At 40.3% G+C, this 246,810-nt stretch overlaps 1 protein-coding gene across 2 annotated transcripts; it reads right to left on the bottom strand.

Annotated features, from left to right (window-relative positions):
* Positions 1-3,960: 3,960 nt before the first annotated feature.
* LOC117270798 (roundabout homolog 2-like) lies at positions 3,961-125,908 on the bottom strand. 2 transcript variants are annotated; one of them, XM_078172229.1, is made up of 28 exons: positions 125,740-125,908; positions 125,367-125,464; positions 120,413-120,739; positions 56,637-56,794; positions 56,351-56,471; positions 56,055-56,193; positions 48,461-48,597; positions 45,626-45,750; positions 43,477-43,648; positions 40,003-40,208; positions 32,069-32,150; positions 31,774-31,939; positions 31,087-31,253; positions 30,868-30,989; positions 28,491-28,722; positions 22,346-22,470; positions 22,072-22,243; positions 20,795-20,971; positions 18,369-18,395; positions 18,163-18,202; positions 16,471-16,598; positions 15,547-15,819; positions 14,576-14,738; positions 13,031-13,288; positions 12,015-12,223; positions 6,357-6,518; positions 5,959-6,213; positions 3,961-5,418 (listed from the first exon to the last, which is right to left on the bottom strand). In XM_078172229.1, coding segments are annotated over exons 2-28 (4,200 nt in total). In that variant the 5' UTR covers positions 125,422-125,464; positions 125,740-125,908; the 3' UTR covers positions 3,961-5,416. The 2 variants fall into 2 exon arrangements, with proteins under 2 accessions (XP_078028355.1, XP_078028354.1); XM_078172228.1 differs by lacking the exons at positions 120,413-120,739; positions 125,367-125,464; positions 125,740-125,908 and adding an exon at positions 70,718-70,793.
* Positions 125,909-246,810: the final 120,902 nt, after the last annotated feature.

The raw sequence follows: 246,810 nt of genomic DNA, 5'->3' as shown, positions 1-246,810 counted from the left end.
GCAGCACCTCTGGAAACCCAACCAGCTGGATTTAAAGCTTAAACGGTGGATTGCACGTGGTGCCCTGTCTGCACAGTATCTGCAGACAATCCTAATCCCTGTCTATCTGTCTCAAGATACAAATATTGACAGGCTGTCCCACACTGTGCATAGCACATATTGCAGCATTGCCTGAAGCTATCCTCCCCTCTGCTGTCCGGAGGAGCTGTCATTCACAGATAACTGAATGACTTTCAGTCTCTCCTGCTTCTTCCATGATGGAGTAAAGTTGAATCTGAAACTTGTTCAAACTATGGCTAAGGCTAAATATGTTTTAAGACCACCATATATTTAAGCAGTGCACAGTATAGGAGTTCTCTGCTCTGCGGCGACATTGGTCAACCTTATGGATCACTATTTAAGTTTGAAAGATTTCATAAACTGTCTTTATCAAATAGAGTAGGTTACGAATAGAGTAGAGTACACATAAATGGATTACTGAACAGGCCTATCTGGCGCAGGTCCAGGGGCTTTAAGTGTCAGAGCACCCCCTTGGCATAATCTGTAAAATTAATATGTAGTGATAAGAAAGAAACTCAAAATGACCACAAATGGATGCAAAGCAACTGCAAAGAGACACAGAATAGCTAAATTACCCTAGAGAGACATAAGATGGCTTCATTGACACAAAATGATCTCAAAGAGAACCAAAATGACCACAGGGACACAAAGTTACCCTAATAGAGACACAAAACTGGCTCAAAAAGACACAAAACAACCCTAGGAGACACAAAATGACAACAATGAGACACAAAACAACCCCAACATTACCTCAAGAGGACACAAAATTACCTTTAAAAAACATTTAATGACCCAAAAGAGAAACAAAATAATTACACAGAGACACACAAAATGACCAAAAAGAAGCAAAATTACCTCAAAAAGACATTTCATGACCACAGGGACACAAAATTACCTGACAGAGACACAAAATGACGACAGGGACACAAAATTACCTGAAACAGATATAAAACTGGCTCAGAAAGACACAAAACAACCCAAGCAGACAGAGACACAAAACAACAGACAAAGAGACACAAAGTCACCTCAGGGAGACACAAACAAACTCAAAGAAACACAAAAGGGAAAGGAAAAACCAAATGACATCAAAAAGACACAACAGGAACACAAGTACACAAAATTATGTGACAGAGACACAAAATTGCCTGAGAGACACAAAGCCATAAAAAGATGCAGAACGACATCATGTCTTGCTCCTGTGTGGGAGAGGTGGTGGGGCGTTATGCCTATCTGTACCCAGGGGCCCATTGTCTCTTAATCCTCCGATGAGGATACACACCTCCAAAAAATATCCACAGGTGCTGAATCACAAAAAAAAAAAAAAAAACTGAGTGCAAGAGTCAGATAAATTTAATTCAGCAGAGCGACTTTACAATCTAACAGAGATCTTCGTCAGGTGTTGTCAAATAACCATGACAAAGCAGAACAAGCAACATGGACACAAACACATTCATCACTGAGGTGGTTGTGATCTACATGATTAAGGATCTACTGGCAGAATGGACCAATCAGAGCAGAGCTGGATAACACTGATACACAGGGGGAAAAGCAAAGAAAAAGAAAAAAAATGTTTTATAAGAAAATACATAAAAAATGTTGCCAAGTGAACAGTAGTGCATGGAGCACATAAATCATTCAGAGCACCTCCTGAAAGGAGAGACATCCTTTATCTTTATCTTGTTCTGCTTTGTGATGGTTATTTGACAACGTCTGATGAAGATCAGTGTTAGATCGAAATGTTTCTCTGTTAAATTACATTTGCTGGGAGCTATGAGTACAGTGTGCAGATCTTTTATCTGACTTTTGCCATGAGCTGCGTTTGAGAAATAGAATCACATGAGATCAATAGAGTCAGAACAACCCAACAAAACAATCCATCATTTAACTGTGAAGCACCTGTGAGAGCAACTTAAACCAAAAATGCTCATGTTTTCTCAAAACCACAGATATCTGCTGTTAATAATAATAATAGTATTTATAGAATCCCTGGAAAAACTGAATAAAAGGAGGGTACTGTTTAGATGCAGGTGACAATGATATGGACTGGAGTAAGATGCCTCCCCACAGTAAGAAGTATGTACACCATCATCCCACACAATAGCTAGCAACATTTGCTAGTCAGTTTGAATCCCTTGCTATTATCTTCAGGTTTGAACATCTGTTTTCACTTGCATGCTTTTTTTTTTTTTACTGTATTTGTTGTCAGTTATTTAAATATCAACGTTAATCAATCAATCAATCAATCAATTTTATTTATAAAGCCCAATATCACAAATCACAATTTGCCTCACAGGGCTTTACAGCATACGACATCCCTCTGTCCTTATGACCCTCACAGCGGATAAGGAAAAACTCCCCAAAAACCCCTTTAACGGGGGAAAAAAAACGGTAGAAACCTCAGGAAGAGCAACTGAGGAGGGATCCCTCTTCCAGGACAGGCAGACGTGCAATAGATGTCGTACAGTTAATAAAGGTTTGATTTCTTAAACAAATCTTTTCAATTGTGATTTGTCATTTAGGCCCATCAAGTTGAAATTAGAAACAAAAATAATGTCTGTATTTGTCATGTAAGATTTTTATGTTGCAGTTTAAGTTAACCTTATGCAAAAACACTAGGTCTGTATAAATCAAAAGGACTCCTGAGGTACAGTAAGATACCCCCTGGGGGCTTCTTGCCCCAGCAGTGGTGGCATCATCCACAGGTCGTAGGGGAAGTTGCCCCTTTACAAGATTTTACATCTAGTTTTAGTTTTTAGTCTATTCTGATTTAATTACCCTCTAAACATGTTTACTTCAGCAATCTTCTTGTGTACATATTCAGTTGTTCCTCAAATGATGTGTATTTTAGAAAAAAAAAAAAGTAGACATTCTTTTGGAGGGCGTCTTACCCTGGTTTAGCCTATTAGTTTTATATGTTGTGAAAAAAGTAAACCTATTATATATATATATATATATATATATATTTATATAAATATATATATATTTTTTTACCTGTGTGTCTGTGTTCAAAGATACAATCTTACTATATCTTAACTTACTATATAATGACGGAAACTCTGTCTGTGGTTGTGTCTGTTCCACGTTTTTCTCCTCACTGACTTGGTCCATCCATGTGAAATTTGGCACAGTGGTAGAGGGTCATGGGAGGACGCGAATGAAGCAATATTACATCAATTGGCCAAAGGGGGGCGCTATAGCAACCGATTGAAATTGCAAACTTTGAATGGGCATATCTCATGCCCCGTATGTCGTAGAGACATGAAACTTTGCACAGAGATGCCTCTCCTCATGAGGAACAAATTTGCCACAAGAACCCATAACTTCCAGTTATATAGATTTTCTGGCATCCTAGGAAGTTTGATCCATCTGCATGAAACTCGGTGAACATAATCTAGGGACCAATATCTAAAGTTCCCTCTTGGCAAAAGTTGGATAACTCACTAAAACTGAGCTTCTATAAGGCAATGAATATTGCCGAGGGCATGGCTCATCACATGACTGGTGACTGGAGAAATTTAACTCTAATTGGCAACTGGGTGGCGCTATAACAACAGAAAAATGCTTAAAAATGGCTAAAATGCGACAGATCGCTGTGGCTCCCCCTGTGGCCGAATGTTTGTTTGTTTTTTCTCATTTTTGGTATGACTAAGTCATGGTATGGTGTGCTGTACATAATCACGGAAACTGTCAGTGTGTCATTCTGTCAGTCAGTCTGTCTGTCCCACGTTTTTCTACACACTGACGTGGTCAATCTATGTGAAACTGCACATAGTCACTGAGGATTGGCATAGGTAGAAGGTGACAAAGCTACTAGTGGGTATGGACTAGTTTTGTATATTATGAAGAAGGAAAATGTTTGGTAAATGCAGTGTGTCAGACTCATTGCAAGGAGAAATCTGGTTCGTTGTCACATACACATTTTATTTTGCATCAAAGGATTGAAAAACGGCCCAACTGTATGTGGCTGCGTATTCCTGAGGGCAAACCAATCTGGCAGGTAAAGATTCTTCAAAGGGAGAGCCATTACCAGAACAATGATCAGAACAAAATCATCCAAACGAGTGGAAAGACATGGCGTCGTGAATCTCATTGGCAGAAAAAATGCTAATTGGCTGCATTTTCAAACTGGAAAAGGTTTTCAAAAGATCAGATTTGGCAGTTGGTCAAGTCTATACATCTTCATATGGTGATTGTGTAAATCCATAAGCATTCAACAGTGTAATACATATGAACAAATCTAGTATAGTTTCTTTGATGTTTAACATCATATATCATACTGTCGTTTAAACTCTGCATCTCATTTGTCTTCAGGTGACATCAGGACATTTTGGCCTGGACATTTCCCTTCACTTTCATATTGTCCTGTCAATATTGCACTGTCACTATGTCACTGTATGTAATTGGAAAAGCATTACCAAAGCAAATATATATATATTTTTTATTAACATACTCTTTTAGGGAAATGGTAGGGAAGTGACACCTATTTTCCTACGTCTTTGCTTTGGATATCACAACTGATGTGTTGCTTTGTTACCATAAACAATGTTCTGGTAACCATTTTGCTGAGACCCATTGTTAGTATAATGCATAATAGGATTCCCAGCAAGTTGTGTGAAACACAGTTTGTTATATTGGCTTATTATTTCCAAGTATTTTCCTGTGTTTTTCCTTGTAGATCTCAATATATGAGTGTTTCTCAAGACAATTATAACACAGCCAAGTATATATCTTCTGTTTAGGTTCTGTTTAACATAGACATCCCTCTTTGCCATTATGATTCTCCTCCTCAGCTCAGCTGACAATGGGTTTGTGCTTATTTTCACCAAAAACGCTCTGTGCAAAGTACATCGATACAGTAGCTTCATCAAAATAAGCTAACAGTTTGAGCATTAATGAAAAATCATTCACAGTAATAAATCACAAAAGAGACAACATTGGGTTTGGCTTGCATAGCAAAGCAAAAGGAAGAGAAAAACATTAAAAAATATATTTACAAATTATGCAAGTCCCTTTTTCACTTTAGTTGGTCATTTTGTTGTGATTTTTCTTCTTCGTCTTCACCGTGTGAATCTTTGTACACCATGTGACAGAAAAAAGAAGCAGACATATAACATACTGTTTACTCTTTTGAAGAGGGGGGATGAAAATAACACTGTGAGACTGGTGCCTGTGTCTGTACATGACATTTACAGCTCTGCATTTTTATCTCGCACACTGTTCCTTTGTCTTCGTTCTGTCTCCTCTCCGTCTTCCGAACATCATTCTGTGTCACTCGCAGAGAGAAAAATCTCATAGCGCTTACAAACAAGGTGTCCTGGGACAGGCAGCAACTGCAGGGAATGACGCTTCACAAAGACTCTGGAAGAGCAGACACACCAAAAAACAGCGATGTAAAATCTGGGTGACATCGAATACTTGACTCTCAATATCTACATCTCCATTTCCCAATCCCATGATATATCTCAGTCTGCATGCAAGATAAAAACTGGTGGGATTCAACAACTTTCCTGCTTATTGAAAATGGTGGAGCACAGTTCTTTCAAATCTACAATTTCCTGATCATTGTATTTATCTCTATTGAGATATATACATTATATAACTGTATTGTGAGGCTGTCACAGCTGACTAGAAGAGGCACATCTGTGTTGTCTGCCTCTCTTTACAAATTGTTAAAGAAGTGACAGCCACAATTTACAGTTTGCTCTGTAATTATTAAATTGCATGGCTTCTCTGGTATTCTTTGTCAATCAGCATAAAGCAAAATTAAACTACAAAATGTCAAGTGTAAAACCTGCATGTTATTTCTCTCTGCAGATTGAAGTGATATCTGCTTGCTTTGGATTACACCACTATGTGTAATGAGCACACAAATATGTCCTTATGAGGATTAACACCTACAGTGTTCCCTTTTCTCTGTGCTGTTTGTTGCAGGATGCCCGTTGTGGGAAGGATCTGTGCCAGGTCTCTTGTGGGAACCCCTACTCAGAGTGGCCCTGTTGGATGTTGTTGTGCCGCTCCAGGAAGCCATATGCTGCCGCTCCAGCGTCGACACGGTCACCATGCACTCCTCAGAGGGGTCTGAGGCCGCAGCTGCCCACGAGCTGTGCATGCGGGAACCCACGCTGTGCAGGGACTTCATGGCCGGTGTGTGGGCTGTTGAGTGGATGGTAGATGAGAGTATTTGGCAAAGGATACAAATGAGACATCATGATAGAGACACTCCTGGCTGAATTTACTATAATAGAGGATTCTCTGGCAAATAAAAGCAGGCTGAGAGCGTAAAAGACTTAACTCACCGTCTGTGTTGGTGTCTCTTCGTCTGGGCAGAGTCCCGACCTTGCCCGTCTGTGGTTTGAGGCCAGTCAGTGGTGCCCTCTTGTGGCCGAGGCTATGTGAGCCCTGTTCACCATGGTCTGCTGAGCCAGAGCTGTCTGAGCGGCACTGCTGTGAGCTCTTACCTACAGAGAGAGAGATTGAGGAAGATAAAGATTTGGCTAAGTGTGTTGGAACAAGTAGGGGAGACATTGATGACTTTTAGACTGCTGTGTTAGCCCACACATGGCACCTGTGTTGATCCTCCTTCTCTGAGGTTTTGAAATTTCTTGCAGTGTCTGCTAAATGGCATGTGGCAGATTCTTTGGGGACTGACCTAACTGGGACCTTACTGACCTTTACCTGCTGGTTTTAACAGGCGTGCAAGCAAACCCCTATCAGTTTTTCACACCAGCTGTCTTGGAACGCTGAAAAAGGGAGTAGGATAGATAATGATGTGTTGAGTTGTCACTGCTGGTTACAGCTGATGTGCAGTTGTGCGTAGGCTCTATGCAGAGCCTGGTGGTGTGTCAATGTTGCTCTGAAATTACACTGCCAAAAAGCTAGTGAGCAGCAGGACCTCTATACCACTGTGCCAAATTTCTGTAAAGCGCTATCATGTTTGATTGATTAAAAACACACATAAAACATGCTAATAGGGACAATACTAAACATAAGTACAAAATTCGGCTCAATTAGTCTATAGCTTGTAAAGTTCACAGACAAAACACCTCAGTAACATGCTAACATTCTTAGCATCAGCTTACGACATTTTACATGACATAAATTAGCCTGGCAACTAGCGGACTTTTCTCCTACCAATATGAAGCTGAGAATAGCAACATTTAACAAAGATAATGCTACAACATTTGGCTCCATTACAACTCACAAGGTTCACAGACAAAAAAAAGTCTTATATTAGGTACATCCCCACATATACAACAAGCTATTACTGTTACCATGAGCCTATGACATTTAACATGGCGTAAATTAGCCTAGGGGCTAGCAGACTTTCTGCTACTCATATGAAGCCAGGATAAATCACACACAACACTTGCGAAATGCAATTTTGTGCACAATTTCTTATTTGTCATATAAAAGTGAATGAAAGCCTTGTTTCCACTGAGGGAAATAGTTTTCATTTTACAAAAATAAGCAGGAGATCTGCATCACCACCATAGTTACGATTCTGGGGAGGTGCACGTCAGACTATAGTGTAGGGTACATGTCTACACAGAGCCTATGTAGTGTTACAACCATCCCTACATCCTACCCCTGTCAGCCAATGTTTAGCTAGCTGGGGCGGCAGTAGCTCAGTCCATAGGGACTTGGGTTGGGAACCGGAGGGTCGCCTGTTCGAGTCCCTGTCCGGACCAAATATGGAGCGTGGACTGGTGGCTGGAGAGGTGCCAGTTCACCTCCTGGGCACTGCCGAGGTGCCCTTGAGCAAGGCACCGAACCCCCCCAAACGCTCGGGGCGCCTGACCAAAGGGCAGCCCCCTCACTCTGACATCTCTCCACTTTGTGCATGTATAGGTCCTGTTTGTGCATGTGTGTGTGTGTCTTTCGGACCTGTGTGTAATTGACAAGCAAGAGTGAAAACATTGAATTTCCCCTCAGGGGGATTAATAAAGTAAATAAACTTAAACTTAAACAACATGGTTGTTTGAAATGAGGAAAGATGAAATGCTTCACATTTTACCAAAGAGATTACTCTAATCTAATACAAGTTACATAATTCTAACCTCAACAGTATTAGTACTAATCAAAACTTGTTTTACTTCTAAAACTTGCACGATTCTTCACATAGGTATTAAACTTCACATGCAAGGTCAGGAAGGAAGTGGTCATACAGTAGCTAAATGTATTACATGACTTGTAGGTCATCCCTTCTTGAAGTGGTGCTGTTACAACCATCCAATTGTTACAACCATACCCGGTCTCCCCTGTTTTGCTTACATGCAATGGATTGAGCTAAACACTGAAACCAGTAGAAACTGTGTCAAAAGTAAAATCCACGAAACTAAAGAAATCAGATTCATAACCTGATAATGTGTCAAAGTTGTGTTACACATACAAGTTTGTGGCATCTTGAAAAGGAGATTAAAGTTGATTTACACACTGTTTCCATCATGAAGGATATTTGTGGAACAACTAACACCTTCATACTGCTTAGTGGACATCCTTTGAGAATAGCATTACTGAATGCTTTATCTAAATAAGAAATCATCAAAATTTGTATCAACGAACAAGCCATTTATAAATCTACAACTGCAATATGGCACCCCCTGTGGAAATACTACCACCACCACTGCCTTTGTTCATGATTTGTTTCACTGAAGATATTTTCTCAGTGTGCCCGTAAGCACTTCCAATACAACTTACAATATGTGACAGCTAAACGTGACACGATAAAATGTTTGCATTGCTAATGTTTGCAAATATTTTTAGTCTTGCTGACCTGTATTTTGCCCTGCAATAGGTTATTAAAAGTGCTGAAAACACATATTCTCAATGCACAAGTCAATCTCTTAACTTATCAAACAATGTGAGTCTAAAAATGGTACAGTTCTGTCCCTGTGGGAGAAGCCTTCAAGTTTCTCTCTAAAGAAATGCTTTCAGACAGAACCCTATTTATAAATGCATCAAATCTTAAATGTAAGACGTGTGACTTTTCAACAGAGCACTACTAAAGTTTTTAAGATATTCTATGTTATGGTTTTGATGTCTGTGCAAGAGTGGCTTCAAGTAACTTTACACAGATGTTCTGAATATGTCTTTGACAAAGAATACTTGGAGAGAAAAAAGGGTTCCTATGATTTAGACGAGGATGTCTGAATAATTTTGAGCCTATACATCAACTGTGGTTTCTACGTTACCTTTGAGGGTCAGTCACTGGTCCTGCCTGGTAAATAAACATGTTCCTGGTCTACTATGTAATATCCTGAGTGTGTGTGGGGGCTTGTGTGTGTGTGTGATTAAATGAGCTATTGTATGCCTCGGTCTTTGTTTTATGCAGTGTGTTCGTAGGTGATAGTTCAGCCAGCCAACAGACTGCACAGTGTTTGCTGCCTCAGTTGTCCAAACCCTAATGACAGACAGAATGTTGACACTGGACAATTCTGCAAAGCCCTGGATTATGTTAAAAGATGACGTTATTGAACAATCAGTGCTGCTTTTTTTTTTTTTTTTACATTAATTTACTCCTGCAATGCGTCACCTAAAAGGCTTTGTGAGGGAAGGCTTGTAGTTAAAAAAGCCAACATTTTTGGTCAGACACGTGCAACCACCACCCTGACCTCCACACATGTACTTTGCCTTGCTACATTAAGAACACATTTCTTTCTGCACTGGCACTGAACATTGTCATGGGAGATAACTTGTGCACCGCAAAATCCTCTTTCTTAGGCCAAGTGGCTGCAGCCTCTTCAGCTACTTGTGGGGGAAAAAAATTGTCTGTGCTTCTAAAATGATTTGACTACACCTGATTTACAGCTGCATAATAACACATTTTTAGATACGAACATGGTTTAATTGTGTTGCATTATTTCATCTGTATTTTTGGACGTATGTTATGAATGTATACTCAATTTATAAGTGATTAATTAGAAGATAAATCCGTGTAAGGTGCAAAGGAATAAATGAATGGCTTCCATTATCATTTTCAGTCACATTGACCCTGACACATATTTTGAGTTAAATACACTGTTGGAAAGAGAGGATTCTAAGCTTCCTAATGATATCAGTATTGTTTTTGTATACGTTTTTGTACATCACATGACATCACAACTGTGACATGCCTTAATAGTTTGCAGCACTGTGGTTGTAAAGATACATGACAGAGCCCACTGGCCTCCCGAAGTGGGAGTGCATGCTGTACTTGGGTCCCCGGGTGAAAAATACACAGGAAAGCTTAGAGACACTTTTTTTTGTGGCTAGCAAGGTAACGAAAAGAAGCATTGCCAACGAAACCGTGCAGGAAGACGAGAAAATATTGTTTATATTGGAAGAACAATGTCAACAACAAGTCAATGTATTGTCATAGACTGGTTCATATGATATTCCACAAAAAATGCATGCACAACAGTTTGTATGATATCCTACTTATGGACTTAAGTTCACTTGGTTCCGAACATGTGTCTCCAGGAGAAAGTCCCGGGTGAAAGTCCTGTTTTTGTGACCCATCCATCACGCCAGCCTGCCTACTTACAAGCGCCTGTGACAGCTTTTTTATTTACTGCCAACAGCGCATTGGTCACATGATCGCATGGCTTTCAATATACGTGGGATATGTACGAATTTGGGTGCATTGCTTTCCCAGGAAAACATACGAATAATCTGTGAGAACAGTCTGACAAAGTTAGCATACAGGCGGCAATGGACTTCACATGACAATATTCACGACTGGATTCATTTTATGAAAACCCTTTTCATTTTTTTGATCAGTGGACCATTATGGACTAAAGAGGTAGAAAGTCAGCACTTTTTTCCCCCATCTCTCGTGTTTAACATGCTGTAAAACCGGAATGAATTATTTTTGGTGCTCATTGTTTCCTTAAATTGAACTTAGTGATTGAATTGTGGAGAATCTAACCAGGCTAACGATGTGCAACATGTCCGTATAAACAAAAGTTTAAAAATTGAACCTTATATTTTGATGCACGATGCTAAGGCTAGCTTAGAACGCGCTAAAGCTGGTCACCACTGGCAACCCGGTTATTTTTAAGTGGTAATATTCTGATAGCAAAGACTTGACTTATTTGAAATCAAACGAAAACCCACTGTTCTGGACCCTGCCTTGTTACTAAAACGTTATGCCTTTTTATTCAGAATTTCTGGAATACAGAGGGAGAGCAGTGCTGAGTAGGACCAGAATGCAGTTTGCAAAGTGTTCGCTGCTAGCATCCTGGGGACTGCTGGTCCTGCTGCCTCTCTCCATGGGGTTTTTGTTGTGTTGTTTGCTTGTTTTAATTCTAATAAATCCCATGGATTTGAGTGTTTTAAAGGTGTTCATGTGGTTATTATTGGGTCAGTGATAAAGTTTTGTTCGCCCCATAGGGACGCCTAAGGGTGGGGCGTAACATTCTCGTCATGCCTTTACCAACTATATCTAAAGGCATTATTTGATAGAGCATGCCACAATCTGAATACTCTTCATCTGCAACTAAATACAACTGATAAGGGGAAGACTTTTATAAACACATCCTTGGACAGAAAGTGATGTTCTTAAATGTAGTATCCTTTTAATAACAATGACTCAAACAACTTTTACTTGGAAACATCATATTTTACATAAAATGTACTTCTGTCACCAAAAACATTTTCTATACTTTTATATACTTAAAATGTATATTCTATTGTTGAAATGTATGTATTGGCATATTTTTGAACATAATATGTACACTTGCTTATATCTGGTATGTTTGCTCTATCATGTTATTTTTGGACCTATTACTGTATGTATCTACCTGCACCTGCATTGGCCACATTTCTAAAGGTTTCATCATATTTTGTGCAGCAGAAATGATGTGATGAAGCCAGTCAATTGTGAGCCTGCCTTTCCTTCCCTCAATGCCCCGGTGGTCTACTTATTTAAAAGCAATGACTTCAGTCAAATTCGTTTTACCACATTTAAAACATACCTGAGCCCTCAAGGCTATCCACGCTGTGACCAGGAGTGTATTCAAAGCCACACAAATTCTTTGACACCACAGCGTATCTCTCCTCCTCCTCCACATCCTCGTCTTCTTCAGAAAGGAGAGTTGCTCCCAAATCAGAGCCCAGTGTACTGGACATGAAGTCCATTGGAGGGATGGGGGTGCTGGACACGTTTGGACTGCCCTTCATGTGCCTAATTAATTGTGGGGGAAATACTGTATATTAATGGACAAAATATGTAAAAATAAAGCACGGGAGGTCAGATAATGAGCGAAAATACAGCATAACAAGTTCCAGAATGCAGAATTAGTACATATTCATAAAGGTAGAGATGCAATGTGCAGAGACTATGAATGCCTGCAGTGATTTCACTGATTACTTTCTCAGTACTGGTGTGTGTTGTGCTAACACAATGGAGTTGTAATTGGGCTGGATAAAGGATATCTGGATGGGCAGGGCTGTCACCAACATGCCTGTTATCTCCCCCACAGCTGTCCTCCATGATGGCTCACATCCCGCCATAGAGGAGATGCATGCATAATTACCAACTCTATTTACTGATGTCAGAACAGCATGTTAGACTAAACCCAGTCATTACCCTCCAACACGTGTCGCCCCTGACTTGTCAAGTTTTCCATTGCTCCATCAAAGGTGCAATCAATGCAGAGCTGTTTTTATCGCTCGCAAGAAACACGCACTGTGGGTTTGGGCTGACACATGTAAATACCAGTATTATAAGATGCTCAAACATCGGCCATTGATATGCAAAACCCAAACTTTCAACAGAATAAAATGAATAAAATTACAGGTATTGCTCCTGCTGTGCAAAGCAAATGTATTTGAACAAAACTGCGATGCATGCACACAGTATAAAGCTTTCAAATGATCTAACAGTCACATGGGTCTTTTTTTTTAATACCAAAAAAAAGAAATAAATACAAATTATAGAAGGAAGGTAGTCTCAGAATGTAGTTGACTTGAGCTTTACAAAGAACCTTACCACGCCTGCTTGGCCACCTCGTATTGGTAGGCTCTGGTCAACTCATCCAAGTGGGCCTGCAAAATGGACTGCATCTCCTCGTGGTGGGCTGAGCTGAGAGAGGAAGATGAGGGCTGGCTGAAGGAAGCTGTTGCCGGCGAGGAGGATCTTCCTCTCAGGGGAGGAGTAGGACCTCTCTCCTCCTCTACCTCATTGTCCAAATTCTGGTGGTGGTAGGTCTGGATAGAGATGGGTGGGGCCCAGCTGTTGTTGTCATATCTAGCATGTGGACAAAATGTTTTATGTAGTCATCATCACAGTGACTTTGCTGAACAGCTGACTGCATATAGTTGAAGAGGATGGGAAATATGAAAACTTTTATTTATGTTCCTGAATTGATATAAATGGATCAAATGTTATTAATCTGTTTTCCCTCCCTTTTCAAGTTTAATGTGTACAACAACTTAATTCAAACCAGATTTTGTTTGTTTGCATGTTTCATGTGAATCATATCGTAACGTAATATATAAGCTGACTTTGTCATCCGGAGGTACAGGAGAAGGTGGATGGTGTGACACCTAAGGTACCAAGCTGCAGACTACAGTTGAGACCAACAATCAGCAGAACCGGTTGTTAATATAGCAAGTCATTCCTGTGTTTCCAGCGGCTTTTACGGCACTAAATATGGGTGGTTTAGTAGCTACCCATTACTATGTTTCCAGCAGCTTTTAAGGTATTAAATGTGTGTTTTCTCGTGTACTGTCACTTCCCTTTCCAGCAGCTTTGTAAGGTGACGTGAGTGTTTTCTAGCAACACTTTTCTAGCAACACTTTGCTGTTTTTCTAGCAGCTTTTTAGGCAACAAATGTGGGTGTTTTGTAACAACCCAACTGTCTTTCCAGCAACTGTTAGGCATCAAACATGGGTTTTGTAGTGACATGTCACAAGTTTTTTTTAGGCACCAAACTTGTTCTGTATGGGACGCGATGCAATGTGTACAGCAGCTGTTTAGGCACCAAATGTAAGTCTTTTTTGTTGACCTGATGCTATGTTTCCCGCAGTGTATTAGGCACCAGATGTAGGAGTTTTTAGTGACCTGTGGCTATTTATCAGGTGGGTATGGTGCCACAAAAGGCTTTTTTTTTTTTAATGAGACATGAGTGCTTTTCTCACAGGGGCTGTGCCTGAAAAATAGGATATTTTCTGCTAAAAATATCCTCTTTTTTCAACCAAAAACAAGTAATTTTTGTATCCATACCAAACCGCACGTTATCCACAGCATTGTTAAAACCCACAGTTTCAACGTGTCCACTACATAGTAAGCATTAAAATGCAAGTATCTGTGGTATGCAGAAACGCACAATGCCAACATTTTCTGCTGGAAAATGGGTTGTAACAATGTAAAGCTCTTGTCCAAGATCACACACATGCACACACACATTCTGGGCACAGGTGCAGGATATTGTGACCTCTGTCTTTGCATGCGTTTCTTCTGTCGGCGTGTGTTTTTGTGTTTGTGTGCATCTGTTCCAGGGCAGAGATTGATGAGATATGAATGTAACTTTACCCTCCTCCGTGGTTTTCCTGGGGGTAGCGGTCAAGGTCAACCTCGGTACCAGGGAGAGGGTGCATGGGTGGTGGAGGCAGGGGCATGTTAGCCCAGCACGTCCCATTTGATTTAGAGGCCTTTGTTCCACCCTTCACCTTCTTTTTCTTCCCAACCTTTGCACCTGGAGGGAGACGAAGAGGGTAGGAAGTTTTGTCTTCTCCACACAATGCTAAGAAATCCCTGTACACTCTACTCATTATTCTACACTGATTTCACACACATACAGCTCCACCTTCAAAGCTATGTTCTATCTTTCTCTTCTATCTGAACTTTTTCAAACCTGTCTCCCACCTGGTGTTCATTGTTTCTCTTATTTCGTGTGTGCCGACAGCACATTAGGACTTTTTCTAAATGTTGACATTTCTTAAAGAGGCACCGAAACCTGCGGCAAACCACTTTATGTTGCTTGCTCTACATTATCTCTGGTAAGCCTGACATTTAGCTGAGCACACAGGCTATTGTGCAAAGCTACAAAAGTACAGACAAAAAAAAATGCCTCCATGACTTGACTAAATGTATATACACTGCATAAATAACTCAGAACACTGAGGGATTTTCTGCCATCGCTAATCAAGTTAACCCAAAGAAATGCGTCATGATTGGGTGACATTTCTGGGCTAGATGAGCTCCCGGGGTAGAACTGTGATGAAGACATAAGAGTAATTAAGAACATTATCCTAGGGGTCCATTTTCAGTGAATATGTAAATAAATTCCCTCCTCTTCATTTTGCTCTTTCCCTGGTTTAGTTTGCCAATTCCCTTGTAGTAACTTCACAGAAAAAAATCTACTACCTGTCATTTTATTGCAAAATGTTGCTTTAACTGGGCACCCAAACACTGCTGCAGTCCACAGAGACCCAAGATACATACACAAGAGGGCAAACAACACACCACATAAAAAAACAGTTTATCATCAACGTGGCTCATACCGCTGCCAGGGCGTCTGTCAGTTAGCGAGTAGCCCAGGTTTGCGATTTCCTGCTGGGCTTGGAGAGACGCCTTCCAGCGGGGATCTGGCCTGTCCACAGCCAGCTCGTGGAAGCTGTTGGACTGGAGAATCTGAGTGGTGGCGTAGGGGGTGGGCTGACTGCCTCGCGCCGGGCTGCTGTAGCCTGCTTTCCCCATGAAGTCAATACTGCTGTAGATGGCACCATCAGACAGCATGGTGCCCGTCTTTTCCACCGCTGCGGACGGTAAAACATCTGAGATAAAAGAGGAGCGTGACAGAGTGAGGAGGAAAGGGGGAAAGGGATCATGGAGAGATAAGTTGACATGAAGTTAACGATCTTTAAGGTCATTAACACTCCCTGCTGTGCTGGCACTCTGTATTAGTTAAATACAGGTCTCGAATGGACTTGATATAAATGAAAGTGATTATCTACTACCACAATTAGCATGCAACACGCTGTGGGAGCCCGGTGGAGTGTTCACAAGAGGGATATTCAAACAGTGCTAACCTTCAGATCTACAGTCTCGCACATATAAAGCCTGCAGCTCACCAGGGCTCCAATGAGCTGATGCAAACACACGAACACACGAATACACAAAAAACACGCATACTTGAACTATCAATCTCACACAACCTAGAAAAATACACAATGGTATGGCATTAGAAAGAACGTCAGGCAAAAAGTAGATGCAAACTAAAGCCAAATATCAGGCTTGTCAAATCAAATTAGTAAAGTATAGCCCTCAAAGGCTCTTTTAATTTGTGTGTGCATGTTTGTTTGTGTGTGCATGCTTATGTGTGACGCTCTGTCACTGCACTTCCCAATGGATGAGCATCAAAACTGTCTGACCAGGCATTGCCAAAACTGTATTTTTCCAACACCCGGCCTGTTTATGTTTCTTACCTCCTCGGCCAAAGTTGCTGCCTCCCTTCGGACTCCCCAAGCCTCCATTAGCTGGGAGGCTCGTAGAGGGCCAGGAGTCAGCTAACCAGGGGAGGCCAGGGTCACCAGCTTTCAACAGCCCTGGACGGCTATAAGAGGATGTTTGTAGAGAGAGACAAAAAGAGGAGGCAGAGAACCAGTGACATGGTTAAATATCCAGCCTACACCGTAATACTATTGCTCATTTTCTTCCTGCTGCATCAACAACAAATTGATGTGAAAACTCATTCAGCATATTCTCGCCTGTGGAGCAGCCCGCCGCACAGGCGACAATAAACAACAGAGAGACATAAAATGGCAAGTCTATAAATCAGACTTCTTTCTCCCCTTAACTCCACCGCCCCTAACTCTCCCTGGAGAAACAAGGCAGGCCTAAATACACACTAAATCCACTTTAGAGCCTTAGCACAACAGAAATTTACATTTTAAATTGAGAATCATGGACAGCCCCTGGCAGATCGGCTACACTGGTGCACCGTCTCCATAGCAACAGAGACAGCAAAAGCCCATTAGGTGGTTTAGGAAAGCTACCATGTCATTTTGTTTTAGTGAAATACAACGGTCATGAATACAGGCTTTGACTTCAAGGTAGGAAAGTTGTGGGCGGCAATTCAGGGAGAAAAAAAAAAAGACAATTTACAACCACTTCATATCAGCTGCTGTAAAAAAGGCAAAACATTCACATGCCTCGTGCATCCTGCTCACATATGTTTGCTTAATGTGCAGCTACACAGTGAATTTTCCACTGAGGCTGATTCACCAAGTGCCAAGGGAATTGTTCACAGCTGACTTGGTTGATGGCTCAAAGGTGTTCAAACAATTACATCAATAATTTCCATTTTAGAATACACAACCATACATACATTTACATACATTTGCCTCGAAACGCATGCCAACACCAACACATACGTAATGTGGAGAAGCACACATGCACACAAAAGGCAAGAAACTGTTTATTTTTAGTCCATTATTTGCAACATTTGCTCTAGCTCTGGGCTTATCTGCTTGCTTAGGTGTGACAAAATGGAAAGAGGGAACAGGGAGGAATGAAAAAAGACAAGGACCTTCATTCTTTCTCTTCCTGCAAAGCAAATTTGCCCCCTTCTCTCGCACAATTTGATATATTCAGTGGATGCAAAGGTAAGCTCCACTTTGGGCATTCTGAGCTGGCAGGAAATTTTCATGGCCGCCGAGTGGAGTCTCAAGGTCCAACACTTTGTTGTTCCATCCCCACATACGACCCATCGCAGTGTACTGTACGCCAAGTTTTTTCAAACAGCACATTCATCACCTCTCGCCTCCTCCTGCGACCTCTCGCTCTGCCAACAACCTCAGATGAACTGAGAGAGAGCCAGCGAATAAACCCCTCACCTGCATTAATTGGTAGCACTCACTTCAAAGGAGTGATTAATGATTTCATCAAGTGTACATCAGTGCAAATCATACAGTGAAACGAGTAAGCAGCTGGAATATTGGAACATGTATGCAAATTCCCTTCAGTGTGAAAGAACTCTTCATTACAGGTGTTACAATGGGCTCTTGTCAATGAGAAAGCAGACCGAGCATTACACTGCATGGTGCTGAAATGTCAGTGGGAGCTCAAGCTCTAGGTGAGAGGTTTCTTGGTTTTTATAAGTTCATTTACATTCTTACCTTCCATTTCCGATCAGGCCTCTGTCTCTTTGGAACGTAACTTGTAGAGAAAAGAGGGAGGGCAGACAAAAATAATTGCAATAATTTTGTCTAAAATATGCACGACCTTCATTAATTTGAATGACTGATACATTATTGTTGTCAAGAAATTGGGCAGCTAAATTACTGTGATATTTTAATATATAATTCACAATGTAAAGACGTACCTGCACGAGTAAAAGTGAAGGACTGAACTGCAATTCAAACAAAAGATAAAGCATCATGAATCATACATATTGATATCAGAAAGATGCAGCTATATCTCATGCATGCAAACATTGATGAAAGCAGGTGCAGCCCTTTCATCTTTGGTTTGCTTCTCCATTTATCACTGATGGTATGTCAGCGCTGATCACATTTTGATGAAACTTGGGGAGCTAATGCATCTAACCACTGCATAATCCAATCGGCAGAAATAATGTTGGCATTGTATGTTTCTTACATTTGCACTTTATTATGTAGCAGATAAGTTGAAACTTTAAAGTTTAGACAACGCTGTGATTAATGTGTGGTTAGGTTTAGGCACAGAAAGCACTGGTCATATTTTGGCTTAAAATACCTGGTTTTTGGGGGCACAAACCCCGCTAGAAACACCGTGTTATCTCAGTAAGAAACAAATACTTTTCATGTCACCTTCCCTGCTAGAGAAACAGTGACCGGTCGCTAAAAATCACCCACATTCGGTGCCTAAAAAGCTGCTGGAAACAAAGCAATGACTCACTAAATCACAACCAGTTTTGTTGTTTGTTCATCCTTAACAGTGGTCTGCAGCTTGGCAGGGGTCTCCCCTAGGTGACACACCATCCATCATCCCCTCCACCCTCTGATGACACAGGCTGAATCTCAATACACCCCTTGCCCCCACCACTTAGCCCTTACCCCTCTGTTTTGCCTGTTCATGTCTAGGGGTAGGGTGTCCTGATTCATGTTGGGATAGAGGGGTATGGTGAAGTATTAGGGCTGGAAATGTGTTTTCTTTATTGATAACAATTGAAAATTTTGATTTTAGTTTAATGTTTCAGTGTATTTGGATCCTTTTCTTTTTTACAAGCATAACAAATAACCGCTAGTATTATGCTGATGTCTCTGTGGCTAATTAGCTAGCTAGCTAAAGTAACATTGTTATTGCTGATTTGAAGATGACAGTCCCACATTTTGACATATTTCTATGTTGCATTAACCCCCTTTGATGGCATATGACGCCTGAAATTTAATTAAAGTCTAAAGAACTCCTCCAGTATCAGTGCAGACTGGCAGGGTAGAAGCACAGGTTGCTAACATTAACCTACAGAGCAGTGGTAATGGCCTATTGTGGCTTATTTAATGACTCGTTTGATCGAGAGATAGCGTGAAACTTAAGGTGTGAACGAACTGTGAGTGTCCATGCTTTTCTATCTCTGTAAGATAAATGGCAAATGTCTTTGTCATGATACCATTATTACCACAGTTGCATCTGTTAACTTAATGCCAAGACGACTATTGATCATGTATCAGGATCATGAAGGGCTTTCCCATTTCATAGGAAAGATATAAACAATATCCCCCTGTAACTCTATTCCGAGGGGCAAAGGGTTACTCAAAAACAAGGAGTAGGAGTAAAAATAAGAAATAGGACTGGGCCAAAGTCAGCTCATATACTATGTCACTTTAGAAATGTTGATATGACACATATGAAACGCGCAAATGTAACGCATTTGTGGTTTGCAGAATCGTACAATGCCAGCATTTTCTGCTGGCGACTGGGCTGTGCATTCAGGCATTTGAATTACACTGATTGTCCCGAGGGACAAAGTTCAGATGAAGGTGACACATTTGACCCCCTCTGTTCAGGGGCATCTGCATCATCGTTATTTTTTTTTATTCCAAAATAGAAACTTGAGCACGGATGTAGTCTGCTACATTTAAGTATCTAATACCAATATGACTGATGTTGGTTAACAAATATTTAAACATACAACATATACATGTGTATTTAACATTTCAATAAATCATAGAATATTTTTTATCTTAACCATCCCTGTAAAAAACGCCATATTTCCTCTAAAATGAAAATGTGGTGTTTGGAATTAAACCCCTCAATTTGTTTTGAGAGAAGGGATCAGAGATGCAGCACTCAATCATGTAAATCCCTGCTGAATTAGGAAATCACGGCGCTCTCTCCCCAAGTCACTACAATAAAAGCTGCAATACACATTATGGTAATGGCACACAGCTATATATGCTTGACTCACGGAGGGATAAAGGAATATTTCATACGTAAACCTAGACGCGCCTCGTGTTAATATGCAAACAACACCAGCCATGGTCTGATAATGGAAGGGGATGTTAAATTACTTATCTTGCATGAATGTATTAGACTGTTGAGGTGCGGTGCTGATGGAACTCAGCACAGTTGATGCACATCAGTGCACGGTGAATTAAAGTAAATAGGGCCTATTTCCATCTGTGCTGCATATATTTCCTTTGTTCTGCATTTTAGCCAGCTCAAATGGAGTCACATCTGTGATGACATCAGCTTTCATTGGAGAGAGAGACCCTGGTGTGCTTTGAGATTCTGTGTTGGTGCAGAACCATGTAAATTGATTTTTTTTACCTGCATAGTTGCTGAGTCCCTTCCTCTTTTTTCTCCTCCAGTACAGCCAGGCACTGAAGCCCATGAGGACAATCCAGCAGGCCCCTCCCAAACCGGCGATGAAGGCTGGCTGCTTCACCACGTCTGAGATGCTATTGTTGCCCTCCGATCCCGTCATCACGTCCCTCAGTTCTGCACCTGCACCCACACAGAGAAGAGACAAATGAACAAATAATTGTATTTTGGTAGTTGCTGTGTGTGGAAATCATTTGGGATAAAAATGAAATCAATTTCATTTTCACTGTGCTCTGACACAACATCTACAAAAACAACAACAACAACAACAACAAATGTAAACAAAAATGAATAAATATCTGATATCTGATATATCTGATATAAATTTTTTTTTTTTTTTGGCTCACTAGGAAACTCAATTACGGAAAAAACTAATTTTCAATAAAAGCCAAAGATCCATTGTTCAGGTCATATTATGCACTTTAGAAAGAAAATCAAGAGAGCGTGTATTAAAGACACATGGAGCACAGGAGCAGCTAAAAGATGAGACCATGAATAAATGACAAAAAAAAAAAATACATAGGAGGCAAGTGTGGAAAAAGCAAAAAACAAAAAAACAAAACAAAAACAAAAACACAGCATCAGTGCATCCAATATGTAGGCAGAGTAAATCAATTCAGCAGAGCACTTATCAACTTGAGCTGCAAGACACGAGATTGACAGAGCAGCTCTGACAGAGTTTGATTTTCTGTTGCAGCTACTGTGCTGTGAAATTAGATTCACAGTCTCCAGCAGGAAACTCCCCCCTCCCCATCATTAAGCTTCAGTCCACAGGCCTGTGTTTCCCTTTCTCTGTGTGTTAAGGGTGTTATTATATATCAGTCAAAAGTCACAGATGAAGAGCATCTGGCCTGGGCTGCGATATTGATTCTGGGCTTATATACTCTGGGCATCCTTTAGCCATTTGATAAGATGTGATAGGCTGATAAGCTCCTACAAAAACACTGTCTACTTTGTTAGCGCCAGCTGCCCACATATTGAAGAGGATTATTGATATGGCTAACAGTACTTGGCACAGTGTTACCAGACACTACTCTTAATGAATCACAATTGATTTCTCAGTAGACGTCTGTGTTGTAAAGCGCAATCTTCTTTCTTCAAGTGCAATAAATTGACAAATCATTTCTTCAGACCCCCAGTCTGTGATGGAGACCTCAGTGCCCCCATTATGAGGTCATTTTATTTGACTCCAGGTTTGGTGTGAGTGTGTGTGAGTGGATTACCCAAGATGATGAGCTGGGGTTTGCTCTTGACCCCCACCCCTGCGCTTGTGCCTGCAGCCACCTCCACATGGTACTGCACTCCGGTCTGCAGCCCCCCAACAACCACTGAACGGATGGTTGCATCCACAGATTTATTGACGTGAAAGCGGGTTTCGTTGGCCAGACACCAGATCTGACAAAGACAGACACGCCAGACAGACTTTATTGTAAGGTGCAGTGCATCACTAAAATATTCCATTTGTGACAGTGTATCCGGCGCACAGTTTGATCCCACCTTGTACTCCTGAATGATACCATTCTGTTGGTCAGAGGGAGGAGGGTCCCATGATACGCTGATGGATGTGCTGTTGTGGCTCCCCACTGTCAACACTGTGACTTGCTGCGGAGGTGCCCCAGGTGCTGATGGGTAAGAGAAAAAAATGATTTAGCATATTGTTTTTTTAACAGAAAAGTCAAAGAAGGATTTGTCTCACCCACTACCTCAACTCATATTCATACAGCAAGTCACACAACAAGGTATTCTCTAAGCCAGCATGGCAGATGGCTACCAGAGCACTTTATCTCAATTTCATTTCCTAATGATAGTTTTTTTTTTCTTTTCAGGATGCACTGGGACCTTTAAAATGCACCATTCTTTCATTATACTGAGTTTAAGATTCTATTATCTTACTGGCATCAGAAGTTTTACACACCAAGCATTTAAGGTCCAAATTGCACTTTACTAATTACACATTCGATAACCATTCCAAGCAGAGCAGCAACTTTAAAAATGAGTGGAATTTCAGCAGCCAAGAAAAAATGGCTGAGCCCATAGCTAACATCATTCCCATAATGGATTAGAACCATTACGACCACATGTAAATGCATTCAAAGTAGCTGTATTCAATTTTGCATATCTTATCTGACTGGAAATGGTAAGTCTCCATGTCCTGTAATGAGGATTCTGAGATGGCTTGTCAACAGAAATGTGGCATTATGCCTCACGGTGCCAAATTCAAACTTCCTCTTTAATGGGCCATTTTTAAAAAATGTACCAAACTGGCCTGATAACCTGCTTGGACAGATTGGCAATTTAAAGAGACTGCAGGCAGCAGGAGGCAAACACCATGTCTATGCAACTGTGCAAATCATCATCTCTCACTGAACGGACTCCACAACCGCTCTCGGCACACAGTTTCTCATGATTCCCATTAAAACTATCATTATGTTCTGACTGAGTGGATGAAATAACTACTCTGCACCCAATTAAGGAGCTGCAAAAAAAGAATGCTATCTGCAGTGGATCCATGTAAGCAAGGCACTGAATGCCACGGAAGCACAGAGAAGCCAAAGCAGGTGGGCCATGACGGGACTGTCTTGTTTGCCACCTGGCCAGAGAGCAACATGGTTACTGTGACTTCTCCAGATGGGATTGGTATTATAAATGAATGAATTGAGAAATGCAATGAACATGTGCACAGTGTCTCAGCAAGGAAACAGGGAAGAGTGATTCTATTGCTAGATCAGAGTGTTAAAACCAGGCCATATTAGAAGTACAAAGATTGTCTGCATCAGTGCTGAGACTGACCTCTGCAAATCTTTTTACATCTGGAAAGCTCTCTGGCTCAGTTAACTTATAAAGTAAATAATGGCTAAACAATAGATTTTTTTAAGCTGAAAAGATGAAACAAATCTCCCTGAATGTGCTTAAAAGAGAGGCTCTAAACAGATATGGCATGTCGGCAAAATATTTGACAGCCTGGCAGTACAAAGGAATTAAATCTGCCATATGAGAGGCACTTTATTTCTATTACGTTTAACAAATTGACTCAGCCCAGTTTGAGGATATCTATATTCAGCCATTTGGACTGTATTGACTTTCTAAAGCAATTACTGTTAAACCAACTCGCACAGATCTGCACTATCACAATATAGTGATGATTCCACTGCTCAGAAAGCAAAATGGCTGTAAATTTAAAACTCTGACATTATGATATAGTATTTATGCTGGGATACCATCTGGCATGGACACAAATAATCTTGCTTAAAACAGTCATTACCCAGTATAAATGCAGGTAGACTGTATGGAAGGAAGTCAACCTTTCCAAATTATTTGGATTGCCTGCCGGCATTCTGAAAAAAAATAAAAAAAATAAAAAATCAATACTTTCTCTGTGGCTCTCCAGCTCCTAATTTCTAAAGCAATCCATCATCTTTGTCGGCCAAATTTCACAAAATCAAATCACAATCATAAATCTATTGAGGGAAAAACAAGCAATCAAAAGCTTCCAATGGAGCGCAATATGCCACCAGTATTGGAACACTGTTGAGTTTACAACACTTCAGCCAGGAACTGTTAGCATATTATTTCTCTTTTGGATTTGATTTTCTGAAAAAAAAAAAAAAATACAAAGCTGCTCAGTAGCCAGAGGTTGGACTTTTACACTACCACATGAGCACAGAATAATAGCTACAGTATGACCACTGGCTAAAATATGCACCCAGTTTCACATAGTTATTTGCGCTACGATCATGTCAAAGATTTGACTGTCAGAGATTTAACTTAAAGCTACAGTTGGTCATTTCTGTAAAAAATAACTTTCCATCATATTTGCTCAAACTTTCACTATATCTGCACAAAAGTACATATGACAGATAGTCTGTGAAAAAAAAAATCAGGTTCCTCCTCCCACTTCCTGTGCTTCTAATTGCATTTGCGAGAATCCACTCTGCCTGAAGGAAAACATCCAATCAGAGCCGAGGAGTCTCTAACGCAGCTGTCAATCATGTCAATCACTGCTTGCAAATTGCAGTCAAACTGTCAAACTAGGCAGCGCTGATCAAATATGAATATGTGCAGTCAGCAGCGTAAGGATGTTATCATGGGCCCCAGTGCCTGCTATTATGAGAGAACCTAGTGCCAGGTTTTGTGCCAAAACTAGCTACCATGTATCATCTCGTCTTGTCACATGATCAAAAAGAGACTTAAAACTGGACAACATCAACATACATGTTACCCAGTGATCATGACTTCATATCTGTATATGACAAAAATACCACAGACAATATTTTTTTAAAGTTACCAACTACAGATTTAACTTAAAACTATGTATGTATATGCATTTTGAGTAAATTAATGCGAGTGCACCATCAAGCAAGTAAGCTCCAGTTTTCCAAATGTCATTCCAGTCGTGCTGTTTCAGCAAACTGATGGAGCTTGCCCGCTCAGTCAAAGGTTTACATTAAGAGAAGACAGGAACCATTAAGTGTAGTTCTGCAATTTCCGTACATACGAGAACAATCCCTGAGGATGAATAATGTCTACACTACCAGTAATGACTCAGGATAACATTACAATAAATGGTCACAACAGCGGAAAAGGTCAAAGAGTATGCTCTTAATAATGTGACTAATACTGATATTAAGACTGATGAACACAGCAGCTAGAGAGTAATTTAAAGCAATTAAGGCTTTCAATGTCTGAGGGAACATTTCAGTTTTTACTCACAGCTGTGCAATTAAACAAAAGGCACTTAAGCTGCTTAATGTTCTGCTATACAGGGTATAAAGTGGTAAACATAACCTGGTATGCAAATGAGTGCATCAATTAAGCTAATTAGTTCATGAATTAGCAAACATTTCTTCGTCAACATACCTGTCCACATATAACGTGCAATGTAAAATAAACTCTATCAAGCAGGATCAGGGAGTTCTCCACATAGGATGACCTCTTTTCTCTTCACTGCCCCTCTTGTCATGGTCTCATAGTATCAGTACATCTTCTTCTGAACAGCTATATCTGCCTTGGACTTAAGCACACCATAGCATTTTCTGTTGTTTGCCATTGGCTTTGATGGAAAGTCTGAGGATGGCAGTGATGACGGTGACGCCACAGAGCCTTCTGCCTTTGGCCACATTGCTCACACCAACAACTCATCGAAAGGATGTGAGGATCATTAATCTTCGTTCACAATTTCCCCTGCATGCAGTGGGAGACACCAGCTGTTTTGACCTCAGAGACCCTTAAGATGCCCTCTGCTACAGTTTCTCAAAGGCAGCAGCACATTCCCAATCTGCCTTTGATGGATAGAGACTGTTTTTTCCCCCATAATTCTGCAGAGCAGCACATTTCATGGCTCTAGAGTATCAGTAGATCAAGCCAATTTTTCTTCTACCATGATGCCTCATAATATCCAGGATCCTAAGTAACTAGAGCTTATGCCCCAGTCCACAAAGACCTCTATTGAGCCTTTGTGGCCATTTTAATTGGGCTACAGTGAGGTGAATTTCTCTTTGTATGCCCGACTGTGGGGAAGATGCATTAATGGCCTCATCATGATTTGCTCTCACGGCAAGCCATGTTCCACACAGTCCAGCTGGTGCAGCACCTGAACACAATAAAGTACATGAAGAGGTCCCCAAGCCCAGCCAGTGGGCACAACACAGTGTCTGTGAAGTAAGCATGCAAGTTCATTCCTGACCATGGAAAAAGCAGTGTTAAAAAACAATCCCAACTCAAAGGATAGCTTTTTCCTGAGCTTCCAACCTTATGACATGACTGCCATCCGTGAACAGAGTTTGCTCAGTTGATATAGAGTTGGTTCTGTTGTCATGAAAGTTGTTATGATGTCCAAAGCTGGACTTTAAGGAAAAAGCTATCGAGGGAATCTTTTGTCCTAGGTTTATCTAAAGGCAAATTTGTGCCCCTTTTGTTTTTGTTTTTTTCAAACAATATTTGTTTACATTTTGGCAAACCTGTGCCAAAACAGGTATGCTGAAATAACATTTACCAGTTTCTCTTTCTAATGTACCTGTGATCCTCAGGCAAGTTCTGGAGTTAGAAGGAGCATCTTTTTTCTATGACATTTAAGTGGATTTCTGGGCATTTGTTTATCAAGGGTATCAGAGATACTGATATCCTTGGAAAGTCTAAGTCCCCTTAATTGTAAAAAATTACGTATCATGTATGTATGTTGAGATTTGTTTCAACAATTTAAAGGAGTGCAATGTCTTTAAGAAAAACTACATCCCTCTGTGACAAGGAATTGGGACTATAATTGATTAATTGAATAATACTGCAAATTTCAATTTTATAAATAAATTATGCAACATGTTTTGTTACACTCAACTGTGCTACAAATAGTACAATGTACAATATGTAATTTTCTGCAGCTAGGTGTCTCTGAATCAAACAGTAACAAAAGATGGACCATCATTGTTCAAGAGGTTTTTCAAGGGAGAAGCATTATCCACAGAAGTCTTTTCCTCTTTTCCTGAATCAAATGGACCAGGTGATCTGAACAGCTAAAAACACTGCATAGAGCAGTTTCTTGTTAAAAATCTGTTTCTGCAAAGCTGTTTGGCTCATAGTGGAGGGGTTGCTAGTCCAGCTCGTGCTAATGTGTGCTCACATTTTTTCTTTAATAATTTAAGATCCAGAAGTTAAAGAGGTTTTTACTGGGGGCTGAATATCAACTGAGGTCTCCTCTTCCTACAAAACAAATGGAGCCGCTGCTTTAAACCAGTAAAAACACTAAATTTAGTGTATATACACTTTCTCCAATGCTGTTCGGCACAGCAGGGACTATAGCCCAGTTTTCTCTGATTACTTGAGGTCCTTCATCCTGTTAAAGCATGTAGTTAAAAACAACCAAAATCTAAAAAAGTACCATAAAAATGTGGCTTAAAACTGTATAAAAAGTCAAAGTATGACAGCTTCAGGTGACATACATGGTCTGCGTCTTTCATTAAAATGACAGATTTCTCTGGTTTTGAAAATTATTGCAAAAATTTGCGTAATATTATAAATACTATACACAACTCAACAAAATATACAACATTGGTCTAGTCTTTTTTGACATTTTAATGGGGAAAAGTTACAAATTATATTTTTAACCTAAGAAGAATCAGGAGCTGATTGTTTGACCTGCATAATAGGAGGGCAAGAACAACACCAAGAAGTGTTAACTCCAATAAATTGGACATTGGAACTGTGTGTGTGCGTGTTGGTAGATGGGTGGTCATATCACGCAGGTCTGGTTGGTGTGTGACGAACACATGGCAGCAGGGGTCCACAGAGGAGTAGAGAGAGAGTTGAGCTTATGCCAAAGGAGACAGTTCCTGCCCTCCCCCTCTGCCCACCAACCCACTGAGGCCCAGGCTTGTCACAGACCCCCACTGCGCTGTCTGGGAAACCTGTTTTCACACACAGGGGACATGGCACTGCAGCAGCATGCATGTGTGGGCGGGTGTACTTGAAATGCCATTATCCGTTACTATCTAGCCATGAAGCCATTACTAGCAGCAACTAAACATAAAAGTAGGTAGAACCATTTACACAAGAGCATTTCTCTCATGCGTAAGTAACTAAATCTTACATTCCTTGCAACATAAAGTTAGCAGAGAAATTGACTTTTGTCAGAAATTAATTTGTCGCTTACCTTCTTCCATGGTGCGTGCTGTCATGGATTCACTGTCTGCACCCTGGAACTCATTGAAGTATGGCCGCACTTTAATCTCATAGACTATGCCTTTCTTCAGACCGGCGAGAGTTATGTCCCTCTCCGAGGCGACCTTCAAGTCCTCTATCTGCCATGGCCCTGGGGAGGGCAGCCCTGACGTCTGCCGGTACAGAACGCGGTAGCCTTGAATAAACTGGGATGGATTCTCCACCTGCAAGGAGAGGAGAAGGAGAGAGAGTGGGATGAAGACATGCTGTACGGTAATGATGTGGGAGGTGGCACACATCTGTGTGTAAACTGCTTTGGAGCTGTGGATCAGCATTCACTTTGTGTCCTCTGTCAGTGACAATGCACGCTTAGTTAATCATACAGTTTAATTAGCAGCAGAGAGGCAAGAAACCACATGAAGAGAGTTGTAGTGTATTTGCCAAAGCTGAACAGCACCCCCGAGTCAGACCTTCGGCACAATTTGGACTCAAAACACTGGATCAAAATAGCTAGATTTTTTTTCTTCTTTGCTGGTGCATTTCAGGGGAAGAGTAAAATATGTAACACATACAAGTCATAGTAATGGCTTGTTAACAAGCGCAGAAGCAAGAGAAGGCTTTTACAAGTGATATAAAGCAGCTGTTTATCATCACACCAGTCAAAATAGGCTGAATCTCCTTCTCTCCCTTACACTCCTCTCTCTATTTGTGTCCTCACTCCAACTTTATTAACAAAATGATTTTTGACTCTAAAAGCCCTATAAACACACAATGTAGAGCCACTCATGTTTTTGTTTTCCTATGTTACTTGAACATAGAATTTGAATTTACATGGTTGAGGCCATGGATCAAAACAAATTACCCTCGTCTGTGTCCACTTTCCTATTGTCTTCGAAGATAGTCCCAGAACTGATAAAGGGGACAATAATAATGAATCTGAACTGCACTGGACCTTGGGAACACAGGCCCTCAGGAACATAGGACCTTGGAAATATAGGAACTTAGGAACATAATGTGAACAAAGGGCCTTGGGAACATAGAACCCTGGGAACATAGGTCCTTGGGAATATAGAACCGTGGGGATATAGGAACTTAAGAACATAAGACCTTGGAAACACAGAAACCTCGGAACACAAAACTCTGGGAACACAGGGCCTTGGGAACACAGGATCTTGGGAACATAGGACCTTGGGAATATATGACCTTAGGAACATAGGTTCTTGGAGACATAGAACCCTTGGAACATAAAGCCTTGGGTACACAGGACCCTGGGAACATAGGACTTGGAAATATAGGAACTTAGGAACATAGGACCATGGAAATATACGACCCTGAGAATACAGAACCTTGGGATTATAGAAATTTAGGAAAATAGGACAGTGGAAAGACTGAACCCTGGAATCCTAGGACCTGGGAAACATAAGACCTTCGGAACATGGGATCCTGGTAGCAAAGCACAGTGGGAACATAGGACCCTGGTAACATAGAACCTTGGAAACATAGGACCCTGGGAACATAGGACCTTGGGAACATAAAGCTTTGGCAACATAGAACCCTAGGAACATACTAGGCTCCTGTTACAACTAAGTGAGGGACACTTTGTTGAGCAACTCTGTTTTGACACCTGACATTTAGCAAAGTAACAGATTGTCCAATTAAACTTTACTGAGATATGAAACTCCGAACTGGAAATAGACATACGTGCAGCTGTTCCCATGGGACATGAACAGGGCAACAAAGACTTCAGACAAAATCCAATAGTGCACACAAACCACTTTAATACAGGCACTTTTGCTTGACATTGGGTAATGAATGAGTGTTTTTCGCACAAATGGAGCCTGGTGAAATAACGTCCATGTAGCCATTCAGATTATCCACAAACGTAGGTTTATCCTGTCACTGTGTCAGGCTGCATGCGGCATTACAGTATATGGTTGTCGTACAGACGAGCATGAAATAGCAGACTAGAGTATGCCCATCCTAGGTGTGTCATTAACCTACAGCAGCAGGCAGTGGGGACACCTTGCCAACAGACAGGACATTTCCCAGATAAAGGACTGACTGCAAACTGCCTCCAGAAGTGACACATGTAGCACTTAATGGTGATGTATTTGTCCTGAATAGAAACATTAGTCTTGATTCCTGCATCACCTCAAACCATTCGAAATTGATGGAGCACCAGCTGCTCAGACTATGAATGTGTAGCCATCCGTCAATGTTTACTCCGTCTGTGCGCCAGCTAATCCAAAACATAGTGACATGCCAAGTATAAAGTTCCCAAACAAGCTTAGGAAAGATCTGCTTTTCTGCTCTGATGGTAAAACTACTATAAATCACCATAGATTATAAAATGTTATATAAGCACTCACAGTCCATGTGACCTGCACTGAAGTGGAGCTGAGGACCACAGGGTTATGCATGCTGACCACCACATCCCCCAGCTCCTTCTGCACGCGACGATGGTCTACTCCCTGTGCTGTGGGACTAATGTCTGGGAGAGAGAGAGAGAGAGAGAAATGCAGACATGTGGCGTCGAATATTGATGCCTATCACAAAAAAATCATTATAATACATTCTTATTTCTGTACCTTGGGTCCTGACAGGCTCAGACATAGGGCTGGGGTCCCCAAGCCCTTGAGCATTGACTGCCCTGATGATGAACAGGTAGACAGTATTGGGTCGTAGGTCCTTGACTGTGAACTCTGTGGACTTCACATGGTCTACCACTGTCTGCCAGCTGTTACTCACCGACTGACTGCAGAGAGGATGATTAAATCGAATTAATTAGGAAGAATCTTTTCATTTCTATAGAGGTAATTTAGACAGTTTATTTGGGGCAACACTGGTAGACCAAGCTGTAAAAGACTGGAAGCGAAATCATGCAGCAATGACATGCCATACACACTTATGAAATCTTTAGAAATACTTCCTGACATCGTCAAAAAGACTAATCAGGGTAACAGTCACTCTACGCCTTTGTAGTCCTTTCTTTTAGTCAACTATTTGGTGAGAAAAGAAAAAAAGCTAATTCTCACATGCCGGTCGTTTCCTGCATGAAGTGGGCTTTTACTTGCCAAATAATTAGCATTCAAATTTAAATACTAAAATGGTTTTCACTCTTGTAAAATGAAATGTATAACTATAAGAGATGGGCCATCCAGAATATTCAGCATGAAACCGCCCTGGGTTGATTCAATGCCCACAGAATCACCCACAACTGCCATGAAAGTTTGGGGTCACTAAATGTAGCTGGAAGCCATAGGTCACAGACATACCCAAAAGCCTCGATGACATAGGAGGACACTGGAGAGCCTGCCTCTGGCCCTGGTTCCCATGACAACGAGATACTGCTCTTGGTAACATCAGTGACCTCTGGCTTGGAGGGGGGCCCTGGGAGAGCTGTGGCGTTGTGAGACATGAAGTCTACGAGGTCAGTGGAGTCTGACAAAGGAGGAAATGTAGAGAGACAAAATGAATACCTGCAAACACGAAAAATTTCAAACAATGTTGTGCTTAATATGCATGAAATTATATTAATGTTTCATATTAATTATTTCTACTGAGGCAGACCTCTAACATCCAAGTAGGCACTCCATGACGTTTCTCCACTGGAGCTGGTGGCAACACAGGTGTACAACCCCACATCAGACATCTGAGGAGGACAGATCATTGTAATTTCATTAAAGGGATACTTTACCATTGTTCAACCAGCTTTGTACTGTAACAATGTGGGTTGTATATGTAAATGAACTATGGTAAAACTCTATTTATCTTACCAGCACCCATATCCCCCTGCTCCTTTCTTTTTTGCTTTTTTTTTAAAAAAAAATCTCCCTCCTCATCTCGAAGCTCAAATCCTCCAGATGACATATTTCAAGCAGATTTTCACTGGGTTTTTGGGCTGTTGCTCAAACTACAGAGTGTATAACCCCATTTTCCTGTGCCCCCCACTACGGAGGAACGTTATACAAGCGGATTAAGCGAGTGAGCCACCCTGCTCTGTCCTTCTCTCAAAATCAGACCAAACATAATTCGAGACATATGTCACCAGCCGGCTGCCATACTGTTTCCTGTGTAAAGCAAAGGCATAACCTGGGGTCCGTTTCACAAAGCAGGTTTAGTGAAAACTCAGAGTCTGTTAACCCTGAAATGAGGGAAACTCTGAGTTTTCTGTTTCAAAAAGGGAGGTAACTCAAACCAGAGAAAAAGGGGTAACTCTAGCCTGTTTCAAAGAGAGAGGTAACTTAAGCTCTCGGTCAGTTACCGTAGTAACAGACTCTGTGAACCTAACCTGGTCGGGACCAGGTTTTTCTCAATGAACCTCGAGTTTCTCTCTGTCTCCGCCCTCTTTCAGAGCCACACACTCCATTTGATTTCCTCATTCATTCAGTCAGCAGTTTTGGCGTAGCCTAGTTCTGCCGTCTGTCATTAAAAAAATCATTTAAAAAATCAGAGTCATTATTAGAAGTCCATTAGGCACAGTAGGTGGCGACTTTTTTCACTAACATGGCATGTCCTTTTGATAACGACCCCGTGGATGAAGACTGCACAGAGAATTAAATATTCATCAGGAGATGGTTATCAGACCGCGCATAGATGTTTTAGCATTTCCACACAATTATCTTTTTGAGCGGTACCGTTTCACGTCACAGTCCATCATCTACATACACAACCTAATCCGTCCTTACATTTGCAACATTACCAATCGTAGTCATGCTCTCACATCCCAGCAGATATTGTGTGTTGCGCTCATACTGTATAAAAATGCGCTGTGTTTCTTTGCAAATGGAAGTTTTTTGTACAATGTCGGAGATGCTGAGCACTTGAGTAAGGCAACTGTATGCAGGGCGGTCAGAAAAGTGTGCTCGTTTTATGGGCATCTGCCTTCTTTCTGTTGGCTGAGTAGAAGGCTGTGTTAGTTTAAATAGGCTTAATTATTTAACAGAACATGATATAGATGAGAAGACATTTATGTGTGTGAAAACAGCATTATGTTGGGGATACAACAACTGCACAGTCAAACAGCCACTTAATATTTACTTTACAATGTAAAACATGATCAAAATGAGGTACCCCCATGAGATTTTGCTGAGCCTTACCTATTTGAACAATGTTTTTATATTTCATCCTAAACTGCTGCCAAGTGCGCTTCTCGCCCGCGGGATTGCACTTAAATGAAATAAATTAATAGGCTACCATTCAAGCAGTTTTCCCCTGTAATATTATTGTGATTGCAAAGGACTACATTTAAACTTATGCATTCTCCCACGCCGTCTCCCTCTCTTTTGCAGCTGCAGCGGTGTTGCACTTCTTTTTGAAAACGTGTTCAAACTCGCCGTATGAGTGCATTAAGATTTCTAATTCTAGTGGGGTGAAAAGCACAGCCCTCCCCGTCCCCGTTGCCATGGTGACTCGTCGAATCGGGGCTCCATTGATGCTGGCTTTTTATAGTTGTGGTGCACGCGCTTAACTCCAGGTGAAACTACTCCGAGTTGATTAAACTGATTCAAATCAGCTGTTCTGGAACCGGAAACTCAGAGTTTCCTATCTCAGAGTAGATCAACTCAGAGTTCAGGATTTGACTCAGAGTTTGTTGAACCTGTTTTGTGAAACGGACCCCTGGAAATCCAGATGCCCCGCCCCTAGCAAATTCGAATTTGCTCTGCATGGGGATCTGGCCCCAAGGAGCAGAGCTCATTGAATAGCCATCGGACCAATCAGATCAGTCTATCTGACAGAGGCGGGCGTAACATGATGAGGAAAGCGCTGCGCTGTAGGAGTCGAAAAGTAAACAGCCAAGATGGAAGCTGCCAAATGACCGCATACATTCAATTTAGCTTTGGAAGAAACGCTAAGCGAACTACACTTATCTTTTTCCTTGAGAGAGGAAGAGAAGACTGCCCTAGAAGCCTTCACTTCCAGGAAGGACGTTTTTGCCATTATGCTGACAGGATATGGCAAAATCATAATATATCAGTTAGCCCCACTATTCGGCAAACCAATGGGGCTTACTGCAATGAATACATCACTTTATGTTTTGCTCTGATTGGCTATCATGCTATCCAATTGTGTGCGGTGGCATTTGAAATGCCTCAGTCAGTGCCGCCCCTTGGGTAGGAAGGGTGTATCAGTGAGGGCCATACTCAGTCTGGATTTCCAGGCTAGCGAAGTCATGTATAGTTACAGCCACATTTCATTTGAAGGCTACATGACACACCCATAAAAAATGTGCCCACCACCATTACAAGACAAAAGCATCTACACCATGGACCGCGGAACGCATCTGAACAAGGGGGGGGCCATAATTTCAAGTCACGCGGAGGGGGTGGGGGGGCATATGCATTGAAACAATATATTACTGATGTATTAAATAACATTGCGGAGCACTTTTTTTATTCCAACGCCACACAGTCACATCTACAGTACACGCATGAACACGAACACAGGCTTGCTCAGATTAACCCCTCTGATCCCACTCTAACATTCACACACAACAGGCCAAGCCTATTTACACATAAACGCACAGATGAAACTATAGCAAACAACAAAGTACATCCAGTCCACAACCACAACCAAAACTCATCTTGCTGCCTTGAATTTAAATCATCATCATCATATTCATTATCATCACAAGTCAGCACTCATATCAGACTGATGTGCAGAGCCGCACACACACACACACACACACACACACACACACACCCCCAACAACAAAACAAGTGCAGCTGCGCTGAAAAGTAACCAGAACGCTGAATTTCTGACCATTACCTCCTGCAACCGCAATGTGTATGTCCACTCCCAAAACTCTGAGAATTTATGCCCGCACAATAATAAAGATGCATTGATTTTGTGTCTTCTCCTGTCCCACAGGAGAAAACACGTAATTTTATAGGCTATTAATAAAGAGATTCATGGGGTTGTTTGTTTCGTTTCCCCGGCCTGCATGTCTTTTGACGCACTGGTAAGGGTTGTTTCATAATCTATTCTCCTCCTCTGTATTTATTTATTTTTCTACCTTTATATAATCACGCAGTGATTGACGTTAAGCCAAGCACGGCGCCAGGATGAAGTTACTGAGGGGGCGGTTAAAAATTACGAGGGGGCAAATCTTTATTATGCAACATAGGTTCACACAGTGAGTTATAAAGAGCGCGCAGACGTGCGTAAAAGTCGCGCGTAATGACAGCTCGTCGCCGGTGAAACACAATAAACTGCACGTCTTCTTTCATGTTTGCCTCATGACAGATGGAGCTGACAGACAGACAGACAGACTCACAGACAGACTCACAGACAGACAGACAGGCGGAGCAAGCGGCAAATTGGAATGAAAGCTGGTTCAGGGCATATTCGTCCATTTATGAATAAATATGGAGTGGGAACGCTCATGCATGTGCACCAAGTTCCTGTGTTGACATCCTGTCGCTAGGCTACATCTTCTTCTTCTTCTTTTTCTTCTTCTTCTACTGTTTAATGGGGACCCGCGGGACCCAATTCCAATGCAGCCCTCTATGTCAGAGTACAAAAGTTACCCGGGCCATGGCCCCCCTGGCCCCCCCGGTTCCGCGGTCTATGACCTACACAATGGTTAATCAAACCCTGCTTCAACATGACATTGAGGCCAAATGTAGCCATTATCCACTGTATTCATTTAATTTATTAATCATAAGTAAAAACATGATCCACCTTATAGGTGGCTAAATGAAACCCTTACTCTTACCCTAGCTGTCTTTCTTTTAAACTGTTCATAGCTAGCTATGTGCTAACTTAGCATTTTCTTCAGGGCTTCTGCATCCGGACCAAGGAGTGAAGGGGGCTGATCAGGGGGCTGAAAAAATGTATCCACTAATTTACAGATGACTCTTTCCCAATATAAGTCTATGGGAAAAAGTCTTTTTGGACAGAGGGCATCACGTGACAGACTCCAGAGTTGTGATTTCACTATTTGGTCGCTTCGAATATTGTCTCTGAAGCCTGGTACACTTCATGGGGGCCTGCTCCAGCCACAGCTATACCTACATGGTGAAAATAGCCATGCTTGCATTATGTCACCCACCAGCTGGAGCATTTATTGGTCCAGTGCATTCTGGTACTTGTAGGTTTTTTTCACCTTTTGAGAGAAAGTAAATGGCACAGTCCTTTTCATCTATTTTATCTGGTCATGTAGCACCAGCTTCAAAAGTATTTGTGACTTTCTACTGCATAGACAGCTTGGGTTTTATGAAAAGACCATCTTTCCAGCAGTTAAAGACTTCTTTAAGGCTCAAACAAGCTCCCATTTAATCTGCAGCATGACAACTTTAACAGGCTGGCTTCATAGTTTTAAAGGAAACCAACTTCAACGCTAAAAACCAAAGAGTTAGGTGAAGCTGTCTGTATGAAACTGACCCATAAAGATTTTCTCTGTAATACAGATAATACAGTTTTCAGGCTGTGCTCTGATGCTGTGTTCGACTGAATCTAGTAGTCTTTGTAACTCTGATCCCAGATGGTTTCTACAAGCTCTTACGTCACTCTGGGCTTTAGAAGGAGGTTCGCAGCTAGTAGTACAGTAAAAATGCATTAACCTCCACTGGCCTGCATTTGGCTGGAGAAAAGCTGGAGAGTGGATGAGGAAACTTTAACACCAGCCAATGAAAAAAAAGATCCCAGTAAGAGCTTACATTCATTTTCTTAATTGATTTGCTCCAATAATAGTCACCCCCTCTTTCCAGAGCCATCAACATTATCATCATCAGTGCTGACACAGGGAATAAGAGATATGACAATCTATTTTATATTGGCAATGCCTTTGGAGCCGCTCACAACTATGCTATCTCTCAAGAGAGAGTAGAAGAGAGTGACACAGGAAAAGCACTCTGACACTGTGACAGGACACTGTATATTGCACTTCCTCCATTATATTACCCCTTTTAGACTCCTCTCACTTGTCCCCGTCCTTGAAACCTTGAGTCTAACTGCTGCCTCAGAGATTCAGACTAAATAGCAGCGTTTAACAACTCATGAAAATCAATACCCGCCATTCATCTTTTAAAAGCAACCCGACTGCATTTGTCCATTTGAATTACATTCAGCTGACATCAGCTGGCAGATGAGAGAATTTCTCTTTCCTCTTTCACATGCAATGGAGAAGTACAAACACAAAAACATTACTAGACAAGTGGGTTTTAAGGTTTTTGCGTTTCATGTGGATGAATGAATGTGCGATACATGTAGATTCAATCAAAAATAATAAAACACAGACAAATAGGATCCTTTCCCACTGAAGAGAAACAACACATTGCACTGTATAGACTACATGTAAGTAGAATGTGAAATGTGTGCATAGTGCGATTATTTGCAGGCACCCATCATAGGGAGATTCAACTGATTTGGTGCTGCAGAAAATGACTATTTTCATTTTGGGGTAAAACATTCTCTCAAAGACTAATTAACAATCCTTTGTTTTTATTAATTAATCCTCAGGTCCTGATAGAACCATCGCCAGAAAAACTTGATTGCTACGAGTTCCATTTCAGGTACAGAAAATAGGAAGAGAAATTTGGTAAAAGCTTTAACTCCCCCTCCAGACATGATTTAAAGTATGTAAAAACACAAATTAATTTATTAATATTTTGTTCAACACGGCTTTCCAACATAATAGTTTTTAAAAAATATCTGAAAAGGGACTGGTAGCAGATCTCTTTCTCCATCATTAAGTAATTCTGAATCTGGCCTCTGCCACTTTCTCATGGTGCTACAAGGGCTAGATTGATGACCGCTTGACCCATGACTAGTGTTAGTGCTAGAGGAAACATCAGAGAGATTCAGCAATACATGTTTGAGCCTCTGTCAGACCCACACTCAGATGAGGAGTGTGTTGTGCACCAAAAACAGCAACCAGCAGACACAGGCCTAGGAGAAGCTGGTCGTGCTTATTGTAGTAAAAAAGGTTGCAATGGTATGAGATTTTCACAGTAACACACTCAGAAAATATAGTGGTTGCATGGTATCTCATATAACAGAATTATTATTATCAGTCAGACTGATGCTTAAGAGACTGAAAACAGCAGGGTTATTTTTGGTTGAACAAATGTTTTATTACTACAACTGAAACTGGGAACAATTTTTTTTTCTTTTAAAATGGAAGTATGTGTAAAAGTCTCTCTTTTGAAAATAAGTGAAATAAAGGTGAGCTTCTCCATCCAGTTGCATTTTTTGGCCAATATCCTAGATAAGAAAATGTATGCTGTGGGATAACCATCAATTTTCATATCATGGTATACCTTGAAAGCGGTATACTGCTGCAACCCTAGTAGTAAACATCTTTTATTCGTTTATGATGTTTGTTAGATTGCAACTGGCAGAGACTGACTGAGCATTAGTGGTTGTCAAAACACACAATATTATCTGCTATGATGGGTTTTTGGTAGATAGTTGAAGGAAGCTCTAGAGTCCAATGTACACCTACCCCATGTTTGCTGTCAAAACTAACGCTAACTCTTGCTCTCTGTACTGATAAGTCCCTTCTGCGCTTATGTCTTATGTAAATGTTAAACATCTAAGTCTGTTCCCTTGTCCATATGTGCTTTTTTGTATTAATAAGTGATTAGCTTTCGTATTTTTGGTGTACCTAATCTAAGTTTGTCCGGGGACATTTGAATCTCAGATTTTAGGGAAGTGCACCAATACTGGCCAAGGCCCCACAGAAGGCAGTTCAGCCTTGCTTCTAATCTTTTCTAGTGCCCACTTGCAGTATTGCACTGAAAAAAATCCCTTGCGACCCAAAAAGGATTTTCCCCATCGACCTACCCTGGTTCCAGACCATAGACCCTGCCCACTCAACTGAGTAGGCTTGCATCTCTGGTCTGGCATACTGCAATGAATTTGCGATTTATCTCGTCCAAACGATGGAAGGACCAATGAACGCCGGGGGTGGGGGCGGGTCTAGCAATTAGCCAATCAGCGCCACGCTAATGCCGACCGCTACAGATCCTACAGACCACATTAATGATGCTATCGAGGTATTTCGCCACTACTCGTGTTAATGGAGGACCAAATTAAGGAAGCTGCTAAACTGGATTTAACGGCGATGCACGACGACGGAGACATTTTAAACGGGGCAATGCTCGCTTGTTTTCGGCACCCCCGATGCGTGGATACTAATGACGTCAGATTCTGGGTGAGTCGTTGATCTCTACTGATTGGTTAGGGAAAAATCAAATTCCCTCCCCCTTGTAAATCGCCTTCAATGGAGGCGATGTCAGACTGAAGGTTCTGGGAGCTTCAGTCTGACACTCAGGCTACCATCGACCACCACTGTTAGGCTGTGTGCAGTTACTTTAGTGAGCACAATGTAGAGTTGATGGCCAAATTTATAAAAGTAAGACCCAAGTTGCAAAAGAAAAAAAAAATCCTTTAATTCTATACAGTACATAACCAGTGGGTCATTGTGCCATCTAATGCTACATGTACAATTCTACATTCTAACTCACATGTGCATCTCTCTCTAATCAACTTTAACCCACCTTGGTATTCTGGATTTGAAGGCTGCCATGCTCCAGCAGGGAAAATCGCGGGTCCTTTCCAAGCAGACTGGCCCCATTCTTTCGCCAGGTGACTGTAGGCTCTGGGTCCCCTGATGCCTGACACCTAAGTAGGGACACACCTCCCAGTGCCTGCGTTTGGTTGGAAGGGCCCTGCCGGATAATGGGTGGAGGGCGGTCCTTCAGGGCTAGAGATAAGAATCAAGGAATAGGTGTTATTTTTGAACATACGTTTTTAGCACTGTAATTTTGATGTCATCATCTTGGCACGTAGCAATGACTCTCTCTTTAACTGGTTAGATTTTGCCTGATTTACAGTGAAAGAAAAAACACATGACCTTATCACAAGGTGTTAATTTGTGATTGCAGTAATTGCATTAGTGACTGCAGGCCCAAGATGTTAGGGTTCAATCTGATGGATTTGTTGTGAGAGAAAGTGACTGTTTTGTGAGCTTTCTCCACAGTCAGGCAGTGTGCTCATGGCACTGCATCACACCTTTGAGCTTTAATTACTAGGTGAGGATTAACGATGCTTCACCCGTGGTGCTAATTACCATACCTTCTTTGTAACACCTCTCAACACATTCATGCCCGTCCTTTCTCTTCCTACTCTGACTCATGGCCGTACCTCCTCCTTCTTGGCCCCCCCCCAACACCTACCCACCCACACACACACACACACAAAACTAAATTCTGAATTAGCATGGCAAGCAGAACAACAATACATCTCTTTTAAAGCTTTTTAAAGCATGTTATATCACCCAGAAAACAGCCTTTGCACTCCACAACAGTAATTTCTGGAGTGTTGAAGCTCTCTAGGCCATGTAACTAGCCCCCGCTTCCAATTTCCTCACTGCTGCTCTCCACTGTTATCAGGTCTGTCTCCATTTGTACAAGTGTTTACAGCAGGTTTCCCCTGCCTTATCTTCCATCGTACCTCCTTCAGCACAATGAGGAACACGGCAACTCAAGCAGAATAGCGGAGAAATCGAGTACAACTAGGGTGCAGGTAAAGAAAGCAGAACCATGTGTGATATATGCCAGTGATTACAGAGGCTGAACGGTTTGCATTTATGCTGCAATATAAATGTCATCTACACTATGTTGCTGACATGCCTTTACGAGGATTTCACTATTGTATGTGAAACTGTTATGAACATGAAATAAAAGCTTCAGTAATCAGTCTTTTTTGGGGAACCTCAGTTGTACATATAATGTCTTTATATTGGCTAAAGACATACAGTACTGCATTTTCAGGAAAGCACTACATCCACTGTATAGCAAGCTAGCATTACCCCAGGCGATTAGAGAGTCAACGACAACATCATATTGCTGTTCCTAATTTAGTTGTAGTCCTGCAAGGAATGCAATACAGCTTTAGTGACAAGGGTAATAATAAAATGTTGCTTTTCGAGACTGTTTATCACATATCACTGCCACTGGCTGCTGAGGCTGCAAAATAAACTGAATTATTTTACAGTAGGTTTGCACATAAAGCGATGTTGGGAGACGTAAATACTAGTTGTATGCCTGCTACTGAGCGTATGTTGATTACTGAAACATTGATTCAATCAGCCTATCTAATCTAAGCATCTATCTCTGCAAATACCACTACAAGACTTGAGTTAAAAGGTAACTCTTGAGGTTCTGGTTTGTACACTTTAATCCAGCATCACGCCGGTATCCACTTAAGCCTCCAGGCCTCCTCAGTGTCCGTAGAAAGTCTGTTGAAGCGATAGTACACACAAAATCTATCTAGTATCAAACCCCCTGCAGGCTTGAAATATGGCTTTGAAAAGAGTCTATCTTGCTTCAGCTTGGAGTCCCAGCAGTTACGATGGATTCTAATGGTGACCCAGTTTCAAATCCACCGAAGATTGTCAAACCACAATCTGCTATGGCTCGGTATGTTTGGGTTCCAAATAACCTTCAGCTAAAACTGGCTAAATACAATACCTCTGTTTCAATCCTCACAAACAACCTTTCTCAGCTTGCAAGACTAATGCACACACACAGTAGTGTGTGTGCATTAGAGTGCAATACCCGTGTTCTTACAGTGGTCAGGAGAACTGCCCTGTGCTCTCTAATTTTGCCCAAGAATCACTAGCTTCATCTTTAAGTTGGAGCACGTACCATTCTCTCAAGTCTAACTGGATAATTAAAAAGCCTGTCAGTCATCCATCTGATGCAACACCCAGGCTGAAGCACTGGTCAATATGTGGGCTTTCAGAAAGTTCAGTGCAGGACCCTCTTGGTCCCCCCTAATCTGAAGTAATGGCACAAACATCATGCCAAGCTTCCAAAACTTCACTTGGTATCACAACAGCTCTTCATTTACAGTCATCAATCAACTGCATTTCTGCCATCCCTCCAGCTCTGCACCATACATTTTGATATTGATCCATCTCCTCTGAGTGACAGAACAGGAGTCATTTCCTCTCCAGAAACACTTCAACAGATGTTAATTTAATAATGTGTGAGAGAAAAAGCTAAGAAACAAATGGAGAGAAGGGCATAAACAGCTCCCAGCTGGCAGCGGCTCAGCACTTAATGTTGACATTAAAGCTTTGTCAAAAAAAAAAAAAAAGAAAAAAGTTTAAGTGTCTATCCATCTTGGAGACAGTTTTATTTTACACAGTTTCAGTCTTTTCAGACCATTCAAGTGTAACACAGTGAGGTGATAACGAAACGGATGATTGCGGGTGACTGGCTTTTAAAACATACAGATGCATCTTTGCCACTATAATTGTGGGTAGATGAAAAGCCTCTGATGTACCAATATTCACTGTTTTACTGGGCAATGCTACAAGCTTATGTGTGTGTTTAAAGCCCAGTATGCATCAAAATAAAAATGCATCAAATACAAACACAGAAAACTATGACAAGGCTATCAAAATCTAATGCATGTTGTTAGTATGCTACCCTGACAACACTACTTAAACAAACCTGTGGCTTCAGGAAGCTAAGTGAAATACATCTGACGGTTTCACAGCCTAAGGTCTGAAAAATGTCATGACAGGAGCATGAAGAAGAAACTGGCTGTTGAAAGCAGTTGTTGGTGCAAACTGCTGTCACTGCAATAGTATACTTTGTCTATAATTCTAGGAAATCAATATATAAAGCAGTGGTGCTTCTGCTACAAGCAGCTATTTGGAGAAATCCCTCCAGATAATACATGTGAGGAAAAGTAATGGTTTCATTCTGGTGAAATTACCTGTGTATTGAGCCATGCAATCATGCAATAATGTTTTGTATTAACTAATACTGTGCATGTGCTTCTCTGAGGCATACAGTAATTAACCTAACACGGCGTAACAATAGAATGTAGTTTTAAAATGTTTAAAGATAATTACCATTAGTGCATGGTGGTGCTGGTGAATCACATACTGTAACAAAACAACACCAACAACAAAAAGCATAGTTCTCATATTCTAGTATGTGTGTGTCCAGCCTTACCGTCTGCTACCTCCAGCTGAGCCTTGGCCATGATGCTGCCTGCAACAGTGAGGGCTTGGCAGATATAATACCCAGCATCAGAGCGCTGCACAGATAAAATGGTCAACTCCCCATTCACAGACACAGAAACGCGGCTATCTCCCTGCGTTGGCTGGTTGGGAAACAGAAGATCCTACAGGGAGCGAAAGTGGGAAGTAATGTTAATAAAATGGGATGGCATACTTGCTTGGTAGCCCGAAGGTATAAAATCTCGGCACTGGAACCTCCTGTATAGAAGATATTGATTTTTGTCTTTTCTTTCATGTTGCAGGCATATCTTCCATCTGAATATGAGAAATTTCTGTAGAAATTCAGTATTGAATTGTTTTGAGCAGATACTGTATTTGACAAACCCTCATAAGCTTGATATTATATTCAACATTAATTTCTCCAGTGCTTTAATAGGTTATTGGGACTATTGTTGCACATATTCTTCACTCTCTTAGTAGAACTAATATGCACTTTACCAACCCAAGTCCCAACCCCCTTAGTTACTCTTGCTAGGTCAGGGAAGCATGACAAAATGAAACATGCCATTTCCATTTAAGCTTGGTGCGGCAGCATGTATTAGATATCTGGGCTTCAGGCTATACATCTTCAAGAAGCCGAAAGCAAGGACCACAGTGTGTGATGGAAGTAAATATTTAAAATAATGTTGTGTATATCCAAATAAATAACACCAAAATGACTTGTGGGTGGCATGTAGCCTTACAACGATAGGCTAATATAAAGAAAAGAAGTTAGCCTTTATCTTTTATGGGCTAGCGACAATTCATAATCTTAAACATGTCAGCAACCAACCTGTCCTTTTCCATATCACAGAAATAAGGAGGAAGCTAACCTGACGTTGATAATCTGGCGTTAGGCTGACTCCTTTCAATGTAGCTATACATTAGTTAGCTAGCATTTTGCAAACATTAGCTAACTTAAGGTGTGATTATTTACAATGTAATGTGTTCATGAAGCTGTGACAATATATTAGGCTAAGCCTCGCTTTTACAAGTCCCTCAACCACATCTGTCCGCCGTCTTCATAATTTGTTTTCGATGAGGAGCTGAGCACATAAATATAACAAAAAAAGAAACTTCTGTTGGGCACCAAGCTTGCTCAATTGTTACTGGAGCACAGAATGGAAAGGGGTGGGACACAGGAAGGCTAATTGGTTGGCTCTTGAGTAGCTTAAATCATATCTTTCTGACGGGGCTCTACTTAACTTGTCAGCCTTGGACTCTTGGAATTTTGAGACCCATGTTTGTCTTTAATTATATGTTCATCCTGGGTCATATAAAAAAGGACATTTCCATTATTAATTTTATGCAGATGATACTCTCTTATTTCGTCCTGTCACTAATGGTGACTTAAACTATACTACTGAATTAATTAACCAAATGAAGTGTTGATTGTCTTAAACTGTTTCGATAGGGAAAGAGTTAATTTATTGTATTTTTTTATTGTATTTTACAACTTTGGCCATGACAGCTGACTTTAAAGGAATTACTGCTGTGTTCAAGACATGTCTTATATTTACAAACACATTCCAACAATTATATACAATTCAGTTACAAAAGTGGGTCAATGTCTCTTTCCTACTAGGTCTCAATGGCAGTTTACCCCCAGAGTTATAATCCTGTTGTAATAACCTGTAATCACGGTCATGAAATTGAGGAATCAGCAATGTCCGTTTCTGCACCCCAAGCAGACAAGCTGATGGGCAGGAAAGGACATTAGCCTGCTTTCATTATGTCTAATGACTCTAATGCTGCACATGACATTGTTTCTTGCTAAGTGAATTGTCCGGTCAGACTGGTGTAGATGGGTGATAAATGAGCACTTCATTATCTGCCTTTGAAACAGAACCACATTTTGCTGTCCCCTGGTTTGATACTATTAGTCAAATTTTAAGCTTTTTTTTTTTAAAAAAAAAATTTAGATAATCTACTCATGACGCTGCTGCAGACTTTTATTTGTAGAGCAAGATGGGCCTTAAGAGAAATTCCCCATAATGCACAGATACATACATTACATAATTACATACATCCTCAAAAGCGCTTTATAAATCCAATGTATTATTATTACATTACATAAATTTTGTCAAAATCAGTGTCCTCACCTGGCTACCCTCTCTTTGCCAGAAGACAGTGGGCTGAGGCTTGCCCCTGGTCTCGCAAGGAAAGGTAGCTGTTCGTCCTTGTGCCACAATCTGATCACGGGGTCGCACCACAAACTGGGGCGCCTCTGAGGTTAAAGGGTAAAATAAATAAAAACAAAATGGCAACACATTTGCACAGACTTCCAAAGTGTGTACTACAAAAGGCCTAGTATACCTGGACTTAAAGTCCAGCTGCAAGCTAAAAGGTTCATGCATTGTTGCTATTTCTTTAAGAACTATTCCTTGACTATGCCAATCACACAAGCCATTCATCCGGCTGCAAGAACATCAGAATGAATGATATTAAATTTTCAATTTTGGCTACTCAGTTTAGGTTTCTGAACCATGGCGTATCAACCATATAGTACCTGTACCCCCATTTTTAAAAGAAAGTGAGGTGGTAAATTCAAACTGCCAGGGGAAGTCAGGGGTTGATAGTAACAATGTAGATATGCATGTCCAAAATTAGTTAGATGAATGTGTTTGTGAAATGCCACAACAGTACATGCATACATGTGTGTGATCAAAAAAAGAAAGAGAGCAACGCATGCACAATGGGATCAGCTCTTACTTACCAACGGGGCGAGCTGGTGACACAACAATGGTGTGGGTGAGATTAACACAGAGAGAAGGAGAGCAGAGGAGTAGAACAGAGGGACAGAAAAAAAGAATGAAAATCAGAAATGAATGAGATGGAGTTGGGTTTCCATCCATGAAGTTAAGGGGGGAAGGAGGGTGAAGCTCAGTCACCAAAAGCAGGTGATGGCATGGGCCTCAAGGAAATAGCACCTTGGCAACGTTAGGGGGAAGGGTAAGCATTGCCAAGATCCACTTTTTGTATGTCACAAGAATAACACATTCACACTGTCACCAGATGTGTTTGTATATCAGCTGTCTTGTGTAAATGAATCACACCTTTGACAAGGGCAGGCTCAGAATAAATTAAATTAAATTGATTAAATAGCAAATTACAATTACATAATGTCATCATTGACATTTGACTGACTGTCATGTATTACTTTTGTAGTACCTATATCTTGTCTCACCATCAGGCCAGTAAGAACTTCAATCAATGAAAACACAACATGAACACCTCAAAGGAAACATTCAGTTATTGTTCTTGTTAACATTCTCATGTCTTTTTGAAAAATTGTGCAGTGTTTGCTGCCTTAGTGCAGCTACATTCTGATGATCTGTGTTAACTCACTACACGTCTTTATAATATTTTACCCAAGCACACACACAAATGTGTCTTTAAGTAAGAGATACATTGCTTTAAGTATGTCCTATTTGACTGCAGCACCAATCTAAAAGGATAAGTTAGGTATTTTTTGACTGGACCCTATTTTCCCATGACTCTGTGTCTAAGTGACCAATGGGAGCAACAATTTCTGAAATGAGGCCAGTATTGAAGGATACTGCTGCAGAAGCAGTGGTGAAACAGACTGCAATTGAACAGTTTTAATCATGTTCATACCATCAATTTACATTAACTATAAGTGATAACTGAAATGTCCAGATTATTATTTCAAGTGCCTGGTAACTTCTGGAAAGTAACCCTACAGGGACAGACCTTTTAGTTCAAGAGTGAGATCCTTTTTTTTTTAACCAGAAACAGCCTCGAAATTGCTATCGCCAAACCAACCAGACTGCATTAAAATTAACAGTAATTTAATCACCACAACATACACTTCATTTAAAGTCAACTGAAACAAAATTAAACCTGCAAAAATGTCTTAATTTGCCTCTCCACTGTTCCAACAATAACCAACTGTGGTTTGGTTTAAATAAACCCTTAATTTACCCAGTTAGGGTAAACCAAAACCAAAAGCATCTTACTCTTTCACAAGAAGCTCTATCTCTGTGTGGATCCTTTCCATAGTTGCCAGATACTTATAATAATCTGAACATGTCAGTGGCAAAAACAAGCACTTGTAGTGGTTATAAATTGACGGTGCATATTGCCTTGAGTGGTTATATTGCAGCCTGTTGTGCCACTGCTGGCTGCGGTGCTCTCGCTCAATACTAGACCAATTTAAAAAATTGTTGTTCCCATTAGCCACTTACACAAAATACATGGGGAAATAGGGTAAAGGTTGAAAAATATCAAACTTACGCTTTCAGCTTGGGTTAGGACATCTTTTCAGGGTATAAAACAAGTCATGCATGAGTAATAGGAACAAGAATCCAATTTAGAAAGCACAAAGTAATACACGAGGAATAAAATGTTAATGTTATGAGATCTGTGATGTACAGTATGTATGATGATGTATGATATACCTATTCAGGTGGTAAGAATGTGTTATGAATAGATTGTAAGCCAGGTTTTACTTATATTAAATTGTAAGAACAATATTTTCCAACTCTCCAGTTTGAATGACAATGTGAAGAACTGAAAGCAGAGGGGGTCTGATTTGCAAATAACAATATATGTATTTTTTGTTTATACAACCTTTACTATGAAATAACTTCCTCATTTGATATGGTGTTAATATGGAGTGAGTGGGCTGGGTGGAGAATGAGCCCCCAAGGAGAAGTCATAACAGTTCACTTAAAGCTGGTTAGATTGTTCATATGTGGAGCCTGGCTGGAGATCTGGAACAATCAAGTGCATCAGCCCTGCTATATGAAAGAAAAGCTGAGGCCGGGCCCAGCCTTTCAGCAGGGGGGCAATAACGCTCGTAAAGTGGGCAATAAAGGACTGATTGTCCTGTGGCCTGCTTTGGGAGATATAAAAAAAATATCAGGGATGGGTTATGAGCTTTGCCATGACTGAGTCTACAAGCAGTTACCCACCTCTGATAGTCAGGTAGGCAGAGGCCTCCAGTTTACCCACACGGTTCTCTGCGACGCAGGTGAAGGTTCCCTGATCACTGAGTGATGCTTTCTTTATCCTCAGCAGGAAGTCTTCTTTTTCATATCTGATGTCATACCTGGAGACGAAGAGGAACAGTGACATCAAGTCGAATGATGTCTGGTTTGATTTCATAAAACGGGGAGATCAATAACAATTACGGATATCAAAATGCTTATTTTAATAAAGAAAATACAATCAACAAACACTGAAATTGATTCAAGGGTTGCGTAAACTTGTGTGATGTTTTCCATGGAAGCTTTTATAAAGGTTGTGTCATTTTTGATAGAATAAAGACAGACTTTCGAAGACAATTAAGACTCCCTGCTGCACACACTCTGCCACAGAGGCAGAAAAAGGGGAGCAATTATGCTGAGATGAAGGCATGGCAAAATGAAAGGTGCTTTCAGCTGGAACCCTGACTGTTCCACTATTTCAATATTTATAAAGACGAGCCACCCACTGTGGTATGGGCTGTGCAGTATGATATACTATATGTGTGTGAGTGTATCTGTGTGGGAGAGGGCATGCAAAAGAGAGAGAGACAGAGACAGAGGGGGGAGATAGACAAACAGTCTGAGAGTAAGGGAGTGGCACAGTCTGAAAAACTGAATTTGATGAATGAGCCTAGCAGTGAGAAATGACTAATTCATAGACATGTTCCATGCATCAGTGTGCATCCACCAGTGCAGCGTTCTGTACTGTACGGCAGCAGTGGTGCAGTCAGAGTGAGAGAAACATCTCAGCTACCAGAGTTTAGATAAGCGCCTCAGAGGGGCTACAGACAGAAAGAGTCGAAGAGCAAGAAGTCAGACTCTCGCTCTCTGGGGTCCCTTTTGGCGTGAGAGATCTTGTGAAATTGTCTAGCCAGCCATACTGATTCAGAGATGGGAGGCAAGTCAGGCAGAGAAATGGCACAAGGGGTGAGAAAAAGTCACATTTGAAAATAGATGTTCCAAAGGGTGTGGGCAGAATATCGATGGGGGGTTGTGGGGTCTGTCCAGAGTCTGCTGAGGACTCCATTCACAGCACATCTCTGACCCAGATACAGCCTTCCCAGGAGGCTGACGGGTTTACGGAAAGAATGAAACAAGTGGAAGGGGGAAGTGAGGCGAGGCAGGTCTGAAAGTAGGACATGTTTCTGGAGTCAAGGGGTACTAAGGTAGGGGGCACTGCACAGGTGGGCAGACAGACTGGCAGACAGAGAGACAGACAATTATTATAGTCTACCTCACAATATATTCTGACACGCCAGAGAGGGTACTATTCTGTGTCCACATAGCAGTCATGACTTGTAACAGGTGTTTGTTAACTTGTAGCACAAGTAAATGTACCTCTGTTTTAGGGGATGACATTTTTATGATCTTTTTGAAACTAAATAATCAATTTAATACAGCTGACTAGGTCAGCTGGGTTTTGAGCATCACAGGCCTCACGTTTACTCATATTCTATCTGTTGATGCCTAACTTTAATTGTGATTCTAGTAGTAACTGAATACATACCTCAGAACATATTCGTTTTTAATCATCAATACATCATTACATAATTATGTGTATATTGTATGTACTTAGTTTTAGCTGAAAAATGACAATTAATCAAAAGCAGGAGAAAAGTTCAAAGCTACAAGGAAATGCAATGCTACAGTGCAGTACCAAGTAGTGTACAAATAACCCTGTGCAAGTCCGATTTAATCTAAAATTACATCATGTATCTTAAAGGGGAACAATGGCCATTTTCTTTTTTTTTTTTAAGATTTTTTTTGGGGCATTTTAGCCTTTAACTGACAGGACAGACAAGTGTGAAAGGGGGAGAGAGAGGGGGAGTGACATGCAGGAAATGGCCACAGGCTGGAGTCGAACCCAGGCCCCTGCGGCAGCAGCCTTGTACATGGGGCACCTGCTCTACCACAAAGCCACCAATGCCCCAATGCCCATTTTCAATTCATTCAAATTCATACATGTTACTCCTGTGGTCTGAGACAGTCAAAAAATATTGGTAAACTTGAACAACTCTCTCCCAAAGCCAAAAGCTACAGTGCTAAAACTCAAATTTGTGATGTCATATGGTATACAGTCTGGAGCTGCTCCACAAACAATGAGTCAGGGAAGATGTTAGATGATAGATAGTCCTTTTTACACAGACACTGCACTATAGAGCTGCTGCCAAGTCCCGTCTTTATGCCACCTTAGATAGGGTTGGATATCGTTTGGGTTTTTTCCGCTACCAGTGCCCAAACGATTCTTTTAAAATGGTACCAGTGCCTAAACGATTCCTAAACCAATATTTTTTTCCAAAAATAAAGTAAAAAAACAATGGTCAATGACATGAAAGAATGTTTTTTTTTTTGTACTGCAAAGGCAAATTTGAACTTGAAATTGAATATATTACCACTTCAGAGTTCAAAAGACACTTACATACAGTACAGGCCAAAAGTTTGGACACACCTTCTCATTCAATGCGTTTTCTTTAGTTTCATGACTATTTACATTGTAGATTCTCACTGAAGGCATCAAAACTATGAATGAACACACGTGGAGTTATGTACTTAACAAAAAAAGGTGAAATAACTGAAAACATGTTTTATATTCTAGTTTCTTCAAAATAGCCACCCTTTGCTCTGATTACTGCTTTGCACACTCTTGGCATTCTCTCCATGAGCTTCAAGAGGTAGTCACCTGAAATGGTTTCCACTTCACAGGTGTGCCTTATCAGGGTTAATTAGTGGAATTTCTTGCTTTATCAATGGGGTTGGGACCATCAGTTGTGTTGTGCAGAAGTCAGGTTAATACACAGCTGACAGCCCTATTGGACAACTGTTAAAATTCATATTATGGCAAGAACCAATCAGCTAACTAAAGAAAAACGAGTGGCCATCATTACTTTAAGAAATGAAGGTCAGTCAGTCCGGAAAATTGCAAAAACTTTAAATGTGTCCCCAAGTGGAGTCGCAAAAACCATCAAGCGCTACAACGAAACTGGCACACATGAGGACCGACCCAGGAAAGGAAGACCAAGAGTCACCTCTGCTTCTGAGGATAAGTTCATCCGAGTCACCAGCCTCAGAAATGGCAAGTTAACAGCAGCTCAGATCAGAGACCAGATGAATGCCACACAGAGTTCTAGCAGCAGACCCATCTCTAGAACAACTGTTAAGAGGAGACTGCGCCAATCAGGCCTTCATGGTCAAATAGCTGCTAGGAAACCACTGCTAAGGAGAGGCAACAATCAGAAGAGATTTGTTTGGGCCAAGAAACACAAGGAATGGACATTAGACCAGTGGAAATCTGTGCTTTGGTCTGATGAGTCCAAATTTGAGATCTTTGGTTCCAACCGCCGTGTCTTTGTGAGACGCAGAAAAGGTGAACGGATGGATTCCACATGCCTGGTTCCCACTGTGAAGCATGGAGGAGGAGGTGTGATGGTGTGGGTGTGATGGTGACACTGTTGGGGATTTATTCAAAATTGAAGGCACACTGAACCAGCATGGCTACCACAGCATCCTGTCCATCCCATCCGGTTTGCGTTTAGTTGGACCATCATTTATTTTTCAACAGGACAATGACCCCAAACACACCTCCAGGCTGTGTAAGGGCTATTTGACCAAGAAGGAGAGTGATGGAGTGCTGCGGCAGATGACCTGGCCTCCACAGTCACCGGACCTGAACCCAGTCGAGATGGTTTGGGGTGAGCTGGACCGCAGAGTGAAGGCAAAGGGGCCAACAAGTGCTAAACACCTCTGGGAACTCCTTCAAGACTGTTGGAAAACCATTTCAGGTGACTACCTCTTGAAGCTCATGGAGAGAATGCCAAGAGTGTGCAAAGCAGTAATCAGAGCAAAGGGTGGCTATTTTGAAGAAACTAGAATATAAAACATGTTTTCAGTTATTTCACCTTTTTTTGTTAAGTACATAACTCCACATGTGTTCATTCATAGTTTTGATGCCTTCAGTGAGAATCTACAATGTAAATAGTCATGAAAATAAAGAAAACGCATTGAATGAGAAGGTGTGTCCAAACTTTTGGCCTGTACTGTATATACATATGAATTCACTATTAACAAATTCACATAACACATTTAAATTTGGGTAATCAATAAAACCTAACCCAACACTAGTAATTTAACACGATATAACAGTTACAGTAATAATAACAGCAGACATATTTTGAGTTGGGATCAATAACTGTCTCTCTAAGTTAGGAGAGACTCAACTCAACATCAGCCAGACGTTTCGCCATTATGTGTTTAGAAGTGGCTGAGATTGTCACTACAATGAGAATAACTGGCCCACCTTAACAGTCCACCTTAAATGAGTCTGGTCAGGTTCCAGTGTGAGGCTAACTTCACCCCTCAACTCCACAGCTAACCCCCTTCACTTTTATCTGTCTATCAGTGTTCTTGAGGAGTTGTAGCATTTATTCAGTGACAAAAAGCCTATACTGTTCACAAATTGCACCACTGTGTTTAACTTCATTCTCTCTGCTCCTGTCGCTTCAGCCTTACTTTCACTGTCACACACGCACTATGTGTCTTTGTCTCTTGGCCGCACACTTGCTACGCACACAATCTGGCACTGAAATTAGGCACTTAAATCTGTGTCATGATTCCGTTCGGTAAATACCGCTAATATAGGAACTACTTCCATATTGGCACCTGGTTTCTGTACCCAACACTTGCCTTAGATATCATGCCGACATCACGGAAACAAAAGAGGCATGACAGGCATGATAATGTAACACACCAGTGTTGGCCTCCAGTGTGACATATGACATAGGCATCAGGAGCGCTTTCTAAACAATAGCTATGGCATTAGCATGGCAATAACAATTATTTACCATCCCTGTAATACTGCAGCTCATCTTGTCCTCTGCTTGGAGGGTAAAGAGCTCCCAGACCTCATTGTTTTCCCAATTGGTGGACATTTTTGGCTGCTGTTCTTCTTTGAGTTAGCTGCTAACTGCCATCAGCTGCTCTTTAAATCTCACATGGTGGGTCTCACGCATAGCATGTTGTCAATGCCATCTTAAAAGCGAGACAACTCTGTCCCCCCATTACGCGATTGTACCTTTTATACAGAATGGTGAGCCAGCATAACAGCGGGAATGTACTGAGTATATTGGTACATTTTTTGTTTTAGAACTGAGAACACTACAACAGAATACAGCTCATTTGGGTATAAAAAAGGAAGACAAACATTCTGTGGGTCCACAAAATCAGGCTCCAATTAATTGTCTCTTTAGCTCTAGACTTTATACCCCATGGTATCCCAAGTTTAAGACTTCCTTGGTTCATGTCTGTTTTTTGAGAGAGTAGTTCATGTTCACAATTATTCACAGAACTCTCCTAGGCCATGGAAATAACATATTGGAATTCTTAATTTAGGTGAAGTTTAGAAAGTTTCCCACAATTAGACACATTAGATGAGAAGGTGGGTTCTGAGGGTGCTGCAGGTCCCCCTATTGGCATGGAGTGTAACAACACAGCCTGTTGCCTCTGAACAGGATATGATAAGATTCCTGTCAGAATATATATGTAAAAAAAAAAAGTTTAAAATGTGCAAATGTATTAATTCCTTCAATCTGATGTGACAACAACGTCACTTCAGGTCAAAGTGCAAGGGTCAGGGTAAGCTCACGGGTCAGCTAAACTTGGGGAAAGTTTTGCAGTAGCAGGAGCTAATCAATAGCACAAACAGGCTGGAAAAAAAGGAAATTGCCAGGACAGTTTTAGAGCTGCATTGGTTAATTGGTCAGCCAATTTTGGAGCATCAGACAAGCAGACATAATGATATGATGGGCTCAGGGGACGTGAGAAGCTTCAGCAAATAGACAACTGGATGTGTGACATCATTCAAAAGAAAATATTAGAACATGCAGTCCAAAGAAAAAAATTCTTTGTATTTCTTTGTACTGAAAGAAAAGAAAACATTTCTTTGGACTGTCGGCTGATGGAACCATCAATGTAGGTATGTCTGAGCAATTGTCCTGTAGCTTCTCAGCCCAGTCGCTTCAATAAATGTTTGACCTGTACATTTCTGTTGAAACTGGATATGTTGAAACTCTGTTCAGTGGTGTAGTGAAGGGTATAATTAGGTATATGACGTATACACACATCTGTTTCTGGCCATTTATATATCTTTTATCCCACAAAAAAGCCATTGGAATATATAAGAGAGCTAACCCACTTCCTCCCTAGTAACCTACCAATCTACTGAGATGTACACCTATGTCATCAACTACCAGGTCACTGCTAATTCTGATCGGCAAAAGATCATGTTTTGACTTAAAATATACACTTTTGGAGGCACAGTCACAGTCAGAAATACAGATGTCTTGCTAAAAACAAAACAAGCAAAAACAAAAAAAAAAAACAGTTTTGTTGTTTGCTGGTCTTGATCAGTGGTCTGCAGCTGGCAGCCCTCTTGCCTAGTGCGAGCACAAACTTGCATGCATACTTATGTGAGCATGTGTAGCATGTCTCTGCAAGAATACGTTCCTAGGTGCATGATAAAACATGATCATCAACATCATTTAGTTTAAACAATTTATCTTGTTTTCATGAATCACCTATAAGCAGTTTACATAAGCTACCAAGTGGATGACAAAGATTGCTGTTTACATTCTTTTGTTTTTGTATTTTCTCATGACGTGTCTGACATTGCCATGGAAATAGTCAATAAATTAAGAAAGAGTGCTTGCCTGTGTTTTGTGATTAAATTAAAGTGTTCGTCACAAAGTGGTATTTATTACATTAATTGGAATTATTGCTCATTTTAGTTGTAAAAACATTTAAAGTCCAACTAAAATCACATCAAAGTATTGTTAATTGTGGTTAAACCTATACTCAAACACAAAGTGAAGGAATTAAAAGGCTTTGATGGATGGCCAGATTGCATAATGAGACATACTGTAATTAAAAGTAGAAAGCGCTGAGCATTAACTACTAAGCCCACATGACAGGCCGATAATGACTTAAAAAATAAGTGCCCTAATGGGACTGCAAGGCAATTAACATGTACTTATGATGTGGGTACACAGGGTGGCTCAAACCACAGAGACACCTTACAATATGATGCAATTCAATACAACTGCATCAGAAACTATCAAAGAAATTACCACAGAAATTAATCAACCCTGACTGGACTTTATAAAGTTCACACAGGTACTATTGCTTGCAGGGCTACTGTATTGGATTGCTTTATATTACACATATGCTTTTGCTATGTGTCCTTATCTGGACTTTTTAGTGTCTTGTGCACGCATATAAAGTTCAGTGGTATGTGAAAGTAAGAATTACTCATTAGCAACCAACAACAGACTTTGATCTGTTGTTATTATAGTAGTTAAAACAGCAAATAATTAGATTCTCTGCAGCTAATAATTGTTTTTCTTTTCAACGCTGATGAAAGTCTTTTTTTCTTTAGATCCGTAGCTGTGCTAAATGTGTCAGCTTTTATCCTTTTTGTGTAAATATACACACACAAACACACATGCATACACAGACATATGCACGACACAAATTCAGGAGCATTCCTCACCTGCCACGGGGAATGTCCACGTCCTCTTTTTTCCAGCGCAGTGTGGGAGGTGGGTCACCATGAACCTGACACCTGAACTCTACAGTCTCGTCAACTAGGACCACCTGGTTCACAGGCCGTTGCACAAACACTGGTCTTTCTGGATGTGGGCAATACACATAGCACAGATGCTAAATATACTTTCAACAGAGTGGTAAATAGTGTATGTGCGAGTGCACACTAAGTACCTAAGGAAAAAAAAGTCATGCTTTTATTGCCCTTTGAGCCAAGCAAAGAGAATATATCAGACTTCTTACCAAACACTGAGAGCTGAGCTTTTTCACTCTCTCTTTCACCAACCATATTGGCCGCCACGCACACATATATCCCCACATCACTCTTCTTGGTATTTGAGATTGTCAGCTTTCCTCCACGAACCTGCCAACAAAAAGAAGCATGCAGTTACTATGAACGATTTGAATTCAAAGTGCTTTCCATTGTTAAAGCTCCAGGTAAATGTAAACAGGTGAATCTCTGAGTATGTGATTCAGAGTATATGGGTCATGTAAAAGGCAGCAGAGTGCTCCCTGGGGAGTAACCCACCGTGATCCTGTCATCTTTGAGGTCAAGACGAGCTTTATCTTTCCTCCAGAAGGTGGAAGGTTCAGGATGCCCGCGTGGAGGCTGACACTCGAGACTTGCAGTCTCTCCGACCGCCACCACCACATCCTGTGGGTTCTGCCTGAAGTCGTCACGTAACACTATGAGAAAAAATAAAGAAAGCAGGGGGCTGTTACTCTAACTGTATCAGTGGCTCATTCAGTCAATTAGTTTGAAGTTTCATTAAATTCCATCATGTGAACCAAGAAGTCGCTCTGAGACTGAGCTGTCTTGGGCCTTCTGACCTCTCCTACCTTTTTCTAACTTGAGAGTCCAAAGATAATTATATCAAGTCGACTGCCTCACAGGACACTCAGCAATCTCTCTGTCTTTAATAATACAGCTATCCCCCCGAGGGTCTAAGCATGGGCTCTTCTTTGATCTCGGCAGCTAAATGTAAGCGCGTGTAAAGCCAGGTAGGATTAACAGTACAATATACACAGGTAAGACACTAAGCAGGAGAGCCAGAAACATAAAGTAAAACTTAAGAGGCAACATAAGAAGGAAGGGCCAAGAACAATAAGTCAAAGATCATGCAATAAAAATTCAAACAACACGAAACTCCTACAGCCCTATGACACCTTCCTAACACAAATCTCATCACATCTCTTAAAGGGAAAGTGTTAGATAGAGGAAATAAGCCACTGAGACTGTTCTGAAGTCCATAACACACATTAAAACACAATTTCTTATTATGTTTTGCTTTTATAAAGCCACACAGTTGTGGCTGCAAAGCACACACTGGAGCAATTTTATCTGAAGGTTGTGCTAAAGGAAACTTTATGGAGTCCATAATTGAACAGGTTAACCCTCTGGAGAGTATGAATGAGCTCAATCCATTAAAGTTTAAGTAGTTTCTTGTGCGCAAGGAAAATATTAGTCGTAAAGTAAACAACCACTGCCCTGATAATTGCGCTAGAAGGAAAGCCAGCGGCTCCCCAAATCATTAAAATTCATCCTCTGGGAACCTTGAGCCAGAATTTTGCAACATAATAAATGCAATAATCAATATAATCTACTCTATGCTATCAAAGTCTGCACTGTGGGCTCTAAAAGATCCAATTTTCAAGTTATTATTTTGACTATTAAAATACACTAGTTTAGCTGAGAAGGATATATTTTTTCTGAAACCTTGGATGAAAACATCATTTTAAAGATGTGCCCGTACTTTGTAGCAGGCACAGGGTCAGACCTTGGTAACTTGAAAAGAAGCTGCGTCAGCGCATGTAAAAATTGGAGGGAAAAGCACCAGTGGCCAGGGGTACTGACTGAATCACTTCTTTATAAAGCTTTATTACATGACGAGGGAACAGGTGCAAGGTCTCATTTAGGACCAGGGTTAAAATGGTTTTAAAATATCTCATTAGCAGCAGCAAATGTTACTGAGATGCTCCCAGTAGAGGGTTACACTGTTTCCTTTGAAAAATAATCTTAATGTCCACAGTACTTTTCTGTAGAAGGATCGACACTTTAGCTAGAAGAGGTGCAACAACTTTATACACTGAAATAAGAGAGCCTGGAAGTATCACAGCTACTTGGAAAACAGTTGAACGTGCACACCCGTAGTTGGTTATAATTCCATTTATGAAGTTATTTCTGCATTCTTTCTCTGCTGGACAAGCATTTAATTTATCTATGGCAGGGATGTCTGTACTTGAGTTTGTGTGTTCAAAGGATCGACATCAAAAATTGTCAAGCAGTGCCTGTATGAGCCATACTGATGCAGGTGTGAGCTACGCTGCTGCTAAGTTAAAAGGTTACAGCTTCAAAACTTCCTAATTCTGTCACAACTGTTGTCTTAAATATCAATATGAAAGCTACTGCTTTAAGTAGCTACAGGAATGACTGCACTGTGAGCCATCACTGGAATTATGGTTAAAAATAGAGATCATGTTTTGGATCCTGCAATGAGTTGTGCCCGCTTTGCATTAATACCTTATGACATGTTGTTTTTGTGAAAAGCCTTACTGTAGGCCAATTTTGAATAATAAAGTGCCTTGTGTGACATCAGTTAAAATACATTGTGAAAATAAAAGGAAACGGGTGTAAGGAATTAAAATATTTTTGTCAGCCTGTGAATAAATATTGGCTGCTACGTGTCATCTCTGATGTCAGATATAATGAATGTGATTATAATTCACATTTGCTGGATGCAGAAGATATCAGTTACGTGAATATTTTTTTCTTTCTAATTATTCCATTTATATACACCAGCTAGTAAAATGGTAGTTAGTGTTGTAAAATTTCCAAAAGAAAGTCTAATGTAAATCAAATGCATGGTGCATCACTAAAACTAAAGGATAGTTAGTAAAACTCAGAGCAGCACAAACAGAAAACACTGGCACAGTGTTTGGTTTGCTTTTCATCCTCATTACAGCCATAAGCTGTTCTGCTGATATACTGTAGCGTGAATTCCAAGTCCCAGAGGACACCTCTAGTGAAAAAGAAAATCAGGAAGGAGCCAAAGGCCCTTCGGCCCAGCTGTCAATCACATCCAGTATGTGCCGGAGTAAATGAGTCTCAGTTGCAGACACTACTTTGGCACCGACATATGCCTGGCTTGGCTGTCGCATGGTACGGTACACTTAGTGACCCATTCTATGCAAAAAGAACACTCATCCAGTCACACGACTACCTACCCGTTCCTGTGTTGTCACATTAAAGATGTGTCTGTAACAGCAAAGCTTGTCTCCAGAGACTATGAAACCCAGACACACACAGGAAAAACTGCCTGATCCAAGACAAGTGAAAACCCAATTATACAAATGTAAGGCAGGGAGTGGGTATTGTGTCATATTACATGCTGCTGATAGTTTAACTGAACAACAGAGTTTATGTGCAGTTACTGTGACACAAATCTAAAAACCCCTTGCTAACAAAAGAGACAAATAATATGTGTTCAAGGTCTCTGCCATTGGCCCCATACGGAGTGTCTTTTACATCTCGGTAGAAGAGTCACACTGCAGCTATTTGGCTATTTACACCTATCCCTACGACATGTTATTATGAATCCCACTACATGCTTAAATTGACTAGTACTTGTCACATTGACATGCTAAGGTGGGAGCTGGTTATGGTTAGGGGTAGAACTGGCCAATCTCCGATATTCTCTGAGATTAAAGTGGAAAATTAAAAAGAAGAACTCACAAATGTACTGCCAGGAAGTAAGGTGATGTGATATAAAGAGCAACAAAGTCCATGATGGGAGTAAGATGTGGTAGATGAATGGGTCAAGCGCAGGACTTTCACACAGTGTCTGTACCCATCAATAGTGTAATATAATATGACATAGGTGTGGACGCTTCCAGCCACCTCTCTGTCACCTCCACATGATTTGTGCTAAATTTAGGCTCTTATGTCTATTTTGCAATCCTTGACAATGCTCTTTGTGTTTGGTGTTGGATGGTGGTGGTGTGTGGCTGCAAGTTGAGATGAGGAAATCAACTCACAAGTCTGTTAACTCTCCTCCTGCCGACTTCTAGCTAGCTAGCTGCTAGCTAGCCAGACTGTGGTTTTCAAACGTAAACATCAGTAAACACAGAGGAAAAGATAGTGAAGGTGGCCATTGTAAAAAGGCGCTGGAAATAGACAGGACATATGGTGTGCAGTATCCTTTGATTCACTGAAACTTAAATCATGGACAGCACCGTTTGACCAGGTAGCTCTTTTTCTGTATGCGAATCCAATGACCCCAATGTAAGAGCCACAAGATTCTGATTACAGGTTTCACTTCCTCTGTGGTTATCTCTCCAACTGTAGTTGACAGCTATAGAATTCTGGTCTTAACCATATCTAACAAACAAAATCTTTTCAGATGGAGATCCCTGAATCTTATCAAATGGGGGCCTGGGATCTAATGTGTATCAATTTAGAGATCCTTGACACGAAAATGGTTTAGAACCACTGGGTTATTCCACCCCGGGTGCAAAAAGCATCTGTCTTGCAATTATATCTAACTCTTCATTTCTCCTCCTGTATGTTTTACTTATTGTCTCAATTTCAGGGAAATTTCCAATTTGCAGATCATCCAAAATGACAAAAAAAAGGGATTTCATCTGTTTTGTGATTGATGGTATACATAATAAATTATGTCTAAATAAATTGGAAGCGACTAACTAATTATATACAATCTATTGGTAAGACGCCACTGCAGATTTTAAAATGTATGGGGGTGGGGTCTTTGTTCAAATACACAAATACTGTCAGATCTGTGATTGTGATTCATTCAGTCCCGACAGTGTGCGTTATCCCACTGCATTGACAGCTACCCCACACCCCCAATACTGCTGTGGGTGTCTCCTGTCCTCACTGAGGCACCTCTGCAGGTTTTCTGTAGGTGGTATTCATCAAGGCATGTGAGATATAGGGTGGGGGTGGTGTTGTTCTAATCTATTGGTCTCAAACGTGGAGCCCCTGTGGAGGCAGCACCCATGTGTAGTTTGTTGTCGGATGGTAATTATTTCAGATGGCGGGGCTGCCACCACTGCCTAATGTTGTCTGATTGAGTACTGCTCAATTATTCAAACAAGCCATTCAGGGGGCTCACTCGTTCACCAGTTTCATTTATCAAATCAGAAGGAGAATGATTTGTAAATGGGCTTCATTTCATGGCACAATGGGTGGTAAAATAATGTGACAAGGTGGAAGGAACTGAATACAAATAACTATACAGGGACTCATTATATGATTATGGGGGGGGGGGGGGGGGGGGGTTGTGTGTTGATGCACATTTTTAGATATTCCATCTCAGCATCCTGATTTCTTGAGACCCTCTTCAGCTACAGCAGCACTCTATAACTGAATTTCATTTCACCATTTCACCAGCAGATCTGTGAAGACCCCACTTGAGATTTTGATGCATGTTGCTCAGCTTGCAAGTTCCTCAGATGATTCAAATGTAGAGTACCAACTCCATTTGGTAACAAATACATGGATTTAGAGCAGCCTGTTTATTCCTATACAGCGGGTGATGTTTCAAAGTGTTGCGGTACATTTATCAGACAACGCATTTATTATCTTGTCTGGTACACTTAATGTCTCGTGTATCCATTAAGCTTGCATCCATTGCAGTGTCTCTCTTTGAGCATGCAAGACAAAGCTGCTGAGTGGTATGACATCACACGGCTATAACAACAAAAGTAAAGAACAATGCTTTGTTTGTATTTTTGTTACCTTTTCATGTCTGATGGATGGTAGTGTCAGTTTGACTGTCAGTTGGTCTGTGGTTCCACCTCTTTGGCCCAGAGTGTAATGAAATGCCACAAAATTTGGACATTGATGGTCATGATGGGACCTCTACCCCTTCCTCAGTCCCTGTCACCCACAAAATCTTTGTTTTAAGCCAAGCTAGTAGCAAGGCCTTAGGGCTGTCAATGTCAGTCTGTCCACCACTTTCGTCTGACCATTCAGCTCTTCCCCTCAGAGGAGAAATCCTACTGACGTTGGTGATCCTTGACTTTTCCCCTATTGCTACCACAAGGTTGCTTTTTTTTAATTTTGTTTCAGTGACATGTCTTGGGTGTTTTTTGTATGGCATTTGGCACAAACCTGCAGTTCCTCCTGGATGAATTGCAATTGTTTGTTGCATACTAACATGCTAAACTAAGATGCCTTGCCTAAAAGTACCACTGTATGTGCAGCCTTGCAGAGCTGCTTGCATGGCTGCAGACTCCTAGACCCCATTAACACCTTGCATTAAAATGCATTTTGGGTTATTGGATTGCAATCAGACAGTGTTTGACCACATGAAAGCACAGGTGAACACGCAACCAAAATGCGAGCTGAGGATGGATTGTGATCTGATTGGCCCAGGGGACCCATTCTGGAGGACCCACTGTGACCTTTTTCAACCAGCATACAACTACATGGTTGGAAATACCAAACTGCACTTGACTGTTCCAAACCAGCCAGGTAGCAGCGGCTCTCCCTCACCTGATGCTAAAGCTGCAGAGTGCACGCTGGTCTCACTTATCTGATGCCAATGCAGCTGGAGTGTCTCCCTCATCTGTATTGCATTTTTCCTGTCAATCACTGTCTTAACAGTCAGGTAAGCCTGTTTCATTCTTGTCAAACTCACTACTGCCCTCTGATTATTTCTGACTGACTCCACTGTATATAACAAAGAAAACTATTGACCAGCAAGGATTTTTTCTCAACATTTGTATTAAATATTTTCTAGTCAGGCGCCCACTAGCTCACCTAGTAGAGCAGGTGCCCCAAGTACAAAGGCCATGTCGTTGCCGCATTGGCTGCAGGTTAGAACCTAACTCCAGCCCTTATTGGGGCTGCAGTAGCTCAGTCCATAGGGACTTGGCTTGAGAACTGGAGAGTCTCTAGCTCAATTACCCGTATGGACCAAGTATGGAGTGTGCACTGGTAGCTGGAGAGGTGCCAGCTTGCCTCCTGGGCACTGCAGAGGTGCCCCTAAGCAAGGCACTGAACCCCAAACTGCCCTCTTGCTGTAACATTTCTACATTTAATGCATGTATGGGCCCTGTATGTGTATGACAGCATAATGAAAAAAAAAATTAAATTTCCCTTCTTATATAAATTAATTAATAAAGTATATCTTCTGCTACGTCCTCTATTTTCATACCAATATTGTCTCTGAAAATGCAGACAATATCACCTTTATTTATTCAGGGAGAGCCAGTTGAGAGCAAGCTCTCATTTCCAATGGCGCCCTGATTACAGTAAAATAAAATACCATTCAATACACATTACAATACGTATCAATAACAATAATATACACACCACAGAAGCATATAATGAAGTCAACAAGTACATGTACATTCAGAAAGCATGAGGTCAATAAGAATGCGTTTAAAATGATTAAAAGGAATCAATGTATCCAACTGAAGCTGAGACAGATTATTCCATTTAAGAGGAGCGAAATAACCAAAAGCAATTTTTCCTACCTCCGTTCTAACAGTTGGGATATTAAGAGCCAGTGAGTTTTGTGCACGAGTGGGGTCGAAAACTCAGTAAGCTCGATAAATAGAGAGGAAGTTTTTTAAGCAATGCCTTATAGATAAACAATATACAGTGTTGCTCCCTTCTCAGAGCCAGGGAAGTCCAGCCTACATTCTGATAGAGTTGGCAGTGATGGGTCATGAACCCATCGCCAGTAATAAATCTAATAGCAGAATGATAAATTGTGTCAAGTGGTTTAAGAATAGAGGGAGAAGCATGCATATAAATAATATCATCATAATCTAAAACCGATAAAAAGGTAGCAAGTACTAATTGCTTTCTACAGTGCTGAGGTAGACAGGATTTATTTCTATAAAAGAATGCCAATAAAGGCTTCAGCTTCTTTATAAGTTCTGCAACATGTAAATTAAAAGACAATTTGTCATCGATCCAGATACCCAAGTACTTATAACAGGAAACCCTTTCCAAGGGAGTCCCATCAGCAGTAGCAAGGCTGATCTTATTTAGCAGTGCGTTTTTTTGTGAAAATCATGTAATTTGATTTTCCTGGATTTAAAACCAAGTTAAGATCAGTCAGAGTTCTTTGGATACAACAGAAGTCATCTTGTAAATTACTCAGAGTTATTTCAACAGAGGGAGCAAAAGAATATATGATTGAATCATCAGCATAAAGATGAATTGAGCTATTTTTGATACCACAATTAAAATCATTGATATAAATAGAAAATAACAGAGGTCCTAAAACAGAACCCTGCGGAACCCCTTATATTAAAAAAAAAAAAAAAAAATATATATATATATATATATATATATATATATATATATATATATGTATGTATATACATATATATTCAAAAATTCCGATATGAAACCATCACTAATCACAGCTTGAGATCTACCAGATAAATAATTCTCAACCCATTTACATGACTTGTAATCAAGCCCAATATTATGCAGACACTCAAGAAGGATAGTGTGGTCAACCGAGTCAAAGGCCTTAGAAAGGTCAATAAAAAGGGCAACACAATCAAGTTTACTGTCTAGTGCTTGAGCGATATCGTTCATAACCTTAGCAATTGCTGACACAGTGCTATGCCCAGGTCTAAAACCAGACTGATAGATGTTTAAAACTTCATGTTCAGATAAAAAAGATCTAATTTGGTTGCTTATCAGACGTTCTAATAGTTTCGCCAAGCAGGGTAGTTTTGAAATTGGGCGGTAATTATTCAGTTCATTTGAGGGGCCACCTTTGTGCAGAGGAGTTACAAATGCTGTTTTCCATATATTAGGAATACAATCAGTTAAGAGTCAGATTAAAAATGTGCAACAAGATGTCAACAATAAAAGGTGCAGCTAGTGTCAGAAGTTGAGGGTTCAAATTATCAGCCCATGTAGACTGCCTAGGATCAAGACTATAAAGAGCACTGAGCACTTCAAATCTAGTAGAGGGCCTAAAGGAAAACCTATGGAGACTAGTATTTACAAGAGTAGGGTTTGTGTTACTGACCAGGTTAGAGGTATTAAAGATATGACCCATGATGCGTACCCTATGTAATTCTAACCTTTTGAAAATAACTAAAACATTTTTTTACTCTTATAATATTTGTGGACAGGCCAGGGTGGAGCTCGTTTGGACTGCGGTTGTTTGTTTGAGCTGGACAGAGCAATCTGATTGGATGTCAATATGAACACTGGAGCAGGGCTGCCATGATTAGTTGACTAAACGATGACTAATCGACTATTAAAATAATTGGTGACTATTTTAGTAGTCGACTAATCGGTTTGAGTCATTTTTCATAGAAAAGTACTATAAAAGTACCCCAAAATACTCTTACTGCAGCTTCTTACGTTCAGATATTGGCAGCTTTACACACTCTCCCGTGACAGTGAACTAAAACCCTTTGGCGTGAGTATGAAACAAGACATTAGATGACGTAATTTTGGGGTTTGGGCGAGACAGACCGACATTTTTCAATATTTTAACACATTTTTCAATGAAATGATTAGTCGACTAATCGAAGAAATAATCGACAGATTAGTTGACAATGAAAATAATCGTTAGTAGCAGCCCTACACTGGAGAGACATCTTAATTACAGGTGTAATCATAATCAAGTTAAATCATACCTAGACACAATATTAATACAAGATGCATTTTCATGCAAGGTGTAAAGGGGGTCCTACTCATGTTTTAATTATTGCAAGCAGCTCAAGTGTGACAGTTTGTGAATTCACTGACATCAAGGCAAAGCTTAACAACATCCAGGTTACTTACTATCCCTATTAGAATTTCCTCCTACTCCTTGTCTCGTGTATACATGTGTAACAACCTCACAGGAAAGAAGGGGGGCATTAAAATCTTTTGGGATTGTGTAAATGTGGGCCAATTTCACCTACAAGAGGTGTCACCAAAATACAAAATCAGGCAAGCAGTCGTTTTCCCCAGTGTACCCATGTATGTTCATGCATCTGTGAAAGAAGCAGGAGATGGTGAGATGCAAACTCTGATGCGATTAAGGAGTTGCATTTTTTAAATCATTTTTGACCTATTAATTTAGCACTAATTGAGTCAGTTCATTGCATAAATGAATTGAAAAAGACATTCATTCACATCATAATACAAAATGGTAAATAAACAAGGTGTGAGAGACAGATGGTGATGGGTGACAACATTACAACCCAATTAACTCATGCAGCATTTTGTTTATTTTGCAGTGATATGCTTGTTTGCTTGTGCATACTTGTGTGTGTTTTTGTGTGTGTGTGTGTGTGCCAGTGCAAGCAGGCTGGTGTTCCGGCAGGGGAATATATAACCCCACCCAAAAGAAAACTGTTGTGATGGTGCTGTAAAGCAACACTACAGAGGCAAAAAGAAACAGAATTGTATATGAGGAAAGATGAAGACACTCGCACCTTGCGAGCTGTTATGTGTAACAGATGGCTATATTTCCATTTGGGAATGGCAGATGCAGTGAGGAAGGGATGTGCTGCATGTGGACAAAGCTCATCACATTGCAGGTTCAAACAGGAATCAGGTGGGGTTTTTTTGTAAATATATCTATATATTCATCTGATATATGCAATGTGTCTGAGCCTTGTGATGCTAAACTAACCATAACACTGTTGTAAAGCTTGATGCGGTCAGTGATCCAGAATCCGAAAATGCATTACAACAGCTAAGTGATTTCTTATGACAGTGGTCTGCAAAATTGTGCTTTAGAGTTTGCTGAGGATTCTTTTTGAACACAATAGCCTGTAGGGGTGTGTCACTTTCTCAACGGCAGTCAAGGATGTCCCATATCTGTCACATGCATAAAACGCACACTGACGCGTCTGCAAATACACACACATGCATAAACACAAAAAAACAGCTGCCCTGGTCTTAGATCACAACTTTGCTGATGACCACAACATATCATTGCTACTCAAGAGACGAGACACAGAAAGCAAGACAGATATGCCGACACACAATCTGAGGGAGGGAAAATCTAGAGTGGAGAGGGCTATTTACATTGGGGAGTTTTTTTGAATAAATAAACAACTTAACATGTCTGTGCCCTAAAAAAGTCATCAGCAATCAGTCAGGACTGTGATCAGCGGGGAGATGGGGAGCGTTTACATAGTGTCCCCCGAGGCTACAAGCCCAGCACAGACATACATTACCTATTATAATCCTGCCTCCCCAACAGCAAGGCATGACATGAGTGAATCAAGGCCCATTTTCACAGAAAGAATATGGTACTCGGCATGTAGAAAGCATTTCAGTTGTTGGTCTGTATTTTCAGCATGATGTCCATTCCTACACTGATTAAAGTCTCATTTTAATAACTTATTGGTTGTCGTGCAATAACCAACTCCAATTATTAGCCACTACTCGAGTGTGCGTATGGGTAAAAATGTTATTTTATTCAAACATATTTATAAAGGATTGGTACCGCTTAAGGAACAAATATGAGTTCATTTCCATTTTTAAAAACCCGACATGAAATCTAATCTCCAAGATAGCGTGAGTTCAGGAGTTCCATGGTAAACAAAGCCAGCAGTCTCCAAAATTATAAGCAAGCAACTAGAAAACCTAGCACCGCTTCACTTTGCTTTTTTGGCATCATTAGTGTCGGGTCCAATTAGTGTCAATATGAAGGTTGGAAATAGATGCACAGTGAAAAGTCGGCACGCCTCTGGCAGCACAAAATTTAGCAGAGTTTTAGATGCAATTTAGTTTCCATAAACTGGGGATGACTGTAGCTAACGGAGGCAGAATTTAATGGTTTGTGTTTTTTCCAGCTGTTTCCTTTTGGGCTTAAACATGTTCTTTTTTTATTTTCCACCCAAATTTGTACCACACACAACCATAAGGCCCATGTAATGCATATTTTAACTCAAAACCTCTATTTCCATGAGCAATTTAAATGTGAATTTACACTTTGGGGTAGACTAAAACATATTTGTTATTCATTCTTTGGCCTTTGAGTTAGGAGCCAGTCAACCACCATGAAGGGTTAACAATAAACGCCCTACCATTGTCATGTTTAATTAACCTCCATTCTCCTGTCATGTAATGTAAATTGAAATTGTGGACGGTATAGGAGGAGGGTTTACCCTTCCCCCTGTTTCCACCACATTCCCATCCCCTCATCTCTCACTTGCCATGCCTCTAGTTACAGTAACAGCATTCCCTCAGACCACATTTCCACATCTATAATTAATTACTCCTGTCTCCATGCATTTCTTCACTAGAACACATTCCTCTATCTCTCAGACTAACCTTTGTTAATCTGCCTGCACCCCAGACCAACTCATCTACCTACAACTGTAAATCCAAATGCACATTTGTGTGCACAACATTATGCAAACATTTGTGCGTGACCTGAGTTCATGATTTTGCATTTAAAGATGTTGAATTCCTCATTAATTGTAATGTTACTGATCTCTTGAGTATTCAAAGAAACCTTTCCCAAATCTCATTGAGCTGGGAGGTGCATATGACCTGTTCATACCCCTAGACACTGCTCTGGCTCCTATTGGATGAATATGAGGAGTATGGAGAGAAAAAAAAAAGGGAAAGCGAAACATAGAAAAAAGACAATCACATTATTTCTTCTCAAAGACCATGGATATCATAGACCCTTACAGCAATATTGCGGAGATGTACAACATGAGCTGGAAAATGAGTCAGGGATCAGAATCTAGCCTTTTATCCGCCTTGTTTCACTAAAGCTGCGGTCACCCAGAGAGAGGGAGCTTTCTTACAAGCACTCGTCGTCTCTAACTGAAATTATGCACGCTGCTGTGTTTCACAGTCATCCTCGTCATCATCACAATGGAATGAACTGGATAAAAAAAGCTAAATGCGTTCTCTTGCAGACCTTTAAAGGTTATAAAGGCTTCATCTGTTTTTCTACACCTTTGCTATAATTCCCTATACACTATGTCATATTTCCCTTTTGCCTTGACTTTTGTAGGATCTCGTGGAAGAAATTGATGTTGGAGGAAGCAAAAAATCGCCAGCAATGATCTGTGCATCTGCACCATCCTGCATAATCAAACACATCTCCTGATGGCCACCAGAGATGCTGCTACTAAGCTGTGTTTACCACAACATTCTGGTTATATCCTTCTATGCATGTGGGTACATACAGATGGGCCACAATATGTGCATGTTTGAATAGTATATAGATATGTGTGATTGCATTTGAATAAATGCTTGGAGCTATGAAGCAGGGCAGTGCAACCCCCACTTCTGTTGGCATTCAGCACAAAAGAAAACTAATTAATATGGTAATGTCATGCTACCACATTAACTGATAATATATGGTACCCTTTGTTTGCACTGATTTGACCTTTGATCTCTGAATGAGAAAATTAACTGCAATGATCAAATACAAGAGCAGTACACAAGGTTCATGTGACCTGTAGGTGACGCCATTCACTGGCAGGTAGACCACCCGCACTCATTCACTGCGTTACACACAGGACTGACATAGACTGGTACCAGGAAGAGTCAGTACAAGATCTGACCGATACTGGGTTTCTTAGGCTATGAATGTCCATGGGGCGGCTATAGCTCAGTCCATAGGGACTTGGATTTGGGAACCGGAAGGTTGCCAGTTCAAGTCCCCGTCTGGACCAAATATGGAGCATGGACGGGTAGCTGGAGAGGTACCAGTTCACCGCCTGGGCACTGCCGAGGTGCCCTTGAGCAAGGCACCGAACCCCCCAACCGACATCACTCTGACATCTCTCCACTTTGTGCATGTATAGGTCCTGTTTGTGTATGTGTGTGTATTTCGGACCTGTGTGTTAATGACAACAGACTGAAAAAAATTGAATTTCCCTTCAGGGGGATTAATAAATATACATATGCATATATATATATATATATATATATATATATATATATATATATGTGTATATATACACATACATATATATTAGCGGTGTAACGGTACACAAAAATCTCGGTTCGGTACGTACCTCGGTACACAAGTCACGGTTCGTTTTTTTTTGATACAGTAATGAAAAAAATAGACAACAATTAAATATCTTTTACTTATTGGTAACCTTATTAAAACATACCAACACAGCAGTTAACTCTTTTTACACAATTTTTGTATGAAACAAATATATATAAAATCCTGCTTTTTCACATTGTTTTGAATGAAAATAGAAATATAAAAGTGAAAAATAAAATCCTGCTCCTGCTTTTAACACATTTTTTGAATGAAAAATATAAATATACATTTCTGCTTTAACAGTTTTACTCAATTAAAAAAAAGTATAGTGCAGCTGGTCAGCTTTAAAGCCTGCTCAGATTCAGTTTTACTAGGAACTTACTTAGCTTTCCCACTTTGTTAAAGTGCAGTAAACAAAACATGCTTATATCTAAAGTGCAGCTTAAACAATTTTACTCAGCTCCAACGGCGTTGATTATTTCTTTAGCGCGATGGTCAGGGAAACGCTCTTTCTTTTTAAACGACAACAATATCGTAGTTTGCACCAGATTGCTTTTTCTAGTCGTGCCGGTTAACGTTCAAACTCGGGTGGTGTTGCTTTAGATGCGTTAGCATGTTAGACGTGTTTCCAAGTACATACCCGACCGCTGTTCTGCAGTGTTGGCACACTGCTTTTGTCTTGTCAACTTGTTTATTTCCATCTTCGTATTTTACCCTGAAACCAAAGTGTTCCTGAACGGAGGACTTAAGGTTTGCGGGTGGGTCTTCAGGTTCGTCAGGCTCACTTGCCATGTTGTCAAAATGCGAGAATGCGCTGCACAAAGTGAAAGCGGAGATTTACGGGACTCGGTCCATCACTCAATTATGCCCGTCGGGAAACTAGATATTTTAAATGGTTCTGTTTGCAAAAACGGAATTAAAATAAAACAAAATAAAATAAAATAATATCCTGCGCCCAATAATTCGGTACAGGGTCGTGCCGAACCGAAAGTCGCATACCGAACGGTTCGACACAAATACACGTACCGTTACGGCCCTATATAAATCTTATAATGAGCCTGTTTATACCTGGTACTATCATGCGTTTCAGCATGGATGGATTATCGATCAAGCCCAAGGGCCCAGAGTGTCAGGATCCCCTTGGTTTCCATTAGCAAGATGTCACTCAAATTAACACATATTAACCACAAAGAAACTCAAAATGATCATATAGACACACATTAAAGCCACAAAGAGATCAGAGTTCTTGCACCATTTTAAAAGTAAAATTTAATGCTTTTTAAGACCTTTTTAAGACCTCAAAGAACATAATTTAAGACCCAAAAATAATATATAAATATCAATTTATTGACTTTATGCGGATAGTAACAGTACTGGTTATGTGCTCTATTCAAGTCAGTCCATGGTCACTGTGGTCTTTCTGTGTGTGTGGCCTATAAATTTAATGGTAAATTTTGCAAATTAAACTAATGATTTTCTATAGGTTTACTAATTGGTAAAATCATATATTTTGTGCTAAAATACAACATATCTCGTGTATTTACAACATAGCTTGATTCTGCATCTCATTAACCCTTGTGAATGTTTACTGTTGCTGTGGCAACAAGTGACAGACTACTTTAGGCCCGTTTCCACTGAAGAAGTTCCTGGTACTATTTGGGGAGGAGGAACTACTACAGGAACGTCCTCTCGCTCGGCCCTCGCAAATGCCGTGTCTCCACTGAGAGAGCGGAGTAGGAGGAAGGTTCCTGTAAAGTTACGGGCTTTGGATGCGATGTAATCGTTGCGCGACCATTTTGACCGGGGCGATGTAGGGACGCCGTTAGCTGTTAGCCGACAGCGGAGTCTGTAATAACTCACTAAATGGCCCGTGAAAAAATTATTTTTTCCAGCGGATGTCTTAGTTACAACATGATTGAGCTAACTGGAGTAGTTTCATGTCGTATCCGACAACGGGAGGCTTTTAACAGATGACGTCCTGCTGTTAGCCTGCTGTTAGCTGTCCCTGTCAGCTGATGCTTTCTAGACATCGTGATTTCCCAAAACTGAATAAATACCACACATATCAACACAAAACTGCTTTGCTAGCTCAATCATGTTGTAACTAAGATATCCGCTGGAAAAAATATTATTTTCACAGGCCATTTAGTGAGGTTTTTTTTACATGGAGGCAAAAGCTATATGAACGAGCTAACCCTCGTCTGCTGAGTTTTAAAAATGCCGGCTATTTTGTTGCTTTCTGTTGTCGTCACATCCCTCCTTGAGTATATCCAATCAGCACCAAGTAATCCCCAAGCCCCAGCCAGGAGTCTTTCGGGGCCGTTCTGAGTACCTACTCCGAGGCAGGGACTTGTTTAGCCCCTGTAAAAGTTCCGTAACTCTGTCCTTCGGGGGTGGTTCCTGCGGTGGAGACACACACCAATGGCCCCGGCCCCGTAAAATTACCCCGAAGTTCCTGCAGTGGAAACGGGCCTATTAGCAGCTAGATTTGCCCAACCGTCATCAACAACCCATAAAACCACAATTTGACATATTTACACATAATAAACCACATCTACCAACAGTTACACCCCTTAAACTCTGAGCTAATGTGTTGTTACCTGTCAGATTGTCAAAGTGACCATAGGCCTGTGACCTAAATATAGCACATAATCAGTCCTCTGCCGACTCTGCCCGGATTGGGAGCACTGAGCACCAGGGGAGTGTTGGTGTTTACACCGCTAGTATAGGAGCTTTGGACCGCGTTAACGTTGCTCTATTTTACACCATACTTAAGGATCATTCTCACTGCCGCAATACGGAAATGCGGGACGGATTTGCGGAATATTTGTGCAGCGTTTTCCGTGCTCAAACCATACACACAGGCACGGTACGGACGCGGTGCGAAATTTCGCGTTATTGTGTTCCAAGTCCACGCTGCATGAACGGGTGTGGGTGAACATGGACGAGAGTAGCAGCAGCAGCAGCGAGCTAGCAAGCGACGCTAGCAAGCGACGCTAGCAACGTTTAACAAGCGTCAACATCAACTTTCTTTAGCACTTGTCCTTTAAATCATTGTTCATAAAATCATCCCGTCTTTTATCAAAAATGACGGGGTGATGTGAAACGAGGTTTATCATCCTTTCTCCCATACTGTTCTGCCTGACTGGATTTCGGACTCTCCCGGCTCTGCGCAACTATAAACAAACAATGTCATTGGCCCAGCTGTGTCAAGCCCAGCCGAATTCCGCTGGGGGTCAAAGTCTGGGCGGAAACTTTTTTCACCGCACGAAAGTTCCACCCCGGTGTGCAAACTTCCATAAGACCCCATGAAATAAACTTTTATATTTTAACGCGAGAATAATCCGCACGGATATTCGCCCTCAGTGAGAATGGACTTTTAGTATGAATAACATATGTGATTTCAAACACAATCGTAACGTTACTTACACTGACATGACCCAAGATGTCCTCGGCTCTGGAGTGACCCATGAACTCCAACCCATAGTAACGGGAGATGACATGATGTGTGCCAGTCTCATCAGTAGTCCAGAACCGCAAATGAAGGTCCATTTGTTTGCTCTTTGTCATTTCATTCATGCTTTCGTCAAACATGACAACATATGGCTTCTAACCCACGCTGCGCGATAGCTCCTTTTTGATGAATGAAGCGATACCATATTTGGCGACATATGCAGTTTTATTTTCAATTTCAGTCATTTCAGGTGAATGACTTGGCAAGCTGGGAATCGGGGAACATGGCGGCAAAGATGTCTCATATGTCCTCGTTAGATCTGAACAAATTGTGCCTCACCACAGTATGCAGAACCCACAGAACCTCTGCCGTTTGGGTGTCTGGCGGTAAAATGAATGTCGTCATAGCTGACTGAGAGCTGAACTTGTAACATCTTTCGGTCGCGCTGCAAACAATGCAGGTGTTGTATCGAGACGTGTTCCCTTGTCGAATAATGTTTCCCTTCAGTTAATGTGTACGTCAGTGTCTGTAGCAGACATACCGTAAAACAGCTATTAATCGCAGAGACTCATTTACGACACCATACCATATAGGCACCATACTAAATTAATCACACAAATACACACTGTTATATGTTTTACGGTGGGCCACTGTGCTTTCCCATCGGCATTAAACGCACCGGCTGAAAATTTAATACCTACAACAAATTTACGGTAAATTTAAGACAATTTAAGACCTTAATTACCCTGATTTTAATTTAAGACATTTTAAGACTTTTTAAGGACCCGCGGGAACCCTGGAGATGCAAAGGAATTACACAGAGACACAAAACGACCAAAAAAGATGCATAATGACTACACAGAGACACAAACAACAACTATAAAACAGGACAAAAGACCACAAGTCGATGTGTCTTGCTCCTCTATAAGAGAAATGATGGGGCCTTTTGCATATCTGTGTCCAAGGGCCCATTGTCTCATAATCCACCCATGGGTTTCAGTGGTGCAAACACAAGTGGCCAAGACACATTGTTGTTTACACCTGTGTAATCATGAATCCCCAGCTGACCACTTGTGTTCAAATTTCTTTACTGCTTATGTCACTTATGGTCAAAGGGCCCTGTGCAGTTATTATGTCCACCTTCTTGCCAGCTGTACCGTTAGCAGTTGTGTCTGTAAAGCTGGAGATATCGCAGAATTAAACATGTGTCCTTTCTTAGGGCAAAATGATGGACAGTCACCCAGCACTTGGTCTAACTTTTTGTAAAATGGAGAAGTCATTGAGTGTCAATAAAACAACCACCAAGTCCTGCACTGATAATGCAGTCCTTGTCAAGGACGCATCATGACGCAATAGCGTTTACACTGCAGATATGTGTTCAAATGTGTCTCAGACCATCACCTGAGTGATAAGATCAAGATGCGTCTTGTTGGTCGTTTATACTTGTATTAAGCGCTGTCCACTTGTGATTGGATCACCCAAGACGCATGTTTGTACCAGGTATGAACAGGGCCAATGATATATTGGTTGGAAAATAACCCTGTGAGTGCTCCTTGGTGGACAAGCTAGGTAATGGCAGCAAACAAGACAAAGTTTGAATTCTGCACTGTAAGTTCTTGGTTCCTCTAGGTTTCACTCCTTCCATGAGAGAGGATGGGATTCAAGATATATGTCTAAGTTACCCTAAGCTCCTCCCATTTCCACCCCAGCCCCCATCACCAATGCTCCACTGAGCAGCTTAGAAGATTATTCACCCCAAATCTCTGTTAATCACATCAACAGTATGCACACCCCCTAGTAAACCCAAGGCCACCCAGCACATATCCTGTACATACACAGTGAGCAGCTGTTGGTGGCTGCCACAGCTGACCTGCTGCTCTCCAGCACCTTCCCACGATCTCTTTCCACCTCTTCCATCACGTACAGTAAAGTGTCTAAGCAAATTAAAATGCACTATCTATCAGAAGAAAGGCTGTGGTGCCACTTCAGGAAATGGCATACATTTTTTATATATGACATTTCCATAGACATCAGTCCAATCTTTCAGTGATCGCCCATCATGGGGTGATCAGTCTCCACTGAGAGAGCACGTCGTTCCCCGTGCGAACACACATGCATATTCATGCACTTGCTGGTGACACACATGGAGGGAGGTACGTGTGCAAATACAATCGCACCCAACATCTCTCTCTCTCTGTCACACACACACACACACAAAGATAAAACTGTTCAATCCATCAACATCTTTATGCTGCAGACATTCACGTTTCAAGTTAATCATCTATCTCTTCATCCTCTGTCAGTCCTCCTCCCTATTTTTTTCCACCCACACATCCCTTTTATAGTACATCTTACGAGACAAAGGAGGTGGCTTCTTCCATCTCTGTTTATCCACGTACCTCAGTATTAGTCCCAGCCATCATTCTCCTCCATAACAATCTACCCTGTCTATCTCCACCACTCTGAATCTCTCCATCCATCTCTCTCTAAAGAATAAAATGTATGCAATGCTTTTCAGGGGTCCAATTAAAAGAAAACAGGAATTCAAATACAACAGTTCTTTATTTGAGCAGAGTGTGCGGTGCAGTGGTTGACAAAATAACTGTAAATACTGACATGGCTAATCTCAGCACAGCTGTTAGTATTAGGTCCTTTAATCCTGGTCCAGATCGGTGATGTGCTCACACTGGCTTGGGGACAGATGAGCAATAGCCAGCAGGCTGCCAAGTGGGCTAAAGGCAGCAGACTGGCCTGACGCTCACTTTTAGACATGATAAGCTGTGAATCTGTGGGTCCCGGAGAGCAGCTCTGAACACCACAGCCTTTGTGTTGCATCACACAGCAGTTTGACTAAATGTGACTGACTCTGCTGCAGTCTCACACCAAAACTCAGGAAGCCCAGCGATAAAGATAAATAGAGGTTGCTGACAAAAACACTGTGCACTCTTGTAAACAGAGGAGACGATTTCATTCATTAAAATAACAATAATAACACAATTTATTTTTTGTTGGAACCAGTGATGAAAGCTAATGACTTAGCAAAACTGCAAATGAGATACTGACATTTTATTTATATGTAATATAACAACCCAATCACCAGAAATACTGTTGACACTTACTTTTTTGCAAACCACAGATATATTACTATATAACTTTATGTTGAAGCTTTACATTACAACAATGCTGTGGGTAATGTCTAAGGTTTAGACACAAAGACCACTTGGTTATTGTTAGGAAAAGACCATGTTTTGGCTGGTTCCCCTGTTACCTGGTTTGGGGGGCACAATCCCAGCAGGAAATGCAGCAATGTCTCTGTAAAAGACATTGGCTTCTCATGCCACTATACCGGCAGAAAAAGCAGCAACGTCTCGGTTTGTTGTTTGTTTGTCTCGAACAGTGGCCTGCAGTGGTCTGCGGCTTGCCAGGTGTCTAGCCTAGGTGTCAGGACATCCATCATCCCCTCCACCCCCAGATGACAAAGTCAGCTCATACACTACGTCACTTTGGAAACCTTGATATGTATGAAATGTGCAAATGTAATGTATTCCTGGTTTAGATAAACATTCAATGCCAATATTTTCTTCTGCTGACTGAGCTGAATATAAAAAGTGTCATTGTGTTACACTATAAAGTATTAAGTCACACTATTTTTATAGTGTTAATTATGCAAACACGTTAAGTTTTTTATTTTGCCCAACTGCCTTTAATTAGCTTTAAAGGGATAGAGGCCCTGGTGAAGTTTTAAAGTCCTCACATCCCTTGCGGAGATCGGCGGGGGGAGCGGCTAGCACACCTAATAGCTGACGGCGCCCCAGACTAATGTCCAAGAACACAAAATTGAATCCACAAAGTATCTCCATACTGCTCATCCATAGTGATCCAAGTGTCCTGAAGCCCCGACATAAAAAGTTGTTTCGATAAACATCATATGAACTCTGTTTTTAGCCTCACTGTAGCCTGTAGCTCTGACTGCTTCTCTGTGCTCCGCACTCACATGTGCATGCCTGCACGAGACCAGCGAAAGCATGAGCTTTGCTTACCCGTGTTTACATCACGTGACACGTGCACCGCAGGGGGAGACAGCAGTAGCCACAGAGCTAAAAGATAATTTGCACTATGGTCTTTTAGCAAAGGACAGCCCAACATATCTGAAGACTTTGAAATTGAGGAGGAACAGCATTTCTTTGTTGAGCCGTATTTGTTTGAGCCCGAGTATACGGACGCGGAACTCAGGCTACTGGACGAAGCAGCTGCTGCAGCTCATGAGCCTAACCCTCAGCCAGCCACAGAATACCGGAGTCGAGCACTCGAAACCTGGTGGTGTAATTGTTTCAGATGCAAAGCAATGCCAACGGATGAGGAAAGTCTTTGCTGCTCAGACTGGGAATTGGCGATGCCTGCACTTGAGAATCTGGACATCAGTACTGACGAGACTGCTTCTCTTCAGAGACCGTGCATCACCAATCACCCTGAGTGTGCACACATGAGCACGGAGCACAGAGAAGCAGTCAGAGCTACAGGCTACAGTGAGGCTAAAAACAGAGTTCAAATGACGTTTTTCCAAACAACTTTTTATGTCGGGGCTGCAGCACACATGGATCACTACCCGCAAACATAATAACAGCCCACAAACGTAATAAACCACAAACGTAATAGAAATCTGCAACTTTTAATGTAATAATCCCGCAAATGTAATAAATTTCCCACAAACGTAATAGCAGCTGCCTACTACAAACGTAACACACAATTTTCCGCAAATGAAATAACTATTACATTTGCAGGAAATTATTACATATGTGGGAAGGCGAAAATCTAAACTGTAATAACTTACCATAAATGTAATATGAGACTGAATAATGATCTTTGTGGTTGTTGTTGTTTGTTTGTTCACTTATACACCTGCCAATAGTGATGCGTGTGTTGACAAGCAACCCGCAGGTCGGGTGGGGCGGGTCAGAAAGTGACAGAGAAGCGTTCTGAGTAAGTTAGAAATAACTTACAGAAACACACACACACACACACACACACACACACACACACACTGGTCAGTTCACAGAATTACTCTGTGGCAGCAAATATGTCCTTTAATTGGATTTATTTTATTTTCTTCTGCCTCTTGTTAATACGGATTTCTCTGCAGCATCTGGCCTACAGTACCTGTTCAGCACCTCGGACAGCAGCGCTGTGGGATGGGTTGGCTCTCATAGGGGGTCAGGTACAGGTTGTAAGGTTTTAAAAACCATGGTTTACAATAACTTAATCCTCCTCCACTCAAAAATGTGTTTTCTTCTTGTTCCTACAGATGAATGTTTGAACCTCACTGTGCAGAATGATGTATGTGCAGAGCTTGACACTCGAAGGCTGTTTTCACATTTATCTGCTGAAAATGCTCGTATGATTTTAAGGGCTAGGGCTACGAGCCTATGTTGGTGGCTTATGTAGCCTATTTTTGAACCATTTAATTAAAATATGTCTGCATATCAAAAGCCAAAAACTTGAATATGTCGTTTATTCTTTGGAAGGGCTACAAGCATGATTTGTGACATCACAAATATTTTAGAAGCCAGTCATGGTCCAATGTTCAATTTACACAAGTGTGATGTGGAAACTTGAAGCCTCCAGTGCACATACACTGGGAATGGACTTAACAGTGAAACCTTTGGGATGAAGAATAAAATTGGCATATTGATAGATTCTAGCATTTTTAATGAGGGAGAAGGTGTAGATGTCATTTTAAGGATTTTAACAAGATAATTGAATTTTTTGTGGAAAAACTGTATCATACATTATTATTCAAAGAGAAACATTTATATGCGTTAAAACATGTCTTGAAGGAATCTTTAATGATTAAATTATCATTTATCTTCATCAAAAAATAGATAACTTAATTGTGATAATAATCACAATTATTTTAATCATTATTATTATTACTATTATTATTTTTTCTTTTAATTATTTCTTCCCCATATACACACATATACAAAATCACACATACAATAATATAACTCGAACACATATGTACGCCCACAAACAGAGCAAGTTTTAACAGTACTATGCTACTCTTTTCTTGTTTTAATTCATGAAATTCATTAATTTTTATTGAATTGATTCTTGATGCTTTGGCAATATTGTTGTTTTGATATTTACACCAATAAAGCAAATTTGAATCTAACTGAATGAATAAACCACGAATACTAAAAATCTGCAGCTTATATAAGTTGCTAACTAAAGGTCTTCAACAGGCAATGACATTTTTTTCCCACATATTCTTGTCCTTTAGATTCTTGCATATTTAGACTTATCAAGTGGTGTGTATACAAATGAACAATTCCCTTACCGGGAAAGGGGTGAAAAGTTGTTCCAAAGTTGAACTGTTTTACCGCGAAGTGACCATCGCCTGCGCGTCTTCTTTGGTTTTATTGGTAGAGTTTTGATGCATACCCATACATTCATTTATTTGCGGCAACTATCAAATAATTCATATTCAAATAATAATAAGTGGATGAGACCTTACATTACACTTAAAGGTAGGGTCTGGAGGATCTTCCAGTTGCTGTTTGTAAACACACATTCAAATTCGGCCCCTCCTATCAGGCTCAACTCTCCTGGGTGTATGGAGCCCAGAGGTACGGAAGAAGGCTTCACAGAAGAGGTTCAGGCAAGGCTCGTGCTGGTGCACGCTCGGACACGCTCAGGCACGGCACCTGCGCTCTCTCATTGGCTGGGGAAATCTCCGCCCAGAAGCGGTCCGAGCTCATAAAAACATCAAAATACAGTTAAAGGGCAGAAGCTCTGCAAACAGAGTCACCACCACACATGAGTAGAAGCCCATAGGTGATGATTAAGCAGGATTTCATTTGTATATGTCTATATTTTGTTTTGTTTGAAAATCCTCCAGATCCTACCTTTAACTGAAAGGCTATTTATTTAAAGTAATGTAACATAATGTATCATTTTGTCTGGGAAATTTTCAGTTACCTACATGGCAATTCTCACTTTCCTGCATTCACACAGGCTACATTAATTTAAGTTCACCAGTCATTAATTATTTGCAAGCCTTTAATTGTCAGTGTTCAGACAGTCTTGGTCCATGTTACTAACAAAAAGTACCAGTCTTAAATCTTGAAAAATATTTTCATTACTTTAAAGAATAAATGACATATTCAAGTTTTTGGCTTTTGATATGCAGACATATTTTAATTAAATTGTTCAAACATAGGCTACATAAGCCACCAACATAGGCTCGTAGCCCTAGCCCTTAAAATCATACGAGCATTTTCAGCAGATAAATGTGAAAACAGCCTTCGAGTGTCAAGCTCTGCACATACATCATTCTGCACAGTGAGGTTCAAACATTCATCTGTAGGAACAAGAAGAAAACACATTTTTGAGTGGAGGAGGATTAAGTTATTGTAAACCATGGTTTTTAAAACCTTACAACCTGCACCTGACCCCCTATGAGAGCCAACCCATCCCACAGCGCTGCTGTCCGAGGTGCTGAACAGGTACTGTAGGTCAGATGCTGCAGAGAAATCCGTATTAGCAAGAGGCAGAAGAAAATAAAATAAATCCAATTAAAGGACATATTTGCTGCCACAGAGTAATTCTGTGAACTGACAAGGAATGACCAGTGTGTGTGTGTGTGTGTGTGTGTGTGTTTCTGTAAGTTATTTCTAACTTACTCAGAACGCTTCTCTGTCACTTTCTGACCCGCCCCACCCGACCTGCGGGTTGCTTGTCAACACACACATCACTATTGGCAGGTGTATAAGTAAACAAACAAACAACAACAACCACAAAGATCATTATTCAGTCTCATATTACATTTGTGGGAAGTTATCACAGTTTAGATTTTCACCTTCCCACATATGTAATAATTTCCTGCAAATGTAATAGTTATTACATTTGCGGAAAATTGTGTGTTACATTTGTAGTAGGCAGCTGCTATTACGTTTGTGGGAAATTTATTACATTTGCGGGATTATTACATTAAAAGCTGCAGATTTGTATTACGTTTGTGGTTTATTACGTTTGTGGGCTGTTATTACGTTTGCAGGTATAACAAGCAGTATGGAGATACTTTGTGGATTCAATTTTGTGTTCTTGGACATTAGTCTGGGGTGCCATCTGCCATTAGGTGTGCTAGCCGCTCCCCCCGCCAATCTTTGCAAGGCATGTGAGGACTCTAAAACTTCACCAGGGCCTCTGTCGGCATATGGGTGAGTAGATAATGGCTGAATTTTCATTTTTGGGTGCACTATCCCTTTAAATTAGTACAATACTTGGATGAAACTGAATTATGTATGATACATTTGAGCCAGTGCACTTTCCTGCTATTTTCTTGGTAAACTATTGCTGTGATTAATCAGATGCTTTTCTTTGTCTATTTCTTTCTCTCTTTATTTTGGTGTTATTTGAAAAAAATGTTTTAAGACTGATAGGAACAGCCAACAGCTCTGCAAACAAGCGCACACATATTACATGTATCAACACTGTTTGCTCAGATGTTCTCTATATAAAGAAGGATGCGACCCATTTGATTTTCTAGCCCTGTGCTTTATCTGATTTTATCAGAATCAAATCATATTTGTTGATGCTTTCATAACCTGTCAATCAGAGTTCTAACTGACGTGCTATCACTCATCACTGAGAGCTCCCCCTGATGAAATACAATGCACAACACTGGGATGTTTTTTTTTTCCTGCAGGCAATGTAATAACCCTTTAAATCATGGTAAAAATGACTGCTGAGAGAGGCTGACTCTGCAGTATGAAGTACTGCACTTCTCTGCTGCTGACGCACTGGAGCCAGTCTGCACTGACTTTACTGTCTGATCTGCATATGACGCCGTGTGCCAGACCCAATCGTCTGTGGTCAGATGGAGGACAGAGAGAAAAAAAGAGACAAGAAAACATCTGTGTCACGTATCAGAAAGAAGAAAGGTCGGAAGTGTAAGACATGTAATAAATGACTGACAGATGCAAGCACACACATGGATGCCAACGGGTATTCTCTAGGTACAGGGCGTAAGGAAACTGAAAATCCTGTCTTAATCTTCTGGATAAGGAAAATCAACCAACACTCCCACAGCATGCAAACAGACAGTGCAAACAAAATATACCCAGTTGGCTTCCACAGCTTGTCCTCTTCCTACTCACTACTGAAACTCAAAGATTACTCATTAAAATGAAACTATTTAATAAATGCTTGAATCTTAAAAACTGCAGGTTGTCATATTTTTATCTTGATATAGTTTCATGCCACTGTGCAGGGACTATACTGACATTTAAATGTAATTTAGTGATTCTGAAATGGGATGACTTTGACTAACCCATTGCTGGCCTTAGACAGACTTACTTGGTATGCGTAGGCAGCAAAATGCCTAAATGATTTGGACCGTTTATTTCATAGGCTTTTAAAAAGCAGAAAGTTCTAGAAATGCCAAAACAAATTAACAGGTTGTTTTCCCTTCCCTGCTAATTATTAAATCTTCTAATCTTCTAGGTAAGCAGTCAGATGCTTTAAAATACATACTGAAGGGGACTAAAGTGTAAGGATATTTTCTACTCATTATAATGTCCTTCTAAGATGGTTGGCAGTGTTTTTCAGTGCAAAGAACAAAAACCGAGACGCTACGAGATGGGAAAGGAGGACGAACAGAAGGAATGCAGAAGGGGTCAATCAATAAAAGTTGGCTTTTCATAGTTAATAAAGCTGTATTCAGCCTTTGCTCCCTCCACTACAAAGACTGCACTTATGATTGTTAAGTTGCTCCAATTACTGGCTGGCAGAGGCATTTGAGAAAAGCACCATTAACCCCGGCATCGGAAGAAACAGAAAACAGCCGGGTGTTTTCTCTCAGGGAATGTAATTGATGAGACACCGTGGAACAACACACCCACTGGAGCATCCAGTCCCATGGCAAATTATTACTTGGCTTACAGTACGTGTGGAGTCTACCTGGTTGCTGTTTTCATGATATTTGGCGCCTGGCTGTAGCATAACATACTGTGAATTAGAGATGTCGAATAAATCAGTGTCAAAAATCCACCTCTGCAAAATAAAACCTTTTTTCTTTTTGTATAAAAACATCAGATGTGGTTAATTTTAGCAACAAGATTAACATATGAAAAATGTATGTGCATTTCAGCATTTAGCTTTTCCTGGCAGCAGTGATGTGTGTAACCACAGCTGCATTCAAAGTGTTTTCAGCAGACAGCCTAATCCACGCAGCAGCAGAGGAATCATCCTTCAGACTGACACACGGAGTCCTGAGCCCCCACACATCACTAATGCCCCCCCCCCCCCCCCCCTCCAAAAAAAAATTCTCTGAATCCAAGGCTACATACAAATAAACTATTTCTGTATAAAAATATCTGTTTATTAAAGTTTCTGTTAGAATTAAATCCACAGGCAGAACGGTTTGAAAAGTAACGGATCAGGGCAGCAGCACAAACACTGAGTGGCACTGTCACCAAACATGTTGTCTCTGCATCTGTGTAGGTCTCCTCTGAGTGCTTTGGTTTTCTCCTACAGTCCAAAGTCATGCAGGTTAAGTGAATTGGAAAGTGCCAGTAGGTGTGAATGTGTTTGTCAATCCATATGTGTGAAAGACTGAAGACCTGTCCAGAGTGAACCCTGCCTCTCACCCAGTGAGTGCTGGGAGAGCCTCCATCCTATTTAACCTATCCAGTGAAATATCTACTGGATGTATTGGCACTAATTTTGCACAGACATTCATGTTCCCCAGAGGATGAATCCTATTCATGTTCCTGACTATTCCTCTAGCACCACACTGAGACTGACATTGTTGGATTTAAGCAGAGTGTCTCAACCTCTGTTGGATGGATAAAATTTAGTGCAGATATTCACGCCTCCCTGAGGATGATCTGTCATAATTTGATGATCCCATTGCTTTTCATCTACTGCCATCAGCAGCTCAACTTTAAATTTGTCTAACACTTTCCTTCATACCTATATGTAGTATATAATACTTGCAAAACTAATCAAACTTCCATCAGCTTCAACTATATGTTGTGCTACACATTAGCATGCAAATAAGCTAATCCTGTTAATATGGTCAGAATACTGACATTAGCTCAAAGCACCACTATGCCAAAATAAAGCATCACGGAAATGCTAGCATGGTTACAGACTCTTTGTGTTATATCTCACCATGTAAAATATGCTTTTATTTTTTTTAATTTTTTTCTTGATGACCCAGGTAATAGCCATAGACCAAAACACACCAAACTGAAAAGCCAAGACAAAAAGTGGCTTTAACAGACCAAATGATTGATAATGTAATCTTTAGAGCCCCATATTGGACCAAGAACGTCATTAATAATTTACCCTCAGAGAATTGCGCAAATGAATGTAAGTGTAAAAGGTTTGAGATAAAGGCTGGCAAGTCTTCTGTCAGTGTTAAATGTTTGGTTTATCTGACCTACATAGTCTTGAACCAATCATAGACTGTATTGAAATAATGGATGTAGCCACCGTGACGTCACCCATTGGTATACTGACATTGGTTTTGAAGCCTCGACTGCCATCTTGGATTTTTAGAGCCTGAAGTAACGATATTTGGACAAGTGGGTAGAGCTGTGGAGTAGTGAGGAGTGGATTTGACTCACAGAAAGTGGTGACACCTCACAGACAGCCTGTCACTCAAGGTGGCCTCACAATTAATTATGTGTAACCCTAAGGCTTCATAAAACTTAAATGGATGATATAATGTATAATTTTTATATTAAAAATTCACCCACAAATTCTCCGTTGTCATGAAAGAAGAAATAAGCTACAGAAACCAAAATCATTTTTTGTACCACACAGTAATCATGTTTATTTCTACCATAAAGTTGGGCATTTTAACATGACGGTCTATGGTGACTGACTTGCTTTTAGAGCCAGCCTCAAATGGCCAATCAAGAAACTGCAGTTTTTGCCACTTTGCATTGGCTTCATTTTTCAGCCCCAGATCTTGCCACTTGTTTTGAACTGATATCTTTACCGCCAGCTGTCTGCAGAAACACGCTCAGAACATCTAATGGATACAACATGGACAACATCATGGATAAGTAAATTGCACACTTTCATGTAGCAAATTATACATGATGCGTTTACTGTATGTTTGTGCTAATCTGAAATGTGTCAGGCTTGTTTTGTCATAATGCAACTGGTACTGGAATGAAGCTTCAGCTGTTGACACATAGACATCACGCTCTAATTGATAAGGTTATAGTGTGTGAAGTGCTCTTTTTGGATATTGAGGACATTTTATCAGTAAAAGTCAGGTGCAAACTATTCATGGATAAACTGGGGTTTGGCAAGATAGAGCTTAAGAGTCTCCAATATCTGGAATCACATCTCTGCCCCCATTGGTTTAATGGACTGAATCCTATGGGAGCCCACACTCCTGTGTCACTCTGCTGCACCACTTCTGGCTCAACAAATGCTAAAAATATTACAGTGTAAAGGTGAGTGGACTCCACATTCCCTTCAGAAATTTCAAAGGCTATGATTTATCCTGTAAGTGTGAGAATCTTCTTTTCAGAGCGTGCTTAAGAGCTTGCGGAATCTCATACACCTCGTCAGCCATTTGGTGTAAGTATTAAACCACCACCCCCCTAATAATCTCTATGCTGGGAGATAGGGGCAAAACATAATCAGCTCAGATAACTAGGCTATCACAGAGGTGTAGGCTTCCATATCCATCATTTTTGCGCTACATTTTTAAAAAAGGAACGCTTTTTTCATTAGAAAATTTTCACTTAGCTCATTTGTCTTCATCCTATGGAGGCTGTCAGAGTTATTGCCAAGCAAACAGGATTTCTTTGTTTCCTTATCATTTAATTGATCAGCAGAACGATCTGAAATAATGAATTGTTTCCGAGCAAATTCCTAAATTACAGAGCGCAGCATGTAGTAACAACTTCATTAGCTGGGGCTTGAGGTTTTATCAGAATAAACGTTCATTATAGTGTTAGCTTGCATGTTTCTATCTGTGATAGAAACATTAAAATTAGAGCAATATTTCATCAAAATCAACATTCCTTTACAAGTAATTACAGCTGGATAAATTCCACCCTAGACTGTTTTTACTCTTACTTCTTTGTTTGAGGACTATGTATGAATTAGTCATAAGACCAGTGATCCCCTTGCTGCTAAATAGGTTAGAGGAAAGAATATATAATTATGTATGAGGGAAGATGGGGGTTGTGAGAGACAGCTCTACAGATGAAAAAACAGAATGGCAGATAGCAAGATGTGCAGGGGGATACAATGTAGAGAGAGAGTGTTTATTCTGGATGGGTAGCTGTATAGTTTCAACCTTGGTGGGTGTGCTGTTGAGCACTGCATGGCTGAGCTGAGCTGCAGTGCAACTCGCTGTGTCTCACTCTTGAAACCCTCACCCGCAGAGAGTTCCCCCAACTGTCACATGCCACTGAACCACAGTAAACAACACACACAAACACACACACGCATACACACACACAGCAGAGCCATTTTCATTAACAGAACCACTGGCACACTCAGCCCAGCTGGTCCCTGAGTCGACACTGGAACTGCACATCTGGTGTCATTGCTCTGTTAGAGGGAGGCCATCTGGTTGGATGGAGGGAGGGGGAGACAGGAACAGAGACGGGGAGTCAGAAGAGATTGGGGAGACAAGGAAAACAGGACTCTCATCGATACTGTGCCGTTCATGCATTCACATAAAAAATGGATCTGTTTGTCGGATGTACTGTATACTCTGCGTGCATTAGTCCTCTTCTGAGTAAGAGGATTAGATGTCAAAGTCAGGTTTGCACTCTGAGCATTTGGAACTAATGGCAATGAACAGATAGCATGTTTAATGGCTCTCAGCAAAACACCAGTCTTCTCAACGTGAATAATGCTCCCTCTGTATTGTCCTTTGGCTTCCATGGGGAACTTAATATTACATAATACATAGAAACATTAATAATTCTTAAGTGTTTCAATGTGATGTCGCTGTACATTTTAACTTCCCTGTTCTTCGTGCTGTAACACATTATGTTATTCAGTGTTGCAGTGCCTACCAGTCTGTTTGTATTAGAACACTGGCTGTTGAAGGCATGCCCATATAGAATCCATGCAACGCTCCAATTAACTCTGTTGAGCTGCGTTTATACTTCACTGCAAACTATACAGGCAGAGTTGTGCAGCATTAGATTGTGCATGGTGTTCGACAGTGTGGCAGACATGCTCCCATCTACAGCTGCAAGAATGAAGCCAATAGAAGCAAGATCCAGCCATGAAAAAATCATCTTAAGGCTGATGTAGACTCTACGCAGAGCCCGTGCCGCAGCATACACAAGTGTCCAATGCCGTTGTGAGCATTTGTACTCAAGCGGTGCTGTGTCTGCGTTGCTCTGTTTTTAGACCTCCAAAATGCTAGTTGGTGGTGGGATTTCCATGTTGAGTTTCTGTGAAGTGAGGTCAAGTTTGACTGGTTTAACTAACACACCTAAAACACATATAACACATGCCGATAATAATAATTAATAGCGCCAATATTACTGGCTCTATATATATTTACAACATGCTTATGTCATTAGCATAAGCCCATGACATTTTAGATGGCATAAATAAACTAAGCAGCAAGTAGACTTTTCCTCTAGTCGTGTGTGCCGGGAACAAAAGCAACATTTAACAAAGACAACGTAAAATTTGGCTCCAAAGTTCACAGACTAAACAGTTTCTTTTGCTAGCCAAGTTTTCCCCACAAATACAACATGCTAATGTTATTAGCATAAGCCTATGACATTTTACATGGCATAAATTAACCTAGCACATAGCAGACTTTTCCTCCACTCATATAAAGCTGGGAGCAATGGCAACATTTAACAAAGATAACATTGCAAAATTTGGCTCCATTATACTCAAGGTTCACCTGCAAAACAATTGTCTTATGCTAGACATGCTTTTCCCACATATATAACATGCTAACAATATCAGCATAAGCCTATGACATTTCCAGCGATGTGAATTAGTCTACTTGTGAGCGAACTTTTCCTGTACTCATATAAAGCCCAGAAAAATCACACAAAAGATTTAAAATGCTGTTATTATTTTCACAACTTATTGTTCCTTATCTGTGAATTAAAGTAAGTAAAACTTTCGTTTCCACTGACAGAAATAGTTTTCAGTTCACAAAAATAAACAGGAGGTCTACTATGCCCTTACATGAAGTTAAATTTATGGGGAGGTGCACATCAGTCTGTGGTGCATGCTATGGTGTAGGGTATGCGCCAAATTGTAACAGTTGGATTTAAAACAGAAATATCAACCCTGCTTCAGTCACCCATTAATGCATTGGCATAAGCCCAGAATGAAAAGTGAAGGGCGTTGCAGCGGTTTGTAACCACACAGAGGACAGGTGCATAAGCAGAAAACTACCTCTGCCCTCCTGCTTACATTATTAATGACTCATGATATCCTCTTGTTAATTTTTACTGACCACAGCTTGACCCCAATGCCTATAAAGACATGTGACGCACGTTTAAGTCTCACATTTCTGTCGTTGTGAGGCAAAAAGTCAGAAACCCTTGAATGCACCAGCAGTGATGCACTTATATTTTATATGACGGCACATGTAGCCTTCACGTACACACATGCTTGCAAACTCACCCACACACACACAAAGTGCCTCCTGCCGCCAGTGGCCGACTGAATCATGCTCTTATTAAACCTTGATCGGAATTCGAGCTAGGGCATTATCCACTTACAGTTATTAATGCTGCAGCTCTCTTGGGAGGGCAGAGCAGGCAGTGAGCGAGGGACGTACACCACGCATACATATTCTGCCATAAAGGCTCAATGAGGCAGGATTGTTTACATTACGTGCATGGATTAGGTTAGCATTGTTTCAACGAGTAGAGAAATACTGCTCCTGTTAGGTAAAGAATGCACATTCATTATAAAAACAGATACAAAACGCACCCAGCAGAACGTAATCCTTTAACAGATGCATTATCATCAAACCAATCAGGAAAGTGGTGAGTACCCAGATACGATAACCCTGCACTAGATGCTTGAAGAGACATAACAAAATTGCTCCTAAAATCCTAGCCTCAAGGGAGACAAAGAAATGGAGATTCTCATTTTACTTTTCCAGTATACTTAAACCTCAGCCCCTGTTAATTAGAAATCCAAAGACATTCCTTCTTTTGACAAAGTTAATTAAAAATGTTACCTCCGCTATGAAGAGGTATGTGGAAAGAAACATAAGAGTAAGAGGAGAGGGAATGAGAGGGAAAAGGGAGGGAAATTAATGGAGAGTTCATGTTGCACGTACATCAATGGCAGACAGGAAAGCAATTAGAAGATGTTAAGTGGTTAGCTGATTGAAGGTCTGGTAGTTCTGTGAAAGAAGATGGAGAGGTATAAAAAAAAAACCTAGATTTATGAAACATTCATATATGTTGCCATGTTACGGAACTGAGATGAATTTGCATTGCTTCCAGGCATATGAGCTAAGAGCTGTGTCAAAAAACATGCCAAAGTCACCTTGTACTCTAAATCAGAAACTCCTGCCTTGGCTGTTAGAGAAGTTTTAAAGAAACACGCTTACTGTCGAAATCTTGAGATGTATTTTGGCCATATACCGGTTGAGATGACTCTTCTCTTTGTTGTCCTGCTTTGGATTTGTAGCTTTAATTAAACTTCCTCTAAACTGTATTGTTGTTTATGAGGGAATCTATTTACAATGGAAGACAAAGGGTGACTGGAAACCAATTTAAATGGCTGCCACCTACACAGATGCCTTTTAATTGGATAGGACTAATGATGGTGGTGTTTGTGTTGTGGTTTAAGGAAGAACACATTTCAAGAATACTGCAGTGCACACAAGGGTTATCAGTGTTCACACATTCACAATCATAAAATGGCTGAGTATAGATGAAACTTAGTGGGAACCATGAGCCAATAGGTAGAGGTAAAATGTTATTCTTCCAAGCTTAAGTGCTTCAGTCTCTGTCTGTAGGAGGTATTGCACATCAGATGACAGTGACTTTGTTAGCTAAAACACAGCAGCAACATCCAGGGCTGAAAAATAAAGGGTGGCATTGCCAAAAACTGCACTTCCTTAAATGGCCACTTGAGGCTGGCTCCAGGACCTTTAGGGCTGACCTGCATGCTTCAAAAGTTTCATCATTGCCAAAGTAATCAACATCACAATCAGTATTCACATCGTCCTTTTTGAATATATACATGCATTACCCCAAATATCCCAAACCATTGATTAAATCTATGACAAACTTATTGCCTGCGAAAACCTGCATGATAACAAAGATGCATTGACTGATGTCCTTGTCTCTTATTTGTCTCTCTTCAAATACAAATGCTTTGTCATGCCATTTGTGCACAGAGCTTCCTTTACTGTGTCTATGTGACTAAAACACACTGTGATAAGTGATTAATACCGTGAAACGGTCACAGTTATGTTTAGGCAACAAAACCTTTTGGTAAGGTTTAGAGAAAAGATAATATTGTGTTAAAATAGGTACATTTCTCATGTAAGGCTGTATACGAAGTGTCAAGAGTATTGTCAGTGTGCGAAGATCATACGTAAATTGCGTAACATTACTTTAAAACAACACTTACTTTTGGTTTAACAAGGGACATAAGTGATGCACATTAGCGATGTAGCATTAGCTTTAAATAACACTGACTTCGGGTTTCACACAGGAACTGGTCTCCTGGCTGAAAGTCCAGTTTGGTTTGATCCATCCACATCCCCTATCCAAACCAACAAGGACTTCCTTACTGTTATACTGTACCATATCAGTTGCTCAGCATGAAGTATTGCGGCAAATAGGTGTACATTATTGTTGGTTGAAAGCCTGGTTCATCTCATTGACATTGCTTAAGGGTGCTTTTGGCGTTGGTATCACACGCATGAAAAAGCACACTGGTAATGATAACGGGTGTAAACCCAAGATTTACAAATCATAGGTGTAGCCGCAGCTGTCACTTGTTTAGTGTGTTTTCAGTTCAGGAAAGTGAGTTGTAATGTTTCGTTCACCTCAAAAGTCTTGTTCAGCATTTGGTTGTATTAAAATACCCTTTAAGAAGTTGGATAGTCAGTATTTTGCCAAAGTACAGCTTTAAGCTTGCTTTTTAAAGCAAAAATCAGTATTACCATTAATATTATCGCATTTAATCCAGCTGTAAATGCACTATGCTAACCAAGCTATCAGCTAGCATTAGAATTAGCTTCACCCTCTTATCCAAGGTTGGTCACTTCTGGCCTTAAAAATCCAAGATGTCAACAGTCACAATGCCAAACTCAAGACTCCAAAACTGGAGACCACAAACCAATGGGTAATGTCACAGTGGCTATGTCCATTTTTTATACAATCTTTGGCTAAAACATCTGAATTTCTCTTTAAGTTTGCATTCAAATGTCCTTCCCTCCTGTAGCCTACCAACTAACTTTAGGGTTTCTGCTTTTTAGTAGTTTGTGGTCCTTTCTAATCCTTAATAGTCCTTCCAAGAGACACAGCACCTGTATGTACATCCGCCAAGCCGCATGAATTTTCCACCCAGGGATGGTAATGACACCAGCAATGTCTTACTGCCTGGACAACACAGTGTGATACAAGGGGAGTGGTGGCTGCTGAACACGAGCCAGACCAGCTAGACAGGGGGAGGGGAACGCATGCTGGGAAAGGGAAGCGACAACTGTGGCTGGATCTGGCTTTGATGAGGAGGCATGAGAAGAGGGGAGGCTCAGTCTTCGAGGGAAGCAGGTGTGTGAGGAGGTGATAAGGACGCTGTGGCAGGCACCACACACACACACACACACACACACACACACACACACACACACAAGCATACACACATACATGCAAACAAACAAATATACTCCTGCAAATACCACTTGCTGAAACCGTTCATTCAACTTCAACACTGAATTTAAATGGCATCCCTTCAAATAACTGAGCTTTCACTGGTGCAGTGCCGAACGCTCTCTGTTCCCCGCATCATAAAAGACAGAGAATTATAGTGTAAGTAAAGAAAAAATAAAAAGTGGGATGAAGGAAAAATGGGCTGATTTAAGGAGCTAATATTGTGGTAAACACTGCTTTTCTGGGGGAGAGGACGTGTGTGTTTATTGGTGTCTACTGTAAGTGCTTGCATACATATACTACACACATATACATTAATGTGCGAGAGTTAAAGCATCCCTGGGGAGTGCTTTGTGGCAACGTGTGGTACGGAACAGGAAAAAGTAATTTATGGATAAGATATTTTTTTTGGCTGGCTTATTTCAGAATCCATTAAGATTAATTAAGTGTTGCTAAATGTGGTGCTATAGAGTTCAGATTTCGCAGATGCATTCTAATCATTAGCTCACAGTTTATTCAGCCAGCTTAACAGCTGCTAATAGCCTGAGCGAAGCCAGACCAGAGTGTTCTAATGGTTGGAGAACAGCAAGTACGGCTATTGGACTGTTGGATAGTGAATTAGTGATTGAGAACGTCTATTGCAGCGTTAATGTATGAACCGTGGTGTGTGGATGTAAATCTAAAGCATACACACATCAACATGGCGTGCACCTGTCTATGCTTGTTAATCAAAGGCAGGGAGAGAGTAAGTGAGACAGAAAGGAGGCAATTAGACACTCTGTCATCAAATATTTGATTTGTTTGGCAGGAAGAGTGCATTAAACAGCGAAGGAGACACAGCCAAGCACGCTCAGCCTACTTCATACCCACTGTTGTTTCAGATAGACTTTCCACAAGCAATTAGCTCCAATCAGGGATTAATTGAGCTAACACAGAAGGAGAAGGGTGGTTTTGGAATTGTTCTGCTTTAGCATTCGCCCTAAGTCCAATTAAAACATCATTTCATTGATTGTCTGTCTGTTCACTATAGCTGTGCATGCATTTGTCAGCACATGTGTGTATATGTGTGTATGTTTGCATGAGTGCCTCTAATCTCTTTCATCACTCTACACTTTCATGGAAGCTGAAAGAACAGAACTGAGGACTGTGTAATATCGTGGAAAGCCTCAGAACAAGTGAGTAGGTGGACCTTGAGTTGAGATTGTGATGGCAACTCTCTTTTTCATGGTGAGGAATTTTAATAAGGTCATGTTTGCAGCTCTACACACAGTGGTTTGTCTTTTTTTACTGTTAATTTAATTTATTATGTGTGGTGTCTGTACTGTACTGATTGATATCTGCTCTTGGGACCAATTAAGGCTACACACAAAACAATAATAACAAAATGGATACAAGTGGGTTTAAGTAAGTAAAGTAACACTGGCATCAAAGTTTCCTCAGGCAAGGCATTTCTTGAGGGATGCTGATGGCAAAGACCCAGGGCTGTAATCACCTATTTAACATTGTGGGGGACCATTTTCAGTCGAAAACTTCTGCGACTCAACCCTCCAAGGGAGTCTGGGAGGAACCTCCCCCAGGAGAAGAGCATTTTGAAACACAAATCTTAGATTAGGGTTTTGATTGCTGAGTGCTGTCTTACGTAAGAATACGACTGAGAGCCGCACAGGAAAAGTGCACACACTCTGACTTTTTCATAACTTTTAAAAAAATGTCACATTATACTACGTCTCATGGAAATGACGTTTACGTACACCTAATTTGAAACAGCAAATATGTTTTCAGGGAAACATCATGTCGAGCAAATTATGTGTTCTTTTCACATAATAATAAACAGATCTTGCAAGTTGTAAAAATGGTGATACTGAATGTTTCTGAAAACGTATTTCAGTTGTTTTCCACCCAAATAGGCAATCTTGCAATACAGTATTTACTCCTAGTGACTACAGCATGATCCTGCCCTAAACTTAACCAAAGTGCTTTTGTTGCCTAAACCTTAAACAGGAGTCTAAACGCAACCCTGAGGTTCTGGTGTCACAATCCTGCTCTCTGTACACCCACCATCCTCATCCTCCCCATTCACTTCCATTCAAAGCCTAAGTGGTACAGGAATGATAGAAAAGATTGTCTCTGAAGCAGCACATTTTCACTCTGACCTCAACACGTATTGATGTTTGGCCCCTCGCCGTTAAACTATAATGGCGACTGGGCACGTATCATGCCAACGTTCAAGGACCCCTTTCTTCGTCAATGTCTGACACTGGAAGTCACTGCCCAAACACTGCATTTTGACGACTTCAGAGTGAGACCAGGTTGTCTGAACATAATCAAGGCAGCAATTATTTTGTCACAACAAGGTAATTAAGTAACTTGTTTAGTAACATACAAACATAATTTCTAGGAGACAGCATTGACTATACTTTGACTTTTTTATGACCTTTTTAATCGACAGTAATATAGCCTACATAACAGTCACATTACATTCAAGTTTTCCACATTTTAATAAATTTGAAAGTAATGAAATAGAAAGACAGTACAATGTTTGACATTGATTCTACCTACCCACAGCAGTCAGGCTTTTGCTGGGGTGCAGCAACACCACTTGCACAAACCACATGCAGAACTGCTGCATCAGTACCAGTAATAATAATATGGCAATTTGTTAAGTTCTAAATGTTTGGGGGACATGTACCCCCAATACATATTATACTGTAATTACTGCCTTACAGCAAAGACCCGATCACCTCTGATCTTTGAATCAGCCTTCAGAATGGATAAGAGAGCTGTGCCTGATGATAAGAGACTGCTTTGATAAGATGTTCTAATCTGAGAGGTAGCTCCTACTCTGATCTAAAAAAGCCTTTATAACTATTAATAAAACCAGGTCAGGCATTTCACCACACAATGAGCAAGGACATAAATTATCTTAACAGTCTAGTCTTCTGCATTGGAGATAATGAATTCAAACATGCCCACTCATAAGTTAAAGTAAATTTGTCGAGAGATAAGATTTTGGTTATTTATAATAGTCCCTTGTACTGAGCCTGGGCAAGATTATAAATGAATCCATTTTAAGCACAGAACTAAATATTTACAAACTTTTCTCTTTTCATCGAAGTTAAGTCTTGTGATGAAAAAAGCTAATATAGTAAATACTTAATGAAAACATGAATTAATTCCATAAAATATGCAAAGCAGACACAATAAATGTCCATGTTTGATGATGAAAAACATCCCGTGTGGATGACTGCACAAGGATAGACTTGTGTGGCACAGAAGCTGGTTATCTGAGGCGATCTGATCCAAGCTGGGAGAGAGGTGCACTTGTACAAACTTTTACCCTGAACTGCAAATTATATGAAATTAGTACTGTGTGTGCCACTTAAGCCATCTTCTTTTGGACATTTTGAGGTTTTTAAACTAGTCATGTCAATTCATCAGTTGGCTATTACTATGGTATGTTTTGTGTTTTAATGTAATATTTCTTTAATAATGGGGATCCGTGCGTCGTGATTGTCTGCTGGATTATCATTGTTTTGGACAGACGAGTGGGCGAAGTCAGTAATCAGGCTGGCTCGGGGATGTATTAAGCAGTAAACAAAGGACTTTAAATTGCCACTTTCAGTTGTGTCTTAAACGAAAGTCAAAATTTAGTATGGAGGGTGACCATTATAAAGAATAGTCCCAACTTATCAGATGACGTCTGTACTATCTGGAGCTTGGATGGATTGTGACTGAAACTGAATCTATTTTTCCACATGAACAAAAGGTACAAAACATAACAGCATGCCTGCTGTGGCTACACAGACTCCTGTCTCCCTACATCACCATCCTATATAGAAACAGATAAATCATTATGTATTAAAAAGTCCTGTAATAATGTAGATATCTTGACTATTATGAATATGACTATTTTCTTCTATTAGACCAAAAGCTAATTTTTCCATTTCAACGTACAGTTAGGTAGCTGTGTTGGCTCAGAGTGATTTAACAATGATGGAATCCTCTGTAACCACAGCAACTAAAAACTCTTGTATTTTGATGACCCACAGTAATGAAAATAAGGACTTTTTATTTTTCTATTTAAAGGGCTTCTATTTGCCCTGACGTATAGTGAGAGAACCACACACTTAGCAAGATTTGTCTATAATGTTATTTTGGCTAGCAGAGGATTTCCCAATGACGCAAAAATACACTTTACTGTCTATACGTGGAAATGTTGCCTCAGACAAGTGACTGAACATAAAAGCTTCAAGATCCACAACCATTTTCTCACAGATAAAACAGAGATATTGTAGATTTCCCTCCCCTCCCTTTAACTATTGGCATTTTCACCACAAAATGAGCACTTCAATCCGCACAAACAGTGCTTTTTTGGCTTAGCAAATTACACGAATGGAGTCATTTTGATAATCTTCTCATCCATTTTCACTTAAGTGGCGCACCTAAAAATACAAATTAATTATGTTAAAAGCCCCCCAAAAATGGTGTGTGTGTGTGTGTTCTTTCTATGTAATAAACAAGAAAAAAAACAGACTCTTAATTTGAAAAATACTACAAAGCCTGACTGCTTACACGTCTTATATTATTCAAACAAGCTCAAGCGGACTGTCTCAAAGTTTAATAAGTATGATTGCAAATGCTTCAGCTGCTCCAGCAACAATCAAAAGAGGCATTTCATTCCAACTCAACAGAGATGGCAGGTCAAGTGTTAGCACCTTAATTGTCTTCGATTGAGAGGGAACACGTTTGATATCCAAAACACTTACATCTACTTTTTCCTACCTAATTGTCCTTGAGCAGCTTTCACACACAAGGATAAAGTCCACATTTTCAGAAACAAGAGGGTCTATATATTTAATTCATTCTTTCATCCTCGGTTCATCACAATAAATCAATTGGCACAATTTAAAGGAATCTGAAGTCTATTGTGTCAAGCAAGAACTGTATAACTGCCTCTTCTTAAGTCCTGCCCCTTTTCTCTCTGTGCTCCAGTAAAGGTGAGCAAGCCTGGAACCTTGTTTAACTTGCCCCTTAATTGTTACATTTAGATATGCTATGTGCTAGGCTCATCTATTTTGAAAAGAAAACCAAATTCTGAAGACGGTTAAATGATGTGTCTGTGTGACAGTCTTCAGAAACACACTACATTGTACATAGCTGCATCTAAAGTTAGCTAGTGTTAAGAAAACGCTAGCCAACTTGTTAACTAATGTATAGCTACATCAAGAGCAGTTAGCCCAATGTCACATCACCAGTGTCAGCTAGGTTTGCTCCTTCCTGAAAAAACAGATAGGCTGGATGCTGCCAGATTTTTAAGATAATATGAAAGGCCAATTGTTAGCCAGAAAAGATAAACATTTTTTTTTTGATTAACACAAACTGACATAATATATCACAAAATACCAGTAAATACCACATTTATGAATTTTTAAACTTTTATGAAAGGCGGTTGCTAAGGACTGGCTAAATAAGAGTACAGAATGGCCTCACACCAAACACAGCCTCACAGCCTTGTTGTGGTAGAAATGTTAAATCATGTGACCATAGTGTATTTTGTTTATAGCCTAATGTTAACTTTTTACTCAGAGATTGCATTTTGGCTTCAGAACTCATAAAAGTGGTGTTTATTTGTGAAAATTATCTTGCTGAACCAAATGTGTAAGTCAAATGTTTGTTTGCCACAGAGCTTATTTTCTGCAATGATCCAAAATCCACTGGAAAAAATCCCACTGGCTTTTTGACGATGGAACCAGGGCAAAGCTAACTTCTGCGTCGGCCTACAGAAAAACATCATCCTTGAAGCCTCTGGCATTCCATTGTGAATATGCCCTTCAGTTGTTAACTGGAGTCCTTGCTGCTGGTTTCTTGAATGGCTACACAGCTAACTGAAACAGATGTGGTACACCATGTTTCTCTTTGACAAGCTTATCCGACCTAGCAACACTAATTAAGGGGGGCAACTTTGGAGTGAACAGTAATAAATGGTACATTTGAATTAAGTTACACCAGGTTTGGACAGTTACAATAATACCGTCATATACTGTTTACCATGGTGAAATTTCAGGAAGGTAGGAAGGTATATAAAAAGTAGATACCGCCCAAGCCTAATCTGAATGTACATCAGCTCCAGCAGTAACAGTGAGTGAAAGAGGCAAAAAAATGACTGTCACCCTTTTGTCATTGGTATTTGTGTAAGGTCTTGATCACAATTATAGCCTAGGGCAAGGCTAAAAGAACACCACCCACCATAAATTGCTTCATGTGTTACCTACGGAAGCGTCTGTTATCCAACAGGCAGAGGATGCGGGTAGGCAATACAAACCACCAACCTGATTGTTTCAGGGGCTTCATGACCCCTCATGACTACCGCTTCCCCACAAAACATCCATCACGGGAAATGATGAGGTGTATGTTTGTCTCTACTTTATATGCATTTCTGCACACTCTGACAGAAAGCTGTCAGCTGTGGCGCTGGAGTGATTTTCCACTGGCATCCATGGAGAAAATCCTGGTTGGATTCAGAGCTGCCTGGCTTTTCTGATGTGTAAGAGTGCTGGAGACAGGCCTAGCAGGTTTAAGCAGATTAATTAGGGTGTAGCAAAGACTGTGAAGAAATCTCTCTTCCATAGATGTTATATCCACTGACACAGCTTTGCATACCGACAAAGTCCCTGAAATGTGCACACTACCCCCCGCATCTCGCTCTAACTCTCACAGACGCACGCACATATACTGCACACACACGGGAGACACTGTTGAAGGGCAAAAAGTCTGCCATGGCCCCCACTCATCCTCCCTCTCTCCAGGGTTAGTCCAATATCCATACCCCCTCCCTCTTTCCCTGAATGTGTTTTTCTTCCCTGTTTTCCTCTAACTCTGCTTTTGCTTAGAACACATTTCCCCTTGTTAGCACACCTGCAAGGAAAATGCTATTCTATTAGGGATGATTTTCACTTCCTGTCTCTTCATTGGAAAACATGGTGTTCATGAAAACATGGTTGCCCATGAGGTGCACAAAACAAAAACATCCAATATGAGAAAGAAAACTGACAAACAAGGGATTAGCAGCTGTGAAAGTGGTGCGGTTTAAAATTCAAAATTGATGCACAGCACCAGTAACGATGGAAGTTGCTTCTTTAAGTAGCAGACTGGGCTTTGCACGAGAGATATGCAAAGTGAAAATGAACCCATCCAAACTGAAACCAAAATTTGTTATTCCTTCTCCACTTTCTGTGAACACCCATTATCTTTTATCTTATCTCACCGCACTGATTGATATTGAAGAGAAGACAAGGGCAGAAAATAGAAGCAACTCCCCCCCCCACCCCTCCACTGCCCCACCCTGAATCCTCATCATCATCATCATTTTCATCATTACATGAAATATGACCGAGAGCATAATCCCACAATGCCGTGCAAATGTCGACGTGAGTTAGCATCAAGAAGACACAAGAGATATGCATGCATCATCTGGCCAGGAGAACATCACTTGTGGGGAGACTGCCAGAGGCCCTAAGGAGGAGAAGCGGGGAGGAGAGGAGGGAGGGGTGGGGGGAGTGAAGAGGGGAGAATGAAAGAGAATAGTAGAGGGAGAGGAGAAGAGGGTGCAGAACAACAGAGGGGAATTGAGAGGGAAGTGAAAAGAAAATGAGGTTCAATATTAGGGAGGAAAAAGGATGAAATGAGTGGGATATTCACCACAGCACAGGCAGGGAAATAATACAGAGGCAATCAGAGAAAATGGAGGCATAATATCCCGGCGCTGCATAATCTCCACAGATTCAATCGTAATGCATAATCTCTACAGGTTCAACAATACACCATGTGCCCTAATTCCGAGCCAATTACAAAGTGTGTCATTTGCTTGGTTTGCATGTGTACACTACTGTACGTGGGTATGGATTTGACTGGGAGGAGCTTGTATGTGGATTTTTGGAGGTGGGTGTCTTCTGAAGGTTTTGCAGACAGCTGGGGTCCCCATGCATGCAGCATCCCTCCCCTTTTGCCATCTATATTTTCTAATGCCCTTCACTGACCAGATTAAAGCCCAAATGACAAACGCACAAAGGCTGGAAACATCTGTTCTGGAACACACTGTCCATCCCTCCCCATGCTGAGCTCTGTTGGTCACTCCTCAGTTCCAGTCCCCATGCGGACAACATCTGCAGCAATGGACTAGTGCACATTAACTACTGGAGCATGAGACCAAGCTAACCCAGTAACCATGAGCGAATCATCCTTTAAACAGGAACACAAGTGCTTTATAAAACTGCCTTCCACACTGTTACCTTCTGTAGGATTAAATGCATATTACCAGTATTCATTAAAATAAAACAGCTGCTGTGGTAACACTTAAAGCATAGTCAAATTTTTTACACTAGCCAGAGCAGTGTTTAGATCCTGCTCCTATGATATATATGAATTTGGGCTGAATATTGGAGTCGTCTTGTGCCATCTTTTCCTCCCCGTGTACTCAGCCGAGGGTATAGAGTGTTGCTGCAAGGAAAAGGTAAAAAGAGGAAAGTGTTGTGGCTACTACAATCTACCAAATGCTGCTACTGGCAACATCCACTTACCCTCATTGTGTCTGCTTCACATTTACACTCATTTTCAGCCTACAATAACCATTTTCCTGCAGTATATAGCAGCCACACCAGTCTCTTGTGAGACTAAAAACAAGCTTGTGAGTCTTGGGCTAAAAAAAAAATTCATTTCTACAACAAATGCAATTACATGCTATGCCATCCTTTATTGTGAACTAGTGTAACGTGTCTTCGAGTATGAAGTTAAGCCAGTATAGGCCCTGTAGCTCACAGCATGTGCTTCCTATCACTTTTAATTCTGATAAGGGATTTTTACAGCTGCGGTGAAGGCTTAAGAGTCCTCAAAGCATACAGAAAATGGAGCATAGAAGCAGTGCACAAAATACCATGAGGTGAAAGGCAACCTAGAAACTACATTGGTTGTAAATTCTACAAAAAAAAAACAAAACAAAAAAACAGTAAATATCTAGGTCTGAGATCACCAGGTCTGTGGGTGGAGGGACTGAAGGACACCAAATGACATGAGGGAGGGGAGTGGTAAGTGCATATGTGCTTATTGAGAAGAATGTGAAATCAGAAGAGGCCGATGCATTTTTTATCCCAACGTGTCAAAAAGGACCCCTTTGTCAGTGGACCTACACGTCAAAATATGATGTGCTAGGTACCATCCTGTGTCAGTTTTGGATGTTCAGGGACACATGTCAATTGATGCTTGTGACATGTATCATGTCTTTACAAAATATGCATCAGTTTTTACGGAAAATGTGTTTCTGCTCATTGAAAGCATACAAATAAACTTACATACAACACTGCTAAAGCACTTCGTCTTTAGGTTAACTTCCTTAAGTACGTAATAAAAGTCAATGGTTAGGTTTAGAAAAAAACATCATGGTTTGGCTTAAAAAAAGTATAGCTGTTAATGCAATGTCACGTGATATATGTCTCGTTATATACTTCACTAGCATAGCATGCTACATATACTAGCACACCACATTGCTTTTACAATAACTTGATTGACTTTTGGTTTCCCACAGGACATGAACAGTGGGCTCCCGGGTGAAAGTCTTGGGTCTGTTTGACCCATCCCCTTCCTCTCTCGCTCTCCCTATGCCGACTCGCTGACATTCTCACTCTTTATACTACAGTTGTTGCCCAATACCCAGTGCATATACTGCTGCTGAGGAGTTGGGAGTGAGAACAGGCTGATAAGGCGTCTGATCTGAGATCCACTAACAAAATGGTAGTATTTCATGAATTGGGTTGTAGCCCACTGCATCAGAAACAGGCGCCTCCCAGTGCATATCATGCCGCAGCAAAGGGTGCCTCTGTGCGTCGGTGTCCAAGTTGGGTATGAGAATGGGCTGAAAGGGCAGAACAACAGTATGCACATAAATAAAAAATGAAAACAGACCATTTGGTAGAGAGGAAAGATATTGCAGGATGCAGTTCAGGATGGTTCGCAGCTCAGATGCAGCACTTAGACCCTGGTACACTGGCTCTGAATCTGTTATGCGCGCCACCTATCTGCCCTTGCAACACCAACAGTAACTTTTACTTCACACAAAAAGATGTAAGGTGTGGATGGGATCGTATTTGCTGCCTTGTTGCAATTACATCCCGTGCAACAGTGGAGAATGAATTGACACACATTGGGGTGCAGCACTCACTGGTTTAAAAGGCAGTGACAAGCCAAAGAGTGGTGCTCACTTTGTCTTGTGTAGAGCTTTTTTTTTTTGCTTTTTTTTTATAAACCAACCTAACCCAGGTAAAAAGCATGCAGAAACACTCGAGTGTGTGGAGGGGTTGCATAAAAGAAAGACACTACATTCAGTGAATTTCATAAATTAATCAAGCTTCCGGATATTCCCTTTCCTTTTTACTCACTGAGGTGCATAGAGGGGAAGTCTGATGTCATCTTTTTTTTTTTTTTTTTTTTAATGCTGCCCCGGCCCTGGCACTCTCCACTTTTTGTGAATCGGAGGATACGATGGATGGAGTTGTTGACAATTTCTGGGCAAACTGATGTGATGGAGGTGAATGAATGGGCGAGCGGAAGTCTGGAAGGTGACACTTAGCAGATATAACAGTGCTTTGGCCTAGATTGGTGGAATGTTGGGTAGACCCTATGAATAATGAACCAACTAGAGTCCCTCTTGCTGGCTGGTGATTTTCTTCACTCTCATCACCCCCGCCAGACTGAAGACCACTGAAGGGAGTGGATAAGCGTACTCAAATTAGTGGCATTAAACCATGAAAGGACAAGATATTTCAACACAATGACTAGCTTCCATGCGTAGTTAACAGACCAGAAAAGAGAAAAGATATTACATTATAATACTACTACTTGTGATTGTGCCAGTGTTTTGTTTATTTCCTTAGTAACAAATGTGCCTGAAGATGCCCTCGCACCCGCATACTAAGGCAAGCCTTTATGCAGAGATTGCACATCAATCACTGCACAGCAACAATTATAAACCATTATCATTTTGCTGAGAGACACATGACTTAGCTTTGTCACACTCAGATGCACACAATCACACACACGAGGCACTCATGACACGCATACATTTAGTAGTACATGGGCATGTTAGTTGTCAGTTTGAATATTAGTAATTTTATTTAACTTTTTTTTGTTTGTTTGTTTGTTTTACCATAATCCCCTTCTGTTCATCCTAACATTTAAGGCTGGGTATCTGTGAGCTGTAAGCTACTTGATACCCTTAAGGTGACAACTCAAATAACTCAGTACTGAGTCATATCAGAATGTCTCCAGTCAAACAATAGTTGCTTCTGATCCTTTTTGCGCTGGTGGTCTGATCCCAGGCCATACTGACTACCCACCGGATCAAACTTTTTGTTGCTGACATTGAAATGACATTGAAGACATTCATGGAGACAACTAAGAATTCTCATTCTTTTTGAACAGGTTTCATCACCTTGACTACATTCAACTAAAAGTCGCCTGTTAACAGGGTCGCTCCTTAATCCGAAACAATGGTTAGCACGAGCTAACACAGTAGCAGCAGCTAACATACAACACCGAGCTCCAACAAACACACACCAACACCAAAAATGGTTAAACCCCTTAATAACTATTGGGTAACATTAGTGTGAGTGATGCTAGTTAGCCCTGTCATTGTGTGTGGCTAGGCAGACTCTCACAACTGTACCCATACAGTCTGTGGTGTGGTGAATTCGACCGTGGTGTATTGACAGAGTTGGTAGTTCAGCATCCCGCGGGGCCACCCAACTGTTCAGAAGTATGGTTGCTAATGTTAAACACCACTCCATTCATATGATAGGGGTTAACTGAAGTACTCTCTTGGTATTGATATCACTTTAAGAGTGGTAGTATTGGTGCTGGTATGGTCATTTTTTAAACGATACCCTGTGCTACCAATATTGATAACTGACTTTATACAGTGGTGGTAAAACATGGCTGAATGTGGCAGAAAACAGAAAGCTACACCCAGCTGCAGCTTCAATAGGTGACAGCAGCAATAAGTTACAGCTGTATCTGTAATCGTGTGAAGGCCTCATTCAAGGTCTGCTAATGGAGTAGCTAAAGCCAGCGCCAACTCATCTAAAAGGAGATGTATAGCCATATTTCAAATTCAAATGTTGAAACAGGACTGCATTAAATTATAGCCAATAATGTACTGTGTATGGCATCACAATATATTACCTTGAAAGGTAGACAGCAGCGTGTAATGAATCATTTTGTGATCTGTCATATTGAAAATGGATCATGTGGTATGGTCTTGCCAAGTCCTAGCCCAAACATGTACACACAAAATAAAATGATCCTATGTTTCTGTATAGCATGGGTGAATGGAAATCTATCAGGTATGCGTCTTACAGAGGGGATAACCTTAATTATTTTATTGGCTGTATTTATGAGAAATATCTTGATGCATTTTTACCACACAGTCTTCCCTAGGACTAGTGCAACTTAAACATTAAAACTTGAGGCTACTCTGACAGTAAACATATTTTTTTCCTCACTGTATGAGGAGCTTTGTCCGTCAGATAAGGATGGAGTAGCTGGCAGTTGCGCCCTTCCACACTGTTTTGCTGGAGGAATTTCAATCTGTGGGCAGGACACCTCAGGCAGACAGGAATATTTGGTTTATTCATAACAGAGATCCTCACTCACAGGCTATGACAGGTGCATGGGAGCAGCTTGACCCAATATGACCTTTACCAGAGTTTAGCCGATGACTTCCTGAACACAATCACTGTTATACTAATGGATGGCACTGACTGCTGCTTCACTAGATTGGACTCTACAGTGAATATAGCCTATGTCCCCTTAAAGGTTGCATATTGTAAAAAGTCAAATTTCATTGCCCTTTTTTATCATAAAGCAGGTATAGGTGCCATATAAATACTGTAAAAATATCAATTCGCTCAATCCACAAAGAAATGCACACAATCTGTATTCAATAACTGTGCCTTTAAGTGAGTTGTGATGTCACAACTATACTCCATAAAGGTAGAAACTACTGCTGCAGTGCCATTACAGTCATGGCTGATGGTCCAGAGACGGCAAGACTTCAGATGTGGGAGACCCAAAAAACACTGTCCAATCAGAGCAGACTGGGCATATCCTCAGGGGGTTCTTAAAGAGACAGGTGCTAAAATGGAGCGTTTGAGAAAAAAAAGGGGGAATACAGGTGTTTTCAAGCAGACAGTATGAGAAAATGTATGTATATTTTAACATTAAAGCATGTAAACATGTTCTAGCAGAAACCCAAAATACAAGTATGAATCTGAAAATGAGCAAAATATGGGGCCTTTAAGGAATTCCAATAATGGCCATAAACTTGATTATGCATTTAATAAAACAGCATATTCAGGATGTTAAACCATTTATATAAGGGCAAATGAAAAATCAAATCAACTGAGCGCAACATTGAGCCAAACGATAGAATTTAATCATAGTTTTTGCTTCAATAGACTATTTTTTTTTAGTCAGCACTCTAGTTTTTTACATGGAGAAATGCTGATTACCAAATATCTTTTGTTACAATTTCCCTTGACAAAATCATTACTGCCTCTTGATGGAGGAAGAGATGTAATGGTGAGTTGGTGTTTTATTGAAATTGAAATTCAATATGCACATTACTTGAGGGGGAGACGCTGATTAAGTAGAATTATTGTAGAGAGATATGAGAAGTGGTAGTGCCAACTCGAGACGATTTAAATTAAAGCCAAATTCAAATTAACTGAAGCTGCCTATTGCCAAAGCATAACCACATATTTTAATTGAAGTCAGATAAGATTCAAGAGAATGACATGACCACCAAAAAGCATTTACCTGAGTACAATAGACACTCAGTTAGGGGCCACTTTATTAGGTACACCTGTCAGTCCAATGCAATACATCACAACAGGCTTGCCATATTTACAAAGCTCATAATGTTTTTGCTTACAATGTAGAAATTATATTATTGAGGTCATAGTTGAAGGTGGTGGTGTACTGGACTAAATTCTAGTAAGATGTGTTTCTAATTTTTGATCTGTCCTATTCACACATAAATGCTATCACTGACTATGACCTTAAAGCTAAAATACATAATGTAATTACCATCTTCATGACAATATGAACAAAAACCGAAGAAAACAGGCATTGTACAAGTAGACTTTATGATAGGCGATGATTATATTGTATTGCACTGGACTGTACAGATGTAGCTAATAAAGTTGCCACTGAGTGTTTATGTAAAACCATTTCGAAATACACATATGAAAATAAATTCATTACAACAACACTAATTGACTCTAAAATGTAATATGTTGAGTTGTATTCTGAATGTACGCATACATACTGCTGCTTCTTAAGAGAATTAGAGAGCTACATTCAACACAGTAAATCCAGTTAGTATGCCTCTTCACACCAGGCATATGTTTCTTCCAACCAACTGTAAGAAAGTGCACCAGAGCTCTTAAAGGTGTTTGCATGGTCCAATTAACACCAGATGCTAGCCCTTAGCTAACTTACCGAACCTCATAATGCACAGACCTCCAAGGAGTGAGCATGGTCCAGTTAGCACCAGATGCTAGCCCCTTATCTCACTGTCTTCAGCCAAAAAATATGCATAAATTAGTTCCACTTGCCTGCTCTGGCCACCTCTAGATTTGCACTGTTATAAGCACAAGACCACCTTTAACAGAGCAAAATAAATCTCATCTATATTGTTCCAAAGCTGTATGAAACCAACTGGTTTGTTTTATTATTGTTTTATACTGAAACAAAGACCAAATAACAACTGATGAGGCAAGCTAAGCCATTCAAATGCTTGTATGGTCATTTCATCAGCCACATTACAGGCAAATATGCTATTACAACCAACCTCTACTCTGGACAGCAATTACAGCAAGAATGCACAAAATGCAAATAGTCCATTGGGGTTCTACTGAAGTACTCTAAACGGATTGAGAACACAGATGGTAATGAACTGTACATCATCACTGTATGTTCATCTGACCTGATCAAACCATTGCACTAGGACCACAACTCCAACCTTCCTAACATTTTCAGCTATTTCCAGCAAACAGCTTAATGAATAAGTGGATAAAGAAAGATAATAGAATAGTGAGAAAAGTAAGATAAATTCAACAAATTACCTAACTTTACTGTAAAACAGCCTTTTAAAACAGGGGGGGAAACACTTACAATAGCAGGATATCCAAAAAAGATGATATCTAGTCTCATATCACAATATAATAAAGATAAATATTGATATATTGCCCAGTCCTACTATGAATACAACATGCTAATGTGGAGAAAATGGAGGTCTTATAACTGTATTACTTTGTCAAATCATGGAGTCCCACTGTTTTCAGCACTGGACGGTACATTTTTTTATTAATTTTAAAGGGTTTATGGGCATTTTGTGCATTTTTGAATGTGTTTTGTGTGACTCTAAACGAGGGCTCTAAGGGCCCTGAGTTGGAAAAAGTTCAACTGCAGCTTTTTCTCTGCCGCCTAATTGAGAGAGCTCAGGGGGTGTCCTTCTCTACCACTGTCAACAGCAGAAAAGGAGAAAAAGGCTAGTAGTGCTTATTACTGACCACCCGGAGCTACAGTATCTGATTAAACGGACAAAACATGCCACGACATAAACAACACACATCAGGCTAAAAGGAACATTAGTGAGGCACTTGAACCTTCGGGTAAATTTTTAGATTTGAGTTTCAGTTACTGCTGTGTTTCCGATTGCCTTAACATCACTGCTGTATACAGTTATGTGTAGCTCGCTGGCACACAAGACACTGATAGCGGATTATGTGCTGCCCAGCAACAGCAAGATGCCACCACTGCAAAAAATGCCCACGGTGTGGTAAGGATCGGAAACACAGGGTGGAAAATCATTTTTTCCAGTGTGATCATCGCCTTAGGCTTTTAAAGAATTACACTCCTGTATTGCAGGTATATTGACAGCTTTACAAATCTTAGTTGTTGAATGATTTCTCTTTTACCAAAATCCAACTCGATACTCATTTGAAACATAAAAAATGACGTTCATCCCAAATACCCTTTCCATTTGTATTCTTCACCTAGTCAAGAATTCAAGCTTCTTTGGAGTATGTGAAGCCCACACTCTAGCAGATGTCACAATTATAAATCTTGAAAGAAAGATAGTAGTTTAATGACAACATCTCTAAGATTGCACTGTTTTGGCTTAACAGGTTAACTTTTGCACTACCTTGTGTCACACACGGTACCACCATTATTCAGCTTTTAGTAAAACAGCAAGGTTTTTTTTCCATAGAAACAGGATAAGAGTAGAGCTATCATTACCATTCAAATCAACATAGCAGTATGATCAGAGCAGTGGCCATTTTGATGTGCAACGTTGCCAATGCAACCGTTGTAGTGGGTTAACTTCTGTATAAACTTACGTATAAAGAACTCGACTTGCAGCAAGTTGAGGTTAGGTTTTGCAGTCAACCAAAGAAGCAGCACAGAAGTACCAACATGGAGAGGCATTTTTTGTCCACTGTCGTCGTTGCCTAGCTGCTAAAGAGGAATTTAGGTTTGCTGGATTCCTGTTACAGCATCACCTACAGAGAAAAGTAACTCGTCAGAGTACTTTCACATTACCACATGCCTGTAGCTTCAGCTGGAAGATGTATTTGAGCAGAGACTTCACTACCTTTGAATATATCTAATTAACAAAATAAACCCGCAAAGGGAAAGAAAATATTCTTATACCTTGTTCCTTATTAAGCCAAAAAAAAAAAAAAAAAAAATACAACTGTAAACCAATCCCAGTTTCTCTCTTTCACCAAACTAACACTATCCTAATTGCAATAACTCACTGTAAAACACACTTTATTCAAATTCGTCAGATACAAAATAAAACTCACCAAAACCATCTTGGTTAACGTTAGACTTTCCATTTTTCCAACAATAACTAACTCTGGTTAGGTCAAAATAAACACAGTATGAGATCGCTGCTTGTTCTCGTGATATTTCGGCCGCGCTTTGGAAAGCAGAGCTAAATGGTAAACAAACATGGCACCACACCGGTAAGGTAAGACAACACGTTTACATGTCGTTTTCTATATGTTCTCTGACATTCATCCTAACGATATGAGGCGGTCTTTGTGGAAAAAAAGCTTGTTTAGTGGACTAACTTTACACTTGAAGGTTGCCCGTTCACTTACGTTTTAACAGGTCTGACGCTACTATGCTCCCCGGCTGTATCTAGGCTAATGGCTAACATGCTAACTATTATTTTTATGTCACTAGTCACTTGAAACAAATTTAGGACGATATAGTCTGAGTGGGTGGAAGTTCGCTGCATAGATCAGCCTCTCATTGGGCGGAACGAGCCACCCGCTGAAGTCCTGCGGTTGTGTAGCAGTTTTCAACCGTTTTCAACATGTCCTTTACTAACTTTTGCGGTGTTTGATCTTGCGGGGATGTAGCCATTTTTCTGCCATGGTTCACGTCCTGTAGGCGACATTTTTATGGGCGCGTCACACCAAAACCTGTTTCCCCCCCGGCAATATTGTTGCAAGCGCACCGTTGCTGTGGCACCGCCCAGAACGATTGTGATTGGTTGAAAGAAATACAAGCAGCCGGGGCGTCGGTGGCTTAGTGGTAGAGCAGGCGCCCCATGTACAAGGCTGTTGCCGTAGCGGCCCGGGCTCGAATCCAGCCTGTGGCGCTTTGCTGCATGTCATCCCCTTTCACGCTAACCTGTCCTGTCCATTAAAGGCAAAATGGCCCAAAAAATATCTTAAAAAAAAAAAAAAAGAAACACAAACAGCCGGGGCGTTTTTTTCTCCAATCCTAAAGTGAGAGTCGGCCCAGCCAGACCTTTCTTTTCTTGAGAAAGGTCTGGTGAGCGAGACTAAGGACGATAGGAGATAGGTTGAAATAAACCAAAATTTCCCTTTAATTGGGCGAGTTAGTTTTGGAAATACACTGATCTACACGCTGTTCACCCTGTCTCTCTCTTTTTACCTTTCAGCGGTTCACTGAGCAGCAGCTCTCACTGGTTCTTCTGAAGCAGCTACAGTAATGTTACAGTAACATCATGTTTAAACAAACATGCAATTATTGGCAACAAAAGAAACTATGAAATATGATATTATTTGAAAGTAATGAGTTGATTATTTGAAAAGCAAACTAAATAACTGATTACTCTAATTGTACAACACATTACTCATAACAACAAAAAAGTCATCTGAGTACTTTGTAATGCATTATAAATATATGTACTGCGCAAAGGTATTGATAACTTGTATGGCAGGAATAGGCCAAAATGTAGTACTCAAACTACTGAGTGTGACACACTGACACATTAGCCCCACTGATGTGTGTTGGCACAATAACAGCTAACAACAATTGCCATTTTCTTTTGTACTAGTCAAATGATCAGGGCAAACAGTGTATTCACTCTGTTTTGCTGGATTTGTTTCTCCCACAGACAACATGTAATTGTTTTTTTTGTTGCATTATAATTTTAAAATTATGAAGCAATGAAATTATTAAATTTAAGTCAATCATTTATATAACAGCCTATATTTTATTTTAATAATATAAAGATAGGTGCTTATTGTGAAGGCAGAGAGAAAATAATGAAAACACAAACTTATATCCAACACCTAAACAGCAGAGAAAGCTCAGTTCTGATCATCTCGGTTCACAAAACTCCGTACTGGCTTAACGAGAGCAAGGCAGAGGAAGGCAAACAGGGGATAAGTACACAGGAGGGCTGTTGGACTGGCAACAGATGGTGCAATGTGGCCAACCTATCTACTCACAGAAAACATTGACAATCTGCCTGGGAACACACTGGGCTGCCTGGCAGGCACTAACTTTGGATGTTGTCAATGGGTAAGAGTGAAATGCATGATTGATGGCAACTTGCCACTTTCCAAAACACCAGAGAGTGCCTCCCAATAAAAACCCTACTGAACCTTACTGTAAGTGGTGTGCTACATTTTCAGAATCTCACCACTAGTGCTAACCAGGTGCTTAACAATATTAATGGCTGACCACGCACAGCCTCATTTCTGGTATCACATTAAAAAACCCAACCAGAACCCAGGCCTGACCAAATACTTTCTAATCCACAAAGCATGTGGTGTTTGCCAGTTTTAAAGCACAAATACGGAGGTGGGACATGATTCCTTCCATGTGATGCACTTTGGGCGAGAACATTATTTTATGCCTGGAGAAAGCATGGCTTTGACTCTCAAATTATGCCAATTAGGCTAATGTTGTTTACTGCCTAGACTACAGTGCTGAATGGCTCAAAGGAATGCCCATCACTGAAGAGAACACAGTGACAAGGAAGCAGAGAATGAGGACGCAGATGACTTATCAACAGGGAAGAGACACAACACAAGCTGAGGTTAAATTAAGATACTTTTCTGGCCAACTTTATGACCTATATTGAATAATGTTAATAATCTAATAACATTCAAAATGCACATTTCACTTTTTTTGTATTTTCTGCATAGTGAGTGGTAACGTTGACCAGTTTTTATAGCAGTACACAAAATACATTCAATACATCTTGACTCAAGAGTTGATAAGTGAGAGGGGGAACTTATTAACATGAAGCAGATGGAATGGCATTCCCATCCCTCTCATATACAGTTTTTAAGCACAGATTATCCATAAGCGCAACACTTTTCCTCACACATTTCAAAAGATGTGGATTGGTGACTCTAAAATGGTGTGGGAATGAGTGATGTGTCATTTGTTCCCCAGCCCGTTTCCCAAAATGAATTTGCGAGCACAGCTTCCAAGAGATCGCAGTCTCAGAAATTACAGATAAATTTGAGAGTGCTACAGGATTCTCGCATGCTCACGCATGGGTCATAATTATGCTGTTTGTTTTGATTAGTGAAACGTGTCAAAATGAAAGAGGGGAAACAATCTCATGTTGCCAATCACAGCTTGGTCTCTGGTCTTGCTAACTCGCTAACTAATCCAATTAGTTAACAAACTAATTCTCACAATTTGTACCCCTCCTTGCTCTTTTCTCATTAGCAGACAGATCTGCACAAAATATTCAGGTGGCAGACTTTCATTTTTAGCTGCATCTGACCTTCGAAAATTGAAGAGTGAAACATTGCTGTTAGCAGAATATATCAGTCATAGCTAAATAACATCCGTTTTGTTAGTAACTTGGCCAAAGGTCAAAAGGAAACTTGGCAAGCTCGCAAAAGATTGGTTGTTAGAAGAAAAAGCAACAAGAGGGTATGGGTGGTAGAAGTCAGTCTGGAAGAAGAGGACTGGATTTGTTCAATGTGTTGTTTGAATGATAGAGAATATGAGTTTCCTGTGTTTTCTGTTGCCCTACGGGGAATTGAGCAATACTTTGTTTAGTGAGATAAAAACAGTATTGATTTTGTAAATTTGGATGATGTACAAAGATCGAGTTGGCCGTTCACATATGAAACATTTTTATTTGCTAGCTATTTGACAAAGCCTGGGCAATGAGGAAAATGGTTCTTTATCAGGATAAATTATGGGTTTGTAGAAGTTCTTTTCAGCGCATCATTTGAAACACATTATTCCAAATATATTACATGGAAAACTGTAGCAGTACTTTAGAATGTAATCATATACATGATCCCCTCCAGCAGGCAATAATGTGTTTGATCATATGTGTGTGTGTGTGTGTGTGTGTGTGTGTGTGTGTGTGTGTGTGCGTGCGTGCGTGCGTGCAGCTAATCTCACAAACTACTGGACCAACCAGGCTAATATTCTGTGTGCACATTTATGACTGTATGCTCAAGGATATCTCGTGGTTGTGGTGATTCAAAATTGCTGAAAAACCTGTTTTATTGACTGTTTTATACCATCATTGACTGCTATCTCCTTACTCCTTTTAACCTTACCAGAAGTAGCTTGGCTAAAAACAACACGCCGTACCTAGGCATTTTGGCCTTTGTCATGCATCTGTTGGGCATCTACAGATAAATTCTATACCTGATATGTTATGATGCACTAAAGTTAGGCACATTACAAGATGAAAAAAAATCCCCATCTTTGTTATCCTTGCTGCTATCTTGACTATAAAGAAGCCGGGAGACTTCCAGCTGGGACCATTCCACAAAGCTCTCAGCGGTCCGGCTCCGGACCTTGGCACGGCCACCTGGCAGAGATGTGCACTCTACTGTACTTTTATCATTTTTGCTCTTTGGTTTTCTCTTATTTGTGAATACATATTACTGGAAGTCGTAAGAAGAAGCAGAAGTTGTATGTTTTGTTAAATGGTGGCATCTTGTAATCCCATGTGAGATGGGACGGATGTTTTGCATGACACAGAAATAATAATATATTACCTAACAAACTAAAATGACAAAAGTTTCCATCAAAGAGCAAATAAACTAGGCTATGCTAGTGTTATCAGAAGTTGGGGGTCAAGGCTACACTTTATGCTATACACACAGCTGTAGTCTGCCAGTAAACAAAGTATAGGTTGCAAACAACCTCCCTTGGACATCTAACCAATCTACAAGAGAAAAACAGAGAAAGGTCAGGAAATATGTCCAATACTTTGGTTTATAAACAAATACCTGCTAAAATGAATAGCTACAGCTACTTAATTTTTAGTACTGAGTAGCAACTGTGAACAGGCTAAACTATGATTAACATGGTAAAATCTAGCTGCAAAACATAATCTTGTTAGCATTGTGTTGTTAGCATTTAGCTCAAAGCACTGCTGTGCCTGAGTAGCCTGCAGACTCTCAGAGAAGCGAGCTTGGTCGCAGACTTTTAGTGTTGTTGGGTTTTATTTGGCCAGGTTTTAGAAATTTGTCTCTGAAATTTCTCCTGCCAATCCCAACACTTACATCTGCCTCATGCTGGGTTGGGCTCCAACACAGCACAATACAACACAACACAAAATTGTGTCAAAATTGTGTCAAATCTGTGACATTTCAAGTTATATTATTCATTACGAGCTCCTTTTTGCATTTGATCTCAGCTTAGACTCAAAGAATTGATCTTAAGCATTAATTAAACTCATTCTACTAAAACGTCAAATAAATGTCCAGTGTGTTTCTCATCAAAATCATCACCACAGTGCACTAAAAACACTATCCAGACACTAGATTTATCTAGCATTGTGGCTGCTTGGTTTGTTGGCTGCCTGTGATGGGGAGGATTTAATTGATGATTGTCTGGCTGAGTGACTATACTTCTAATTCACTTAGCACAGTCAAACAGAGGGGGGCTCATCTTGCTCTTGAGTTTTGTGCTAATGAACACCCTTGCATCCGCGCCCTTCCACCCACACCTCCCTTCAACACATCACTGTTAATGTCTTTCTGTCCCTTTTTAATAGTTTGCGGGAGCTGTTCTAATTCCATCACCAGCCACTCACTCTGATGATTAATGCCAGTCCACTGGTGGCCTGGAGGTCGCACAGTTGTTTGTTGACGTCGCTCTGAAGTAGTGCTCAGCTGCAGCGTCTGAATAAACAGACTGAAGATGTGAAAAGCTGGCTCGGTGGTTGGCCGTGTGTGATTGTACACATTGACAGCAGGTGACTGTCGATTATTAAAATTACATACTTGGATGTGGGAAACAAGTGACATGCTGCAACAGCACAAGAAACACAGTGAGTCTTGTTTATCAAGCGAAAAATACAAAACCTTCTAATAATAAACAGACATGGCCTCATTTCTCTGTGAAATGGCTGATGTTATCAGTCGTGTCAAATATGCACACGAGATTGTACAGGAAATAGAATTTCAACAAGGGTGAGAATACTCCAGATTTGTTCCCGGTGATGGTCTATCAGCTGATGCAGTGCATGTTCTCTGACTGGACCATGATCAAATTTGTTACTTTCCAGGGTCTTCTTTTTGTCAGAGAAAAAGTATACTACAATAGCCAGCCAAGATGAAATAACCACACAGATGGAATAAAAGTATGTTCACAGATTTAAAATACTACAACATATGTTAATGGGTATAATAAGCAATAAACAAGGAAAAAAAAACATGGGGAGAAAAACATCAATTATTACTTGAAATTCAAGAACATTTTTGGGTGTATTTTGCCTGATTTTTGCTGTATTCTGCTTTTTTTGCTGTTACCCACAGTCATATTACAAGATCAATACAGCAAAGGACATTCAATATGATTTTGCTCGTTTACAGTCTATTGATTATTTGTCATGAGCTCTACTGAGCAACAAGAATGGAAAAAACAACTGTGTAGAAATAAATGGGGTTTTTTTTCACTAAGGCTTGGTTAATTTCTAAGACAAACAACTGTTATGAGGTATATTATTTGTTTTTGCCAGGATGCCAGATGTAGATTTGTCTGGCATATCTACATAATTTACATATTTCAAGCTTTGCTACCATCTAAAACAGCTGAAGTGTTTTGCATCACATGGAATGAATAATGCCCCTTCAAATTCAAGTCAAACTGAAGCTCATAAAATGCACGACGAACCACCAAAATTGAGCTTGTACAGCAGAAATGTACCCAGGGGAGCAGCGCCCCTCAAGTTAGCTACATTTTCTAAGCCACTGGTTGAGACACAATGCTACAGCCCATTAGAAAAAATTGAGGATGTGTGCGGACTCTAAGGAAGCAGAGCATTTTGAGCCAGGCTCACTGTCAGAGCATCCCCACAGCACTTTCATCTACCCGCTTGCTCCCACCCGCAGCATTGCATGACAACTTTGGCTGCAGCAATACTGGCAGGATCCTGCAGTCCCTGAAGGAGTCATGCGATTATGCATCCCTATAGCCATGTTGTTCTGAATTACACAAAGAAGACTAGAGGCTGCCTTGGACATACTGCTTTATGTAAGAGAAGCTCAACAAAAAACAACTTAGTGACATTGTCTGCACAAAACGGGACAACATAAAGCAACAAAGGTTAGGGCTGTTATTTCAACTGGCAAGCAAAACTGAAATAACTCCATTTGTGGGTAAAGTTGAGAGCAAAATATGTGGATGTAGCTTCTACAACTAGGAAGTGAACCTCAAAATATATGGGGCTAAAAAAACAAACAATTGAAATGTTATTTAAATGTTACTACTAAATTATAAAGCCTATATAGTCATTATGTTGCCATCCAGCTTTAAAGATTCCACAACAGTCAAAAAAGCAGGTATTATATGATGTATTTTTAGGTCCCATGTCTGGTCTGCATGGCCCTTTACCAGCTAAGAAATACGGTGACCTATCAAAGTATGAGGTGCACTCCCCCAGAACGTCTTGAAGATGGTATTGCTTCCATATATATATAGCAAAAAACATACATCTATAAAGGGATCTAAACAAGGCTTAAAGAACATAATAATGGCTAGGGCAATATCAAGGTATTAAGGTATAGTGGGTTATTTAGACATCCCAAAGGTATAATTTTCAATACCCTCAAAAGTATAGATTCTCTTCCCTCTATTAAACTGATATGGAGATGCTGTATTAAGATGACGCATTGCACAGCATGCACCACTAGGGGGCAGTCTCTAGTGGTGACACAGACAGCCGATCTGAGAAAAATGGTGACTGCGAGTGGTGGGCATAACGTTACAGGACTAGTAAAAAAGGAATAATGCCTCTGCCCCTGTTTGGAAGTATTGTCACATGTAACTTCTAAAGATCACTTCTCCCAAATAAAAAAGCAGTTTATTAGCCACATAATTTAATTTGACAGATCTGCTCTGTTCAGCCCACTGATGTATTGGATCTGCTGCGGCAACAAACATCATCAGGTCCAGCAAGAAGGGCTTTTATTTTCTATGTATTCATAATTATATGGTATATGATATACATATATATATATATATATCTATATATACACATACATATAGTGATTGTTATTTTACCAACCATATCTGTTGCTGATACATAAGTAGCTCATCTCTGTACCAACAATAGACAAAAAAAAAATAAAAACAAGATTTGTCAATAATAATTGCAGCTCCTACACTTACAATGAACAGTGACAATTAATTCAGGAAATGAATTCAGAATGCCTGTTTGAGCTGCAAAATACAAATTAGCTTTATGGTATTTAAGGAGAAGCAGAAAATCCCCACAAAATCACTCTGACACAGTCATTGTGTTCATAAAGTCGGCCTCTACTCAGTCAAGGGAATCAGTGGAGTGGCTATAACATTTGTCTCTTGACACTATAACGACAGTTTTAGGTCTCTGGTTTCTTTATGAGAGAGACTTAGTCACTATCTTAAAATACAACTGCACTGTTCAAGATGTGCATGTAAATGTGACAAACAGCACAATGTAAATTCTGGTTACAGGGAGAAAGAGATACTGTTATAGTAGCTTTAGAATGAGATAGTATTTAACTAGAATATCAAACACCAAAATGTCTCATTTCATACATTAAAGCCAATTCTGTCTCCTGTAACATGACATACACACACACATACGCATACTCCTATTTACCCACATCTCCTTAAGCATTAGTATTTCCAGGACATTTCGCCACTATTGATTTGAGAGAAAGGAGAGGAAACAGCACCAGTAAAATAAGACAATAGAAATACAAGTGTCTAATGTGGAAAAGGCAATAAGACAAAGGGAGGATGTGGTGCACAAAACGACACAGAGATCTCAGATAATGTCTCGACTGAGTCGCTATTAGGTTCAGGGCTCTTATCTCAGTTTTTTCTCCCCCCCTCCCTGTTTCATGATTTGCCCATAAAGCCAAAGACAGAATCCAGAGTGGGTGACAAATCAGCACAAGCCACAATAGCACCATGAAGACCATATTTTTGAGTGTCCCTTCCAATTCTTATTACAAAAAACACCATAAAGACTAAAGACTTTTTGATCACCACAGAGGACTTATTTTATCACATTTTATTCACAAATTTGTTAAAATCATTGTTAGTGAGCACTTCTCCTTTTCCAAAATAATCCATCCACCTGACAGGTGTGGCATATCAAGATGCTGGTTGAACTGTATCATTACTACACAGGTGTTCTTGGGATGGTCACAATGAAAATCCGCTGTAAAATGTGCAGCATTATCTAAAAATAAAAAGACATTTATTGGGTTTTCATGTGACCAATGCTACAGAAATGCATTTTTTTTGGTCACAGATGCCCCCAAGAATCAGTCAGTGTCTAGTGTTACCACTATTTGCCTCATGCAGTGTGACACATCGCCTTCACATAGAGTTGACCAGGTTGTTAGTTGTGGTCTGTGGAATGTTGGCCCACTGCTATTAATGGCTGTGCAGAGTTGCTATATATTGGCAGGAATTGGAACACGCTGTCATACGCGGCTCCAGAGCATCCTAAACATGCTCAGTGGGTGACATGTCTGGTGAGTATGCAGGCCATGCAAGAACTGGGATGTTTTCAGCTTCCAGGAATTGTGTAAAGATCCTTGCATCATGGGCCATGCATTATCGTGCTGCGGTGATGGCGGTGGATGAATGGCATGACAACAGCCTAAGGATCTTTTCATGGTTTTCTTTTTGTCAGTAGCTTATCCCAGCCTGTACCATAACCCCACTGCCACCATGGTATACTCTATTCACAACTCTGACATTAGCAAACTGCTCACCCACACACCACCATACATGCTGTCTGCCATTGGCCTGGTACAGTATAAACTGGGATTCACTGGTAAAGAGAACAGTTCTCCAAAGTGCCAGACGCCATTGGAGGTGAGTAGATGCCCACTTAAGTCGGACAACCGACTGCTATCAGGTCAAGACCCTGGTGAGAAGGACGAGCATGCAGATGGACTTCCCTGAGACGGTTTCTGACAAATAGCGCTGAATTTCTGCTGTTTTGCAAACCAAGCAACAGCGATCAAGCTAGCTGGTCTGAAATGATCTTGCTGGATCATGGATGTAGAGGTCCTGAGCTGGTGTTGTTACATGTGGTCTATGGTTGTGATGTCAGTTGGATGTACTGCCAGATTCATGGAAACGACATTGGAGACCGCTCATAGTAGTGAAATGAACATTCAGTTCATATGAAAAAGCCCTGGAGAACATTCCTGTAGTCATCGCGCCAATGGCACACTCTTTGAAAACTTGTTACATCCACGGTATTATGTTTGGTAACACAAATTTTAACAACTTTGCAACCAAAATTTGAGATAAATAAGTCATTTATGTCCATAGTAAAAGTCTTAGATCTTAAATATATACTCATGAAAAATGGGAGCAAAAAATGAACAAAAAAACAAGGTGTTGCATTTGTATTTTTGTTCAGTGTATGTAGAAATAACTGGGTGGGTAAATGTTTTGTAAATTTGCCTGGAATATTCTTTTTCATGCCTGTTTACTACATCTCTATGAGAGTGAGAAACAGAGAGCAGGGGAGACAGTGTGGGTGTTTGTGTGTGCATGCATGTATATCTGTGTGCGCGTCCGAGCGTGTGTGCATCTTGTTCATGGCAAGAAATCAGCTCAGTTTAGCACATAATGGAAATGTGAATAGCCCAGAGCGCCTCTCTCCCACACAGGGAGAGAACTGGCTGGGAGCAGGCTGCATCTTTCCAAATCCAAACAGCGAGAGGGAGAGTTAGCTAGGTTAAAATCATGCCCCCCTTTCCTCTCCCTCCCTGGAGCGATTCACAGCTCTGCCCATACATTACTCAAACAGGTCATCCAAACAGGTCTCACTAGCAGTCTGAAACCATATTCACACACATATGCGCACACATGTTATGCACACGGTTAAGCACACACTTGTAGGTGAAAAGGTGATGTTGCTCATATTATGACAGATGACATCTTATATACGGATCTCTCAGCACAACAGCCCCAAAATGATATGCTTAATTTAACATAAACTCTACCTTTTTCAGATTCAGCATTAACACTTTTCACATTTTCATACACCCCACAAAAGGTTACCAACCTCAATACATACTGCATAACTATTTTTCCCTTTCTCTGTCATGCAACACTGAGATTCCCTTGACCAGGGCATTATCTTTGTGCCCAAAGGGATATGAGGAAGACTTACATGCCACTTCTAGAGACGCGTTCCGGCTTACGGCCTCTCCCAGATAGTTTCGGGCCACACACACGTAGCTGCCATCATCAGGCTTGCTCCGTCGTCCGTGGATGATACGTAGGAAGAAGAGGGACCCACTGGGCAGCAGCATACGGTGGGAACGGGGGTTGTCGCGGTCCGTCTCGACGCGCTCCCCATCTTTGTACCATTCCACCGTGGGGGTTGGACGGCCCTCTGCCTTACAGTTGAGAGTGGCTGGTTCCCCTTTGGACACAATGAGGTCAGAGGGGTGCTCCACAATGCGGGGAGGGAAGTCTTCCTGGCGAAGACGAGACCCTGAAGAGAAAATGAGAGAGTAAAAATTCCATTAAAGAAATTGTCATAGTAAATACAAACACATAAAAAATGCAGTTTAATTTTGCTGCAGCAGCAACAGCAGTATGTCTGGAATAAATGAACTGTTTAGTTAGCAAGGACAAACACCCACTAACAAAGTACCTCCAAAATAGAAACAGTAGATGAAAGGGAGTTGTTGATTACCGTACCACTTCTGATTAAAGGGATAGTTCGGATCTTTTAACGTGGTATTGTATGAGGTTCCTACCCATAGTCAGTGTATTACCTACAGTAGATGTCAGTTGGCACACCCCTGGTTTGAAAAAGCAGGCAGGAGTACTGATAAAGAAGCTGTGCAATGTAGTGCTGTGCAAGGGTCAACAACAAGATGTATTTCAGCCACCTAAAGACAGAACCACCTAAAGAAAAACAGTATCGGTTTAAATGTATGCCATATTGAGAGCATTTTCACTACTTTACCTTGCAGGCACAGAAATTTCTGACAGGAAACTGAAGCAGTCGCTCTCTTCAAAGCCAGACTCCATTGAGAAAAACAGTACTTTAACATCGATGAACACAAGAGCTGCTGGTCTACCACTGCCTCGATCAGTTACTTTGGTAGGGTTATTGGGTGACTTTAGTGTTTAAAGGGTTAGCTCAGACTCACTAAAGTCACACAATATCACAAACTAACTAACTAATCGAAGCAGCGGTAGACCAGCAACTCCTGTGTTGTTCAGTAAGCCAAAATTACTGTTTTTGTTGGTGGAGTCTGGTGGCTTTGAAGAGGGCATAGATGGGGAACGGAAGCCGTCTACAGCTGCCCCGTCAGAACAGGCTGTCTGACAGAAAGGGAAAGTGGTCAAAATATTCTCATTATAGCGTACACTTAAACTGATATTGATTTTTTTTATTTAGGTAGGACTTTTTTTAAGTGGCTGTAACAGATTTTGTGCGGCCCCCATCCACAGCAGTGCATTGCTTTGCTTATGTGTCAGCACTCATGCCGTTTTTCCATACTGGGGGCATGCTGAAACACATCTATTGTATGTAATACACTGGCTATGGATAAGTACCTTTTTCAACCTCACTTGAAAAAAATCCAAACTATCCCTTTAAAATAAGGTGTCAATCAGAAATTTTGAGTCATATCTCTGAAAATAAGAAAAACTTAAAGTAACTGGTCCATATATTGTAGTTCTCTACTCTCACTATGATATTTTTAATGATTTTCAAACAGGCAACATTAGATGTGCACACATTTGTATGTGATTGATAGAATAAAACTCAGTATAATTTCATTCCAGTCCTTGGAAGGAAAGTTGATTAGTGTCAGGTTCTTACTGACTGCACTATATGCTGTGTTACTGCACTCAGGCTCCCATGTTTACTTACACAGACAGGAGCTGAGGAGTCATTACATCTCATTAGCTTTTTCATTAACACGTTCCATCAAACACTGACATTATCAAACATGTTGTCTCAGTGGGTGCAGAACAGCCATTTTTTTCCACTTTGTAATGTAACAGTGTGCATAATGCAAAATGCACAGTTCTCTTTCCCCTTTAAAGGCTACATTACTACATTATTAACATGTATAACATTTAGATTTAAACCCAAGTATTTGATAGTCAATCCTCAGCAAATGTCATGAGAATAATCCTGACTATCCTGATAAGAATAACATCATCATTCGTGTAACAGCAACCCAGTTAACAACCCTTACTCTGCTCCGTCTTGCCATTTATTTGGCCGTGCGAACACCTCAACGCCGTTTCTTAACTTGCACTTCTAAATGTCACAGAGGAATGACCCAAATGTAGTGGCACTGTATTTGTTTACAGACGTGACAGCATCACAACTCTCATCTGTTTCATGGTGTATGAGCACATTACAATATCTGTGTTAAAAGGTCTTCCTCTTCCGTTGTGTGCATGCAGACAAACCTAGAGAGTGATTTTTGAGTCATTAAAATAGTTTTTGAACCGTCATAAGGCAAAGAAATAAATGAGATATGAATAAATGACACGGTCTCTTGTCTTTTTGCCTCTGATGGCGACAAATCACACAAATTGCAAAGGCAACTATGATTATTGGCTGCTACACAGCAACAGAAATAAAGCTGCGAATGTGAGTAAAATTGATGTGACTGTCTATAATGTTAAGGGCTTTGTTGACAGAACGCATTCCATTAGCTGGCGCCAACACACCAAACAGCGGTGATACATTATGTTTTTAACATGCTTTTAAAAAGCTATACATACATCTCTTGGGTAAGTAACATTCGTGTGGAACCACAAGGACGCACAAACAAAAAAGTCCTTGGAATACTGACTTCCTCTAATTGGTTGTCCCATTACTCAGTCTCCACTGTGGCTAATGTACAGTTTGAATGTGCTGTCAGACAACAGAATTGAAATTAGATGATTTAAGTTGTGGGTGGCACAGTGGTTGGTACTGTCATCTAACAGCGAGAAGGTCCTGCAGGGTCCTGTCAGTCTGTTTGCCCTGTGATGGACTGGCAAACCATCCAGCCTGCTTTCTGCTCAGCATACTCCAGCACCCCATGACCCTGAATATAAATAAGTGTGAATAGAAAATGAATAGATGGATGGATTTTTTTTCTGTCTATGTGACTCCTTGAATTAAATGTTGGCATTTTAAGAGCTGAACACGTAATGAATTCAGTGATGTCTTGAAATAAAGACGCCTGGTATGGACACATTTAGAAAATTCTCAAATTGGGGCTGATCTTTTAGTCTCGGACTGCCTAAAGCTGTTAATCATCAAGCTTTGCAAGTCTTTTTCTTTTTCTCTCCGCCATGTGGGCCTGTTTATGGGGTTCTGTCCATGGTGCTGAAGCTGAAACTCAAGGTCTTGCAGAAAAAGCTGGTCAGGAACACATTAGGACTTGTAAGCAGGCACCACTCTAATAAAAGTCACTTTGATGTGACATCTGTCCACCAGTTGAGTTCAGAGGAACTCAATTTCGGCTTACAACCAAGAGATTAATTTGATTGTCGAGCAAGGAGCACCTGTCTTCAGGTTCTTTATCATTTGAAATGAAGTTTGACATGTCACAACCACGATGTCAGTCCAAGTCCTGCAAATCTCAATTCAGTGATACTGATAAAAGACTGGTACACAGACTGCAAACTCTAAGCATTATTTTCTGCAATAGATCACAGATTACCTACAGTACTGCCACAGGCATAGTCAGTCAGACTTAAACAATTGGGTTACTTGTGCTTCCTTCTACAGATGTTTAAATTTTAATTTAATCAAAGAGGCTGAAATGTTCACTGTGTTATGTTTGTAACACATATGTGCAGAATCTATTACAAGCGGCACTAGCCCAGTGATTAACCCTGTTTTTGTTGCGACTGGGTCAAAAATGTGTTGATTATTCCCCCATGTATGTAAAACAGAGTGGTCAAAATATTAGAAACACCTTTCAGCAGCAGTCCAATACAAATTACAGCCTCCAAAATGACCCAAGAATTCAATCTACACTCTTTGATCAACAAATAAAAAAAAAAAAGATCCCTACAAGCTTCACAGAGATACTGTGGGATTATTGCGGTGTCATTGTATTGCTTTTGCTTTAGATTGCACAGATGTGCTGTACCAAATAAACTGGCAACACAGTAACTCCAGTGTCCTGGAACCACCCACACCAACACCTGCACTTCATTTACTCCACTGACACAGATTTATGTTATATGGGCTACAGGGGACAGAGTAGTAAAAAAGCACTTCATGATAAGGACAACACTTCCTGTCAGGAGGCTTAGATATGTCTCTTAGGTGCAGTTTCACATATGCACAGAATGTCTGTGTTTTGTATGAGTAAGTAACCTGTAGACACAAACAGTCAGGGGTGAATCTCCAGAATATAGAGTATGAGTAAGCATCCTCTCTATGGCACATTAGCCACTTCAGCTATACATCATCTGCCTCAGCAACCTTTTTGCATTATAGGCCATGCAGAATATGACCTAAGATAAGTCCATTACAGCAAACTGTGAGCACATGCTGATAAATGATAGGTTTGCAACATCTTTGAAGGACTATACAAGTGTAAGACAAGCAGCATATGAAGATTTAGGGAGTTGAATTGATTAAAACATCACCAATTAAGGACTTTTTTTTCCTCACAAAATGCAAAAAGTTTAGCGTGGACTCATTTTTTAGTGCCTGCACATATTTCAAACCACAATACTTGCAGAAAAACAGGTAATTTTAAAGATGGTAGACTAGCCCTGTAACAAATGTGTTCAATTAAGGCAGACCTTATGAATAAATAAGCAACTTTAGTCTACCTAAGCCATTAAACAGTTGGCCTGGCTTTATATCTTAAAGCAAGAATGAATGATCCAACTGTGGTATGGCATATTAATTGCCATGGTGTGTTTATGATATTAAGCATGATATTAAAAGGAACAACACAATCACTATACATCATGTGAGATACCATACTCGGCATCTTCTTCATGCACTTGAACTGACAAGATCATGGGTCGAATATACGCTTCAGGTCACAGCCCAGTGTGTTTCTGAAGCTCAATGTGAGGCAAGAAATCATTTCAAGCGTAATATTTACTCATAGGTTTATTCATGAACTTACCGTCGGTTTGGGTGTATAGAAGTCCACAGAGAAATAAATACTGTAGAGGACCCATTCTGGCATATTGGCCCCGTAAGCTATCGGCGCATGAATTCCTCCTCAAGCGAAAAAAAAAAAAACAGTTAATCAATCAATCAATCCTGTTTCCACTTGCGCGACTTTGTGATAATTTACAGTCTCAAGTTAGTGAACTAAACACAACCGAATCAGTTATTTCAGCCGCTGAAAGAAAGCATTCACATGTCCATTCTTCCTCTCCAAGAGCGCACACACCAGTAAGCAGCGGTCTGTCGACTCGCCCGACACGTTTGGAAATTTCTGCAGTCACCAATTGCAAACATCACCGACGCCCAAAGACACTCCGGTTACTCACGGTTTCCCCGTCCGACCGCATTCTTGTGACACTTTTACCGGGTCCGACCGCAGGGAAACGCGTCCATCCTCACGCGGGACAAGTTGAGGGTGATGAAAAGGTGGGAGACGGGATTCAGTCAGAGGTGAGTGGCTGGCACGGTGCAGCACAGCGCAGCCCCTCCTCTCCACTCCGCTGCCCTGGGAGAAACTAACCGGCGAATATTACACACACACACACACAATAGATGTGGACGCCAAAACTCAGCAGCACTTTACACTCTGGACAATTAGATGCTGATAATGATGCTCATTAGTCGCCCCTTTTTTTCTTGGAGGCAATCTGACACAAACAGCTGATAAATCCACAAACACACAGTCTGATCAGTCAAACATGATCTCTATGTATTTAAATGCAAGTGTGCTGCTTTGGCCATTTTGTTGGTTAGGTTTTGTTTTCCTTCTTCCAGTTCTCTCATGGACAGATTAGACGTCTTAACGTTATCTTTGGTGGATATTTTTAATCACCATTTAATTGTACTTAATTGCATGGGTGTCTAAAAACTCATTAAATGTCCTTTTCTTCAACAGAAGTGTTTCTGCCTTTTGTTCCCTCTCATCTGTTTCTTACCAACATGCAGCATCAGGACACTGCTCTGTGCACACATAACGGACAGTCTGCCAGGTTTACTTTTACACATTCAGTAAATCAGGACAACCCAATTAAAAGAAAACAAACATCCCCAAGCTAATGCTCTGGTATGCAACATTGCAACTGCAACTTGATAATACTGTCACTGGAGCCATTTTGTTTGTCCCCTCTGTCTTGCAGATTTGAGACAGAGCTGATGCATTATTTCTGCTATATTATTTCTGTGCTTTTCCTTTATTCAACTCTTGTGTACAAGATCCTGCCAAAAACACAATGTAGCAAGTCAAAAGAATTTAAACAAAGCCTTCCAGTTTTACCAGGTGGCATTTTATTTTCACCTTCATGGTTGAAAAGCTTTTACAAAAGGCGTACAGATGTAAAGAAATGGCACTTCATTCCCGCCCACTGCCCGAGGTGCTTCTCCTGCTTTGTCGTCAATACTGCTCAATATTGTCAATAGCATTATAAATGCAGCGGCTCGCCGTGAGACGAGAATGAGATGGGCTGTATCAGGTGTTATTGATCCAGAGGGTGAAATTAAACCATTTTTGGCATTGTGTTCACAGCAGCAGATTGAATAGTAATTGTGGACGATGGCTAAATCGAGTCTGTATGAAGGGGGGAGTAAAGTGAACACAATCATTTTAATTGGAGAGATCTCATCCATCAGAGAATGATGTGTTCAATAGAATTTTTCTGTCAGATTGGTCTTATGGCAGCTCAGTTTAGTTCATGGTGTGAAGATGTCTTGCCTCTTGGTAGCTTTTTAGTTATGCTTCAATAATGCAAGCCTTCAACAAAACTGACGAGCTGGAATATTTCTTAAAGAGGCATTTTTAAAGAAATGACAAAAAGTACTGAATCTCTGTTACTGAATCAACCACAATGCAGTGGAGGATTTGAGTAACTTGTCTCAGACTGTTTTTCAGACTTTACACAGAGAGTGACCTTAACCCATTGAACGTCCTGTCTTTCAGAAGTACAGGGAGATAATAAATAGGCTTTTGGAGAAATTAATAACCTCACAAAATCCATCAAGGTGAAGTTTAATGATCTGAGAAGGAAACTTGAAGAACACGTTAGTGCTAATTATACCAAATGACTTAATACACAGAGATGCTGCTATTCATCATAAGCACTTACTGCTGGAAAATAATGTTGGTCTCAATCTCATATTACTGTCCACGGAGAATTGAAAGAGTCAGTCATAGGAAAAGTGGAAAACTGTAATAGATCTAAAGCCAAAATGGTAATGTACGTGCCTAAATGGATATTAAAATATTTATTCTAGACGCTGGAAAATGTGCTGATTAATACGCATCATCCAGTAATACAGCTATAGATATAAAGACATACTTGAGAAAGTATGAACACTACTGCATGGTGAAACACATGATATCACATGCAACCACTTAAAACTACTCACACTGTATATTGCTGCAAGTATTGCATGCATCACAGACTGCACCCACTGTAAACAGCACAAATAAGAGATTTTAGAGTAAAAAACTAATATGTTACAGGATCTGATTAAATCTGTCACGCCACTTCATTCTTAGTCTAGTGACAGCCTAGAGCTGATTATATAGCATCCTAAAAAGGGTTCACATCAATTATTTTTATTTATTAGTTTGTTTGTTAGGGACAAGTACAGAGACACACTTAAGCTAATTTCAGCGTCAAGTGTTCAATGTCAAGCAGCAACCTTGAGGGCTGAAAAACGAAGTCCACTTGGAAGTGCCAAAAACAGCAGTTCTTTCAATGGCCACTTGGGGCTAACTCCAGAAGCGAGTCAATCGTCATAGACAGCTTTAAAGCTGAAATAAAAATGTTTAAAGCAAAAATCGATTTTGGTCTCTATAGCTAATTCTCCCATTCATAACAACTGTCAACCTGTTCTCATTCCTAAGTTGTCCAGTTCTACTGCTTTGTCAGTGATTTGTGACAGACACTAATGAAAAAAGCAGCCTTTTCTTGCAGGTATGATACAGCACTGAGAGGCATCAGTGTATAACACTGCTGGACGGTGTCAGTTTGAAACACCGCCAGATAACAATGTATTTTAAGGAGCTGGAAAGTCCCTAAAAGGCAGGGGATGGGGCTGTGGATGGGACAAGCAAAACCAGACTTTCACCCAAGAGCAAAACCATGCCATTTTTTTCTAAACCTAATCACATGCTTTTGTTGCACAAGGAAATAAATGTGAATACAAGGTGTTTTACTATTGTCGTAAGTTTATTTTGAAAAAGACTGTATGCTTCTAGCGAGCAGAACTTGTATAGTTCATGTGAAAAGAGAAGAGTATTATAAAGAGACACAATGCATGTAATGGAGTAATTAGACACAGCGTCCCAGACAGTCAACAGCTGATGCAACCAGGATACCTAGTGTGTCATATTTAGACATAAAAGTGGTGATATTTGATGGGTTAGGAGTGAGTACATGCTGCAACTGCACAGGGGTGAATTTTTATACAACTCACCCGTTTACATTTTATTAAGGCTCAAAGTCACACATAATTAAGGATGGGGCCGCTTTGAGTGACAGGCTGTCTGCAAGGCGTCAATGCAGTCTGAGTCTGATCTACCCCTCGCCCCTCCACAGCTCCACCCTCTCATCCATATCCAAACAGACTAATGAAACAAACAAGAAAAGAACACAAAAAATGTATATCAATGTGTGATTTAGCGACATCTAGTGGTGTAGTTGGAGATTGCAGCAAACTGAAACTTGGCACACTACAGTGGCTAAATCAAAAATGGGAAAACACAAATGGCCCTATTTAGAGCTGGTGTTTGAGTTGTCTATTCTGGGCTACTAAAGAGCAACATGGCGTATGTAGATATAAACAGCTCACTGATGTCATGATTGCAGTTCTGGTCAAGTTTGACCAGGACTATACATGTATTGAACAACTGACCATATATTCTGTTTAAAATCTGCATAACAGTGTGCTGTTGTATGTCTTAGGCTGAAATCTCCAGCCACCATGTTATGTGTAATTCTATATCTCTGTTTCAGTTTTTATGTCATCCTGCTCAGAAAGCCCTTAACAAAAGCAGAATGGTGTATCAAGTAAATAAAACACGAGACATAATTTCAAGCTTGCCTTACTTCTTGTTGCACTTGCATTGTATGCAATCAGACATCACTGCGATGCACCAAATTCACTTGTATTTTTTGTACACCATAATACTCTGAATAAAAAACATACATTACAGAACTTGAGTTACTGTATGCTCAGAGATGCCATTAACACACCCTCTGAAAATAGGTATATCTGTAAAAGCGCCTTTCTATATGTATGGCTGGGAGATTGAAAATAGCATTAAAATGGAAACATCCAGGAGAAAATGGCATGCAGCCTAAGTAATTGCATAATGGCATTTTATGTCTGGCATAAGGTCAAAAAAGAGAGAATGCACGTTTATTGAATGAGGTGATTTGATGTTTATCTTTTAAGTTTAATAAGATAAGAGAGGCAGAGAAAGACTCCATCTCTCATCACACACTGAGACAGACATGTTTCCAGGCAACGTGGGACTCTGCTGCCTTTTTCTCACACAAACCAAAATCAAAAGGGCTACTGCCTCTCATCAATCTACCTTTCTCTCTCCCTCTCCCTCTCTGTCTCTCTCTCCGTTGATCACACATAGAAGACTGCGTCAAGGTCACAAGTTTTGTCCGCACCATTACCTACTCATAACCGTGTTTGTCCAAGCCAGGAGTGTTGGAGGTAACAGATGGTGTGTGTGACAGTGTGTTCAACACCAGGCATGCTCAGCCTTAGTGAGAGTAGACAGAGTAGACATGTGTCCTGACCACAAAGCCCAAGCCTGTATACAAGTGACAAAGCTCTGCCTAACAGCTTAGGGTCTTCAATCTGGCGGATGCCTCAAACAGCGCCTTCAAAATTTACACCTACGACTTGAGTATTTCCGCATCATGTACAACAAGAGGAATGTTTTTGTTTTTGTTTTTTTAAATTGCAGGATCAAAATGCAGTTGTTTTCATTGTTTCCAAATATAATGAATATGAATATGTGCAGCTTTTTGCTGTAAAAGGTGCTAAACAAGTTTGAGTTTCAGTGACAAGCTGATGGCACTGTTTAGTTAATATATATTGTAATAAAAGTGTAATAGAAACATGCCATTTTCACCTTGCTATCCAATTTCCCATGTTATGAAAAACACTATAAGATATCCAATAAAACATATATTTTTAAAGTACCCTGGCCTTTTCCCTTTCTGCCCAGGAAAAATGTCATTTTTATACTTTTTTAATATAACCGCCCCCCTATTTTTATTGTGCTCCAATATATTGTTTCAACAAAGAAAGGCATCAAATATAAGACAGGAGGAAAACTCTGTATATTGTTCCACTGTGACCATGAGCTCCACTGAGCAAACTTCTCACATAAACATTAAAACCAGTAAATCCAAGGATTTATGGAGCTACCAATCCTATTGAGGCTGCTGCTTTCAGCTCTTCATTTTCGATTGCAGATCACTGAGTCAATCTGGCTCTCATATTGCTCCATATGATAAATAAAGTTGTACTGTATTGAACTGTAAATTGCTCCACATGAGATCAATTATGTTGTAATGGACTGTGCAATCCATCAGTTGCAGTGACTTGGGCCTTTGGTGGCTGTGGTTAGCTTCTGTCTTGTGCAGCTCCCCCCTGTTGTTGAGATTGGCTCAGCTCCATAAGTTATAAGGTGTTTTCATGACTGCTCTGTGCTTCCGTACAAACGCAACATAAGGTAGTAAGGGGCTGGGGAAAGAGAGACAGTGCGAGCTGACTGTGGAAGTGGAGAAGGGTCCAGCTGACTGTTCAAGGAGCAAATCCCTTTAGGGGATTTTGTGCTTCAACAGTCCCAACACAACACCCCACAGAAGACTTTAAACCAAGTCATGAAAATTGATGGTCACACAGCAGACTACTGCACTTGGACAGATCTCTCTGATACTGTAAAGCCTTAAAAAGTAAAGCCATTCGCTCCAATGGCTAGTCACCTGGTTCAAGAGAAGATGCTGGAGCAACTGATGGACCAATTTTTTCACAATACCAAATTAATGCATCTAGGACAGGGATACTGAGCTTGCTTTGCCTGGGAGCCACTTTAATAAAATGACAGGAGGCCACCGGCCAGTTAGTTGACAAATAATATAAATATTCATCATTATATGTGACTAGTCCATACCCATTGGTAGCTTTGTCACCTTCTACCTATGCCATAAGTGCAGTTTCACATGGATTGACCACGTCAGTGAGTAGAAAAATGTGGGACGGACAGAATGACTGACTGACAGTTTCCGTGATTATGTACAGCATACCATACCATGACTTAGTCATACCAAAAATTAGAAAAAAAGAAAAGAAAAAAACCAAACATTCAGCCACAGGGGGAGCCACACCACACCACATTTTTCTGTTGTTATAGCATCACCTAGTTGCCAATTAGAGTTAAATTTCTCCAGTCACCTTGAGGTGTCCTGTTCTACATATCTACCAAGTTTAGTAAAAATCGATATGGTGGTTAGGCCTAGATAGGAAATTAGCTCTCTAGCGCCCCCATTTTATTTGATGGGGTCAATAATGGAGGGGTCCCCTCAGATTATGTGTGGTCATATGCCTACAAAGTTGCGTGGTGATGGGTGAAACCCTTGAGATATTATACACCTTTATGTGATGAGCCATGCCCTCCACAATATTCATTGCCTTATAGAAGCTCAGTTTTAGTAAGTTTTCCAACTTTTGCCAAGAGGGAACTTTAGATATTGGGCCCTAGATTATGTTCACAGAGTTTCATGCAAATCAGTCAAACTTCCTAGGAAGAGATCGATTTTAAGCGTTTTTCAAAAAATTCAAAATGGCGGAAAATCTATATATCGGAAGTTATGGGTTCTTGAGGCAAATTTGTTCCTCATGAGGAGAGGCATCTCTGTGCAAAGTTTCATTTCTCTACGACATACGGGGCATGAGATATGCCCATTCAAAGTTTGCAATTTCAATCGGTTGCTATAGCGCCCCCCTTTGGCCAATTGATGTAATATTGCTTCATTCGCGTCCTCCCATGACCCTCTACCACTGTGCCAAATTTCACATGGATTGACCAAGTCAGTGAGGAGAAAAACGTGGAACAGAGTCATTATATAGTAAGATAAATGAATTGGCTGTTTTTAACCTTCAGACATATCCTGTCCTTGCCCATCACATCAAAATTCAACATGCAAGGTACCCTACTGCATCGGTTTTGGATGTTCAGGCACAGCTAGTCAATAAATAAATGATTCGCTTGTTACACACATCTTCTCTTTTCTAAATAAACTTCAGTTTTTTTAGCCTTTAATGTATAGGACAGACAAGTGTGAAGGGGGGAGAGAGAGAGGGAGTGACATGCAGCCAGTGTTGGGTAAGGATTACTTTAAAAGTAATCAAAGTACGTTACTGCATTACTTTCTAAAAAAGTAACCAGTTACTTTACTGCGTTACTCCCTGAGTAAAGTAACTCAATTACTTTAAAGGGCCAGTGTGTAATATTTGGCCTGGTTTATTATGAAATCTGAATCTGAATCTGAATATTCTACCCATTAATATCTTTATATAAGTGTACAATCGCTATAAAATAAAATTCGTTTGGTTTTCGTAGCCTTATAAATATGCTTTTATATATATATATGTAGTAAGGGCCTTGCTTTAGAGAGGTTGCCATCTTGCGCCGCCATGTATGTACGGCAGACCGAGCGGACAATCCAGCCAGCCAGAGAACGCGTTTCGCGTGTATAAATAAACCAACGAAGACAGCGGAAGGAAGGAAGAAGGAGGAGGAAACAGCAGAGAGTGTTAGTAGTTCGTAGATAGAGAGTAGTGAAAAGTTGTTTTAGTTATAAAGTTTGCGAACAGACCACACTTACCACGCAACAGGAGAGAATGAACCCAAATGGTCATCTGCGAGGAAAAGAAGACGCAACTTCACTCCTTGTGATGCACTCTCTGCGGCGCTTTTCCTCCTGATGATATATCTCCCCAACAATGGTAGCAGTAGCACCGAATCCCATTCTGTGCAGCAAAATGTGAGCGGAGGGTTCAGCCTCTCTTCTCGCCCGCTCAGTGTACTCCGGCTCTCATCTGTGTACTCCGGCTCAAACAGGTATGGCTCTGGGTCTGTGTCCGCTACAAGAAACTCTTCAAAATCGCGTTTAAAGTCGTCCATTGCAGCAACTATAGTCTGGAGATATTGCTAGGCTAAATAAACAGCTGAGCTCTGTTTACAGGCTACACTGTCAGTCAGTGTGCGGGCTGGAGATTGGTGGAGCAGAGAGGGGAGGGGTGCCCGCTAGAGGTATCGTAAACGAGAATGTGTGTATGGAGTGTGTGTGTTATGCTAGAAGAGTCAGAGTTTGGGACGGAGTCTTTTACCCCCTGGAGTGTTACCGGAGTTTTTGGAGTGCTCAAATAAACTGGCCTTTTTCCCGAACGCTCCTCTGGTCTCCTGCTCGTGAGGGATTCATTACAATATCGTAACATGGTTTAGATTTCCAAATAAACATTCACCTCGTCACTAGATAGACCTACTCCTGAAAAACTCATGTGTGCGCAAGGCTTTTTGTCCCTACGAGGCCACCGTCATTTACCCGATGGGAAGGGTGAGTGAATGAGCCCTGCAATCTAGAATTTGACCACTGATGTCACTGTTTTCAACGGTTTTCAACCCATTTTACACACTGGCCCTTTAAAAGTACTTCCAACGTTACTCCCTGAGAAAAGTAACTCAAGCACTTTTAAAATACTTTTGAGCATTCTACATTTCCTATTGGGCAATGGACCACAGGGCGCTAAGCCTACATTATTTTGTCTCCAAAATTAAAGTTATGGACCACTTGCCCTTCACTGAGATCCTGTTCTGCCATCACAGCCGTCACTTTGACCAGTAGAAACACACAACGATCTGCTGCTGTAGACAACTGTATGACAACAACACCCCAGGGTTTTTAATATTTCCTCTAGGGATGTTACCACACAGAGTAAAAGGGGGAAATGATGGTGTGTCATTAGCATCAAGCTAGCAAACAATAGTACATCCTCATGGTCGGACATAAAGTAATAACTTTTTTTTTTTTTTTTTTCAGGGAAAAAAATAAAATAAAGTAATAACATTAACAAATAGCGGCGGGGCTTTTACTCACCACAACTGCAGAGGCTCCCAGCTTCATTTGAAACAGACTACATTATAGACGGTCTGTTATTTATTAATCCCTCTGTGTGTTTATATATTTACTTTTTATCCGCTCCGTTGTCTTTGTAAAGTTAACATATCGCACCGTCATTTCAAACTCAACACTTGTTTCAAATTAAAAGCCCCTTATAACCTCGGCTAGAGAATCCCTCCATTTTCTAAATAGGCTTTTATTGTGAAACATTTGTCAGAACTTCCTGTGGAAGATACAGTAGCTTGACAGTTTACTTACAGCGCTTCAAATGTAGCTCCTGCCATCTGCTGACGCTTTTAGGTGACTGTAACAACATGTCGGCTGGCACATGAACAGACAGTTCTGGCAGTGACTCAAATAACAGTCAAAGTAATAAAAACAGGACAAGAATAACCCAATGACATCACACACGACACAGACGACCAGGGATAATTGGTGAGTACCAGCATGTAGCGTGTTCCAGGCATAATGCAAGTCCTGAGTCTGAAATATGTCTGTCAGCGAGTCCTACTCCACCTATTAAACTCCACCGTAGACAACGGCAGCATTTCTCCGACCACGTAGCGAGCCACAAGCCCTGTGGCTTCTTTCAGACTGATAGGTTTAACATTATCTCCATTATTAGAACCAAACGACAGTCGTTGCTGTTTCGGAGCTGAAGGACCAGCGTTCAAAAAGTAACGAAAGTAACTGATGTCTTGTTTGAAAATGTACTTAAGTATTTGATTACTCAAACAGCAAACTAACGCGTTAGGTTACTCGTTTCTGCAAAAAGTAATCAAAGTACTGTAACGTTACTTTGTAACACGTTATACCCAACTCTGAATGATTTGTTTGCCCACGGGCGGCTACCGTGGCAGGGCTGTGTTGCCGCGTCCGTGATCTTCTGTTTTCCAGCGGACCATTCGAGCAAGTCCGGCTTCTCTGCTGCTAACGCTGCTGCCGGGATTCAGCTGAGGAGGAGCCAGCTGCTAATGCTATGTACCGGGACACTGCTAATGCTGCTTGCCGTGCTGCTGTAGCTCAGTCGTAACTGTAACTGATGCTGAGACTCTACTGACTGCGTGACTGATAGACAGCGGTGGGTGGCGCAACAGGCCAAAACATAAATTCAAAACAAACATGATTTGCGGACCGTAAAATATATTTTTAAATGTGAATATTCTGGCCGTACTATTGTTGTCGGTGTGATCAGTATGTTATATGAACATTATTCCTTAGTCTCTGTGACATATTAGGAGGGTTTTCTGACTATTTGCTTTAGATTTCTTACATATAGCTCCTTTAATGCTGGACACAAAAAGCGGGCTCCTAGGTAAAAGTCCAGAGTCTGAGTGACCCTTTCACCTCCCTGCCTGCCTTATGTGGACTGCCTCGCTCTTTTTTACCACAGTAGTTGCCCAGAGTGCAAACAAATGCCGCTGCCTGGGTCGGCTCATACAACCACCACTAAAGGGTATGTATTGTTGTTTGACACTGACGGGCCACTGACCAAACATTGTTGTTTAGGGGTTTTGTAGTGGAGGGAAAATTATCCAGGGCCTCAAAGGGGAGCAGGGGACTTGAAAGCCCGGAAAGAAAAGTTTGGTTTTGCTTGCAGTCAAGTAATTAGTACTGTAACTAATTTAAAATTGGCTGAATAAATTGGTCAAAATACTAAAATTAGTTAACTCTGTAAGCTCCCTGAGGCCTTTTTAACCCCCTAAAGGCTCATTTATGCTCAACGTTAAATACGGATCCGGATACGGACGGAGCCTTCTGTCCATGCTCTGCGTTCATTTCGTCCGTATCTCTGCACGTTTCCATAAAGCTTACGGATACGGGCCAAACGGAGCAGTACCACCAGGAACCTTGGGGGCAGTGTTGCTGTCACTACCCGATACGTAGCTCTAGTGAGACACGAAGAAGAAATAACAATTCAATTTCTTTCATCGGCAGTAGGCTACTAGAGAAAAGAATTCTCCGTCCTCCACTCGCGAAGTATTTAACGGCCTCACCGACCACCGCCTCCTACAGCGCTGCCTCTGTTTTTGCCTTTTATGCAAGAGGTACATTATCAATATCTCCTTCACAGTCGGCATGTTTGTTTTTGAGTTTGTTGTTGTCATAAACTTTTGACGCTGGGCTGCCTCCTGGTGGATATATGGGTTAACATCCATGCCAACGTAAAGGGCGCATGGAAATATCTGGGCAGTGACGGTAACATCGTTTGAAACGGATGTATACATTTTCGTACGTAAAGGGAGCATAAATGAGCCTTAAAGGTGCAAAATGGTCTAGTTGGCCCCTGCACTAGATACAGTTAGAGCTAAGGGAGTGACTGGTTATGCTGCTGAAGCACCACAGTATGTCTTTCCCCAAGAAGGGGAAACTGGGCTTCTAAAAAAGAAAAGAAAGACAGAAAGAGAGCAAATGGAAAATTTAACAAACTCAGTTCATAAAACACAAAAAAATCAAACGGTGCCTGAGGGAGATATGGATCAAGACAGGAGGGGTTGGGGGCCCATAGAGACTGCTTAAGCATAAGGCCCAGAATTTGGTGCTGCACTCTGTCGGTATTTGAAGATTTGGGAATGAGACCGGGTTGGTTGACCCAGTTGCAGCAGCCCCACACAGGTCAGGTGTATGCAGGGGTGTTCCTTGGATTTAGGGACATTTGTGGCTCCCCTCGCACATTGTCGGGTGGTCTGGGGATCCTCCTCTGACACTTTTTTGAATAAACAAGTTCTATTTTGATGTGTCTTTTAATGCACTCTAGCAGGTTATTTACACTCAAAGTAAAAAATAATGATTTTATTTTCTGTATTAATTAGATAATGTTTGACAGGTCACCCAGTTACACAGTTTAAATGGTCACTTCATAAGTAACTGGATGAGTTTTCACCTTCATGCACCGATGGTCTTTTTCATAGAAATAAATATTTTGATACATTTAACACTCTTTATGTTTAGAGTCAAAGGTTCCCCATGCAGGAGACATTTTTTTTTCTCTAAGACCCACTTAGAGAGAGTTGGGAAGAGATCATCGGCACTGGCACCACATGCACTAACTAAACTCAGCTTTTGATCATACACTTACATGATTTAGATGTCTTGGTTAGCCTACAGAGTTCTTATTGATAAGCAAACACAGCTGAATTCAAATGATAAATCTGAGTTGTAACTATTGTAGGAAGAAGTACTATGGTATGAAGTACCACCACTTTTCTGCATCGAGAGTGTTCTTTAAAGCTCGACCTGTACCATACCTCTGGGGACACTTTTGAAGTAATGTGCAGAGGACTCTTGAAATCAAAGCTAGACTTCACAAGATGTCTCCTTTCAAGAGATGCAGCTTTCTCTCTTGGAGACGAGTGGTGTTGTCAATGCATTACTATCACTTTATTCTCTTGCATTGGACACATTGCTTCCTGTGAATACCTTCATGCTCCACAAAACACCATTGAACTCCTGACACACCTTACTAGAGTGGAGAGAGAAGGGCCCAATCCTACCAACTCCATTTAAATGCTTTCAAGGTGAAAAAGGCCCCATTCAGCTTCTTGAAGTGGAAGCAGTACTTTGGGGGACACTAGTGAGGTTATCTCTCCGGTGATACAGATGTGTAGGAGAAAGAAAGGGCTTCTGTTTAATCAGGCGCAAAGACATTTACACCATTTGTTTTTCCTCTGGATGAGCACAGGAAAAACAATAAAAAAGGAAGAAAATGCTTAGAGCAATATAAGGGAAAGACCCAAGGAAGCACTGCGCTCTTAACATTTTCAAAACTGCAGATAATAGACTTCTCCCATGCGTGTAAACATTGCATTTCCATAGAAATGGCCTCTTTCTGTGCCTCAAACGGGTAGTCATGGGTGAGAGAGTTATGTAGCACTCACCTCTTAATCTCGTTAGATGTTTCTAAAACAGCACTGGATCTGTGGTTTCAAAAAAAGAAATAGAAAAACATGCAGTAAAATGGAGTCTAAGAGAGAGCATGTGTCAGTGTTACAGGTTTGAAGCGGTATGGTACTTTAAATCAATCAGATTGATCTGAAAACAGGCTACAGGCCTGATGTCATTTTTAGATTATTTCCTTTTACTTCAATATATTTAGTGGTGTTCCGTTTTAGAAATTGGTTTGAAGTCACTTGTATATTATTAATATGACACAATAAGTTTGACCCTCAGTTTATATATAATCATGATTCAAATCTAACATGTTAGATACAAAGTTTATCTTTAGCATCTCCTCTGGGTGGCCAAATTTTTATTGTTACTTCTTTATTGTTATTCTACCTCTGAGATTAGGAAATGAAACATGCTTGGGCGTCTTTAGGTTTTTAATTTATTCGAAAAATTGTCGAATAGTTGCCATGATTTTCGAATAGTGTTTTTGCTTGTGCTGCCCATCCCTACTGCAATCACATGATGAATGCGGTGACAGGAGTAAATAAGGAAGCGGTCCTGAGCGGTCTTCTAAGGAGACAAGTTGGGGTGGTGGATGGATCCCAGAACCACAGACTTTACGTAGGAGATGTGTGTTTGGAGTGAGTGAGTGAACTTTGAGTCATTTTAAGGTACATCCTCATCATGTTTCCTTTCCTGAATCTAACCAGGTAGTTTTGGTGCCTAGACTCAACTGTGTCACCACCATGCAATTTACAACATTACAAGCCACTACCAGGTAATGTTAAAAAGCAGGCTGTTCTCATGGCACGTATCCTCATAGAATTATTCAAATGATATCCTACGAAAATTCACACACAGTAGTCCATATGATATCCTTCGAATTAGCACCCCACGAATGACGTTATGTCCTTCATGTAAAGTTACCTTACCTTTTTGGGAGGTGTACGTCAGGCTACGCCGGGGGCTACGGCGAGCCTCCTGCGTAGCCACGTACCCTACGATGTAGCTACGCCGTTGATTTAATGCAGGACGATAAATCAGGCTTTAACGTAAAGAGGTTAGGTTTAGGCAAGTAAAGTGACTGTGGTTAGGTTTAGAAATAGATTGTGTTTTTGGTTCAAATAATTGTGTTTGTTACACTCAGAATATAAGTGTGTCATAAAGTGACATTAGTACGTAACGTAGCTACGTAAAGGACTCAAGGTACATAAAGTTAAAAGAACTCAACATTAAGTTTTGGTTTTACACTGCCCCAATCTCCTCCCTATGCAGACCTTCTCGCTCTTTATGCTACTCATGGGGTTGTAACATTAACCACCGCCCATTGCATGACATCATTGAACCAGGGAATTCATATGTCCACCATGACAAAAGATCCTAATTGACTTTCAGTTGCCAATAGGCTATTAGAAATTAGCCAGACCTGTGCAGAATCAATCACCCCTGATCACTGCACAAAGCATTTATGTCCAACTTGATCCTGACCTGTTCTGATATCATGCACACGTGGGCAACGATAACCTCATGAGATTGAGCGAACATAGTTTTTAGAGCCAGGTCCTTTGGTTGCTTTCCACCAACTGCAAGACCCAGAGCATGATGGGGCATGCCTGGCTATCGCTGTTTTGTAGGTAATATTTAACACTAGATTGTAGGCCATTGCAATGTACAGGTAGTCTACAGATGGATCTAACAGGATGTAGATACTTCTGTGACTTCCTGTATATTCTTTGAAGGCAGTCCGACTTGAATGCTGCTTTTGTTACCACCCCTGCTGCTGCCGCCTGATCTTGTCTACTTTCCAGGTGAGGTGCAGTTCATCTTTTGTTGAGTCTATTGTTTTCATAGTGCCTGCACGAAACACATTACACATTATGTGCCACCACCACATAATACAGTCTCCAGAGGTAATGGTAATTCCATGTACATTTGTAAGACAAGGTTTAATTCAATAGATTCATAATTTTATAAACATGAACCAGGATATGTGTTCAGTAGAAGCTTTTCCTACTTTTGAATGGACAATGAATGAATAGCTAATTTATTTTAATGCCTCTCTCAGGTCAAATATTTGGTTAATTTGTTAATGAAAATAGCATTTTGAAATCAGATAATATCACATCAACCAAACCTAAAACTTAAAACTGAGGCTAATGGAGTATAAGTATATTTCACTCATCAAATTTTGATACTATTTGATCGCGTTCTGTTGTTAGAGTGATAAAGATACTTTTTGGATTTCAGTGAAGATTATCCATCAGCCATTTTCCACAATTAGACAAAACTAATTTATCTGATGATAACTGAAGTGAGTGATAGCAATTATAATTTGTAGATTCATATTCCTACAAAGCCATTTCAAGATTGTGTTTTTCATGTAATCCTAACAGTGCAGTTCGGATCATTGACAAGTTTTATTAATATATAAAGCTCAGTGACTCCAGTTCATAAGAGAAACAGAGGAAAAAATCTACTGAAAGACTTGTCTCATTTTAGAGTGGCGTGGGGCTTTATGCCATCATCTTGGCATCTGTCTGTGTAGGCACAGTCTTGAGAACATAATAACTCAAGAACAATACATGTCAGAAACCTAATACGTACACCACAGGTTCCCCTAGAAACCTGTCATGCACTCCTCTACACTAGATGATCTGATTAGATTTTGGAGGACTTTTGCTGCATAAATTTGCATTTCTGTGAGTGAAAAACTGCATTCATTTTAGACTACTTTCAGACTGAGGCAGCACCTCCATTTCTGAAGACATGGTTCTCTCCTGAATAAATGTTGGGCTGCTCCATTAACGGGCTCCTATGATCCAAGCAGAGGAGTTCAGGTGTGTCAGGGAATGGGAGTAAGAGGGACAGTGAGTTTGACCACCGATTTTGCGCATCACTTCCAACTTTATGTTTTCTGGTCAGTCTTCCGTGTGTCCCTGACCTATGGTCATGAGGTTTCTGGGCAGTGACCGAAAGAATGAGACTGTGGATACAAGTGACCGAGGGTTTACGGCCTCACTCTGCGTGATAGGGTGAGGGATTTAGTGATCCAAAAGGACCCTGGTATCATTGCTGTTCCTTCACATTGGCAGAAACTGCTAAGGGAGTTCGTGGTGGACCCGGGGGCGTTGCCAAATTCAGAAGGGAATGTAGTGAAAACATTTTCTTTTTTTTTTGTAAGAAAAGGTTATTTCTTCATTGTCAAACCTTACTCTTATTCAAACTGATTTACTTCTGAAAAACATTTTGAGATGGGATACAGAATTAGAGCACCACTGTTGTTCACATTTCAGCTGTGATGATTCAAAACCTCAACAGTTGGGTTTAATAATCAAAGTTATGCTTGACTTTTGAGGCCATATTGGATATATGAATAATATATAGGAAATCAAACCATAATCATTTATTTATAGGTTATTTTAAAGGCAAATGCACAGTACATAGCTATTTTTCCAGAAGCAGTAAGAAAGGGATCCTATCACCTGGTTGTCACCTTCACCCAGTGATGACAGGAACTTGGAAATATAAAAGAGCTTAGCATGCAGCTGACTTACACAAATTCAATACTCCTGACTCTCTACCTAGGAAAAAATGTGTACTACACAGCCAAGGACATTGTTGTACAGTGTTGCTGTCTGTGAGATAAATGGCAGCAGACCTATACTCACATGAAGTCTACTACACTACCCTAACATTCCTCAGACACTTGCATCACCACAACATTGAACCCAGTGATTTCTGATCTCACCATCAGTCTTAACAGAATGGACTGATGTAGTTCCCACAGGTCGGGGGATGATATATGACTCATCATCACCTAGCTGTGCCATTGTTTTATTCACATAATGATTCATATCCCATGATACAGGCCCAGCAGTACAATTCATCTGCTGGTTATTGATATTTAAATTGGTTGAAAAAGCAGATGTAAGCGTTAGGAACAGAAAGTACAACACTGCAGCACTTATTTGCCCATCTGATACCAAGCTTTTCCTTCCAGCATCTTTTAGCCAGCAAATGTGGGTGCTTTTAAGCGACCCATTGCTGTTTTTCCCTCGGGGATAGTGCTCCTAAAGTATTATTTTTTACTGAGTCATCTCTGTGTTTCTTACTGGAATAGCAGTTTTTTAAATTGAAACAGTGCCCCATTTCCCATTGGAATAGTGTGTAAAAAAGTGGTTACTTTTTACTGAGCCCTGATTGTTTTTTCTGTTGGGATAGTGCAACAAAAAGTCATAGGGTCCTATTTAGATGGTCTAGAGCGGACGGCGGAGGGCGCATAATCCATGCCGCAAGTGTCATTGCTATTTAGATGCAGGCGCAGTTGTCATTTTCACGCCCTGCGCCCTCATCGTCTAACTAGCAAATGAACTTGCGCTTCTCTGGGTGTGTTGGTCTAAAAATGAGGAGTGGTCAGGCGCAGTCATGGCGCGTTGCTAGTTAGATGACATAAAAAGCAAATACGCCAGTGACCAACAAAAACCTGGTCTAAAGTCAACGGCGCAGTATTTGGCTGTTAAACAAGTTAGTAATATGCGTCTCTAGGCGGGTGCACAACACGCGTGCACTCTGCTCAGACACACACAGAGCAGCCACACATATGCAAAAGATCACAAATAAAAATATGATTACAATGTGAAAGGTTATTATTGTGCACATTACAATATTTAGCAGAAACATGTCTTAATGGTCAGTCATTAATCAGAATGATCTAATCGCAGTAATAATGATCATCATAATTTGTAATAATGACAAATGAAATTGTGAAATTATTTGACCAATCAATCATTTTTTTGATTGAAAACCAAAGCCCACACATTGCATTTATTTTAACATGTTATACTAGGCTACATTATATTATATTATTATATTGTTATCTGAGTGTATCTGATTTGCATGATACACATGCAAATAAGAGGCAGAACACAGCTCTAGGAAACATGTGAAAACAATTAACAAACGTGGGTGGGGGAGAAAACGCTGAACAGGTCCTAGCTGCAGGATCAGCACCTTGGGGAGCTCCGTGGCAGTCCTGACAGCTGTGCTCTGTTATATGATGAAAACAGGTTTGAATAATATTCCACAGATATTTAGTATGCTTTACCTCGGGGAGCTTGGGTGCCTGTCTGCTGTCCCCGTAGATCTGGTTCTGACGGGCCTTCACCTCCCGCACGAGGAGATCCGTCTCCTCAGCTGTAACATGCTCACTCTTTCCAGTTGGTAGGTCCGCCATCTAACTAGCTCTCCGCCATGCGCTCCAATCACGCCTATTTTAAAGGGAATGAGAGGTGACAATCTGATTGGCTTACTGAATGATACGCCCAAAACACACCCATGATTCAGAGGCCGTTTACACGTTGCCGGCTATTTTCATAAACGGACATTTCACCATCTCCGTTTTCAAAAAATTCTTCATTTACACTTACCCTTGTATATATAGCCTACACAAGAGCATGCCAAACCTGTAGGTAGCAGTGTAAGCTCAAGCCTTCCATGTATCCATTGTCACCATAGCAACATAGGTCGCACTCATGGGTCGCACTTTTGACAGGCGCAAGTTCCGGCGCATACTGTGACGTCGGCTGCCTATAACTCCGTCTATCTCCATTTATCTCAGTTTACATGCAAATGCGCAACCGGAGTTTTCCAAAATCTCCACTCTGGCCGGAGTTTTTAGAAAGACTCGTTTTCAGAGGAGAAATCTCCGTTTGCGTGTAAACGAAGGGCAGAAACGAAGGAAGATGTCTCTGTTTATCAAAATCACCGTGTACGTGTAAACGGCCTCTAATTCACAGAGTAAGTCCAACTCTTTCAGACTCTCCGCCATAGCGCACAGTCTAAAAACGCGCTGTCTACCTAGCAAGTGACTGGGACATGCCCATGTGCCGCACGCCTGGCGCTTTGCGTTTTAGACCATCTAAATAGGGCCCATAATCTTTTATAGAGCCATCGTTACGTTTTCTGCCCGGAAAAGCGGTTGTTTTATACTGAGTCATCACTCCTTTTGTGCAACAAAAAGCAGTTTATTTTTTACTGCATCATTGCTGTGTTTTCTTAGCTAGTTAGTTAGTTAGTCAGTTAGTTAGTTAGTTAGTTATATAGTTTGATCAAAAGTGGTTGTTTTTACAGGGTCACTGTTGCATTTGCTGCCTGAATAGAGCCAAAAAAAGGTTGTTTTTTACTAAGACATCGCTGCATTTCCAGCCATGATTATGCTCCCAAAACCGGGTATTTTGAGCTAAAATATGATCTTTTCCTAACAATAACCAAGTGTTCTTTGTGCAAAAACCTAACCACATATTAACCACATAGCGGATACAGTGGATGAATTAAAATATAAAGTTTTAATGTATCTGCTACATAATAACTTATAAATGTAGCGTATATATAGTTTGCAGAAACAAACAATGCCAACATTTTTTCTGTCGACTGGGTTGTGCAAACGTTACCCACAAGATTTAAAATTTTGCCATGGATTAAACTTCAAATGTTGATTTGGAGGCAGAGGATAGGCTAAAGGCATGTGATAGGGAGGACGATGTCACCCTCATATTATTTCAGTGAAGCTTTCAATCTCACTGGCACCCTGATGTCAGTCCTTTTTAGGTAATATCATTATTGCTTAAAATACTATTAGAAAATTTTGAGTAGATTCACAGGTGGAAGAATAACAGTTCACTTACATATACACTACCAAATGAACATACTGAAGGAATGTATTACATCATGCTGTGACCACAGGATGTTTCTCTTACCCGCTTCTAAACCCAAAAATCCTTCCTAACCCATTTATTCCTTATCATTTGCACCTGCTGAATGTCTGTAATAAACATCCAATTTATTTTGCAACACAAAATGTTCATGAAACAAATCACACCAGTTGGAAAACAATAAGAAGCATACCATTTGAATGGTTATTAATGGTAAATGAATATGAAAAGCTCAAGCGTGCTTAATTGAGTCCACATTTTGGCTAATTTTGCCTAACTGTTAAACAGTATGACCTTACCTTACAATGAGGTTTCATACCGGTCTCCTTTTGCCTCTCTATGGAATTCTTCCTGTGTGCTGGACCAATAGAGCTCAACCTGGAAGGCTGTGATGCAGCCTGAGGATGGTGGAGGGTTTGAAAGAATTAGACAGGTTTTAGTAGATCTTCATTAAGGAGATCAATGTCCAAAGAGAAGCTCATTATTTGGGGCTAAATCCCAAATGAGTGATTAGGTTTAGAAAGAAAGATACTTGTGAGGCTGCTTGACTGAGGACATGAAGGAGGGACACTTAAGAGAACAGCAATAGGCTATACACTCCACTGCTGAAATGGGAAACTGAATTTGTGATGTGTATCTTTGTTCCTGAGCTTAGTTAATGTTATAACTTCATCTGTCATCTGTGATCGTAGGCTTAGCCACAGTGATGCCCCCAGGTGTCACTGCAGCCAAACTATAGTTGTTCCACTATCCGCTGATGTCAGGAGCATGAAGTGAAAGGCTCAGGCAGCCTCCATGGCTGGCTTTAGTGATAGAGAACGTTGTCAAGAGTTGTTAATGTAACATGCCATCCCTAATACTGCACACAAGATTAAATATTGGCTGAGTGAAGTCCTCTAGTAAATGAGAGCGCATTACTTTTTTTTTCTTAACATAAGACTTGATTTCTATGATGAGTGATATTTTTGGAGGCTATGTTTGTGAGAGATGATGATAACATGAGCAGGCAGATAGATTATTTCTGTTGTTGTCATTAGGCCCCATTTTGTTTTGCTGTGTTAAATTCAGATAAGCAACCTGGGAAACAAAGCAATCTCAGTGCTTGGTATAAATGACATTGTTTAACTCTTTAAAACACAGGGATTACTCTTACATTTTTAATTAAATTCAAAACAGTGATGGATGACATACTTGGCAGCAAGTCATAGGTAGGCACATAAAGTAGACAATGTACAATATATTATGCTGTGTATCAGTGTGTAATAAAATAATGTGTAAAATGATTGAAGAACACCCAGCCTCAGTTTGAAACATGGCCAGGAGTAAGCCATGAAAGTAACTTTTTACAACACTGCTATACATCCCAGATTTAGGATACTAGTTGCAAATGTGCCTCCCTATCTACACTATATTTCCATCAAAATTATATATTTGTGTTGCCTATATCGTTATCATTATTAAGTCCTGATGACATAATTTGGGGGAATATCAATATCAATACAAGTTTAAAGAGCAATGGTAGTGTATCAAAAAGCTACAGGAGAGAAAATGTGCACCCTGCAAAAATACAGTGTTATGAAGAATGTTTTTATGTGTTGAAAATAGGCCTAATGCAGGTTTACGATGAGAGGTGATACTCATAAGATTCACAGAGAGATTTGTGGTACTGAGTAATTTATTAATTATCTCTTTTGTTATTGTTTTGCAACCCATAATGCCTGACCTCCATGACCTATACTGTACATACCAGCTCTCTGTAGTTCAATGTATACTGCATCATTATCTCCTGTTGTTGGATAATTCCCATTTTTGAAAGCAAAACAAGCAATCATCCAATTATCCAATCAAAACCTTTCTGGCAGCAGGCATGTGCAGATGCTCAAGCACCCTTCCCCTTTGCCCCCGATGTCCAAAGTGCCCTTTTGTCAAGGTGTATTTTAGATCTTGTTCTGTTTTGACATCAAGGCCTGCCCGGGGCCCATATCAAGAAGAACATAGTATAGTAGTAACAATTATTTATAATTTAGCTATAAATAAAATAACCTGACTGCAGTCACTCAGTTTACGTCTTGTAATCCTCCATGACGAGCCCCCTGTTGTGTTGTTCTCTTTGAACATCCATGGTTGCAACCTGTGGTGCTGCAGACAAGATTCAAGGTTCAAGGTTTCTTTTTTAGTACCCAAGGGAAAATTTGCTGTGCTGAAGGGGAACTCAGCTTTCCACAACAAGACATCACAGCATTACAGATTTAAAGAACATTAAAATAAAATACAAGACAAGACAGTCAGCTGCGACTTTTAGATGGCGAGTTTCATTTGTGTGATTGATTATTAGGTGATATTTAAAATATTGGCATTAGACGGTGTCATCTTCAAAATCAGTTATGCAACATAAATCAGTAATCCTGACTGCTGGTTCTTAATGTAGTCAAGTGAGCCATCATTTGCAAAAACCTGTTCATGCCAGCCACCACTTGGATTTTGATGCTTGTCTGCTATAGCACATGTGCTTGGAGGAGCCAAAAAGGATGAAGACCCATTTTTCACTAATTTCTCAAATCTGATACAACATTATATAACACATTATATGAAATCCAATTATAATAAAATCATTACTTATCCTACTGTTTTTTTTAATAAAGGAGCTCTAAAACCTCTCCTTCATGACCCTGACTATGCTCACGTCAAATTAAGGTAATTTTACTGAACAGTTTTTGAGAAATTTAAAGCAAAAATCAATACAAAAAATTTTTTACTGTAACATTTATAAATTCCTCATATTTGATTTTCATAGTCCCTCTCTTTTTTCATGGGGTGGGGGACAATGAATTATGCCTTTTGTTGTAAGATTCCATGTTACATTCTGTTTGAACATGGGTTGTTTTAATTCAACATTCATTATGATGTGAAAGAAAATGGTGTATGGTGTTTTAAAATATTGTTCCATGTGCCCCTTTTTAATTGTGGGCACTTGCTCCTCTAAGGTTTCTGCACGGCCCTGCCCTACATAGTTTGAAAGGACATTCTTTCGTACCTTGTGGTATCTTGATTTGCTGCAATCTTCATGGTCAGGGGTGCTGCCAGGAATTTTGGGCCCCATGAAAAAAAAAAATCACATTGCCCCCCCCCCCCCACGCAGCTGTCGTCACCACATCTCTAGGACCTAACTGACCCATTAAAAGCTTTACATAACTCTGACTCTGAAGGCTTGTAACTGTCTTTCTTCTTGTAGTTCAGTACTACCAGTACAATATTTACTGCTAGTGAATTGTACATGCTTTTACAGTCTAAATGTAATATTTATTGTAAAATCCCCAAATGGAAAGACTTAAGAAAATAACTTAAATATACATTAACTTTTCAATCAAAATAAATTAAAGGGATAGTGCACCCAAAAATGAAAATTCAGCCATTATCTACACATCCATATGCCGACAGAGGCCCTGGTGAAGTTTTAGAGTCCTCACATCCCTTGGATGGATCGGCGGGGGGAGCGGCTAGCACACCTAATGGCAGACGGCACCCCAGACTAACGTCCAAGATCACAAAATTGAATCCACAAAGTATCTCCATACTGCTCATCCGTAGTGATCCAAGTGTGCTGCAGCTGTGACATAAAAAGTTGTTTAGAAAAACGTCATATGAACTCTGTTTTTAGCCTCACTGTAGCCTGCAGCTCTGACTGCTTCTCAGTGCTCCGCGTTCATGTGTCTCTTTCCTTTTTTGAAAACCGGATTTTCTTTTAGTACTAGATAGCATGATGATGACTGTAGCGTTCTAGCGCAACTGCTGACTGCTGCTAGGCACCGTCACCGTCAGTGCACTAAGGCAAGACCAAACCATTTCATGCAGATACAGGGGGGTGGTCAGTCAATACATGACTTCAACGGGACTACAACGAACTACAACGGGTCGCGTGCCGGTGACGTCATTGGTGATAGAAACATGGGATTTTGACTGCCGGCAGAGTAAGTTTTCACGAATTTCTGGTAGATTTTGATTCATACATAAATACTTTAAAACTAACACAAAATAAGAAAAGTGACTATACGCTGCAATACCTTAGTGACTTGTCATTAATTACTCTTGAGTAAAAGGGAATTTACTGTGCCTTATACCCTTTACTTCTCTTTTCTTTGTTTTGTTTTTATTTTCATTTTGCAATAATCCTGACAAGACTTGATGTTAGGGATGGGCAAACGATCAAAATTCATTATTCGATCATCAAAAAAATTAACGATCATTTATCGATTAAAGCGAGTATTTCAAAAGAGAGAAAATAAAAGAGTGCAGTGCAGACTGTAGCCGCAAAAGAGCGCAGCTGCCCCAGTTTTGAGCTTCAACCCCCCAGGCCAAAGAGGAAGAATGGCGCGCATGCGCAGTTCACCCCTGGGTGTTTACAACCGTTGCCAGCCAGAGTTACAGGCTTCAGTTTTCAGCAAAACCTTCGTCTTTCAATGGCGTAGTGTTTTCAGAGGCCTCAAGGGAAGCCGCCGAGGCTTTGGAGAGCGATGAGAGCTTCCGTCTGTTTCTGATTTTTTGCCTGGCATAGGTCCGGCGGGGGTCTCGTAGGCCCGTCGAGCCGCCGTGCTCGCCGGGCAGAAGGGTCTCGTTGGCACGGCGACTCGCCGGGCGGGGGATCTCGCTGGCACGGCAGCTCGCCGGACCTATGCCAGGCATTGTAGGGTAAACACTGCGACTATCGATCAGAATTATTTGTGATCGATCAAAAGCCTTAACAATCAATCATCGATAATCGAAAATTGATGCCCATCCCTACTTGATGTACCCTACATTATATTGATGTAATTATGTGTTCTATTATGTGCCAAATGTCTGCATGTGCCATATACATTGTTTGTATGACTTGAAATTTCAAATTAAAAAAAATAAAAAAAATAAAATAAAATAAAATAAAAAACTGACTGCCAGCAGAGCTCTTCACACATAAGCAGTGTCAGCGGGCCCCTCCCCCTCCCTCTTTTTATCCATGTCTCTTTCATGCAACTTTTGATTTTTTTTTTTTTTTTTTTTTTAACAAAGTCAATGTGCTTTCCTTCCCTGTCCTTTCTTGTTCTTTTCTCTTTTGGAAACCCAATTTCCCTTTTTTTGGCAAAACTGGGGCAAACTAAACAATTATATTATGCTATTTTATTTATACAAAACAATGGAAGTCTTACAACCAATTCACCGATTATTCAGCCACTTTAAATTTAGTTATGACACTAACTGTTGATAAATAAACACTGCAAACAAAACCAAACTTTTCACTGCAGGCTTTTTGAGGGCCCCCCTTCAATTGGGGGCCTGTGGTAATGAGCCCCACTTTTGCCCCTACTATGACGCCATTGGTCAGCTTATGTTGACTGGAGGCTTCAATTTCTACTTCACGCCTGTATACTTTTTAACTTGGATACTTGGCTGTAAATTAGTTGTGATGTCATAAACCCTGCTGTTGATCAACATGTTAGAGTTTCAAGGTTCCCTGCTGTTTTTGATCTCCAGCTACACTGTGAAGCTGTTTTTTTGTTTCTTGTGCATGAGAACGTAGGCTATACGTATGCTTATGCACAGTCCTGCCAATCACTTCACCTATTTCACTGATCAACAGGTGGTGGTTATCAGTAATATACCACAAGTATGACACAGCAATGGCAGATAAAGAAGCAGTGTGTAGGATTTAGTGGACACTAGTGGAGAGGATTTCAGGTTGCAAAACAAATGGATTTAAGCAAGTAAAAACACTAAATACAGTTTTACAAATAAATCTGTGTTTCTCTGACACTGCTCATTGCAAAGGGGCTGCTCACTACAGTGGCCGCTGCAAAAACATGACTAGCCCTATCCAGAGCCAGTGTTTGAGTTGTCCATTTCGGGCTACAATAGAAACATGGCGGTACAACATGGCAATCTCTGTAATAGAGGACCTGCTCCCTATTTCAGGTGATCATACACCAAAATATTATTTTTATACTTCATTTCTGCCAATACATTCTCCTAAATCCAACGCACTGGACCTTTAACAAGGGAACTGCTAGCAAGTAAAAATGGATGTTAACAAAATTAAAATACTTTCAAAAATCAGCTTTGCAATTTTTTTATGAGGAAGGAAATGTTTCCAATGGATTTGTTAGACCTCACAGAATGTGTTTTGGTGAGTAACACTGAATGTAAACTCCACAGAGCACCTTTAAAGTGATGGATAAACTTTCCCCTTTCAGCAGATTAATCTTAAGCAGCCGTCTAGTGTCAAACTCTGCACATACATCACCCTGCACGGTAAAGCTCCAACATCACAGTCAATGAACAAGCAGAAAAACACATAATTGAGTGGAGGGGCACTTAAAGTGACTGACAGCCCTTAAATATGACTGTTGAGCTGATACAAAAATTGTGATACCCCAGACCATATTCTCTGTAGCTGAAACAAGCAAACAAACCACACATTAATGCCACTTATTCCAACAAACTGCTGTAGTGGACTGTAATGGCACTGCTTGCCCACTACCTGCCTTGTCACAAACCCTGTGACCCTGTCTGCCCAGCCCATCATCCAACCACCACCACTTACTTCTCTTGTTGTCATGACTTCTGCAGGGGAGAAAACCGTGGCATCAGCAAATCATGACTTGGAAGATGCATTGGAGCCTCAAATTTTATGGATGTGTTTTCTCAAGATCATTATCCCTGCACCAGAGTAGAATGATCGCCGAATACGATATCAGTACAGGATAAAGTGGATACCCGACCCGGGCTGAGTTCTGATAAATAATTTACAAATGATAATTGTGCTTGGGTCAGGTTTGGACATAAAAAACAATGCGTTTGGGGTTTGGATTGGGCTGGGTCACTACCCTCTTGGGCTTGGGTTGGGTTTGGACAGAACTGTGCAGCCAGAGCCACACTCAAACAAAAACCACATACTTTTTAATAGACATGAATTTGTGAGGAGACCAGATTATGCCAGTTCGGGATCTTACCCCAGGAGTCACTACAGATTCACCACAGGAGACTCTGCCAAGTTGTAGGAAGTTTGCATCTTCTAAGTTACTTGAAGACAAAGGGGGAAAAGTAAATACCCCCACAGTGCCAGATGGCGTTCTCCTGAGCCGCAGTAGGAGACTAGCTTTCAGTAGCTTTTTCTTGAGCTTCCATCGTCACTATCGTCAGCATTGTTGCCAAAAATAAAGCTCCCAATCCTCAGGGAGACCATGCAGTAAAATTTGAAGTATTAGACCTTGTATTCAACAGCGTCATTCACCACAGAGGTGGAACTTACTGTATTGTTGCACTTCCCTACAAAACCTTGTGTCAACTCTACATACTTACCAAACAGTTTTAGAACTCAACATCTGGATCACTTATATCTAGCCCCCCCACTGGTATTCTGGGAGACACAATACCTGCCAGACACCTTTGAGCCAGGAGTATCAGCCATACAAACCAGGAACAGGAAAGTGGATGATCCCTGGTGCACTGATGATGGATTTGACGGACCTATTCCTCAAGATTTTCAACTTTTGTTACAAAGGTGGAGGATATGTTAACCCTATAATGTATTCATCCAACCATGCTGCTGCAGCTAAATCCAAATTAGGCATGGTGGTGCTGAAGAAGCCTGATCAGCTCTGGAGGCAGCCTTGGAGTATGAAAGAACTGGGAGGGATATTCTTTTCCCCTTCAGGCTGGATTTATTATTCCCCAGTGAATTATAGTCTTTGGCAGTGCCAGCACTGACCCTGAAACCAAACTGATGAGCCAATGGCACAGTGAGCACTCTTTGTAAATACTCCTTCTAGTTAGATCTCTTGGGTTTTTGTTTTTGGTTGGAACTGCTGAAAATTTTGAATTGCACATTTGATTTGGATGTACTGAACTAGATTTAACTCAGCTGCTGAACTATTGAACTCCTCACATTGTACGCACTGCATCTTATTCTTGTTTTTGATCTTGCTCTGTCTGCCAAGAACTTAGGACAACTGCATTGTTATTCTGTTACATCGCTGTTGTATTGTATTTTGTTGTGGTTTGACTTGAGACTCTAAGAGATTCTAACAATGCTTGGCACACCTTAAACAAAAGGCGAGCAAGAAGCAAGGTACAGACTGCTAAAAATAATGAAGCCTTTTTGTTTTGCATTTTCCAGAGGATTATTCTGTTGGTTCGTCTGCTGGTTTAGGTGGTTTAGTAAACCTGTTAATAAATTTGAGACTACTGAGAGATCTCTGATAAAAGCTTTTTCTCACAAGTCATTTCAGCTGGTTGTTGGTATCTGGTGTAGGGATGCACCGATCCGATATCTGGATCAAATATCTGCCCCGATATCATCAAAATAGATGGATCGGGAATCGGAAAATGCAACCCATAGCCGAGGTAATCCTTTCGCTTTAAATCTATTGCGACGCTACGTCATACGTCATGGAGCGAAGGAGAGAATCTGTTGTGTGGAGGTATTTCACACTATTTCAACTGCTGTTGCACAGTTGTTTATTTTTGTTAAAAATAAATAGTTCATCATTGCATTAATCTGTTTGATCTTGTTTCATTTTATCTTAGGAAAGAACTGTGTAGTCATCAATGCCTGATGCCTCTAGTCTTTTCTGTTCTACATGTAAAGGTAAATAGCTTTTTTTAGGTCAACCATGGTATCAGATCGGTATCGGGTATCGGCTGATACTCAAAGCCACAGCATCGGGATCAGGATCGAAACTGAAAAAGCTGGATCATTGCATCTCTAATCTGGTGAAAATATGTGCTAAAGGTAGACACACTGGCTCTGCAAACTGACCTGGGCAGGTGCAACTTAGCCAACTTGATCATTAAAACCAGAGTAAAACTGTAGTTTTCAGTTGGGTGTATTAATAATATATGAAATGAAAGAAAAGCATCTTTTCTATATTTCTCTCTACATTTCTACATCTCCTTTCCAATTAATCCTATTTTACTACATATTAAGTTTCATTTTCAGTTGTGGGTAGCAGAAGATGCATTTCAACAGCTGGATTTCCTCTTATTCTGTATGACATGGAATGTGAAGACATTACCAAACCCCACTGTATGTTTCTAGCACTGGAAGCATGTTTGACTGAAGCAGAGAGGATTTTAGGGGGTAATCAAGGAGAATGCGCCACAGCTGTGGGTGCTGAGCAGCTGTTGAAGTACTTATTTTGAAAAAATTTGGTCACCATTGGCTCGCTGTTTGTTTTTTTACAGCTTTGTGTTCAGAGAAAATCATACTTCCCACCAGTCTGTGTCTAGATTTCTGAAGTGGTATATATTTATAATCAATGCTCAACATTCCTTGTACGCCAGTTTTGAATATGACCATAAGTCAGTTAGTGTAGCTGCACATTTATGAAGTATTTACAGTTTCAGTTGCACAGAATAGCACACATTACAGTATATTTATCTAGCCTCTGCCACAAGCATCTGCCTTGTCTGCCACTGCTGTTTTCATCGGCCTTCCAATGTAGCAATAAACAACAGCAGCTAACTGTCTCTACTGCACTGCTGCCCCCTACTTATGGGCTGTGGTAAACAAACCATATATGGGAAATCTGCCAGCCTTGTGAATACAATAGCTGAGAACGACATCTGTTTCTCAAAAGCAACACATTTGCTGCATCTACCAGACCCAGTGTTCACTAAGTTGTACAAAATAGTTTGTACACTTTGTTTGCGTTTTTGTTTTTTTAATATGCAAGACTTGAGATATATATTTCCATTTCCATAAAAATCATCCATTCTATTTCAAACAATGTACAAAAGTAAGAATGACAGAAGCTGTCTCCAGCAGCCTCTAGACACTTGTTCACTCAGCGCTGTTGTTTTGGGTGTCAAACAGACAGGAGAAAAGCCGATACATAATATACAATAGATGGCACTCTCAAGACTGCAAAGATACAAAGGAATATATCCAACACATTTGCATTCATTCTCAGGAGAGGTGCTACTCACAGCACATCTAGCTGGAAAATCAGCCTATTCTTAGATTATTCACAAAAAGATGTGCCTTTCACATACATAAGATGTTGTGTTGTCCTCGGGAACACGCAGTACTCTCACCTAGTACTTTTCACCTCCAATGGTGAAATATTCTATGGACAAAAATCTGCAATTCTTCTTACCTGAGCAGGCACCTCAAATAGTTTTCAGGTGGAGAAAGCACATTGTGCTTGAATGTACCATCAGATAGACTTTGAGAGGGAAAACTGTTTTGAAGAGAATACATGCAGAACAATCAGTAAGATGAATAAAACCACTACGCTCTGCTGTTAACATGCAAGTCGAAGATGGAGGGGAGAAAGCTTGAGGGGACTGCTTGCAATGATCAGTGCACATGGTTGCATCAAAGGTAAATAGATGGGTGGCAAATAAAGGGAAAAGGGGTAGTCTGCTGAATCTACACGGCAGCCAATACTAATAAGGAAAAGCTAAGCCGTTAGTGAGGCTTAAAGCAGCTTACAGATGAAGAGAGTCTCAATTTGGCTGCAGTATTTTTTTCCCCTCCAAACTCTAAAATGTTGTGGGGCTTAGTAATTTCTTCGCATATACTGTATGTCAGACAGAATGAAAGGAAATCCAGCTCTGTTGAAATGCATCCTCTGCTGCCCGCAGCTTAAGTTGAGCACTTAATATGTAGTAAAGGGAGCTTAATTGGAAAAGAGATGTCGACACTTTCATTCGCAGCTGATGTGATTTTAAACAATGTTAACATTAATGCAAGTATACCATCCATATCCAGCCATGTCTCAGTGAGATTTAATTTTCTCTAGGTGGTATATATTTGAATTCAGTCTGAAGTCGACTCATACAATTTAGCAGGCATCTGCAAATGAGCAATCCAATCACAGTGGCAGTAAATTAATTAAGGATGTGAAGTTATGTTGGTTCTTACATTTTGTTGTTTTTCTTTTCAAGTGGGTTTAATCAAAAGCTTCTCCCATCCTGTGCAGGATATCTAAGTGATGTCACTTTCATCGGTTCACTTTGTAGTCATTAGTTCTTTCAGTGCTACTAGTCATCATATTGCATAGTTTTTAGCATCTAAAAACATCCTTACCCAAATTAAAAAAATAGGCCATGCATATTCAACTTAATCCTGTAATGGAATGACGCCATATAAACAAACTGTGCAATCCAAAACACAAATAAACACATTCCTAATCTTCTCATTCCAATCCAGAGCAACCACAAATAGTAATATTTATAGTCATGTTGTCAAAAGTCACATTGCCCCAAAATGTGATATTTACAGGTAGTTTCAGTCTCATGTTTTCTAATGTTTGCATCACATCTGGCTGTGTCTTAATTGGCAGTGCTTTATCTAATACCAGCTGTTTACATCTTTCTTATCAGCTAGGTTTGCAGCATTTTGTCACATCCTCACAGCCAATGAATCTGCATATCTAAACAACAGCACAGACAGATTTCAGACCTGTCGGTATAACCAAGCTGCTCATCATTTTCTCTGAGCATCTCTGAGTAAACCAGGTGTCTCGCTCCTCTCCACTTCTTTTCCAGGATGCATAATCACCACAACACTTTAATTTTCTGCAGAATTAACTTTCTGTGCCATTTTTGATTTAATCTCCATCTCCCATATATTTATTTAATTTTATTTACAGTGTATCTTTGGCTGGGTTATGATATGTGCATGAGGATTTTAATTTCCATATCTTAATGAGCCCAGCCTGCACAGCCATGCACATTTTATGAAAAGCAATGGTGAGCCATGTTAATCTGAGCTGTGACATTGTTTCACTCCTTCTTGCATTTATTTGCCCCATGCAAATGAATAATTTCAGAACTCTGAATACAAAACTCACTCACTAGTTCACTGACTCATGGCTGGAATATATATTTTTAAGTCAAGTTAAGCTGAGGAAATAAAAATTCTCTCCCAAGTGGTTCACCGTACTCACACTGGGATTGTGAACATTTTTAGCCATTTTGCAGCATGCTTTTTCCCCTCACACCACCGTGAAATTTTTTGGTTTTGAGTGAAACTGACAAATGTTGGATGGATTACTTTGACATTTGGTACATCTATTCATTGTCTTCACAGCAGGCTTGGATGATATATATTTTTTCCTACCTTCCTGACACTTTACCGGGGTATCCGGTGTGATGGTATATGTGAAAAACAAACAGCAATGGGAAATCTGTGCAATTGATGATAGAAGTCATTGTGGCAATGTTTCTAATATGCAATTAGCCTACCTAGAGAAGTTTTGCTGGGTTTAAATACTTACAGCCCATAGAATAATGAATAGATGGGAAGTAAGCACCCTTCTTACATAGATTGTTTCAGGATGACACTTGTTGTACCAAGACATCAGTGGGCGAAAGGGAGATAATGAGTTGAATAAAATCATGTAGTAAATTCACTTTTGTAGGTGGAAGAAGTCATCTCAAGATAAAGTTATATGTAGCAATAGTCCCAAATAGGGACAGAAGCCTTTTTCCTCTTTTAGTAGTCCTGTAATGTTATCCCTACCACTCAAAGTTGCCATATTTTCTTTAGCTCAGCTGCCTGTTCCATTAGAAGAGTCTGACCTCTGGTGGCACATGCTGTGCACTACATTGCCTCAATACAGCATCTCTGTGTCAGTTTAATAAAGAGAGGTGCATCAGTATTTTTTAAAAATCATACCATCTGGGTTTCTAAATACTCTGATGAACTGCAATAACTTTATTGATCGCTGACTTTTCATCTAGTGCCACCGTCAGGAAAAAAAATGTAATCTTTCTTTGGTTTATGACCAAATACCAGCAAACTAATCACATTCCCATCAGCCTAAGCTGTACTTTGTGTTAAGTGCTAATAGCAAATGTTAGCACGCTAACGTGTGACCATGGTAACATTTCAGTGTAAAATCGGTGTAATATGAGTGTTTTCAATAATATTGCAAATAGCAAATGCTGGTTATAGTGGAAATAAGTGTAGTGCAAACGGTAGGGGTAAGGTCATTTGCAAAACAAGCATTATAGAAATTCCCAGGTGGAGTTGAGGAGAGACTTGGGTGTAGTAGGAATGAAGGCAGTGCAAAAAGTAGTCGAAACATCAGCTTGTTATCATTGCCGCTGTGTGAGCTCAAAGCATCGCTGTGCCTAAGTACAGCTTCACAGAGCTGCTAGCATGGCTGTGGATCCAGTGCTGTTTGGACACCTTTTACTTTGGATATCTCAAAGACAAATTTATGTCTTGAAAATCCATTAAGGATTTTTGGGTACTCCTCAAAATCTTTGATTTGATGGCAGCTCAGCTGGGGTTTTTAGCACACACCGTTCTTAAAAGTACAAATATTATATATTGGGGAAAAGGGGGCTTCCAAAAGGCCTGGGGAGAAATGACAAAGAACGCTGGAAGGACTTTGCTTGTAAAAAGGAAACCTTTTGAAGCTTGTGATGAGAAGAAATCATACAGAGAAAAGGCAAACACAAGTGGCTGCAATACACATGCAGATCGGCAAAGCATTTAACTAAGCACTGTGTCCCAGGCAGCATTACAGGGACCTAGGAATAAGAAAAGTAGGGATAACAGGGGAAATGACTTTTGTTAACCTGGGACAGACCGCATAATATCAAAATTCTATAGAGAGAATTCTCAACATAATAAAAATTAATTATAAACGGGAAAAAGTGAGGAGGACTGTACTATTAATAAAAACCAGCAGTCACCAACCTCCTCCAGAGTTCGTCCCTTGTTCCAGACCCTGCCAATTTGACTCTCCCATCAAGCGTGACAAGCTGCTGGATATATGCTATCAAAGAATTGAACTCATGTGACCTATTATCCCTAAGGACGAAGTAGCACCCTCACAAGCTCACTTAGAAGCACGAGATAAAGCATACCATGCACCCTTCACAGCAGGACACACCGCAGCACTCGCGCTTCCCACAGCAACAGCCTCACTGCTTAATCTAATCAGTTTGAATTAACCTTAATACACACTGTGCCCCGGGCTTTTGACTCTGCTGTATCTCGCTGACACACCTTGTACAACTTCACCACGTTTCCCCCACTGAATGACTGCCACACAGCCTAACTTAGGCTGACACATGGGGCTTGAGAAAAGTTAATTTGCAGATAACTTTGGCAAAACTATAATCAGGGGATCGCAAGGAGTCACTGGAGTATATAATGATGTATTTTGATTTGTAAAAGTATCAAATAACCATTTGGGGAGGATCGTTTATGCTTAGCTCTCTAATCGTTATTTTTATTCCTCCTGAAAATTGCTGGCACGCAAAAATAAAGCTGAAATTACATTTATCCTGGCACAGAGCAGGGACACAGCTAAGAGAAGCACAATTTACTCACAAGGAGAAAAGTTAGTGGCCTCAAAATGCCCACGGGTAGCCCACTTAAAGGTATCAATGGCTAAACACATTTACTAGGCAGTATATTAGGTACATAATTACATTATATTACACTCATCTTGCACCAGACTGGACACCCCTCTGACCCCAGAACAGCCTGCCATCTTCAGGGCAGAGATTCATCTAATTATCCCTGCCAAAGCACCGCACAGATAGTAGCAGGATGCTGGTCACTTTATACAGTGCTGGGGTCATCTCACTGCATGCTGATGACATCCATAATGAAATATTCATCTTAGCATAGTACACAGTGCTCTGTTTAACATTAAAACTTGGCCAGCAGGCTGCCTCTGGTCTTCATAACACTGATGGTGACTGTCTCACAGAATGCTGTTTACCATTTCAAACAGCGCTGTCGGCTGGACTTCTCTTGCTCTACTGAATAAGGAAGGCACTTAAGCTGAATGCAGCACTCCGAGTGCTTGAAAAGAGACACCAGGATACACCAGATTCTCTTTTTGTTTGATAATGATTTGCCACTGGGCGTGCACACACTCAGTGACAAAATAGGGAAAAATCTAGATAGTATGTTGTTTGTCTTGTTAATTTTCTTTTTTTCCCAATCCAGTGAAAAGCAGATACAGGCCTCCTGAGGTGCTCTATTATCCATCTGTCTTTGTCACCCCACTCTCATGAGATAATATTTGTTGCAGTATCTCATCTGTACAGTGCGTGCAGTGTATGTGCGTTCCTCCGTTATATAGTTTTCAAATAATTAACCGGTTTCCTTCACGTAACATGGGTGACATTTTCCACAGCAAAGCAGATTTGCTTTTATTGCTTAGGGCCACTTCAAATGTCCACAGTTACACTGCCATCAAGTGGTGTACACCAGGAATTTAGGATGAGTGTCACGCCACGTGACTGAGTACATGTCTAGTTCTTTCCTGCATATTTGTCTTCAAGTAGACACAGCTGGCAAATCATTTCAGGCTTTTAGCATGAACCTGCAGTAAAGTTTTAAGGAAACTGCAGAAATATTTCACCAGGGCAGAGATATACTACTTTATTTGTATCTGTAGTAAATATATTTGGTACAAATAGAAATTTCATGAAGGTACTGACATAAATTGGCATACACCGCAGAAGGGCAGGAAAATTCTAAGAAGCTGAGGCATTATGTGTTTACTGTTGTTAAAAATTAAAAATGTGTAAATATAAATATGTCTGTATTTACATGATATCAATGTGGCCTCAACCCAGCAAGCTGTGTGTTTGTGTGTACTGTCTAAGACTCTGAGTTGTGACATCCTAATTAAAATATACAGTGAAAGGATAAACAATGGGGGACTAATCTGCCATCACACACCCACACCAGTCAGAAAAAAGCTGGAAGGGGAAATGATTTTGTCACTGAAACCAAGCTTTGCTGCCATCTTCTGGTGACATGGGTTCATTACATTATATTAAACATATTTGCCACATTAAATCTGCTTTGAGGAATAACTTAAGTTGTAGCAAACATCCAAATCCATACTCTTTTGATCTGCTTTTGAAATTAAATTAATTTATTCAGCATGTCACAATCTATTTGGATAGTTCAACACACAATGGATGCACAAACAACCTCAACTGAACATCTACGCTCTTTCACCTGTCCCATGTCAGCACTTGAATAATTCAGATTCCATTTAAGGCTTTCCTTTCTCATCCTCACCGCAAAGCACACCACAGATTAAAACCTAATATTTTCTGTGCCACTAACAGTGAGGCTCTAAGGCAGTCTGCTCTACACAGGATCAGTAGTAGAATTGATTTTCGGTAGCTCAAGCCATTGTTTAACTCTGAAGAGCACTATGATGCCAAACCTTGCAGCAATGCTGCATTGAGCTTTGCACACATCTTGGATTTTACACTTCTGCTGCCCACAGAATTCAAATCATTTGAACTTTCACCCTTCTCGCTGTGCACTGACCTTGCAAAGCGTGTCCAGTGAGATTAAAGCTGACCAAGAAGCTTTAACATGAAGAGGATATCCAAGTTTCCGGAGATATATTCACCACATTTAAAAGTTAGTGTATATTGTATATCTTGAGCATATATGTAACCAGACACTGCAGCTAAATGGATGTTAAATATGAGTGTTGATACTGACTCTGTGCCCACAGCAGCTGCCAGCAAGTTCACACCCTTTCATCATCTGCAGACGCTTTAGGAACGTATCAAAAAAGATGTTGTTGGTTGTATTCAAATATCTGGATGTAATGAATATTGCAGCGTCTACAGACTTGTGGATTTGTATTCTTATTAGACACTGTCATATAGCCTTGACCTTTTGCCTCAGATCTTTTCATATCGTTTAATGCTGTGTCACTGCAGGAGACGAGTTTGGTAAAGGCTGATGACAAAATCCAGGACGAAATGCAGGGGGAGTTCACTTCAGGGCAACGTTCATAAGTGGGAGGTTGATTGTTGTTTTGTGTACATTTGTTGACGTTTAATTGCCTTTAAACCCAAGTGGGACACAGAAGGTAATTGGTTTGGATGTAAGGACGAGGGGATGGGGGAAGAAAGCAATCGGAACTGGCAAGTGAAAATACTGCCCTATTAAAAATGTTAGACCGATAATATAGAGAGTTAGACAAAATAACGTTAATACTTCATGAGAGCATTACAGGTGGAGCGATACTGCTGCAGCTGGCTGCAGATGACTTAGCCTTTTTGGAGTTCCTTATGTTGTAACGTGTAAGTCCAAGTGCTGTTTGGCTGTCCTCTTCTATTGTTGACAAATGTCTCCAATTTGCAGTAAACTTAATAAAATCCATATTTTGCTGTGGTGTCTAATTGTTGATGATTGTGACTGTTATGCTACAATTAAACTTTTTGTCCCTTGTGATGTGCAATCCATGCATATAATTCAGAATCTGCAATGAAACAATTCTTCATCTTAGATTATTTTTTAATTAAATCAAAAACTATTAAAACATACTAATAGTACTAATAATCATAATAACATGCTTCAAAGTAAGCAAACCGTCATCTAAACAATCAGCTATTAAAACTGAAGTTATGCACAGCTGGCTCCCATTAAGTCCCACAGCCCACTCAGCAAGATTCATTTACCATATTGGATCACAACAAGCAAATTAAGAAATGTAACAGAACACTGATGACACCAACTTGAAGTTATCAGTTAAATGGAAGTTTCCTTGATAATGGGTTTTTACAGCGTGTCAAAATTAAGATTAGTAATCATGACACATTATCTTTTTTTTGTAATTGTTCGCTGTGTACATTTTGTTCCCTTTTCCCTTCATGCAAAAACTAATCGATGTCTCTGTCTCAAAAGATGCTTTCTTTACTTCTTGCAGTAAAGACTCTGAACTCTGCTTCTTATAATTAGCAGTTCCAGACATATACATCTGCACCTATATGCAATGACCTACTGCACAGGCAGCTTGAGATTCTGTGTGTGAACCGTGTTGAATTTGCTATTATACTATGTAGGTGTCTGGCTATGTGCAATTTTGCTGACATTTAGCTAAACCTAATTAACATGCTGTTGAAAACACACAAATTCCATTGACTCTGGTCCAAGAAAAGTAAAGTGGCCATAAGGTCTTTGATCAGGAGGAAAGAAATGCATTAAAGGCACATTCATATGACGGTTAGGCAACAGACTGGAAAGATCCTTTGTTTAGACCACAGTCAAATACTACCACCTGTGGACACATCAAAACCTATAAGTAATGTCACAATTTTGATTATTTGTAATGTATTACATTTGATTGCATTTTGATACCAAAAAAGAGGCTTTCTGCATGGCAAAAAGATGCAGAGTTTTTATCAAGAAGAATACGTGTATATTCAGATGTACCCCTTTGTAATCACCAACATTTTGATTATTTTTGACTATTATTATTATCATTTTGATTATTCTGCATTCAATTTGGCCAATATTTAATTAAAGTAGCCCCTAAGATTGAATAAATAGACCTAAAAAAATGTTTCACTCCTGATTTGACCTTGCAGTAACTTCCTCAATCAGTGTTTGATTTTACTTTTACTTCTCTAATCATTCATTGGAGGGTATTTTTTCGGCTCAGGACACACATGTGGGAAATATGATTAATTGGATGATATATCACGGGATGCATAAAAATGTATAGGGATCCCGCCCATGGGTGTGGATAAAGGGCTACTTTTGTGGCCCTGTCGCACAATACTGTAATTACTGCCTTGCAATGTACACTAACATTCACAAAACCCTTTACATGCCCCGTTTTTCAGGTTTAAGAGGCTAAACTGTGGCATGATATGCCTTTGGCAGCAAAAAATATTAATTAATAGCTATTTATCTTAGTTCAGTTTTCATCTCATTGTTTTTTATGTCGTTGCTGTAAACAGTTAAATTAATGGATGACTGTCTACATACACCCAATCCTGGTAATTGGCATGGAGGAAATGATCCACATGTCAAGTAGTAAATGTGACTGTCTGTTCACATGGCTACGATGCAGTTGACTAAATGTTCATGTTTTCATGCAGAAATATTCCATGCTTATATTTACTTGTCATTAGGTTATAGAGGTTACAAAGGCAGGCTGAAGTGCAGATGGTTGGTGATTATCTTATCTTCATCTACCAAGCAGATCTATCTACATTCTAAATTATAACAACTTCAAAGCGTATGGACAACATAGACAAACATTTACTTTGCTCGTGTGAGCTTTCAAGATATGTTTAAGCACGTTCAGATACGGGGGTAATCATTAGTCATGGTCATGCATGTTATAGCGTACACTGCACAGCCTCACACTGGCTGGTAAACAGTGCTCTTTTTTTCCAGGTCACGAGCCATTTGACAAACTGTGACATTTTCATGTCTTTGTGCTCGTTCGTATCACAACTGCCTATAAATCCCAAACTCTGTTACCCAGCCTACTGTAAACACTCAGCATTAGAGGGGAAGAGATGCCGTCTCAGCATTTACCAAAGGACAGTGCTACCCTTAGGTCTTATACTTTAATGTCATACTGTAAGTTAGTGTCTCGGGAGTGGAGACAAATGCTCCTACTGTTATCTCCATGACAAAATGATAACAACCTTTATCTTTTATGTCATGATGGTTTCATTGTTTTTGGAAATTTTCACTGTTACAATTTGCTTAATTGTATTTTACCATATTTGCATGGATGGCATAGTGAAATTTAGGAATATGTTCAAAACCCAGGTTTGCATAGGCTTTTAAATTAAACTTATACTATGTGATGATTATCAAAGCACAGTCCCTATTGAGGATTGTTTCTTTAAAAATCCAAGTGTTGCCCAGTACTGCTGATAAACATGTCTCATTAATTTATGGTGCGGCTGTCAAATGGCTTTTAAGGGTTGTAAATATCAGGCTGGTATCATTTTGGAGACAGCTTCATAGAGCAGGTGAAGAGAAGGGTCAAGAAGACAGGAAGGCACCATTTGTTGGCAGGGGCGTAGCACAGAATTCTGGGTCCCGTAATTGGCAGTGTCTAAGGGCCCCTTGCCTTCCAGAATAAATTTCTGTTTCTTTTTTTTTTTTAAATTACATAATCATCATTCTGTTGAACCATATAAAATCAAACAATTTTGATTATCCATAGTAAGCACATTGAAAGGTGACATGGAAAAATAGAATTCCAGCTTAATGCTAAAGGGACAGTTCAGCCAAAAATCAAAAATACAAATTTTCTGTTTTTACTTGTAGTGCTATAGTGTCAATTGTTTAGTGTGACTTGCCAAGTGTTGTAAATATTAACTGTAGAAATGTCAGCATTATCTTCAGTATAAGGGAACTAGATGGCACTCGGCTTGTGATGCTCAAAGCGCCAAATAAATAAATAAAATAAAATATTAATTAATTTGAAAACTCAACAGCAATGTCTTTTTCCAGAAACCATGACCTGGTTACTCAAGATAATACACAGACTTTGTTGTGAGCAGTTTTTATGTAGGAACTACTTTCTTTATACTGAACTACACCTGCCAGCAGTATCACTACACAGAAGGAAATGTGCATCTACTGCTAGCTCTCTGCGCACTAATGAGCTAGCTAATGTTACAGCTCAGTAGAGGAGAATTCCTGCCTGTTGTCCATAATGTAGATGCACACTTCCCTCTGCACTGTGATATGGTTGGCAGATGTAGTTTGGTAGAATGAAAGAAAATACATAAAACTGCTCACAACAAGGTCAGTGGATTATTTTGAGTAACCGCATCATGATTTATGAAAAGAGACACTGCTGATGAATTTTTCAAATGTATTTTTTGGGTGCCTTGAGCACCTCAAATCATCTAATGCCATTTAGTTCCATTATATTAGAGAGAAGGCAGACATTTCTGCGGCCAGTGTCTCCAACATTCTTGAAAAATAGCACTACAGGTAAGAGGGAAAATATGCATTTTTGATTGTTGGGAGAACTGTCCTTCTAAGGTATTTGTTATTCTCCAGGCATGACATAAGGCAAGCCAAGTTTATTTGTAGAGCACAATTCGTACACAAAGTAATTCAAAGTGCTTTACAGAACAAGAAAATGCATTAAAATCACAATACAAAATAAAAACATAAATAATCATTATAAAATGAACTTTAAAAGAGAAGAGTGCAGATAAGATCCTTTCATATGCACAGTGAAATAGAGCTGTTTTGAGCCTAGATTTGAACATTGTCAGAGTAGAGGCCTGTCTCACATCTTCAGAAAGACCAGATTTTAGCTGCATAAAACTGGAATCCTGATTCCCCGTGTTTAGTCCTGACTCTGGGCACCAGCACGAGGCCAGTCCCTGTGCCCATATCGTCACATAAAGTGACAATATGGGCATCTTATTTCTTAAACCCTAATATAGACAGAGGCTCACTATACAACAACTAACAAGACTGGAATAAAATTCTATTATTTAATTTGTAGCCTAATGTGTTATCATTTCAGTCCTTTAAACAATAACATAATAACATGCTCTCATTGGGTTGTGACACAACATTAGTGCCTGGATTAAAGTATAGCCACATATGGAATATGTCATATTAAGGCTAATTTGCAGTCTAGCCCCAGTTTCTCCTAGCCTGGAAATCCAGACCCAAATCTAGAAAGATTTAGGGTCTGGCCATGAGTAATTAAAATGGCCCATCTCGAGGAAAATATCACTGCACGCAATTGGATAACACTTCGACCAATCACAACAATACACGGGGTGACGTATCCAGAGCGCTACCAGTGGAGCTAACTGGTAGATTAGACTCTTGCCGTATCCGGTTGGCAAAACAGCAAAAAGGTCTTTCTTGCAAAGGAAAGATTAGAGCGCTGTCTTCTGTTCCTCTTTTATTAAAAAAGCCAAGTCTAACTCATTCACTGTAGTGGCCAAAGCTGTTTCAAACAACTGGTGTTCATCCGTAGCCATTTTCCAATGTTTACTGACTGATTCCGGACTTTGTCGTCGCAGCGCTGTCGTCATCTGTTTAGCTCGCCTCTGGCCCACCTATATCAGATACACCGATGTGATTGGTGCAGCTCGGCTCCAACGGCATGGGTAATGAGCATCATTACTGATAGCCAGAGTGACTCGCTGAGCAAATTCAAATTGTGCTCTTGCGAGAACTCTGAATTTCCAGGGTAACTTTCTCCTTCTTCCTACTCCACTTCTTCATCATCACTACCTTCAAAGCTCTCTTCACCTCCATCATCCTCTACACTGGTTTCAGCCCCTAATTCAGCCTCTTTCTGTGGTGCAAGTACAGACCCATTCAGTATGATCCATCCAAGTATGATACAGGATTAATGTTAGATCAAAGTATAGCCGCATTTGGCCCATTAAGGTTAAGTTGCACAGTCTAGCCTACATGATAAGTTGGTAAAGTGTATATTATTAATGTTTTGCTAGAAGGAAGTACTTTTCCCATGATTAGAACCTCTTCAGAAATAAATATTGCAAGTAGCTGACTGTTCCATGGGGGGAATTATGCAGTGTAAATGCCACAGCACAGAAACAGAATAAGAGTAGAACAGACATTCCCATTCAAATAAATATAGCAGGACAGTCATAGGCTGTGGTGACACATTACAGACAGCTAGTCACTCATAGAGGCCCTGCCCTTAAATATATGTAACTTTAAGCCTTAATAAAAGTAAATGGGTAATTTATCCCCATACAGTTGTCATGAAGGGGGAAATTAGCTAGAGAGACCAAAACCTTTTCTGTGTACCAGGCTGTAAACATGGTTATTTCTGCTGTTTCTGTCATGGATGTATTAGGATAACTGGATGCAGCATTGGCGGCAGGGCCCCATTCATTCCTATGAAAGCTGCTCAGTGGTGCATGAAGCCAAAATGGTTCAGTTTGCGTGTATTAAAGTACCCAGATGATCAGCACTGCCTCCACATTGTGCTGTCCAAACAGCAGGTACACTAGATGCTTACTGTGGCCGAGCGCGGCTGATTGCTGCTGATTGTCTAACTTCGGCTGGCTGAACAGCTAACTTAGTGTTCCACTAACTTAAATAAAATAATGATCTTGCGGCTCTTCTAGATTTTCCAAATGTTATCAGACTGAATGGATCAAATCCTGATAGTGAAATGAATCATTTCGTGGGGGTTGTGTGGCTCAGACATCTCTATTTACAGACATCTCTTCCCCAATGTAGGTCAGTGGAAAAAAGTATTTTTGGCTGGCATGGAATCACCCCAGACATTGCAGTACCACTGTTTAGCCACAACCAAAATAACCTTTAAAGCCAAGTGCACCTCCTGGGAACCTGGTTTCTGTCACTGGTAACTGACTCACTGTTGGAGCAAGCCTAAAACTGTCATTCGAGGAACTGCAGTATTTGTCATTCCCAGGTTAGCTTAATTTTTCGGCCCTGGAGGTTGCCACCATGCAAAAATGGCCTATATGAAATCCTCTCATTTGTAATTAAAAAAAAAAATTGTGTGGCAAGGTCGCCTCACAGCAAGAAGGTTCCTGTTCTGAACCCAGGGTGGAGTAAACCCTTCTGTGGGGAGTTTGCAAATGAATTCGGGCAAAAAACTTGACAGCCGGAGGTTCCGTGGATAAGCATAACAATGACCACTCACAGCAGCCGACATCTCCCCCATAACATGTTCTGCTGACTCTGGTTGGCTTACAGTGCTGTCAATCTCGTTTTGGTGGATATAGCGTCATTCTATTGGCTCTAACGAATCAAACGAGATGTCAATCACTCAAATCAACCAAGCCGTGACGGAGATACGGGCCTCCAAAGCTCAGAATAGAAACTCAGTTTCAAATGTAGTAGGTGTGTATTGGTCAGTTTGGAGTGGGAAATAGATGAAAAAAACGAAACGGACAGTTGTATGTGTATATCCTAAACATCAGTAGGGATTTACAGAAACAAAAAAAAGAAAGATATAGGATTGTACATCACATGCAAACATGGTGCAATTTTGGGAGAGCTCACCTGAATTTTCTGTACTAAAACCTCTCTAATATTGTTCTGCTTCACTTTATCAGAATCAACCTTTGCAGAGTTAAGCGAAAAGTATACTTGCTGCGTGGCCAAACATATGCATACACGGTGTGCTGCATCTGTGTGTATACTTGCTACAGCATCGACGTTCGTCGATGCAGCCAAAACGCCTGATACTGGTGGTCTCCGCTGGGGGCAGACCGCAGCATTCAGACACAGAGGTCGCGAAAAGCGAAGAAGGCGGTGACAGTGTATTTCCGGATAAACACAAACATGGACACTCTCGATGAAGAGGAGATCATAATTTTATTGCTGTTAAGATCTCGGCAGAGGAAAAGGCGTCGTCTCCGCCACCATCGGAGATGGTATGTGCAGCCCCTTAACCAATCACATGGGGAGTTTGTTTCCCTTGTTTTACCCATGCAAGCAATCGATGAGGAAAAGCACAGGGAATATTTCTGAATGTCTGTCGATGCTTTCGATGAGCTACTGTCGCTCATTGAACTGCACATACAGCATCACAACACCCACACCAGGCCCATATCATCTGCGGAACATCTGGCAGTCACCCTCCATTTCCTGAGCGCCTCTAGTGTTCATGTCAATAATGCATCTTGCGTACACGTCACGCTACCTCGCAGCAAAGTGTGCGGTCTACACACCAAATGACCGCAAAATATGCGTGGCTTTAGCCATTAATGTTCACATATTGTACTATGATTTGAGCTGCAGCTGCAACATTCCAAAGGGATACTCATCCTGAAAATGCTTCTTTTTTTTAAGCAAACCTCAAAATATTTCATTTGCGCTGTGTGCCATCTTCATATAACACATATACTGATCTTTACACATCTTAACAAATCTCACAAGTGTTCCCTTTACCATGACACCAAAAGTATTCAAATAGACCTTGTGGTTGCAGAGATATATTCATTTCATTATGGGTATGCAATTTTCGAGCAGAGGCCTATAAAATAGGCTTAGGGTTTAATTTAACCAGAGCATCAGCCTTAACAACCTTTAAAGTAGTAAAGTAGTTAAGCTAGCTGTGGGGTGCTATAGGGAGGATATTGAACGCAATTTGAGAGACAGGTATAGATTTTATGTTATTGCCAATTTCACAAATTGTTGTTATTTTTGCAGCCTACACATTGCTATATCAAAGGTGCATTTCTAAGCCTAATTTGAGATATTTTATGATTGATGAACTTCATCATTGAATTCAAGTCATCTTTTCCTTGTTAATGACTTTATACTGAATTGTGGAGCACTTTGTAAAGTCGGTTTGAGCATGAGAGTCATGAATGAATCAATGATCATCTTTGTGATCTAAGGTTTCACACAACAACTAACGAGGGGACAGTGGAGGAGGTCATAATATTGGATATTAAAACGAAGGCAGCGTTGTAGACGGAGGTGTTCTGTGCAATTATTATATACATCCAGACATGTGGACAGAGAATTCTTTTCACTATTTTCACTATATATTAGTATATATTTTTATGTTTTACAGCTTCGTTCCATTCTGCAATTATTTAGATTTCTTTGTCTTCTTCTACGGTTGAACTACACTACACTGCCTCCATGTTCTGTGGTGGTATTGCTCCATTTTGTCCGTATCAGTAAATAACACAGAGTACAGACAGATGCTCCTTCCATCTCCATCTTTGTATTTAATGTTAAACATAAATGAGCTCTTAGTGCAGACACACAGTTTTAATTGTAAGTTTACACAAAGTTTTATGCATCTGAACCTGGTTTGTCAGAAGTGCTTGCCACTCCGCTCTCTGTTGCTGTTTTGGTAATTGAGGTTCATATTTTTCTTCTTTTAGCAGATTTACCAATGAGCCATGTTAAGAGTCTATGTTGACCATTCATCTATGAAACACATTTCAAACGTTTCTCTTTGCTTGTGTGTTTCCTTTGTTTGTTTGCTAATATTTTCTCAGATGTGGATAACTGTCAACGGGCAATAAACTGGATGACGTTACTGTCTGTTCCAGCTAAATCTAACAGCTGCTCACCTGTCTTCTGAAAGAACTCGATGAAGAGCTGTTCTACTTTGTCTCTTTTGGAAAGCTGATTTCCTCTCCTGCAAAGGCATGGCTAATCAGAAGCTTCATCAGGACCAGGACGGCACTTTCGAAAAGGAAAAAAGGACTGAAGTGGACCGATCCATTAGAGTAACAGAATGGTTTTGGGTGGAGGGGCACTGGCAACACATTCTCACTCCTACCTCGTCACAACTTGACTTTTGGTCATGGATTTTCCACGTCTAGATATGACTTGCAAGGAACCCTAGGTGCATTGGCTGTTGATGATTTGGGATGCCATGTCAGTTACATGCATTGTCTGTTTTCAAAATACACCTCGGTTTTCACAGGAAATGTACAGTCTGCAAACAGTCTCTTTCAAAATGAACGCACTATGTAGGTACAACACCATGAATTGACATTTTTTTTCCTTCAACAACAAACGCACATGGTTTCGTTTAGCCAACACATGCACGTGGTTAGGTAAAGCAACAAAAACACATAATTTGGGTTTAGAAAAAAAGAACAGGGTTTGGTTTTACAATCACATGGGAACTGAACACCATAATCCCAGGTGAAAATCAGTGGTTGTTGGACACATCCACCACTGCTCCTGCCCGCTCACCCTCCCTCCCTACTCGAACTTTTGCTGCCTAAACTTTTGCTGTTGTCCCGCCACGTTTCCCCCAACGTCACCCTGCACCGTTAAACAATAACAGCAACAGGCCGTGTACCATGCCGACATGAAAGGATGGCTTTTTTCATTGGTGTCTAACGCCAGAAGTCACTGAACAAGTGCCAGTTTTAAAGGATTTCAGAGTGAGACCGGGTTTGCATTGGAGCACCTACAAAAAGCTGTCTTCTTTAACTACAGGAAGCTTGGTTTCAGCCTGTTTATTCAACCCTCACTATTTGCAGAATTCCTGTTTAATTTGTTGTGTACTGATTTATAAATTTTCATTAGAAGCAATTTTTGTGCACCCCTCCACAATTCTGTGCCTTGTAATTTAGTCCCACCCATCCTACACCCCTGTTTGTTGAGATGGGTATTTCAAAGTTAGCCCAGGCATCAGGGTCAGATTTTTGGCTCTGATTGCCTTAGTAACTGAGCTCATATTTTCTGCCTGGAAGTCTAGACTGGAAAATATTCTATTATCCAACCACGCTAAAGACAAAGTGAGATAACACAACCAGCCACACCACTATTTTACTTGTGAGCACACCCCTGTGATAGTGTTGTAGGAGCAGCATTTTATTTATTTTTTTGCCTCATGTGGTTAAAATGTGTATTTTCCAAAAAAAGAAAATCCAAAACCATGTATGCATCTTTACATAAATGCTTAAAACATCAAAATCCTTAAGCCAAATACAAAAAAAGGATTCTTTCTGAACACAGGTGTCTCAAAATCTTAGTTTCTAATTGGCTGTTGCCACATTAGCTGCAAAAAAACCCACAGTGCATTTTATCTCCAAGCTCAGTTACACGGAAGAAGGAAAAGACATAGCTAGGGGTTTTATTATTTTTGTTTATGGAGGAACCCCAGCAACACTAAATGACTGATGTCTCATAAAAGCCCATTACTGGTCAGCCCCTGGTATACCTGCAGACAGTAGAGTAGCCCTTAATGAGGGGCAACAAAGCATAAATTCCTTTCACGGTCAAGCAAGCGCTGAAATCAGTTTGTCGAAAAACCTAAGCAAAGTGTCACCGGGAGAGGACTAAAACACCCAGTGATAGGAAGACACACATGACTACAAATGATAGCAAGAGCTTAACCAAAGCACCTTTTATGGCCCACTCCCTTACTGGTATACACTTGAGTTAACAGAGGATACAGTACTGCCCTGCTGGGGTCTCATTCCAGGCAGCATAAGCAAAACAGAAGCTTCTTCAGGTTTGCTCCAGTATCTCCGCTCTCTCAGGCTCCAGCTTCTTTCTCTTCCAATTGTCTTGTGTACAATTGTCTTGTATGAGCTTGTGTGCTGAGAGCAACTGCCCACTATCAGCTCTGAATTAATTTTTAGAGAAAGCATGTGGGGGGTTTGACACCTAGAAAGGAAATATTCTAATATTGTACGGTAAATATTTTCATAATGAGACTGGAAATGTTAAAAAAGTAAGAGTGACTCATAGTATTATTAATAGTGTCAGTACAGTGTATTTTAATGATAACAGGCAGAAGGTGGACACACTTTCAGATTGTCAAAATTAATGCATCAATATATGAGTAGCATTTTACTCTTGTAGCTGGTACGGTTGAGGCTAATTTGAACAACTTTGTATACAGATTTCGTTTAGTCTTGTGGTTCCAAAACAAGGGGTTGTGCCCCTCCAAATGGTCACAAGACAAATCTGAGGGGTCATGAGATGATTAATGACAGAGAAAATAGGAAAAGTCCTGCTACACTAATTAGTATTCATTTTTTTTCCCAATCTCTTATCTGAGATGGTTTTGCCTCTTTGAGCCTCTGACAGTTATTTAAATGAATCCATCTGAAAAGGGGAGTCTTTGGTGAAACCACCAACAGCCCATTGACATCTAAAACCTGTGACGAGAGACCCCAATTACACACTGCTTTTTGTAAGGGGTCGCAAGTCAAAAAGATTTATAAACCACTGCTTTAATCTTTAACAATGTCTTGTATTTTACATGCTCATATTTCTTTTTAAAAGTGAAAATCTTAATCAGAAAAGCAACTAGTCACTACAGCTGTCAGATGGGTACAGCAGTATGGGGTGCCGTTTGTAAAGTGGCTCATGCTGAAAATAACATCAACATTTTGCCACATTTAGCTTCAAACAAGAAGTGTTAAAAAAGTGTTGTGATTTTTTTAATGTCACCTTTTACCACATTCACAGCAATATTTGTTAACTTACAAATATATTAAATAGTTAAATCTAAATATGAAATGTGGCACCTAAATGTTAAATCTAAATCTAAATCTAAATATTAAATCTAAATCTAAATGCTAAATCTAAATCTAAATATTAAAGAAGCAACAGACAGCATTTTTGCCTATATATATATCATTATGAAAATAATGTGGGTTGCACAGGGTAGTATACACAGTAAAATCAGACTATCAGCGTTTACATAGGTTACTTAGTGACTTTGCAATAAGCTTCTGCTACCAGGGACGAATTTTCACGGAAAAAATCTACTTTACGGCAGGAAATGCGTCATGTATTGCCAAACTGGTTGGTCAGCCAATCAGGGACTGGAGCTGGTCCTTATGAGGAACTGGCCAGAGCATGAGATAGTTGAGTCAGGAGCACAATGGCAGATGGACAAAGTTTGGAGACAAGTATAAAAACGGTCTCCCAAAAGAAAACAAGCTCCTCTGTGTGAGGAGGCGAAGAAGAGCAAAAAGGAGAGTGATAAAAGAAGAGAAAAACAAGAGTAAACCTCAGTCAGGCGTTCAAGAGATGGAGGGAGCTCTGTGACCAAAGAGGCTTCAAAACCAATGTCCAGCTAGCTTTCTTTCTAATGGATCATTAAGTAACACGGCTAAATGTTAGCTAGACAAGAGAGGACTGTAACAAATTACTGTACTGGCTGCTAGTTAATTCCTAGCTGGCCAGCAACACAAATCGCCGCAACCAGGGACCAGGTAGCGAGTGTTGGTTGGCTGACATCCTCGTTGCCATTCTGTGACAGGCCTCGGACAGACTGCATTACTATTTGTTTTTTCTTCAGATAAATCTGATAATTGTTGCTCGGTCTCTTTACTCATTTATTTAGTAGAGTGTCCACACACCTTCTCATTCTACATATACATAGAGGTATACTGGTGGCTTTACAACCTACATTTTATTGATTATCTCTGATCCCCACAGTCAATTTGGTCTTTGCGACAGTGCGAGCAACACCGCTGATGCTACGTGGCGCCAAGCTAAAAAAAAAACCCTGAATCCTATCTGTTGCCTCTTTAAATCTAAATCTAAATGTTAAATCTAAATCTAAATCTAAATGCTAAATCTAAATGTTAAATCTAAATATTAAATCTAAATGCTAAATCTAAATGTTCAGGGTTTAACTAAATATTTAGCTAATATGCAAATTCACACTGCCGGTCACCGGAAGTACCAAAATAAAAGCTTGAGATGGTCAGACTGTGTTTATAGAATCAAATAACAAATTAAAACCAACTTATCGGGGGAAATGGACACTTGAACATACATTAGCGTGATAATAACTACCTAAAATAACAAAAAACATGTTTGGAGAAATTTTATATGACGTGTACTTTGAATTGTTAGTGTCCCTTCGGAGGGAATCACCTTGTTGTTAACAAATACTTCCGGGTAGAAAACCAGCAGACTTTAGCTACACATATATATGAATATCACATTTTTCACGTCACTTTATCACCGTTTAGACTAATCTGATGTTCATAAAGTCTATAAACTCAATGATTGAACAAACATTACTATTTCTGTGTGCACGTTTTGTAAATAATAACATGGTTATTGTAGATTAGTGGGGCTAACTGTTAGCTGTTAACCCCGTTAGCGGTGTCTGTAAAAATATTTTTTTCCAGGGGATGTCTTAGTTACAAGGAAGGAAAATCAGGAAGTGTTGAGTCTGAAATGACGACGCAATGTGTTAACTTTATAAAGACAACGGGAGCGGATAAAAAGTAAATATATAAACACACAGAGGGCTTAATAAATAACAGACCGTCTATAATGTAGTCTGTTTCAAATGAAGCTGGGAGCCTCTGCAGTTGTGGTGAGTAAAAGCCCCGCCGCTATTTGTTAATGTTATTACTTTATGTCCGACCGTGAGGATGTACCATTGTTTGCTAGCTTGATGCTAATGACAGTAATGTTAACTCAGCGGGTTGACAAAGTGCCTCTGCTGTTTCACACCATCATTTCCCCCTTTTACTCTGTGTGGTAACATCCCTAGAGGAAATATTAAAAATGCTGGGGTGTTGTTGTCATACAGTTGTCTACAGCAGATCATTGTGTGTTTCCTCTGGTCAAAGTGACGGCTGTGATGGGAGAATTGGATCTCAGTGAAGGGCAAGTGGTCCATAACTTTAATTTTGGAGACAAAAAAAAAAGTAGGCTTAGCGCCCTGTGGTCCATTGCCCAATAGGAAATGTAGAATGCTCAAAAGTACTTTAAAAGTGCTTGAGTTACTTTTCTCAGGGAGTAACGTTGGAAGTACTTTAAAAGTACTTGAGTTACTTTACTCAGGGAGTAACGCAGTAAAGTAACCGGCTACTTTTTAAAAAGTAACGCAGTAAAGTACTTTGATTACTTTTAAAGTAACCCTTACCCAACACTGGATCTTAGCATTTCCCCGATTGTTCCCTAACCAAATTATTGTAACTATGATGCCAAAGCTCCCCTAACCTTAATAAAAGTACTTATTTTAAAGGTGAAGTGTGTAAGATTTAGAGGGATATGGTGGTGAATTGCAGATTGCAACTAGCTAAGACTTCTCCAGGCTAGAATTCCTTCAGTGTTCAATGCTTAGAAGGTTTTTATTGGGAGCTGAATTATCAGCAGAGGTCTCTTCCCCTCCAAAACAATAGGACAAGCTGATTAAAACCACTAAAAATACAGAATAAAGCAGTTTCACATTACAAATCAGTGCATCTCCAATGCTGTTTGGCGTCTTGGAGAAGGCAGGCTCCCCCACTACATGCTTTTGTGTGCTCACCTCTTTTCACTCAAGTTAATGTGTTTTAATTATTTGTATTTATGTGCTTTATTTGTATTTATTTTTAACTTTTTTCTTTTAAAAAATGCTGTTGTTAGAGGTGTCAGATCAGAAAACATTTCAATGTGCAGGGAAGCATGGCCAGATGATGTATTTTCTTGTTTAATTTGGAGGGCTTTTTAGGCTGTTAATTTGGTGCCAAAATACCTGTTATCATGGCAGTTTGTGAGCAAAGAAATGTCTTGATGGTGACTAATTAAAACAGCGTTCTCTCCTGTCTAAAACAATCTGATTTATTTTATGCTACAGTACTAGACACTACAAAACTAAAAGAATGTGTTCCCAGAAACCGTGTACAATTTAAGCCATGACCTCTTTGTCCAACCCAATCGGCAGTATAAATGTTGGCATTTATAAATTTGTATGCTTTGTATGCAGCAGATATTTTGAAACTTAATGTATCTTCATGTTTCAATTTTATGTTGTGAAAGCACTGTGGTTAAGGTGTGATTAGGTTAAGACACAAAACACAATTGGCAGGGTCAGAAAAACATCATGTTTTGGCTTAAAATACCTAGTTTGGTTGCCACAGATGTGGCTGGAAATGTCCCGAAATACTGTTAACAAATAACTGCTTTTGTAATTAAAAACACTGCTGGAGATGACCCTAACTCTTGTTTAAAAAAAAAAAAAAAAATGTTCGTCTTGAACAGTCGTCTGCTGCTATATGCCACTTGGCAGCCATCTTGTGCTGTCACAGCATCCACCACCCCCTTCTCCTCCTGATGAGAAACTCAGCTCATATACATGTAATCTGAACTACATCATATGTACAGTATGAAACATACAGAGGTAACATAACTGTGGTTTACAGAAACATACAACTACAACGTTTATTCTGCTGATTGGGCTGCTTTGTCACAAAGCACAGTGTAATTAGTCATTACTTATCAATTTACCATTAGTGTTTTAATGCTGTGTGAGGATTTCCAGCTTATTTCAACAATTAAGGAAATAATACATAATGAGAAGTTTGGCTATTATTTTATGACATTTTGTCAACATACAAAAGTTTTATATCGTCACATGCTTAGACCCTAAGGCTATTTGCAACAGCCATAAGGATTTATAAATATTGCAATCACACAGAATGATGACTGCCTGGAGGACAAGAGGAAAATACCGCCACCTCAGTAAGCCCCAAGAGTTTGCACTGTTGAAGGGAATCATTTCATTGTGCATCCACTGCAAAAGTTGATCCCTCATAATAATACGGGTATTTGATGTCTTTTATCATGAGTACTTATGTCTGTATAAAGCAATTTGTTCAAGTTATTTGTTTACACTGTCATGCCACTTCTTTTCCTTGGTTAAGGCATCTTTCACATTCTTGATGAACACTGAGCAAACAGAACATCAAAAAATTACAGAGCGGCATTAACACTGACTAACACAGCATGGCGAAAAATGGGAGAAAGAATTGCCTCTCAGCACTTTCACAGCCCTAGGAGATTTAAATAATAAAAAGCACTGGGCCTCTGAACAAACAGGATAATTATGGCCTACAGTCTTCCTGTCGCTCGTCTGGCACGGCCAAGCGGAAAGAAACATGTTATTACCACTCAAAGGTTCTGCAAGGAGAATTAGGAGGAATAAATGTTTCATGTAGAAGGATGGCTTCACGGTGAATCCCTCTGACCAAATCAACAGCCACATTTTATTGCTTTCATGTATTCTATAGTACAGCAGTGACAAAATAGCACTGTATGGAACACACTCGCCCAGATTAAAACATTTAATTGTTAAATATTTAAATAAAATCATATGTTAAGTTTGTTTTATCACATCCTTATAGTGGAATATTAACGCTCCAGTATTATTCATGTCTGCCTTTGTTACCTCACCTTAGTCAATTAAATTCAACACTATCAACACACTGTGCATCAGGAAACACATCAAGCAGAGAATTCAAAGGACTTCCACTGATCAGTTTAGCTAATTAGATCTTTGTTATAAAATAACTGGCTCTGTTGGGTCTTCTCAGAGCACAGGGACTCGGACCTTTCTGTCTGCTTTCTAGGTCTCGCTCCAACATGTGTGCAGCTGCCAGCAGTACTGTTCAGTGGAACAGATGGTGTTGTAATGGAAAGAGCTTGTCTCCATTAGCTGCCCTGCCTCTCTGTAACGTAGTCGTTCGAGGCAGCCATCGCTTTCAGATTGCCACTCTTTTCAAAACCTAACGATGGCAGCGCAACACTACATGACCTTTATGTCAGATGCTACACCACTTGCCACATATAAAATGCAACACTTCGCCACTGATCCATTCCTTCCTCCTTCCCTCATTCTTTACAATTTTCAAAGATGCTGACCTCGAGCTCAGGGGGGAAAAAAATCTTGGTGTTGTTGTGTTTATTATTCCAGCATTTTAAACCTAAACATTTGCAATGTAAATTAACTATTATTCTAGTTTGTGTAATTATGGTATTAAAGGTCTAGTGTGTAGGATTTAGGGGGATATATTGGCAGAAATGGAGTATAACTATGTTTTCTTTGGTGTTTTCATTACCTTAGACAGATGCGTTTATATCTACATCGGGAGCGGGTCCTCATCCATGGAGTCCACCATAGCCCCATTTCCAACAAGCAGTATGGTATGGTACAGTTCAGTCTGGTATGTTTTTTCTGTGTCCACTGTGAAAAGTTGTGGATGGTACCAATGTAAACCATTCGGTATTGTCCCTTTTTTTGGCCCCCCCTCTGTTGGCGTACCTAGCACACAGATCTGGTACTAAAAGGTGGAGCTGTGCAGTTTGTTGATTGGTCGATAGTGGACGGTCGTCCTGCTCGGGGCTGAGTTGCCACTGGATTTGGGACTCATGTAACCATTGTTCAAACTCTGAGAGTTTTATTAGTAAACTGTAACTATAAAATGGAAGGGTTTGTTGCTGCCTCTTGCAGCAGCTGGAGTCTGAAGAAAAAATCACTTAATTCACTTTTAAGGTGGAACATTTACTTGTAATGATACTCACTGCATGAGTTGACGACATGAATCCATCAGTATGCCTTAAATATTCAGTATTTCAGCTGGTTGCAATCCTCACTGCTAGATACCATTAAATCCTACACACTGGACCTTTAAAAGATGTAAATGAGTTAGCCAACGTAGTTCATTTATTTCTCAATAATATGTTAAATCAGTGTTTAGGTTTAGAGTGATTTGTAATGAGAGATGCATGACCACAGATTCTTGGGAGAGACCTCATGTTTGTGATGGGGTTTTATGATCATCTAAATGGCTTTCAGTCCTTTACATTTAGTGACAAGGCTGCGCACAGAGAAATCACGTCTAGCCTCTATACTGTAAATTTAATGAGAGCTGCATGCTCTTAATTCAAATGTCATATTCTTGCATGCCAAGTTTACATCTTCTTTTCATATTTAGCCGGGGTAATGCGGGAAGACCTTTCAGTCAAAAAAAGCCACCTTCCACCACACTTTGTGTATTAATTATGAATATGCTTTCAGGGCAAGGCCATCCAGATGTCTTGTGGCAATTGGAAAACCTTTTTGCTTCTTCCCTTATTTTTGAATTCAGATTGTGGAAATCCCCAATGAAACTCAGGAGGCCGTTTCCACAGTCCAATTAGCATCTTAAGCAATTAGAGTGGAGAAGAAGCCCATGGTAATTTCCAGTACAGGCAGTTTGAACTTAGGGTTAGAGCATACTGTGCAGTGGAATGCCTGCATCAAGAGAGCAAACATGGGGCCAAATACACTGCAATTTTATTTGTGCTGAAGAAGAGAACCACTGAAAAATAATATTTATGCTTGCATTCTGAGTGTCCTTAAAACCAAATATAGGAGATGAAGCAAATGGCATTCAGCAGTGTGACAAAAATCCTGTATTAACCACGCAGTTCTGCACCATACTTTTGATTTTAGTGCTCATTGTGTATTAACAGCTTTGTCATTTTATTTGACATTGTTTTCAAAGTGTAGTAGGGTTTAAAGTCTATACCTCGCCTTCCTTCAAATTACACCCTGCAAATAAGACTATATTAAATTGTGTGTGCTGTATGTAGTGTGCACTTAAAAGCACACAGCAGAAAATAAAAGAAATACAACAAAACCAACCTACAAATTTCATGTCAACTCTCCAGCAGTACAGTGCTGAACCACAACTACATGAGGCTGGATAACAATGAAAATGTACTTCAGTAAAAAGAAAGAGGGCATTTTTAATCATAAAAAATGTTTATGCATTCAATGTCACTGTATAATGCAAACATTCATTTCAGCCATGGATAGAGTACGTAATGAGATATACAATCAAGCACCCACACAACTTCTAATGCCTTCATAGAAACTCCACATTCATAAGAGGGATAGATTTCAGTAATGATGATCTCTAAATAATTATAACTTTCTTCATGGCATCCTACACTGCAATCTAAAAATTTCATGTTGTTTCATGATAATTACTTTTTTTTGATAGCCTTCCAGCAGCACACAAAAACTCCATAGCAAAGCAAACCGAAGAAATGTTGCAACTAAATTAGTTCTTCTTTTTGTTTTGATTCAACAAGAAACAGCATGACAGAAACACAGATTTCACGAAACCCAGATAGGTACATGTGAATCCCAGCTCTTTTCTCTAACGGAGCAGATAACACTTGATAAATGACCAAGCTGCTACATGAGCACTATGTTTTCTTAACCAGCTTCAGAACCCTTGTTAAAATGCTGGTACAGCACCTTACGTGTGTCTTGAGCCTAAAGTCATTTGCCACCTAAAGTCAACAGCCTTCTAAGCAACAAGTCTCATCTTTACAACACTGCCTCAGTGTTTAAATCCAACACTTTAAGGCATGATAGAAGGCACGTGAAGATATGTAATTCTTCTTAACAGCTGATGCACATGAAGTATGCGAGACATCCACTCTGATGCCCACTCTGATCTGAGGCCAAAGACATGCTGGCTAGGGTACATTGTCTCTACTGTATGTGTCCCAGTTAATGCCAAAAGTGTCTTGGACCATTCTGTGGCAAGACAGCATACTGCCATCAAATGCAGTAGGGGTGCTCCATGTGGCACAAAGGTGTTTCACATCTCTACACTTAGTTATAAGGATACATGAATGCAAGACGAGGAATGTTCAGCTTGGTCCCTTGTCACTACATAAGCCTTTGTTTTTGCCAGATGATGCTCGTTATGTCCTGCACAACCTCATGCAAACACAAGAGAGACAGCCACAGCGGACATAACAGTGGGAAGCAACTTAATCAGTGTTTTTACTTGTAATGGTCCACAGGGTGATAGCTATGAGGTCTTTTTATCGGTTAAAACCTTTGCCCACCAAGTCCATATTTTTTATCTGAAATTTTTAGAGGTTTAAAAATACATACAACTTTATATTGTGCAAATCATGTTTACATATCAGCTCCAAAACCTTCACCCATCATTAAAGTTTTTGGAGCAGGTTTGATTTTCTGCATTTCATTGCATTCGTCCAAAGACTTTAGAGAGCTGTATGACCATGAAGCAGTGAAGAAAATGAGACCTTCAGGACACATACATCTGCATCTGCAAGAGAGAGGAACAGGGTGGAGGTGAACTGGGGGTGAGCAAGATAAAAAGTGTAAATATATGGAAGCAATGTTCTTCTTGAAATCTTCCACAACAAAGAGAAGGTAATGTAAACAGATCCAGAAATGCACAACAGCAATGATGATGCTTACAGCACAATGCAATTTCAGCCCAGTCATCAGAAGAAAATGCTAAAATTGTATGTTTCTGCAACCATGGCATTCTTAAATGTGCATGTTTCATACCTATCATTACAAAGTTTCTTAAATGATGTAGTATATACGTTGACGCTGCCCTCAGGGGGTTGAGGGGATGGTAGGCGAGATGACTACCAAGCTGCAGACTGCTGTTTGAGACCTACAACAAAACCAGTTGTTTTTAGCAAGTCTAATTTACAGCTGTTTTTTGGCCACCAATCGTGGGTGCTTTTTAGTGACCAGTAGCTGTGAGACCATCAGGGTTAGTGCCACAAAAAGGGGTTGTTTTTTAATGAGACATCCCTGCATTTCCAGCTGGGATTGTGCCACCAAAATCACATATTTTAAGTAAAAAAAATAATCTCATCTTAACCATACCCAAGAGGTTTTTGCACCTAAACCTAAACATATATTAACGTTAGCATATTTTTTATTAAAATGTAAAGTTTATGTGCTAGATAACAGCGCACAAATATCTTATCTATGGTTTGCAGAAACATACAATGCAAACAGTCATTCTGGTAGTTGGGTTTTGCAATTTAATACTCATACTCATTTCATCACTCAGGTAGCCATGGTAGCATGGTGGTTCAGTGGTTAGCATTGTTACCTCATAGGGGTGTAAATCACCAGTCTCATCACAACACGGTATTATACCGATACGATATATGCTAATAGTCTGTCAGGATACGATTCAATGCGATTTAGGGGCATGCGATCGATATGAGATGATATTATCTGCCTATTTAACACAATGAGTTAAAAAAGAAGCTGCCTTGCCTTTCATTCCTGCTTTTGGCCAAAAAAGATGAAAACAACACATAAATAAGTAACTGTAACTGCTTAAGTGCAGTTAAATTTACTTTGAACTGACTCCATTAACACACATAAAAAAGCATATGGGATAAGTTTACCTTCAGGACTTTGTGCCAAAGAGACCTTTCTCAAAGAGATCTTTTCGTTTTAACCCAAACCATCATCTTTTTCCTAAAATGTCAGGTCTATCTGGCTGAAAATCCTAGGGACAAACTTCTCCCAAACAGCCACAAAAATATTAACAACATCATTTAACATAAGTATCAAATTCAGCTCAGTAATAACTGTCAAGGTCCATAGATGAACAATTGTTTTTTGCTAGTCACACATTATTAGCTTTAGCATGTTTACATTGCACACATTAGTCTAAGGCTACTGGACATTTTTCTCTAATTATAGCTTAACAAATTCGATTTTAGATGCATCGAGATTCTGTCTTGAACGATGTGAGCATCGATGTGGAACACTCATAATCGATTTTATTTTTATTTTTACATTTATTTTTCAAATTACCGTAACTCCTCAACCATTCACGCAATCCACGTAATTCCAACGGATTCTGAAAGCTGAGAAGCAGAGCTTTCCAGTGATATATGATATACATTACGGTAGTGACGTCATTACCTGTAGAGGAGGGGAGGGAAGTGAGCACAGCAGGAGGAGAATGACAGCTGATGAGGAGAGTACAAGTTGGAGTGATTTAGCGGTGTTTTAGCAGAGTTTTGGTGAGTTTCAGTGGAGTTTTCTTTGTAAGTAATATTTAGTTTTGTACATAACATTATTTGTGTTGTTTTTTTTTAGAGCTTTTGAGTTTTTTTTAGCCGTGTTTTCACCATAGTTAGTAGTTTTGCCATCGTTCGTCTTTTTTGCAATAGTTCGTGTTTTTATAGTTCATAGATAGTTATAGTCAGTTATAGTTTTGTAAATACTGGAGGAGAAATGTCGTGGGAGGTCGACGAGAGACAGGAGAGTCCCGATGAGATTTGTGGATGAGGAGGATGGACCGGAGGACACTGGTGGAGTGTAGTCATCTCAACCACAGTAAGTAATACAGTTTGTATGCAATGGATATGTATTCCCAACTTATTACAATAATGTAATATAATGTAATCTAGTGTAAATGTACTTATTGGCTCGTTTTAGAAACGAGAATCATTTTATAATCAAAATCGTTGCCCTCAGAATCGGAATTGGATCGAATCCTAGGGTGCCTAGAGATTCCCACCCCTACAGGTAATGCTACGTCATGTTTTATCTCATGAGGGCATTGTCTACATGGACCATGTGCTTTGTCTGTTTACCCCTTTTTTTCTGCCTGCCGCTGTTTGACAGTCACATAGACTTTCAAAATAAAAGTGTATCCTGACAATGTAGATCAATGTTTTCACTTTGCATCGATGACATTGGATTGTTGATCATTGAATCAATATATCGATCTAGATCGACGGATAGTTACGACCCATTGCCTCACAACAAGAGGGTTTCTGGTTTGAACCCAGGGTGGGAGGATCGAACCCTGTGTGAGAGAGCCCTTTAGCGTGGGTTTTATTCGGGTACTCTGGCTTACTCACACAGTCCCAAGACATGCAGGTTAGGTAAATTGGTGACTCTAAATTGTCCGTAGGTGTGAATGTGAGCATGAATGGTTGCCTGTCTCTATGTGTCAGCCCTACAATAGTCTGGTGACTTGTCCAGGATGTACCTTGCCTCCGGCCCAATGTCAGCCGGGATAGGCTCCAGCCCCTCCATGACCCCTAATAGGATAAACGGTTACGGAAAATGAATGAATAATGAGGTAGCCAAGGTGTAAATGCACCATGTCAGGTGACAGCCTAGGAAGAGACTCCAGTGGAGACAAGCAAGGGAGCAAATATGCCTTTCAATTTTGTCTCATATTGCAATTTTTTGTAATAAATAGAACAATAAAATGCATCGGAACCAGTGCAGTGTTTCTGCATGTAATTATTTTTATCAGGTGACATATGAAAAATACAGATTTGGTGTGCAGAGGCCCTCAGCTTCTTAAAATCTGGATCAATGGACATGCACTGGAAATGTATGCTATATCATAACCAGGAGCTCTGGGGAAAGACTTAGACACTGTTTGAAAAACAGAACTACAGCACAGGTTGAAATGCACATAGTTGGAACGTCCTTCCAAGAATTCTTAAGAGACAGACTAATCCTTAACAGAAACATTTGTGCAATTAAATATTTGGCTCACACACTCTGCTTTCCCTTGCCACTTTGCACTCACTGAGTGTTTTCAAAGGTAGGACTTACTCATGGAAAACAATCTCTGCACCTTTTAGATGACTTAGCATACTTACTCAAATCTAAGGATTACAAATTGTAAGTTCTAATATGTCTTACAAAAGTATATAGCTAAACTGCGATGCACTGCAGTGGTCAGTCTTTGTATGGAAAATGTTTCCATCCCAATGTAATAAAAAAAAAAAAGCCTGCCACATATTAGATTAGTGGATGCAGTGTATGATTGGCTGTGTTTGGCCCTGCTAAAAATAGGTAGGGTGTGCGCGATGTGAATGTTTCATCAGATAAAAACAGTTAAATTAAGACTGAGTGCTGAAATGATGGATGTAAGATGAGTGGCTCAGATGGAGAATGCGGATGGCATACTCCTACCCACCTCAGTCCCTCATCCTCCATCCGTCCCGCACTATGTTGCTCTCACACTACATTTCCTGCCACTGTCCCCCTAAAACAGGCTGTACTATTCAGAGAAAGAAGCTTTTAATTGCATTTTCATGTAGGTGTTTTCTGAGGGTGTCGTTCCCTAGGCAGAGGGAAGAGTGCTCTGAGACCAGCTTTACATGCTCGCCAGTGCAGTCAAGCCCCACCAGGGGAAGTGCGTCAGAGTGGAGAGGTGCTGGAAGTGCAGACAGCCCTGTAGGGACACTTGAAAAAGCCATAACAGCCAGCGTATAAATAAATGCATGGGGAGAGCATTTTTCCTCATGGATGAAAAGCCTTTAACCTTTTGGTCCACATAAGAGCAGAAATCGTTCTGTGACATTTAACTTGCATATTCCTCTTTTCTTTCCACATATATAATTTCTAAGCTTTTATAGGTAAATCAGCACAGCCTTATTGGATTCCAGCAGCCTATTAAACATTCTCAATCTAGCTCCATGCCAGTGAATTTGAATAAATTTGGATGTTCCAGGTGAGCACCTGTGAATTTTGAGATTCAGTCCCTTTGCCCTTGGACAGTTTATTCAGTATTGGTGAACAGTCACCTCTGTCTCCTCCTTTGTAGACGAAAAAAGAGACAGAAAAGAGTTTGTTTTAGCCCGAAATCTGTGATGCCACACTGATGCATAATTGATTTGGAAAAGGACAGAAAAGGAAACGGTGACATAAGCAGAACAGGGTTTGATGTTTAAGGGTAGGCTTGCTGGTTTGAACAGATTTCACAAAGATAATACTGAAAGGAAGCTCGTAAGAACAGTGTAAAAAATCTGCCTTAATGGGCTACAGTTGAAAAAGCAGACAAGTGACTGCAAAATTGGCAGTTTGAATCCTAAAACCTGATGAAAATGCTGAAAAGATACATGATAAATGCTCTCTCCCAGTGATACTGCCTTCATCCACACTGTCAAACGGTACTTGATGGACTGACATGTTTGAGTTAAGGATACAGATGACTGTGTTCAGTATTGCATGGCAAAAAGACACAAAAGGGACACAATCAGTCATTTTCAGTGTATTTTCACATGCTAGTTTATCACTATAAAGTCTGTTTTCTGGAATACCATTACTGATGCAAACAATTCCCCCATGCTATCACTGCCTACCATTAGGCATTAATAATTTAGATGCAGTTGTAGTCTAGTGTTGGTATTAAAAGACCTGCCAATCAATCTGACAACGATATCAGGTTCTGAGGTTTTGACATTCAGCAGCGGGTCAATCCTTTTGCTAACATCTGAAACACAAATTGTCCCTTCAAAACACCAAAGCGATAAAGTGCAGAGGTTGACTGATCAATAGCATCACGCTATGGTTGCACTAGACAGCTGCGGGAATCGAGTACAATGGCGCTGAGCAGTAGCATGTGTGCTTATCCAGGTTTCACTGGATAAATAATGGTTAAAAAATCCACCCAGTCAGTTTCCCATCCATTGAAGTAGAAGAACAGCTTCGGGCTGTACATCAATGTAACATCACAGATCATAGACGCGGATCTCTGAGGGCTCATTTATAAAGCTTGTATACACTGAAGATACACCCTAAAAACTGTGCACCGCAGCTTCCAATCTCTGGCAGAGATTAAGAGAACAGGAATGTGCCCTTTTATATATCTGCGGAGAGGGAATAACACTTAAATACTGAATACAAAGAAGAGGCAATCTGTAAAAATTATGGAAATTAGGGTAACACTTATTTGCACCATTTAAACTTGTACTTGCTAGAGTGTATTATGATCTACCACATGACTTGCTTGGATGGCATATAAGGCACATTTAATTACTAATGAGTCTGATGAAATGGTCTCTCGGTATAGTGCGGAAGACTATCAGAGACCACAACAACCCTAATGCAGTGTTTGAATGCTTAAGTCTATTATAATAGTCTGCACATTTTTCATTTATGATATGCAAGGCAATATATAAAAGGCTGCAGTTATCGCCCTTAACATTTATTTCATATTATAATCTGAACTAGTCAGTCTTGCTTTCTGCCTTTTTATTGGACAGTTTTATAGTATAGAGAGGGACAGGAAATGAGGGTAGATACATAGTGTGCGCCCCAACCTTTCTTCCACTGGGATGCCCCCAATCTCATTTTCGACACGTAGTATCATTTTTAAACTAATTTAAATGAAATTAGTGGTATGCTGAATAGTGAATGAATATGAATATATAAGGAGTAATAATGTTCTCATAGTGTATGTAAAGGGTGTGCGCAGCTGCAGTCCTAAGACGCGGGTGGAAAATATGGTTATTATAGCTGAGCTACTCTACTGCAAATGTAAGCTCTAGCATAATATTTGTCTGAATGGCACATTATACAGTGTGCCCAACAACGTTTAATTGAGACTGTGCCTGTTCCTACTGTACACTCTTTCCTGTGTAACTGGTCAGTCTCTGTTACTATTTAAAGGTTCTGTATGCTACATTCAGAGCATCAAATCACTATTTGCTTTGCGAAGATATAATGGAGTAATGGTGTCCTGCGCATTGAATGAAGTCACACTACATCTGTGTGAACTGGATGACCACCTACATGTGTTAGTGCACATGCTCATCACCATGGCATTGCACTGTGCTCATACTGTACGGTTGTTAGTGCTGATATCGAGACTGCAATGTCGCGGAAATGTAGCGCCCACCCTCCGGTTCCCCCCCTGGTTAAAACCATTAGCTCTGTCAGCACTGCTGTCATGTTTAGCACTGTTTATGGGTTAGCACTTTCAGCTGCTTGCCGCTGGCTCCACCACCATCATGTTGAGAGCTGTGTTTAAACAAATTATACGCTCTGAGTTTCACATAGAGCCCCTTTAGCTGATTCATGTATTAATGGTGCTGACATGCACACAGTTTATGAACACTTATTTTGATTATAGGCCTACTTTCAAAATAAAAACTAAGTGGCACCCTCTGGGGCTGAAAATGAGGCCAACAAAGAAGTGCCAAAAACTGCAGGTCCTTGAATGGCCATTTGAGACTGGCTCCAGAATCAAGTCAGTCCTCATACACACTCAGTAAAATGTCCGACTTGACAGCAAAAGTAAATATGTTTACAGCGTGGCACAAAAAATGTTTTTGGACTCTAAAAGCTAATTCCAACATTCATGACAACTGTACTGGGGCTGAAATATTTCATAACATGTTAACATTTTATTAAAACTTTAAGCTACACATATTTAAGGGTGGGGCCACTTGAGTGACAAGCCAACACTCTTACTCAGACCTCATCACATATTGACATTTGGTCATGGACTTTTCACGCTGAGATATGACATGCAGGGTACGGTGGATGCATTGATTGTTGGTGTTCTGGGACGCCATGTAAACTTTAGCATATTGCACGCAGTGTCTGTTTTCAAAATACACTTCGGTTTTTACAGGAAATGTGCAGTTTGCATACAGTCTCTTTTTCCTTATCTGCTGTGAGGGTCCAGAGGACAGAGGGATGTCATATGCTGTAAAGCCCTCTGAGGCAAATTGTGATTTGGGCTTTATAAATAAAACTGAATTGAATTGAAGTGAATTTAAAAATAATCAAACTACTTCATTACAGCACTGCCAATTGACATTTTATTCCTTCAACAACAAACGCACATGGTTACATTTAGCCAACACATGCAACAAAAGCACATGGTTAGGTTTAAGAAAAAAAGAATACAGTTTGGCTTTACATTCATATGGGAAGCAAACTGTGGCCTCCTGGGTGAAAGTAGGTGGTTGTTGAAGCCACCCACCACCCCTCCTGCTTACCCTACTTGGACTTTCACCCCTTAAAGGGATAGTGCACCCAAAAATGAAAATTCAGCCATTATCTACTCACCTATATGCCGATGGAGGCCCTGGTGAAGTTTTAGAGTGCTCACACAGATCGGCGAGTGGAGTGGATAGCACACCTAATGGCAGACGGCGCCCCAGACTAACGTCCAAGAACACAAAATTGAATCCACAGAGTATCTCCATACTGCTCATCCGTAGTGATCCAAGTGTCCTGAAGCCCCGACATAAAAAGCTGTTTCAAAAAACGTCATATGAACTCTGTTTTTAGCCTCACTGTAGCCTGTAGCTCTGACTGCTTCTCTGTGCTCCGCATTCACGTGTGCACGCCTGCGCGAGACCAGCAAAAGCATGAGCCGTGTTTACATCACGTGACACGTGCACCGCAGGGGGAGACAGCAGTAGCCACAGAGCTAAAAGATAATTTGCACTACGGTCTTTTAGCAAAGGACAGCCCAACATGTCTGAAGACTTTGAAATTGAGGAGGAACAACATTTCTTTGTTGAGCCGTATTTGTTTGAGCCCGAGTATATGCACGGAACTCAGGCTACTGGACGAAGCAGCTGCTGCAGCTCATGAGCCTAACCCTCAGCCAGCCGCAGAATACCGGAGTCGAGCACTGGAAACGTGGTGGTGTAATTGTTTCAAATGCAAAGCAATGCCAACGGATGAGGAAAGCCTTTGCTGCTCAGACTGGGAATTGGCGATGCCTGCACTTGAGAATCTGGACATCAGTACTGACGAGACTGCTGCTTTTCAGAGACCGTGCATCACCGGTTCATATGACGTTTTTCGAAACAACTTTTTATGTCGAGGCTGCAGCACACTTGGATCACTATGGATGAGCAGTATGGAGATACTTCGTGGATTCAATTTTGTGTTCTTGGACGTTAGTCTGGGGCGCCGTCTGCCATTTGGTGTGCTGCCCGTTCCCCCTGCCGATCTCTGCAAGGGATGTGAGGACTCTAAAACTTCACCAGGGCCTCCATCGGCATATAGGTGAGTAGATAATGGCTGAATTTTCATTTTTGGGTGCACTATCCCTTTAACTTATGTTGTCATCATTCCTCCCCTGACGCCACCAAACGTGTACCATGCCGACATGAAAGGGAAGCTTTTTCCTGTCAGCGTCTGACGTCAGAAGTCACTGACCAAGCGCCTCTCTAATCCACAGCTCCACCCTCTCATCCAAATATCTTCACTTCTAGCTCCAAAAAAAACCCCAATATGGCAACGGCCAAAATGCTGAACTTGAGGCTTCAAAATGGGAGTCCTCAAACCCATGGGTGGTGTCACAGTAGATATGTAAATTATTTTACACAGTCTATGATAAAAATGCAATAAAAATGAATGCTTAATTTGACTGTGAATTGAAGACTTTTCAACTTTTCATCTAAACTTGCTTTTTTATTGTTTGTTTTTTGTTTGGTGGAAAAAAAAAACATTTTATCTTTCCTATTTTGTCTTCTAATGCATCTTATTTTTGTCAGTGTAATAATAAGACTGGGATTGTGGCTTTTTTGAAGTCTTCCCGTGGTGGTGATGAATTAAAGGGTAATTAATATTGAATTATTTTATAAATTGTTGTCCATCTAATTTAAAGCTTCCAACGGGCTTCAATGAAAAGTGAAAACTAAATAAAAAATGAACACATAAATGCTGAAATTAGTCCTTTATGACAAATTGACCAATACCTCTGGAAACCATTGGACATATCAGCAAATACAGGGCAGAAATATATACATAAATATGGCACATCAACAGAGGTTTCACTTTGGATATTATAATATAAGATGGTGATATTTCATATACAATACACACTATGACATCTTCTATCAACACAAAATGACAAATTTACATTAAAAACAACATGGAAGTGCTGACTTACAAAGACTACCTCCAGAAGAAACATTACATGTAGTAGCATGTATTCATTATAATGGATTAAGATATGGGGGCATTAAACGAAGAGCATAAAATATGAATATGTTAACAGGAGGAATGTAGGAGTATGGCTTATGTTCAAGTAGGGCTGGGGTAAAAATATGTGTAGGAATGTGTCAGCATGTGTAAGAATGCGTGTTACAAAAACACAGTGCAATTAGAGTAGATAGCTCTGTATACAGGAGATAGAAAATAAAACAGAAAAACATCTTACTCACTGCCGCAGCCTTTCTAGTTTCAGCAAAGTCAAACAGTGGAACTTCAGTTCTGATTTTTGCAAGGTTTGAAATCTTGACCTTGAAATATTTTGTCCCTGCCAGACACAAAAGTGTACATTATTGCCAGAGCACAGAGCCAAAAATCATCATCCCTTCTGCTTTAATCAAAATCACAAGAGTAGTGTCTGAGTGATTAGATACAAGTTTTGAATCAGATTTGCCTCAAAGTGTTTTTTAAGACATAACAATATCAGCACTGCACTGCATTTTCTTCTCACACACTCTTTCATGTACTGTATGTCTCAATTTATATTTATCTGCTTTGATTCTAGTATATATCCAGCTTGACTGCTGTAATAACAGTGCAACGTGAGGGTTGGATTTGTGGTGGTTGGGTTATTTTTATTGAGAAGAAACAGCAAGATGGAGACTTTCTCGAAGGTCTAGTATGTAGGATATAGCATCATCTAGCAGTGAGGTTGCAGATTGCAATCAATTTAAACTCTTAAAGAACGGTGGCATACACAAAAATCCAAAAGGCCCTACCTAAACCTATGTTTAGTTTGTCACTTCTGGGCTACTGTAGAAAACAAAATGGCGGTCTCAGTGGACAAAGACCCTTTCTGTATGTAGATATAAACGACCTCTTTCTTCATTCTAAGGTAAAGAAAAGACAATGATTCTTAGTTCCAGGTGATTATACACTGAAGAAAATATAGTTATTCATATTATCTTCCATTTCTGCCAATATAATGCCCTAAATCCTTTAACCTCTAACCTTTAAGCAGCATTTTTCCGTTCTCCACATTAGCTTCACAACACTTCCTTGTTCCTGACTCACATGACAAAAAAATAACCAATTAGAAGCTAGGAGGACTAAGGGCTCATTTGAGCTCAGCATTAGATGTGGAGATGGAGACGGAGATGGACGGAGCCTTCTGTCTGTACTTTGTGTTCATTTTATCTGCAATTTTGCACATTTCCTGAAAGCTTGCAGATGAAAAGAAACAGTAGCACTGGAGATCATGGAGGCAGTGTAGCATAGTTCAAGCAAGATGTGATTGTGGGAGATGACAAACAATTAAAATAATGGCACAATAAACTATGGGAATGAATCTGTAATATAGTGAAATGTAACCGGGATGTAACCTTATATGGCCATGCAGACCACCACCTTCTCCAGTGCTGCCTCTGTTCTAAATGTCATGACTGACAAAGTGGGGGTATTTCACATGTATTTGACGAGTTGGGTTGTTGCCCACTGCATCCAAAAACTGCTTCCCCCTGGTGCGTATCACATTGCCGCCGAGGTCAATGACAAATCTGCGGTATTTGATGAGTCGAGAGTGAGGACGGGCTGGACTATCATTTATTCCAACTCCAAGCATTAACATCTCTGGAACATTGAATAATAAATGAAATTGGATAGCTCAGCTCAACTGAGGTGAAACTACAAATAGATCAATGTCCAGTGGTTGTACTATAGCCTACCCTATACAGACCTGAGTGTGCAGACAAGTTTGCTAACACAAAACGAGTGTTCAGGACAAACACAATTATTTTCTACCCACCTTTGGGAATGACTTCAATTCTGGCTGGCTGCTCTCCACAAAATGTGGTTGATCAGCCACATTCACAGGAATTAATCATGAATCAAATGAACCGGCCCTGAGTGTATTCACTGTAGTTGGACAGCTTGCAAGAATTAAAAGAATCATCTTCCCACTCTAATTCCAGTCACTGGGGTTTCAAAGAGCAAGCAACTTTCATCACCATCATCAATCAATACACAAAGTAAAGAGAGTACATTCGGCAGACTTGTATCCAATTCTTCAGATGGGCCATTGTTAAATTAAAGCAAAAGTACACTGAGTACCTCATTTCCACACTTGGCCAGTGAGATATACAAGGTTTTTAAATCTATGCAACTTCTCTTTAAATCTATATATCATACTCAGCATGAGTGCAGGCAGGGTGTTAACATAAATTCATTTTATATCTTGAATTCTAAAACTTGGACTCTTTAAATTCTAAGAAAGCAGGTTTTCATTATAACCTCAGTGTACGACTACAACCCAATTCTATTGATTTGAAAGAATTTCAGTGAGAGCTGCAATGTGCAGACATTTGGAAATTGAGGGTCACTACACTTTGTTATTAAATCTACTTTTTGTTTTCCATATATGAATTATTTGAAAGTGATACATTTTGTCATGAGACTGCATCACTAACAACATTTTCTGTCACTCAGAATAGATTGCCTTGGGGATGAAGTTGCAGGAATAATGTTTAAACACCAATGACATGCCCTATTTGATCATATGAGCTACCTGGTCATTTACCTTCTCTGTAATGCTCTCTGTTTTTCCTCTCTCTGTATCTTCCTCTGCCTCCCCTGGGATGCCTGTATTGACAAACTCAATATGATTCCCTGACAATTTATTTTATTGTTTTGATCCTGTGCTTGCTATGAATTACCCATGTATGTTGCCGAAAAATGTCACGGGAGTGTGCCGTATGAAATACCAATGCAGTTCACACAGTGTGCAGTGTGCAGTCTTGGCTGTTCTTTCCTCTCGTCGCCTGGCTCACGTCGTGTCTGCTTCTCTCTTTGATGCCTGCATTGAAAAACACTAAGACATAAATTTGTTCTGTTTTCGTGCTTAGAAGGAAAGGATTTTTTTTTCACAGAATGCTCCGGAATACTTATTTTCCCCTCCGTGTTGGAAAGAACAGTTGCTATGTGTCAAACAAATGGTAATAAATTTGTGCCTTATTACTGGGTATTGTAAACAAGTCACAGTGCAACAGTAACATCGGGCTTTTTCCAGTCTTTCTCCTGCTTTACCGCTGCACACCAGGAAGATTTTTTTTTTCTGCAAATGGTTAATGGTAACAGGAGGCCATGTTGGGAAAGGCAAACATTCCTTGCAAAGCCTGTATAGCCAGGAGGCAAATTTGTGTAAAACAATCCTCAAATACTAATGACATGGTCTGTGTGATAATGCTTTATTATAGCCCTGACTGGTATTCCTCACCTGGTCTTCTCTCCTTCCTCCCTGCCTTGCCTGCGGCCTCTCTCATTCTTTCTAACACTGTTTTACCCACAGCCAGAAGGAAAAGCAAACAAGTCTTTATTTGTTATGAATTCAGCATTAAAACTGAACATAAATATTACTTATTAAAGTATGCTAATGGTCTGCTGTGTGCACACAAGGACACAATGGGCTGTTTGTATGTAGAGCAAAAGCAGGCTCTTCGGCTGACATATAGGATACCTTTTAAGGTAGGTGGGTGGTGGGTTCCATTAGCAACCACAAACATAGCTGAAACACTGCAGCAGTGTTCATAAACTTTCTTGTTATCTGCTCTCAACACGACAAGTCTACTTTACTTTTAAATGTGACATTTCCATTCAAGGATATTCATAAAGTGCAGACTGCACAATGAGAAAGAAATGATAAAATATACTCAATAAATTCAGCAGGAGGCATGTAACAGATATTGTCATGTTTGACAGCATCCAGAAGTGCTACTTCATAACATAAACATTTTATGATCAGATGGCAAAAATCACCTACAAAAGATAAGTGCATATATAGCCTTCGGTAAATCACAACAAATGGTACTTTTTGCACACAGCTGTACTGTGCATTTTGAAAACTGTCCTTGGCTTTGAGTGCATGCTTGCATCCAGCTATAGACTGTAGTCAAACCAGCAATGTACTGAAATGACAACAAAATGACACTGACTTGAAAAATGACAGGCAGTTACACGATAGCTGTATTTTTTTTCTTGTCCATCATAAACTGTTAAATAATCTGGAAATGAGGGATAACTTAGAGTGAATAAAGGAAATTGATATAAAAATATCAACCACTGACGATGTTGCACTGAACCCTACCACTCACCAAGCCAGGTGCCAGAATAAACGTTGGCATTGGCAACACATTTCATAAATAGTGGAGATGTAAAAACTTTTCATTTCTTTAAGCTTCAGTTTCCAAGTTCATGTTGTGTAAATGCTGTGATTAACATATTATGTTTAGGCACAAAAGCCACTTGTATAAGGTTAGGAAACCATTAAGTTTTGGCTTAAAATATCTGGTTTGGTTGTTACAGACACAGCTGAAAACGTCTTGACCCCTTACAAAAAAAAAAAACTTGCTTAAGTTGCTACAGACATGGCTGGAAATGTCCACACCTCTCATTAAAATGATCCGCTAATGTTGCTACAAAAACGGTTGGTAATGTCTTGAATGTCTTGAAAATATCTGCTTCTGTTGTCACAAACATGGCTGAAAATGTCCTGATGTCTCTTTAAAGAATACCTGCTTTTGTCATCACAAACCCAGCTGGAAATCTCCTGACCTTGCGTTAAAAGAATACCAGCTTTTGTCACTGCAGAAATAGCTGGAAATATCCCTAGCGCTTGCTACAAACACGTGGAAACGCTTTAAAAATTATTGGCTCATTTCGCTACAAATATGGCTGGTCATGTCACAAACTCCGAATTAAAATACCCCTTTTTGTCACCACAAACAGGCCTGGAAATGTCGCATCCACTCATTAAAAAATACCAGCTTTTGTCACAATAAACACAGCTGGAAATGTCCCAACCTCTTGTTGAAACATTCCTGTTTATGTCGCTACAAATACGGCTGGAAATATCCCAAACTCTCTTGTAAAATACACACTTTTGTCACTACAAACAGGCCCGGAAATGTTGCATCCACTCATTCAAAAATACCAGCTTTTGTCATGATAGACACAGCTGGAAATGTCCCAACCTCTCGTCAAAAAATACCAGCTTATGTCACAATAAACAGCTGGAAATGTCCCAACCTCTTGTTGAAACATTCCTGCTTATGTCGCTACAAACACGGCTGGGAATATCCCAAACTCTCTTGTAAAATACACACTTCTGTCACTACAAACAGGCCTGGAAATGTCGCATCCACTCATTCAAAAATACCAGCTTTTGTCACAGTAAACACAGCTGGAAATGCCCCAACCTCACGTTAAAAAATACCAGCTTTTGTAACTACAAACACATTTGGAAATGTCCTGAACTTTTGTCAAAACATTCCTGCTTATGTCGCTACAAACACGGCTGGAAATATGCCAAACTCTCTTGTAAAATACACACTTTTGTCACTACAAACAGGCCTGGAAATGTCCCAACCACTCATTCAAAAATACCAGCTTTAGTCACTATAAACACAGCTGGAAATGTCCCGAACTGTAGTTAAAAAATTCCCACTTATGTTGTAACAAATACGACTTGAAATGTATTGAACTCTTGAACTAAGTCACTACAAACACAGCTGAAAATGTCCCAAACTCACGTTTAAAAACACCTGCTTTTGTTGGTCTCAAAAAGGGGTGTGCTGTCTGCTGTCTCACCTAGGTGTCACGCCATTCACCCTCCCCTCCTCCTGATGAGAAACTCAGCTCATATGCATGTAATCCGAACAACATTATACAAATGAAACATATAAATGTAACATATGTGTAATTTGCAGAAATGTACAATGCCAACATTTTATTCCGGCAACTGGGTTGCATCTATGACTATAAGTGTATTGAAATATGGTATAAATTTTTTGTGGGTGTAATTTAGAGCTGGATATATGCCTGGAGCAAGGATACATTTACACCTCAACACTTCAGTTGTCAGAGAAAACAACATGGAATAACCCAGGATTGACCCAGGTGGTTTGCACTCATTGCACCACACAACAAACGATGCTGTTTTGTGACTTGTAACAGTTTATAGGCTTTCACAGCCCCCTTTCACAGTCTTGACGAATGTGGGAATGTGCAACATCCCTTTACAAACACATGCAGTGTGAAGGCAAAATCCAATTATTCTATTAATTCTTGTTTTTTAACAGAGGAACCTTTTGCCACTGCCTCTATAACGGCTGACCAGATATTTTCACTCTTCTAACAAAGTGAATGTGCTGGCAGCTTGAGTTAGCAGCTGTTTCTGCACTCCAGTCAGATCAGTTAGTCAGATTTCAGGTCAGATTTCAGCTATGAAACATTTACTCAAACTTACTTAAAATTGCTTTGTACAATTACATTGAAGCAGCTCCAGTAAACCTACCTGGAAGACAATGAGCACAGTCAATAATAAACATCTTCATTAGGAATTACCTTATGCTACGCACAGCTCAATTTGTCTTAAGTAGTAATCAAAATAATTACACTCTTCAGTGTCTGTGGCTTCCTTCTGCATTGTGACTGTGTAAGTGACAAATTGACTATGAAGCACAAACAAACCCTGCCTCCAAACGGGTTCAAGTGAAAAGTCAAGTCCCTTTGAGTGCAGTGCTTTGCCACTATAATTTTTAGTATATGATTGACATAGCTGAAAGAAAACACATCTCAGAACTCCTCTTGTTGGTAATATCATTGTTCAGTGTTTTATACTGTACATTTTATTTTATTCACACTTTGGGAATCACTGGAAACAAGTGATGAGCAGTATGAGTCCAAATAGTCCAAATAGTTACCTAAATGCACCTTGTGGAAAAAAAAAAGATTCTCATATGAAGTGATTATTATTTAATTATAATATTATTGCTCATAGTTACCCCCTACCCAATGTTCTTTCCCATTATTAGCTTTCTCTATTATCATGTTTTTGCCCAATTATAACTGTATTACACAATTAATTTGAATTTCAATTTCCAATTAATTTACATTATTACTATTATCATCATATAACATGTAATCACCACTTAATCACCCCAGTACTGCATTATTAATGAGCCATAATGTAAAAAGCCATTAATTATTTACCTTGATATTTCCTTCTTTATATAACCATTTCTCAAACTGCTGTCTGTTTATGCTCCTCTTCATATTTATTCAACAGTAAAGACAGCTGAGAAAGCTGAAAAAAATGTGTTTTTAGAATGTCCTGGGAAGGGGTATTTATGTAAACCGAAGTGTACCAAATATTCCTGGGTTCACTGTAGTTCACTTGACTTACTCGGTAAAAGGAAAAACGAATTAAATATTTGTACCTTTTTATTTTTTTCAAAAGATTCAAATGTGGTTTTCCAGCTAGATGAATATTTCAAGCAGAAAGGCTTTGATAGAGTGCATTTGAGAGTTGGTGCATGTTGTGTCACTGTACAATGGGTTTGGTGGGCTCCATGCTTGGAGCACTTTGGCTGCAGAGTGGCAGAGAGAGAATGGCTGCCGTCCAGCTGAGATAATGGAATTGGTGTGTTCTCCCTGAGCTGTGCTCCTGGCTGGAGTTAATTCTGTTAATAGCAGGAGCTTCTACAGTCAAACCCTTTCCCTGGCTTGGGCAGTGCTCAGAGAGCAAAAAGAGGTGGCTTCTGTAAGACGGGTGATGGATGTATAATGGATTAACTGGAAAGTGGCACATACAGCTTACAATTGTTCTTGAAGCTGCTAATGTGTAATCATAAAAGGACTTGGCGCTCTGTATTTAAATCCAAGTGCCATTCATGCAAAGCCAACAGCACCATGCATTTCTGCATTGTGTCCATCTCTAACAGCCCAGCACCATTAACATCAGAAGCTTTTTGACAAGTAAAGATTATTTGTATACCACATACAATGTCTCCACAGGTTTTATAGGCCCACATAAGCAACAGTTACCTACCCAGCTCATGCTCTCAAAGAAAACAGGGACAACTCCCTAAAACCCTGAACGGATGAGGACAATGAGAAAGTAAGCAATTAAAGAGACTCCCCTCCACACACGGCTGAGGATGCAATCATTGCTGTAGTTAACCCTTTCAGAAGCCCCTACTGATGTCTGTTCACCCTGACAATATAACAACATTGATTTCTGACTTTTAACTTGAGCCAGTTCAAAATATGGAAGTTAATTCAGTTCAATCACAAATATGGTTTATTTATGGCTGCAAATGGATGAAAAATGGATGGAAAAATGCTCAACTTTAACATCTGTGTACCTAATATATTCCAGTGTTGTCATTTGAAGTCATTTGAAAACATCTTCAGTTAATTAAAGAAAACGTGAACAACTCATGCCATGATATTTTAAAGTGCAATTGATAATTTTAAAGATTTTTTCATAGGATTTTAGATCGATGCCCAACTGAGCAAAAAACAATAGATTAGCAGCTTCAACCTTCATAGTATCCATGAATCGGTTAATTAACTGTTCAGCCAGAGGTCATGACCTTTGGCTCTCTAGCCATTTTTAGGCCCCCCTTCCCCCACGGAGATGGGACTAGTGCAAATCTAGTTCAGGCACCCTGTTACTTCGGTTAGATTCAATTAAAGCTTGAGTAGACACATTTATTTTGATATCATTGGGCTTCCACTTCCACACCTCCTCTTGGCTCTATCTAGCCCATGACGGTAGACTTTGACCAATCATAGGTCATTTCTGAAAGACGGCGTTCCTATAGGCTGTGCAGCTGTGCAGCTGTGCATACACATCTCTTTAGATGGTGAAAGTTTTATTCAATGGCATAGAATCCTGCAGAGAAAAGTTGCTGTTCCAACACTGGCAACTACTGCCTACACTGCAAGAACAAAAATAAAGTCTAAGAGAGAGTCTGACAATAACTGAAAGATAACATGTTGATACTGACAAAAGTGTTTCAGAAATGTACAGACAAGATTGCCAAAATTTTCTCGGAGCTGAAGGCTCATAGCTTTGGCTTCAAGTTCAGATTTATGAAGCTAACATTAGCTAGAGCTAATGAACCATAAACAGTGTTTCCTCTGCCTCATGCCCCTGCTGCCGCAGAGCAGCTCACCAGGAAAAGAGTGGGCAGCAGGTCTGTAGACAGGCCCGCAGTCACTGGCCACAGCAACCTGGATCCAGCCAGCGCAAACCCCAGCTCTGGGGACTCCCAGTCGGATCAGAAAACTTTCTGTTGCTGCTGTTACACAAGTTACACCTGGCATTGTAGATACGTTTTTGAATTATTCAAATGACTTTTTTGTCTGTGGTTAAAATGTATTTTTTTAACCTTCATTTATACAATAGTAGTGGTAATCAATAGTCAGTCAAACCATATAAAGACAAAGCAAAACATTCTTCAGCTGAGCCAACATACAGACACACATCTGTGTGAGGAAGCGACAGCCATGACACCCTGACAAAGTATGATTGCCTGAATATTGGCAGTTAATATCATGGACTTTTTCTGTCAACCTGCCTCTTGCAGTAACATTGCAAATTTCTCCTTTTGTTCTTGTGTCTATAATGTAAAAGTGCATTAAAATGCATGGTGCAGCTGCCATAAATACATATCAATGACAGATGCCAGCCCGGTAGATTAGTGTACAGTTTTGATCGCTGTCAAACCCATTCTCTATCAGCTGGAGCAGAAGCTATAAATGAGGCTCATTGTTTTGGGCTTAGGTCAGAATATGAATTCTGCATAATGTGTACACACTAGAGAAGAAATCTCCCATAATCTTCACCTCGAGTTAATTACTGCAGACAAACATTATGGATCGCCAGAGACTCTTATCACTGACTGCTTGAATACAGAAGAGATTTGCCCCACATCTGATATGATTTTAAACTCTAAGTAATCTTTGCAACAAAACAATCTGTTTGCCCTATTGTCAAATTTATCCCTTTTTCCATGAGCCCATCTGAAGGAGAAGGATGTACATTCTCACTAATTACAGCAATTATTACTCAGTGATGATATAACAAGCTCTCAAACAATTACCCCTTTTCCCCTTCCTCTCTCCGTCTCTTCCTCCCACACAGTCTCAGTAGAAGTATTTCACTGCGCAAATATATGTTTGCCATTTATTCTAGCTCATAAGGAAAAACTACAAGCATATCATTCATTATAGTGCACGCCAACATAGAAACTAAACAAGACCAGCGCCAGGGAGCCAACTTACATCCTGCTGAGCACAAGATGTTGGGATGGTGACACTCTCTATTATGCCAAATTTACAAGACTGCTGACTAAACCTCTGCTTGTGCCTTACATACACAGAAAAAAAATAATATACTGCCTGAAGTGCAGAGAGGCATCCACCTCTAACACACTGTAGGACTCTACTGTCACTGCAGAGGCAGCATTCAATAAACTAGTATTCGTATTCCTGATTTAACAAGGCATGTTTACTAAAAATACATCCCTATTCACAGCAATAGCTATGGGGGAAGTTATAGGCTATGTGTACCCACACTCACAGCTGGAAGCTACAGAGTACAAACACTACAGCCTTGTCTTGTTGGCCTCAGAGCAGATCTACTGCTGCAGTTTCTCCATGCCTTGTTTAATGCCCTGCTCAGGGGCATTTCAGCTATGGTGGATGACAGAGGTGAGATCACTCCTCTATCAGCTTCCTGAACAGATTTGCTGCTGCTGAAGCAGCAGCATTTCTTAGCACAAGCTTGTTCTTTACCGCTGACCACTGCTGCGCCATGCGTGGCTGAACACAGCTTCTTCCTACTGATAGATACTTTGACTTTTTCACACAACTTGTTCTAAATATGCAGTATCATCCATTACATTTGGACCGAAAAGAGATGTTTGGAAAACAATATTCAAGAAGTGATTCCTCTCTAGGAATATTTGGACTCTCATCAAAGTGCTCTCCTTCAGTTAGTTTCTGTTTCCAGCCAGCATTCTGTGTGCCACATGGCAGAGGCTGCTGAGGGCCTGTGGGGGAGTGAAAAGTGAGTACAATGGACAAAGGCATGTGTGGCACCTCACATCCATTTCTTCTCTTCCTCGCAGCTATTATTGTATGAAAGTGCTGTCGACAGCTTTTGCACTGCACCATGCATTCTCAAACAATAGGAAACTTACCTGCCTTTTGCACATAGAAATGATGCCTGCAACATAAAATAAAAGATCCATATTCGCAGAGATAAGGGATATAGCAAGGATAAGGAAAGAAAGACTTTAAACTCACTTTTATATTTCAAAAATTTGGTACACAATGTGTTATTATGACCTATTGATGTCTTCAAGTCTTGTTTTGGGAGATATTTTCAGAAACAGACGTAATTTTTGACCTCATTGTACAGTAGTGCTGGGACCCTACATTACAATTAGCAGGTCTAGTCTTGTGATTGGTAATTACATCCTCATGAGAGGCGCATCATTGTCATAGATGAACTTGCTAACTTATTAAAAAGGGATCATTTTTGCATGACAGGGTTGGGGGTCTGATACTTAACTCAGACATCATGTGGGCTATCTGACATAATAGAGACATTAACATTAGTTAAATACAACCGTGAACCTCTTTGTTGGTTAGTGGGTGAATGTGTGGCTCATTAACTGCAGTTAACTATGATAGTTAACATTAGTAATGGTCGATTGATAAGCACTCCTAAAGCAGCCTGTTTCCACCAAAAAGGTTTGTTTCTACTTCATGCAGTTACCGATACTTTTTAGCTAAACATTATTTATGTACACAATTACAGTTCCAGCACAAAATTACATTAACATTACCTTTTCATGCACGCCCTGACTGGAATGAAGTGTTTGTATAAGGCCCCCAGGAAGTGCACTGGGCTTTGAAGCCAATTTTTGTAGTGGCCAAACAGTGGTACTGCAATGCCCAGGCTCCGTCATGTGATGCCCTATGGCCCAAAAATACTTTTTTCCATTGACTTGCTTTGGGAAAGACTCTTCTGTAAAACACTGGATACAATTTTTTGAGCGTCACAACCCCCACAAAGTGACTCATTTCACTGTCAGGATTCGATCCATTTGGTCACAACATTTTGAAAGTCTATGCGGCTCACGTGATTGAATTTTTCATCCCCATTCAGTTAGCAAAGTGCTAAACTGGAAGTTATTTGTTAAGATGACAACACTCAGCAGCATTAAGTGTCTTGTGTGCGTGCTCCACAGGCTGCACATGGCAGAAATGGTGCCAGTTATCTCCAGATCATCCAGGTAATCTTATACGCAGCAGTTGAACCATTTTGGCTTCATGTGCCACTGAGTAACTCTCATAGGAATGAATGGGGCCCTGCATTCAATGCTGTATCTAGTTCTCTTAATGCATCCATGGTTTGTATTGGTACGATGTTACCATTACAAATTTTCCACCAATAACTGATGGTAACACTTAATGGTTCCTAACCTTTGGCAAGCTAATGAGTGTAATATGCTCAGAATGTACGGATTATTCACTAGCTAATCCATGAATGTATGTAAACTAGGTAGCGTTCTAGCGTTAGATTAGCATAACATTGTGACAAAAATTAACATCTTTATAACACTTTCTATCATTCAAACTCACAATCAACAGTGATATAGCCTATGCAATACTCCAATTACATTCTTATACATTTGAAAGTAATGAAATAGAGAAACAGTACAGTGTTTGACATTGATTGTACCTATATATTAGATAATATACACTATAATACTAAAACCAGCAGCAATAATAATGTCAATTTTTAAGTTCATTTATGGTATTTTTTAAGTATTGGGTAGGATGTGACCCTACTCCACCCCCAATATATACGCCTATTATTATTCATGCCTTGTTTGGCAGTTTTGCTTGGTAGATGTCTTAAATTACAAGTGATTGAATAAATGTTGATTGTATACACATTCTGACAGATTCCTTAAGTATATGAAATGTGTTTGGGAATAACATCAAACTGAAATGGACTAAAACAGAGGGCATGGGAGTTCACTGAGAAACACAGGTTATTCACTTGTTAATGAGGACATACTCGCCAGTATCCTCTATTCTGACCTGGGGTGTAACCGCCAAATAGCTGAATCAGTACAATAAAACTATATTGTGGTACCTCCTCTAGTTACACTGAAAGACAAGACAAGATCATTTTCCTAAACTAATATCATAAAATAAAATAGTTTTCTTTATTTCTTGTCATAATTCTCTCATTCCACTTTCCTAATATAAAGCACAAGGTGTGGATTTAGTGGGTACAGCTGTACTGGGTCTTTGAACCCAGATGGATGGACACAGCTTTATTCATCCTCTTGTCCCTGGTTTACATTGCAGCCGAGATTGTAAAAGATTAAAAGATTTGCCATGTGGCCTTCTTTCTACTTTCAAGGTTTGTGTATCGTGTTGCAAACACTCCTGAGTTTCTAGTGTTGGCACGAATATAATGTAATTTCCAGCATCTTCATTTAATTAAATAATAACTTGCCGCCGGTATGTTAAACTAATATAGCGTAATAGTAAACTGGATGCTATAATGCATTTTATATGGTCATTGGATGCCAAGATGTAAACTGCTGTCTGAGGCCTTGAGATTCACCTCCAGCCTAATCACACCATCAGTGTTTTCCCCCCTGTGCAAATGTGCCTGTTGATGGGCTGTCTAATGTGAGAGCTGTGGCCAGGCCTGGAAGAAGTCATCCACTCGCCTCATTTGGTCGCTTCATTGCACTCTGGGAAATATTTCATGAGGTCTAAGTGACTAAAACACACAGTGAGCATTTTTTATCAGATCTTTACATTTTAATATGGTTGAGATATTTAAAAGTTTAAAGTTGGGGGAGAAGAAACTTGCTTTCTTGCTTGGAGCCTTATTTTGTGTCCAGTATAGATTCTGAAAGACAAAATCATGATCAAACACTAATGAGGTCAATGATAATGATTTTAATAACCAGACCTTATTAATCTTTTGTCTGTGCATAATCTGTTTTATTTTATGGGAAAAACAAGGCAATAACTGCAACTGAGCTCTGCAACAAAATAGCTGATTATTACAAATGACAGACTTTTTACTGTTATTGTATTTTTTGTTATTAAGAAGGTTGCCAAATCACAGGCAATTAAAAAAAAATTACAGCACAACATATACTGTGTTACAGTCTTACTCACATCGTTCTCAGCTTTCTGTGGTTTAAATTGATCATTTTGGTTTAGTACAAGTTGGATATTATCTTCTTAGGTTTGGCCATCATTTCTTTTGGCCATGATAACGATGTATTTACCAAAGTAATTGCTGTGTTGCATGAACATGGCTACATCACTAAAACAAAGTGTGATAGGGCAACTTGTCATTCAGACGATCCGCCAGGTTCTTAACAAGCCAATAGTTCAGCCACATTATCTAAACCACTTGATTTGGAGGTAAAATCAAAAATGAGTGACTCATTTTTTTTGGCAATTTAAGGAAAACTATGCAGACACAACTCAGAGAATCATCCAAGTACAATTTCATGCACTCTTGATCTTGACACATGGGTAAATTATCCAGCTACTGACTTTGTCATGAAAACACATTTGTGACTTTCTCTTTCATTTCAGTCACATTGACCCTGAAACACATTTTGAGTTTTATACACTGTTTGAAAGAGAAGATGCTACGATTTCTAATGATAACTGTAGTGTTGATGTGCTCAAAAATATTAAGCAAAATACATCACATTATATAGTCACTGTACCAAATCATGATTTTGAGATAAAACACCTTCAGAGTTTGTAGTGTGGTGGCTGCAAAGATACATGACAGAGCCCACTGGCCTTTCAAAGCTGGAGTGCATGCTGTACCCTGAGGTGAAAAATACATAGAAAAGCTTGGGGGCACTGTTATTTTGTAGCCAGCAAGGTAGCGATAACAAGCATACTCAACAACACAGCGCATAAAGATGAGAAACTGTGGTCCATTTGACAAACAAAGTTAGCATACAATTAGCAATGGACTTTGTATGACAATGTTAACAACTTGGCTACATCTTATGAAAACCCTTTTGTTTTCTTTTGATCAATGGACCATCACAAACTGAAGAAATACATAGTTAACTGAATGGTTACATATCAAGACTTTATGACCACTTCAAAGGGAGGGAGTTGCCTTTTATTTTTCATCTTGTTTATCACAGGGGTAAATCTGAATGTTGCTCATGGTTTCTATAAATTGAACTGAGCAATTAAATTGTGGTTCATCTCACAGCTCAAAAAAATTTGAACATTTAACATTGTATTTTGATGCCAAAGCTAAGCTGCTTAGAACTAGCTCAAGCAGATTGTAGAAGGTTTTAATTTTCTGAAAGCCAAGACTTTCTTAATTTGAAATCAGATGAAAACGTACTGTGCCAGACCCTGCCTTGTTAGTACAATGTTGAGCCTTTCATCTATAATTTCAGGGGAACATAGAAAGAGGGAGGTTTAGGAGTGCAGTTACCAAGTGTTCTCTGCTAGCTTGTCATCAGGCTTTTACAAGCTTCAAAATTACATTTATCACATTTGGTAAAAAGATTTTCATATTCAGAAAGTCAAGTCTTCATTTAAAATTGACCAAAAATCAAGATGTAGACATAGATCCACATTTATCTATTGTGACATCCAACTGATTTTGATGGAGCACCCCACATTTGTCTAAGGTCATACTGTATTTTGAATCATGTAACACAAATAAAGTGTATATTTACTGTAAAAGTGACCATGCAGCCATTTCGCTAATGTCAAAAAACATGAGCAAACTATGACCCATCCCCCCAATTGTGGGAGAGGGCAGGAAATGGTCAGGCCAATCAGATGCCTCCCTTCAGTCTGCATGACATGACGTGGTCTGGTGCATGCTCCAGGATAAGACTCTTTATGTCACATATGACAATCAATGAATTCACTGAGTCTGTGTTGGATTTAGTTTGTAAGACAGAAGCAACTTAATCATTCCACAACCAGAAACCATGGATTACCAGAACCATCTGAGCTGCCATAAACACACACACTGCAGCCAGTCTGGAAACACTAAAGCAATTCTAAAGCAGCAGCCTACAATGTAAGAAGAGGGAAATGGGACTAAATTGCAGTGCACAAGTTGAAGGAGAATTGTACCTTGTATGATTAAATGTATAGGGGTGTCACTATATATCCATATTGATCATATAACCATGATATTTAAAAGTGAAATATTGATAAAGTGTTAATAACACATGTATGATGATATCAAATAAATAATCCAACACCTCTAAATCATTTCCGTTTCTTTCTGTTATCACTTTGTCTCCCTTCCTCAACACCATCTGGTTGCCTTTTCATTATCCATTAAGTGTAATTGCTCTTTTTATACACTTTTGTACAGTTACGGTTACAAACCTGGGGCCTCATTTATAAAGCTTGCTTACGCACAAAACAGGGCTTGAAAGTGGTGTACGCCACTTCCCACGCAAAGGTTGTGATTTATAAAAATAAACTTGGCGGGAGAATGTGTGCACCTGTAAGCAAACTCTGAGTCATGCGTGTGCACATTTTGGAGACACTGGGAAGTGGCAATGCAGACGGCGAGGTGGAGAAGTGGAGTCAGATTTTTATTGATGTCTCACACAAATTTAATATCACGCTATATCCACCTTAGATCCACGTTATCATTGAAATTAAATCCAACAGCCTTATTTTGCACTTGGAGTGAGTGATAATTGTTTCATAAAAACGTTGTAAAATCCAACTCAAATCCTGAATTGAAATTCTTTCTAAATACGTATTTAATCCGCACTGCCTCTAACGTCTCATTGTCCACTCTGAGCACAGGAGGGGGAGAGGATGGCGCGACTGCATGGAATATATTTATTTATTTAGCTAAATATTTCCAGTGCATTTATCATGTCTCAAAATACAGCCATTAAGCACAACCGTTACACTCATTTCATCAGCCCTACTTAGACATATGCTGTTCATGACAAAACCGGCATGAAGAAACGTGTTCGCCTATTACACTTTCATCTTTGAATTGTATTTCAAATTACACGTTGTATTTTGGGACAGGGATACCACTGGTTCATGCTGTAATTCAGGCCGGGTGTCTGATCAGACTAATTGCCATAAACATATAAATACTGCGGTGACCCTCGAGTGTAATTGCGCAAGATGGCACTGGCACATACTCCTTTTTGCCTCCACCTTTAATAAATGTGATTCTTTGTGTCGCACATCAATGTCAAATATCCTCAAATTTAAAAGCAACACATTAACTACACGTTGGTAAAGGAGTAGAAATATTTGGTCTACCTTTAGATCAGACCACTTTTTTTTTTGTTCTGTCACTGTCCGTGACAGACACAGCTGACAGCATCAGCAGCGCTGATGTGTTGCCACTTTTTTTTCGCTTTCTTTTATTAGTGATCCCGCTGCTGTGGCCACCAAATAAAATCTTTCTTCAGTCCTCCACCTCCCGTTAAAGGGTCTCTAGCTCAGTCTCGGAGAAATTCTGTTTTTTGGTTCGTTTCTCACCCGTCGCCGTGACTCAAACAACGAGTGACCACTCGACGAGAGAACACTCGCATGCCGGCTTATTTATATGCAGATCGCATTCATGAGGTGATTTGCATGACCATTTATGGTTGAACTAGGGTGTGTAGAGGGCGGAATATGAGGCGGATCTGGGTGCACACAACTCCAGGAGGTCTGTGATTTATAAAGAGTACATTGCGTGCAAGTGTGCGTGCGCATGGTTTTATAAATCACATTATTTTTTGGTGCACGCCATTTTCAGCTTTTGGGCGCACGTCAACTTTTAGTATGAATCCTAAGCACTCTTTTATAAATGAGGCCCCTGCTCTCTCCCTACTACATTTTAAGTGTAATTTATTTTCCAAAAAGAGACAAGACGTATAATACACAAAGTCAAAGATGATTTTGACTGATAAAGGCTGCATTATTATTATTATTTTAAATTTTCCCTACCTATCGCAGTAATATCGCAACCATGTACTACTTGAACCACGATAAACACATGGTGAATTAATTATATGTGACAAATAACCCTCTACGGTACATGTTGCCTTAGGTAACATACCCACTTTTGACTGTTTACAGCCACACAATACATCCTCAATTAATTTGCAATACAAAAAAATCAAAAAAGAGCCAGGGCTTTAAGGAAACCAATAGTACTGCTTTTGTGTAACATGACTTTCTGGAGGACATGGTGAGTCCCTTTTTTAGGGCCTTCTTCACATCTCTCGCCACAAAAATGGTCTGAAAACATAATTTTCTGTCATTTTAAAACCTCAAAAATAAAAAAAATGGATTCACAATAATAATAGTTTAATTTTTAATTGTTTTATGACCTTTATTCAATAACTAATGAATAGAAAATTAGTAAAATGCAAATGTTGCCTTAACGCAACATGATCTCAGACTAATACACTGTAGTCTACTACAATGGTGTAACGCAACATGGTCTCAGACTAATACACTGTAGTCTACTACAACGGTGTACTTTGTGAGTCCTCTCTGCATTCTGTAACAGACTGAGCACAGTCAAACATGCTGCTCACACAGCAGCACAGCACCACACTGTACCTGCAGCGGAGCGAGCCTGTGTTGCATTCAGGCGTTGTCACGTAAATGACAAATTCCAGCACGCCATAGCACAACACAGCAGCATGTCAAGTGGGCCGAAACCGAGCAAAATTTTCATTTGTTATTATAGGCCTATAGTTTGTTATGGAGTCTGTGATTTCCCCGTGACACTTACAAATGTTTGCATAACTGTGCTTGGATGTTGTTTTGTGAGGCTCTGGCGGCTTTCAGTTGTCTCTTTGTCTTTAAAGTTACACGGCTTGGCTTTCTCTCGAATGCATGCTTCGTACTTTTCTCTGTGCTGTCTCAAGTGCTGATGTAGTCTCGCCACCAGACAATCGGAGATCTCCGCCTTCTGATAGTCTGGGGCCTTTCTAAAGTGTGTACACACCGGAGAAAATGGCCAGCAACAAAGCAACACCTCTTGCATTTTTTAAAAGGACACGCCCTCCCGGAAATGTGCATTCCCCTTTTCTCTTCCACAAGGACACAAACACACAGAGAGCTTGGGTACGTCCCAAGTCCCTTAAAATTACTGCTAACCACCTAACCTAGCCACCTTACCTAACTGTTTAGTCCCTCCCACTTAGGAAAACATGCAAGGAGTCAGGAGTTAGGAGTGAGGAGCAAGGATTGCTGATTAAGAGACATGAGACGGCCTTACTCTGAAGCGTCACGTAAAGCGACATCCTTTTCTGATGACGGCGGCACAGCTGGATCTGCTGCATAACGGAGCCAGCGTTTGGCGTACATCCCAAGTCACATTATATTCGCTGATCAAAGCCGTAACCCCCACCCCCCACTGTCATGACTTTGGTCACACACTTTGCATGTATTACCGTTGTTATTGAGTCATTTGCCGAAGGTTGTCGCAATTAAAGAATGGTCTGTAGCCCTGCCACTGTCACTGTGATGAGTATCATTATCATTATTATTATCATCATCATTATTATCACTATTATTAAATCCACTAGCCATCATTCAACAAGTCAGCTGCTGAGTGAATAAGACATATCAGACCTGTCAGTCTACCTCAATCAATTCAATTTTATTTATAAAGCCCAATATCACAAATCACAATTTGCCTCACAGGGCTTTACAGCATACGACATCCCTCTGTCCTTAGGACCCTCACAGCTGATCAGGAAAAACTCCCCCAAAAAAACCTTTAACGGGGAAAAAAAAACGGTGGAAACCTCAGGAAGAGCATCTGAGGGGGGATCCCTCTTCCAGGACGGACAGACGTGCAATAGATGTCGTACAGAACCGATCAACATGATAAATTAACAGTAATCTGTACGACACAATGAGACAGAAAGAGAGAGAGAGAGAGAGAGAGAGAGAGAGAGAGAGAGAGAGAGATGCAGGACAGGCGGTAATGACAGTAGCTTACAACAACATTAATGAAAGTAATAATATTAATTAATATTAATATTAATAATTAAAGGTGCTGTATGTAAGAATGTGGCCAAAACGGTTACTGCACTCAAATTCAAAATACTGCTGCGAGTCGTGTCCGCCCCCCCCCTCCCCTACAGATTCGAGGTTGCTGGACAGCAGCACACTGGAGACTGATTTGTTTGCCTATGGGCGGCTGCCGTGGCAGGGCCGTGTTGCCGCGTCCTTGATCTTCGGTTTTCCAGCGGACCGTTCGAGCAAGTCCGGCTTCTCTGCTGCTAACGCTGCTGCCAGGATACAGTGGAGGAGGAGCCGGCTGCTAATGCTATGTACTGGGACACTGCTAATGCTGCTTGCCGTGCTGCTGTAGCTCAGTCGTAACTGTAACTGAGGCTGAGACTCTACTGACTGCGTGACTGGTAGACGGCGGTGGGTGGCGCAACAGGCCAAACACAAATTCAAAACATAAACATGATTTGCGGACTGTAAAAATGTTTTTTAAATGCGAATATTCTGGCTGTACTATTGTTGTCCGTAAAATCAGTATGTTATATGAACATTATTCCTTAGTCTCTGTGACATATTAGGATGATTTTACAACCATTTGCTTTAGATTTCTTACATATAGCTCCTTTAAAATTACCTACAGGCTATTAAACATTATTCCACTCACATGACATGCAGGACAATTAATGATGGGCAAATGTGTTTGTGTGTGTGTGTGTGTTTGTCTATATCTCTATCTCTGTAGCTCTCAAAAACAGAGATTGGTTAGCCATAAAGTTCTACATTAATAATCGAATCACACCTCTCAAGAACAAAGTTTAAAATGATCATTTAATGTCAGCAACATGTTCAATTGTTTCCTTCATACGTTGCTTTGTTTGCAATGCAACAACATTTGGATACTGTTCAGTGTTCTGCTAGATGGATTATTGTTGTGCAACAATAGGATGCTCTTTTTTTTGTAAAGGCCGTAGAGCTTGGTATTGTTTGAAAGTTTTGAAACTAGCACTAATATATCACTCTTACCTCACCCAGTCTCCTGTTCTGGAGATATCTTACAACTTATATAGTTTCACCTCATCTTGTCCTGCCTCATGTTATCTCCTGTAACCTCACAAGGGGTTTGACAGAACAGTCAATGATCAAAATCACTACTTGACTCTGTGAGTCCTTGCACTGGTTGTTCATTTGTGGTTTTAACAGAATTTATTCTGTTATCCCTTCAAAAAAGCAGCCACATTATCTCCAGCTCAGATAAGCTTGTTGGAGGTTTAGTCCAGTCAGATCACAGCTCATTTAAGACTCTTAGAGCCTATCAAGGACACTATTACCTACCTGCAGGTTGGTCCTGCAGTTTATCATTGTTATTTGGTGAAAAAGGTCATGTTGGCTAAAAGGTGTTGGCTAGTCAATTACTTTTTTGGAGTAGTCCGTGACTACAAAAATGCTGTACTGTATGAATGCCCTAAACCGTACTATATCTACTTTTATCTCCTCTCTTCTTATTTGATCATCACTGTCTCAGCTCTCATCTCTTCATTTATTTTATCTAATTTCACTTCATCTTCTCTCCTCATCTCTCATTTTATCTAATTTTTTAAGCCATCTTATATCATCTCATCTTGCACCTCAACGCCTTTAATTTTCCTCTCGTATCTTATTTCATAGTATCACAACTATTCTCCCCTTGTCTAATCTCCTCAGTTTATTGACTGAAAGGTAAGAGAGTCCAGTGTGACTTATTTAATTTGTGTTGGTTTTTTTTGCTTGTGTTTTTTGTTGTTTGTTTGTTTTTTTGTCCAACCTACGGTGTGGTATTTTTGTTTGATTCTTTTGATAACTGAATAATTGCACAAAAATGTTTTGTACATTTAACATTTTAATAAATTCATCCAACAACCTTAGTCTCTCATGTGGAGCAACATCTGTTAGATTCAGCCAACAAAATGAAAATACAGGATGGCACTGGTAATAGTTGACAAGAGAACTCTAATCTATAATGAGAAGTTTTTATTGCTCAAGTCATAATGACAAGACAGTGAAACTTGACAGTCAAAGGTGTTTAACCTCAATGTGTGTTAAATGGTACCCAGGAATGAAGAAAAACCAGACAGTCAGTACGTTTACATGCACAGTTTAATTCCACTTTTAACTGGAATGAAAGGCCATTCCAATTAAAAGTGGTCATGTAAACGGTCATTCCGTTTGAAAAATGGTCATTCCGATTGAAAATTAAATCCGATTAAAGGGGGTGGTTTATTCCGTTTGTCATTCCAAATGAAAGAATTTTGTGTGCATGTATACACTCTTTCCTCTTTAAGTTCATTCCGGTCTTTCTGCGCATGCTCGTTTCCTTGCCCTTCTGGTGCGATGACGTATATAGCGTGCATAGCAACGGGCTGCATAGCAACGGGCTGAGCTAGAGCAGTAGGACTCGTTGCACTCACCGGTTTCCATTCGCCACAGCACGGTCTTCTGCCTCCCGACTCCTGCTCAACAGATGAAGCATTAGCAGAACAAGATTGTTGTTGTACTGCTGCTTTAAGAATATAAGCAAAACACGCCCGAAAAAGGCACTAAGAACGGCGTCGTCAAGCATCTTGTTATCCGGAGCGAGGACTACAGTGTTTTCTTCCGGTAAACGTAAACACGTAACATCCGCCCCGCCCCCATCCAATCAGAAACCTTCCATGCCCCAAACCTTGCGCAGACCTGAATAAAGGCGATTGAACTGATCTCCCGTGCAAACCCTCATTCAGAATTAATATTTCCCATGTAAACTACCAGGAAAAGCTTTAATTCTGAATGATTTCATTCAGATTTATTTCATTTCGAATGAGAAGCCATCATGTAACTGTAGCCAGTGTGTATATTGACCCCACTTATATCTAGATACCTGACAGTGTGCATATATTGACCCCACTTATATCTAGATACCTGACGGTGTGCATATATTGACCCCCACTTGTCACTTAAAAGTCCCCAGGAGGCTGGTTCTAGTCCGATAAGGGAACTTACTTTGTCTGATTGATAATTTGAAGTGACATCTGTGTTTATATCCACTCCAGGATCCTGTCTGATTTTTTTCAGTGCTGTATACCCTTCAGAAAGGGTGGTCCCCACGATGCATAGTCTGGTCTTGGGTCCTTACAATGTGACAAAGACAAGTATGTGTGTGTGTGTGTGTGTGTGCGCACGTGTGCGTGTGCGTGCGTGCGTGTGTGTGTGTGGTGTTATATCAACACGTGTGGTTCTGGACATGAGCAGCTGCACATTTAACAGCCACACATCACCGACAGTCCACCGAACAACGCAACGGGTTGTGAATGAAAAACTTAAACTTAATTACAACATGACAGAAACATAACATAACGAAATATCATTAACGTTACTCTTTGTAGTTACATAGGCATGTGAATTACAGCTTTCATTGCAAAGAATGCATGTAACGGGTACACTTGCGCTGTTTCTCCGCCATCTCGTCAGGATCTCAAGCTGAAAAAGACTTCCTGTTAGGAACCTCTTGTGTTACCTTAGTCATCGCACCTAACAGATCCCTCCTAACTCCTAACGCTAACTCCTTACTGGCAGGAATAAGAGACATGAGACGGCCTTAAAGATGGCGGACCTCGAACGACTTCCGGTTCAAGTAAGGAGTTAGGAGTTAGCAGTATAAAATTAAGAGACTTGGGACATACCCCTTGAAAATGGATGCCGAGAGATTTAACTCCGTTTTATCAAACGTGTGCTCAATCCACAAGATTGTGGAAATGAAGGACTTACAGCGACTTTGTTTAAAACTTTTAACGCAGTCGGACTACGTTTACAAGAGTTCAGCGAGCCACCGAAGGACTGCCCTGCGGATTTACTATTGGTTCTGCAACGTAGGGAGTTTTTTTAAACTCTGAAATTGTATCCGCCCATCTAAACACAAAATCAGGGAGAAAGACATCAGTCTTTAGTTATGCAAAGTGTCTAAAGACTGACTTGTGAGTCTATGCTGATGTAGACTGGTCGTGTTGCCGCGTGACGTGGCAACTTTAACTTTTAAAGTTTTACACAACATGTCTTTCTGTTCAACGTCACCGTACCTGAATCCAAAGTATCGCCATATAATAGATGTTGTGCTTTTTTTGCCACCAACTCAGCCTGTTCATGGTCGTGCTCATGCTCTTCTTCAGCGTCTGTGTTGGTCACTGCTGCACGCCGGGTGGTCACCTGACCATACGTGCTGCACACACCAGGATAGCTTGTGGGCATGATGTCAACAAACTCCACACACTACAGGAGAGGTAGTCACCTTAAGGCACACACCTTAACATTTATTTACATTAAATTGCAAATGGCAGCCCTTTATGCGGTTATGTAATCGCACAGCCTGACATCGTGATTGCGATTAGATTAATCGGCAACATACAGTATGTCGAGAGAGACAAACACCAGGACACCGAAACACTAAATTGTTTTGAAGAGGGTTATGATAGTTTGGTTTGATAAATTGTTTATGTAAAGTTAAGCTTAGAGTGCAAACACCCTTTAAAGCGTTCACTCCTATGGGCTGTTCCACGGTGGTACAATGTTGTCTGAGGGAAAAGTTCAGGCAAATAAACTCATGAAAAGAGTTGATTTGTAAGGTTTTTCAGTTTCAGATGGCATGAATTTTAGTATTGTATTCAATTGTATTAACATATTAAACTCATGCTTAAGGCTCCTTTATGCTCCCTTTACGTCCGAAAATGTATACGTCCGTTTCAAACAATGTTACCGTCACTGCCCACATACTTCCATGCGCCCTTTAGGTTGGCATGGATGTTAACCCATATATCCACCAGGAGGCAGCCCAGCGTCAAAAGTTTATGACAACAACAAACTCAGGAACAAACATGCCGACTGTGGAGGAGATATTGATAATGTACCTCTTGCATAAAAGACAAAAACAGAGGCAGCGCTGTAGGAGGCGGTGGTTGGTGAGGCCGTTAAATACATCGCGACTGGAGGACGGAGAATTCTTTTCTCTAGTAGCCTACTGCCGATGAGAGAAATTGAATTGTTATTTCTTCTTCGTGTCTCACTAGAGCTACGTATTGGGTAGTGACAGCAACACTGCCCCCACGGTTCCTGGTGGTACTGCTCCGTTTGGCCTGTATCCGTAAGCTTTATGGAAATGTGTAGAAATACAGACGAAATGAACGTGGAGCACGGACAGAAGGCTCCGTCCGTATCCGGATCCGTATTTAACGTTGAGCATAAATGAGCCCTTATTTGTCCTATGTGGCTGCTTTCAGGAAATATACCCTAAAGTGTACCCACAAAAAACATTTTTTGACTTTTGTTTTCCATGTCTACTGTTTCATGTCTATTTTATGACAAAACATCAACAACAAAAACATTTCAGACATTTTTTTTTACCAACTGACATCATACTGTGATTGACTGATTGACAAGACACAGTAATCTACTCAAAGATAAATACATTTTAACTAGTTTATTACTAGAGCATTTTTCCTCTTTTTTGAAGATTTTCAGGATTCGTACTCTGGCACATATCTGTGTTGATACCTTAACCACATTAAATAAAACTCAACTTGTTTAAACTCCTGCCATTTCAATTGATTTAGCACCTTAAAGGTCCACCTTAGCCTAATGAATCCTTCAGTTTGATGCTCTGTATACAACCCCTTCTCCTAACACCGGAATTTCCCCTCTTGGGATCACTAAAGGCTTATCTTATTTTACAAATGACTTTTTTGTCATACTGTATCAAATTGTAATTGCCTGGATTGAGTTAAGTGGCAGTGTTTTTTGTTTGTTTGTTTTTTTGTTTTTGTTTTTTTTTTTGGGTGAAGAAAGTGCAAAGTTTGTGTGCCACACTCACAGTGTGGGAAGGAGGTCGGAGATGTGGGTGAACAAAACACATGACTTATGTACTAGAGACAGGGGTTTGCATCCTGACTCCTACATGGGGCTGGGGTTAGGAGCGTCACCTTTGACTTCAGTATCACAATCTTTGCGTAGCCTTTACTAAGTGCTGTTAGTGCCTCAATATAACCTGAAAACATCATGCTTCAGTTGTTAAAAGTAAATATTTTATTCAATTTGTTGTTAAACATTTTGCGCTCTGTATCAACCTTTTTGTAATTTAGCAGATACAGATTATTAAAAATGTCATCATTTCCTCATTCTGTTCATAAAAATTTGTAATTCATCATTATGCTTCTCTGTTCCATGTATAGTATAATGACCTAAATTCTATGGATGCTATTTGCAGCCTCTTAGGGAGTAAGGCTCAATGACAGACCTCTTGTTGGTAAGCATAAGGTTTGACATTTAGTAACTCCAAACCTGTGTGCTGTCAGTGTTACATCACATTAATTCCATCTTGAGGTGACAGGGGTTACTCACTTAAGCTCTGGCTTGATGACCCAATCCGCCAACCTTGTCACCTTGGGAGCTGCCCTTTGGCGAAAAAAAAAAAAAAGCATGGACGTGCCCTATCATAGACTGCAGCAATGGCTGAAAGCAGCGCCTGGACTCAGTGTAAGGCAAGAAGTCTGCAAAATATAATACGATGCATTGTACTGCACAATATAGCATTGGCACTCTCCACAGTGGGACCCACATGCCAATTTACGCAGCAAATATGGAATGAATTCATGTGCATCAGCAGCTCATCATGCATTGCTAAATACGGTTCTGTATATGAGATGAAAAAGTCAGTAAAGCTATTTTTTTTTTTTTTTTGTCGGTACCAGAATAAAGAGGAGGACCCATGGGCCCTTCACATTTAAGTGGCAATCAGGCTGCTTGGGTGAAGCGTTAAAGCAAACCACTGATCACCGGCTGATCTCACCCTTGATCTTACCAAAATGACTCTTAGTCCTATTATGGATCTGCTGCCAGGATCGCAGGCTGTGCCTGAATGGAAATGACAGGGACATAAAATCAGGCTATAATCTGTTTATTGCTGAAGGAACAGCTATGAGGACAGCTGCTCTCTACATGTTTTAACTAAAGACTATATGCTAATTCATGATTCGTGAGGAAGTCAAGCTCAGATATTGAGATACACAGAACAATTATACATAAAGTTTAACAGACTAGAAAAGTGAACAAAAGTTAGCTCTAAGAGACTAAAGGAAAAGAACATTTTTTTTGCAAGAGAGTGGAACCATGGGAGAGCACTGTAGCTGTTAGATGTCTGTCAGCTGATTTATATTTATTAGTTTCTCTTTTTGTCTCTGTCAATTAACTCCCAAGCTGAAAAGGTCACCGTGTTCAAGGAGCTAGTGCATTTATCCACAGCTGTCATTAGGTTTTTTTGTCTCAGACTTCCACGCAGCATCACTTGAGCATTTGTTTCTTGTCACATTTTAGCGACTTGACTCCAGGCCTCTGTTAAAATCACTAAGATCTCTCCCCTAGGCCTTGGTAGCCAAAATAATGTACTAATTGCCCCACATTATGACCCTTTTGGCAGCTTAATTTTCTCAAGGCAACATCTGTGCTGGAGAGCATGTACCGTCTCCAGCTCCCTTCACTTGTTTCCAGTATTTTGGCAGTGGGCTGGTATGTGGCATTATCATTATTCTGGTCAATTCTCATATGTCTTCACCAATAACCATCTGTGTCACTGCACTCTCTCTGTCTGCCTCAATGTCCTGTTCCATTACGGGTTTTTACTTTTTAGGCTGAACATAACAAGTATTATAAATGACTCAGTTTTAACAAGTTTTTTAAAGTGCAGCAGCTGACTCTTCAGCCTTCTGTATTTTTAAACACCCCTCCAAATTGGTTATATGGGTATCATCACATTTTGTAATGTTTCATTCAAATGGATAACATTCCAGTTCCAGGAACAGCAAATTATTAAATACTGGCTAGCTAGATCTCTGCTCAAATCACCTCTGTCAAATGTATGAACTTTGACTGTTATCTTTTTATTCTTGGAAATCTTAAATATTTAACATTTTACAATATGCAAATAGTGTTCACTTGAATGATTTGAAAAGATTTCATAGATACAAGTTGCTGCCATCATCACCTGAAGTTCAATCTTAGTTTACTGTGTGAACATCACACTTCTATAAGTTGCACACCATGGTGATTGGCTTCCAAAGTAGTTGTGATGTCACATAATCATCTTGTATGTGAACGTGTTAACTTAAATTAAAGGTGAGCACAGGAACATTTTCCCTTTAACAGCTGAATTTGAAAATAGCTTTCTCGTGTCAGACTCAACACATACATCTGCACTGTGCACAGTGAAGCTCCATAACAAGTGTAACCAAAAGAAATACACATTTTGAATGGAGGGAGACATTTAAAGATAAGGCTGACATTTGTTTATACATTTAATGTCAAGAAATCCCATTAAAAGACCAAAAACAATGTGTCTGTCCATCTGTTCTCAACTCCACTTCCCTGTCTGTTGCTCTCAGCCCCAAGCCCATTGGTTTCCATATATACACAGAGTTACATAAAAAAAGAAGAGGCTAAATGATTTCCAAAAACAGCTGGGCACTGTAGTTTTTAGCAAACATCACTCAAGCCGGAATAAATACTGCATTAGTGTGGGACTATTTTCAGCTGTGAATTAATACACACTTTGGGCACTAGCAATAAAAAGAGTCCCTATTTGTCAGAATGACAAGCAGCAGATGACATTACTGTTGTTAAGAGGCTGTGGCGCACTCAGCTTTGAAGGTAGCACAAAGGTAGTGGTATCTTGTGAAACTAGAGAAGCTAAGGCATCCATTGCTACCAACTGTGTAAGCATAGCCTATTGTGAAAGGGGGTGAAATAATGCTCCAAAGTTAGGCTAAATTTTGGCGAGGGAACAACTGGCATGGCCATTTTCAAAAGGGTCCCTTGAACTCTTACCTCAAGATATCTTTAAAGTTTCCCCTAAACTTGGCATGTTCCCAGTACATGTTTTGTTCCTTGCCATTAATATACTCCTTTAAATTAAAGCTGTATATATTTGTCTTTTTAAAGAAAAGGACAACCAGCTTGTTGGAAGGAGAATAAATCACCTAACACATACAGGTACATAACACTCAAAAACTCAACTCAAAATGTTAAATGTACCTGTGTTGTTATCAGCCTCTGCACATTGTATAATTATTAGTAACATTAACTGCAAAACATGAAACCGACGCAATCTCTTAACCCTCCATATATTTTAACGACATAAGTGAAATCCTGAAATTCAGTTAAACTGGCTTTTGGTTTTGGTTTGCCAAGATTTTCAATGGTCCCAACTGGCCAACTGGCAACTTCCTGCTGTTTGGGTTGAGAGCATATATTTGTACTAATAGAAATGTTAAATATTGAAAAAAATGTAATTAAAGCGGGAGGATATAAATGCTTTAAAATAGTTTAACTTTAAAAGGATATTAAAATATGAAACAAAAACTCAAGCTGAGTTGAATGACAGAAAAACAAAACTGAAAAGAAAAACAAAAGAGCTGGACATCAAAAGTAAGGAGTGGTAGTGACGAGGACCATGAGCATTCCTAAGTAAAAAGATAGAAGGCGCTGAGTATTTCACAAACAAACACGAAATCCATCTTTTGTTGTCAGACGTACCACCATCATTATTTTTTCTTATATTTAGGCTACCTGCTTTGCTCTTATTTCTGTCTCATGAAAAATAATTGTCACTGTGTTGCAGTCCTTACCTAATTTGAAATGATCATGTCTTACATCTTTGTCTTCACGTAAGAAAGAACCACCGAATACAAACAAACAGACAAATTAGTAGTAATATTAGTAATTGCAATATAACCTTAATACTGGTATACACTATCATTACAGTCTCTGGCATTATAATATCATAATCTTAAATTATCAGGAAACAGATGGAATTAGAACATGAGGAGAAACTTGTGGAAAAAGAAAAAGACTTCAATAGGACATCATCAAATTTAAGCAGCAGAAATGTGGGGCATTCATTACTGCAGTGCACTGCTGGCATATGACTTTGAAGTGCATATGATGTGCAAGTAGAAAGGGAAAGAAGAAGTGACACTGGAACGGTAACTAGTCTGATAACAGAGCTGAAATCCTGTTGAAAGAGCCATCGCTTTTCATACACTCCAATTACATGACTCTCCTGCATGGCCATCATGAATCATAGAACAGATCATGATCCTTTAATGGAGACATTGAGTCACTGACGAGTTGGGCTTGGTTGTTTCCTGATCCTGTTATTCTGTGCTCAGCCGCGTAAGGAATGGACTGAAACCATTTTTACTTTTCACAAATGTGATATGCAAAGTGAAGTGAAGCACACGAAATTACATCTTGACTGAGGATATAATTGAGGGGACAGTGAAGGATGATGATGGCAAAATTCTGCTGCTAATGACCTGGGAAAAAAAACGGGAGGGCATATCAGTATTGTCAAAGGGTCAGCAGTGAAATGTGAGCGGTTTGTAAATTCCTTTATGTATGACATACTGATTTTCTGTTGCCTAGTCACTGTATATATTGATTTACTGTTTTGTTTATGTGAAACAGAGTTTTTCAGTAGTTAGAGACTTAATATGTGTGTGAATATGCTGATTTGGAGTCTTATGCTGTTTTTGATCACATTGGGGATATGGCATTTACATCAAAAAATGCAAAAAGCATGAAAACCCTGATTATACATATCCCTGTATAAATTATCATACAGTATCCAGTTTTCTGATCTTCTGCTGTCAGATGTGTCTGAATTTATCACCATCTCTGTCTCTGTATTGTGTGCCAACAAAACTCAATCATAACTAGGATACTAGTCTGTTGCACTGGAGACTGGAAAGTGTGCACAGGTGTGAATATGACTGTCAATATGATTGTCTTATGTGTTTTCTCTCTGTTAGATTTGTGATATTTGTTGAGTGCTGAAAAGTACAGATCTTTACTTCAGCGTCGATGGGTTTGATCCATACGTCTTCTTTCGACTATAAATATCAATACAAGTATTATTTTAAAAATTCATTTTTGTGAAGCTGAATGCACATCTCTGATGCTGTAGACGAAACAGAAAACACACTGCATGGATGGCAACAAGACAGTGAGGAGTGTCTGCCAAGCTGCAGACTACTCTTCAAGACCAGCAAACAACAAAACCATTTTGTTTTTAGTGAGTCACTGCTGTTCTTCCTGCAGCTTTGTAGCCCCTAAATGTGGGTGTTATGTTCTTTTTTTTTTCCCAGTGGCTTTTTTAACCCCAAACGTGGTTGTTTTTTAACGACCCTTTGCTTTTTTCCAGCAGGGATAGTGGCACAAAAAGCAATTATTTTTGAGTGAGGCATCACTGCTTTTCTAACACATTCTCACTCCGACCTCGTCACATATAGACGTTTGGTCATGGGCTTTCCACGTCCAGATCCAGCATCCAACAAGGTAATCTGGGTGCCTTTGTTGTTGACGTTCTGGGGCACTGCGTCAAGTTCTGCCTATTACATGCATTGTTTTCTTTAAAAACACACTTACCGTTGTCACAGGAAATTTAACATTTACATACAGTCCTTTTCAAAATAAACGCACCACGTCAATACTGCAAATTCATGTTTGTTTTTTTTCCTTCAACAACTAATGCACGTGGGTGGGTTTAGGCAAAAAGAAATTGGTTGGCTTTATAATATTACGGGAATGTGAACACAGCTCTCCTGGGTGGAAGTGAGTGTTTGTTGGACCCATCCACCACCACTTCCGCCCACCGTACTCAGACTTTCGCTGCCTTAACTTTCATTCTTGTCCCGCCGCGTTTCCTCCTGATGCTGCCAGCCACCTTTAAGCTATTATGATGACTGGCCACATATCCTGCCAACATTAAAGACCCTTTTTTCATCAGTGTATGATGTCCAAAGTCACTGCCCAAATGCTGGATTTCGACAACTACTGAGTAAGACCCGGTTGGCTTTTCCAGTGGAGCTTGTGTCTGCAAAACTAAATATTTTAAACCAAAACGTGATCTTTATCCAACAATAACCAAGTGGTTTTTGCGCCTAAACTTAATCACACATTAACCACAGCACTGTTGAAACATAGCCAATCTATCTGTAGATTGCAGAAATGGACAATGCCAACATTTTTTCTGGCAGTTGTGTTGAGAAAAGCTCAATGCACCAACTGCTTATTAGTCCTTTTCTTTTCTTCAGAGAGGCATTTAAATTCAATCAGAAAGCACAACAGTGTGTTGCTGTTGAAGCCTTAATTTAATAAAAGCTCATTTTTACTGACCATTTCACCTGCTATTGTCTGATCCAGTTTTCCATCCACCTACACTGCTCTTTTTCACCGTGGCAGTCCAAAACCAAGCTCACCTAGTTTTCAAAATTTTCTCAACATGAAAATAAAATGTAAATAAAAAGCATTTTGTCTTCAAACCTTTTGGTAAAGGTCACATTTTCCTTATCTAAGCTGCCTAGAACTCCTTTAGACTATCCTTATCTTCAGCTAAAAGAACATCCTTATATCATGGTAGTTCTGTTTTTGTGTTAGATTCACTGCCTGCAGGTAATCCTTAGCCTTAACTGTAGCCTGTGTGGTCTGTCGTTTGACTGAGTGATGTGCTTTCATGAATCATGCGGTCAGATTTCCAAACTGACGCACTATGTCATCCTGACATCTCCATCCAAGCATACAAATGCCATGCTATAGAAAGTTTGCCCTTAGAGTGAAAATTGGAATTCACAGAGAACAAAACTTGGTAGAGCATTGGTTTGAGTTTGTAATGGATGAAAACTAAATAGTGCTCCAAAATCATTTCTATGGAGAGAAGTGTCCAATTTCCTTAATTTGCAAATTAAGGAGTTCATTTCAGTTGGATGTGAAACAGATGTCTAAGCTTATTCCACCATTTTTTTTTCCCTCTGTGTTGTTGCTCGAGGGCTTTCACATTTTGAGGTCCTTCCAGTGTTGCTTGGCTGCCCTGTTGGAAGAGTCACCCAAATTAAAAATGCACTGTGTTCTTTCAGATAAATCAACTCATATATGCTGCCTTCCTTTTTTGTCTAGCACCCATATATTTGGCCATAAACTATTTTTGATCTGTCAAAGTGATCAATAGTGTTCAGGTTACTGGCATATATTCAAAAATTCAGGTACTGAAATAGGCTAAGGTTATTCCATTATTTGAAGCTGATAATCCATCATTCATTTCAAGTTTTCACTTAATTACCATGTTGCTTCAAAATACAACAATTGTGTTTAACAGATCATTCAAGTACTACCATATGACCAGTATGGATTTCCTTGAAAGCATTCTATCTCTATTAGCTGACAGAATAGTTACAGCTTTAGACATCTGAGAATTCACAATTGGAGTATTTATTGGTTTGTCAGAAGCATTTGACACTGTAGATCATAATGTATCAAGCTCAAGCTTATAATATTATTGATACTGAACTAAACTGATTTAAAGTCTACTTGCTCAACAGCATGTCATTTGTAATGGAACTAACTCATTTAACAACAACATACAGTGTGGTCTTCTTCAAAGTTCTATACTAGGTCCTCTTTTATTTCTTTTATAGCCTACATCAATGATTTACATTTATATCAAGATATATGAAAAAAAGTGATCTGCCAACTATATCAATAGACTATTTTTCTTACAGTTAGAGATCACCATAGGTTAATATTCTAGACAGGATGAATATCTGCTTCAAATGCAATAAACTATCCCTTAAGGCCCAAACACACTCAAAGCGATAATTGTGCCCCCTTATTTGACATGCATCAAGTGAAGCTCCTATGACACACTGCAGGTCTTATATTTTAAAAATTCCAACATCAAAGGAACCAGCAGTATTTTAGGAAAAGTTTGCAGTTTATGTTATATGTAGGTAGGTACACTTTTGTATGCTTTACAGAGACCTCCCATTATTTTGCTTTACATTTCTATTTGAGTAGCCTATAATGTTAACTAAGGCAGGAAGGCAACTGCTGGGTGAGGGCTGCTGCTTTTATCAGATCAGATGTTATCTTAAGTGCTATCCACCTTATTTTCAAACACGGAAGTAAATAATGATCAACTTCCATTTTTTTGTGCGTGACTTCCGGTCAGCCGCTTTCCCTCATGCTTTCCCTTACCGGAGCTAACGGTGCAAGCTAATTTTTTTTCAGTTTTCAGTTGTTTATGTTAGTCAGTCAGTTAGTTAGTTAGTTAGTTAGTCTGTGTATTTTGTATAACGTTAGATAACTGTGCCCACGTTTCCGTTATAACGGAAATTTATTCCCTCTATACGCAAATAAATCGCACGTCAATCATAAACTATGAACCAAAACAGCACAATCTATCCCGAGTGAGACAAACTGCTTGATCCCCGTCTCCAGTGTACCAGCAGAGAACCTGCAGAACCGAATCAGCGAAAAAACACACCAGGCTACACAGTCTCTCTACCTGAGCAGCTGAAGCTGCGGCTCGCACCCTCGACACACAGACACACAGACGGTGCTTCTGCATGCCAGCCAAACGTGTGCGCAACTGTGAGAAATAAATATGTGAGGTGTACACTGCTTTTCTATCTTTTTTCCCTTTTCTTTCTTTCTTTCTGTCAGCGACATACACTCCTAACACAGGACGGGTTGTTTTAATTGACTGAGTTGATCGTTAAGCCATAGTGATGTGCGGATCGGCTCTGATAGCACCCAAATCAGCATATACGCATCAACCATCCAGCCGTTACAACATGATTGAGCTAGCAAAGCAGTTTTGTGTTGCTGTGTGTGGTATTTATTCAGTTTTGGGAAATCACGATGTCTAGAAAGCATCAGTGGCTGCAGCTGACAGGGACAGCTAACGTTAACACTAGCAGCAAAGCTAACATCAGGATCATCATCCGTTAAAAGCCTCCCGTTGTCGGATACGACATGAAACTACTCCAATTAGCTCAATCATGTTGTAACTAAGACATCCGCTGGAGAAAATATTTTTTTCACGGGCCACTTTGTGAATTTAGTGAGTTATTACAGACACGGCTAATTGCTAACAGCTAACGGTTAGCCCAGCTAATCTACGATAACCATGTTATTAATTACACACAGAGAAAATACTAATGTTTGTTCAGTCATTGTGTTTATAGACTTTACAAACATCAGATTAGTCTAAACGGTGATATAGTGACGTGAAAAATGTGATATATACATATATATAGCTAAACTCAACAAGGTAAACAACAAGGGGATTCCCATTTACACAGTGGTAAGAATGCTGGACCGGAAGTGTTGCACAAAAAAACGGAAGCTGGCTGCGTTCTGTTTTGCCTCCGTGTTTCCGTGAAAAATAAGGTGGATAGCGTAGGCAGCTGGACTTGCTTGAGTTTCTTAAAGACGTTTTACCTCTCATCCAAGAGGCCTCTTCAGTTCTAATGGACTGGATGGGAGGTTAAACATCTTCAAGAAACTCAAGCAAGTCCAGTTGCCTACCATATAGCACTTAAGATTACCATGACCTAGATGACTGAGAATCTACACCAACATTTTATCAGATGGTCAGCAGTAAAGCCACCGCGGACTGTGCATCTCATTTAATGTTTTCGTTTTTCTTTCTGGTGGGTTAAAGTCACATAAAGCACATAACTCATAACTATTGTGGGTTTTTTTTTTAGCAAGTTCAGTTTAATGCACAGTAGATGTCAGTATATGTGTCATGATTGATGACATTGGGTGGGTCTGTTATGCCAACATTGCTAAGGGTCTTAGCTTTTGTGTTGACATATGAAATGGTGACAGTTAATGTATTTAGTAGTGCTGTGTTTACATGGCAACTCGCGCAAGAACTAGCACCACCACTAGCCATCAGCTAGTCTCGCACGAGTTGCCATGTAAACACAGCACTCCTGGCTGTTATCCTCTGATACCCTGAACAAGTTTTGTGGATTAAAAAACTACACTGGACTTCTTGTCGGCATGAGGGTCAGTGTTGTGTTGTGCTGTCTGTATTTTCATTCTAAAGTGACCATTTCCTAACGCTGAAACGTCTGTTCGACTGCAGCTGTGCAATCCACTATATTAAAAAGTATTGTACTTATTAGTGAGTGCTGTCGGGTTTTTCTGCTTTGCTGTAATTTTCTGGACCGGCACCCAATTACACTTTGACACACAGTAGCCACAGGAATGAGTCATCTATGATTTAATCGCTCAAGACAGATTCTGCAATTTACATTGTAGAATCTGTCAGCAGCCCTGTGTGAAAGACAACTACGGGGGGGGGGGGGGGCTTTGAGGTTGAACGATGCTGCGCTTTAGCCAATCACAATGGAGGGGGCGGGGCCGGGACGCTGTCTCGTCAACGTGGAAAAACATGGACAACAGCACAACTTACAAGCGTTGTGCATCCACCAGCACACCTTCCACTCCTCACGACAGGAAAAAAAGGGCATTAGTGGCAATGTTTTTACTGCCGTTTGGTTCGAGCTGCAGGTAGGAGTGTAACACTGGGGGCACCGCCGGAAGTGAAGGGGGTGAGCGATCCCTGAGGCCCCTGCACTTCCGTTAGTCGAAAAACTACGGGCAGTGCCTCCAGAGGTAAAGGAAGAAAAGAATTTTTTATTTTTTTTTACCGATGGATTTCCAGATTGTCTATGATTATATATATCTATGGTTTATACACACAGAGGCGAAATGGCAAGTTGATCCAAGGCGCCCAATTTTCCGCCTCGTAGGGTAGTCATATTGGTGGAACCCTTTTAGTTTAAACAGATCGAGGCGACCTTCCGCAACGGGAGGAGCTGTTGAAGACTTGTGGGAGGAGCTGTTAGTTAGCTGTTAGACGCCGCACGTGTGAGCCACTGGTGGTGGATTAACAGGAAACAGCTGATAGCAGTAAATTTAGCGAGCAGCTAGTAGCAAGAGGGAAATGCAAACCTGACAGACACTGTAAAGATGAGCAACTGGGAAGACAAGGAATTGTGCAGCCTCCTTGCCCTCGCAAACAAAGAGGCCATTAATCGTCAGATGACTGGGACGGTGAAGAACGGGCCGATTTACGAGAGAATTGCCGCCTGACTAGCCGCGGCTTCCGTCCCACGTCACTGTTTACGTCACACGCTGAGCCACACATTTTGTTACTTGCTCACGCCCCCCATTGCCCCCCAAAAAAAGGTGCATTCTGTGTAAACAAAAGTAGGTAGGGGGCAATTTGCCGCACTCCCCGATTTTGTTTTTATACTGCCAATGCTGAAAAAAGACTGATTGGGCTTTCCTGCAAATTTGCACAATTTCTATCTAAAAAGGGCTACTGACTTTGGTTGCTGGGTCCTCATTTGACACCCTAAAATGAAAACAGCATCAGAGTAGGGGCATCAAAGCAGTCTGCCACACCTCAAAATGCTTTCAGTGCATGTTTGGGCCCTTAATGTTAATGTTGGTGCATATGTAATCTTAAAGCTTAAACTGAGAACCCAATCAGATCTTTACTCTATTGTTATACAGTCCCTACAGGATGATGTGATATTACAGTCACAACAATTACCACAAATTCAGCCGCTCCCTATTTTTTCTGCATGGCCTTGCAATGTTGTCCAATGACTGCAACTTTACTGCAAATTAAAATGGGTTAAATTTCATTTTATTGTAGAGCTGTGCGCAGCATGTTGATCCTCTCAGCCCCTCTTGCCCCTCTCTCTCTGTTTGTCATGAGACTACTGCTGTTCTTGTGACAGAGTCACACACGCAGTGACAGGGATAACTGTTAGCATCACACAGCTAATGTTACTAAATTGTTATTAATGGGTTTAATGACAGAGTCGAGCTGTTGTGGTGTGGGTGTGAGATTGTTGGGACAGTTTAACGGCTCAGTGTTGGATGTTAGCCACTGCTGATGTGTTAGCTTGTGCTAACCAGGAAGAGAAAGTAGGAGGGGAGCAGCTTAGGGAGGCAGTCCTTCAGCAGTGCATCAAGTGGCTGTGGCAGCAACAGCTGATCCTGATTATCAGCGACCAGCTGTTGCTGCAAATAGATTCTAATTCTGTGGGAAACACTGAATGCTCATAATCAGGGGCGTTGCTAGGAGTTGAAAACATCTGGGGCTTTAGCCCTGAAGTGGGAACAATTCTGTACCCGGGGGTTCGGGGGTTTCTCCCCAGGGAAAATTTTGAATAATTCCACGTGATTTTAACATATTTTGACAAAGAATGAGCACTCGTCTTGTATTATTGGGTTGCCCAAATTGTTGGTTAAAACCTGTTAAACCGAACGACTTTGCAAAGTGTGAAACAATGCACTAATCACAAAGAATATGCTGCACATCAAGTTAAACAGCAGAACCTGGGCTACAAGGCTGTAAACCCTTTTTACATGCCCCAAACACAGCTCAAACAACAACTAAATAAATAACAACAAATCAAACTCTATACCCACTCATCATATTTTGGGCTCTACCGCGATGCCACGTTATGCAAAACACACAACATTCATCTCAAATGAAAGCACTGCTCTTTCCACACATATGCGCCAAAGCATCAGAGAGATAGAGGCCAAAGAACAACAACAACAGAAATCGCCGAACCAAAGTTGTAAAATTTCTCTTACCATTGTTGTTTTGCCGTGAAATGTTAATTTGGCCACACGGTACGTTCCGGTAGACCGACATGTTGTGCTGAACGTGAGCCCGCCAGGCCCGTGAGCCGGCTCACGGGCTCACGGAGAAGAGTAGGAACATTAGAGTTAGCTCCCGGGACCGTTAGCAGTTAGCATTAGTCGGCTGCCACGCTAACGTTCCTACTCTTCTGCGTGCTCATGGAGAAGAGTTAGCGTTAGCTCCCGGAGTTAGCACTAGTCGGCTGGCACTGGCTACTGGAGTAACCTACAGCTATGGAGTGCTTCTACCAGCTCTTCTAGTCACTGAGCTTCGCCTCCATCTCAGCAAGTATATTACATTTATTACAGGTACCATCATGCCATCTGCCATTGCTCACTGGCTGTAGCCTTTTATAGGGAGGGAGGGCCAAGGGCTCCGAGAGGAGGGAGGAGGCGGCAATTCACATGAACGTACATGAACACACAGCTGGACCGGCTTGTAAACAAGGGGCTGGAGATCAACACAGAGAGAGGGTGTGTGAGGTCATGCTATACTCCAGATGAAATTACACCTCTAGTTCTTTACATAGCGATTTTTTAATTACTTCAATCTAGAAATGATGAATTTCACTTATTGCCCCTTTTAAGTTGGAAACAAGGTGCTTTATTAGTAAAATAAAAACAAAACAAACAAAAACGGAGGCTTAAAGATCCGGGGCTGAGCCCAAAAGATCAGGGGCTATAGCCGGGAATGCCCAGGTCTAACGATGTCCATGCTCATAATAACTGGCTCCAAATGTTAGACAGCATCACAACTACTTGCAATTTCATTGCAAAAAAATGCCTAAAAATATTGCAACATGCGTTTTTTAGAAAAAACTGCCATGAAATCAGACATTTTAGGCCAAAACAATCACAAAAACGGCCAGCAAAATCTTAGCGGGACTTAATATTATGTTTGAATGTGTTTCCAATGCTAACTTCATAAGTGCAATTGTTGATGATAAGCTTAACTGGTAAAACACATCTCTAATATGTCCATCAAAGTTGGAAAAAAATATAGGTAGAGGAAGACATATCTTGTGAAGTAAAAAATATGTGGATCAATTCATCCTTTTATATCATATGACAATATAGTATGTGTAAGCGCATATAAGACTAAACTCTATTCCATCTCTTTATAACAAAAAAAAAATCAAATAGTCACTGACTTTAGCTGAAATGCTCACACTGCCCCATTATTTTACACCCTGGAGTTCTTTAAAATGTTTGACATCATTAAACTTCAGATAGATACTCCTTCAGTTTCTTAACAGTTGACCTCCCATTTCCTTTCACAGTTTCTTTGTAACTCAGTCTCAGATCCGCTGTTATCACTCCAAATCTGTTGATCTTCTATACAGTCAGTTCTACAGAACTAACCTTGGCCAGTTTTCAATCAGGTGCGGAGGTCGAGTTGTATTGAACAGCTTCTCTGCTTCACTTTGCAGTCACTTCTCATTTTTTATTTTTTTTTTAAAAGATCTTAAACAACTTTCCTAAATGCAGTACAGCATCATAGAGTTATGATGCAGTGTATGTAGGCAGGGCAAATAACTGTTATTGGAATCCTTGGTCTTTTTAACTTGAATATTTGTTTTTTTTATTTTCTTTCTTTTAGATATTTGAAAAAAATGTATGTCTTTTTATAAGGTGGGGACAAGCACATACAGCTGTCTTTAATTTCAGTGTAAGGTGTGATTCTTTTACAAGACCTCAGGGGATTTTTTGATTTTTTTTGTCCTGCCTGCGTATTTTCTTGTTACTTTATAATTTTTTTGTCTTTTGTTTTATTTTATTAAAGGGCCAGTGTGTAATATTTGGCATGGTTTATTGTCAATCTGAATCTGAATCTGAATATTCTATCCATTAATATGTTTATACAAGTGTATGATCGCTATAAAATAAAATTCGTTTGGTTTTCGTAGCCTTATAATTATGCTTATATATATATATATATATATATATATATATATCAAGGGCCTTGCTTTAGAGAGGTCGCCATCTTGCGCCGCCATGTGTGTACGGCAGACCGAGTGGACAATTCAGCCAGCCAGAGAACGCGTTTCGCGTGTATAAATGAATCAACGAAGACAGCAGAAGGAAGGAAGAAGGAGGAGGAAACAGCAGAGAGTGTTAGTAGTTCGTCGATAGAGAGTAGTGAAAAGTTTTTTTAGTTATAACGTTTGCGAATGGACCACACTTACCACGCAACAGGAGAGAATGAACCCGAACCGTCATCTGCGAGGAAAAGAAGACGCAGCTTCACTCCTTGTGATGCACTCTCTGCAGCGCTTTTTCTCCTGGTGATATATCTCCCCAGCGATGGTAGCAGTAGCACCGAATCCCATTCTGTGCATTCAGCCTCTCTTCTCACCTGCTCAGCATCAAACACATGGAGTTCCTCATCTGTGTGCTCCGGCTCAAACAGGTATGGCTCTGGGTCTGTGTCCGCTACAAGAAACTATTCAAAATCGCGTTCAAAGTCATCCATTGCAGCTACTATAGTCCGGAGATATCGCTAGGCTAAATAAACAGCTGAGCTCTGTTACCGGCTACACTGTCAGTCAGTGTGCGGGCTGGAGGTTGGCGGAGCAGAGAGGGGAGGGTGTCCCCACTTAGTATGGCAAACGAGTATGTGTGTAAAGTTATGAAGTGTGTCTGTTACGCTAGAAGAGTCAGAGTTTGGGACGGAGTCTTTTACCCCCTGGAGTGTTACCGGAGTTTCTGGAGTGCTCAAATAAACGGGCCTTTTTCCCGAACGCTCCTCTGGTCTCCTGCTCGTGAGGGATTCATTACAATATCGTAACATGGCTTAGATTTCTAAATAAACATTCACCTCGTCGCTAGATAGACCTACTCCTGAAAAACTCATGCGCAAGGCTTTTTGTCCCTACGAGGCCACCGTCATTTACCTGACGGGAGGGGTGAGCGAGTGAGCCCTGCAATCTAGAATTTGACCACTGATGTCACTGTTTTCAACCCATTTTACACACTGGGCCTTTAAATGAAGAGCTCAAAAGCTATGATTGTGTTCATTTAGTTTTTAATCAATCACAAGTTAGGTCTACTTTCAAAGAAAGATAAAGAAATTGGTTTCATTTTCCATTTGCCACAGTTTGAAGCAGATGCACACTGCTCTCTGTGACTGTGGATACACAACAGCTAAATATTCTTGTTACTCCTCTTAGGAGTACTTCAGTCCTGTAAAGTTCACCCACAGTTCGCTTTTTAAGGAGATGAGGGACTCCTTTGACAGGGAGTCACTCCACTTTACAACCGCCCTCACCACTTTAAAAACATCAGCCACTGAAAAGTGAATTTGACTGTGGATGTGATATGACCTGCATACCATGCATCCAAGCTGTAGCTGCAGTGAGAGCATAAAATAAATGATAAAACCATTGCTAATGGAGATGCAACAGAATCATCAAACAAGCTTGCCTTAATAAACATTAATGGTTTGATTTTAGGAGTATATTTGATATACACATGTACCTTTGGCTCAAAATGTGATTGAGACCAAAACTTCAGTTGTACAGTATTTCCATCAGCAAAAGACACTTCATAAATCAGGGCTATTTTCTGTTTTAGTAAGGCTGAGATAACTATTTATCTTGTTGACTTGATTACTGTGATGGCTTGTTTAACAATAGAGCCAAACAGAGCATATTTCACATTTCACCTCAAACTGCTGTTGCTGCTATTGTTGTTAGTCAATAACAGTTAAGGGCAAAAGCACCAAATCAAAGTATCTACCAATTATCAGTATAATACTAAAAGCAACCAGGAATGAACTGCACTGACACATCTTAAAAACATGTTTCAGCAAAAAGCATATCTCCAAAAGAGTTTTCATTTGTTTGACAACTGTGTTCTGTATTATTTAGTTACCTGGAGAGCAATGGCAGAACACCACAGTGGAAAAAAAGACACACTCATAGCTATGTCAGGAGACATAAATCAATCAGAAACTATGCCTGTATTCCTGCGATGAAGCCCAACCTGATTCAACACAAACATGTTTGTCCTGGTGTCATTCCTGCAACCAAACACTCGTTTCCTGAACTTGTTTTTCCTCACGCTGTGCTAGAGGAATGTGTGTAGAGACAGTATATATTAGCAGTTTTGAATGGGGAAATCGGTTATGCACCACTGACAGTGCAAGACATGCAGTCAGCAAAACTGGCAAATCTTTTAGTGAGTGTCATAAAATCTCCCAGACATACTTTCAGGGTCACATAGCCACAGAAATACTGTGTATGTATTTTTGGGACAACTCATGCAAGTAGAGGGGGGGGGGGGGGGGGGGGTTAGTGCCACTGTGGATTTGATGGATGCAAGACTTGTGTTTGTCACACAATCTAAATGTTTTTTTCAAACGTGTATTACTGCCATAAACCACACTTGTCCTGAAAGTAATCCTAGCCTTTCAAATAGCACTGAGTGATGCATGTGTAAAAGCTCCACTGGGAGGAAACAAGATGTTTTTCAGTGACGACACTGTTGTCTGGCAGACATGTGTAGTTGCAGGCACATCTCTACGCACAATGTTGAAAATCAATATGTGGTTTTATATTTTTGAGAAATTAGACTCCATCTTGAACTAATTCATAACATTTTGAACCAAAAAACTCTGGATGGAAATGTTGTTTGATCAAATAGTTGAATAAAATTGTTTGTTGGAGTCAGAGTGCAGAAGTGAGTGTGTGTTAGTCAACCTTAGAAATCACGGTGTGTATTTCCTCCTCATTCCTTAATGTTCCTTAATATGAAAAGCAAATATGATCCTCACTCCCTCTGATGCCTGTCTTAAAGACCTTTTGTGTTTACTGAGGAAACTACACTTGAGTTCACTAGTAGTGGAGAGTGGAGGTGGGTATAAGCTGTTTGACAGAAGCATGTAATATTTGGCAATTTACCTGTCAGTTGTCAGGGCTTTAGTAGACATCAGGAGCTTCCTGTATACATGCATGTGCCACTTTTCCACCAGAAACTGGATGACACTGTACTCAGAGGTTTAATCTTTTTGGCGCTGTTAGTTTCCATCAGCGTTTTCATATATAAATATACGTTTGCATGTCTTTAGATCCTCATATTGACACTAACACTGTATACTTAATGTGGGGAAAACGCATTTGAAATACGAGATTGTGTATCATCGATCAGTGAGGCTGTTATGGCTCAAATTACTGTGTGTAATGGCTGTGAATACCAACACTAAAGCTGCTAAATGGCAGTGTTACAGGGAATATCCAGTGTCAGACCAATGTCCAGACCCAGGACATTATTATAACACCATATGCTGACTTCTGTTTATGGCAAATTGTGTTAATATGCAATAGGTTTTTGCATGTGTGCAAAATTTTTACAGTGACTGATATGTATAACTGCTGCTATAAAATGCTGCGACTGCATATTCTGCTTTTGTGCGTGCACTCAGTTGTTTAGCCTTGAAACGACAGCATTATGCATCTTTCTCCTGAGGTCTATTGAGGAAGGTAAGAAAATGGTATCCTGTTTAGTGGAAATAAAGTAAAGAAGAGAAACAGGCTGTTAGTCACATGAATTGTGTTTACAGGTCACTGAAACTGTTTTCATAACAACTAATCAACATTTACCCATCAGCAAGGTTGTGTACAGAGAATTTGTCTTCAGCTCATATTAACTGATATGAATTGATATTATACAATTCACTTGACTTTAACTGTAAGTGATTTAAAAACATAATTATTTGCTTGGTTTTAGTATCATCTATGAAGTACTGAATGATCAAAATTCAAAGGAGCTGTAAACAACTCTCAGAGCATATCTATGATTCAGAGTGTGTGCTGGGATTGTCTGCACACAGTTCTCAACATAAAGGTGGTTGAGGGAACAGTTAGCAGCTAGTGGTGCTAACAGCACAAACGGTGCTGACAGAATGGTGGAGGGACCAGAGGGTGGGTGTTTGGCAGAAGCCTTTTGCAGCCTTGCGTTGTATGTTGACACATGGGTTTGGCGGTTAGTTTTAGGCTATAAAACTACAGTACCTGGTTAGGGTTAGGAAAACATTGTGGTTGATGTTAGTCGCATCTAGTGTTGGGGGTAACATGTTACAGTAATATATTGCGTTTTAGCAGTAATGAAGTAATATAACGTGTTACCAAGAGAATTTTGGGTAATATTATTACATTTACAAAGTCACATAATGTGTTACCGCCCACATCATTTTTCATTCATCCTCACCGCTCCACTTCCTAGTGCGTCACAAGAAAAAAACTTCTGAAGGTTGTTGTGTCTTGTCATGTCATGTCACTACAGACTGCATTATAGAAAGGTGTGGCTGGTGATTGGCACATCTGGGTCATACCGCACTGTGCGTTATCATGTTCAGTGTGTTCTACATAACAACACAGAAGGCATCCCATTCTGCTTTTGTGTCCCAAGACTGTGTGAGAGCAGGGGGCATAAGGAGCTAACCACATCTGACTGGGGTGATGTTATTACATGCATATGCATACATATGCATAACTCATTCTCTAGTGGTGCTGTAGCTGACCGGTACACCTGGAACCTGCATGTGGATCTTCAGCTTTGGTGTTTTAATATGCGCTGGTCATAGTAACTGACTTTCAAGTCAATCTGTTTGTTTTGCTAATCTCAATGTTTGTGAGAGAGAGTAATATTGTTAAGTAACTTATTACTTTCAAATAGTGCTGCACGATTAATCTAATCGCAATCGCAATCGTGATGTCAGGCTGTGCGATTACATAACTGCATAAAAGGCTGCGATTTCCGATTTAATGTAGGCTAAATGATAGGGATGCACCGAAATGAAAATTTGTGGCCGAAGCCAAATAATATTAAACTCTTGGCCGAATACCGAATATTGTTGTTTAGTTTTTCATTAGTTTTTGCAGATGAATCCCCTCCGGATTAGTGTTGTCAGGGTACCAATATTGGGACCCACTGTACGATACCAATGAAAATATCATGGTTCTGAGTAGTATCACGATACCACAACGAAAATGAGGCAGATGTGCCTTTTGTCATTTATAAAAAGATAAATCACTTTTCTATAATACATCAATGATATTTCAATGGAATAAATTACTTATTGACCTATTCATACTTCAAAAACAGCATCAATCAGTGATGAACATAGGGGGGATCAAAATAAAATAAATAAATAAAATAAGAATCAACCAGCCCCCCTCCTCCCCTGACAAGTCCCTTCATAAGTAAAGAACAGTCCCTAAAGTGCGCTGAGGTTTGTTGGCCGTGAACGGCTCGTTTCTCCTCTGACACATCACGTACGGCCTGTGTTCGGCTGGCTCGGCTGTTCAGGTACTTCTGGGCAGTCATGACGCCAAGAAGAGGATATTATTGGAGCCGACTTCTCCGTCACTGGTAAGCCGATGGCCGCCGTATTTGACAGGAATACATTAGTGTCTGTGTCTGCGACCCCCGTTCAACCCACAATCGGTGGGATTCGCCTTTCGTTTCTGCTGGTGGTTGAAATCTGTAGGCTGCTCGCACAGCATGCTGAATGATTTAAGCCTATTTTGCTCGCTCAAAACTATTTTTAGTCGCAAATGCGAGTGCCGTGACGGGCAGATCGCCACACTGCCGACATTTTAATCCGCCCGTCACGGCACGCCGTTTGATTGCGTTATCAAAACACAGCGCTTTTATTCGGCCTTGCTTTTAACTTATTCCGCCGAATACCATTTGTGTGTTTTTTTTCAATATTCTGCCGAATATATTCGGTTACTGAATATTCCGTGCATCCCTACTAAATAAATGTTAACGTGTGTGCCTGTGAACGTGACTGCCTCTCCTGTAGTGTGTGGAGTTTGTTGACATCACGCCCACAAGCTATCCTGGTGCGTGCAGCCAGCGTGCAGCAGTGACCAACACAGACGCTGAAGAAGAGCATGAGCACGACCATGAACAGGCTGAGTTGGTGGTGAAAAAAACGTCTGTTACATGGCGATACTTTGGATTCAGGTACGGCGACGTTGAACAGAAAGACGTGCTGTGTAAGTGTAAAAGTTAAAGTCGCCACGTCCCGCGACAACACGACGAATCTATATCAGCACTTGAGACGGGACATGGCGACTTTAACTTTTAAACTTTTACACAGTCACATTTACGTGACAACGCCTGAACCATCACAGGCTCGCTCCACTGTGTGTACAGTTTATGTTTATTTTATTTAAGAGGGAGCAGTGCACATTAATTAACATGATCACTTAAGTCACGTAAATGTGCCAAATTTAGGTATACAGGCTAATTTTCATCTGCAGATGTGCTGCGCTGCTGTGTGAGCAGCGTGTTTGACTGTGCTCAGTCTGTTGATGGTCATTGACACACTGTCTGTCCATAACAATAACTATGTCAGGTCAGTGCCCCCCTATTATAATGTAGGGGAAACACTGATTCAAGCAAAAAGACTCATGATACCATTTATTTATTATATTGTATTGTAATTATATTGTAATCACAATCGCACATTTTTATCAAATTGCGCAGCACTACTTTCAAATGACAGTAACTAGTAATGTGTAAAATATTGCATTTTGAGAGCAAGTTGCCCAACACTGGTCATGTCAGTTGATTCACGTGATGAAAAAAACCTCAGTGTTGAGTATTAGGTTCACATGGGACACGAACACCTGTCTCATGGGTCAAAGTCCTGTGCTTGCTGGACCCATCCACCTCTGCCTTCCACCCATCCTAAGCAGGCTTTCTTACTCTTTATACTATATCTGTTGCTCTGACCATGTAATATTGACGCAGGTGAGTTTACATTGGAGTTTGTGTGTGTCTCATACAGACGCTACAGGGTGTATTGTGCATACGTATCTGATGCAGGGGCCCAAGAACCGAGCAGTGTTTTTTAACACCCTGGGAGTGAGACCAGTTTGGCTTTTGTACCCCATAACCACTGTATGAGTGCAGTGCAGAGCAGTGGCAATTAGTTCCACACAAAGGGACTCACATGCACTAACATGCACGTGTGGCCAGACTGGCCGCCGAAACAAAGAAGAGAGAAGATCGGATGACAACACACACAGAGGGAGTGTGACTTCATTCTCTGATTAGTACACCATTGCTCCACTATATCTTTACATAGCAAACAGCTGTTTGCTGCTATATTAGTGCTCTGAATGTGTGTACACAACCTTGAAATCAACTGCCCGTCAATATTAGAAAACAATGGGGGGTGATTTTAGTGCCGCCCTCAAAGAGCATGCATTTGTTTACATGCATACTTTTCAGTTCTAGCTGTCGATGTGTCATCCAACTGCATTCTGCATTTTCAACAATGCTATATGGATCTAAGTCTTTGTATATAAAATACCTAATTGCTTGAGCTACTGCATTTAATTGGGAGAATTTATGGGCCAGTATCCACTCCCTTTCTTGCCAGCTTGCCTCAGGTTGACTGCTTATGCAGGTAACATTAACATCAGCCCTCAGTTATACTGTAGCATGATGCCTTTATCCCCCACAGTAACATGCATTTGGATATATCCAGTGTCAATACAAGCTATACATGAACACAGTAATAGTTTGTGGTTTTAATTTGAAATACTACTTGTTGTCAATTATTCAGCCCCTTAGAATAGCTTCAAGCTTCACTCAGGAATGCTGTTGATTGGAATTGTTCACATGAAAAAAAAAATAGAGAGCAAAAATAGAGGCACAAAAATAGTGCCGAAAGTCACTCAAAGAGACGTATTAAAGCACAATGTTTCAAGAATTTGTTTTAGAACATCCACAAATTGAACACTTTGAAACACCTGTCAGCGATTCAGAACTTCTGCCTCAGGGAATCAAACTCTCAGTCTCGAGCTGAGTTTCTGACATTAGAGGCATAGTGTTCAACATTGTACACCGGCAGCAGAGGCAGACTAGTGAAAGCAAGGAATAGTTTGAGCAACAAACAGCTTGATTTTTTAAAAAAGCAGCTTGTTGACACATGTACAGCCTCAACCTTAGGCATGTTTATCAACGGGAAAAAGTGAGTTGTCACGACACAATAAATTAGCATTTTTTTGCCGAATGTCATGTTCTCAACTTTAGCATAAAAAGCTGACACCCCAACCTATTGCAAACTGTAAACCGATCTCCACAGGTGAAGCAGGTACCGTAAAGAAGATTATTTTCAGGTGTTATGAACGAGTTATTAACTATGTTTCGAGTGATGCCTCTCTATATGATTGAGTTTCTCCAGCCCTGTGCATTCTGTGGGGAGCAGAGCATCATGGGGCCGCCTTGACAAGCTCATCCATCAGCACAGCATGTTCAAGTCCCCATCAAATGCCTGCACCACTCCATAAAGTGGAGGAGGAGAGGTGTCACTCCCTAAACAGGATATATGGTCTCTCACTGAGACACAAATTAGACAGTAAATACATTACAGTGGAAGTAGCCTCTTCTGCAGCAACATGTTTGTACTGCCGCTGTGCCAAAATCAACACTGCAGGGCTATTAGAGGAGGCTGCTCGCCTGCCAACAAGACATACACATTTGCATTAGATTACCTCAGCATTTCACTCACATCAGACTGTAGCATTAACATGGTGACAAACTTGATCTTTTTAAGGGGAGTATAGATAGATAGATACAATATAGATTAGTGATTCAATTCATGAAAATTTCATACTCAAAGTCAGTACACACCCACGGATTACAGGCTATTTTTAATTGTATTATTATCACCTTCACATTCAAACTGAATTAGTTTGGAGCATAATTATAATCACTTTCATTCTCAACTTACCATTATTCAAAGCATGTTATACTGGAGGCACAGGTGGAATCCAGGCCATCACAAATTTTGATTTGGCACGCGTAGGGCATGAGTCTGTGTTGTCCGTTCATTCTGGCCTATCTTGTTGGAATAGTCCTCTCACACATAGTACATAACTGCACAGTGCACACAAAACAGACAGAGCTGTCACACCGGCCAACACACTTAATTAACCCCCCCCCTTTTTCCTTCCCAGTTTGGTATGGCCAATTCCCAGCAGTGCTCATCTGTGCTCACTCCACTGTTGGCCTGGAGAGGGTGTAGACGGTCACATATTCTCTGATACGCATGGTGTCACCAACCAGTGAGCAGCAATAACGTGAGAAAGTTAATATGATCACCCCAGATTACTCTAGCTCATGACCAACAGGAAGGAGTCCATCTTTGAAACAACAAAGGCAGGATACCTCCTTGCTTTCCCAACAGTGAGCATGGCTGTGTTTGTTGTATTCACACGGCTAAACCAGACTGGATTGGGTCTGGGTTTCTGCAATGGTGTTAAGTGTTTGTTTTTTTTTCTCTGTGACACCTGTGCACCCCAACAGATTTTCATATCCTTGGTAGCAGACCATTAAGTAAGAAATCTAGCAATAAATTTCATGTAAAGTAAAAGATAGTAATATTGTAAAAGATATTTGGTGCTGAAGATTGATAATTGGAAAGGCGCATGGGAAAGGAGAGCATGGAGAAGTCTTATTTGCTATGACAAGCAGAACCCCGATTCTGCAAAATGTGTGAGGAAATTACTAGTTTCATGGGCAGCAAGAGGAATGTTGTTGTGGAGCTCGAGGATGAAAACTGAGGTGACTTGTCTTCTCTGTGTGATGTAACGGAGTATTTTAGTGCCCCGAATGCCTGAATGTGAAACTGGAAGGACACAAACCAGACATTCATGAATATGCATGCTGCAGTAAAAGGCAATTCGAACAAAACTGCATTCACTGGGAGAGCCAAACTGCAACAGGGAAAGTACAAATTTAGGACGAGGTTTACGAACCTTGATTCACATAAACAGAGTTTTGAAAGTTTTACAAATCCATTTGCAGTTGATGCGGAGAGTTTTCCAAAATACTGACACATATAGCTGAATTAATTACAGTGGAACAGCCCACTGAGGGCCAAGTTCGAATCTCTTGAGGCAAAAGAGTTTGCCCCTTTCATCTCAGACACAATGCCACAACTCCGCCTTGAGGCTGCCTGTGCGCCAGAGTATGTTTGGAAGCATTTATTTGTGTAAACAAATGCTCTCCGTGATGAGGTTCAACAATCATCTCGCAGGCCCACCTGACAGACAAGAAGAGGTATCTGTTTTTCAAAGGTGTCTGCTGTCTGACTACAATGTATTATTTCAGTAACAGCTTTCACATTTTTGCTGCTTTTGTTTTCAAATGAGTGATCACAGTCTCGTCTACGCAATCAAACCAGAGGGGCAGCTGCACAATGAGTAGTATCACACACAAACATAGTCAAAAATCACCACAAAAAGCAGCCAGTTTCATTGAATTGATACAGATAGGATAATACAGCGCAGCGAGAGAGGCTTTGTGTGGCTTAATTTGAAGAGAAAGATACCCAAATTAAACTAAATATTGACAGTATGAGGCTCCGACTGTCAGAATGTCTGAAATGATGGAAAGGTCAAAAACATGATTTGGGTGTACATGTTCGACAAAAGGTTAGTGACTGTGTCAGAATAGTTACTGGCTGCCAGTCTATAACAAAATAACTGGCCCGTTTGGAAATGTCACAAACAAGCTGAGATTGAAAATGTGCACTCTGTAAATCTGAAAAATATGGTACAGTGTATACACACATTCACACACATATTTATTTTTCATGAGATATTTTATACATTAAGTTCATGTCAGTATGTAGCAGTTTGAAAGTCATTTGTGGTGTGTTGTGACAATGCAAGTCGAGCCTGACAGAAATATTGTTAATATTCAAGATGACAGTATCTCAGCACTCAAAGCAGCCAGAAATAAAACATGCATATAGCTACAAGAAGACAATTAAAAACAAAACAAGCACACGTCAAGCACAGGAAAAATGAGCAGAATGCCTTTTTCATACCAACAACGGGTGAACAAACACCATGTATGAGTCATAAAACAAGTCTGAAAAAGAAAATGTCACTTCACTGGCCACATTACTTTAGCACATTCAGAAATTCATCAACATTCTTATATAATATAGTTATATATATTATATATTATATAATTATATTATATATTATATAATAAGTTCAAAACATAAAATATGATCTTAAAGTAAAAATGCACTAAAAAACTAAAAGCATACAATCTGAATACAGGAAATAATTTCTTATGACAATCTGTGTCATTCATTCATCTGGTCATTGATTTAAGCAAGTTACTGGTGGTGGGGCACAAATTAAATTTTATTACCACATGCATTAAAAGACTACTCCTCTGATTTCACACTGCACTCCTATAACAATGTCAGACTTGCGCCAAGCAGTTAAAAAAAAGCAGAGAGGCCCTCTATTGTATTTGTTCATGCTTCCTTCTTCCTCGTAAAAACATGGTTTCTGCATTACCCACAATTCAACTCAATCTCCACAGACTCAGTCTAAGTCTGGGATGAGGAGTAGGCGACAGCGGTCTGGTAAGCTCCCTCCCTTCTTACACCACACACCCATTTTTTTCTTTTTTGATTTTCAAAGTTGACTCAAATGATATCACTTGAGACAATTTATCAGACATCACACAGCTTTATACAACCGTTTTCACATAAGTAGTAGTACTTTCTACGAAAGCCCCGAGAAGCAATGTGAAATTTGTTTTTGCAAAGAATGTAGGCCTAAACCTAAATTTATCTCTTGTGTACAAGAAATTATCTCCTATGGAGGAGATAAACTTGTAGGCTTAATTAGACTGTTTTAGCCTGAGAAAATGCAGAATGAAGCTTACTGCACGATACAGAGCATTGACAGTTCAGCCAAATGCAGTATAAACAAAAGGTTTTAACCTTCTCAGTTAACTAACTACAAATGTCCACTGTACAACATAATGAAACTGTTCAGTGACGCTGGCAAGACTTTATCACATATGCGCAAAAACTGCCTGACTGCAACGTCAAGGTTCCCATGTGTATGCAAATGCACTGGATGGCGGAACGGGTGTGCTGGTTATCCGCTGCATGCTCCGCCGTCCGTCAACACCCACCGGCTGCATTTGTGGTGCGGAGCGGTGCAGCTCCGTTGGACAGCGGGAGTCACGAGGACCCACAAGATCTCGTGAATTCATGCATAATCGCGCGATATAACAAGATGTATATATAATATAGCCTACAGATCATATATGATTTTATGGTTTTGCATCTCCATGATTAACATCTCCTTGTCCATGGTGTCAACGGGGTGAAATGACGTCTGAAAACCTCTGACCTGTTGACTTCAGGCCTGCCTCCGTCGTTTTCAAGGTGTAGTGCAGGAAGATATAATCCACTGTGAACACTGTATTTTATTTTGAAAATTAACCGGATGTTTTATTTTGTTTCTGTGCACGACTTCCTGCCCCGCACGATCTGCTCTGTGCTGAATTGCTGCGTTGTGCTCCGGCGTCTGGCAAAAATCGAAATCCTGCGTATCTGTTGTGGAGGGCTCCAGAACGCTGCAGCTAGAATGGAGCCGGAACGCAGCACAGCCGCAGCCTGTGGAAGCACACACATTGACTAGAATTGAAACGTATCGGCTCCGCTGCCGTGCCGGAGCGCAGACGCAACCCACATGCATCCGGTGGAATTTGGAGGTTAAACAGTCTTGTTGCCGTGGTGACGAAGGATCTTCTGAAACGCTCTGTTCTGCAATGCAGTGAGATGAGCCAACTGCTGCAGCTGCTCCTCTGTTGCTCCAGGAGGCAGTGGAGAGGGTGTCTGCTATTGTCCATTACAGCTTTCAGTTTGTTCAATGTGCCCCTCTCCACCACAGTTCTTAGTGGGTCCAGTCTCCTGCCGAGCACTGAGCCAGCTTTTTTAACCAGCCTGTCAAAACACTTGGTGTTTTTGTTTGTCAAGCTGCTTCCCCAACACACTGCAGCTTCCTGTAGAGGGCGTCAGTGTTAGAGGACCAGTCCAGCTTCTCATCCAAGAGGACCCCCAGGTATTTGTGGGTGTGCACCACCTTAAAGGGCCAGTGTGTAATATTTGGCATGGTTTATTGTCAAGTTATTAAGTGTGTCTGTTACGAGTCAGAGTTTGGGATGGAGTGGAGTGTTACCGGAGTTTCTGGAGGGCTCAAATAAACGGGCCTTTTTCCTGAACGCTCCTCTGGTCTCCTGCTCGTGAGGGATTCATTACAATATCGTAACATGGTTTAGATTTCCAAATAAACATTCACCTCATCGCTAGATAGACCTACTCCTGAAAAACTCGTGCGCAAGGCTTTTTGTCCCTACGAGGCCACCGTCATTTACCCGACGGGAGGGGTGAGCGAGTGAGCCCTGCAATCTAGAATTTGACCACTGATGTCACTGTTTTCAACCCATTTTACACACTGGCCCTTTAATGTCCTCCCCCTGTATGGAGACTGGTTGATGGGGTGACCTCTTCCTTCTGAAATCCACCACCAATCCTTGGTTTTGGCTGTGTTCAGGTGGAGACGGCACTTACTGCACCGGTCCCTGCAGGCATCCACAAGGTCCCTGTATTCCCGTTCCTGATTGCTCCTGATACAAGCCACAATAGCTGTATCGTCAGAGTATTTTTGTATGTGGCAGGACTCTGAGTTGTACTTAGTCATTTGTATTGCACTCTTTGCACATCATTTTGCATGCCTGTCTCACTCTCAAAACAGCCTAATTAAGCCTAAAGCTGACCTCCTATAAGAAAATATCTCCAACGTGGGGGATGAACATCTCGTGGTAGGAGTTAATATCTCATACCTGGGAGATAAAATTAAGGTTTTGGCCCTCTAACACAAAAACAAACACAACAATGTTTTTTCACCTTGCCTCTCAGCTTGCATAACACATGTAAACACTCTGTGAATTTGGTGAAGTTTCCCTTTAAGTTTTGTAGACAGCAGAACTGGGTTTTCCCTTGTTTACCTGCTCCTATTTGGCAGTTTATGATTTCAAAAATAATTAAATCCACAGTCCTGATCTTCCAACATATTCTTACTCCATCCTCATCGCATATCGATGTTTGGTCATGGACTTTCCACGCTGACATATGACCTACGAGGTATCCTGGGTGTCTTAATTGTTGACACTCTGGAACGCCATGTCAATTTCCACCTGTAACATGCATTGTCTATTTTCAAAACACACTCCCATTTTACAGGAAATGTACAGTTTGCATACAGTCTCTTTCAAAATATATTGTACAACACCCTGAATTGACATTTTTTTCCTTCAACAATGGACGCACATGGTTATGTTTAGCCAGCACATGCATGTGGTTGGGTCTGGGTAAAAAGAACAGGGATTGGCTTTACAATCATTCAGGGCAAACACTGGCCTCCTAGGTGAAGTTCAGTGGTTGTCTGACCCATCCACGACCCCGCCCTACTCAGACTTTTGCCCCCTCAACTTTCATTGTTGTGTGGCCACATTTCCCTCTGATGCTGACAAGCTGCGTATCATGCCGAAGTAAAAAGACAGTTTTTTTCATTGGTGTCTGAAGCCAGAGGTCACTGACCAGGCACCAGTATTCAGCAACTTCGGAGTGAGACCAGGATGGATCTTCAGAGGCAAAGGCTTTATTTATACTGAGTTAAACCACAGTGATCCATTTCTGTATACTGTATTTCAGTTCACAACTTATTGTGTTCAGTTTTGAGAGAACATCACCATGTTGTAGATAACTAATGAGAGTGAGGATTTTA

The sequence above is a fragment of the Epinephelus lanceolatus genome, chromosome 11 (genome assembly GCF_041903045.1).
Source record: "Epinephelus lanceolatus isolate andai-2023 chromosome 11, ASM4190304v1, whole genome shotgun sequence".
In the NCBI taxonomy this organism is placed as follows: Eukaryota; Metazoa; Chordata; class Actinopteri; order Perciformes; family Serranidae; genus Epinephelus; species Epinephelus lanceolatus.
Note: the sequence above shows the minus strand (reverse complement) of the source record. Positions and strands in the feature narration are given on the sequence as shown.

Coding starts and splice junctions, on each gene's coding strand:
- LOC117270798 (XM_078172229.1), bottom strand. CDS start 125,421: ATGGGTCCTCTACAGTATTTATTTCTCTGTGGACTTCTATACACCCAA. Junction 30,990..31,086: donor TGAGCCTGTCAGGACCCAAG/GTACAGAAATAA, acceptor TCTCTCTCCCAG/ACATTAGTCCCACAGCACAG. Junction 20,972..22,071: donor ACCCCAGCTCATCATCTTGG/GTAATCCACTCA, acceptor GTGTGGGTGCAG/GTGCAGAACTGAGGGACGTG.